Source organism: Urocampus carinirostris, chromosome 2 (genome assembly GCF_059441175.1).
Source record: "Urocampus carinirostris isolate Australia breed hairy pipefish chromosome 2, RoL_Ucar_1.0, whole genome shotgun sequence".
NCBI lineage: Eukaryota > Metazoa > Chordata > Actinopteri > Syngnathiformes > Syngnathidae > Urocampus > Urocampus carinirostris.
The window spans coordinates 49,756,199-49,959,716 of record NC_142350.1 but is presented as its reverse complement, the minus strand read 5'-3'; the positions used below and the strand labels follow the sequence as shown (position 1 = coordinate 49,959,716).

At 40.4% G+C, this 203,518-nt stretch overlaps 8 protein-coding genes and 2 pseudogenes across 15 annotated transcripts; 8 read left to right on the top strand and 2 right to left on the bottom strand.

The window, feature by feature from the left end:
- Positions 1–775: 775 nt before the first annotated feature.
- Positions 776–10,383, bottom strand: josd2 (Josephin domain containing 2). Of its 2 annotated transcripts, none has more exons than XM_088326960.1 (4): positions 9,965–10,383; positions 5,155–5,280; positions 4,876–5,073; positions 776–3,421 (listed from the first exon to the last, which is right to left on the bottom strand). In XM_088326960.1, the coding sequence occupies exons 1-4, from the start codon at positions 10,084–10,086 to the stop codon at positions 3,298–3,300; spliced, it is 570 nt and encodes a 189-aa protein (XP_088183086.1). In that variant the 5' UTR covers positions 10,087–10,383; the 3' UTR covers positions 776–3,297. The 2 variants fall into 2 exon arrangements, with proteins under 2 accessions (XP_088183086.1, XP_088183087.1); XM_088326961.1 differs by having other exon boundaries at positions 3,355–3,503.
- A 3,135-nt stretch (positions 10,384–13,518) lies between these two features.
- Positions 13,519–20,877, top strand: ube2s (ubiquitin-conjugating enzyme E2S). The gene is made up of 4 exons (XM_088328013.1): positions 13,519–13,721; positions 15,232–15,379; positions 19,479–19,669; positions 20,329–20,877. Exons 1-4 carry the CDS (start codon positions 13,719–13,721, stop codon positions 20,686–20,688), a joined length of 702 nt encoding a protein of 233 aa, XP_088184139.1. The 5' UTR covers positions 13,519–13,718; the 3' UTR covers positions 20,689–20,877.
- Positions 20,878–28,035: 7,158 nt separating this feature from the next.
- shisa7a (shisa family member 7a) lies at positions 28,036–55,331 on the top strand. The gene is made up of 6 exons (XM_088326947.1): positions 28,036–28,252; positions 33,450–35,386; positions 39,640–39,794; positions 40,067–40,132; positions 44,762–44,947; positions 46,340–55,331. Exons 2-6 carry the CDS (start codon positions 34,758–34,760, stop codon positions 47,293–47,295), a joined length of 1,992 nt encoding a protein of 663 aa, XP_088183073.1. The 5' UTR covers positions 28,036–28,252; positions 33,450–34,757; the 3' UTR covers positions 47,296–55,331.
- A 10,262-nt stretch (positions 55,332–65,593) lies between these two features.
- Positions 65,594–74,938, top strand: LOC148372287 (uncharacterized). Of its 3 annotated transcripts, XM_088326946.1 has the most exons (4): positions 65,594–65,848; positions 65,886–65,979; positions 66,346–66,463; positions 69,910–74,938. In XM_088326946.1, the coding sequence occupies exon 4, from the start codon at positions 70,326–70,328 to the stop codon at positions 74,916–74,918; it is 4,593 nt and encodes a 1,530-aa protein (XP_088183072.1). In that variant the 5' UTR covers positions 65,594–65,848; positions 65,886–65,979; positions 66,346–66,463; positions 69,910–70,325; the 3' UTR covers positions 74,919–74,938. The 3 variants fall into 3 exon arrangements, with proteins under 3 accessions (XP_088183072.1, XP_088183070.1, XP_088183071.1); XM_088326944.1 differs by having other exon boundaries at positions 65,594–65,979; XM_088326945.1 differs by having other exon boundaries at positions 65,594–65,979; positions 66,346–66,478.
- Positions 74,939–92,013: 17,075 nt separating this feature from the next.
- dbpb (D site albumin promoter binding protein b) lies at positions 92,014–107,652 on the top strand. Of its 3 annotated transcripts, none has more exons than XM_088326943.1 (7): positions 92,014–92,181; positions 92,285–92,641; positions 92,838–92,965; positions 93,653–93,957; positions 95,228–95,668; positions 102,726–102,991; positions 104,804–107,652. In XM_088326943.1, exons 4-7 carry the CDS (start codon positions 93,768–93,770, stop codon positions 105,017–105,019), a joined length of 1,113 nt encoding a protein of 370 aa, XP_088183069.1. In that variant the 5' UTR covers positions 92,014–92,181; positions 92,285–92,641; positions 92,838–92,965; positions 93,653–93,767; the 3' UTR covers positions 105,020–107,652. The 3 variants fall into 3 exon arrangements, with proteins under 3 accessions (XP_088183069.1, XP_088183068.1, XP_088183067.1); XM_088326942.1 differs by having other exon boundaries at positions 92,252–92,641; XM_088326941.1 differs by lacking the exons at positions 92,014–92,181; positions 92,285–92,641 and having other exon boundaries at positions 92,649–92,965.
- Positions 107,653–110,291: 2,639 nt separating this feature from the next.
- ntd5 (ntl-dependent gene 5) lies at positions 110,292–136,334 on the top strand. The gene is made up of 8 exons (XM_088326940.1): positions 110,292–110,441; positions 115,488–115,622; positions 118,009–118,200; positions 125,484–125,610; positions 128,311–128,387; positions 130,140–130,322; positions 131,661–131,858; positions 134,214–136,334. The coding sequence occupies exons 1-8, from the start codon at positions 110,369–110,371 to the stop codon at positions 134,285–134,287; spliced, it is 1,059 nt and encodes a 352-aa protein (XP_088183066.1). The 5' UTR covers positions 110,292–110,368; the 3' UTR covers positions 134,288–136,334.
- Positions 136,335–140,722: 4,388 nt separating this feature from the next.
- On the top strand, positions 140,723–149,252 carry LOC148372284 (uncharacterized). Of its 3 annotated transcripts, none has more exons than XM_088326938.1 (3): positions 140,723–140,808; positions 142,905–144,635; positions 147,010–149,252. In XM_088326938.1, exons 2-3 carry the CDS (start codon positions 142,929–142,931, stop codon positions 147,328–147,330), a joined length of 2,028 nt encoding a protein of 675 aa, XP_088183064.1. In that variant the 5' UTR covers positions 140,723–140,808; positions 142,905–142,928; the 3' UTR covers positions 147,331–149,252. The 3 variants fall into 3 exon arrangements, with proteins under 3 accessions (XP_088183064.1, XP_088183063.1, XP_088183065.1); XM_088326937.1 differs by lacking the exon at positions 140,723–140,808 and adding an exon at positions 140,823–141,051; XM_088326939.1 differs by lacking the exon at positions 140,723–140,808 and having other exon boundaries at positions 142,694–144,635.
- A 4,860-nt stretch (positions 149,253–154,112) lies between these two features.
- LOC148372283 (U2 spliceosomal RNA) lies at positions 154,113–154,255 on the top strand (annotated as a pseudogene).
- A 7,748-nt stretch (positions 154,256–162,003) lies between these two features.
- LOC148372281 (uncharacterized) lies at positions 162,004–190,308 on the top strand. The gene is made up of 16 exons (XM_088326935.1): positions 162,004–162,156; positions 165,570–165,714; positions 171,211–171,264; positions 172,881–172,936; positions 173,003–173,072; positions 176,993–177,106; positions 177,655–177,851; positions 177,914–178,042; positions 180,709–180,874; positions 181,398–181,548; positions 184,180–184,291; positions 184,399–184,902; positions 185,796–185,894; positions 185,960–186,106; positions 188,071–188,125; positions 188,189–190,308. Exons 2-16 carry the CDS (start codon positions 165,660–165,662, stop codon positions 188,560–188,562), a joined length of 2,283 nt encoding a protein of 760 aa, XP_088183061.1. The 5' UTR covers positions 162,004–162,156; positions 165,570–165,659; the 3' UTR covers positions 188,563–190,308.
- LOC148372282 (U2 spliceosomal RNA) lies at positions 175,818–175,956 on the bottom strand (annotated as a pseudogene).
- Positions 190,309–203,518: the final 13,210 nt, after the last annotated feature.

The window sequence follows — 203,518 nt, the reverse complement described above, 5'->3', positions numbered from 1 at the left end:
TTTTTAAAGGCTTGTAAAATAGTCATTCTATTGCACAACCTGAAGAAGCTGACATGTTTGACCTCCAATTACCATTTTGCCAAGATAGCTTGTCCCAGTCGTGCTTTTAGCATTTAACAGGCACTAAGCTTACACAGCTGATCTGTGTGTTATAGGGGCGAGGACCTTTGATTTAAGGAATTGTCCTCTTTTTTCACGGTTTCCTTCTCTAGCCACATATGTTAGCCATTTAGATGCAGGCTATGGCTTGCTGCTATTGCTGCTTGATAAATTCTGGTTTGCTTGTGCGATCTTTTACTGGCCTTTATAGTAGCCTCTACTGCTTTCTGCTAAAGGTAACCAATTACACTAACTCTGACCAGCAGCTATTATTACGTAATCTTTGCACTGATACACATTTCATAGTTCTCTTTCTAGGTGTAACATGCACCTGTACGCTTGGGCGCCACAACGCTTCATAGGACAATTTCAAATAAACTAATGCCAGCTGCCGTTGATAAGGCAGGAAGAAGAAATACAATGGCAAAGCCACCATAGAACAGTGTCGGCTTCAGTTTTAAGCAGACTTGTAGAGAAACATGGCAACTATTTTAGGCATTTACAAGAACTTCTCCCACATTTCAAGCAGTTTTCAATCCTTGAGAACATTCAAATTCAAACATTTCGAGCACCCGTACGAACCCTGCTAAGAACCTTAGTACAAGGAAGCAGAAATCTTTCATATGATAATGTCCAAAAGTGTTCCTGAAAAAGATATCAAATCAAAACCTGAAAGTCAAAGCACCAACACAAGTTTATTATAAATACAATTCAACTTTATAAACAGAAGTAGTCAATAATCACAAACAACTCTTCTTGGATATGCATAGATCAATAAGGAGACACTAGAAGGTGACATTTGTGGGTTGTATTTCAAAATGCATTTCGCATTACTGCTACGAGAGTACTAGGACAACATTCAGTCCAGAAACTGGACAAAAACGCCTGCTTTCGACTGTGCTACTAGTAAAATAGAAATGAAATAGGAAACAAATATAGTCGTACTAACTGTACTAGTAGCATCAAATGAACAGTTTTATGACAAAACATTCGTGGCGTGTCCAGAATCTGTTCGTCCTAGCTATCATGAGCGATCGATAGAATTATTTTGATAAAAGATGACGTTACAGACGTGTAAAATGTCTTGCCCAAAAAATATTCATTTGACCATGACATGTTCTAGAACATTCTTGAGCACGCTCGTCAATTCTGAATAATGTACGCTAGTTGGCAAATGCAAGCTATTACTATTGGAAACTAATACTAGTCAGTGTCTAGACCAGTTTTTGCCACATAATAAAAAAAAGAACATGCATATGTGCCATTAGTGCAAGGGTGGGTGAACTACGGCCCGTGGGCTGCGGACAGATTTCTAAATTCAGCCTACTCATCAAAGTGTATATATTGTATGTATGCTACAAATATAAATATGTTATGATGTTTTACTTGTCCCCAGTGTCCCTTTGCGGCCTCCTCCATAACAAAAAGTATTTCGCAAAACATTGCATACAAACTTAAAATTTTGCAGTGCAGTGCCTAAGTTTAATTTTGTTTAGAAATATTTTGGTCATACTTAATATTTTATTCTTGAAAAAAATGTAATACAGTGGAACCTCGGTTTTTGAACGGCTCTCAGTTCGAACAAATCGGTTCTCGACCAAAAATTTTGAGAAATTCTTGCTTCGCTGTTCGTTCAAAAAATCGGAGTTCGAGCGCCGGTACGCTAGGGTGCGATGCTGAGCGGCGTACGAGTGTAGATTGCCCCCACCCCTCGTGAAGAACTGTTGTCACGGAAACACGCACTCCTTTTCTGTTTTCGTTTTCCAAAAGCGGTGAAGAGAGTGTTTTAACCCCTAATTATGCGTCGGAAGAAGGTTGGTGCAAGCAGCAAAGTTGCTACAGGTGAAAAAAGAGGAGTAGTGCGTACAACTATTGCATTTAAGAAAGAATTAATAGCAAAATATGAAGAAGGTGTGCGAGTTTCCCTTCTTTCAGGAATAGAGCATGGCTTCTGCCGACCGGTAAGAAATCCTATTCATATTTCTTTTCTTTATCCTTTAATCGCTCACCACTTGTTGTGGAGACCCGGGTGCTAAATGACGTGTAAACGACCTGATTCTTTTATTTTTACACGTTCATGTTAGCGTAATCTTTCGTACGAAAGATTACGCTAACGCGAACGTACGATTAGCCTGGGTTAGCTTCATGTTTACGTTCTTGCTAAACAATCAGGGTGTTGGAACGGATTAAAATGATTTTACATTACTTTTAATGGGAAAAAACGGCTTCGCTGATCGTACAAATCGGTTTTCGTACAAAGAAACGGAACGGATAATGGTCGCGAACCGAGGTTCCACTGTACTTTACATTTCTAATTTTTCTATACAATCTGGATTGTCACGACTCTTAGCCGTTGGTTTCAATTTGTGCAATTTTAGCACCCTCTGATGCCTAGTTTAAGTGCAGTTCAACTTTATTTAGGAATGTTTTGGTCATATTAAACAAATATTTCTGAGTATATCAATTAAGAAAGTGGTATTTTAGGTTTAGGATTTTTAAAATTTTATAATGTATTACTTTTTTTAAGGATTTCTTTTCAGTCCGACCCACCCCAAGTAATATAATGCAATTATTTGTAAATTAATAATGGGAATAAATTGAAAGAAACAATAACAATATTTTGTTTGTTTGTTTTGGTGTGACTCTGCTGTTCTTTTGGGTGTCTACCCCCCACCCCATATTAGGAACATTTCATATCATATTAATGTATTGTGTGCTTAGGGTAAACATTCAATTAGTTTGATACAATTTTCTGTACTTGCTTTTTTCTGCCAATCGTATTTATATATAAAATTACTTGTAAAAAAATATTGGATTTGAGACTATGTATCTCTCGATACATGAAATTAAAACAATCACTTTTTTCTGGTTCTCTTTTCCAAACTGTAGACAAGTTTCTCCACCCCTGCACTAGTATGCAAAAATGCCATACTGTGATGAAAGAAACTCCAAGAGAAAAAAGTTGCAAAGGAAGACGAGTGTACTAGTTCTTTAGCCTTACTAGTAACATTCACCTGGTCAACTCGTATGCTTTACTCATGAGGTCGGACAAGCAAAATATCGAGGAAATGGAACACATTCCAAAACAAGATTCTCTTTGGCGCATGTGGTCAGTAAATAATGGTTCCCTGAAGACTTTCCTGCAGTGGGGCATATTCCCCCTTCCAAAAAAACTAAGTCATTTTTATTGTCATATTCTCACGCGGTACTATTGGCTCCCTCCCCGGTGGAGTTGAGCCATGATCCGTCCTCCTCCACCTCCCTCGGTACGACCAGGAGCATCTCGGCCACGTCTTGAGAGAGCTGTTCGCTGAGGAATGTTCTACGAGACGACGAGAAAGGAGAAAAGGTGATGGGTCGTCTTTCGTCCGATCAGATTTCAGATCTTGTGTTGCCGGGTTAATCTAAAGGTATCAGGTTATACAGAATCAGTAGTTTAATAAAGTAAATGAATAATGGGTTAGACATTTAGGATTAAGGCTATGTTTAGAGCAGGGGTCTCCAACATGATATATCCCTTTAAGAACAACTGAGTACCCTGTGGAGGGTTTCCGATAATAGCCCATTGCGATTTTCTGGTAAAGATCGATTTCTAACTGACATGTTTAAGTGGTCGACTCAACTTCTAATAATTACAACGAGCTTGGGAAGTCAAATACAAGTCGGACTGTCTGCAAAATTCACTATCTCGGAAAATAATTGAAATATACTAATGACATATGTTTATATATATAGATATTGTGCAAAAACATGTACTTTTTCTCACATTTTGTATGTTTTACAATTTGGGTTTCCCTTTAAAGGTTTGGGTCGGTTTAGGTGTCGAAGGGATTCCAAAATTCTAATACGAACAAAATGTGAAAAAGTAGTAAAATTTTTTCACAACATCTATCTATCTAATAAATATGTAATTGGCATGTTCTAATTATTCCCAGAGATAATGCATTTTGAAGACAGTCTGTCTCGTCTATGACTTCCTGAGCTGTGACGTCATATGAAGAACACCAGCACCCTAGCAAGCCAGTCACCCTACTGGTTTAATTTTAACTAGTCGAAAAGGTTTTGAGTGTTGGTAGTTTTTGTGGAGAATGGGGTTGTGTGGCAGTTGGGTGCAGCAATGGTACAACAAATGTCGGGCAGCAGAAATGGGGCAAACTGACAAAAATAACACACACAGAGCAAACGGGTTGAACCAGCCAGGGCACAACAGGCTACCCATCTGCCATAGAGGACGAACAGAGACAGATGGGCAGAAAACAACGGGAGGCTGGCTGACCAAAAATATGCAGTAAGCAGCCAGAATAACCGCGAGCCACCGCAGCAACAAACACTAACCGCTGTCTGTTTTTCAACCGGACCCGCCATTGTTTTGCCTCTCAATGTCATCCGGTGATGTCACAGCTCTAGGGGATATGAGGTCAAACTGTCTACTTTGAAAATGAATTTCGTGACATCAATGGCGCTTGGAATATTTTGGAACATATTTGCATGATTGTAGGGAGGAACAACACAAATTCTGTGCCAAATTGAGAAAAAAGGGTCTTTATTAATCCCTTTAAGGGTTTTTGTTTGGGGTTAGGGTTAGAGGTTTACGAGGTGGGGTAATGGTTGGATGTTAACGTTGGAGATTATGGGTTAGAAAATAAAGGGTTAGGTCAATGAATGAGGAGTTAGCGGTTTAAGGTTCCCTTTTCCCCCTGAATCAAAACAACGCTAGCCATCACTGAAAGCATCCCAGGTGTCTCCATAGTTGCCGCAATAGTCCTTTGGTCCTACCGTAGCTCGGCTTCCCCTCCGATACACATGGGACTCTTGAGTTTGGAATCCAGATTGTAGTACTGCCCGTTGACTTGGCGGACAGCGAGCCAGTGGCGGCGCCGTGGCAACGGTAGGGACAGCATGCCGAAGGACACGCATGACGGGACGTTCAGGATGAAACCTTGGACCTTGGAGATGCAAAGGCTTTGCACCTTCCTGGTAGGAGACGGAAAAAATAGCTAAACAGGGTACTGTTCCATGGAAAGAATTTCACGATGATTTCTTCTTGTTACCTACCTACGTTTGTCCCACCAAACAGCTGCCAGCTCCCTGCTCTGAAGAGCGGCCATGATGACGTTGACATCGTAGTTGCCTGTACCTAACATGGAGCGATGTGGGTTGACCACGCACTGGGGGGCCAGGCTACAAACGCACACAGCAGGTTTTGATTCACACGGCAGGAATGAAAATACCCGTCTGCCCGAAATCCAGGACGGGGAAGTGGACAACAACTTAATTGAATTTATCTCGAGCGCTACAAAAATTCCATGGTTTGGATGGTCAACAGATAACACGACTCGGGGTCAAGACAAGACTTCAGTGGCGTTCAGATTTCTTAAAACATGATCATACCAATGCTTTGACATTAAAAAGCAGTAGCTATGATCACGCTAGGGATCGACTGATATGGGTTTTTAAGGGCCGATACGGATTATTAGTATAAAAATCAGGCCAATAACCGATATTTGGAACTGCTGTAAAAGCTTAAAAATTGGGGTAAGAAAATCTGAATGATGCAAAAGGAAACAAAGACTACTTGCTATAAATTCAAATAAAACTTTATAGCTTTCTGGGTCCATTTACATTAAATAAATTACAATACCACCAGAACTAAAACCAAAAAGTAAACTGTACAGGACATCAAATAAGGCTTAGCAGACACTTGTATAAAAGGTGCATAAATACCTCCCTGATTAGTATTTTTTTACAATAAACAACCTACACAACTTAAATTAACTTAAAACAAGAAGTGCAAAAAGCACTGTATATTTCAACAGAGCTTGCAAGTTGAAAAGCGTGGGCACTCCTGTTTTAGAACGAGATTGACAAACTAATTTCGTAAGAGGAAAATAATCAGTCTCCACAAGGGCTGCACGATTTTGGAAAAAAAGCCAATTCAGATTTTTCAGAAGCGTATTGCAATTTCGATGCGACTTTTGATTTCAAAAGGAAAGTGCATTTTCTGTGCTAGTTTTTTTTAATTTTGTTTGGGAACATTTAATGGCAGTAGGCAGTTTTCCATATGATTTTGTGACACCCCGGTGGGTGGACATTCTAGGGCTGAGGTCTCAAACAGGCAGCTCGGGAGTGATCGTTTGACGCCCACACAGTAATATAAAGGTTGGAAGGGACAACTGCATTATTTAGCGCCTCCAAGTGGTTGAAATAAAATCATTTATTAAAAAGAACAATATTGGAAAGAAAATAATCCAAAATACATGAACTATGAAACTAACAATAAACGTGCATTTTTTTAATAAAACACTTTATTTTCATTTGTTTTAATTGTCAGCCATCTTGCTGCTACGGGCAACCAAAAAAACTCAAAAAGGCATGGCAAGAAAATGGGAAGCAAATGGTGCATTTTGGTCACTACAAGTCTCCATAGATTGTACTGTATTCTTTCTTGCACTAGACAATACAGCAACAATTAGGGATCAAATAACACACATTGACCCTTTAATGTAAGTCAAGACCCAGCAAATTACAGAATCATTTATACTTTTTTCACATTATTTTATTTATAGGTTCACATTAATTCTCAATGTTTTTCTTTAGCTTTTATTTTGTGTAGCAAATTAAAAAAAGATAGTGGAGAACAGTGAAATGTTTTTTTCAGAGCTTTTCTAATTTTTTTTCCTGATTGTTGGTCATTCGGTGACCAAACCCCCCAATTCCAACCCCTAATGCCAAGCGCCAAACAGGGAGGCAATGGGTACCAATATTGTAAGTCTTAAGTAGGACTCAGTTTAGGCTTGAACCTGTGACCTCCCATTTCCAAGACGGCCGCCCAACCCTAAGGCCACCGAGCTGGTCTAATCGAAGTTTTTTTTTGTGGAAACCTGATTTGGCCCAGTTTCACCTGGACCCTAGCTCCAGAGCTGTACCAAAAATCAAATGGACTGAACCATTTTGAGGGAGTGGAGTACAGTGGGACCTCGCTACTTCGCGGTTCGACGTTCGCGGATTCAGAGCGTCGCGGTCTGTAATGGTAAAAAAAAAATATATATATATATATATATATATATATATAGATAGATATATATATATATATTTTTTTTTTTTTAAAGGGGCGTTGCTACTTTGCAGATTTTCACTTTTTGCAGGAATCCCCCTCGGCCGACGACCCTAGCACGGCGCGCCGTTCTCGTTTCCCGGTGTTGTGCCCAAATCCGACTCCCGTACAGGATCCTCCCCCCCTCAAGTGAACAGGCATTCTGCTGCGCTTCCGACAAAAGCGATTCTATATAATACGCTTATTGAAACCATAATGCGAGCTAATTAAAATAATTGGGCAATCGCAGTCTATATAATGCGTTTATTTAAACAATAAAGCGCGATCGTATTCTACAAAATGCGTTTGTTAACGCGGATGAAAAAGTCACCAACGTCACGTCTCCCGCTCCGGCCGCGATGGCTCTACATGGCGCTACACGGCCCTCGATGGCTCCAGCCGACGGACGGGCGGCCAAGGAGAAAGGGGTAGGAGGGACCTGTGGGGTTAGAGGGGGCGGTGAAGCAGAAGCCGCACCAAAACCGCGCGCCGGTGTTGTGCCCGGATCACTCCCGTACAAAATCATCCCCCCCTCGCGTGAACGCGCATTCTGCTGCGCTTCGGACAGGCTCGGCTTGTCGCGGTGTCGTGCGTATCGCGCCCGAAAGTACCCGCGCCGCGGGTTAGGGGTTTGCTCGCGAATAATAAGGATAAGCGGTGAAGATAATGAGATGAGATTTTTTTTTTTTTCTTTTTGAAGGGGCGTCGCTACTTCGCAGATTTTCACTTTTTGCAGGTGGTTTTGCTCCCCATTATACGGGTCTAAAAAATAATAATTAAAAAAAGGAAAAAAAAGTATATTTTTTTTCTTTTTGAAGGGGCGATGCTACTTCGGAGATTTTCAGTATTTGCGGGTGGTTTTGGTCCCCATTAACCGGGTCTAAAAGATAATAATTAAAAAAAATTTTTTGGAAGGTGCGCCGCTACTTCGCGGATTTTCACTTATCGCGGGTGGTTTTGGTCCCCATTAACCGCGGTAACCGAGGTCTTACTGTATTTCTGATGCTGCCTCGTTCGCATTTACATTTTGTTTTACTTTTTTATTTTTGAATCTAGCATTTTTAATTATTTTTAATTTTATGCAATAAGTCTATCCTATCCTTTACTGAGGAAAATCGAGTTTTTAAAATGCTTTAGTTGTTGGAGGTTCTTGGGTTGAATTTAGGGATGCTTGAACACCCCACATAACAGGCTGGTTACGCTCATGGGTAAAAGTTCACTGTGGATTAAAAGACAACGCCATGGGGATTGAACCATTCAAGTACCCACCCTTCTAGGGACTGTGTTTATCATCCAATCAACCAATTAACAAAAGAAAAAGCACAGTTATCTCAGGAGCGGAGGAGGATACAAAAACATGTTAACTAACCAATAAAACAATTAACCCCAAAAAGATAGAAAGGAAAAGCCACAAGCGAGAACTTATAGTGCTGTTATAGTTGGCCAAACACTGCTTTCATTGATATAACAAACTATCAATCCTTGAAAAACCGCAAATTGGAGCAACAGAGAAAGAGTCAATAATTGGCCCGTCAAATGATAAAAAGGCCGATACTGATATCTGTCAAATTTCCAGATATCAGCGCCAATCATCGGCCCGCCCGATAATCGTCTGACCTCTAGATCGTGCACTCTGTTTTCATGCAAGAAGCATTATCAGCCTCCAGAAAACATTTGGGTTTTTTTTAAAGCCGAAAGTGGCAGACTTTTACCAAAACAGAAATCTAATACGATTGTTGGTTTATTCACACTCAAAGACTTGGTCTTGCTTCAAAATAAAGAAGCCACAGACTAAAGTACTAGTCTCAAGTTAAGATTTTGTTGTTTGAATTTTAAAGAGCACTCAATTTTATTTTGTTTTAATTGGTGAGCATTTTAAAGGGAAAAAGGCGTATTCAAACATGTCAACCAGAAGTATCTGAGTAAAAATCTTTCTACCATTATTATTCCCTAAAAAATGCATGATGAAAATTTGAATGTTTTGGTCTGCTGCATGCAGACAGTCCAACAGTTTTGTCTATTCATGTAGCATTAGAAAACAAAACAATTCATTTCAGATCATTAAGTGATTTTTAAATGAAAAATCTGTCTAATTAATTCAATTTATTATCTAGTCTTAAAAAAAATATACACAACTAAAAATAAACAGTCAAACTGTTTGAAAGACTTAGAGAAGATGCTTGAGTTTTGTCTAAAAGACTCCTTGATTTGGTTGAAGAGTGAAAGTTGGGGGAAAAAATGTTTCTTTTTCATGACCTTAAAAAGATGACTATTGGGGACTACATTTTGACAGATTTGGGAGAAACAAGCACAGCATGTAATTTTTCTATGTCGGTTCTCATGACTTAACAGACACCCGGGGAGCCCACATTTGCATATTTTACCCTATTTTTATTAGTGTATTTTTTGGAACAATATTTTAATGCTTTTTATTCTACACGTTATATTGAGTATTTTTGTATTCTATATCTCTTATTTTATTTATTAACACAATGATACTGCTTGAAATAGGAATTTGCCTACAGGGATGATTAAAGAATCTATCTGTCCATCTATCTAAGAATAAATGTAGACGAAAAGACGCCGGATGCTGGGTTATTCTTAGGGCAACATGATCAGAAATATACGTTTGGGGATTTCTCACTGACGATAAGCGACGTAGGTGAGCGTTTGTGCAGGAATAATCCTGTTTTCAATCTAAAATGATTGATTACTGGATTGAATTCACATGCATTAACAAATAATGCTAATTATTTTTTAATGTAAGTGTACCGTTTGCAAATCTCATCGGCCGTCTCCTTGGTAAACACCCGCTCCTGCAGCACGTTGTTGAGCGCGTGGATGGCGCACAGCTCCAGGCGCTGCTTCTCGTGGAAAACCTCCCTTTCGTTCATCACAGTCACTTGAAAGATCAATCAAAAACACGCGATTTCTTGAAGATACGAGAGCGAGACGAAAGTTACTGCAAAAAGCATCAGCTGAGCCACGCTAGCTAACAAGCTAGCTGGCTAGCATCACTACTACGACGCCCGTTTGACAATCGAAATATAAAAAAAACATAACAGAAGGGAAAATATTGTTGCTTGTTTTTTCTTCTAATAGTTCCTTGTGTAAATTTTAATCAAATAGAATGTATTTAATAAAGAGCTACTCGACAAAAACAAGGAGGTGTTGTTAAGCGCATGACAGCTCCATCAAGAACCCGGAAGTACTGGCGTGTTTTTACGAGCGTCTCACAATTCATTCATGGACATTTTGGGGGAATAAACAATACATATTAAAAAAACAAAAGTGTGTCATAATCATGTTTAATCGCAGTTATTTATAAATGTTTAAGGTGAAAGGTTAAAAAATAGGTAATGAATAAAATGTTTCGCAAATACTGTACCGGACAATCTTTTGTTACTCAATAAAGTTGACTCCATTTGAAAAACACTGATTAAAAAAAAAATAATAAAAAAGACCAAAACCTCAAAATTATTTGAACATTTTATATTTGTGGAACGTAAACCAAAACATGTGAGTGTGAAACAATTGTATATTTTTCAATACTTTTTCATGTTGTTTTAATGCCTTCTGGACTTTTAGTGTCAGTAATACAACATAAAAATAAAAATTTTCTGGCATATTTTTGAGCTCTTCAAACGAATAAGGTTTTAACACTGTAACTTATTTCCATGCATAGAATTACAATTGTTCTTATTTTCATTAATAATAACGTCGTGAACATTGTTTACAGCGAGATTAGATGTGGCACTACAAGATAAACACGTAAATAATTTAAAAAAATAAATAAATAAACATCGGAAAAAAGGTTTCTAAAAACAAGTTAAACATAATAACAATGTTCCAATGGCAGATCATTTTCGCTTATTTTAAGTATTATTTTTGTACAACAACAAGATTAAGTTATTCTAAAATGGGCTATAAAGTACAGTCAAATCCATAATTACAAGAAAATTTGTATTATTGTTGTTGTTGATATTATTATTATTGATATTATTGTTGTTGTTATAACTTACATTTTAGATCAATGGATCCGTGAGAGAGTGGTTAGCGCGTACGCTGCACAGTTCTGAGGTCATAGATCGAATCCTCCTGTTCGGAGTTTGCATTTTCTCCCCGTGCTTGCGTGGGTTTCCTCTAGGCTCTCCGGTTCCCTCCCACATTCCAAAAATGTGCATGTCGGGTTGATTGGCCTGTTCAAATGGTTTCTAGTTATGAATAAAGTGCGTAGATGGTTGTCTATTGCCTTGCGACTGGCTGGCAATTACCGGTAGTTGATTGAGTCCCCTGCCCCCTGCCTGAAGATGGCTGGGATGGGCTCCAGCAACCCCGCGACCCTACTGAGGATAAGAAGATTAATGGACGGATGAAAGAATTATCTCGATTTTATAATGAAAAAATAAATAATTGTTTTTATTTATTTTTTAAGACCCAATGTGTAATATTTGACCACTAGATGGCAATGTTGTCTAATGCGAACAAAAAACATTACCAGAGCGAGCGGAAAGACGCCAGAAAAACATGGCATACTACTGGGTTTGGATTCCACCATGTTACAGAAAACAAATTTCTCTACCTAAAATATTTGTAATGAAAATTAACCTTGGCGTTCCAGATCGTTTGTTGGGGAAATGGAGGAGATGTTATTTTTCTATTGCGCAATGAATGTTTTATACAGCACTTTGAGTTTCCATCCATTGCCAAAAAAGTGCTTTACAAATGCGTTTCGATTTCATTAGATCTCTCTCTTTTTCTCTCTTTTATCTGTCCTGCTCTCTCTTTCTCTTCTCTCTCTCTATCACTCTCTCTCCTGTTCCCCCTTTTCTTTCTTTTTTGATCTCTCTTTGTCAGCCTCTCTTTCACTCGCGCTCCCTTCTCTCCCTCTCTTTCTTCCTTTTTCTGTCTTTCTCTCTCTCTCTCTCTCTCTCTCTCACCCCTCTCTCTTCTCTTCTGTTCTCTTCTGTTGTCTTGTCTTTTCTTTCCTTTACTTGCAGAACCTTTCTCAAGGTTTCTTCATTTACCTCATGTTGAGGTTTTTTTTAGTTTTTCCTTGCCCTCATGTAGGTTTTAGATCAGGGGATAGCGTCATAATAGTCTGTACTTTGAGACTCCTTGCGATTAAGGGTGTCGCAAATAAACAGGACTTAACTTGACTTCTTTTCTTTTCTTTTCTTTTTTCTTTTCTCTTATTTTCTCTCTCCCCTTTTCTCTTTCTCGCTCTCTCTTTGTCAACCTCTTATTCTTTCTATCTCCCTTTCTCTCTTTCGTTCTCTCTTCTCTTTCTTATGTTCTCCTTTTTCTCTCGTTCTCATTCTCTCTTTGTCAGACTCTCTCTTTCTCTCTCCCATCTCTCCTTCTTGCTCTCTCATTGTCAGCCTCTCTATCCTCTCTCTCTCTCTGTCTCTCTCTCTTTCTTTCTACACTTTTATTTCTTTTTTTCTCCCCTCCTCTCTCACTCTCTCTATATTATATTCTCTCTCTCTTTTCTCCCTTTTTCTCTTACTTGCGCTCTCTTTGTCAACCTCTCTCTTTCTCTCTTTTTCCCCTTTCTCTCTTTCGCTCTCTCTTTCTCCCTTTTCTCTCCCTCTCTCTCTCTCTCTCTCTCTCTCTCTTTCTCGCTTTTCTCTATTTCTGGTGCTCTCTCTTTCTCTGTTTCTTTTCTCTCTTCCATGCTCTCTCTCTCACTCTCTCTCTCGCTTTTCTCTCTTTCCCGCACTCTCTCTTTTGCTCCATCTCTGTTTCTTTTCTCTCCTGCTCTGTCTCTCTCATTCTCTCTCTCTCTCTTCTCTTTTGCTCTCTCTCCTTTCTCTCTTTTGCTCTCTCTTTTCTCTCTTTTGCGCGCTCTCTCTCTTTTCTCCCTCTCTCTCTCTCTCTCTCTCTCTCTCTCTCTCTCTCTCTCTCTCCCCTCGCCCTCTCTTTTTTCCGTGAGTTTTTTTCATGTTGCCCTCTGAACTCAAATTATATTTTTGACGCCCCTGGTTTATAAGCACAACGACATATTAAAAAACGGTGATCTCAATTTTGACGTAATTAACATATTTGTATATTAAAAGTCCAGTCACAAATAGTGACATTTTAACATTAATACATAATATCAAAATATTTAAATAAATACAAATATATTTCGTTTTCTTCTCATTTATAAACTAAAAAAAACGATAAGAACACACTTATTAAGTTTTTCGTCCGTGTCTTTCAAACAAACCAATGACAGACCGTTATGACCCCCTGTGAAGCGTCTGATTGGGCCTTATTGATGACTTACCTAAAATCCACATCACAATTGGTCAAATTCAAACAACGCACTCCTCTTCCCGGATCCTATTGGTTTACTGTGCGATGTTAAGCGAGCAGTGTATTTTTGTTCCCGTGTCAACGAAAAAAAGAAGAAAAGATCACTACCTAGTTTAAACCCAATAACTTTTAACCAAATATTTATTGACATATTGGCGGGCACAAGTGGAAAGATATTTTTGCGTGTAATTTGAAGCCCTCTGCCTCGAAAGAACGCTTTTTGAAGATGGTAAGACGGACGTCGGCTGTCGGTTGTACGGCTAGCTTCATTTAGCTATTAGCATGTGTGGTTGTTTAGCCGTCGCTAGGCGTCGAGGTTCTTTACTCTAATTCGGTCTCAGTGATGGGAAAAATAATTTAAAATCTCTTGGAGAATTACTTTTTTTAGTTTAAATATTCTTCGGTGGAAAAAAAGCTTGAATGAACTCGCTTTTCCCATTTGCTAGCGTAGCTAACGTGACGTCATTTAAATCCCATCCTGGTATATATCCTTTCTCGTTCGTTCATTACTTTTTTGTCTGTGTGTGACTATAAAAATACACAAAAAAATGATGTATTAAGTCACATTAAAGCGTCTTGTAGTAGTTGGGAATCCGGTTTTCTTGAGAGGTTTTGCAACTATTTCGGATTGGTAGTTGCAAGCTTCCAATTTTTCATTGAATTAAAAGAGAAATCAAATATTTAAAAAAATCCAACAAATTACTTGCTCAAAATGTATTGGAAATGGACTACTGCACACTTTAGACTCTGTGTTCAGTAGACCGAGGGAAAAGATTCTAAGGTGGGGATCGCAAAGTGAAATTGCCGTATAGCGCGCAAGCGATACCAATGATAATTAGCTAATGCGTTCCAAACCCCTAGACTCAGATAAAAACCTTGAAATATCAAAATAGCATATAGTAAATACTTAATATGTGTAATCTGCATATATACATGATTAGAGTTATGAATATACATGTAAAGGAAAAAAATATTTACCTTTGGTGTTACGTAACTTGAGCTGGTACAGTAGGGTTAGTGGGTGGATGTAGAAAGGACAGTAGATACATATTAAAAAAATAAACTCTTTGAAATTCATTCTATGGATATTACTATGTTATGTGTTTTGTTACACAATGCAACATCTATTGCAGCCCGGTCATCCTGGAAGGGGGATTGCAACTTGTGTGCCCCCTTATCAATGTTTCTCTTTTTCCTCATGTTGAAGTTTTGAGTTTTTCCTTGTCTGCATGTGGATTTCACATCAGGGGGTGGTGTAATTGTGGCCCATGCAGTCCTTTGAGACATTTTGTGATCAAGGGTTGTACAAGTAAATGTGACTTGACTTGTTACGTGGTGAAGGTATTTCTTGATAATTGCTTAATTTGCATGGATATGTTTTGTCTCTCTCCTTAATATTACTGCAAGCCTTGGGCCCATAGTGAAAACCAAAGATCTTGCTTGACGTTGACCATTTTGTGAGAGGCATGTTTGAGACATAACACACAAACACCGCATAGTTTAAATTTGGTACGATTTTGGACACACGCAAAAATGTTTGTCCTATATTGGGGAGTATTCTGTTATGGGGGGGGGGCTGAAAAAAAACATCCCATTTCACACTTGAAATTTAAAACCTCCTAAAGTGGAGCTACAATTACCTGTTGGGCATACTCTATATGTATCCTAATAACAGGCTGGTCCAAAACTTTACTTTCACTGTTTTGTGATGTCATGTTTTCCTCTTTATCTTACAACAGAACTCTAATGTGGAGAATTTGCCCCCTCACGTTCTTCGCTTGGTCTACAAAGAAGTTTCAGCGTTAGCCGCCGACCCACCGGAGGGCATCAAGATCTACCCAAGCGATGAAGACATAACAGAACTGCACACAGCCATAGAAGGACCTGGTAAGAAGAGTCTGACAGACATCCTTTTTGACGTCTTTGTTAGACTTTCACCTCTCACCTTGCTGTGATAAGATCTGTCAAAAAACGTCAATTATAAGTAGCTCTCATACTGTGAACACACTCATAAATACTAAATACATCCTAGCAATGACATGCAGGTAATAAGTATTTTGCAAGAGTTTTTCACACTTTTGATTTGTCAATTGGAAAGGGATTGCATTTTGTCTGCTTAAATTCTTGAGCATCACTTTCTTTGGCTTGTAGTATAACAGCTAGATTTTTTGTGTGTGTTCAGTTTTTTGGGGGCCAATAATGCACCCAAGTATTAAACCTGTGTTCATTCTTCATGTGAACGGACAGATGCAAAAAGTAAAGGCCTTTATTTGGCTGGCAAGTAAAACTAGCCGTAAAGCGGCACGTTGTGTAATTAAGCCGATTTTTACCTGTGCCTTTTTTTTACCCTTTCGACCCGTGCGCAAACATTAGAGGAATGGTCGCATTTCACTTTACTCACTTCGCAACAACCTAAAGTTTGGCAGTTAGTGATTAATTTTATATATATATATATATATATATATATATAAAGCTTCAAGTTGCTTATACAAGCGGTGCTGAAGCACTTATAGACAGACAATGTTACATCTAGGGCTGCAAGTAATGGTTATTTGGTACAGATAATTTGGTGTTCCCTTGTGTTAATTAGTGGTTGGCACTGTTTTTTTTGTGCTGTTCACAAATATACTTTTTTTTTTTTTTTTTTTTCATTTAACTGAGATCAAATGTATCTCACTCACATAGTCACTATAAAGCTATCAAGCAAATGCTGACTCAATCAAGAGAGGGACCAGAGACTAACGTTATGTTTCCTCACTTAATCACTTGGACTTTGCCAGAAAATTAAAACTTGATACTTAATCTTACCACCATTGTGTGAAAGTTGAGTGTTTTTATATAAAGCACAATTAAACACTGCTTAAGATGATTCAACTGAAATAACTCTCACATGCACACACACACACGGGTGCACATTTATTAATCAGCTAGTAAGCAAAAGCTGACATCAGCTAGCTACCCAAGACGAAGGTTACGTTTCCACACTTAAAATCGCTAATAACAAACACATAAAAACAAATAATGTAGTGACTTAACCATCTACTGATCTCCCTTTATTCCCATCGGTGACTCCCATTTTTGGATTTGATTGCTCCCGTGCCATATCACTTTTGCAAAACTTGCAAGTGACATTTGTTTTGAGGAGTGCTTCCACACTCTCGCAGACTTGGGTCGAACGGTTTTCTCAGTGTCCTTCATGTTTCATGAGTTTAATTGACCGTAGCCTTTGAAAATAGCGCCTTAGTTCGCATTCCACCTTGATCTGCTCGTTGACTTGCGCTCCACGTCACAGCATTGACTCATGCTGACTGACTCATAAATCGTGCGACACAACGAATCCATGGACTAATTCGTTGCCAGCGCATTTAATCATCGATTTTAATCGATTCTTTGTTGCAGCCCTATTTACATCCAATAGAGGTAAGGCAGGGTAATTTTATTGAACCCTTGCTAATTGCAGTTCAATCTTAACAGTATTGCTACATCACTAATATGTATCGCTCATTGAGTTCTGCATTCTGATTGGCTAAACAGTCTCTTCGCTTTCAATTCGCATTGGTGATTAGAATTATTATTTTGCAAAACAGTAATTATTGGTACGAATTTTTTTTGTGTTTGTTAAACAAATGTTTGAGCCCATAAGAAGGTCTTACGCTTTGGTTTCGTTGTATAATAGTTTTTCTATCCATCTTTCTCTTGACCCTTCGCACACACGTGATCCAAACACGTGACACCATTCTGTAGGCCGAAGTAAACAGTGAACAAGTCCAGTAGGTAATGACTACAAAAACGACGCTACTATTTAACACCATTTGCAATGATTAGTAAAACTAATATTGTGCAGCTGTCAGACAAAGTTGCTCACCTTGTCAGAAAGCACCAAAAGCGCTATGTAGAAAATGGGAGGATAGCATTGCTAATGCAAGCTACGACACATACCTGTACAGTCATCCTCCTGACATATTCACACATCTAAACAAATTGCCCAATCTGCCTGACATCAGTCCACACAATCTGTACCACTATATCGTAAATAAAGTATCCGCATATACCGGCGCTGATTTAAAAGCTTATAAAAGTCTGGACGCTTACCAGTTCCTCGTAGCAGGTACGTGTTACTCTGCTTGGTTTTGCTGACAAATCAGCCCTGGCGTAAACATTACTAAAACGACTTTGTATCTAAATTTTGGGGAATGTTATGGAACATTAAAGCACGGTGACGTCTTTTCTTCCGTTCATAATTTGGCAGTTTATTTCGGCGTAGCAAGCTTTACGGTAAAGCGCATAACAGTTTTTAACACTTGTGATATTTGGAAGATAGCTGTTTTTAATCCCTGGGTAATCGCAATAGGAGCAGCTCAATTATGTCATAAGAAATGACATCGGTAAGACACTAATGTAGCTAGATGCACTAACTAACCTACTATATTGGGTGTCTTAGACGTGACTTGTACATACTTAATATAAAATTGCTTGGAAAATAGATCTTGTAATGGACCTTGTAAAAAATGTTCGCTGCAAATCCTAGAATACATGAGGACTACCAGCCTGTCAGTTTTGTGCCTCCCTCCGTTTGACTGCAGATAAACATAGCTGTCTTCTGTCTTAATCAAAAGGGATACAATTCTAAATCAGGCTTAGAAGCCTGCCCCCCCACATAGGTATTAATCACCGTGGTACAAAGTGGCAGTTACATTTGTCTGTCGTAGTTTTTGGTATTTGTTTCAACTTAACTGCCGTGCGCTCAATTGCCTCTTGGCGTCCGCCATGGCTCCCATTCTGCCAGAGAAGGCAACGTGACGTCACGTGAAAGGGGTCAATATACCGAAGCCATATCCCCCTCGTGGAAGGTGGCTAGAGTCAAGAACACACCCATTTACCAAACATTCATTTCTCTTCGCTCTTCCCAACCTGACTCCAAACATTAAGCCCAAAGCTCAATGAGGGGTGAGTTGCTGTGCCACCCTTCATCAGCGCAGGAGCCCAACGGCATACACTGTTTTTTTCCACCACTTCTGCACATCCAAACTGTTTGTCAAACAGCCTTCATCTAATAGTTTTTAGTTGTATAATAATAGTTTAAAAAAATCATCACATCCACTGCACAGCATCATCTCCAAACGTAAGGGCAGCTTCAGCGACAGACTGCTGTCACAGTCTTGTTCCACGGACAGACTGAGCAGATCATTTTTTCCTCATGCCATGAGGCTCTTTAACTCCACCCGGGGGAGTAAAAGCCCACATTAAACCACACCCCCTCATTACATATTACAGTATTTGTATTACAGTGTGTATTTTATGTAGCACTATCTAAATACTCTATATCAACACATTACATTGGGTAGTCTTGTATTATATTCCTTTTACTTTATTATTGTTTTATTTTCATCACAAGGATACTGCTGGAAGTGTGAATTTCCCTACGGGGATGAATAAAGTATCTATCTTTCTATCTATCTAATGGGTTTTGCCTTTTACTGGTTCCTGCTACAAGCAGTGCTTCAGCACAAATTGGCAATACAGTGTCAGTTAATTCAAGGCTGGAGAATTGTTCATTTTTTCACACAAGGGAATTGACATTTAAAAGCAGTTACAAACTGAAGATTGTGAAGTGTAAGACAAAAATGGATGCACCCTTAAGCAATGTAAACTAAATAAGTGCTTAAACCAACCAAAGACATTTTAAAACCGTGAGGATGCAGTTGGGTAACATTTATAAATCAGTGTAGAGCCCAACATATTAAGAGCCTTAATATATGTGTGTGTTTGTATTTAATGCTTTATTTCCGCAAAAACAATTTGTATTGTAGTTAACTGAGTTTCTGTGTGTGCATGGCTGCAATCCTTGTGAAGATTTGCTTCTGAAATCGATGTCTGTGTTATACTACCCCCTAGTGGTTAACTCCATAGTGACGCATGATTTTAGCTCTTTTCAGTCACTTAAAAATGTCCTTCATAAAGTCTTGAAATGTTTATGCGTTGACAGAGGGTACCCCGTTCGCCGGCGGCATTTTCCGAATGCGTCTGGTCCTGGGCAAGGACTTCCCCGCTGTCCCCCCCAAGGGTTTTTTCCTCACCAAGATTTTCCATCCCAACGTGGGCCACAAAGGAGAGATCTGTGTCAACGTCCTCAAGAGAGACTGGAAGGCGGAACTTGGTCTCCGACATGTCTTGCTTGTAAATGAAACCGCCGGTTATCAGGGCTGCAACTAACTACTATTTTAATAGTCGACTAGTCACGATTAGTTGAGTAATCCAATGATGATCATTTCTTTCTTTAGCGTGCAGTTAATTTGACCGTGTGGCAAATGATGATAAACACAAGAACAATTGGTACAAAAAATACAACTTTTATTGAACATACTGCAAACTAAATTAAATAAAACTGTTCCATCTAAAACCAATTAGGCACAATGCTCGATCAGTAGAGACATACACCCATAGATTAAACTCTGTCCATTTTTTTTAGAGGGACAGGCAAAGAAATACTCAATTAACATCAAATTACAAAAGTATCTCTGTAAACCAAGAACAGACTTATAAGGAGCAGTAGACTAGTAAATAAAACCAATATTATATGAAATTTCTGAGGTACATTCAGCAGTCAACTGTAAAGACTGAAACAAAAGAACTTAATGATTCTCAACAGTTTGAAGTTAAACCGTTTTATCAGCTGACGTGTGCCCATTTTTAACACACGTTTGTTCTTTTGACTGCATGCATTAGATTTCAAATATGTTTGTCAGGCACCGTCCTATATACCGAAATATAAAATATTGGAGCTCTAGTTTTGCTCTTTCTGAGCAACCTCAACTAACCCCCCGCTTTTCCCGTAGACCATCAAGTGTCTCCTCATCCACCCCAACCCGGAGTCGGCACTCAACGAGGAGGCGGGACGCCTCCTCCTGGAGGACTATACCGAATACGAGGCCCGGGCCCGCCTCCTCACGGAGATCCACGCCATGACGGGGCCGGCCGGCGCCTCGGGAGCTCCGCAGGACCCCAGCGACGGGCCCCAGCCCAAGAAACACGCCGGGGACCTCGGCAAGCGGGCGGGAGCCGGCACTACAACAGTTCCCGCCGCTCTTGGGAACGGTGCCAACGGACCCAGCAGCGCCAGCAGCAGTAGTAGTGCCGTTAATAACTTGGCCGTGAAAAAGAAAGCGGATAAAAAGCGTGCGTTAAGGCGACTTTAATGCCTTTAGTGACATGTTTTCAAGTTGTGTGTGTGAGTGTGCGTGCGTGGGAAAGTGTAAATACAGAGATTCAAGTTGCTCCTTTTTAAGTTTTCCTTCCTCTTTTTTTTATACCACAATCCAAGCTGTCCACTTTGTACTGTAGCGATTGACTTAATTAAAATCTGTAATAAAATGACAAATAATGGCTCTCTGCGCTTTTAGTTGGGGAGGGGAGATGAATGACAAGTTCTCCAACAAAGAGATCTGAGGATTTAACAAAACCGCTTTAAATTGCATGGGGGGGAAAATGCAAATGGTACGACTTTTGTCGTTCAGGTTGGCACAATCAATGATCCACGAATAATGTAGCTTCCTGTTTGCTTGTCAGTTCGTTTTATGTTTATAAGGTAATAGAGCAAAGTGGGTGAGTGTTTGGCACATCTGCTTGACAGTAAAGCAGGGCTCACCGATGTGATATGCCAGAGCGCCAAGTAGCCCCCTAAGAGCACCTGAGTAGCCTGCGGACTGGTTTTGTATGTCGTTCACCAGTATTTGGTAAGTGCAATTCACATTTGAAAGCTAGCTTGGTTGTTGAATGAGCCTATCGTACTATAGTTATGACATAGTTTTAACATGATTATTTTAGTAACTCGCGTCAAACTGTTTGGCACTTGCATCAATCAGTATCTCTCAGTTTGAAAAAGATTGCAGACCCCTGAAGTAAAGTGACTTTTTCAATATAATTTTTGATTGCAGAAGTTTAGGTATTTCAATAAGCTATTTTGGGAGGTTTAGTGCGCTACTATTTATATGCAGCATACAATATAAATGCACACATATATATGTATATATATATATATATATATAATGTTTGTTTTGATGTTGAGGGTCGCCTACCAAATTAACTTGTTCCTTTGTTATGAAAGAAAATACTTATGTGCGTGAACTTTAATCATTGAATTGTAAAAGCAGGCGCTTCATCAACATGGGAGGGGACGAGGGGGTCTTGAGAATCTCATCATCCCAACAGAAAACATTAATAGTTTCCCACATTGTCATGTTAATTCAAACAAAAATGTATATACAAATATATATCAGAGTGTGTATGTGTGTGTTATAAATATATATATACATTGCTGTCAACCTGGACGTTTTTTTCGCACAAAGTACGTTTATTATGCATTTTAAGTCGTGCACGACGTACAAGAAAATCTGTACGGAAAAAATTGTCAATTATGGGTACCATCCGGGAAACACCGACTATCACGAAACGGCAAATCAATCAAGTCTAGCGAGTTCGCCGCGGAAGCATCTATCTCAGTATTGTTTTTTTCGTTGCAAATGAAGCGAGCGGTTTGATGCTACTGTGCGCATGCGTCTGCCGCCTGGGGATTTCCCATCATGCATCATTCCGAAAAAAAAAATGGTGTACAATTATTTTGTACGGGAAAATATGACAGTTTGTACGGACATGGAGCCGTGGAGGTTGACAGGTATGTATGTATATATATTAGTATATATCTCAGTATTAATTACAAACAGCTAGGAAAAGCTCCCATTTAATGCAAAATAATGCAATGAATGGGGTATGCACACAACTGTATTGTCTGCTTTATTTTGATTGTTAGTAGTGTGAATTCCATTCATTATGGTTAAACGATTTTACTTTTTAAACGTTGGTGCTGATGACTAATGTAGATGTCATACTGTTTTCCATATGTGTAAATCGACAGTGCAATGAAAAAATATATTTTTCATTTTACACCATTTTCTTAAATTCATGGCATTTTATCGGTAACGGATCATGTCTGGTTCCTCTCTTACGTTTAGAACTGAACAGGCAATCTAAATCATGACAGAAGACAATCAGGAGTGAATTTTGAGAATGGTGGAGGACTGTACCAACCCAGCCTGTTCTCAAGGTCAACCCTTTCTATTTAACCAGAATTTTTTGGATTACTTGAAGTAAACCAACGCTAGAGACCCGGAAAATCAAGGAACATCATCACGGTTGGTATCTCTGCACAATATCTGGTGATGAGCTCAAATACACAAAAACACGTTCCTGTAATGCAAACTAGCCTACTTCTTCACTGAAAGCATTCAATGATCAAGTGTAACCCTATATCTGACATGCTGTGCTTGCCCAAGACACACCACAGGAAGTGGTGCCACTGCATGCCCAAGTGGTTAAGGGATCCGTGATAAGCATAAAATGATCATCTCATCAGGCGCCTTTCACACTGCCGATAATCGCCGTGCTTGTGACCGACTGAACGTGACGTACGTGATCACCGTCCAATTTGTTTCCCGCCGCCTGTGATGGAAGAAGCGTTACGAGGCGGCCGCTAATTGCATGGCGGGCGTCGAGTGGGAAAGCGCACCCTGCGGAGCCTCGCTGGAGCAAATCTAATGACGGCCTGCGCCGGGCTCACGCCCACCTGAGTGGAAATAGCAGCCTGACATGCAGGTAATGAGCACCCCTTCCCCCTCTTATCAACTTCTCTCCAAAGTCCGATAGATTGAGTACTGGTTTTTGGAATGCGCTAAGGTTGCACGATAAACTCCATTCATCCATTATCTTCACCGCTTATCCTCAGTAGGGTCACGGGGGTGCTGGAGCCCATCCCAGCCATCTTCGGGCAGTGGGCAGGGGATACTCTAAACTGGTTGCCAGACAGTTACAGGGCACACAGAGACAGACAATTCATTCGCTCATTCACACCTAGGGACAATTTGGACCGGCCAATAAACCTAACCTGCATGTTTTTGGAAAGTGCCCGGAAACCCACGTAAGCACAAAGAGAACATGCAAACTCCACACAGGAGGTTCGATCTCATGACCTCATAACTGTGCCGCACACGCGCTAACCACTGTTCCGCCATGCTGCCCCACGATAAACACATTTTTACTAAATTGGCGCCGAAGTGAGCGTTTGTCATGACTGTGATCGAGACATTCGGACGCATTTCAATGAATGAATGGAACTTTATTTCGAACATAACAAAAACAAAGTTGACATAACATGTCCATACCTGTCAACCTGTATGTTTTTGCTGTCGTTTTTTTAGGGCGGCAGTAGCTCAGGAGGTAAAGCGCTCGTCTTGGAATCAAGGGATCCCAGTTCGAATCCCGGCTCGTCCGTGTTACATGTCAAAGTGTCCTTGGGTAAGACACTGAACCCCTAATACCCCCAATAAGCAGGTTAGCGCCTTACATGGCTGCAAGGCCGCCATTGGGAAATGTGGAGCACATTGTAAAGCGCTTTGGGAAGTCATTGACTATATAAATGCAGATCATTTTAGATCATTTCATTTGCTGTACAAAGTAGGTTTATTATGCATTTTAAGACGTGTACGACGTACAAGAAAATCTGTACGGGAAAACGCAATTTTGTCAATGATGGGTACCAGCCGGTATACACCGACTATCACGTAACAGCAAATCAATCAAGTCAAACGAGTTCGCCGCGGTAGCCTCTATCTCGGTATCGTTTTTTTTCGTTGCAAACGAAGCAAGCGGTTTGATGCTACTGTGCGCATGCATCTGCTGCCTGGGGTTTTCCCATCATGCATCACTATGAAAAAAAAATATGGTGTACGATTATTTTGTACGGGAAAATACGACAGTTTGTACAGGCATGGAGCCGTGGAGGTTGATATATTACATATTCATATTACAAGTTCATGGTTCACGGATCCCTTAACAGCACGGGTCGTCGAGGCACCAACGAGGACACAACTGTGGACAGCCTTCTCCACTGTTGACGGTTCCTGGCCTGTTCTTGGGTCATGGCAAAGTTGGCACCAGTCCATTCCATTATGTTATCGGGCCAGTTCTTTTTCGGTCTTCCTCTCCTCCTTCCCCCTTGGACTGTGCCCTGGAGCATTATCTTGGTCAGTTCTGATGATCTTGTGACGTGACCATATCACTGAAGTTATAGTCCGCGCACAGTTGACAACAGTTCCTCGGAGGGTCCATTGTGCCCTCTGATGGTGTTGAACACAGTTTTGTTTGTCACATGGGCTGAGTAGCTAATTCCTAGAACTTTCCTGTAGCATCGCATCTCCAAGGCCTGGATTTTCCTTTCCAGTTTCGCTTTGAGAGTCCATATCTCACTGCTTTGTTCTTGTCCCTCCAGATGGGTTTGAGTCTGGCAAGTGCGGCTTTGGTTTGAGCTATTCTGGCCATGATTTCTGGTTCAGACCCCTCTTCTGATATGACGGCTCAAATATATTAATATTTAGTGACAGGTTCTATCTCTCTGTGGTTGGTGGTGATCTTTGCGGTGATACCCCAGGGATTGTTGTACATTACTTTTGCTTTTTCTGTGATGGTTTCCATCCCGCTCTGACTTGATGCTTTGTCTAGATCTCTGAGTTCCTGTTCGTCTACTGCCAATCCGGCATATTACAAGACACTAGTGGAATAATAATTTCTAAAAAAACGTAATAAACCATATTTCTATTTTGTTTGTTGTTTTTATATTTCATATTCATAGAGTTGAAATGAGGGCGGCACGGCATGGTTAGCGTGTCCGTGGTACAGTTCTGGGTCATGGGATCAAATCCAGTTACCAGCATTCCTGTGCGGAGTTTGCATGTTCTCTCCGTGTCTGCGTGGGTTTCCTCCGGACACTCCGGTTTCCTCCCACATTCCAAAAACATGCATGTCAGGTTAACTGGTCGGTTCAAATTGTCCCTAGGTGTGAATGAGCGAATGAGGTGTCTGACTTTTTGTGGCCTACAACTGGCTGCCAACTAGTTCAGAGTGTCCCCTAAACCTTGCCTGAGGATAGCTGAGATGGGCTCCAGCACCCTTGCTACCCTAATAAGGATAAGCGGTGCAGATAATGGATGGTTTAAATGAAATTGTAATTTTACTCACAGGCGTTACCAGGAGGGGGCAGGGCAGGCAATGCCCACCCAAAGAAAAGTGGATATAGGATCAAAAAAGGAAAGAAAAGAAGAAAATTTAGAACAAAAGAAGAAGAAAAAAGTAGAAAATATAAGTGACAAGCTTCAGGGAAAATTAAACAAAAGAGAAGAAAAAAACAAGAAAAAAGACAGATATTTGGAGTCCCCTTATTACCAATTATAATTAAATATTATGCACAAAAGATTTTTTTTTTATCTCTTATTCTACTAAATTATAAAATTTATTTTTTTCACTCTACAGTGAACTTTTAACCTTTTTAGACTTCAAATATCTTTATATGAAGCAACTTTAAAGTCAAGCAACTGAAATCCCTGCATGACACTACAAAATGTCAAATTAAAATAGATATTAACTTTTCAGTGCGGCAACAAATAAACTATAAAATACAACCAAAAAATAATCTGTTTAAAAAAAAAGGTAAAAAAAGCTAAACTACTGCAGACATCAATTAAAATATTTACAAATCTAAAAAAAGAAAGACAAAATACAAAACATTTACAACAAATTTAGTGTCAACAACACGGAATCAATGGAAAAATGCAAATACAAGTGGAAAAAAAGCGTCTAGAAAGTAGCTGGCTGTCTATTGTATTAAATAATGAAACCTGACGTAAGCTACTGCTGGATGTTCTGTTGCCTATGTTTAACGTGCTTTAGTCCTTTGTAAAAAATGTTTTGCGGTTCTCATAATTGTGAAGCAGACCCCCCCCCCCATGCGTTTGATATGCTCCCCCTGCGACTGATGTCTGGTGACGCCACTGATTGCACTACTAAAAGATGGAAAGAGCAAAGTAGAATGTCTGAATCAAGAAACTCCGCGTGGCATTCTCTGCTGTGGAAAGTGAGCAAAACTGATGAATGAAACACTGATCATTTACCTTGAGGAGCTAGCAATTGCGGCAAAGATATACCCTGCGGCCAAGTAGCCAATATGAGTGGCTAAAGAAGGAAACAATTGGAAGAACTTAGGAACAAAGTAAGTTGTATTTACTTGGAGCATCTAGCTACAAGGACAGCATCTGGTGGTAATCCTTAGCTTGCAGGCAAGTCAAGTCAAGTCATTTTTATTTGTATAGCCCTAAATCACGAAGAGTCTCAAAGGGCTTCACAGATTATTACACTATATTACACAGACTATTTTTCAGCCGACGAGAAGAGTAGGTTATTCATATGCTATGGAGTAGAAGTGAGTTTTAAGCTTAGATTTAAACATTTCCACTGAGGTTGCAGATCGGATCTCAGGGGGAAGAGCATTCCACAGCACCGGTGCCCGGATGGAGAACGCTCTCGAACCAGCAGAACACTTCTTTGCTCTTGGGATCACCAGAAGACCGGCACTCTCAGATTGTAGGCTTCGGACCGGGACATAAGGGAAAATCAGATCTGAAAGATAAGAGGGAGCAAGTCCATGTATGAACTTGAGTGGCTAGAGAGGGAAACAGGGAGTAACAGTTTAATAATGAAGGACGAAACAAACTTAATTTACATGGAGCAGCTGACAAAAGCCTTCACAGTCTTCCGCTGCTATGTCGCAAGTGACCCTAGGAGAGGAGGAGAGTTTCTGTTTCTTTAATGTAGCATTTTTAAAATCATTTTTAGGCCTATCCTGTCCTTTAATAGGGAAAAATAATTTTTAAAATGCTATATTTCTTAGGGTGCTTGGGTTTCATTTTGAGGGTGCTTAAGCACCCCCTAAAACAGGCTGGTTATGCTCATGGCTGCACCTCACAACTGCAAGATGAGCAGTATTGCAGAATGTTGCACATTTTTCTGCAATGTACTGTCAGTGATGTTATGTTTTTCTTGCATTATTTCATCCCTGCACCATTCAAAATCATATTGGACACGGGGACAATGAGGACACAATTGTGCATCACAAAATCCTCCTGATCATCCATCAGGGCATTCGTGCTTTTATTTGTATTTATTTTTTTGCACCAAACCCCCTCCTTCATCCAGTTTCATCGCTTTCATAATTGCCACCAACATAATGACACTGTTGCCTTGGAAACCATGTTTCGATGCCCCCCCCCCCCCCCGTTTTCTGTCTCTTTCTTCAACCCCCCTCCCGCATTCACCAGAGGCTGATCTCGCTTCTGCCGGCTGCCACTTCGATTCAACTTCTTCTGCTTCTTTCAGTGATTAAAACAGAAAAGAAGAAGGCGCTTCATCAACATGGGAGGGGGAGAGGGGGGTCTTGAGAATCTCATCATCATCTTCAGAAGATCCAGTCCTAAAAAGTTACCCCTTGCCGTAGCTTCCATCCTCCTCAATCGAAATGTTCCGGTGTGAGAACATCTCAGAACATCTCGTCTGCTGGTGCTGACTACCCCCCCCCCCCCCCACTTTCTCTTCTAAAACACCCCTCCCCTTTTTTCCTATATGTCGTGCATGTGCGTGGATGTATCGAGAGCGTGGAGGATGGAGACCTGCGACACGTCGTTCTAATTGAACAAGAAGGAAAGAAAAGGGGAGAGCGACAGAGAGAGAGAGGAAGAGGACAGAGGAAAAAAACAGGTGGTCTGGATCCAGATCCAGGATTCCAGGATCCGGATCATTGTGCAGGTTCAATAACAACAGGCTGCCTGTCTGAGTGAGAGACGCGGAGGTTGAGTGCGCCGATTCCGGCGTCGAACCTTGCAGGTAAGACACGACGCTGCACTTTTATTTATATTTTTGCATAATTTGCATATTTAGTATCAGTGCATGCTTCTGCAAGCAGTATTATATGTTTTTCTTTCTTTACGAACACATGCACGTTCCCTTTGCACAACCAAATACTTATTTCAGTAGTGATTGAAACCAGCGCCAGTGCATACAGATAATATAAAAATATATATTAAAACTCCTCGCAGAAAAGCAGACGCACCGGCGAGAAGACACCCACGCACTCACAGCAGCAACTAACCCCCCTCAAAGACCCCCTCCTCTCCATCCCCTAGCTGCATGCAAGTCATGTCCATTTTCCCGTTACAAGTTCCTACTAATTAATGCGTGGGTGCGTTGATGGGGTGTCAAAATCGCCGTCACTCATTTATTGCACAGGGGCTTCAAAAAAGGGAGGGGGGGGGGGGCGTCACGGAAATATGATTTTTAATCAAATTTTGGGATGTTTTCTGCTGCTTGGTGACAATCACCTGTTGCGGCGCATGTGCGTAAAAGTGGGTAGGTGTGGCTCTCTCACCGTCTCACGCGCATTTTTTTTAACTCTTGTTTTGATTTTCTTCTCTCCTGGTGGGCTGTGCGTAAGTGTGCAATGTTCACACTTGTCAATGTGTGCTATTCGTCACCCCTAAGCCCCCCCCCCCCCCCTTGCTGCAATGCCGCTTTTCCTGGAGGCCAAAGTGATGTATCTAGGAAACAAAACGTCGCCTACCATAATAATAATAAAACCCTCATGAACTTTGTGTAAAGTGACTATCCTCCCCAGAACAAAACACATCATTTCTATCTGTTTTTCTTTTCGGTTTTGCTTCCTTCCCCGTCACACAGACAGCTCTGCAGTGCTATTCTGAGAGAGTTAGCTGCCTCAACCCACGCACAGAATCTGAGAGAAAGGCAGAAAGAACGAGGAGAAAAAAAAGAGAAAGATGACTGCAAAGGGGTGCTAAGGAATGGCCTTTCGTGTTTTTTTCTCCTTCTTGCACGTACAGTACACGGTGGCGGTTTTGTTTCTGGCAACCTATAATATGCGCGTCCTCAATGTTGCAGCTCTTGTGCCGTTAAGGGCAGCGAGAAATGCGCTTGGTTGTGTAGCCAGCCGCCCACACGCCGGCCTCCCACTCGCGGCCGTCTCTGCTCCAGTACCTCCTCGGCTGGCTTTTGTGCTCGTTTCAATCCCTTTCCCTGGCTCTGTCAGGTTCCGGTGAGGCTGGAGAAGCAGATCCCATAAAATTAGGTTTTAGAAAAGGATTTATTTGCAGTGAATAGAATCTGTATTGGATAGCGTACAAAATCAGGAAAACAAAGTTTACTCCGATCTTCAGAATTCAAAGACACCAAAACTACTCTGGCACAGGCGAGCATCCTTGCAAGATAATGTTGAAACTAGATCTAAATGAACAAAACACAAAAGAAGAGAAATAACGGATGTTAAGTGGGAACAGTAAGTAGCTCTAACATTACAAAACACGGAGAAAGAGAAGACGTGATAAGTTGAAATACCAACCATTTCCAACAGAGCTAAATATGATAGGAGAACAAAACAAGAAATATTCCCACACGTAGACAGAACAACTATAGTGTTATAACGATAAGACCATTAAATATAATGCTTGAACACCAACTAGCTTTAACCGAACAAAAACAGACAAAGCATAATATGTGTCATCACTGACTGTATGAACAAAAACTTTAAAAAAATAACACTAATTCAACCCATAACTAAAGAAAACCATGAAAGAAAGTCAACTCAGGATATGTTGGAACGCGAACTTTAACATAACACCTGAAAGAAAGAAAGAAAAACCGAAATATGTTGGAACACTGCAGAACTCCAATGGGACAAAAGCATGAAAAAACAAAACAATGCAGGAATACTGACTATTACCGAACAAAAAACGGTAGGAAAACTTCAAATAATATGTTGGAATACCTAACAAAAACAAGAAAGTAAGACGACAAATTATATCTTGGAATACCTACTCTAACTGAACAAACAACATTAAATGAAGAAAACATATATGACACAAACTAAACATAACTGCAAAAACATGCAGGATATGTTTGAACCTTAACCATATCCAAAAACATGAAAGGAATACAATGCAGGATATTTTGAAATGCTTACCAGCTCTAACAGAACAAAACAAGCAAGGTAGACAACACAGGACATTTTGGAACACAGACTATGTCTAACTGAACAAAAAGCAAAAAAAGACAACACTGAATACCTGCATTTGGGATACTACCTTTAACTACGCATGAAATAAAGGAATAAAACAACCAAGGAACACCAACTACATCTTAAAGAACAAGATCATGAAAGGAAGACAATGCAGAATAAGTTGGAGCATTAACTAAATGTAACAGAACAAAACATGAAAGGAAGGTAACGCCATCTATGGCGAAACACTAATTAAATCTTACTAAACACAACATAAAAGGAAGACGATGCAGGACATATGCCGACACATTGGTGGAACAATAACAGTCACGTATTAACCGTTTTGAAGCTGAGAGCCAGCTGGATACGGCCTACTAATAACAATTTATTTTATTACTATGTCATTACTATGTTTTTACAAGGAAGTTTAAATTGCACTCGGTTGCCCACTAAAACATCACAGTTGAAATCAAATTCCGTAGAAAATCACAATGACGCATCACTGTTGAGACATTTTCAGAACTACTCTGCAGGCTACTTGGATAATCTTATGGTGCTAACAAGATGTTCAACCCTGATTTATTGTTTGTTTAATAAATTTGTATTTGATTATTTTCCCCATTTTGCTGGGTTCTTTTTACTCCGACAAGCGTCACCTTAAAAAGTGCCGTGTCAATAATGTTGACCTCGATTGTTTCTTTAACCAATCAGATTTGATGTTGTCAGCGTTTGAGCGTCTTCCAATTGGCTGGTCGAAGCCAAATTACCGTATTTTCCGGACTATAAGTGTCACGACCAGAACAGAATTAGGACCCAGATGCGTAACGTTAACCACAAGTTTATTGAGATAAGAGAGGCTCGCTGGACGTGGGAAGCAAGCCGCTCACAGTATCGGATCGTGTTCCGAATGCGGAAGAGGATCTTCTGGAGTGGGAGATCGGAGTGTCGTAGACGGAAAAACAGGTCGATAGCCGGGACAGGAGAGCAAAACGTGGTCGGGGTCAAAAAAACGGTGGTAACCAGAGACAAACGGGAAAATCAGGAACGGACCGGTGAAAAACGGGTGAAAAAAGCAGGACAGACGGGGAGTCAGAGTCAAAATGCTTGACTTGTAGAAACAGAGGTTGCTGACGGACTGACAACAGGCGAGTGAAAGGACTGAACTTAAGTAGGACAAATTAGGGGAGCAAATCAGAGCGGGCACAGGTGAAATTAAACAGTCATCATGATAATAAGGCGTAGCTAAAAACCCCTAATTCACCTGAAAGTGTGCCTTATAGTCAGGTGTGCCTCATATACTACAAAAAAGGTGGATAAAATTCATACCTGTCGCGCTCCAGGGCTCCATGCCCGTACAAACTGTCGTATTTTCCCTTACAAAATACAAAATAATCGTACACTATATATTTTTTTTATTCGGAATGATGCATGATGGGAAATCCCCAGGCGGCAGACGCATGCGATTGACAAATTTGCGTTTTTCCGTACAGATTTCCTTGTACGTCGTACTCGTCTTAAAATGCATAAAAAACGTACTTTGTACGGCAAAACCGTACATGTTGACTGGTATGAAAATTGGAAAAGCATAGTTCCAATTAAATGACATTGCATAAAGTAACTGTTCTGCCTTTGAGAAACAAAAAGATTGGTCTTCAAGTGCCCTATTGTAGTGAACATGTGAATGATTTTAGTGGTAAAACCAGATGTCTTAATGTTAATGTGTGTTTTATGAAATACATTTTATTTTAACTGCATATACTTTTGGATGCACCCCTTGCTCTTAATGTAGTTCTAATTCCGTGCACCTTACAGTCGAGTGCGCCCTATCTGTGAAAAATACATCACATAGGACTTTTCTTGCCTTATAGTGTAGAAAATATGATTTGTCTTGGGGGAAAAAAAACACCACTTGAATGTATGAATTTGAACAAGACTATACATTTTTAGTATGGATGTTTTTCTTCGGAATAATACTCAAACTGTTATCAATACCGATACCATTGTGATACGTTTATTCTGTTTTTAATGTTGGTCACCTGTAACTGAGAATTCTTAGGATACCAGTTTTTTTATATTGATTATTATTGCACACTGTTGTTCGTTGTTTTGACTGACATCATTGTCGCTATCGGCCAGTCATGTAGCTGTTCTTTGATATCTACACCCTTTAGTGCTTATCTGGTTTTCATAACCTTGAATATTTAACAAAAAAGAGAGGGCTCAGAGGAAGACTTTAGGGTTGGTAAGGAATTCTCTTATCTGATAGCTCTTTCCTAGTCCTCCTTGCAAGGTCAAAATCCATATGTCATGATTACAGAGGTGACTCAGCTGTGCCCGCTCCTTTGGCGCCAACTGCCGCGGTTTCTGATTGGCTCCCGATCAGTACTCGTACCCAGTCCTGTCTGTCCCCTTTTGTCAGTCCGTCTGCGAACCTCAGTGTATACTAGGCAAGCCTTTTTCGACCCTGACTCCCACCTCTCCCGTTTTCGCTCCTGTCTGTCACCGGCTACGACCCATTTTGATGCTGACCACGTCAGCTCTCCCGTCCCGACTTACAACCCGTTTTTGACCCCGACCACGTTTTTTCTCTCCAGTCCCGACTGTCAACCTGTTTTTCCATCCTTGACACCGCCATCGCTCGCTACGGAAGATCCACTTCCGTGTTCGGATCACAATCTGACTACGAGAGCGACTTGCTTCTCGCGCCTAGCGAACACCGTATCGTGGTCGCAGCTCTTCCTCTTTCCTTTAATAAAACTTGTGAGAAACGTAACGCAATTGGGTCCTGTTTCAGTTCTGGTCCTGACACCATTGATGTCTTCTTTTCTCTCATTGTGAGTGGTCATTATTGTTTAAACTTAACACATGGGAACATGCATGTTCCTTTCATTTGCTAAAAAAAATTTTGTGTACAGAAAAATGACAAGACCTCCAAAATCAGGATTTCTTTATCAATTTAACAAAATTGAGCGATTATAACCGCTGACCTAATGTTTCCTTTGTATTTCCTTACAGAGAGATTTCTGCATCAGTCCTCACATCACCCTCCAAAAGCCCCCACCCATCCATATGTGCCTCCGTTCCCCGCTGCACATTTTAAAAAATTACATATAATTATATTTCCCTCCGGCGGGAGACGGATCTGCCACCGTCTTATTATTCGCCGGCACCTCCGACACAATAACTTTCCCGCATTTACATATTTCTCCACAAAAGTGATCTCCCTCACCACCCCTTCTCCCTTGCTTCCTAGTGACAAATCAGGGAGTTTTTCATTTATTTTTCCGCCATTCATCACGCTTAATTAGTCACCCCCGGTTTTAAATGGGCTTGGCAATTTGGAAGCGCGGAAGGACGACGCATCTTTCTGGCCGTGCTCCTAATTTCCAGCGCTAGCGTCCTTCCTCACACTTAAAAGCTCCCTCATTATCACCCACCGGCCGAACCTTCACAGTTACAGCCTGTGCCGGACAAAAAATCCGGAGAAAAAAGCATCAAAGTACAGCGTGTCGTCTATAGATATGCCCGTAAAAAATTCACCGCGGCGAGGGGAGTCTCCGGCGGGCTCCCTTGAAGCCTGACAGTCTTTGTTTACAAAGCGCCGATGAGAAATCGGAACGAGTGCCTAATTTTGAATGTGCCATACCGTTTTTACGGAAGAAATATCGGATAATATCGGTTATACGACGGAATCGACGACTTACTCATACTCACCAACTCGACCGTTTTACGGGTAAGAATACTGCTTCCCTGAAAAACGCCAACCCGTTAAAAAAAGAGACTAGTATTTTAGTTTACGGCTGCTTTATTTTGAACAAAGTCTTTATGGGTGAATAAACAATTCCCACGATCGCAATAGATTTACGTTTGGGTCAAAGTTTCTCACTTCTGGTTTTAAACAATCACAATTTATTCGTATGTGCGAATAAAATCCATTGCTTTTTAATGTCTAAAGGTTGGCACGTATACTTACTCAATTGTAAGGTCCCTGAAATGTTCAATATTCCCCCATGTTTATAATGTATTTTCTACAAATTCCGACATACAGCAACCCTTCCTTTGGATTTTTCATCATCGAATCGTTTTTATAAAGAAAAAAGAAACTCACGAAAAAAATGATACTCACAAACCTGGTCAGGAAAAAATTCGAGCATGTTTAACGAAAGTTCGTCGCCATTTTTCGTAAACTGCGGAAATTGCTGTTCAAGTGCCGCTATCTGTCCAGGTATATAAAGGACTGCCTTGGTCCGTAAACCGAAGTATTTGAAAGCTTTGTGACGGAATTCCCTCGCGTCAGATTTTGTCGTTGATAGTCATGTAAAAATGACGCCCGCGAACAAGCTCCGCCTCCTCGCCCTGCTTTTTCTACTTCCTGCCCCGCCCTTTCTGTCAGCCGCCCCTACCCCACCCGACCTTTCCCCTAAGGGAGTTCCTGAAACCCTCCCAGAAGGAGTCCTAGAGACGCCCCCCAAACCGATGGCCCAAATGATGTTCCCCAAAAATGTGACATCTTCCGAAGCCTTGGCCCCGCCCCTGGGGGCCGCCCAGGTGGCCCCCCGCCTCATTGACGTATGGATGGACGTTTGCCAGGGCTACTACGACGTAATGGGCCACTTCGACAATTCCTTTAATTGCACCAAGGACAGTTTCATCTACTGTTGCGGCACCTGCCACTACCGTTTCTGTTGCCCGGACCGGAACCGCCAGCTGGACCAGGACAGCTGCAAGAACTACGACTCGCCCGCCTGGGCCAGAACAGATTCCAATGCTTTGGTCACTGAAGAGGAGCAGGGTTCGGACCCAGATTTCGATCCCTTGAAGCAGCAAAGCCACAACACGGGCTTCGTGATTGGCGGCGTGGTTGTCTTCATGGTGGCAGTGGCTGTGGGCATCAAGGTGGTCTTCAATAAGGTCCAGCAGGAGGCCATCCAGAGGGACCTAAACATGCCAAGGTAGCGCTACCGAATTCTTGTTCACCATTTGTCTGCGTGTTTCTCCCCTTTTACACACCCGATTCAAATGATTGGTTAGTGTTAGGGGGGTAGGTTTAGAAGTTAAAGGTTAGAAGTGAGGGTCAGGGATTGGACGGTTAGGCTTTGAAATATTAGGGTCTGGGGGTTAGAGAAGAAAAGAAAGAAAGAATTTACTTTTATTGTCATTCTTTGTAACAATGCACACAGAACGAAATGTCGATACAACTGACCCGTATAGTTAAACTGCAGCGGGCCGATGCAGCCGCAGCCAAACAGGGCGCGGCCATTTTTTAGTCATTAGGTGACCAGACCCCCAAATTCCAACCTTTAATGCTGAGCGCCAGGCAGGGAGGCAATGAGTACCAATGTTGTAAGTCTTAGGTATGACTCAGCCGAAGCTTGAACCAGCGACCTCCCAGTCTCAGAGCGGGCGCCCTACCATCTAGGCTGCCGAAATAGGATTAAGCGGTTAGGGTTTGGGTTGGATGCTTAAGGTCAAGGGAGTTCCAGTTTTGGTTGGGGTTAGGGTTAAGGGGTTAGGGTTAGGGGAGTTTAGGTTTGTGTTAGTGTGTAAGAGTTTGGATTAGGGGGCTAGGGTTTTGGCTTCGGGTTAGAATGGGGGTCAGCAAATTACAGCATTAGAGTTTCATGCGGCTTTTTAGCGCTGCCCTAGAGGCTCCTGGGAAATTTTTCAAAAATGTTTGGAAACGTATAAAGAAAGAATTATATATTTTAAAATCTGGTTCCTTTAGGAAGACAAACACAAAGCACTGAGTCTTAAAGTTTTTTCGATTCTGTAAAATATTTTCAATAAATATGAAATCAGTGATAATTAATGTTTTATTCAAAAAAGGCTTATTTGAATTTTTAAATTGTATTTTTACGAGACCAGACATTTTTGTTTTTTGTCTTTTTAGTTTGTTACTGCTCTTTTAACATTTTCGGTTGCTGACCCCTTGCCGACTAGCTGATCATTTGATCAGGAGGGAAACATCCAAAACAAGCACGATAATATCCCTCAAATATAGATGCCTTTCCTTAATCCATAAGATTGTAATTGTGTATCACACTTTTTATCACTCCATTTCTTATTTCTCTCTAATCTTTCCTTCTACATATACAGTAGACCCCCGGGATATGACATTAATCTATTCAGAGGCGGGGATCCTCTGTGAAATAGCTGTATTGCGGGGTATAGAAACCTATGTAAATAAGTAAATGCGTTCTGAACTTCCTGTATCCCAGACAAAAACATTAAAAAAACAAAATGCATTATACTCCGTACAAATTAAGTGTCATATATGTCCATATGATTAAATAACATTATAAATAAATGTACATTTAAAAGGAAACGTTACATTTGGATCTGGTCGACTGGAGTAGCAGGGGGAGAAAACAGCGATGGAAAATTATAACTGGTTCTAAAACTTTCCACTTGTGAGGATTGTCATGGCCTTGGAAAATGTATTTGCTTTAATCGCCTCCATATTTGTAATAATAGTCCCAATTGTTGATAGGTTATTCCCGTATTAGGGAGAAGAAAATGTGGGCCTTCCTCATATTTCTTGATAATCATGTTTTTGCTTCCCCCTTTATCATCACTTCAAGCCTTTGAACCCATAGCAAATAAAGTAAAGAACGACGGCATTGTATTGCTGATTTGCTGATTCTTAACAGAGCATACACGATTCTGAATGAAAAGAAAGGCATTGTGGGAGGCAGTTTGTTCAGTTTTCGTCATTTTCACAACGCTGTGACACACATCAATAGCACACCGGCGTTTCATATGACCAATATCAGACAGGCATACACATAGGCACAGAACATGTTTGTTCACACGAAACAATTTGATCTATATGTCTTATAGAGGGAAAACCGCTGTAAAGAGGGTCCAAAAAGCATCTTATTCCACACCATCAAGCGAAAATGCCATAAGGCGGGGTTACCATATCCTGGAGTCAATTGTATACTATTTCTCATTTGCTCCAGCTGGATCACATCCTATAGACTTCTCCATTGCCCTCTCAAGGACAATAGCAGTTGATAACGTTTTGATAACTTATATTAGCGATACTATATTGAGGTTTGAAAGACAAAAACCTAAATAAACTTAAAGTTGAATGTGTTTGCCAGTGACTTTTATAGGTGTGAAAAACCCATTTCAATTGCCGTGAATAGGTTAACAAGGATACATCTATTGCTGTGTTTTTTTTATGTCTGTCCTGTGAAAATGACTCCGTATTCACGCTCATATAGACGTTGAACTCCACTATTACTCGAGTATCTTTCCAAACCAGTATCAAGTACTTCTACTCGGTGGATAAATAGCCAGTACTTTTGCCACCTCAGGCTATTCCACACATCTGCGTATGAATGATGTGAAGAAATTAGGTTTTCAGGACTCAATGAGTGACCCAGATTCATCATTCTGCCTTCGCAATCTTTCTGTTAGTCATCTGCTGGAAAGAGACAGAAAAACTCCTCTGGGCTTCTCGGCTCGTATGTTGCCCTCGGATTGACGGAAGCAACCGATAATTCGCCGTTTATATACTGACACCCATCTAGGACACATACAATCGAAATATAATCATGCGCAGTATTGATCGAAGATGTCGGGGAAAAATGTTCATTAACTCAGCTTGTTATTATTGCAGAGACTCATGTCTTGGTGTGTGAGTCACAATTCTTGGTTAAGGAAATTACTACTTGGTTGTAAATTGCTATTAGGGCAGTGTTGTTCAAATATTTTCTGTCATGCCCCACCTCGGAATAAAAAAAACTGTCGTGCCCAGTGGAACCACTTGGCCAGGGGTGCCCACAAACACCCTACAAATGTGTTGGCCACAGCACTGGCCAGTATATTGTTGTTTTAGCATCAGTTATGCATTTATTCCAATTTAGGAACATATTGACTGGACAGGTAAGGACTATGCACATTAAATCACTAGTAACATCAAATATTACACAATACACCAAAGTGTAAAAGTAAGTATTTCATTTTCCTCTGACATTCTTACTTGAATAACCCCAAATTATGGCTTTTGGTTGTGGTGGGGAGGCGTCACTGCATGTTAGAAACAAAATAATACATTAATAATAAAAATTAAATGTAAAATAAACAATGAATAAATAATCGATACATAAATATAAAAAATATACTTTTGTTTGATTGTATTATAATAGAAAAGCAGCCTAAATACAAAAACCATAATATATTTTTATTGTGGTTTATTAATTTAACAAATGCTAATAAATAATGGGAAATAATAGATAAATAACAAATAGATACTTAGAGAGAGAGAGAGAGAGACAGAGAGAGAGAGAGAGACAGAGAGAGAGATGGAGACAGACAGACAGAGAGAGAGAGAGAGAGAGAGAGAGACACACAGAGAGAGAGACGGAAAGAACGAGACAGAGAGAGAGACAGAGAGAGAGACAGAGAGAGAGACAGAGAGAGAGATGGCAATGGTAAATGACAGATAAATAACAAATAGATACTTAGTAATAGAGAATCCGAGAGATAGTCAGAGAGAGACACAGAGAGCAAGAGAGAGACAGAGGGACACACAGAGAGTGAGAGGGAAAACAGTGAGAGAGACAGAGAGAGAGAGAGAAACACACGAGAGAGGGAGACAGATGGAGAGAAACACACAAGACGGAGACACGTAGAGAAAAACACATGAGGGAAAGAGAAAGGAGACGCAAAGACATAGAAAGAAAGATAGTGGTGAGAGGGAGAGAGAGAGAGAGAGAGAGAGAGAGAGAAAGAGAGAAGGGCACAGAGAGAGACAAAGCAAGAGAGAGAGACAGAGAGGGACAAAGCAAGAGAGAGACAGAGAGGGACAAAGCAAGAGGCAAAGAGAGAAAGAGAGGGAAAGATACAGTGAAACAGAGCAACCGACAGACCGAAAAAGGGGGGAGAGAGAAAGAGAGAGAGAGACAGACAGGCAGAGAGAGAGGCGATTTATGTATATTCGGGGTACTTGGGAAAGCGTAGGAACATTCAAAAACAAATAACATTACTTCATATCCGCAAAAAAAAGTTTCATTACTGGAACAATTCGGTGTTGGAACACCAACTCCGAACATATTATGGTCGTGTATCGCTGTATCAAATATTGTTAGCCTAACCCGTTTCATTTCCTTTGACCTCATTTGTACCGCTAAGTTGCTTCTTTAAAACGTCCTGTAACCAACTGCCCTCTTTATTTCTTATTTTTCAATTTCTGCAGAGCACTGGTGGACATGCTTCGGCACCAGTCCAACCCGGTGCAGCAGGACGAGAGGAACAACAGTGTGGCCCTTACCGTAACAGACGGCCAGGGGACGCTCGGGCGGCCCCCCAAAAACCTCTACGCCCCCGGACTGCCAAGCAAGGACAACAGATGTGAGGGCGCACAACTTTTTAATAACGCAAACATGCGACTTTTGTTGAAAAGAGAACGTGTGAATTCAGAATGCAGAAGGACTGCGATTATCGTCACGTTTTTCAATGAATGACCCATCGTATTGTCGTTCGAAACGACCGATCACGTTTTTCAACAAGAGATCTGATTAAGATTACAAATTAGCATTCATGACGCGGTCACTAGAAAAACCTGCGAAAGGATGTCAAGTGCGCTTGAAAACAAATGAAGCATTGTGTTTGTTTATTTACAGTGGGAAACCTGCAGCACAATTTCATCCACACGTCCAGTTCCAGCCCAAAACACACTGCCACTATCGGTAAGTAAGGCCACAACGATTTAGGACGTAGAAGACTTGATCTGAAGCCAGGGTCACCGATCTTCTTGAAGCCGAGAGCTACTTTTTAAAAATAACAGATTAGCACGAAGGGCTACCAGTTTCATATGCATCTCTAAAATAACAAATTGTAACATTAGAACTAGGTTGTTACTATGTTATTACTATGTTATAACCTGGTTGGATTTATTACAGGTGGATTTAAACCAAATCACATTTTCTAAAACTGTGAGCAACTTGTTTGTTACCGATTAGCTACCAGTAAGTAATACCTTTTTCAAAATAACAACCTATCATGTTATTACTCCGTTGTTACTATGTTACTACTATGTCATTACCAGGTTGTATTTAGTAGAGTTAAAATAGGCTCGGTCAACTTCTCAGAAAATCAAATTGACACAACACTGGTTAGCTGTTTTCAGAAACGGTCTATGGGCTACTTAGGTAACCCCCAAAACACCCCATTTGAAAAATCTAAAGCGAGAAGCGGTAATATTATTGCAGGGGAATACGTTTATATACTGGAAGAAACCCTTACACTCAGAGAAAAATGTAGTTTCAGAATATTAGTGGATTTTTGAGGGTTTTTCGTAAATTTTAACAGTTTCCTTTTAGATGTGAAGATAATATATGAGGACAAAATGGAATGAGGTGAAAACAAAATTATCCAATGGAAAACAGCTTTATTTTGATCCAAGTAAAAAAAGTTGATTCACATATTGTCTTATTAATATATTGGTACTATGTTATCAGAATCACTTTTATCATCATATTGCTACAACAAAATTAGAGTTGCATTCCAATCATCATAATATACAAATATAAAATATAATTAATATGAAAATATAATATATTCACCTCTTTATAAAGTATTCACATCTAAAATAAGAACTATACACAACCGGGATATTGCACCTAAAACTCTGTTCCTAAACTGTGGTTTAAGGTATAAACAGCCCCAAAGAAGAAGCTATCTCTCGGTTTGTTCGTTCGGGCCTTCTGGGATCTGAACCGTCGGCCTGGTAACAGTCGGATAAAGCGGTTGCTGGGATTTAATGAGTCTTACGGGATGTATTAAGCTCTGCTGAGGTAGCGAGAGCTGGAAATGTCCTCCAGGCTGAGCAGGGGGCAGCCAGTGATCTTTTGGGCTGTATTGATGATCCTCTGTAGGGCTTTCCTGTCCCCTGCAGAACATCCTGCGAGCCACGCTGTGTTATCGTGTTATTACCATGTTGTCATTATTAAAAGTAGGGTTAAAATAAGCTAAGTTAAGCACTAAAACATCAGATTTGTTTCAAGGCAAACAGTAATTTACAAATATATAAATATTAAGCTATTTTTAAAAGTGAATTTTGAAGAATTAATCATGTATTTAAAGACACAGATCAGGTCAATGATTTGTCACGGCAGTTAGTGTCACAGACCAGGAACGAAGACGGGACCCAATAGCGTTCGTTTTACTCAGTTTTTATTAAGAAAGAGAACAGTGCTTGCATACACGCTCCGATGATCGTCGGTCACAAGTAACAGATAGCAGGAACGTGGAAGTAGTACTTCCGTGTCGAGCGAGGGTAGTCAATGGCAGCGAGAAAAACATGTCGATGGCCGGGACGGAGGAGCAAAAGCAGAAACAGGTCCAGAAAAGAGGTCAGCAACTGGTATCAGGCAGGAAACAGGGCAGGATAGTGTCGGAGAGTACAAAAGCTTGCCTAACTGAGAGCATAGGTTCGCAGACGGTCTGATGGGTTCCTTTCGGAAGAAAGTCTGAAATTTTCATTGTTGGTGCATTTCTACTGTGAAAGAGATAACTAAAAAGAAAATTCCAGAAATCCCAATGCATGATTTTAAAACGATTTATTTGTGTGATATAGCTGCAAATGTTAATGAATGTTAATATTTGGTACAGTAGACATTGTTTACTATTACAGAGGTCAAGCATTTCCTATAGGATTTCACTAGGTTGGCACACACTGCAGAAGGGATCTTAGCCCACTCCTCCACACAGATCAGTCAGGTTTCTGGGCTGTCGCTGAGAAACACGGAGTTTGAGCTCCCTCCAAAGATTTTTGATTGGGTTCAGGTCTGGAGACTGGCTGTGCCATGCTAGAACCTTGATATGCTTCTTACAAAGCCACTCCTTGGATGTTCAAATACTTATAATCTTGCATTGTGATTTCTGGATTTTTTTTTTTTTAGTTTATCTCTCCCACAGTGGACATGCACCTACGAGGGAAATTTCAGACCTCTCCATCATTTCTAAGTGGGAAAAATATCAATATTGGGTGTTGAAATACTTATTTTCTTGACTGTACTTCAGAAATATTTGCTCAATTAACCTTCACTAATATTATACTTACATGTTTTTCATTGATAATCATTCTTTTATTTACAATAAAAACCTGAATTAGGGTACAATAATAATACAACTTTATTCTTTTAACCAACTATTTCTGGCGAAAATCACAATCTCCCACCCATGGATAAACTATTAATACACTGTATTTTCCGAACTATAAATAGCTCCGAATTACAAGTCGCACCAGCCTAAAAATACATAATATAGAAGGAAAACACATATAAAAGTCGCACTGGAGTATAAGTTGCATTTTTGGGGGAAATTTATAATAAAACACCAAAATTATATATATTATTTTGAAAGGCAATTTCAAATAAAAATAAATTAGAGAACCACAGGCTGAATAGGTTTACAGTATACTAACGCTACATGACTAACATACACAATAGTATTGCCTTTTACACGCTGGTTAATTACTGTTAAAAGAAAATAACTCTGAAATTGTTTAATTGATGTTGAAAATGTCAGGAAAAAATGTTAAAACGTCATATCGTCACGTCATATTGTCAGATATAAAAAAATTGTGAATATGCTTGATGGCTGTGTTTTGCTGCTGTTGGTGTCGGTGGATTTGTTCAGACCGAGGACAATCGACTTCGGCCTGGACGGATCTATTGACACTAACAAAGATGTTATATAATGAAATTGTGAATATGTTTGATTGCTAATAAGATTTTCGAGAAGGTTTGTTCAAACCTCACTTTGTGTTTGCTGTTAAAAACGTAATATTGGAATATAATATTGTGAATGTGCTTAATTGCTGTTGAGATTGTCATGATTGTTTTCTGTTTTTAGTGTCAATAAATTTGTTCAAACCACAGACCAAAAATAATCGACTTTGGCCTGGACCGATCTATTGACACTAACAAAGATGTTATATAATGAAATTGTGAATATGCTTGATTGCTATTAAGATTTTCGAGAAGGGTTGTTCAAACCTCACATTGTGCTTGCTGTTAAAAAAGTCATATGTGATTTTCAACATTAACAAGCAAAAAGTAACCACTATCACCCTTGCTCACTAACTCGCTCACTCTTCCTTCTTTGAGAACTTTGCATTAAGATGCAAAAATGTGAGCATGTCAATGAGGATCATGTTGAGGATGCTCTCAGTGATCTCAGAAGCTTGCTGTGGCATGCTTTATGTCATTTCATCATGAAGATTTCATTGTTTGCTGTTTTCTAATGAGTTAAAGACATATACTATGCTTATTATTATGACACAATTTACAAGGACACAATAATCACTTAAACTTTGCCAGAAGAGTAAAATTTGACGCTTAATCTTTAACTTATTAACACTATTGTGTGCAAGTTGACCTTTTTTTATAAAGCTTAATTAAACACTGCTTATAAGTGATTGTTTGTTTGTTTGTACATGATTCAAATTGAATCGTTTCTCCGGCGCCGTCACGAATGGCAGCCACTCCAGCAGCTCCCGTGTTATTTTCGATTGTTCTCAGTTATTTTCGATTGTTCTCAGCTTAGGGATGCTGCTGGAAAAGTGAATTTCCCTTCGGGGATGAATAAAGTATCTATCTATCTATCTATCTATCTACCCGATAATGTCAGTAATGAAGCAACATCTTAAGAGTTGTTAAGATAACTCTTGCATAAAGACATGCTAACAAGTTTACCTCTTCTACATCTTCTCTACTTCTAGACTTATTGTAACCTCTGCTTTTCGCCAGTCCCTTTAAAGTTTCTCGCTATCTCTAAACTTTCTTTCTGCTGCTGTATTACCAGTTTCGAATGCATATGCATCTTGTAATCTGCAGTATATCATTTTCTTTCTGGTGCCATTTTTGTTCAGCCCTTCTCAGATCTCTTTAAATTACGGCAATTTTGAAATTATTAACACAGGCCTAGAGCGCCCTATTGTGGTTTAGTGTGAAAATAACATGTGAAATGATGTAAGAATGGCTTCATAATTTCACACATAAGGTTTAGTGTGAAAATAACATAAGAAATTGTATAATAATATGACACATAAGTCACACCAGAATTACAAGTAGCACCCGTAGCCAAACTTAGAAAGAAACTGCAACTTATAGTCCAGAAAATACGGTACCACGATTTGGGAAAACGTATGTAGCCCTTAAGGGCCCGCAGAAATAATTGTCACTTGACATGTAAGCAGGATGGGCCCACTCCATTATTGCAGACAATTATCATACTGCACTGAAAAACGGGTGACGGTAACACTCTGTATACTCAGAGGAGCAAATCTCATTTCACACCCTTCCCCTTCACAGAACGTACCCCTCGGATGAACAATGCTCAGCTGGCGGCGGGAGGAACCCTCCTGTCCAGTAAACACAACAACACCAAATCCCAACCCGCTTTCCATCACTCCCTGCACAACCTGGCCCAGCTGCCCCCCTCCTACGAAAGCGCCACCAAGCCTGAACTCAACCGATACTCCTCGCTTAAACGGCTCGGTAAGTGTGTGGACAAAGGAATCATTATCATGATCATCCCCCCGGGGGCATCACCACCCTAAACAAGCGCACACAACTGTAAAAATTTAATCATACGATTTATTTGGGATTTTTCCTTGGTGCTAATGTTATCGCACTACTTGTACTACAATTATTATTGTTTTACTTAAGTAATAATCAACTTGGGCCCAGTAACGGAATACATGTAACGGCGTTACATATTTAGGATACAAACATATATATATAATTGTCTTTCGTTACAGTTACAGAAAAAGAGACATAATCAAATTACAGGTACATTGAGTAAAAATAAGGATCACTTTTCAGGACATACAATTTATTTAAAAGCATATTTATGTTGCACACTTCACTGGATAATGATAAAATCCAGTATATATTGGTTTTAACTTTTTATTATTTTACTCGTTCGGATTAGCTTTGTTTATATTCGCCATGTCAGTTTGCACCTCGCTTATGGTGTCCTTCATTCCACATGCACTCACTTGGTGCGCTCACTCTCAGGACCCCCGCAGCCTGTGCCTGAGTACAGAACTTGACTAAATGACCAAAAACTTTGCAAAACTAACTGATATGTTCCATGTAATTAACCTGAATCTAAAGAGAAAACATCAACAAACAAGGATGAACATATGTATGAAATAACATCAAATTAAATGATCATTCATTTAATACCTGCCAGAATATACCACTTTTTCAAATGTAATCATCAAAAACAAACAAAATAGAACAAAACAGACAAAAATAGAGTCTCGACTCGAGACTAGTATTTTAGTGTATGGCTGCTTTATTTTCTGCGTCCAACAATAGCGTTCGATTTCTGTTTTGGTAAAACTGTGCAACTTCCGGTTTCAAAGTGGCACATATTTTTTTTTCGTGTAAAAATAGAGTGTGTGATAAAAATAAGTTGGTGTGTATGCATTTATTCACAAACAATTGGGGACAAAGATTTTTATGTTTGGCATTGAATGTGTTGCCTGCTTTATTTTAACAATTGAGTGAGTGTATTTTTATACCTGAACCAACTCACCGCGCTTTAAAAACTCAACCTTCCCCTCTCGTGTTTGGGGCCAGCATTTGGTTTGAAAATATTGAAAACAATCATAGATTTTAATAGATAAAGCTAGAGCCTTGTCTTTTTGACATACTTAAAAATTTATGGCGATTTGGAATAAATCATCCAACGGGCCTGATCTAGGCAAAATGTTGTAAATATGTCCTATTTATTCTGACAGTCGTTTATCTTATTTTTCTCTTTAAAGTCTTTTTTACATGTTTACCATGGAAGGCCATGTCTCATCTCATTTCACACAATGTTTCACCACGTTGATATCAATGACATTTAAGACCTATTCTATTCTATTCGTTTTTTAGAAAAAGGCCTGGATGAATACTCCTCCGGTTACTGCACCACCAAGCGGCGCCCTCACACCGCTCAGCCGGCCCTTCAGTCCTCCCAACACCACCTTCACTGGGGTGGGGACTACACCCTCAGCGCCAGAGGGACCCTCCCCAGGCACGCCGCCAGACCTTGGATCCCGCCCCCGCCAACCGGCATGCCCGCCTCACCCACACCAAACCCGTACCCTCTAGAACCCCCAGAGATGCAGTATAACCCCAACTACGAGACGCTCTCCAAACCACGAAAAGTCAAATCCAGTGACCAGCTTCTCAACATGGGCGACGTGCCGGGCAACACGGGCACCCTCTCTCGTCTTTCCAAGAACCAGCAGCACCAGTACTACAAAGCCATGGCTGCTTCGGGGAAGAACTCCAACACTCAGACCCTCACTCGCAAAACCCAAGACCGGCAGGAGAGACAGGAGAGACAGGAAAGACAGGAGAGACAGGAGAGACAGGAGAGACAAGACCGGATGCTGATGTCCCCAGATCACTTGGAAGAGAGGATGGGTGTAATGGATCCGTACGCCCACCCGGGTGGGGGCGTCCCCACTCTGCCCCGCCAGCAGAAGGCCCAGTCTCAGCAGAACGTATGCGCCACGCCCTCCTTGGACCGCCACCACATGATCAAGATGAACTCTCACCCCACGTCCGGCAGGGAGCAGGAGAGGAATCCGGGCATGACCGGCCACATCAGTGGGAATCTGGGCTGGGCGGGGGAGGGGCCGGGGGCTGGGGTGGTGATGGGTACGGGCACGCTAGGGGGCCACAACGCCCGCAGGATGGCTTTCGCCAGCAAACGGCAAAACACCATCGAGCAGTTGCATTTTATTCCAGGCGGGGGCGGCGGCGCGGGGCCCGGGGGGGCCGGCGGGGGCGGAGGTAGTCAGGGGATTAGGACGGGGAGCAAAAATGAGGTAACAGTGTGAGGAGGGATGGGGGGAGCGTAGTGCCTGATGAGCTTACCTCTCGCCACGGGACCAGAAGGTACGTCTGCTTTTAACTTAGATTCACAGCTGCTAGAAATACAATATTGATGATTTATAACATACGCTACCCCCCAAAAAAGAAAGGAGTAGGGATTTGGGGGTAACATTTCAAGAAATGTACTCAAACCTTTAAAGGTGAACATAATTTGAAGTCAAACTTTTGAGAATAGTTTAGTTCTTCTAACAAGTACTGTAGTCCCTCGCTACTTCAGTGCATCACGGTGGGAAAATATTCCACAATCAATTATCCCCCATCAGTTATCCCCGATATATTGCCGCAAGTGGGGGCCAGGCTTGGCCGTCCCTCCACCATAAAGTGAACTGAATTCGTGCGGCAGCAATCCATTTTCCCAATTTCCATATTGCTTTGAGCGGTGACGGAAGAGTGCACGTTTTGTGGGCCTGGGAACCATTTTTTTTTTGCAGTTACTGTATTTCCACCTCAAATGAACTGCACCTGAGCAGCCACCATCCATTATCGTAGATTGCGTATTGTTTGAGCGGGGACCGGCAGTACGCACTTTTGTCTGGAGGCATGCCGTTCTGTCCACCATAAAGTGAACTGCACTTGTGCAAACGCAATCCATTATCCCCAATCACATACTGCGATGGGCGTATTTTTGTCGAGTTTGGCGGCTCTTTTTTGCCCCTATCGCCGCCTAAAATTAACTGCACTCACTTGGCCTATATCTACTATCCCCAATTGCATATTACTGCGAGCAAAGACCAGCAGAGCGTAATTTTCTTGGGCCTGGACGCTTTTTTGTTGTTCCGTCCACAAAAAAGTAAGTTGCGTTTGTGTAGCCATGACCCTTTATCCTAGATCACATATAGTTCCAAGCTGCCCTGGGAGGCTTTCATCCTCGCCATCCTAATAAGAAATTCATGGTTGTAGCTGCAATCCATTATCATCGGTTGACTATCGTAGAGAGCAGGTGCTGGCAGAGTGCTTTTTCATTTTTTGTTTCGGGTTGCTAAAACCTGCCATCATGAAAACAACTGCACTGTTTTGGGAACAATCCATTATCCCCAATTGACTACTAATAAGAGCTGGGTGCAAAAAGAAAATTTACGTTATATAAGGCTGCTCTTTTTTTCTGTCTTTTCCGCTTAGAATAAATAGAATCCGTGTGCAACTGCCATCCTATATCCCCAGTCGACTATTGCTGTAAGCGGGGGCAGACAGAGTGCGTGTTAAAAATAGGGGTTGCTTTCTCCAAATTTTTACAAATCGCTTGGTTTTCTGAAACCTTACTAACGGCGCTAAACGAGGGATTACAGTATGTAGATTCATACACCTTTGGCATTTTTTAATCAGGTTTAAACATTTTTCATTCGTCTCTGTACTTAAAGTCCCAGAGTGGTTTGGGGGCATAAAAATATCCCAGGGAAACTTTGTGTCCACACAAGAAGAGTATTGGAAGGCGGAAAATGAAAGTACACTAACCCAACAATTGCAATTGGAATATTCACAATCGCACTAGGAACCAAGTGGTGTTATTGTGCACGTTAACATGGCTTTACAAAATCAGAACTGGGTTATTTTCTTTCCAATTCCCTATATGTAAACGTCCAGAGTATGAATTCTGAAATTCCACCCCAAAAGGCAACCGTATTTCAATTTTTTGGAGAGTAGCGAATTTTATTTAGCCTAGCTTAGTTAGCGCTGTTGTGAAAACGGCTTGGATCATACGACCACTTCTTAAAACGTCAGGAGCGCTCCGGTTGTGTAATCGCATACGTCAGCCATATTTTGTAAGTGAATTTGCCATCTTTGCCATATTCACAGCAGTGCCATTACTTGCACAGAGCGCTAGCGTCCATGTACAGTAGACGAAAAAGCACTCAGGAGCCATATTAGATTCGTATACAGTTTACACACACAGAGAGAATCAAAGGACTGATAAAAAGGCCGCGTGGGATCGGGAATTTATAAAGAACGGAGCCCTCGCCTACAACGATTCATCACTCGGAACCATTCTCGTGGGTGAGCGACGAGACGTCGGTCTGACCTCGCCGCGAATCGGAAACTGACTTTTCCGTCAGCGAGAGTGACTTTTGTCAGACTTTCCAAGAAGATAAAGGACGGATCCAGGAAAACACGATTCCAGGTCAGCGAGTTTCCCATGTGACCTTAGCAAAGAGAAAGTCTCTGAGAAGAGACCAAGATGAAAGGGTCCCGTTGTTTGAAATCAGGATTAGACTACAAAAAACAAATGGGCTACCAAATAACCAAGAGCCATGGTTATGGCGGGTACTAAAAAATCTACACACTCCAGTTCAAATGCTCCTTTGTAGAAAACATGAGCGCAAGATGACTCATTTAAACACCATAAAAGTAAAATTGTAGTCTTTTCCTGAGGGGAAATTAAAACAAACTACAGTAGACCTCCGAGATACGGCATTAATCAGTTCTGAAGTGGGGATGGCGAAGGGAAATTGCCATATAGCGGGGCATAGAAAAATATGGCAATTACATAATACCTTCCTAATGCCTGGTTCATGGATCATGGATCCCTAAACCAACTGGGTTGTCCGAGCAGCATTGAGGACTCTGAGCAGCTTTCAGTCATAAGACGGGGTCGCTGTATCCCGGGGGTCTACTGTACTGCTTCTCAGACCAGCATTAGCAGACAGGCGTCTTGGAGACTCAATTCGTCATAAGTTTTTGGAAATAATTTAAATAAAAATGTCGTCAGGTATAGTTGCTATATCCTGGAGGTCTACTTTTTAAATATAACGTGGTTGCACAAGTAAGCACACGTTATTCCATTTAGGTATGTGACTGTTCAAAAACTGTCACATTCAAATACTTAGCTGCTAACTTTTAAAGTGCCTCTGACATAATCCCGAATATAGTTCAGCTGTTCCAGTAGGCTATTGCTACTGTCTTCCGTAAAAAAAAAAAAAAAAACTCTCTGTATTGCAAAAAAAAGTAGCATCGGAACCGGGGCGTGTAGACTTTTCCTACCCGCCGTACATAAGAATCGTCACCTTGCTTTAACGTAACCGAAGATGATCCTTTTCTTCAGTTTTTGTACGGATTCAAACAGAGCACAAACGAACGTTGCACGTACTCAACATGCGTCCTTCGAAGCCATTTTATGGAAATACAAAGAAGAAGAAAACAAGAACACAGAGGAAGCTAGTCAGACAATCAACGTTTGGATTCCGAACGGCGAGCGATATTCTGTACAGGCAAGAGTCAAGATGGCCAAATGGAGAAGCCCATTCGAAACCCGTGAAAAGACTTGGCTGTTTCATAACGCGGGGCGACATCAATAACGAAGCTTATCAATACTAAGGGCTATCCTATCCTTATACACTGTAGTATGTGATATCCGTGGTCCATACGGTTGTATGAAAAAGTTAGGGCGCCCCTGATCATTTTTAAGGTTTTCCTTAACAAAAGATCGGTTCTTGGGATCTGCAATTTCAGTGAAATATATCGTAGCTCAGAGTTTTCAGCTGTCAAGTTTCCACTGAGAGAAACATAGCGAGGTAACGGAAGATCTACAGGCACAGTTCTTGTTAAGGCCCAGATAGGCAGGCCAAACAAAAGTACGGATAAGTAGAGGAGAGGGATGGTTAAATATATCATACAGCAGACAAACTCTGTGATTTTTGAGTAGAAAAATTAAGTCTTTTAAATTTACAGGAACTGGTTAATGACTACTTAAACAAAACACGTGTTTTATTAATTTGAATACTTTTATCACTAAATATTTGAACACAAAATTTGTTTGGTAAGCTCATTACATGCGAAGGTGAAGTCATTCACGAAAAAGGGTATTTAAGGCGGCTAGTTGCTAACTAACTAGCATTTTTCCATTTCTGAAGAGTGGCAACACGGGAGCCGTGAAACAACTGTCAAATGACCTCAATACAAAAAGTTTTGGTTGAGGGGAAGGATACTAAAGGAGGAAAGACCTTTTCTTCCTCTGCATGTTTGTGTCACAGTTGCCATGGCGCCCAATTGGACCTTCCTGTGTGGCGCCAGCTGCGGCTCGTTGCCAGATTGGCTTTCAGTCTATTTAAGCTCAGTGCTCTCACTCTTCATTTGTCAGTCCGTCAACGAACCTCTGCCCCGCAAGATGTGGGTTTTGACTCAGTCCTGTTTCCTGTTGGTATCTCCTGTATGGTATTTTTCCCGTTTATTTTGTCCTGTTTAACATCGGTTTCCAGTTTTGTTCCCGTCTAGTTTGTCCTGTTTAATTTCGATATCCTGTTTTGATATCAATCCTGTCCGTCCCGTTGTTTAATATCGGTTTCCAGTTTGGTTCCCGTCAAGTCAGTCCTGTTTATTTTCGATATCCTCTTTTGATATCAATCCTGTCTGTCCCGTCCTGTCCGGTATCAACCCCATCTGTCCGATATCTGCTTGGGCAATTGGTATGGATCTCGTCAGCCTCTGGCTTCCTTTCATTCCACGCCAGACTGCTGCCTAACATGCATGACCCCGTAAAATAAAACGCTTGTGTCAGAAACGTCACGCATTTGGGTCCTGATCCTGCTCCGGTTCTTGACAGTTTGAATCAACATCTGGATTGCAAGACCAGATGGGTAAAACAAGCGCTGGGGTTAAGCAGTTTCGTTGACGTTTTTTATTGCGATAAAATTGTGAGGCCCCTTCTCAAGGTTTCTTATTTTCCTCATGTTGAGGTTTTGAGTTTTCCTTGCCCGCATGTTGGTTTAAGATAAGGGGATGGTATAATTTTAGCCTGTGCAGTCCTTTGAGATGTTTTGTGACCAAGGGCTATACAAATTAATGTGACTTGACAAATTAAAGGCGAATATTCTGGGCTTGTGAGAACAATGCCAGGATGCTTTTGCAAGTGCGCTGACAAAATGGCTGAAAATCATTAATATACCAAAGGGGCGTAACATGGCGAGCTATAACGAAAACCAAACTTAAGGCAGTGGAAAATCCTCCAAATTCTAGTTTCTAACCAGTCCTTTGTCTAGAGTGAATCCTGTAGGTGGTTTGATAAGATTCAAGGCCTCCCTCCCAACAGTAAATCAGTACACCACTCAGAACAGTGTAAAGCAGTGGTTGTCAAAAGGTCTAACTTCAGGACCCTCCATTCAACCCTAAAGACAACAGTGACCCAAAAAAGGTTAAGAAATAGATGGTATAATGTATACAGCTTTTTTGGTTTTCAAAAAATAAAATGACCTCAACTACCGTATATACTCACATTTAAGCAACCTCCTATCACGGCTTTAAAATAGCCACATGCTAAAAGAAATTCCAAATATTAAAAAATCATGTACCTAAACATCCATGATTGTTTGATTATGTAGTTAATAAAGATTGATATATTGGTGAAAATATAACATTTTCAAACCATTGACTGTACTTCAGGGGCAGACACTCATGCAGTACACCATTTTCCAACTCGATCGTTGTTGTCACTCTTTTCCACTTTTCCTCCCCCTTATTTATAACTTTCTTGGGACCCACTATTATGGGCAGAAAAAGGAAACAAGACCAACGAAATCACAATAAAATGAGAAGTGGTCCCTGTCAGTTGCACTCATTGACTGAACAAGAAGCAGGGCATTATCGCCGTCTACTGTTGGGGAGTGTAATCGACCCTCAGTTTTTTTTTTTTTATCTCGACATTATTTTGCCAAGGCAAAGGCCTGCAACCCACTAAAAACGGTGACCCACTTTGGGGTCCTGACCCACCGGTTGAGAAACACTGGTGTAAAGACTGCATAACTGGAAAAAATGGATACTATGTGGCGACGAGTGAATTAAACAAGAAGTAAATAACTACCGTATTTTCTGCACTATAAGGCGCACCGGGTTATAGGGCGCACCCCGAAAAAATAGTTTTAGGTCCTATTTTTGACATACATAATGCGCACCGGATTATAAGGCGCTACAATGGGAACGTCGACAAAACAGTCAGATAGTTCAGTCAAACTGATTACCCCCTTAACATTCCGAAAGCTTGCAAAGACGCTAATACGTGTCGAGAACACGTGCGGATGCGGTGTCTGTACGGTGTCACTCAAATGCATCGTTCCATCATTCGGAAGGTTAAAGTCTTGGGATTCAAGAAATGCCAACCATTCCTTAGTTTCTATTTTCTTTTTCGCTCGCAACTTTACTGTGCATATGACAATAAACACTTGGAATTGAGTTTAATACACCGCGGACTACTTGGCGTTCGGGGGAAAATCTAGTCGGCGGCTGCAAGTCAGTTGGAAGACTTTGCGACTTAATGTTGATCCATAAATAAGGCGCACTGTATTATAAGGCGCATGGTCAGCTTTTGAAAAAAAAATAAAGGCTTTTAGGTGCGCCTTATAGTGCGGAAAATACGGTACATTAGAATATATGAATGATGCCACTAAATTATTAATTTGATTAAAATATTGATGTGATGATTGGAAGAATGCAAATAATATAACTGGAAAACTTATACAATTATGACTATTTCTGCAGTGCCGGTGAGTCTTGTATTTTCTCACTCTGTTTTGGAAACTTGACAGCTGAGATCTCTGCTCTAGCTTTTCATATCCTTCCCCCAAGCCACGATGTTGAACAATCTTTGTTTTCGGACCATCTTGTTGCGAGGCTCCCATGTTGCCACTCTTAAGAGAAGACACAAACAGGAGAGTGAGTCGCAACCAGCCAACTTTTCTCGTGACTGGCTTCAAGGGACAACGAGGTTCTCTAACAAATTTTGTGTTCCAATAAAGGTATTCAGATCAACAAAACAACACTTTCTGCAAATCCTCTGTCATATTACTTCTCAAACATCAATGTTTGTCTGCAATAATATATCTAAGCATCCTTTGCATCAGCCAGAACTGTGCCTGTGAGTTTCTATTTCCCTACTATGTTTCTCATAATGGAAACTGACAGCTGAAACATCCAAGCCCGCTTTTTTATCCTTCCCCTGACCATGATGTTAAACCATGTTTGTTTCGAGTTGTTTAGAGGCATCCACGTTGCCACGGTTTTTATGATTCAGAAAGGAAAATCGGGAAAACGATCACGGGCGCCCCTAAACTTTTCCATATGACTGTATAAAATGCTCTTGATTTTTGTGTTGATATTGTCACGCCGCATTGAGGATAACCCAATCGGAGCAAAGGGACTGAAAATTTGCACAAACGAAACCGTTTTTGGCGAACTGGATGACGTTTTATTTTTCCTTTTAACGACAAAGGGAATCCCGTCGCTCGCTTTTCTCTACAAACGGACTTTGGACTCATCTTCCTATCCACAGTGCTAAATGTTCCTATAGTTGTTCTGAATATGATGGAGTGTTCTTCTTGATGATTATTCTAATTGTTATGGTTATTATCAACTGATTATCTTATGATGTGACGTTCATTTACTTGGTGGGTTTTTTGCGTGTTTCTTGTTTTCGGGATAACTTTAGCATCCTGGTTAGGTTCTATTTGGTTTCTTTGATGCATGCCTGGTTCCACCTTTCGAAGCATTTCTTGTACGTCTTTGGGACCACGAGGTTGTTTTCTTGTTTCTTAGATGTACGTTCTGTGCCTAGACATCAGCCTTATGGCGCTTTGAGCTCATACGGTCGGCAGACGTTTTAAAAATGGTGTCAGGGAGTTTTTAGGAGAAAAAGGTCCATTGTTTGATTCTTGTGAGTTAAAAGCTGTGATTCCATTATGTATGTGTGATGGTTTTATGTCACAGAAGGTCTGGTGGAAAAGCATCAGTGCATATTTCAGGGAAATAGACCCTTTTCATGGTGATGCAAAATGTAATTTGCTAATGTAATAAATTGGAGGAGCGCAACGCAATTGATTAGATCGGTGTTCACCAACCATTTTAAAGCTGAGTGCTACTTTTTTTCTTACTCGTTAGCACAAAAAGCTACCACTTTAATATGCATTTCTAAAAACAGCTTATATAAAATAACTTATTATGTTGTTACTTTGTTGTTACTGTGTTAATACCAGCTTTTTCATTTTTAAATGTAGGGTTCAAATAGGCTTCAGATCTGAGTTGAAATTCAATTGCCAAGAAAATCACAATGACGAATAACTGTTAAGCTATTTTCAAAGAGTTATGGACCATTCAGTTGTTCTCAAGGTTACCACATTGGTGATCCCTGGTTTAGAAGATTACGGCCAAAATTAATATTTGACCTAAGGTTTTTCATGTTGTGTTTGGTTGGAATTTCTGAAGGAGAACAGCAAAAATTGCAGTTAGAAAAGAAGTACAATAGTTACTTTTCCAAGTAAAGTTTTTTTTTGAAAAATAAATAAATACATAAATAAAAATAATTCTGAAATGAGCTCAATGATCTTACTAAAATACCCCTTAACAAATAAAAAATATATCCACTAAATAGCTAAATCGCTTTATTTTTGCTGTTTTCAAGTCTTATTTTTATATACTTTTATTTATTTAGATATCTGTTGGGCTGGAGAGGGATGGGCACCACCAGGCTTTTCTTGCCCAAGATACACCACAGGAAATGGTGACCCTACCACCCTAGTGGTTAAGGGATCCAACCAACCAAATCTACATAAAACTTTGGCTATTCCGACTTATTTTGAATCATAGCTGACTCAAGTAGTTAGGAAACCAAAAGAGGTGAAAGTCAATGAAGAATATGACTTGAAAGAGTCTGAATCACCGGCTTATAATATATTACTCGTTTGAGGTGTGGTATATCATTAATTTTGGATTTATTTTAGAAATGATTTTAAGTAAATTGAATAAATTAACACTTATAAGTCAAATTTAGAAAACTAATGATGTTTTCAGTCTTATAGAAGATGGTAGAATATTGTGCTCGTTCCAAATGTATATATATATTTTTTGCAATTTACTATGTTTTTACAAAAAATAAAATGATAATACATTCGACAAAGACATACACCAGATTTTGTTTTTTCAGTTTTAAGTAATATTTTCATACTTCAGTTTAAGAATTATAATATAATATAATATAATATAATATTATATCATATCATATCATATCATATCATATATCATAATATAATAATATAAAAATACAAAATAAAAAAGAATAATGATGTGTTATTTGTTATAGGCCCCGTTTCAAATACTGTGCTCACTTTGGAGTATTATTAGTTGTATTTTAATTGTAAAAAAAAAGAAACACCGATCATTTTAAAATTTAGGATCTAAAGGTTTATGAACGTGTATGAGACGGATATTTTAAATAAATTTTGTTATTTTCATTTTATAAAATTTGCTATGAAAACGGTTTTAGATTTAAAAAATCTAAATCTCATGAAGCAGATGGTATGTAATTTTTCTCATTTTAAGTGCCGTTTTTCGGAATATAATTTATTGTAAAGGGACAGTTTATTTATAAAACATTTTTACAGTGTGTTATTTAAGTCAGAGTACACACAAACAGAGTCTAGAGTGTACTAGCATCACATGTGAAGGGTCTATTAAAGAACAGAATGTTTTTAATAATATTGTTGAATTAGAGCCACAAAAGGGTCTGTAGCAAAGTCTGTAAACGCTCGCAAGCCATATCCATCCAAAGTCATGTTTCTCTACACTTTTTCTAAATGGTTAATCTAATTTGTGCCAGTAACGTATTTTGTATAGCTAGTACAATCAGAAAAAGAACTATTTTGAGTGCTCTCTTCATTCATTCGACGATTTAAGAGCAGTTTGTGTCTTAGTATTTAACCAAATTGTATCATTTGCTTCTCGTCACGGCGATAATCGACTGTATATCTTTTTTTTCTTTCACCATGGAGAGCTAAAACACGATACACGAGATTGTGGGGATTTCATTCTCTTTGGAGAGAAATGAATGAACACGGTGTGTCGTTTTGAACCGGTATGAATTCATTTCCAGCGAGGACGCGAAACGGCCACTCCGATAAAAAGCATTGCCAAAAGTAAACGACAATTGTAAGGACATGAGTGTCCGGTAGCCTAAAAAAACAATTTATTTTCATGATTCTAAGTTGAAAACGACCTTGATTTATTTTTGTGTGTGTTATTTTCCAACACATTGATCCCCTTGGATACGAAAATGAGAGAATTTGTACAATAAAGTTGATGGTAAACATTTTTCTTCTCAATCTTTTGTTTTGGGATTGGGGCGGCAAGAATTGTTCATTACAGGATCCTCAAAAATATCTAAAATATGTGACAATGTAACTAGGGATGCATGATAACTGATATTTCCTACTGATACCAAAAAAACAATAAACTCCTGCATCTGGAGACCGATACGAATAACCGATAACTACTGTATTCCCTCGCTACTTTGTGCTTTGTGGCTCCAGTGCATCATGAATAGATAAATATTCCGTGATCCATTATGGCATATCGCTGCAGTTTTGTCTCTTTTTTTACCTTTGTACACCAAAAATTGAACTGCACATGTGCGACAGCAATCCATTATCCCCAATAAAATATTGCTGCAAGAAAGAACCAGCAGAGCGCACATTCGTCAGGTCTAGTGGCTCTTTTTTTGTTGTCTTTTCTGCGTAAAATCAACTGTACTCATGCAGCTGTGATCTTTTTTCCCCAATCCCGTATTGCTGCAAGCAGGGACCGGCAGAAGGCACTTTTTCTTTCTGGCATGCCTAAAATGAAATGCACAGTTGTGGCCGTAAACCCTCATCCATGGTCAACTATTGCTGAGAGCAGAGACCGGCAGAGTGCGTTTGTATTTTCGGTACAGTACGATGAAGCAGGTCATTGTAGCATGCCTGAAATGAACTGCGATGTTTTGGCTGCGATCCGTTAACCCAAATCGATTATTGCTGAGAGATACGAGAGATAATGTTTGTGTCAAGTGTGGCGGGTCTTTTTCTCCATTGTTTCCGCCTAGAAAAAAACTAACCCTATGCGGCTGCGATCCATTACCCCCGATTGCATATTGCTCTGAGCAGGGACCGACAGAGCACACTTTCATCAGGACTGGCGTCTCTTTTTTTGTCTTAATTTCCGCCTAAAATTAACTGCAATCGTGCAACCACAATCCATTATCCCCAGTCCCATATTGCTAATTTTTCTCATGCCTGGCAGTCCCCCCCCGCTTATTATGCTTAAAATGAACAGCACCAATGTGGGTGCTAAAAATGATCCCTCGTCTACTATTGCTGCAAGCGAGGATGGGCAGAGCGTAGAGGGTTGTGGTCCACATTAACTGCGATAGAAGAGGAATTACAGTACATGCAATACTAAGACAAAATGGTCTCCGGTGCCTGATGCACATTATAAAGTGGTAGAGAGGAGACACAACCAAGTTTTGCTCCTACTGTACTTCTTTTGAATCAAAATATATCATAATAAGGTACATAAATGCTGAGAATCTCTCCAAAAAGTAGTTTCAGTGCATTGAAAACTACAGTTTAGCTAGTGACAAATTTTCAGGGTTTTTTTTTCTGTCGGGACAATAACTGCGATGTAATATTTTGCCGTTATCAGTTCCTAATTTAAATCTCAGTCAATATAAGCAATACAGACAGACAGTATGAGAGTACAGTGGAAGAATTGTTGTCTGACACAAAATGGAAAGTGTTGTATAACAGAGGAGCAGCAAGGTTATGCAGCACCTGTGGGAAAGAGAGCTCCACTTGTGATATATGAAATGAAAAGTCTTCAAACAAGCGTCTCGGCCCCGCACTAAGTTATATCGCACTCGCCGTTCTCGCTGAGGCAATCCAGCTCATATTCAAAAGGCCTCTTATGACTGTGTTTATTGCTCTGAGCTGCTCTGGGAATTGGAGAGAAATTCAAGGCAGATTGCTTCGGGGTCGACGCAAAAACTTGAAGTTCGCGTGTTTTACCACCAGGGGGTTCGATGGATGCGTAGATAGGTGCGTAGAGCTTTTCAACACAAGTCATTATTACATTTTTTGTTTTTGTTATTCGAGTTATCATAGATATTTATATCAAATTACAAATGTGACTGAAAGCATACAGGGGTGAGAAAACTGCGGCTCGCGTGTCACATACAACAGAAAGCTCTGAGCTATCTTTTTGTATCCTTCCCCTAAACCAGAGATTGGCAACCCAAAATGTTGAAAGACCAAAAAAAGAAAACTATTTTTTTCTGGAGCTCCAAAAAAAAGTAAGAACTTTTAATAAAGAATGCTTCACGTGCTGTATATATCTACATTATATTAGCTATATTAGCCTACTATCAAAATGACTAAGTTTAATGCAGTGCCTCCTGTGGAGAATGATGCACCACATGAATATTGTAGAAATTGTAGGTTGTATTCTCAAGTTTGACATCATTTAAATAGTAATGAATGATTGTTTATTATATATGTGATTTTCATTTTGAGGATTTGAAAAAAAAACAACAACAAAATGGAACGTGCTAACGTGCCCCTAATCCGGGCAACAAAAAGAGTGCAACTAAACGTAGCATGAATCTGTTAAGATAAAACCATAGCCTGGTCCTAACATAGGTAATGTTAGGACCAGAATGGAGACAGGACCCACTTGAGTTACGTTTCTCTCAGTTTTATTGGAAGAAAGGAAAGGGTTGCCCCCAAGATCCGATGATTGCTGGGCGTGGGAAGCAGGTCGCTCTGAACGCGGAAGTGAGACTTCCGTGGCGACCGATGGTGGTGTCGGAAACGGAAAAAACGGGTCAGTAGCCGGGACATGAGGGGTTGTAAGCGAGTTGTAAGCCAGGGCGGCAAAGTAGACGTGGTCAGGTCAAAGCCCGGGAACAGACGGGAGCAAAAAACAGGTGGGAGTCAGGGTCAAAAAAGGCTTGCCTAGTGTAAACTGAGGTTCGCAGACGGACTGACCCCAGGGGACAGATAGGAGTGGGTTTAAATAGGGACAGAGAGCCAATCGGAGTCCGATGCAGTTGGCGCCAAAGGAGCGGGCACAGCTAAGTCACATCAGTAATCATGACAGGTAAAGTAACTAAAATCACATTTATGCAGTTTAAGTTTGATTTCTGTGCAAATGTGAAACAAGTCAGTGCATAAAGCACAGCAGTATCCTCTTCTCTCTCTCAGTACTAAAAGAGCTATCCTCGGGCCTGAGCATCAAAACATAGATAATATATATCACCAAGCGTCAAATACATACTGACCAAAATCAGAAATCCCGTAATGGAAACAGCTACTTAGTTACTAAAAACGCGCTTATGACAGCATTGTGCTCTTACCCATTTAATGCGAGTTGCGTGGTGAAATTAGAAGTGCGGCGTTAAATTGTGACGCTGTCCCTTTAAGAGGGGCGGACCTCGCGCTCCGCTTGGCTCAAACAGAAAAGACGGGAGAGAGGAAAACAAGCGAAGGAGATTATATCCCTTTCATGTCATAAAAATGCAGTAACACCCAGAGATGAAATGTAATATTTATTTTACACATTTTCATAGCATTGGAAAATGTTAGTTTGTCACGTTTACCCTTATACAGAAACCATATTAAAAGGAAAATATATTTCTGTCCTCCAGTTTTTTCAATTTGTAAACATTTTTAGAAGAGTGTCAGGGAGCCACTCAGCAGCTCTGAAGAGCTGCATGCGGCACCTGAACCCCAGATTGCCAAACCCGGCACTAAACCATGAAGTTGAAAAATCGTTGTTTTAAAGTTCCCATGTTGACACGCTTCAGAAAATACTTTCAGGAGAGGCATTAGTCGACTGGGGCTAATGTGTCACGACCACATGGGTGCTATTCATTTTAAATGGAAAAACGGGGGTATAACGTCCCGACTTTCGGGAATAGTCGACTGGGGATAATGGATTGCGGCCACACGAGTGCAGTATATTTCAGGCAAAAATAATGATTAAAAAAAAAATCAGCTGTGACGCATGACACAAATTTGTTCTCTTGGCTCTCACTTTCGGGTATCGTCCGCTGGTGATAATGGATGGGAGCCCCACGTATGCTGTTCATTTTAGGAAAAGAAAAAAAGGGCCCCAAGGCATGACCCAATTTTTGTCACTCAGCCCCCGACTCTCAGTTGCCTGGGGATAACGGATCGTGGCCAAAAGACTGTCGTTTATTTTAGGAGGAAATATCTGCAACAAAGAGCCGCCAGCCTTGACAAAAGTGCGCTCTGCCAGTCACCTCTCGTAGCAATATGCAATCGAGGATAATGGATCGTGAAATATGCTTTGACCAGTAATGCACTCAGACTGTGAAATGTAAAGCATGAAGTACGGAGGGATTACAGTATAATGATAGTATATGAAATGGTTTTTAAAAGTACTGCTCATAAAAATCTATTGATTTTATGCTGCTCTTGTCCCCAGTGTCCCTTTGTGTGTCCCTCCCATAAAATATATATTTTTCAAGAAGCTTTAATATGTACTGCGTTCAAGGCTCACATTCAAATAGATGGCTATTTTTTCCTATTGTGTATTTATTTTATTTATCAAATTTCATGCAAACACTTCTGAGCTAGCCCAATTGCATGAGTTCTTGAATGCATATAATCAAATTTATAGCTTAAAATGGTACATAATATGTTATTTTAATTCAATTCTGAGTGTTTCAAAACTAATTCAATTAAACACTGTATTTATAGACAAAAAAACATATAACCTGTATGTGTAGATGTCAGTATTTTTGTTCATAAGTGCATATGGTGTCACGGTTGCCATGGCGCCCAATTGGCCCTGCCCGTGTGGCGCCAGCTGCGGCTCGTTGACAGATTGGCTTCCCTTCTATTTAAGCTCAGTGCTCTCACTCACCCTTTGTCAGTCCGTCAACGAACCTCTGCCCCGCAAGACGTGGGTTTTGACACTGTCCGGTTTCCTGCCTGTGTTTCCTGTCCGGTATCGTCCCCATCTATTTTGGTCCTGTTTATTATTGATATCCAGTTTCATTCCCGTCTAGTTTGTCCTGTTTTGATATCAATCCTGTCTGTCCCGTCCTATCTGGTATTGTCCCTATTTGTCCGATACCTGCTCGGGCAACTGGTATCGATCTTGTCAGCCTCTGGCTTCCTGTCATTCCACGCCAGACTGCTGCCTAAAAAGCACGACTGCCCCATTTCCCGTAAAATAAAAGGCTTTTGTGAGAAATGTCACACATTTGGGTTCTCCTCCTGTTCCGGTTCTTGACATACAGTCTCTGCTATTCTTAAAAGACTCATCTCCATTTTCCGTCATTTTTATTCCTTTCAACTAACTAGCAACAAAAAAAATCTCTTCCCAAACCACTTGAACTAAGTCAACTCAGCCTTCTTTCATTTCTAGTGACCAGTTTCCATCCACTACTCTTCCTGGTGTGGCATCAGCTGCCAAAGGCAAAATGCCGATCATAGATGACGACACTCGTGAATGGCATCAATTGTGGGCGGGGCTTGAGATGGCACATAAAGTCACAGTTAATAAGCGATGGTGATACATGTAAAAAACGCAATGTTTTGCATTATGCACATACCCATACCTTACACCAACCACACACATTGAAGAAAAACTAGAATGACCTGGGACTTCAAATAAACAAATCTCAAATTTACGTCCTTGAATCTACTTTTCGTTCCTCTTTTTCTTATTTGAAGAACCGTGCGCAAATGTACGTTTAAATGATACATTCACAACTCCAGCATGTAATTAGATTTCCTTTTGATGGCATAAGATTTCCTCCGTTCTCGTGATTATCCTTCCAACTCACTCAGGCTCCATGAATACTCTTAAAATTCAGAGCCGGGATGATTCACATCTGTGTGATTACGGCCATTGAATAATAAACGGCGGGCAGGGAAATGGTGCCATGATTATTCATGGAATATGAAGAGCCGTATAAATTTCTCGTAAAATGGGGAATAACATTATCTAAACCCGGTGATTTTTAACTAAAATGTTATATGTTAAATTCTATTGATGACATTTTTATTTTGAAATATTGCTCCGTTATCAAAGAAATGGGTGTCATAGTTTGATAGATTTGGAAGGGAGAATACTTTCCTGATTACTTTCATCGAAAACCTTTAAGCAGGGGTCTTCCTCCGCGTGTTTGTATGATGAGCAATATCTTTGAAGTCTCCTCTCCTTATTTCGAGTGTCTGCTAAACTATAAACTTATCACAAGTACATTTGTTTATGTTATTTAAACATTGGCCTGAATATGGGTTGCCTGGATGTTGTCGCATGATTAGGAATGCACAAAAATACACAAAAATAGTACCTACTATACTGTATAATTTTGCTTTAAAACACCCTATGAGTAATATTTGACCACTAGATGGCACCCCCGCGACCCTACTGAGGATAAGCGGTGCGGATAAAGGATGGATGGATAATGCAATGAAAAAGAATAGTAAATTGTAACAATAGTGCAATGAAAAGAAGTACAATGACATTTAGCATCAATATAATGTATATATATATATATATATATATATATATATATATATATATATATATATATATATATATATATATATATATATATATATATATATATATATATATATATATATATATATAAATTCACAAGGTATATATTTTCATTGTATTGTGCGGAAGTATATATGTTCACAGTTTCATTTGGCAACAACAAAAATAATACAGAATAAGTAACAAGATATGTTTTTACTGTTTTATGCACTCGTTGAGGATGGTGATGGCCCTGGGGAAGAAGCTGTCTCTGAGCCTGCTTGTCCTTGTTTTAAGGGGCCTGTAGCACCTACCAAGAGGGCCGAGGTGGGAATGATCTGTTATAACGTAAATGGCTCTGCTACGATATCACAATCTGGCAATGTCCTTTAGACTGGGTAGAGTCGCCGATGATTTTCGGGCTGTGTTAATAACCTGTATGTTTTTCCCACATTGGTATGATAGTTTATGTATTTTTGTCTGGTATTCAAATCAATGAGTGTTAAGTTCAGTGTCAAATACAAGAAAGAACTCTATTCATTTGCAGTATTTATGATTTAATGAATAACAATTGTGGGCAGCACGGCGGCGCAGTGGTTAACGCGTGTGGGTTGAAATCCAGCTACCGGACTTCCTGTGCGGAGTTTGTATGTTCTCCCCGTGCTTGCGTGGGTTTCCTCCGGGCACTCCAGTTTCCTCCCACATTCCAAAGACATGCATTTCAGGTGGATTGGCCGGTGCAAATTGTCCCTAGGTGTGAATGAGCGAGCGAGTTGTCTGTCACTGTGTGCCCTGCGATTGGCTGGCAACCAGTTCAGGGTGTCCCCTGCCCACTGCCCGATGATTCCTGGGATGGGCTCCAGCACCCCCCTCGACCCAACTGAAGATAAGCGGTGCAGCTAATGAGATGAGAATAACAATTGTTCAAATATTTCTAAACAGAAATACACCTTTGCTTTAATTATTAGAGTTATTAGTCTTTACTTAATTTAATAAATAAACTATTTACATTTAATTCACACCATAAAGCTGTTGGCCTCACTGCATGTATTATGAACAGGGTTGGGTAGGGTTACTTTAACTGGATTACTTTCAATTACTTTTGGATTACTCCAATACCAAATATGCTAATAAAAGACAAAAGAAACTAAATATGAATAAAATTACTACATTTTGTGCTGGCTTGGGGAGGAACGGAATACATGGAACGGCAAAAATGATGTTGGCAAGCTGCTTGGATTTATTTTCATTTTGTTTCTGTCGCATTTTATGTTAGTTTTGCTGGAGATCAAAGAGATCAAAGCCAGGAGAGAATGCTTACCACGTGTTGCGAGTCATAATTTTATTCATATTTAGTTTCTTTTGTCTTTTATTAGCATATTTGGTATTGGAGTAATCCAAAAGTATTTGAAAGTAATCCAGTTAAAGTAACCCTACCCAACCCTGATTATGAATATGATTTTTAACAATACAATTAACATATTCTTGCATCGTGCTTCGCCAATCTACTTTATATTATTTAGTTATGTTTTATGTATTTCTATTTGGAGTTCCTTGAGACATTTTGTGCAAAAGGGCCATACAAATAAATGTGACGTGACTTGATGAATATTTTTGTACCACTAGGAGGCATCCCCCGCTATACGGCATTTGCCCTTTGCAACGCCCACCTGAAAACAAATTATTGTCGTATCCCGGGGGTCTATGCATTACAAATGGATTTCAGATGAAATAAAAGGCATTTCTCTTGCGCAGTTTTTTCCCCGTCTTTACTCCATTGAGCGATGATGATAAATGCACGCACGTAATACGAAAACTGTCTTTTATATTTTGACGGAAAAATGACCAAGAATCTGTTGTCCACTTTCGCTCCGGCTGCTACCCGGAAACATTAGGAGGGCCGGAAAAGGAGCGATTGTTTGGGGGGAGCACACGTCACTCACTTTTTTTTAACCCCAAAATAATTAGCGACCACCACCGTTGCAAGGTTTTCCTCCGGCTAATTGTGGCGCACGTCTACTTCATTGCTCCGCGTTGAAAATAGAAAAAAGATGCAGGAGGAACCCCGTCGGTGATTGTTTTTACGTAGGGGGCGGGGGTTCTCGCTTTTGACTCCGGGGGTGGCGATAATGGCTCCGGCTAAGCACTGGAAAAGAGCACGCAGCAATGGAAGCCACCGCTAGAGGCTAGCTTGTAGCTTATAGCTAGCTAGCTTGTAGCTAACAGCTAGCTAGCTTCGTGCTAATAGCTAACTAGCTAGCTAGCTCTGCTCGAAGAAGAAGGCGTGACAGGCCGCGTCCGTCTTCTACACTCTCCACGCCCAGGTAATCATATTTTATTATTTTACGTCCCGGAAATAAATATCAAACGGTCAATTAATATTGTTATCATCACAAGTGCACGGTTCTCATTTTTAACTCGATTTATGGGTGAAGGCTAGCGTTAGCATAGTGCTAAATAAACGGAGATGGGATAGGACTAGTTTACCGGGCTATTATAAACGATCAAAACAGCGAATGTGCTCAAACTCTACAAAATCCCTCTTTCCCTGCACCCTTTTCTTTAGTTTAGTAAAGTAAATTCTTCTCAAGCGCCCCGATGTTCCTCTGCACGATTAAACCCGCTTGCAATGTTTACATTGTGCAGAGCGACGCTGATATGTGCATTTTTTTCTTCACTTTCCCCCTCAGGGATCGACGCTTCCGTCGAAAAATGAGAAACGGCCCAAACAGTGATACTATAGCTACTTCTTTCGTCCCCCGGGGGATTGTGTCTTGCAAAATCCCCTTAGGACGATTGGAGGAAACGGTAAGAAGTGAAGAGGTGAGGGAAGAAAACGGGACACACAAAGTGAGAGCTTGAAGTGCAGCCAAATTGCTGTTTTTTTGTAGGATTGTTACTTGTGTTTACAAATGAAACACAGAAAGGAACACTTGGAAAACTATTGCGCTGATTTCAGGATTACTTTATGTATAACTGGCCAAATTGTTATTATTTATCTGTACATTCAAGGAAACTGTGGGGGTCAGATGCATCGACATTTCGTTCTGTATACACGTGTACTAGAATGACAATAAAGTAGATCTGGATCTGAATCTGAATCTGAATCTGAATCTGAAATTAGAATTTGAATTGTCATTAATTCCCCCTTTCTTGTAGTTATTGGGGACCAGAACCCCGACGGATAGAAATTGAATTATTTTTAATTTTATCGATATCTACGTTGTTAAATATTGCATGCAACGAGATTGGACATGGCACTCCAGGTTAACTCGTAATACAGACTTTAAAGTGAATAAAAGAATAGACTATCTGGATTCAAGGCAAAAAAATATGTATGTTTCCGTAGCTAATGGTCCTCTGTTCACCGGGCTGTACCTGCCCAAGACACACCACAGGAGACTAGCCTAAGTTATAATAATAGTGCAATATCCGTGAATGAAAAATAATCGTGCATTGTAATAATAGTCAAGTCATTTTTATTTGTATAGCCCTAAATCACGAAGAGTCTCAAAGGGCTTCACAGATTATTACACTATATTACACAGACTATTTTTCAGCCGACCAGAAGAGTAGGTTATTCATATGCTATAAGATTAGCTGGAGAGCAACTCGCCGCAGCATCCATGCGCGCCGCCATGTTGAATAATAGTGCACTGAAAAGTGCTGTAACATGCCCAACAACACAAAACCTAAAATAAGTCAAAAGGTATATATTTTCAGTTTCGTGCGATAACATTTAGCAGCAACATAAACAACAACAAAAAAATAAGTTAATGAATTGAGGCCGCACAAGTGCAGTTCATTTTAGAAATAAATACATTAATGTCAAAAAAGAGCTTCCAGTCCTGACAAAAGTGCGCTCTGACGATCCCTGCTCGCACCAATTTGCAATCAGCGATAATGGATAGCGGCCGTATAGGTGCAATTAACTTTTTGGTCGACAGGACCGTAAAAAAGAGCTGCCATGCCTGACAAAAATGCGCTCTGCCGGCCACTGCTAGGAGCAATAGGCGATCGGGGATACTGGATCGCGGAATACTTTTCAACCCACGATGCACTGAGGCCATGTAAAACAAACTTTGAAGAGGTGAGGGGATACCGTATTGTCATTGCTAACAATGTAGTGAACATTATTTACAATAAGATTGGATGTCAGACTTCTATATACACATGTCATAAAAGACTTAAAATAGGAAGACAAAATGAATTAGGATAGACAAATCATTCCAACTGTTCAATTACCCATTAGTCACCTATATGAATGAAACCATTCTATTGCTTTGTTTGCCGTTATCTCTAAATGATAAACATATTTGAGAAGTAAAAATATATTTTTAATATCAATAAATTATGCAAATTGTCATAATAACTTTTGGGAACGTTGCTGGTATTTGCTACAAACGCAAGTGGGAGATTGGAACGTTTGTTTATCATCAGTGTGTGCCATTGCATCAGAACAATTTCATGGTAAGTTGTTTAGAAATTTCAAATGTTTATTGTGATTACAGTATTATCACGACTATAGGGCCGCACGGTGTTAAAAGGCGCATTCGCGTAGCTGGTTCTATTTCTGTACTTAGAACAAACGCAGGGCGCATCGCACAATAGGGCGCAGGTGCCTTATTTCGGGCCACCTCACAACAACACAGACAATTGGGGGCAATATTTAAAAATACAGAGCAGAGAGAGAGCAAAACTGAGTTTGATTGTGGTTAATTTAAGTATTGATTAAAAGTAAAACACAACTAACACAAAACAAGATTTTAAAACAGAGAACCGTTGTGATACGTTAGAACGGAGTCTGAAAAGTCTTTTATTGTTGTGCTTTGTTTGATGATCCACTGATCAACTTTTTCCTTCAACTCAGGCCACCTCGCTTTATTTCCTCGGAAGCTCATCTGCATCATCTTTACTCCTTTGAGTTTGTTTTTCAGCTTCTTCACTTGCGAACCATTGATTTAACAATCTTCAATTCTCCCTCGGCTGCTCAGTTTCCACGTTGTTCCGCGTAACATAGAAATCCACATACCACAGCGAACAAAAACACTAAAAGCATTCAATAGAGGGAAAATGAGGTTTGGGGATTTAATTAATATTTGTGGAACAACTCTGTTCAGCCTCCGGTAGCACAATAACTTTAAAATTGCTATATACGCTACAGTTTTGGCAGCCGCGTGTATTTTTGCAAACAATTCGAGCAATGCGCGTGCTGGATACTCGTGGTGCCTTCAGCTATGTCTGCGTCCTTACAGCACACTGCACGATAGCGCGCACTGCACAATTTAAAGAAAATCGGAGACTTTTATGTGCGCCTTATGGTCTTGAAAATACGGTCATGTACAAGTATTTGATCAAATGATCATAGAAATATCTAAACATGTAAAGGAAAATTTTGAATTTATTAACCATTTAGGTGAGATTATTTTGAGCTGGTCGAGTGCAGTAGTGGGTGGATGCAGGGAGATACGGCAGATTTAAACATTTTAAACTTCCACTTGCGCAGATTTTCATGCCCTTGTAGGATTTATTTTAATAATTACCTTCTTATTTTGAATAATTGTCCCGATCGTCGACTTGTTACGGTCATGCAACTTAGCGATAATCGCAAGCTTTGTATCCATGGTTATCAGGCTTTTGCTTCCCCTTTGCATCACTACTGACCTTGGACCCATAATGAATAAATACAATACCAGAGGTACACTGATGTAAACTAAACAGTCTTTACAAAGAACACAAGATTCTTAAATCAAAGAAGAGAAAGGCATTGTGGGAGTTATTCCAGCATTTTCATTACACCATAACACATAGCAATGTTTTGTATGACGACGACCACACAAAATCATTTGTTGTTAAGGTTGTATAGTGGGGAAAATTTTATAAAAAAGGGTACAAAAGACACCTTACGCCACATCGCAAAAGAAAACCTTGTAAGGCGAGGTTGTCGTTTCCTGGGCGTCTACTGCAAGTTTGTTTGAGCATTTCAAATTTATTCACCCCCAAAAACTGAATTTGAAAAACACTCTGTCAATTCCTTTTTTAAAATATCAATTATGCAGCTGAAGAGAGAAAACCTCGTGCTCACTAAATGGAAATAAAGTCATTTGGTAATTAAGTAACTCAAAATACAAAAAAAATAACCACAACTGGAAAAATATTGCCTCTATGAATGTTACTCAAATTTGAGTCTGTGTCGGAGGATATGACTTCCTTCTATGACATGTATTTTTCTTTAACTTTGTGTTTTCTTCCAGCGCCAGGGCCTTCTTGGCTGGATGAGGATTCTCACTTAGATGAAGGGAATTGTCAATGCAGTAACTCGCAAAGGAGACATGAGGAAGTCTATTGAACTGCTTCACTCTAAGATATGATAAGAAATTTTTAACATTTTTTTTTTTTTTTTTTTTTTACACTTTTGAGCTCCCCAGCTACCCCACTGCTTTTGGGAGTAAATTGTGAGCAGTGGATGATCGAGAGTACCCCACGCTGATTTTATATAGTCCAGATAAGAAACCTGTAACTGACATTCAAGTATTTCTGGACGATACATTATCGCAGAAGCGTCTTTAGGCCTTTTTTCCATCTTGCACTACTGTCTTGGGACTCTTGTCGCAATTTTTTTAGCACTGGAGGTTTGGCCTTGCACCCCCCACGTGCATGTGAGTGGGAAATGTTCCAGTTTGGAAAATACAATTTGGACATTATAGAGATGTTGAGTGGGCACCAGGCCCACCAGTTCAAAGGCCTTGGTTTAGACCGACAACTGCAGCATCAGCAGCAAGTGCAGCTCCACCAGCACCAACTCCAGCAGCAGCAGCAACAGCAGCAGCAGCAGCAGCAGCAGCAACAAGCCGAGTCGTCCGGAGCTCTTCTGTCTGGACTTGGCTTGGGGCCCCTGCAGGGGTCAAGAGGTAACGCCTTTTCTGATTCTGCCTCCATTTTTGCCAAGATGAGTGCCCCTCCTCCCCCACCTTTACAACAACCGCCTTCTTCATCGCCGAGCTCTCGTTCAAAATCCAGCAAGATGAGCAGTGGCTCGGGCCATTCTTCCAGCTATCCGCAATTCCTGCGCTCTTTCCACCCGTCTGAGGCAGCGCTAGCACAGGAGCCCTTACACCCGGGCGTAGGCCGTTTTGAGCACTTTGCCGGAGGAAGTAGCAGTAGTGCGAGTGCTGGGGGATTAGGAGGATTAGTAACATCCGCACCTCCACCCCCACCTCCCCTGCATCCTGGCCTCTCTGTCCCCCAAGCGTCATCCGGCTCGTCCTCCCCTTCCCCTACGACCTCCGTGGCCACCGCTAACAATCCTCCTAGTAGCAGTGCAGTCAGCTCATTGGGGCACCAGTTGGTCGGGGCCCCGTCTGATGCACGGAGCCTTCACCAACAGTTTAGTTGCATGCTAGCCGCCAATCAGTATTTCCTTTCCGGGGTTCCCGCTAACACAAGCTTAGAGCAATTTTTAGTTCAACAGGGTAGCCATAACCACTTAGGGATCGGTTTAAGCCAGAGTAGCGGGGAGCCTAGTACTAGCCTTTCTTCGCCCCCCGTGTTGCATTCGTCTCACTCGCACAGCCACTCGTCTCCCCAATCGCAAACTCCGCAGCAGCCCCCCCAGCAGCAACAGCTTCCGCCTCACACCCTATCTCATCCTCACTCTCATTCTCATCCTCACCACCCTCTCCACCCCGGGTCCCAGCCCCCGTCACTGGGCGGTTTTGATTTTCAGGGGATCCCTGTCCTCTCGTCCAATCAAATAGCTTCACTCATGCAGCAGGAATCAGGTTTGCCGCTTCCTTTACCACTTCATTTGTCCTTGTCTAAGGAGGACGGTAAAGCGGAAAGTGCAGGTATTGGAACTGGGGGTGGGGGTATCGGTAGCGGCGGCAATAGCAGTAGGAGGAAGAAAGCGATGGCTGGTTATTTACCTCAGAGAAAGTCCGAAAGCTCTAGTAACGGCCACAGTAATCCTAGCACTAACAGTAGCAACGATGCACTTAATCATACTCAGCCCCCGGCTTTAATTGGGAGCGGGGTCGGCTTATCGAATATGGCTGGAGACCCGTCATCCCTGCTTGCTTCATCATCTTCATCCTCATCCGTAGTTTCTTCTTCCTCCTCCTCTGCGCCCTCTTCCTCTGCTTCCTCAGTACTGGTTACTAACGAATCTCACCTTTCTAAAGCTGATAACTCAATACAAACTCACGCCACAGAGTCCGACACAGAGTCTATTTATAGCTGCGGAGAGTGTGGCAAAAGCTTCCCTCACCTTTCCAGCCTTCGCCGGCATATGCGTATGCATGAGCCGACTGCAGCTGGCACCAGTAAATCTACCGCTACTGGGCCCAATCCCGTTCACATTAAAAGTCAGCCAGACCCCAACCTTCCTCATTCTACCCAAGAAAACCCTCAGCCCTTGTCCAATATCTGCCCGAGCCCCGAGAAAATATTTCATTGCCCCGATTGTGGTAAAGGCTTTAAGAAAAAAGGACACCTCCTGCAGCACGGTGTCCTACACTCTTCGGCCCGCCCATACGGCTGCTCCACCTGCTCTCGGGCTTTTAATCGTAGAGAGTCGCTGACACGGCACGAGAAGATACATGAGGAAAAGCCGTTCCGATGTCCCGCCTGCGGTCGTGCCTTCCGCGAGAGCACCTCTCTACTCAACCACGCTGCCTCAGGCACCTGCGGCAAGCCAGGTAGGGGACCCAAACAACGAAGCAGCAAGACAGAGAGCGATGTTGAGGACAGGATAGTAGGAGGCAATGGAGGAGGGGGAACTTATCCGAGCAACAGGGGGGTCGTTTATGGGAAAACGGAGGAAAAGGAGGGTGTAATTGCGGTTGGGGAAGGAGAGGAAAAATCGGGGTTAGGATGTGATCTGTTTCAGTCTGCCAGGGTAGGGAATTCAAATGACAGGGACAGAAGCGATGGTAAATACCCCACTGACTACTCTCGGAATCGTTACACAGGGTACCATGAAGACCACCGTTCTCAAGGTAATCCGTCACCGTGCTACTCTGGCGCCTCCCCCTGCGGAAGCGGAATGGTCGGCCCAGCTCTGAGAAAGGCGCCCTTGGCCCCGACACTGCACCCGCACTCTCAGAGCCACAACCAGCACCATCATCCACAGCAACAGCCCCACCTGCCCCTTTCCTCTCTGCTGGACGATACTGAGGACGATGTCACTAGCTCCGTCAATAACGCCATCTCCGCTATCACCGGGGTAACTGGGAATCGAGATGACAGAGGTGACATCATAGGAGGTCTCCTTGGTGGTCTTGGTCTTAGCACTCTGGGTTCACCGTCTACATCAGGAATGGATAAGAACTACCGCGGCGATGGCAACCATGAGCCATTGAGCAGCAATCCCCAGAACCCCCCACCTAAGCCCAAACGTCCGCGCAAACCCAGAGCTAAGAAAGAATCTACCGCTGATGGGCAGCCCCCAAAACGTAGGCAGTACACCCCCAGAATGGGAACCAGTGGGCTCCCGCGCACTCACCTTTGCAGTGTTTGCGGTAAGGGTTTCGCACGGCGCGAGACCCTCCGCAGACACGACCGCATACATACAGGGGAAAAGCCTCACCACTGCACCGTTTGCGGAAAGTATTTCCGAGAGGCCTTCCATCTTAGCAAGCACCAAACGGTTCACTCTGGGGCTAAGAATTACAAATGCAGCATCTGCGGGAAGGAGTTTGGCTACTCTCAAAGTCTCAGGAGGCACAGCAAACTCCACCAGAAAGGGGAGAACGAAGAGGTGCCCACCACACCTGCTCCAGAGAATATCAACAGCTTTAATCCGAACGCTCAGTGCAGCGTGACCCAAGACGGCAGCCAGAGCCAAGCACCAAGCACCTCCTCTTATTACTCTTACCCTCAAGATGTCAAGCCTCAAGATTCGCAGCCCCCGCCTCGTCTTTACACATGCGCGATATGCTGGAAGTCCTTCCGCCACCATTTTCATCTGACGGCCCATCACCAGACGGTTCACGAAGGTGGTGGTGAGAAGCATTTCTGCTGCGAGGTGTGCGGGAAAGCCTTTGCATATTCAAACAGCCTCACGCGACACAGGCAGTCCCAGCACGGAATTACCCGCGGCGACACCTCAAACCCTCAAGAGGGCAACAGCGTGTCTGGTGACATCAGGGTAGGAAGCGATGTGAACCAGTCGACGTCAGAGAGCGAGGCTGCTACCAATACTTTGCTGCAGATGGCACCGTCCACCGACAGCCACGGGGCGCCCGGTCTAAACGTGGTCACGCATGCCCACCAACAGGCCCAGCCCCAACCACCAGCCGGTTATTCCCCACTCTTTTATGACACCACGGCAGCTCCCAGTGCTCCGTCTTACTCGCAGCCTCTGCCCCCAAACTCCACCATAATGCCCCCACACCACACACACTCCCCTGCCGGAGTAAAAGGAGAGCACATATACCCGGCTGGGTCCCGCAACCGTACTCTGCACACCACCGCCCCCTTCCAGCCCCTCACGGAGCTGCCCTCCACCGAACATCACCATCTACATAGTCATCTTCATCACCACCACCATCATCCTCATCATCCACCAGACGCCCAGCCCCAGCAGCACCTCGACTGCAGCAACCAGTCACCCCAAGACCAGATCAGGCCGCACAAGAAAAAAGAAAAAAAGTCTGATAGGAGAGATTGGCAGGATAATAAGTACGACTCCCATGATTTAGTTGACGAGAGTCACAAGAAGAGAAAGATCAGTTGTACGGTCAGAGGGCAGACGGGCAAAAAACGCGGCTCGCTTCGCTTGACAATTAGACGGGGAGAAGGATCTGGTGGCAGTGGCTACAAACTTGTCAACACCGGCGTCAAAGTTCAGATTCTCTCGTCCTTAAAAGTCCCGGTCAAGCGTTTCGGCTGTCCCATATGCCCCAGTTCTGTGTTTTCCCGCAAAGCGGGGCTGCTAGTCCACATGGCGATTAGACACTTGCCAAAAGCGCGAACCGCTCCAGAGCGACTTCAGTGCAGCGTGTGTGGGAATCAATCCCACAATTCCTTGGCGGCTTTCGTCCACCGGGCTTCTCATCGCGCCAGCGGGACTTTCTCGTGCCACTGCTGCTCGGCTCGCTTCTGGAACGCCGTTCTTCTCCGAAGGCACAAGAGCTCCTGCAGCCGCGTGGCCAAAGGGGCACGGCAAGGTGATGCTAAGAAGCTGGCACAGACACCAGGGGTAAAACCCACCCAGTCACAAGATGACATGCCGTACCATCTACTGGGATCTTATAGATACTGAGCATCCTGACAAAAAAGGGACTTTGGCAAAAAAAAGGAATTGTGGGAGTTTAGGACTTTAGTGTGGTAACAAACTACTGTAAAGCAACCATTTGAAATCACCTGAAATGCTTCCAGATTCTTTTGGAATGTCTTTGGAAAAATGTGACTGTTCCCATAGGATCACTAACCCCCTTAAGTGCATTGACACTATGCTTGGCAGACACTGTGCAGTCACTAGGCAACTTTAGATAACGGTTTCCTGCACATGTATCTCTCCTCGTATTCTAACTAGCATCCCTGCTACAAAACCTTTTTGCTGTATGATAAACTGTGTCTCTGCTGTGTACTTTATGGATCATGTAGCACACTTAATGATTTTATTTTGTAAAGTGCTTTCATTAGGAGTAGGGACTTTTGAGATTAAGACTTTTGTTGATAGTTTGTCAGTGCATGTTCGTTCTCCGGTCATGTTTTTTGCCGAGGTGGTATGTGATGGCTTCAAGTATACTGTAATCCCTCGCTGCTTCATGTTTTGTACTCTGCGAATTGAAAACATTTTCGCGATCCATTATTCAAATCACATATTGCTGCGAGCGGCAGTCAGCAGTGCGCATTTTTGTCTGGGCTGGCAGCTTTTTTTTTCTGTTCTGTCCACCAAAGAGTGAACTGCACTGGCTTCATTGATTCATTATCACTCATTGTACATTAATGTTAGCGGGGAGCGGCTGCACAGTCTTTTATTTCTGCCTAAAATCAAGTGCACTCGTGATCCGTTATCCAAAATCCCATACAGCTGCGAGCGGGGGCCGGCATAGTGCGTTTTTATCAGGCCAGGCGGCTTCTTTTTTTTTTTTATTCTGTCCACCAAAAGGGGAACTGCATTCGTGCGGCTGCAATCCATTCTGCTCTATAACATTTTGCTGCAAGCAGGGGCTGGCATAGCAAATTTTTGTCAGGCCAGGCGGATCTTTTTTATTACCGACTAAAATGAACTTATGTCAGTCGGTCACAACTCATTATCTCATATCCCATATTGCCGCGGGCAGGGACTGGCTAAGGTTACATTTGACACGCATTGGTGTAGCAGCAATCCATTATCTCTGATCGGCTATTGCTGAGAGCAAGAGGGCAGTTTTTCCTCGCCTTAAGCTGCTTAAGCGTGCCATTGTGGCCTGCGTTAACACGTTACACTGTTTTGCCATTATCCCTTGTCAACTACTTCCAACTACTGCCAAGAGAGCAAATTTGTGTCATTCACATTAGCTCTTTTTTTCATTCTGCTTGAAATGAACGACATCCATGCAGCTGCGATCAATTACCTCCGGTCGACCATTACTTTTTTTTTTTTTTTTTTTTCGGTTTGGGCCGCTGAAGCGTGCCATTCTGAGAGCGAGGATTTAGAGCGCAAATTTGTGTCATGCGTCACAACTCCTTTTTTCCGTTCTTTACGCCTAAAATGAACTGCACCAGTGCGTGATCCATTATTCAGTCATTATTTTATTGATGCGGTCTGATGAAATGTGTACTGACTAAAATGGACTGCACTTTTTTGACCGCGATCCATTATCCCCGGATGACTTTTGCTCCTACGTTTTTGTAGAGAGGAAATGTGTGTCATCCGTGGCGGCTTTGTCCCGTTATTTTACCTTGAAATGAACAGCACCCTTGCAGCCGGGATCCATTATGCACGGTCGACTACTGCTGCGATCGGGGGCGGCAAAGCTGACTCTTTGCATATTGCGGGAGGTTTTGGTCCCCATTAACCGCGCTAAACGAGGGATTACAGTATCCCACAAATTTGTAGTGTAATTTTATTTAAGGGTTCCTCTTTAGGTCCTGGTGATAATCACATAGAGATAAGAATTGTTGATGGTAATTCGTTTTAAAGGGTCACTATCTCTCCTGCCAAAATGAAGAAACTGACTAAAAGCCTCGCTTTTTATGCTATTTCATTTGTTTCAAACGATTTATTTAGCTTTTATACCAAGGGATAGAACACAAGGTAAAGAAATGGACTGTAACACATTTCCCATGTTATTTTGATGCTCTGTGATTATTTCGACTGTGTTCCACTTTGTGTTTAAGGACCTATTCTCCCAGCTGAAAGTACTATTCCATGTTTTTAATGTACGTTAATATCCTCATACCGAGTTTAGACTGAACCTCAAGTTTTTAGTGAGTGCTGCATTTTAATCACACTGTCATGTCTTCTTGATTTCTTTTAAAGAAAAATGTTTATTTGCTCACGTAAAATATGTCCATGCCCGTTTTCACACTGTGTTTGTTTTTGTTTTTCTTCTAAAGAAAAAGTATAGTTTTAGTAGATTTCTATCACTTTATTTACCGAAAAAGCCAGTAGTTGATTATATTTGAAATGAATAAACCTTGAGTGTAAGAAGTGGTTTGGGTTTTTTGTTCATGGGCAGGATGAAAGTACACAATACTCTTCATATTTAGTTTGTTTTACACACATCTCATCTCATTCGCTGCACCGCTTATCCTCAGTAGGGTCGCTGGGGTGCTGGAGCCCATCCCAGCAATCATCGGGCAGTGGGCAGGGGACATCCTGAACTGGTTGCCAGCCAATCGCAGGGCACACGGGGACAGACAACTCACTCGCTCAGTCACAACTAGGGACAATTTAGACCGGCCAATTCACCTGAAATGCATGTCTTTTGAATGTGGGAGGAAACCGGAGTGCCCGGAGGAAACCCACGCAAGCACGGGGAGAACATGCAAACTCCCCACAGGAGGTTCAAACCCATGACCTCAGAACTGTGCCACACACGCGCTAACCACTGCGCCGCATTCCTCCCACATTCCGAAAACATGCATGTCAGGTTAATTGTAAAGTTCAAATTATCCCTAGGTGTGTATGAGCGAGTGAGTTGTCTGTCCCTGTGTGCCTGCGACTGGCCGGCAACCAGTTCAGGGTGTCCACTGCCCGAAGATAACCGAGATGGGCTCCAGCGCCCCCGCGACCCTACTGAGGATAAGCGGTGCAGATAATGGAAGGATGGATATTCATATTGTTTTCTCTCTCTCTCACTCTCAAGATACCGCACATACCTTTGCCGATTATAATTATTTTCTTATTTTACAAAAATCGAGCAGGAACCATGTACAACATATTTTGCTTCCACTGGCAGGTTGTCCGCCTTACTCGAGGAAAAATATTCTAGAATCTATTAGACAACATTTTTATTACACCCCCACACTTTTTGTTGTTTCAGATTTGAGGTAATTTTTTTTTACCATATCATTTCAATTTGTTTTCTACACACGATTAAAATTTATGAACATTAAAAACATCTTCAAAATGAGCAGAATAGTCAGAAAATAAGGTGAAATATTCCGAAATCCTTATTTACAGATGTGTTATTGTCAAAAATGACGAACCTTTATTTCTTCCTTAACCGCAGTCAACACAAAAAACGTGAGATCAATTTTGGTAACATGATCATATAAGCTCAACGTGAAACTTTATAATTCTATATATTTTCGACCGATAATGAGCCTCAAGATTTTTTGATGATAAAAGTATACCTTGGCTCCAAAAAAATGTATTAACACACCGTTAGATACGCTAAAATAACCGTGTAACAACTCCGACCACTAGATGTCAGTAAAGGACACAGGACTACTGTTCCCATGCGTCAATTTGGCTTTGCTATGCAGGTCACACGTGTTTTCTACTTGCGGTTTCTTTGCCACTTAGACAATAATTGAATGCTAATGACGTAAATCGATAAATATGAATGAGCAATTAAATACTATTTTATTTTGGTACAGGGTACATAACCTGTATATCTGCATTTTTCTTTTATGGATTGTTTTAGTTTGGCCAATGGATTTGATGACTAGACTCAAGCGTTAGGATTTAACACAGGCCCTGAAATGCGCTCACCAGGCATGCGTCATTGCAATTTTCTAGGAAATTTAATTTTGTACTGGCATGAGAAATAGAGATGATCGGTGTTTTTCGGTGTTGTGATCAATTCTTCCAAAATTCTTTTTAGAATAAGCCTATCATGTATATAGAAAAAACAGTCAGTGCCCTTATATAGGACACAGTAGTGGTTGACTAAACCTATGTAAACCCAACTTCTAATGATAAAAACCCGATAACAGCAATAACATGATAAAATTGCTATCTTAGAAATGAATACAAACGAATAGATCTTGCGCTAATCAGTAACAAAAAAGTAAAAGGTTGGCGACCCCTGGTTTATGCTTAATAACAACAGGTTTAAAAAATTAGTATCTAGACAAAGCGCATCAAGTAGAGGTGTCCCGATTTGATACTAGTATCGGTCCGATGCCAGACACAAAAACAATTGGGTTTTTATCAGTTTTGATCCAAAAGCACAGGTTATATCCACCTATATGTGGTGCATGTAACAGTTGTTTCCATCCATATAAAGTGTAAGTCTATGCTTACACATCTTGTAAAAACATAAGACACAGAGATGGTGCTCACTTTTGGAACGCGAAAGAAACAAGCACGGCGCTTTGTTGAATTTGGTAAGTGAGCTAATTTGATCATGGCATCGCACTCTGATCAGAGTAGTCGTAAACGTAGTTATTTATTTTGTCTGTAGTCGTACCAGGCTTCCCGCGGATCCTTGAAAAGTCTTAAAAGGCATTGAGTTCATTATTCAGAAAATAAGGCCTTAATTGGCATTAAGATGTCTTCGATCCAATTTTTCAAAGCCTTAAAAATGTGAACACATTAATATGATTTATATTTGATTGAACTAAAAAGATTTGGTAACATTTATGAATTGTCTTTTTTGATAATTCACCGATAGACTTTTTGAGGAAACATTGCGTGACCACAATAACGGAACTATCAAAACGGTGATGTGGTTTCAGTCAGGCCTTTCAGTGCTTTACCAGGTAATATATATGAGGCACAATGTATTTTGTGCAAGAAACATTTGTGTCTGTCTTTGTTTCAATTGCGTTTTTTTTGTTGACTTGGTCTTAAATTTGATTTCAAAAGGTATTGAAAAAGTCCTAAGTCTTGAATTTAACCTGCCTTAAGCCGTAGGAACCCTGGCATGTAAACGATTCATTCGCTCTAGAAATCCGATATTCCATTTCCAATCAGATTATCGCTTGTAAATGTAGTCACTGTCCGATTCAAAGTAATCACAAAATGAATTATTTAACTATATCGAGGGTCTTGAACTAAATCTACCTGGGAGCTGCCGGAACTCGTTTCTGGTTAAGGCTGCTCCAAATTGGGTTTTCTCCCAAAAAATTGAGATATAAACATTCCACTGTTCTCAAATATACAGTGGAACCTCTGTTTTCGAACGCCTCTCAGTTTGAACAAATCGGAGTCCGACCAAAAATTTCGCCAAATTCTTGCTTCACTGTTGGGTCAAAAATTCGGAATTCGAACGCCGGTAATGCGTGAGTGCGTACGTTAGGGTGCGATGCTGAGCGGCGTACGGGTGCAGATCGCTCTGTTCCTGACCAACTGTTATCGCGTGCGGATGTGCTTCGTTTTGCTTTCGCTTTTAATATCGGTGAACGGAGTGTTTTAGCCCCTAATTATGCCTCCGAAGAAAGTCAGTGCAAGCAGCAAAGTTGCTACAGGTGAAAAAAGAAAAGTAGTGCGTACAACTATTGCATTTAAGAAAGAAATAATAGCAAAATATGAAGGAGGTGTGCGAGTGTCTGATCTTGCCTGCGCCTTCTGCTGACCACCACAAAGGTAAGAAATCCTATTCATAATTATTTTCTTTATCCTTTTTTTTTATTTTTACACGTTCATGTTAGCGTAATCTTTCGTACGGAAGATTACGATGACGCGAACGTACGATTAGCCTGGGTTAGCCTTATGATTACGTTAAACATTCAAGATAAACATTAGGGTGTTGGAACGGATTATAACGATTTACATTACTTTTAATGGGAAAAATGATTTCGGTGATTGAATCCGCAAATCAAAATTATAATCAGAAATAAATGAATCCATAATCAGCCATGGTTGTTCTTAAAGGCAAAGTGTTTATAATTCAGTGCTTCCTAGTCATTCATTTAAAACAGGAATATTAATTTAAATATTTAAGAAGTTGTGCATTTCTTAAATGCTCATAAGTCTTGAAATTTCTATTTATGTTTCATATCATGAGCCTCACCTAGAGGGAGGTGACATAATTGACTGCCATCTTGCTACTGGTAACCTGAAAAAACAAAAACCTGGCGAAAGACTGGGCAAAAAAATGGTGCTTTGCAGGCACTCTGGGTCTTCGTAATTTTCGTTCTTACTTGTGATTTTAAGAAGAGAATACTACAATATCTAGCGGTCAGATAACACACTACCCCTTTAACTTTCTAGATAAGGTGGTGGCCTCAAACTATCATCCTGAGGGCTGCAACTCTCCTCTTTTCAATTTCTCAATAAAGTGATGCCTCCGTACTTGAGTGACTCTTAAAACCAAATAAAGGGGAGAGGGATGGGCGCCACCAGGGTGTACTTGCCCAAGACACAACCCAGGAAATGATGCCCCTACGACCCTAGTGGTCAAGGGATGCCCCCACCCACCATTCAAACGAAAAATTGAAATTTGAACAAACCCGAACAAGTGGGCGAGTGAAATGAACGGCCATCTTGGCTACTCAGTTAGCATTGTGTCGAAAGAGCTCGTCAGTCAGACAGAAGGTGGGGGGAATCGATTGTGATTTAGTGCGTTTTATTGCCCTTTTTTGACTCCCAAGAAAGTGATAAAGACATGGAAATAGTTCTATATTTTTATCATTATTATGTTTCATCTTTATTATCTCCATATTTCAAGAAATGTTGTCGGTTAAGTACCTGTAATAATAATATTTGGGGTATGGTTGTGTAGGTACACGTTTGATTAATAATCCATTTATGAATACCTTGATGGAAAATTGTTTTCGCTGTTCGAACAATTCCAGGTATCAATATGTAGCATATGAATAATCTGTATTTTATGTTGACAATATCTGTGTTCAGATCTGATCTGCCACTATGTCCCGGTCCAAAGCCTACGATCTGAGAGTGCTGGTCTTCTGATGATCCCGAGAGCAAAGAAGTCTTCTGCTGGTTCGAGAGCGTTCTCCATCCGGGCACCGGTGCTGTGGAATGCTCTTCCCCCTGAGATTCGATCTGCAACCTCAGTGGAAATGTTTAAATCTAAACTTAAAACTCACTTCTACTCCATTGCATACGAATAACCTACTCCTCTTGTCGGTTGAAAATAGTTTGTGTAATATAGTGTAACAATCTGTGAAGCCCTTTGAGACTCTTCGTGATTTAGGGCTATACAAATAAAAATGACTTGACTTGACTTGACTTATTTGCCCTCATGTAGGTTTTAGATCAGGTGATGGTGTCATAATAGTCTGTGGTTTGCAATAATCAGTGGTCTGTGCAGCCCTTTGAGACTCTTTGTGATCAAGGGTGTCACAAATAAACATTACTTGACTTGACTCTAGTTTGAAGCTTGTTTTATCAGTGGTATCTGCCCAAAAATGTTACACTTTTTCATCAATATTTGATAAAGAAACAACAAGATCAGTTTTGTTAGGCTCTTGTGCATGTGTTGTTGCATGCTTGCGTGAGGGTTTTTGGTGTATAGTAGAGGACACCATGACTTAAAGGGATTACAAAATACCTTCTTTTTCCAAATAAGCACGGAATATGTCGTGCTCCTCCCTACAATAATGCATATATTTCAAAATATTCCAGGCACTATGGATCTGAAATAATTTATTTTCAAGTAGATAGTTCAACCTCATATCCCCTAGAGATGTGGCGTCACCGGATGACAGCGAGGAATCAAACAATGGCAGGTCAAGTTGAAAACCTGGCAGGGATTGTAACATTCAACTGGGGGTTTTCTGATTGTTTTGTTCGAGGCAGTAAGTTAACTTGCCGTCTCGTACAGCGTGCATTCCTTTTTTGCCTTTTCCTCCTTTTAGGTATGTGATTGTGACTTTTCCTTTTTCTGCTTTTCACCCGTGTCTGGCAATTTATATAATATTGTCCAGATATCTCTCCGTTTGCGTGCGGGCTCCTAAAGGCTTCCAGTTTTGTTTGGTCTAGGTTAGCTCCATTAGTAGTCAGCTAGCTGGCTTGCCTGCCGTGCTCATTGTTTTTTCTCCCCGCTTGGTTCGTGTTTGTTGCCGTAATCGTTTTCTGTTGTTGGCTCCTTGCTTTCCTGGCTGCCTGCCGCATGCTTTTGGTCGGCCAGTCTCCTGTTGTACTGCAAATCGGTCCCGCTTAGCCATTTTTAGCAGCAGGCTAGCTTGCCGAGTCCCGGCTGGTTTAGCCCCTCCTAGCTCTCTGTGTTGTTTTTGCCAGTTCGCCCCATTTGTTGTACCAATTCTGCACCTATCTGCCACACAACCCCTAGGCATTCTCCACAAACAACACCAAAACTTAGTTTAAAGCACTCAAAACCTTTTCGATTAGTTACATATTAAACCACAATGGTGACTGGATGCTAGGGTGTTTTAGATGACTTCGGAGCTCAAGAAGACAAGGACAAGACAGTCTTCAAAATGCATTATCGGAAAATAATTGCAATATACCAATGACATGTATATGTAAATATAGATATGATACAAAAAACATGTGTTATTTTGTATGGTTTAGAACTTGGGTATCCCTTTAAAGCCAAACAGGCGGCCCGCGGGCCAGATCGGGCCCGCTGAGGGATTGAATCCGGCCCGCAAGACAACACTCAGAGAAGCGCAAGAGAAAAACAAGCTGCTGGTTGAAATATGTCGCCTAAGCCAGGTGCCTCTCACAAAGACACTGTACTTGTATTTATTTCTCTCTCTCTCTCTCTTTTCCACCCCTTTTCTCCCACTCTCTGTCTCTTTCACTCTCTGTGTCTCTCTTTTTCTCTTCCTTTGTTGCTCTTTGTCTCTTTCTCTCTCTGTGTCTTTTAACTTATTTTGCTCTAACTTCCTTTTTTCCTTTTCTCTCTTCTTTTTCTATCTTCCTACCCTTTGCGCTTTCTTTTCTCTTTTCTCTCCTTTTGTCTTTCTATTTCTCTTTGGATTTCTTTCTTCCTCTCCCTCCCTTTGTCCTGCCCTCTCTCCTTTTCCCTCCCTCGTTCTCTTATTTCTTTATCTCTCTTTTTCTTTCTCTTTAATCTACTAGTCCGGCCCCCAACAGAATGTTTGTTCTATCGTGTGGCCCCCGAGTTAAAATGAGTTTGACACCCCTGCTTTAAAGGTGAAGTGTTCAATAATCGGTGAACACAGGGTGAAAAGTTTGTGTGCGAATTGTATGTAAACCTGCGCCCAATCGTCAGCATTTTTAAGAGGCTTAAGCCACTCCTCTTTTCAAATGGATTTTACTTGATCATACTTTTAATCTTTCACTTGAATATATCTTACTTTTTATTACATATTTTTATGTCTTGGGTTTGTTTTTTAAAAAAATAATAATAATGATGAAAAGTTCCGAGTTACCTCATATTATTGGCACGGTTGGGTGTCGTTTGGTGGATGAGCCTCCCTCAGTTCCTTTTCCTCACATGGTGAGTCTGTGCCTCGCTAAAGTTGTATTTTATTATTTTTATTTTGTTTTTTGCGAACCATTGTGTGTGTTGGTGTATTTGGTGTTTCGGGTTGTTGGGTTGGGATGAAAGGAGGGGATTTTATTACCCTATTGTACACTGAATGTTTTTATACAGCACTTTGAGCAGGGGTGGGAAATAATTTGGAGTCGGAGGGCACATTGGGCCATGGGGCTGATCCTGGAGACCTAGTTTTTCCATTTATGAATGAATAAACATCTATATACACGTGTCTTTTGAAATAAATTAAAACAATATATTAGGTCCCTGTTTAAGAACTTTAATTAATATTTAGTTTTGTAGAAGTACTGTAGTTGCATTGTTGTAGTATTTCTGCAGTTGGATATTTGTTGTAATTCTGTAGTATTAAAGTAATTATGTAGTTTTTGTTGTAGTATTACTGTAGTTTTATTTTCGTAATATGTATGTAGTTATTGTGTAGTTGTATTTCTTAGTATTAGAATATTAGTGTTTTGTAGTATTACTGTAGTTTTATTTTTGTAGTATTTTCATAGAAGTATTTTGTAGTATTTTCATAGAAGTATTTTGTAGTATTACTGTAGTATTATTCTTGTTGTATTTCCATAGTAGTATTTCCATATAACTTTTCTGTTGTGTATCTGTAGTATATTTGTAGTATTCCCATAATATAATATAATATATTTTTTTTTGTATATCTGTAGTATTTTTGTAGTATCACTGTAGTTTTATTTTTGTAGTGTCTTCATTTTCATATTTTCGTTGTATAACTGCAGTTGTATTTTTGCAGCAGTTTTGTCCTAATATTTCTGTAGTAGTATTTTTGTAGTATTCCTTAAGTAATTCTCTTGTAGTGTTTTTGTATAAAAGTATTACTGTAGTGTTATTTTTGTAGTATTTCTGTAGAAATATGTTTGAAGTATTTCCAAAGAAGATTTTTAGTAGTATTTGTGTACATTTTTGTAGTATTTTCACGATGGTATTTTTGTCGCATTTCTGTTATTATAATATTACTGTAGTTGTATTTTTTTGTAGTACAGTATTTTGGGGCAATAGTCCTGTAGTAATATTTGTTTTTTATAGTATTACTGTAGTAGAACTTTTGTAGTATTTATATAGTATTTTTTGTTTCAGAATGAAAGCACAATAGTGTTTTCAGGCACTTAATTTGCAGTATTTTTGTTGTTTCTTTAGTAGTGGTTTTTATAGACACACACAAAGGGACAACGGGGACAAAGTTGTCACCGAAACCTGCCCCTACCCTTTTTTGAAGTAGTACTTCATTTACTATAGTCATGATATTTTGACCAGTTTTGTTTGGAGGGCCGAATGAAAAAGCCTGCCGGGCTGCATGCGGCCCGCGTACCGTAGCTTGCACATCCCTGATTCAATCCGATACCCAAATTTCTCCCTGATGAGCAAACGCCGACATGGCACAAAAAGCAAGGTATTTTGACGGCGTGCGTCTTTGAGTTCACGTTGCCTCGGGCTTTTCGTCGGAGGATCAGGCTGGCGTCACGTGCGAGCTCACGCTTGTAAATGATTCACCCGCCAAACGGAATTCCTGTCAACTGTTTACTCCTCAAGTGGAGAGCACATCCGTCTGTGGGTCGGCCACCGCCGGTGGATCCGTCTCGATATCCATTTTAGCGATACCGAGCCAATGCTTGGATCGGATCCATACTGTTTACACTCTCGACGTTATTGTTTTACTTCTGTATTTTTGTTACAGGGCAGCTTTCCTTGAGTTTGCCTCGGTTGAGAGAAATATTTCTCATTCTTTTTATATACTCTTAATGTTTCAATTGTAGTTATTTAATCAAAAATGATGAAGATTTTAGCCTCAAAAATTTATCATGACTCGTAAAAATGAACCAATTTAAGGGGGATGGATCAATTCTTCAATTTTCATGGCATTTTCTAGCAAAAAGTATTGATTACAAATTGGTATTGATCAATACTACCCTGTATTTACTTAGATCAGATCAATAATGATGTCCTAGAAATCATACCTGTCAAGCTCCAGGGCTCCATGCCCTTATAAACTGTTGTATTTTCCCTTACAAAATAATCTTTCACCATATATTTTTTAAACTTGTTTATATACGTAGTTATACTGTACATGTGTTTCGTTATATCATATAAATTGTTAATTAACATTTTGTTGTGAGATACTGAGTTGCTCGACATGAATGAGGTTTATTATAAAATAAGTTCAAAAATGAAGTAGCTTGGATGTTCACCATAGAAGGAAAAAATACATAAAAATATGATTAAGTACAATACTACATTTTCTTATTCAAATTATGAATTCATTTTCTGTATTAGATTATTGTTGGTAATATACCGATTAAAGGGATAACCACAATCCTGTCTTTTTTCATTTTCTCTCATTTTATACTTCCTTTTTTTCTTGACTTCTTTATACAACATAATAATTTCTAATGTAATGCGTCAAAGCAAGTGAGCCGTTTGAGAGCCAGTTCCCTTTAATGAGTTGAGCCGAAAAAGCCAGTTCTCTAAAAAAGAGACGGACTTCCTTTCACTACATTAAACCGCTTGCTTCGTTTGCAACGTAAAAAAACGATACCGAGATAGAGGCTTCCGCGGCGAACTCGTTTGACTCGATTGATTTGCCGTTTCGTGATAGTTGGTGTATACCGGATGGTACCCATCATTGAAAAATTTGCGTTTTTCCGTACAGATTTTCTTGTACGTCGTACACGTCTTAAAATGCATAATAAACGTACTTTGTACGACAAACCCGTACAGGTTGACAGGTATGCATGGCTCATAAAAATGAACCAATTCAAGGGGGAAGGATCAATTATTCAATTTTCACGGCATTTTCTAGCAAAAAGTATTGATAACAAATTGGTATCGATCAATACTACCCTGTATTTACTTAGATCAGATCATTAATGATGTCCTGGAAATGATATTATCACCCCTCCACCATTTTCCTCAAAGCACTGCTACAATATTTAGACGGTGCTCCTCTCTCTGAGTTTATTCCTATTTGTGTGACTGACAGGCACTTTTTAACACCTACCTGGCCTGCTGCTGCATCGTGCAGTGTATTTGTGCTGTTACTTTCATAAATATGAATTAACTCAAGGAAGAGGGCTCAATTATTTAACCATTGTGACATTTGGAAGCAAAATGTGTCGGTATCAGATCGGTATCGATCGATACAGGTATTTACTTGGATGGAATCGATACCCAAACTCCTAGTATCGCCTACCCCTACCGTGCAGGGTTCGAATTCCTGCGGCGCGCTGCTTCGCATGTGCCCGGGTACAGTTCGCGAGCAGGGCCGCCCTCGTGTCTCGCCATTTTTTTCTATTTTCTCGCTCGCTCTCACGCGGCTCTAGCATGCACAGAGGGAATCCGAGTGGGCGGGACCGGTCGACCTACTTCTGGCCAATGGGAAGCGCGTAAGACGACGGGGGCTCAGCCAATTAGAGCAAGGGCCGCGAGCGGGCAAGCTCGTCGCCGCGTGCCTGGTACACGTGAGCTCGTACTAAATAGTGATGGGGATTCCGGTTCTTTTTGAGAGAAGCGGCTTTTTCGGCTCGTTCACGATGAAAGAGCCGGCCCTTTTGGCTCACAAGCAGCTCTTTTTGATTGTCTTTGTTGCTTTGATCCATATATTTATTACCAGTTATAATGTAAAATTATGCCTGAAATGACTATTGAAAAAAGGGGGGGAAGCCAAAACAGAACAAAATAAAGGGGAAATATTAAGCAGAAAAAAAATAAATCATAAAAGGTTGGAAAAAACAACCGAAAGAAAAAAAAGAGGAATAAAACCACAGAAAGAAGAATATGAATAAAAGAAACAAAAAAATGAGTGATGGGAAGGCAAAAAAACCCGAAATAAATGCTAGCCAAAAAAATTAAAGAATAAATGAATAAGAAAAAAAACGAGGGGAAAAACGGAGGAATAAGGGAAAAGAGCAAAAGATAGAAAAGAGCTAGAAATAGAAGAAACCAAGAAGAAAAGGGAACAGAGAGGGAAGAAAGGCAAGTAAAAAAGAGGTGAAAAGCTAGGGAAAGAAGAAACAAAAGAATAAGAAGAAGGAAGGAAGGAGCAAACAAGAAGAAGAGTAAAGGGAAAAAGGGAGAAAAGAAAAAGAAAGAATGGGAAAGAGAGAAAAGGAGGAAGAAGAGAGAAAGAAAGAAAGAAAAAAATAACAAAGAAAGAGAAAATGAGAGAAGTAGAAAAGCAGGGCTAAACTGACTCAGTCAACCATTAAAATAAAGCATTTAACTAGAAAATCACAATGACCCAGCTCTGGTAAGCTATTTTCAGAACAGGTTCGCTGGAAACTCAGCTGTCCTCTGTGGGAACCACGTCGGAGATCCCTGCGGTGTTATAACCACTCAAAATGTTCAGGGAAACCTTAACTACGAGTATATATACAGTATACTTTTTTTAGTATACCCTCCATAGAGTGTCAGTGTTTCCCATACCATTGAAGACTCTGGCTGGTTGCTAGGCTGATGTCCTCCTACTGGTCTCTCACAAAAATTCTATAGGACGGTGTTTTTTAGGATAATTTTCTTTTATGGTAACTCATCAAAACCATCAAAATTCAAGTCATGCTTATTTGTATAGTTCCGAATCACAAGAAGTCTCAAAGGGCTGCACAGACTATCACAAACTTGGATGGTTGGTTGGTTGGGTCCCTTAACCACTAGGGTTGTAGGGGCACCCTTTCCTGTGGGCAAGTACAGCCTGGTGGCACCCATCCCTCTCAGACTATTATTACGCCAACACCTGATCTAAAACCTACATGAGGGCAAGGAAAAACTCGAAAACCTCAACATGAGGAAAATGAAGAAACCTTGAGAAGGGACCGCACATGAGGTCATCCCCTTCCAATAACAAATAATACACAGATATTATCAACAGGAAATAGAAGTCATTCATAAACTATAGAATAGAAGTGTGTTTTAGGCCTAGATATAAACAGTTTCACCAAGGTTGCAGTACAAATCTGCATAGAATTCCACAACACCCGAATGAAGAATTCTCTCCAATTTGCAGATTTCTTCTTGGCACTAGGCATTTTCCAAGCAACTGACAGGGAGCCAATGCAGGTTAGCCAAAATCGGGGGAATGTGATCAAACTGTCTCGTCCCAGTTAGAAACCTCGCTGCAGTATTTTGTACCAGCTGCTAGATTTCGGGAGACCGGAGAGTAGTACATTTCAGGAATCAGACTGACGCATAAATTATAATGTCAGCATCAGACTAGGACAGCGTAGGGCGAATTTTAGCCATTTTGCAAGGATGGATAAATCTGTTCTAGAAATATTCTTAATGTGTGTTTGGAAGGACAGATTAGGGTCAACAGCAGTTTTTGAGAACGAGTCACGGCATTTAGCTGGACCAATAACTAGCATTTCGGTCTTTTCAGGGTTGAGGTTAGTGACATCCATCTTTTTATCTCAGTGATAGATAGATAGATAGATAGATACTTTATTCATCCCCTAAGGGAAATTCACATTTCCAGCAGCATCCCTGAGCTGAGAACAGTACAATAATAAAGCCAAAAGAATACAATATACAAATACCCAGTGTGACGTGCAAATGCCCACTGTAGCGTGTTATATAGAGTACACAGAATACATATTGCAGTAAGATTCGGTAATATCCAATGTAGGTGGTGTGGTTTAATGTGGGCCTTTACTCTGCTGGGTGGAGTTAAAGAGCCTCATGGCATGAGGAAGAAAAGATCTTTTCAGTCTGTCCGTAGTACAAGACAGTGACAGCAGTCTGTCGCTGAAACTGCTCTTCTGTCTGGAGATAATGCTGTGTAGTGGATGCGATGGATTGTCCATGATTGACCTCAGCTTTTTCAGTGCTCGTCTCTCAGCTACTGTTGTTAGGCTGTCCAGCTCTTTGCCCACAACAGAGCTCGCTTTCCTAGCCAGTTTATTGAGACGAGAGGCATCCTTCTTCTTGACGCTGCCTCCCCAACACGCTGCCGCATAGAAGAGGGCGCTTGCCACTACTGTCTCATAGAATATTTTCAGGAGCTTTTTGCAGATGTTGAAGGAGGCCAGCCTTCTGAGGAAGTAAAGTCGGCTTTGCCCTTTCCTACATAGAGCTTCTGTGTTGGCAGTCCAGTCCAGTTTGTTGTCCAGCTGCACACCCAGGTATTTGTAGGTCTGGACAAATTCTACACATTCTCCCTTGATGGTTACAGGAACCGGGTGAGTTCTGGTTCTCCTGAAGTCCACCACCATCTCTCTGGTCTTGGTGGTGTTTAGGTGCAGGTGGTTTGCGTCGCTCCATCGGACAAAGTCCTGAATCAATTTCCTGTACTCCTCCTCCTGCCCGTTTCTGATACATCCCACGATCGCAGTGTCGTCGGCAAACTTTTGCACATGGCAGGACTCAGAGTTGTACTTAAAGTCCGATGTATATAGAGTGAATAGGAACGGAGAGAGAACGGTCCCCTGCGGAGATCCTGTGCTGCTAACCACAGTGTCCGATGTACAGCCCCCCTGTTTCACATACTGGGGTCTGCCTGTCAGGTAGTCAGTAATCCATTCTACAAGGTGTGAGCTAACTCCCATCTCTGTCAGTTTCCTACTCAGTAGCAGAGGCTGTATGGTATTGAAGGCACTGGAGAAGTCCAAAAATGTAATCCTCACAGCCCCCTTCGCCCTATCCAGGTGTGAGAGGGATCGGTGTAACATGTATACTATAGCATCCTCCACTCCCAACTTCTCCTGGTAAGCAAATTGCAGTGGGTCGATGGCGTGACGGACCTGTAGCCTCAGGTGGTGCAGCAGCAGCCGCTCCAGTGAGGCAAGCCTCCAAATTTCCACAGTTTAGTAGCGCAGATTCGGGCAGCACGGTGGCGCAGTTCTGAGGTCATGAGATCGAACCTCCTGTGTGGAGTTTGCATGTTCTCCCAGTGCTTGCGTGGTTTTCCTCCCACATTCCAAAGACAGGCATTGTCCAAATTGTCCCTAGTTGTGTATGAGTGAGCGAATTGTCTGTCCTGCAACCAGCCAGCAAAGGGCGGCATTAGCTCAGGTTCTATTCCCGGCTCCTCCGTGTTATATGTAAAAGTGTCCTTGGGCAAGACACTGAATTCCTAATGCCCCATTAAGCAGGTCAGCGCCTTGCATGGCTGCTATTGGTGTGTGAGTGTGTGTGAATGGGTAAGTTGAAGCACAATGTAAAGCGCTTGGGGAAGTCTTCATTGACTTGAAAAGCGCTATGTAAATGCAGACCATTTACCAACCAGTTTTGGGTCCCCTGCCCACTGCCCGTAGATAGCTGGGCTCCAGCACCCCCGTGACCCTACTGAGGATAAGCTCTGCAGATAATGGATGGATAGCAGATTCCTCCATTGGATGATACAGTTGATATCATACTTGCGAATATCACCTGAAAAAGGGGACCAAGTATTAGTGATCAACACGGAAGAGACGGAGAAAAATAATGTATCTTGAGTGACTAAAAAATGTCTCGAAGTGAGCCTGTCCATAAAGCCGGTTCGTCCGCGAACGAGACACCACTACTACCAAACACCGCAAGGAAACGTGAGAAAAGAAATACATGCTCTCACGTTTTTTAAACGCTTAAGATTTAGAACACAACCCTAAACTACATTTATTTAACGTGCATAAACACTTTTTTCAGGGGGGGGGTGACTTAAAGTTTTTTTTAATGTTTATAATCCTACCACAAAAAGACAGCGAGTCGGTAAGTTGTTAAAACATGCTAGGTCACGTTAATCAGTCGGGCTAGAGCTAACTGCTAACGCTAGCCGAAGCGGGGGTTTATGTTTTTGTTCTTTCCCACGAAGTCAACAAACGGGAACAAGTGACAGGAGCAGTCTCCTCGAGGTTCGGCACGGGAGTGGGCGTCGCTCATAAATATTAAGCAGAAGCTCGGAGGGGATCAGCGGGGAGGAAAGGAAGACTTGCGCCCATCCCACTCCGGGCTTATTCGGCGAGGCTTGACGTCACGTGAGCCGCCCGTGTCCGTTCCATCTGAGCAGGGAGGAGGACGACAACAAAACGCACACAACTCCGCTCGTGACTTGGAGCCGTCGGATGCAAATGAGAACTCATACAGACGGAGTAGGAGGGAAACAAGCCCCCACCCGAGCGATCGCCCCCTCCCACTCTGATCTCTCCTCCCACTTCCACGCGACGGGCAAGTGAGCGCGAGTCCCACACTCGAGAAACATCAACTTGTCATTTGAACAACATCGGCACTCATCGTCGATTTCATTTGTTTTGTTTTGTTTTTGATTCTCGCATCGATTTTGGTTTTCATCAAGATCCATTGCTCCACCACCCTTGGATATCGCTTTCTTTGCTGAATTTTCATGCGTTGCATTGGTTTTTTTTTAGTCTTCTTCAATTTTTTTGATCCTCCTACGACGCATTGAGAATAACAACTGAAGGAATGCAATGGAATACTTGGGAGTGAACACTGCCGCGAGGAAATAAAGCTTGGTTCGTATCATCTCATCAAAAAGGTAATAAAATGGAGCTGTTAGTGCTACATGACAAGGGTCAGGAACGTGTGGCTCGCGAGCCAGATATGGCTCGTTTCATGAGGACATCTGGCTCAGTGGTAAAATGAGAGGCATTGCAAAGCCAAAGCAACACAGTTAACTGTATGTCGTGTCCAAATGTATAGGGCAAAGTTTCAACTCCTTATTACACCAACAGAACCTGTTTTAGCTGTACTTCTCTAAGGAAGCTTTTAAATGGAAGTTCGTTAGAAATGTATGTTTCCTGACGAGAGGCTTAATGATGAAAGCCACAGAACAAACGGTAAACACCTGAAAACGTCAACCAAGCGCCCGGAGCAAATTGATTGGATGAGCAGTAGGGGTGGGCGGATCTCTGCACACATAGTGCAGTCCTCTAAATACCTCCTTATATTTCTCATTTGCAGTCATTTGTGCCATTTTTACAAAAACACTCACACATTATTTTATTTCAAACGTCACACAGCGTCTGGAGAGTGGGATTGGCTGTTTTGTTTAATTTTCTCCTAAAGTATATGGTGCGGCTCTCAAAAACATCAAACTAGTTAGCTTTCATGGCTCTTTGGGTCAAGAGTCCTGACCCTTGCTATAGGAGTTATCATGATTCTTTCCTGTACTTTAAACAACACCCCTTTGTCCTTCTCCCCCTCCCTTCTTCTGCATGTACAGTCATTCCAAGCAGCTCCTCGTGGTCATCTAGCCTCCCCCCTTTCAATCTCTACCTCACAGGTGTCTCTAGGTGACTCCCCCTATCGTCCCCTCCCCTTTTCCCGTCTGGCCCAGGATGTCCAGGCAGCTAACCCAACTTCCTAACCCTGACCTGCCAGCAGGCGCTAGCCCACAGTTTGGGAGTTGCACCCAGCCGGCGGTTTCCCTCACCGCGGGGCATCTCAACTCAATGGCAGGACTCAAAACCCTCCTGCAGCATCCCATGAAGGGCGACCAGCGCTTGAGGAGCCCTTGCGATCTCAAAGGTGGGCTGATGTTTATGTTGCGCACCATGTGACTCCGCCTCTGAACTGAACTTTCACCTGACGCAGTTTTAAGTAGAAATATCGTTAATCCGTCGTGAATTCTGTTAGCGGAACCTCTACTATGATCAATCTCCTGTGGATTATAATCACTTGGCAATTAGGATCCAGATTAAAATGTGTGTTTAATGTCAAGGCCCGCAACGTTTCTGATCGCCCACCTCAGCGAGATAAGATCAAGAGCTTGCATGTACGCAATAACCGGTCCTGCCTCTTGTATTAATACCGTGATTCCATTGCCATCTGCTCCATCTGTGAGCCGTTGCGAGATGGGCGAGGGAGGGGGCGCATATGAAGGAGTTTTTGTGGAATACTGTCAAAATTTGGTAGCTAGTGGATGGTGCGTTTCCATAGAGAGGTTTGGTTCATTGTATTGCAATGCAGAACTGTAAATACTGATGTGATGACTTGTAGCATGATACTACAAAGGATACTATGACAATCAGGGCATTTGAACCCAAAAGGTTTAACATTACTAAAAAGAACCAAAATGTGGGGCAACAAAATAACTACTGGACTGTGAAGATCCTGTAGATCCCACAGGGCAAATTGTTGGACTTTACTCCAACAACTTTCACTAATTTTCAAATTTGAACAAAAAGGCATCCTTACCCCTTTCCAACTACCATACTACTTGAGTCTTTGGGTAAATAAGGTACAGGCCCCCAATTCCCTCCGTCAAATAACAATTCCGTAGATCATACAAAAACCCTCTTACAACCATACGTCTTGGTTTTTAGGGGGAATGAAGCTTATGACCCGAATTCTCTCTTGTCAAACAACAGATTAATAGACCATAAAGTGTGAATTGTGCTAACTGCTATCTTGCACTATGTATGGCATGACCCCCAAAATGTATTTGAACTGATATAATTTCTACTTTTTGTTAAAAACATAGTTGAAGGCTATTTCCTTCCACTTAGATTGCTTAGTTGTTGGTTAAGGTGACTGTAACCTTTACAACCATGACATTGAGACCAGTGAAGAGAACACCATACCATTCTGAAACAAACCTTTTTGGTGAAATTGGCACTTATGGCTCTATATTTTATTTTAAATACAATCTAAAGACTAAAAAAACTATCCGGCTCCTAAGGGATTGTTTGGAGATGTAATAGTCCCCAAAACCAAAGCATTTACTTGGTGTTTTGTTTTGGATGTTCCTCAAAGAATCTGATATCAAACGTGCTCCTGTGTACCTCTTTATTATTAGACAAGGAGCGACCAATGGACCTAGATGAAGAGTCCATGTGCTCCATAAGGAACCTACCCGGAATTGGTGGCAACATATGCAACGGCGGAAGTTCCGGTGGCAACGGAGGCGGCAATTTTAACCAGTTCCTGGGCCCCCTCTTGTGGGATCGCACCCTCCCGCCAGACGGGGGCCTCTTCCAGCTACAGTACATGGATTTGGAGGAGTTTTTGACCGAAAACGGCATGGGCAACATCCACAACAACAATAGTTCCAGTTCGGCCCAGATTCCTTCTCAGAGTTCCCAGTCCGCTGTGCCCAACCAGAGTTCCCAGTGCCTACCGCCCCCGTCCCCTGCCGGATCTTCATCTTCGTCACCTTCGTCTTCGTCCTCGCCGTCCCTGCTCGGGTTAGAGGTGGCGCAGTCTCAGAGTCTCACCGGTGGAAACGACTGTCTGCACGGTGAGTTTACTGACACGGTTGGAGAAAGGGTAGGACAACTTGTTTTCTAAAATGAAGAATCCTGGACTTGAATTGCAGGGGAGGTTATCTTGGGTCAAAATAACCCGAATTGAGTTAAAATGGACCGATCGGTTTCTTGGATCAAGGGAATTCAACTTTGGCGTTTTCCCCCCTAGTTTTTTTTATACCAAATTACATATTTCAGGTTGTTTTTCCAGAAATCTATATCATTTTAGCGAGTAACTTAAGCTTTGCTCAGTTTTTGTGAACAAATTGACCACTATTATTGGATTTTTAAGGAACGAGCTAAAAAAAATAACTCAAAGGAGTCATAACGGGACTGATTCTTTACTTGGACCAATTGAATTCAACTCTCTGGGTCATTTTAGACAAAGCATCCTCATTTTTGAAGGTGATAAAAAACTTTGTGCTCATTTTGTTGGTGCAAAACGGATTTGTAGAGTGCTTTTAAACAGAACCAGCTTCACTAGAAAAACACTTGGGTCAGAAATAACCCAAATGGAGTCATTAATGGACTGATCAATTTTTTGGGATCAATTGAATTCAACCTGTTGGGTTACTTTGTAAGAAACTACCCAATCTTTAGTGTTTCGATTTTTGGGCTGTTCTGGGTAACACAACCTATTTTTTGGGTAATTTTACAAATTTCAACATCATTTTGGAGGGGGTAACGACATTTCTTCTGTTTTTTTTTGTACAAAACAGCCATTTTGGAGACCTTTTTAAGAAACGAGCTACACTATGAAAACATTTGGATCAAAATGGACCAATCCATTCCTTCAATTCAATCTACTGTGTTGATTTGTATAATATCTCCCAATCTTTGGACTATTTACAGACAAAAACAACTTACGTTTTGGGGTTATTAAACACAAATGGATGTAATTTGGGGGGTAAAATAAGAAAACAAAAAAAACCCCATCATTTTCGCTAGGTTCTTTTGAAGAAAGCGACAAACATAGCAACACAATTGAATTGCCATATAATTTAAACAAATTTTGGACCCTTGTTTTATAACAAACCAGCATATCGGGTTGAATTGACCTAAGTAACGGTGCGGTCCACACTTAACCCAAATGCAGTGCATGCAATAGAGGATATTTTCAAAGATGATAGGATGGTGAAAAAACACTTTCTTGTCCTGTGGAATCAAAGTGAAGGCCTGATATACTGTCACGGGGCTTTTCAAGAGCATTGAATTTATGTCTGACACCTCCAGGCTTTAAATCCTGTCCTTTTAGTTCAGAAGAGCCAAGAAATGTTGCGTTCCAGCGGGGAAAAAAAAAAACCACGAGATCGAAATATTATGAGTCAGCTTCAGTATTTTGCATGTGATCAATGTTCTTGGGCGCCAGAACACGATCAGCATTCGACCCCCGGCCAATTATTAATATTCACAGGCATGGGAGTTAAGGGAGGTCAAAACGCTTTTCTGGAAACGAGACGGCGAGGGTGAGAGAGAAGCGCGTGGAGTGTTTATGATTGCGTGTCTTTAAATCTCCCTTCACTTCACACGCCACGGCCATGTGCACGCGTCGCTACACGTGCCGGCCTGCCTGAGTGTGTCGGAGCGAAAGAACTGGAGGCGGGCTGCTACACACGGGGGAGGAGTCCGTGGAGGCGGGGTAGGGGCCTGCAAAAAAGACTGCTGCTGCTGGAAACTCTGGACATCTGATCGCCTGAATAATTCACGTTATCTTTGAGACTTTTTGGGAGAGCCTGTTTTTAAATCAATACAGTAATCCCTCTTTTTTTCGCGGGGGTTGCATTACAAAAAATTCTTGCAATAATCAAAACCCCCAAAGTGGAAATATTTTTTATTATATATCAATAACATATAGTATATACAATTGGAATAAAATAACTATAGATCTACAATTAAAAACATAGAACACAGAATTGTAGTGGAATCAATAGTCTTTATTGTAATTATACAATAGTGCAAAAAAACTGAAAGGCTTCTCTTTTCAAAATAAGAGAGCCGCCACCTAGCTGCATGCTAGCATCCAGAATACGGGGTTGAGCCAGGTCTCCGTGATAATTAAAATACAAGAGTCACAAATGTCGCAGTTTCCCATGAGGTGTAGCTTCAGGTCATCTGTTTCGTGGGTGATGGATCCGGCGTTGGCTTGACAGGGGTGGCTTGGGAGCCGCCTTGGACAGACCTGCCGCACCGCTTTTCTTTCTCTCGCAACGCTGTCTCAGTCTCTTAACTGATAACAATCCACGCAGCACCAGCTGGTGATAAGCATTTGTTTGCACTCTTGACTTTCCTCATAGTTCGATTTAATTTATGAATTTCCTTTCAATGTAACGAGCCATTAAAATATCAGCTGTCGGCGTGCTTCGCGGTTTGTTTTGGTGCACTCGTTGACTTGTGCGCCCGCCTTACTGTTTGACTGACAGCATACACCAACTAGCCTATACACACAAAACCCCCTGAGACCTGCCCCCGTGATAACATTTGCTTTGTGTTGGAGAACACAATGCACGATGAAAAGTACAAAAATCGCAAAAAGTAATTGGCGATAAAGCAAGGATTACTGTATACTGTCTTTCTGCACTATATGGTGCACCTGATTATAAGGCGCATCCCCAAAAACATAGTCTTATGCTATATTTTTTCCATAAATAAGGCAAACCGGCTATAGGACGCACAAAATTGCATAATATTGAATGCAAAGAGAACTGAACCTAGATTGCGGCGGAAAAAATCCTAGCCACTAGACCACGAGGGATACAGACTAAGGGTAGGCAATACTGGGATTTTTGGTATCCACCTGTTCCAAGTAAATACAGGGTACCATAAATTGATGCTTTTTGCTTGGAGATTATATAAGTGATAAAAACAGCCTAAAAATTGTCCATTTTTTGTTTAACTGCAACGCAAACTTTAACAGCATAAAAAAATAAATATAAATATTTTATTAACACAAAATTTACCAGAGTCAAACCAAAGTAAAGCAGCAATGTAACAAAAATTCTTATGTCAAATCATGTTTATTTGTATAGCTCTAAATCACAAAGCGTTTTAGAGAGCTGCACAAATCCCCAGTACAAATACAACAGAGTCAACAGGTCCACTACAATACCTTTCATAGCACAATCTTTGGAAAATGAACTCAAAGTGCAAAAATTGTAAACAATACTATATGAAAACTTTTAACTGTTTTAAAAATAAAATACTTCTACTAAAAGAACGGTTTTAAAACAAAAATCATGAATCAAATAAAAAAAAAAGCAGTAATGTATAAAAAAAAAAATCCAACACTGTACTACAATGTTAACAAGACAATTACTATACCTTCCTTTGAACAATATTTTCAAAATAAATTCAGTGTAGCCAAAAAAGTCTAAACATAATTGGATCACATTTGTAAGTTAGGATGTATGCTTGTCCTATCGACAACATTATCATAGTGCTAGTTGTAATGGGAACACAGAATCGGTTCCTAGACAATAGTATTAATCCGATGCAACTTGCTCAGCATCGATAATACTGATATTTGGATCGATCCACCCAAACTTAATATGCACCTTATAAACAGAAAAAAATACTGGTAAATATCATAGGTACCATAATGACAATCGCATTACAACTCGGATAGCAGCAGTGAAACCGCCAAATGAAAGGGCATTGGGTCTTATCTCATTATCATACTATTTTTCATCACATACCAGATACGAATGTTAGAGAATAGAGAAAACAGAAAGTGATTAAAAATCGTTTCGTAATTTTATTTCACTTTTTCCTAAATATTCTTCCAAGCATTGTAAGTGACAAACGTTAAATACGTACGGACATGCATTGTTTCAATATCTTTCAGGCTGACCAGATTACTTCCCATAATGCCTTTCTCTTCATTCAGTTCAGAATTTCATACTCTTTGTAAAAATTTTGTGAGTCGGCGATAAAATACTGTATTTATGTGGTCCTCAACTTTTCCGTACCACATACCGGTTTCATGTCTGACAATATTCTCGCGGCCGGGGTCATATAATGACTTCAACAACGTGGCAGCGATTTTGAATAGTGTAATATATTGAATAAGATCTGGCACTCTTCTTGCTGTGATCCGGGCTCAAATCTCGATGCATCCAATGTTTGCAATTGTGATCAGCGATATCTTTTGACTGATTAATCAATGCAAAAATATTGTTCTTATTTATTTTTTGTGCAAAAGGTCGATTTATTCCATGCACCTTGTATGTGAAAATATAATATCAAAAGACAATTTTTGGGGTTCCATTTTATAATCCTGTGCGCCTTGTAACCCAGAATATATGGTAACTTGATGTGTCATTATCATGACGGTTTTGATCGGCTTGGGAATGCAGATTGATTTCTACAAAGTGCATTCAGTCACACATATGCTCATTCGGCCTGAGCCTGCTAACGCTAGAAGCTGACGATTAAGCTTCAAGGACAAACAAGGCCTATTCGAGCATGAATCCGTACTGGGGTTCCTGCTAGGAAAGATGTTCCAGTTTGGAGGCCTGAAAGGGGGAAGAGTCTGCACATTCCAGCAGAAGCCTCCAGCAGCAGGTGGCTCTACTGACTGTTTCCTGCTGGTAAAGAGAGACCAGGCGGAGAATAATTCAAAAGAATTAAGGCGTGATGCATACCTCAGTATGCACGAGCGGCTCAATGAGAGAAGGCGTGAGTTTACAATTTAATTTGGCGATTATTTTAGTTCCTTTTGTTACAAACAGGGTTGAGGGTTCTCAAATTAACAATGCAGGAAAAACATGGGTGTTAAATTATGATTCCCTAACTGGTTAGGCAGGTCGCCAGTCCACAAATAGACAAAAATGCTGATCTTTAAAAAGATGAGGTAAGTAAAGATGGATATCTGACAATGGCTGATAGATTTATTTTAAAGCTTAAACAAGAAACAATACCCCGTCAACTCTCAATTATATCCAAAAAGAACCTATGATAGGCAAAAAGGTTGAAACCTTTCCTCTTTTGACATTTTTTCCCTATTATGTATTGTTTGTCTTTCAAGGCAGTCTGTAGCTATTTTTTGCATTCAGAAAATAATGATTTAGAAACATTTTAAATGTTTCTGTAATACAATCAGTTATTTTCCTATGTACAAAGTCCTCTGAAAGACATAAAAAATACATTAACTTTCTATTTAATATGTTATATTTTAAAATTGTTCCTTCTGGTAAAATCGGGAATTTAAAGCTTAAATTAGGCAAGATTATCTGATATGGCAAACTGTAAATTTATATATATAGATATAAACTATTTCATTATAAGACCTCCTATTGTATTTGTTTGTTATTAACACAACCTGTATTTTAGGGACCATTACCCTTCGTTAAAATTTGTTAAGTCATGCTGTGTTTATGTAAAGGGTCAATGTGTGTAATTTGACCACCAGATGTCACTGTGTTGAGCGTGCAACCGAATCAGTGCCTAAATAGCACAAGGAAGAATACAAACTACGGAGACTCAATCTGACCTAAAAGCAACATTTTTCTTTGTGTGTTTGTGCAGCCTTTCACGAAGTTTAGGGGTATTTGTAGCAGGGGAATGGCATATTATTATGTCTGCTTCCTCTAGCTAAGGCTTATGTTATGGAAACTAAATTTCTCAAACTACCAGTATTTAAACATTGCACGAATATATCAAAGTTAATGTATTTTTGCCCATTTAAAAAAAAATCAAATCAATATATATATATATATATATCCGTTCACCGCTTATCCTCGGTAGGATTGCGGGGGTGCTGGAGCCCATCCCAGCTATCCATGGGCAGTGGGCAAGGGACACCCTGAACTGGTTGCTAGCCGGTTGTATGTGTTGCCTTCCTTATAAGGCATATATAAAGCAGATTTTTTTTGAGGCTCCAAATATTTTGTGTTTGTTTTTTGGTCTTATGTGACTCTTTTGACATTTTGGGCACTATCCCTTTGGGAAAAAAAAACAGCTGTATCACTGTTGGCCCACAAGCTGTAACCTTATCACCGATCCTTTATTGTCACTCATCCCAAACTTAATCTCAACTGTTTTTTTTTTTGGGGCATGCACATTTGGCAATATAATTCTCAAGTTTAGCCTTTCCTATCAGGAGCACAGACGCGCTGTGTAGCCACCCCCCTTCTCCCTGCTTAGTTACCATTGATTCCCTGTTCTATTTTTGACCTCAGCGCCTAATGAACACCCTTCACGTGTAATACGCATGCAGGACTTGGTGTGACTGAACTAAGGTACTTGCACCTTCAAGTCGGCTCTGGGGTGAGGTGAACCCCTTCTGTGGCCCCACTTTATTCAAATAGTGGGCCTCACTTCCATAATGGACACCCTTCACGTGTTGCATGCATGCAGGACTTGGTGTGACTAAGCTAAATGTACTTCCACCTTCACCTGTCATGTACATGCAAAAACGCCAGTTTGTATTCTTCCTTGTGTATTTTAGTACTTGCACGTGTCACATGCATGCGGTACTTGGTGTGACTAAACTATAGGTACTTGCACCTTCAAGTCTGCTGCAGGGTTAGGTGAAACCCTTCTGTGGCCCCACTTCATTCAACTGCTTTCAGAGGGAGGGGACTATTGCACTAGTGGCACGTTACATAACAGTTCCCACGTTTGGATCTCTTCGATCTAAGTCCGTTCATTACTCGACGAGAGTTTGTTGAGTTTATGTCAATACTTGGAAGTGTTTTTGTGTTAACATCATTTATATTTATGATGGATGCGTTTAGGCAGCTGTAATGTCATTTTAGGTGTAGAAAGTAGCCCTCTAGTACCCCCTGGTGGGCGTTTTTAAAGCAACCCCTAAGGCAGTGTTTCTCAATATTTATTGTGTCAAGTCACACTATTTTCCCATAACATATCTAAGAATATAAATTCCGGCACTATTTTTTTTTAATCTCAGTGATCATGTCGCCTGAATCAACAGTTAAAATTCACATTATTTGTGGTCATTATGGCTATAGTCTAATCTAGGTTATTGTTTTTGCTTAAACATTTTGCTGCAAACTGGGATTTGACTACATTCGAACTTTTTGGTCCTCACAGGGAGCCAGACGAGTATGAACGACTCCTGCGAGTCTCCATCTTCTTTGTCCTCTTCTCCGGCGTCTTCTTGCCCGCCTTTGCTGACGCCAACGAGCAACGGGCCGGACGGGGTTGGAATTTTCGACATGGATCCGTCGGACATGGTTCTGTCGAACGGACCCGGCCAGCAGAACTTTGACCCCAGCCAGACTTTCAGCGAGGAGGAGCTGAAGCCGCAGCCTATGGTGAAGAAGGCACGCAAGATCCTCGTGCCTGACAACATGAAGGTGAGCAACCCACACTGGGAAACATACGGAAATTGCTTGGACCTATTATCACATAGTTTATTATAATCATTTATCTATCCGAAATCATCAGCCTACCCAAAACCGCTATCATCCGACTGGTAAACACAATAGTCCAGAATATCACTCACCCACTGCACCAACACTTCATCCCACTACCATCAGGGCGCAGATACAGGATAATAAGATTCAAGAGGGCCTGTCTCAGGAAAAGCCTGATCCCCGCTTCCGTCACCCTCCTAAACAACAGGCCTCGCTGACCCATTCAATGAGTGTACCCTCGTTGTCTCACACTGTCATATGTTTTTGTTATTTTGCTGTTTATGTAATGTCTGTTATTTCCCCCCGATGGAAGTAAATTTCCCCAAGGGGACCAGTAAATTAAATCTAAATCTCAAGTGGATGTACAGTAGACCCCTAGAAAACAACATAAGTCCGTTCTCAAATGGGGATCGCAAAAGGAAATTGCCATATTGAGGGGGTAACTAACCAATGCGTTTCAAGACCCCAGGTAAAAACATTTAAGTAACAAAATAGTAAAAGTAAGTACTCATGGTTCTCAGTTCAAGGATACCTTGACCCCGTGGGTCGTGGGCAATCATTTGCGTGTCTTTTTTGTATTTTTAGATAATCTCAAGCATTTCCATGGTTATCATTCTTTTTATTCTCCCTTTACCATCACTCCAAAGGAATAAATACAGTATAAAAAAACCTACAGTATTGTGTCAACGACTCACAATGTCTTAACAAAGCGCAGTATATTATGAACTAAATAAAGAGAAAGGCATTGTGGGAGGAAGTTTTGCCAATAACGTATTGACATTCTCATGAGGCTGTGACGCAAACCGATTGCAGAACAGCATTTTAGGTGACATTGACCAATAAGAGACAAGCGCCATATAACCCAATGCGCCTTGTATGCCACAGAATAAGGTGGATAAGAATGGAAATACATACAATGTTTTTGGTGAGAGACACTCATAGACAAACCAATCATCGCACTAAAATGTAGAGGAAGTCTCGCAAGAGACAGGATTTAAAAGTAGGTGTCCCCGTTTTTTCAGCTCAGCCAACTCACTCCAGAACTTTCCTGATGACTTCTGAACGAGTCGATGTCGACCTAAATGACTAACAATGACAAACAGAATTTACTAAGTCTCAGTTTAAAAGCACCTGCTCTGTGATGGGCTCAGGGGTCTCTCTAAGGAGACACTGGAGAATAGACAGCATTATGAAGACCAAAGCAGGCAAGTCTGGGATAAAGTTTTGGAAAAGTTCAAAGCAGGAATGGGATACAAGAAGATTTTGCAACATTTGCATTTTCAAAGCGCTGCGTGGAATAAGATACAAACAGAGAGAGCATAAAACCACTGCAAACCTACCAATACCTGGCTGTTCCTCTAAACTTTCGGCCCAAACAAGGAGAAAACTAACCAGAGAAGCAACCAAGAAGAAAAATCTACAATGGAATGGGTTTAAAACGAACAATATCAAGGCGTAACAATGACAAAGCCAAAGTCCAGATCTCAATCCTATTGAGCAATTGTGGAAAAATGAGAAAAACGATGTGCACACCAACAAAGATTAAGGAATTTGAGCTGTTTGTAAGAAAGAATGGGCATATATTTGTTTCAAGATGTGCAAAATGTATATAGACATACCCTAAAAGACCCCGTGGCTGCAGCAAAAGGAGCTTGTGCAAAGTATTACTGAGTATTACTGATAACGATCTTTTTTTTTTTGCCTCATAATGTGAAAAAATGCTGTATTAAATCAATCAACCTTTCTCTCCAGGACGAGAAATACTGGAGTCGAAGATACAAAAACAACGAAGCAGCCAAGCGCTCCCGGGACGCCCGTCGGCTGAAAGAGAACCAAATCTCGGTGCGCGCCGCCTACCTGGAGCGGGAGAACGCTGCCCTGCGACAGGAAGTGGCCGAAATGCGCAAGGAACTGGGCCGTTGCCGAAACATCCTCAGCAAATACGAGAACCGCCTGGGCGACCAGTGATGCGGGAGGACACAAATAAGCCGAAAGACTTTTGGATTTCTTTGTTCGGGCGATGGACAAGTCTGGAATCATAAAGATGACCGCGACGATGATTATTATGATGATGATTATGAATGTATTAGGAGGAGAACCGCAGCTCAGGTGTCTTGTTTTTCGTCGAGCTCTCAAAAAGCCACAGAGGGAGAGAATCATTTAACAGATGTGACTTTTAAGGGTTTTGCTATCGGAGAATTGTATATTTTTATAATACTTCAGAGAAAAAAATAATTAGAAAGAGGGTAGGAATTTGGAGAATAATTTTGTATATTTTCTACGTGACTAGAGATGGAAACGCTACTTTACGAAACCGGGGTGTCAGCCGTGGACGGGATGGTCATTTTCTTAGTTTCGTTTTTTTCGATTCCTCGTTTATTGTCGGGATGCTGCGGCGAGGGCGAGGACACGTGTAAGAATTGTAATATTGAGAGCAGAAATGATCTTTACTTGGTATTGTTGAGTATTTTTTGTGGATTTTACTCACGCAACCAACGAAAGCACTTATATTTTATTCCCCGACCCCTTCCCCATTGTTCCTCCTTTTATTTTGGTGAGCCGAGACATTTGTGCATCTTTTAAAAAAAAAAAAAAATAGACAATCCTTTGTAATTATAATCTTTACTAGCACCCATGCTAACTCTGTCATACTGGTACTACATACTGGTATTGCTGCTTCTTCTTCTTCTTTGGGACCTATTTTCTTTTTTTGTGTGTCAACAAGAGCCCGTTTTTTCATACCCCAATGGTACTCAACTTTAACGAAAACATTTTACGTAATTTATTTCGTGAGATTTTAAACTATCAAATCAGAAAAATGAATTGGAGAGGAAATCTAACTGACACGAATGTTTGTTAGGACTATTTTTTCAACTCAAAATCTTTCTAAGAAACGTTTTTGCTATGTGCTCTGATGAAATTGTGCCGAATCCAGATGTCTTTTACCTGAAAATTCTTTATTTTGAAAAATCCCCTTCCCCTGACTTTGTATTTTGTACTAATGGGCTCATAGTAGGGTCTTGGGTTAAAAACAACCCAGGTTTAGGTCTGAAAAATGGACATACCTATTCCTGACCTCTACCGTTTTGCACAGAAAACCAGAAAATGTGTGTACTTTAAAAAAAAAAGGGTTAAAAATAACCCAACTTTGGGTCTCAACTCTTGGGTCGACCCATAGTTCTGCTTTATTTTGCTCAAACAACAACCACAAAAATATCGTTTACAGACTAAAAACAACCAAAGTTCAGTTCAAAAACGAACCAACGCAACGGTTAGGTTTATATGACCCAGAAAAAAATGTATTTTTGTTTAAAATGGCGCCCCTCAAAATTGGTTCATTTTACACTCTAAAAACATGAGTGAAAAGGGGACTGACCCAATACTTGGGTCAATTTGACCAGTTTTCTGTGTTGTACACAAAAAGACAATTTTGGGGGTTTTCTACTGACAAAATGACCTAGACTGTTTAGTATAAAAATCAACTATTTTTGCAGAGTTCTCTTGTACAAAATAATTTAAACGTTGCCCCGGTCAAAATCAGGACCAACCCGATACTTTGGTGAATTTAACACATTTCTAATGAGTCTTTTTTACATAAAATGACCCAATGTTTGGAGTTGCTCTAAACAAAGCAAGGCAGATTGTGTATAAAATGAACCAATTGTTTTGTTTTTAGTTTTGTTTTAAACAAAAGTGTTTTGGTTGGGTCATATCAACTCAAGTACTGGGTTGGTCCATTTTTGCGTGTTTTTAATGTGTAAAGTGTCACTTTGTTTAGGACCACCCAAAATGTGGATATGCTTATCTAAAACAAACCAACTGCACAATTTTGGTGGTGGTTTCTTTTGGCAAAACAACACAGTATGTTGGGTCATATCAACCAGGGTAATGGGTTGGTCCATTTTTACTTAATCTTGGGTTATTTTAAGTGTTTTTCAAGTGTTAAAGGGTCACTTTGTTTAGGACAACCCCAAAATTTAGATATGTTAATGTAAAACGAACCCCCCAAAAATGGTTAAACTGACCCAATTATTGGGTTTGTCTCAAGTGTTTTTATTGAGTACTAAGGACGTGCTGGGCGCAATTGTGATTGTAAACTCTGTCACGTATTCACCAATACTGCTATTCTTCTTCTGGTTCCGAGGATTTCTCTTTGTTCTTATTGATGTTCTGTATTAACGACTGTTTTCCTTCCTTGGGATGAAAACGATCCACTTCGATGCACCTTGTCCCACCGCGTTAAGAAAAAAATTGAATAAAAAGACTTTGACCTTAGCACTTTCTCCTCAAAGTTGGACACTACTGCTCGGACAGCCGTTGTGCTCCCCCCTGAAAAACGCCTTTTTTTCCCGGTCAATCCCGACGGACTATGCACGGCATCGTCCCCTGCTCATTTTTTCTTTTAGCCTTCTTCACCGGCGTCAAGTGACTTTCCCAAAAAGACTGTTGTCGATATCACAGATGTGCTCGCTAATCCTTCGGGGTGACTAATTGGACGTGATCGGCCCCCACCCGCTATGTGCTAGTTCTTTGGATGTAGTTGCGATTACCCTGGAATTACACTAATAAAAGATTATTCTTATTCAATTGCTGTGTTGCTCTGTCTTGTTTCATGTCTTAGTTAATTATTGATTAATTGATCCAGGACTTTGTCCGATGGAGCGACGCTAATCACCTGCACCTGAACACCACCAAGACCAGGGAGATGGTGGTGGTCTTCAGGAGGACTCAACCTCACGCGGAACCTGTAACTATCAAAGGAGAATGTGTAGAGTTTGTCCATACCTGGGTGTGCAGCTGGACAATAAACTGGATTGGACTGCCAACACAGAAGCTCTATCCAGGAAAGGACAAAGCCGACTGAACTTCCTCAGAAGGCTGGCGTCCTTCAACATCTGCAAAAAGCTACTGCAAATGTTCTATGAGACTGTTGTGGCAAGCGCCCTCTTCTTTGCGGCAGCGTTTTGCGGAGGCAGCGCCAAGAAGAAGGATGCCTCTCGTCTTAATAAATTGGTGAGGAAAGAGAGCTCTGTTGTGGGCACAGAGCTGGACAGCCTGACAACTGTTGCTGAGAGCCGGGCACTGGAAGAGCTGCTGTCGATCATGGACAATTCATTACATCCACTACACAGCATCATCTCCAAACGGAAGAGCTGCGTCAGCGACAGACTGCTGTCACAGTCTTGTTCCACGGACAGACTGAGGAGATCATTTCTTCCTCATGCCATGAGGTTCTTGAACTCCACCCGGGGGAGTAAAAGCCCACATTAAACCCAACCCTCATATTTGCATATTACCCTATTTTATTACAGTGTGTATTTTCCCTAGCACTATTTAAATACTCTATAGCAAAACGTTGTATTGGGTATTTTTGTATTCTATATTTTTATTGTATCATTTTATTTTTTAACACAAGGATAGTGCTGGAAGTGTGAATTTCCCTCCGGGGATGAATAAAGTATCTATCTATCTATCTATCTATCTAGTTTACGCACTAAGGACTGTGGAAGCCTAAGAGTGCCAAAATGCTCTAAATAAGAATCTTGAAAAAATTGCGTCAATCGATTAATTTAAAATATCTTGATAAAATATTACACACTTTTTAAATATAAAGGTGCTGTCCGCTATTTGAAACTTCATTACTCTCTGCCGCCATCTCCTGGCTTGAAGTCAAGATTATAGCCTCAGTCAGCTTATTAATGATGCGTGTGCAAAAACACGCATTTCTTAGACGTGCTCGAATAAACTCTTCTTGTTTCATCTTTTTTTGGTGTTTGCGTTGGCATTTGGAGTGTAATTAAAACAGGCCTTTTCTTGCTTTTAGCGTTTACATGAGACACTGATCAGAAAAATGCAGGGACGAGCATGAAATCACTCTCCAACATGAGCAATGTCCAAGAAAAAAATAATTGCACAGGCCCAACCAACCAAATTTGAGGAACAGCAGGAAGAGACAGGACATTTTCAAATAAAAACAATTCAATAATATGAAAAGTGTGATATTCTTAATTTTCAACAATACTATTGAACTATTTTTTAATAGATTTTTATGAAAATATGGAAGCCCAAAAGTGCCAAAACGCCATCAATACTAATGACCTTTTGAAATAAAGTATTTTGCCAAATGTGGATATAACAAACATAATGGAAAAAAAAACTGTGGGGACGGGCATGATGTTCTTTCCAGCACTCCCACAACCCATATTCCTCGTACCAAATGTGTTCTACCCCGTACAGCTCTGCTAAAAGTTAGATAAAAGCAGATTGGCACACTGGAAAATAAAGCATAAAGCTGACATGGCCAAAATTTGACCTGGGGGCCAGTTATGGCCCATGATCCAATTTTTACGCAGCCATAAAAGATTTACAATTTCGCGGTCATAAAATTAATAATATGTGGCCCGCTAGTAATGTTGAGTGCAGTATAAAATAAATTTGTTCAAATAAAAAGAAGTCACCATTTGACCAGATGATGGCACTTGCCTTGCCCTTGACTTTCTGTGACAATTTCAACCCACCCCATTTCGACATGGCGAATGGATATAAAAATAGGAAAGTTGATCGTGAGGGTCGCAGCTTCCAGGAGGAGTGGGAATTGAAATACATTTTGAAAGTCTGCCATTTACAATAAATATATTCATTCATTCATTCCTTGCCCTTAGTTTAGGGCAGTGCTTCTCAATCATTTTCTGTCATACCCCCCCCTGAAAAGACTTCTGGCGCCTCCCTCTAAGTGAGATTGCCACTGCCCCCTAATGTAGTGGAGGTGCAGTTGCACTTTATTCTAGGACTGGTAGAAAAAAAAAACGAATTGCAAAGGTCAAATGCACACCACCTTGACATAGCCTTGGGTGTTAGTGATAATGGTTCGAAGAATGCCAGGCTGAATAGTCGGCCCTCACATATTTTAAGCTCACAAAACCTGGACCGCTTTCTGAAAAGTTTGCCACCCCTGGCATAAGTGCTCTTTGAACTCAGTCAGGCATCGTTAACACAAACATAGAGAGAAGATTGAACTTTTTACTTTTTAAGGACACTTCAAACAACGAACCCCTCCTTTAATTTCGGTATTTTAATCCACTTTTTATTCGCCGTCTCTCCCGAATTGGGTGAAAGGTCCTCCCGACAGGAATTTTTGCTATCTCTCTTCCTAAGCTCGTGAGCAGATGTTTAGCCATTCAGAAACATCCTTCCTTCCCCTTTTTGGATGACCCCCGTCCACCCTCTTCCTTCCTCCCCAAGCCCTCCCCCTTTCCCCTCCAAAGACCATGTGTGGACCCGTTCCACCCTCAGATGGTTGCAGGCCCGGCTTAGAGGATGGACCGTGCACTGCTGCTTTTATCCCTCGTGTGCGCGCTGATTGTGATTGGGACGTCGCAGTCTACTTCAGGTACAGTCAAATGAGCTGCAACTTATAAATGATCGATGCGATGGAGACCATTTTTGCCCCCTAATCTAAAATGGAGGGAGGAGTCTATTGGGTATTTAGAATCAAAGGGTGTGTACATTTTTGGGGACAACCTGTACAGATCACTATAAAAGGTGCATTCATTACCACTCAATAATTAACTTGACTAAAATATTGATATGATGATTTAAAATAATTGGTGATACAACTAAAAAAGTCACAATTATAACTATATACAGTGAAACGTATCAATATAACAACGATATACAGTATATAGGCCAATTTTAGCAAAATAGATTCAAGCTCTTTATTTTCTGTAATGTAATTAAAAGTAAAACATCTTATACACTCTGAATTGGTTTCATACTGCAAGTTATTGATTGTTTTGATATTGCAGTTTGGCTAAAACTCTTAATATCCCATCTCAAAATATACAGTAATATCCCAAAAGTATAGTAGTATGTTGTAAGCCATAATCAGCAATATTAAAATAACAAAGGGCTTGAAATGTTTCGGTTGATTTGTAATGCATTCAGAATGCGTGTACTTGATTTTTATTGCATTAGAGAAAATAACTATTACAACATTCTAATTTCCGGAGCCAGTCATGCATAATATAGGAGCAGATGTTTTGTTTCAGGAATGACATCATAAGTTCTCAATCTAGATATATACACGTGTCCACAAAGGCTCTTCATTATTTCAAAAATGTAATTGATTAGATGTTTTATTTAGATTTCTTCTATCGTATTCAGTGCAACCCTTTCTTAAGCGTTCTTCATTTTCCTCATGTTGAGGTTTTTGAGTTTTCCCTTGCCCTCATGCAGGTTTCAGATCGGGGATGTTGTAATAATAGTCTGTGGTCTGTGCAGCCCTTTGAGATATCTTGTGATAAAGGGCTGTAGAAATAAACAGCATGACTTGACACAGAGATGTTAGAATTAAAATGGTCTTTCTCATTCATAACAACGTAGTGAACATTATTTAAGAGATAAGACGTGGCCTTCCAGAATAAACATGTCTTAAAAGACTTGCGAAACTCATTATACAGATGAACTTTAGAAGTAAGAATTTTCTGGGCACACAAGTTGATTTGGTGATGTCGTATAGAGGGGAAATTACTGTAAAGAGGGGTCAATAAAACCCATCAGATTCCACACCCTTAAGGTGGGACGCCAAATCCCCGGATCGATTTAAACCTAAATAATGAATGCTTGAATGTGATTGATTGTTAACCAAATCTGCCATTTTGTTACTCGTTCACTTAAGATGACATCACAATTATGCACCAATCACAGCTCAGCTTCGGAAAACAGAGCAGACAGGCGTTTCATACGCGAACACCGAAAAGGTAAGTATAGGTAAAACGGCTATCAGGATAGATTGGCAATCCATCCCTCTTTTGCGCTTTGTAGCAGCACTACATAGCAGGGTGAAAAATTAAATCCATTATTCCTAATCACGGGCAGCATGGCGGCGCAGTGGTTAGCGCTTGTGCGGCACAGTTCATGTCATGGGAACCTGTCGTGGGTTCAAATCCAGCTCCAGACTTCCTGTGCGGAGTTTGTATGTTCTTCCCGTGCTTGCGTGGGTTTCCTCCGGGCACTCCGGTTTCCTCCCACATTCCAAAAACATGCATTTCAGGTGAATTGGCCGGTCCAAATTGTCCCTAGGTGTGAATGAGCGAATGAGTTGTCTGTCCCTGTGTGCCCTGTGATTGGCTGGCAACCAGTTCAGGGTGTCCCCTGCCCACTGCCCGATGATTGCTGGGATGGGCTCCAGCGCCCCGCGACCCTACTGAGGATAAGCAGTGCCGCTAATGAGATGAGATGAGATGAGATTCCTAAACACATATTTATGCAAAGCAGGGGCCAGGAGAGCACATTTTTATCGGACATGTTTTTGTTGTTGTTGCCGTTATCTCCACCTAAAATGCACTGTACTCGTCTGGCCATTATCCATTATAACCAATCCCATATTGTTGCAAGCATTTTGTTGGGGACGTGCCGTCAAAAATGAAAGGCAAGGTTGTGACTGTGATCCATTATCCCTGGTTGACTATTACTTTTTTTTTTTTTTTTTTCAATCCTGTCCTGGCCACTAAAGCGTGCTTTTCTGGCCCACCTAAAATGAACTGCACTGTTTTGGCCAAGATCCATTCTCCCCGATCTACTATTACTGAGATCAGGGGCCCACAGAGCGTAATATTTTTGGGATGAAGCGTGCTATTGTGGCCCGCCTAAGAAGGAAAGCACTCTTTTGGTTGTGATCCATTATCTTCAGTCAATTTATGCTGGGATTGGGGGTCGAGAGATACTGTAAATGTGTCGTGCGTGGCAGCTTTTTTCCCCATTCTTTTACCCTAAAAAAACAGCACCCGTGCGGCCGTGATCCATTATTCCTGGTTGACTAATGCTGACTAATTTGTTTTACATGCATTGAAAAGTGAAGCCATCACATTCCGTTATACTTGTATATTGACAATAAAGGCCCTTAAAATTCTATTTTGAATTTCAAATTCTGGTTTCCGTTAACCGCGATAGATTTACAAGGTAGTGCTTTGCAGACAGTCCTAAGTTCAATAAGCATCAGAAAATTGTGCAATTAAATTGTATTCAATGACATTTAAAAGCAACATTTTGCAAAATATAAGATTTCTACATATTTATTTATAAATGTGCGCCACTTTTATTTCAAAACCCCCCCCTTTTTTTTTTTACCTTTGTCTTCGGAACAGGGTGTCTCCATATAGAGCGGAGCATGTGATCATGGCACATGTGTGTTTAGGTTTTAAGAGAAAAAAGGACAGGATTCCACGTGTCTTGTATACAGTAGCATGCAGTACGTGTTTTCATTCAGGAACAGTCTCTTCGTTTACTACCCTCTTCCTTTTTTTATTGCATTTCATTCAAATATTAAAAGAATTGATCTTTTTTTTAAAGACACTGATCAAGTCAATCAATTTTCATGCCAGTTACAAATCTAATCACGATGAACCTGTTGTCTGATTGTGCATATATAGAATTAGATTAGCAATTGGTCAGAAACAAAAAAACTAAAAACCCAAAGAATTAAAACAAGTAATATTTCTATGTTTTCACTTTTTGTTGCAGGTATTCTAACAAGGAGATCTCAATTTCTGAATTAACATGGAAAATAATTTACTAGGTTTGAGAGCGTTCTTCATTCAGGCCCTGGTGCTGTGGAATGCTCTTCCCCCTGAGATTCGATCTGCAACCTCAGTGGAAATGTTTAAATCAAAGCTTGAAACACACTTCTATTCTATAGCATATGAATAACCTATATTTTATGTTGATAATATGTATTATTTGCGCTCATGTAGGTTTTAGATCAGGTGATGATGTCATAATAGTCAGTGGTTTGCAATAATCTGTGGTCTGTGCAGCCCTTTGAGACTCTTTGTGACTAAGGGCTATTCAAATAAACATGACTTGACTATTTATTATCATTACTATTTCAACACACTATTGCTGCAATTGTCTTTGCGCTATTTTTCATTGCACTATTTTCTGATGCACTTACAACTCGGGCCAGTCTACAAGGAACAACCTTTGAAATATCCTTTCCCAATATTTGTTTTATTCTATTTTTTCTTGAAGTCCTTCATTAAATGTTTATTCCAGAGTGCCACGTCCAAATTTGTTGTGAACTAAGTTGTTTAATTAATGACAATAAAGTCTATTCTATTATGTTTTATATCATAGGTATTAAATATACAGATTTAGTTGAAATGTGCTGTAAGACTTAGTTTCTTTGGCTTCTTTAGTCATAAATTGATTCCTTTTGCAGAATATTAGAGTTTTTGGCATAATTACCAATATTAAAACAAAGACATGTAATATTTCAGTTTGACTTACATTGTTAACTCATTTCTTTCATCTTTTCTCATCAAAATATGTTATGTGACTGTATTCAGGTGAATACCAAAATGAGTATACTTGAAAATGATGATACAATGTGATTCCTTTCTTTATTATTTATTATAATTTGCTTTCCTGAATATAATACTACCAGCCATGTGTCCCGAAAAAAGAGGAGAGAATAAGAGAGCCAGGGTTCCTCTTGCGATTGAAAATAATATAATTGTTTTATCAAGCTGGAATATGGCAATAAATAAAGATATGGAAAAGCTTCTCATGATTTGGATACGAAAAAAAGAGCTTGATGGGGACACAATCACGTTATCAAGGACAGAAATTAAGGAAGTGTTTGCCTGCTGGGAAAAACTACAGGCTCACAAAAAGCCATTCCGGAAAAACTATTTGAAAACTTTTAAAATCATTCTGAAATTTAGACAGAAACATTGATTGCTGGATCGCTATTTTATGTGTCCAGCGACTGAACCGGCACAGTGAGTGGGAAAAAAGCGTGCCAAGGCATTTAACTGACTTTTTACAGTTTATCATTTTCATTCGTTTTTTTTCCTTGATTTTGTTTGTTTTTTAACTGTTCTTGGCCCAAAATCTTAGCAATGCAAAGTAACTTTACTGTTTTCATTAGTTTAACTTTATTTTTTGTTTTTTTATAGTATGTGGTATAGTTATGAACATTGACTGTACCTACAGGGAAGTTGCGGTTCATTTAATGGGGGTTTGGTTGAATTTGATGACCTTGGAACAGATTATTCTTGTTTCAATTAATTTCAATAGGAAAACATGTTTCAATTTACAACGGTTTCATTATACAACTTCACTGCTGGAACCATTTGAATTCATAAGAAGAGGTACTGTACTTTGATCTAGTATTTTTAAATGATGATAATGATAAAGTTGGATCACCTTGGCTGGTCTTAACTCAAACAGTCAACCTGGGTGGTAAATATTTGTCCGGGGCCACCCACGCACCCGTTGTCAAAAACCACACAAAAGCAAAAGAGGCTCACAACACCATGGCCCTTGAGCTGTTTGCTGTTTTTACAAGGGGGTGGTGAGAAGGGGAAGGAAGGGGATGTACACAAAAGAGCAGGAAGTGTAACAGCATGCATGTGTGTGTTCGCTCCCGCAACAGAGTCGTGCCCGAAGAGATTCGTGGGAAATGAGCGAAGGAGGACGTGTCCCCGTCCCTGCAAAGCAGACCAGGATTGCGGCAACAAGCGGCAATGCTTGTGCGATGGCCAATGTGGGCTCAGCTGTGTGGCTCCAGGTAGCTTTCTTCTCCATTTGTGTGGGTGCAATACAAGGCCCAGTTGGTGTTGTGTTTACACACAGCTGTGTCAACACACTCGCGCCTGTCGGTAACTTGTTTCCGATTGCTGGTCTGGGAAAACTGTGCCAAAGTTGTTTCATACTGATGAGTGGGGTTGTGTTGGGTGTATGTAAAAGTGTTTGAGTTTTTAATGAGCGCTTACGGGAGTTATTGCAGGAAAAGGAATGTTCTGGGGTGTCCATAGGTGGCAACAAGTTTGATGGTATGTATTAGGGCTTCTAACTAGGGGTGGGCTATATACAGGGTGTCCATAAAGTCTCTTTACCATTTCAAAAATGGATTAAAAATGCAATTGATAAAATGTTTCATTCAAACGTGTTCTAATGATGTTCCTCAAGCCGTGATCTTCAGCTCTCACTGGAGCGGTTCGCAGCCGAGTGTGAAGATCAGCACAGCCAAGTCCGACCACGGTTCTTAACCGGAAAAGGGTGGCGTACCCTCCCCAAGTTAGGGATGTGATCCTGCCCCGAGTGGAGGAGTTCAAGTATTAAATAAAGTGTTGGATGCAGGAAGGATAAAGGAAAGATGAGCTAATGTAAACATTCGCCATTTTGTAGGATTCATTCAACACCACCTCTTTCAAAAAGAGATTCCATGAATCACAAAAAAGGAAAAAAAGGTTTAATAAACACTGAGTACAATTAAGTAAATCTGAATATCTAATAAATTGAATTTTTAATACATCTTTAAAATGGTAAAGAGACTTTATGGACAACCTGTATGAGAACAGGTTTGTCAAACAATGCGGCCAGCAGGCTATTCGGGCTGTTGGATGATTTAACCTGGCAAGCTGTAAAGTTCTGAGTAAGTCAAAAAAGACGCAAGTCATTAGTCATTTCTATCTATTTAAAAAAAAAAAATACAAACAGAATGCGCCGTCCCGTCGGTTGAGGCCCCTTTTCAAGGTTTCTTCATTTTCCTCATGGTGAGGTTTTTAAGTTTTTCCTTGCCCTGATGTAGGTTTTAGATCAGGGGATGGTGTAATGGAGAACTCTGCGGCCCTTTAAGACTCCTTTTGACTAAGGGCTGAACAAGTAAATATGACTCAGCTTGGCTTGAAGGTGTAAAGAGCTGACATCCAACCATCGGCACTGACACAAGTCAATACCAGGAAATAAACATTTGCAACGTGATGCATCCAACTAAAAATACACCAGTAAACTTCCTTTACCATTACCACTAGAAAATGGTAAACACACCCTTCCCAAAATGGAACTGCCAAAAAAAGTGGACACCGAGTGCAATGTTTTCCAGGAAAAATGGTCTGAGAATTATTTATACACCAAATTATCCAGTGCAATTTTATTTTATTCATAACTCCTGAGTTTGTTTATCTGATGTTCGTGGTGAGTTGGTTCAGATGTAAAACTGCATTTACTCAACTGTTATAATATACAAATAGTTAGTGTAGTGCTGAAAAACCAACCTAAATATTTGGTGTTGCTAATTTTTCTCTGGTCCTGCCCAACTAAGAACATGAGGTCTGGATCTGGCCCCCGAACCAAACTGAGTTTGATTTTTCTGTATTAGATCATTAATGACTATAAAGTGACAGTATGTAATTATTCACCACTAGAGTTCGTTGTAGCTTAGACTGGAGTTGATGCATGTGCATTCAAAGATGACCAATTACGGAAGCCCGGAGGGTACCACAAATTCTGAAGATTACTTCCATATTTTCTTGCATGAGCAGAGATGAATTTCAGTCTGTGACAGGACATGAAAGCTGGTGTTAATCGCCACAATGGCAACAGAAGATCGAGCGAGCTAGATACACCCGTAGAAGCTGAAGAGAGTCAATAGCTGGAGTTGGTCAGAACTGGTATAAGTGGCTAAATTCAGCAGCTTGCAGGAGAAGCTAGCAAGAAGAACAGTAAAAGATAACAAGAGCAAAGCAGAATTTCTCATGCATCTGGACCCTGAATCACGGATCTCAGCGACGTTCAGGTATAGAAGGAGAGTGACACCGAAGAACTCAGTAATCTTAAATCAAATGGCTTAAATAAAGCAAACAACAACAATGGTGGCTAGCAGTGAGCCATAGTCTACAGCCAAGTGGCTAACCCAAGTGGCTAGAGAAGGAAATAGTGGAAAGATGAAAGATGCCTGGATGATAGCACTTGTGGACAATCTAGACAATACAGAATCCCTTGAAAATTTTAAAGGCGGTCCACCCCCCCTCTATATATGATCACTTTTGTACTTCAAAAAACATAAAACAAATTGTACCTTAAGGTTTAGAATCTACTGCAGGTGAATGCTTATCATTGTGTTTACAGCAATAAACACCTGAGTGCCCATGTCTGTTTCTCTCCCCCACCAGGTCGCACTTGTCCCTGGCCTCTTCCCCCCCGAGACGACGCAGTGGTCAGTCTCCTTTCCCCCACTCACTCCTTCTCCGCTTTGCTGGAAGTCCGATGCAAAACGGGTTTTGCTTTTCCCGACGGCTTGAACGCAACCATTCGCCGTTGCCAGGGCGACCGTCAGTGGAGCGGGGACGAGCCCGTTTGTACAGGTAGGTGGTGTTATACTGTCACTGTCGTCTAGTTCACCCTGAATGCCCTTTGGATGAAATAGGGGGATATTTAAAATGCAAGATTTGCTCTCTAATCTAACACTAGAGGGCAAACACAAGATCTAGGCTTCCGAGGCTGAGACATTGCAAAGGGCTTGTTTCAAATAATTTTAGCATATTTCTTTAATTAATATGTTTCATTTCTGGGTGAAACTCAAGTGTTGTCATATTGAATCTAAAACTACAACAACCACACGGTTATCTTGTTTCTGCTTCTCTCCAACCACTAGGGGATGAACACATGATCTAGGCCAAGGGTGGTTATCATGATCTACTGGTGGATCCCAGATTTAGTACTAGTAGATCACAGTTGTTTTATTTTGAATAAACACATGGCTAGGTGCCCCTTGGCCGAGTCAGTGCGAGAGATGCCTGCACTTTTTTTTTTAAAAGGAGTTGTATGGAACTTGGAACTTCTTTACTCGCTGGCGCCATCTTCTGGCTTATGTCATCATTGCAGCCTCATTTAGCTCATTCATAAGTGTGATCAAATATGTGTATTTCTTAGACGTGTTTGAATAAATATCATTTTATCTTTCATTGGGTTTAGGTTGGGGTTTTGATTCTGCTTGAAGCAGGCCTTTTCTTACTTTCATCATTTTCATGCTACACTAAATCAAATAAAATAAAAAACAAAAGCCACGGAGAAAAGCATGACATCACTCTCCAGCACTCCCCCCACCCCCAATTTCTTCAACCAAATGTGTAACAAAGCTATGGTAATGTAGCTAAAGCTTTACGAATACCCAGTACCCCAGCTAAAAACATTAAAATAACAAAATAATATTTACTAAGTACTACTTATGTGTAATATGTTTATATGATTAAATAGGGCAAATAAATATAAATGCAAAAGAAAATTCATATTTTACTTACCTCTGGCGAGACAAGACTTGGAATGGTTGAGAGGTGTAGCAGGTGGATGCAAAAGGGGGAGGAGAGGTTGGATTAAGATTAATACAGATTTATAATCTTTGCCCTCAGAACATTCCATTGCTTATTTTTAATATTTGTCCTGATCGTCGATTGGTTATGGCCATGCAACTTAGTGAGGGTAACAAGTTGTGTGCCCTTCTCGGTATTTCTTTACTATCTTAAGCTTTGTTTACACGGTTATCTCGTTTCTGTTTCTCTTTTTAGCATCACTGCGAGTCTTGGGCCCAATACCTAATACATTCAGTACGAAAAATACAGTATTGTATCACCGACTCGCAATGTTTTTACAAAGAACACAAAATTCAGAAATTAATAAAAAGAAATGTATTCCGGGATGTAGTTCAGTCAATAGCACGTTGGCATTTTCATGATGCCGTGGCGCAAACTAATAACAGACCATCATTTAATCCTTTGTTGACCAATAACAACCAGACATCTTAGAGACTCGCCATACGCATCAACACTGCAAAGTTTTTTTTCTCACAAAAAATATTGACATCAAAGAAACACGGAGCGAGAACAACCAGTCACGTTTTTAATTTTAATATTTTTCTTCTCTACACGCGTCCGAAAATGGAGGGTAGCTCTTGTGTAGTTGTCGGCAGGAGACAAAATACAGACGAGTCCTCAAGTACGAAGGCCATTGTGTTGGAGTGGCCTCCTCGTCGCTATAGCGACCACATCTGCGGCGCCGGAAAAATATTTTGCAGTCAGCCTTGCACCTTGCTCGTAAACACGTACGCTCACGCGGACAAATAACAAACCGCAATAAAGGCGCAGGTTTATTATAAAGGGAATACTGCTCCATTTTCGTGCCTTTTTTGTGTGTTTCAGAACTTTACACAGAAAATGATAAAAAAAAACAAAAAAAAACATAAGTATAACAGTAAAAACGTGTATCTTAATATTTTTTCCGGCATATTTAAAGGTGCTGTACGGAATATGTACATTTCTTACATTCTGCCATTTTCTGGCTTAATGTCATAATCGCAGCCTGAGTCAGCTCATTTATGAGTATTTGCATTTATTTGATGCGCTCTAATAAACTCTGCATCTTTTCTCACTTTTACCGTTTTCATGCTAAACTAACAAAAAAACTGCAATGACGAGCATAAATTCACTCTCCAACCTCCCCCATCTCCATCTACCTCATGTTTTGCGTGTTGCCAACAGCGATGTCAAAAGTAAGAAAAAAGCAGATACGCGCAGCAGAAAATAAATTATAAAGGCTATTTGAACATTGTCAACACATAACAGAGAAAATATTCTACTTAAAATTTTCTAAGGACACCTTAAACGACGCACCCCACCTTTAATCAAGCAGTTACCACCCACAGACACCTTTGGGAAAAAAAAAATCAAACGTCAAGTGAATCCTTTTTATATCTAAAATTATTATCCATTATCTGCACCACTTATCCTTAGTAGGGTATATCTATCCCAGCTATCTTCAGGCAGGGGGCAGGGGACCCCCTGAACTGGTTGCCAGCCAGTCGCAGGGAACGCAGAGACAGACAAGTCACTCGCTCATTCACACCTAGGGACAATTTGGACCGGCCAATTAACCTGACATGCATGTTTTTAGAATGTGGGAAGAAACAGGACTGCCCGGAGGAAACCCACGCAAGCATGGAAAGAGCATGCAAACTCCGCACTGAAAGGCTGGTAGCTGAATTCGATCCTATGACTTTAGAAATGTGCGGCGGACGTGCTAACCACTCAGCTGCCGTGCCGTGAATATTATTTTTTTCAATATTTACAATTTGTTTTAATGTGTTTTTCTATTAAATATTAAAAGTATTTCGTAAAATCGGACAATTATTCGACCATTCTATATTTTTCTTAAAATTATTTTACGGATTTTAAATAGACTTTTCTAATCAGTGATGCAGTCCTACACTGTCGTACTGTATTTATTCTCCATAGGTACCAAGGCTTGCAAGGGTGCTAGAGGGAGAAGTAAAAACACTACCCAAAAAATAAAAAGAAGGAGCACACATCATTACATTTGCTAAGGAATATGACCATAATCAATTGCGACAATTATAAACTATAAGAAGGAGATTTCAGCAAGGAGTCACTGTCAAACCAAAGGTAAAAAACTAATTCCCCCCTTACTTTGTATATTTATTCATAATGCAATGTAATCGTCTACATGTATTTTACACGTAATTAGTACGTGCTTCATACCAGTGCTTCTCAATTGGAGGGATCCAGAAGGCCAAACACTGATACAGTGAATAATATGCGATATGGATTTTTTGGGGCGTGAAAACTAAGCTAATGCAGTTTAGCGTTTTAGTTTCATTGAAACTATAGCCGATTAAAGCAAATATTTTTACTTGAAGTGTTTTAGTTTTGCTTGTCATTAAATAAAAACATGAATATGTTTTACTATTCTGATTTAAAGTGCACATTTCATTTATACCAACTTTAGAAGTAGATTATTTTTCTTGGTTTGAGTCGCGGCTTGTAATTAAAGCGGGATGGTGGGTCCTGAAGTCAGACCAATTGAGAACCACTGCTCAGTTGATGTTTTATCTGGGGCACTGGGAGTTTGGAATGCATTAGCTATCCTATGCGATATGGCAATTTCACTTTACAACTTCTTCTGTATTGTGATTTAAACCATGTGATCATTTTCCCTATGACTATGAAATGTATGTTGTAATGATGGAAGACATGATAATGACTTTAAAATAACTAATAGAGGAAGCATCCAAGTTTATTTGGGGGAAAGGTCTCTTAAAAATAAGCCTTTGGCTTCAACCTATCATACTCTTTTTCTTTTCTGCTGATTTATTTGCTGCAAATAAATTATAAAAACAGAACAAAACTATCTGGTCACCATAGGCAGGATTTGATCAATTATCACACGGTAAAATATGTGCTATCGCGCATCCCTAATTTGTACCTTGTTACTTCCCACGTCTGTATATAAAAAGCATTTTTTTCTCAAGCTCAGGCACCCCCCCTTACCCAACACCGCTTTTGGCTTCCATTGTAAAGCCATGATCCGAGGTCTCTCGCATGGAAGAGGATAAGAGGAAGAAAGACATGAGAGGAGGAAGAAAAAGGCCTGGAGCAGCATGACCGGTGCAGCCCTTTCTCTCTCTCTCGTTTTTCTTTTTCTGTGACTCTGCGGACTGTGATGGTTCGCCTACACGGCGAACGAAAAAAACGAAGCCCTCTCCACAATGCGAACACATCTCGGTTTGCATCTCTGCGTGCCACTTTGACAGTGATCGGCCGCCCACATCCTCTCAGCGGGGATGAAGGAGCTCACAAACGCGCTAGCAAAGAGGCGCTCTCACACGTTTTAGAAACCCACCTACCTTCTGGACGGCTACTCCACTACACACACAATGCTGTCCTCATTTTACATTTTACGGCCTTCCCGATTATATATGCGTCGGGATCTTAGAAAGCGGCTTTCATCTAATAGATGACTGGGGAAAGTGGACAGAAGAAAAAAAACGTTCCTTTAGGCGGGGCACATTGATGCGCTTCAGTGGCCTGAACTGAAATACGTTCTTTGTTTGATGGCCCCAGTTTACAGCAATACTTGACCATGGCCGCACGGCTGCTTTTCATTTTAGGCAGAAAAAAATGACCAAAAGACCCTCCACGCATGACACGAATGTGGTCTTTTAGTTTCGGCTCTCAGCAATAGTCAACTGAGGATAAGGGATTGCGTCCAAAAGGAGCAGTTCCTTACCCACAACGGTTAGCTTTAGTGGCCCAAACCAAAAAGAAATACGCACTGCTTTCAGAGATAGTCAATCGGAGATAATGGATCACGGCCACAACCCTGCATTTGATTTTAGGCAAGCCAGAACAACCCTCTGCTGGTTCTCGCTCTCAGCAATATGGTGTTGGGGATAGTGGATGGCGGCTGCATGAGTGCAGCTCATTTTAGGTTGAAATACAGTGACTTAAAAAAATAGCCGCCAGGCCTGATGAAATCCCGCTCTCTCGGTCCTTGCTCTAAGCAATATAGGATTCAGGATATTGGATCGCAGCTGCATGAGTGCAGTTCATTTTAGGAAGAAATACAGTTGCCACCCCCAACAAAAGCGCGCTTCGCAGGGCATCGCTTGCAGCAATATGCCATTTGAAATAAAGGATCGTGGAATATTGTTCAACCCACATTTAGAAGCGTGGAATAGCGTGGGAGAAGAGTATTTAGGGTAGTACACAGCTACCTATTCTTTCAATACAATTACATATATCCTTACTTCTACCTTAACGATAATGTGGATATTTTACCCACCTCTGTCCATCTTTTATTCTCAGTGTACGGATGCATCAGTAAAAAAGAGAAAAATGACAGAGATGATACACCTGCCTCATTGCACTTTGGTGCTGCAGCATGTGTGGGAGGCAGCAGTGTTGAAGCGAGCTCCAGGCTCTCATCCACGGCCAACCGCCCTCACCCATACGTGCCTTTACATTCTCACTGTACAAAAAAGACCCCTCTCCTCCCCCTTGTTTGATGGCGCTCCCCCCGAGAAACCTGCTCTCTATATTTTTATGAGCACTCGGAAACTTTTTCCGGAGCTGACGACTTGTTATACAACAGCGCTGTGGAATACATAGCATATAAAATATCGATGAAGACAAAATATCTTCCAGATGAAAATGTGGTCTTAAAACATAAATACAACTGAAATGTACAGTAGACCCAACGGTATCCATCAATTATTTGTTCTGAGTTGGGGGTCATAAAGTAAAATTGCCGTATGGCTGGGGATAGACACCTATTGTAAATAGTTAAATGCGTTCCAAACCCCTGGTATCTCAGGTAAAAACAATAATAAAACAAAATACTATATACTAAGTATTTCTTATGTGTAATATATATGCATAAAAATAAATACAATTACATTTTATTTACCTTTGGTGTGGTGTGACTTGAGCTTTTACGGTTAAGTTCATGGAGGCAGGTAGAGAGGAGACTGCTTTGGTGGATTAAAAATGAAACCGATTTAAAATCTTGAGAATTGTCATGCACTTTGAAGATTTTGTTACTTGAATCCCCTTGTTCTTCGTAATAATGTTCAGATGGGCAATTGGTTACAGACATGCAATATGTGCTATCATCATATTTCTTGATAATCGCAAGCTTCTCTTCCATGGTTATCATGTTTTTCTTCTCCCTTTAGGATCACTTGAGCTTTGGACCCATAGCAAATAAATAGAGTAACATAATACAGTATTGCATCATAATAATATTTAAATCGATACACTTTCCTATGGTCCAAAATAAACTTCTACGTCCAAAGTTGCCACGTCGTAAATCAGTGAATTATTGATAAATGTTACCTAGTTTTTTTTAGTTCAAACAAATATGAATCTTATGTGTTCAAATGTTTAAGACTTTCAAAAATCGGTTATAAGACATTTTAACCACAATAAAGGCCTTATTTTTAGAATAATGAATGCAATGCCCTTAAAGACTTTTCAAGGATCCACGGGAAACCTGCATCAGGGTTCGCACACATCATGGCCAATTTCCAGCACTTTTTAAGGACTATCGAAGCCAGTTTTCCAATTTCTCCAGTACTGTTAAAATAAGACTTTCGGTGTGAATTACTTATTTGGCAAAGCCACCAATTCCTTTGCTATTTGAATATGCAATTTTTAATCGTGTGTATTTCTCATCTTATCTCATTAGCTGCACCGCTTATCCTCAGTAGGGTCGCGGGGGTGCTGGAGCTCATCCCAGCAATCATCGGGCAGTGGGCAGGGGACACCCTGAACTGGTATCATGACAAATTATTTTTTAGATCTTGAGTAAGTCATTAATGTTTTTGTTTTTCTAGTTAAATCTCCCCCCATATAAGTGTTAAAAAATGACATTAATATGTAGTTTACATTTTCTGTTACAAGAAGTTCTTTCCATTACAATTTTCCGCTGGGAAGCATGGCCCATAATAAATGTTCATAATTGATATGTATTTGTTGCATTAATATACATTTCATAGTTCCTTGTTTAGGTGTAGCATGCACCTGTCCTCTTGGGTGCAACCTGGAGTGTTGCTTCATATGACAATGCCATAAGAACTAAAATCAACTGCCATTAATCATGAGCGAAAAAGAAATGCAATGGCAAAGCCAGGCCACCAGAGAGCAGTGTCGGTGTCGATTTTAAACAGACTTTTTGGGAACCATTCCAAGCGTTTACAAGCACTTCACCCAAAACACTTGATTAAAATTCAAGCATTTTCAAAGAGTTCAAGCAGCTGTACCAACCCCCTAAATTATGTCTTTTATTTTCCTTCCAGGATTGGGGCACCCGGATCTAACTTCAAACCCCTCGACCTGCGTCCTCCCCCCTGAGGTGATGAGCACCTTCAGCGTGGAGGGCACAGCCACCCTGGGGACGTCCATCCGGTACAGATGCCTGTCTGGGTAAGTGAGTTGGAAAATAAGGTAGAGGGCCTCTTTTTAAAGAAAGTGGGGGGCGGGGGTGTTGTGGCGGGGGGTCAGGCTGCCAGTGTGTGTAGGCTGAAGCTGCATGCAAAGCTGAAGTGGTACGGAGGTGGATGTGGAGGAAGTGACAGAGCGTGAAGAAGAAGAAGAAGATGGACGGATGAGGTGTTGGAGAGCGAGGGGGTTGACGGCTCATGAATGGCCATGTGCCGGTGAGGGAGGTTTATTATTGGTATACAAGGCCGAAGGATCAGCCAAATCAACACCTTGAAAAGATAAGGTAATTAAGCGACATATATTCAGCCTCAAACAACAAGTTACTCAAATAAATAGATTCTTTATGGTCTGTGAAGAATGACTCAATTAAAAGGGTAGCGCTGCCTAATAAATTGAACACAACAAATCTATTTCAAATATAACTTTGATTTGTGTTTAGGTTTTATTTGAATGTATTTGATCTAAAAACATATAAACTGCATCTTGTAACTGTTAATTTATATTTTAATGAGTTTATTATAGCGCACCAACACTATGTTTTTGTATCAGTGTTGCTACTATCCTTGTTTTAAGGTATAGTACTTACGATGGTGCCCAACACTATCAGGCACCTAAAATTTAACATTTTAAAAATAAATCCATCCATCCATTATCTGCACCGCTTATCCTAAGTAGGGTCATGGGGGTGCTGGAGCCCATACCAGCTATCTTCGGGCAGTGGGCAGGGGACACCCTGAACTGGTTGTCAGCCAGTCACAGGGCACACAGGGACAGACAACTCACTCGCTCATTCACACCTAGAGAAAATTGGACCGGCCAATTAACATAATATGCATGTTTTTTGAATGTGGGAGGAAACAGGAGTGCCCAGAGGAAACCCACGCAAGCACAGGGAGAACATGCAAACTCCACACAGGAGGTTTGAACTCATGACCTTGGAACTGTGCCGCATACGTGCTAACCACTGTGCCACCCTTAAAAATAAATGTATATATGTTGTATATATATTATATATAAAGTGTGTAGCCATTATCCATCTACTATCTGCACCGCTTATCCTAATTTGTGTCGCGGTGGTGGTGGAGCCCATCCCAGCTATATTTGAGCAGTGGGCAGGGGACACCGTGAACTAGTTGCCAGTCAGTCACAGAGACACACATCACTCTCACTCATTCACACCTAAGGACAATTTGGACCGGGCAATTACCCTGACATGTATTTTCTTTGGAATGTGGTAGGAAACCCACAAAGGCATTCCATCATTTTTCTTTTTCAATATACACATTAAAGCATTAAAAAAATAATGAGTTTTACTCAAAGTGATACCTAGTTGTGAAAAAACTTCATACATTTAAAAATATATATTCATTAAATAACAGGCCAAATTTCATGTACTAACATATGAACAAGCATTTAAAAAAAAACCTCCTGGGTCCAGAAAGTTGCATCTAAAATACATAACATGAACCTAAACCAAAGGGAACAGACAAATGGTCCGCTATTTTGCTGCTACAGTAACTCAAAAACATCAAAAAGCTTTTGAAAAAACTACATGTAAAACGGTATTTTGGTCAATTTGATTCTCTGTAGTGTTTTCCTTCTTGTTCTTATTCTTTTTAGCACTAGTTTTCTATTGCACGACATAATACAGCGACATCTAGAGGTCAAAAAATACACACTGCCCCTTTGAGTATGTGTGAAATACGGTATTTCAATCTATTGGCTCGGTACACATAATTAATTACTGTATAGCCTTATAACCCGGTGCGTCCTATATACTGCAGAATAGGGAGAAAATGCATAAAGTATATGTGTGTTAATACACAAAGTCTTACAGTGTACTACCTTATTAGTGAAATGATTGATCAATTGAAAAACAGTACTGGCAGTGAAAATACCGGCACACATACGAAAAGGTTTTTGGTTTTATCTCATTATCACACTATATTTACTCATGGTGCCAGAAACGAAAGTTAGAAATCAGAAAAAAACAGAAAGTCGCCCTGAAAGATAAACGTAGTCATTTTTCGTCATCGTGCTTTTTTGCGTTTATTCAGATGTTTCAAGACGAGTTTGTTTTCTACATTCTCTAACATTCGTTTCTGTCACTGTGAGTAAAAAAAAGTGTAACACAGTAACGAGATAAAATCCAATGCATTTTTATATGTCATCTGTATCACTAGCGGTTTAATGGTAAGGATTCGGTGCTCTCACTGCCAAGACCTGGGTTTGATTCCCGTTGATGTTTTGTTAGCTTGGTCAGCGATATTTTCAACCCATCGATCATCGCACTAATATAAAATATCTCTTACTATGCTTTAATTCCATGCAGATTGTAAATGGGAAAAAAACTATTAAAAGAAGACTAGTTTGAGTGCCTTCTAATCCGGTGCACTTCGTAGAGCGGAAAATATGCTACTTAAATTGATCATGGACCCCTCGCTTTGGCCAGGGGCCCCAATTCATTGAGCAAAGCGGGTCATGATTTTGAATGGACTCCCACAACTGACTCATCTGTAGAAGCGGGATGAGTGGAAATGTGAGCTGTCCGCAGCGGAAAATAAATCATTCACACCTTTTTTTCCTTCGTCTCCCTCTGTCTCGTTTGTGTTTTGCATTCCTCGAGCAACTTCTACTGTCACATGTCACTCAGCAGCCATCTGCTGTTATTTTGACAAATAGGGCCGACATTGAGGGAAAAGCCGAGAATTTCTGCCAAGAAGACGGAAGCTGGCAGCATCCGCACCCAGTCTGTAAAAGTGAGTGAAAAGAAATGAAATGCAACGTTTGTTTTGTTTTCGTCTTTATTCCTTCCTTCCTCCTGAACCTCAGGGACGTAAGTGTTCACTCATTAGAGTCCTACTCCGGGAAGTCAGAAAGATGGTCAACCAAGTACAAAAAGGAGGATGACTAGCAATGTATTTCTTTCAATTGGTCTGTTTTACGGCGCTTTACTGCTATCTAGTGGTAGAAAATTATATGACATGGGTTATTGTGAAAATACTCAACTTGAGATCAAAAAGAAGACCTGGATAATTCAAGTCAAGTATTTGTATAACCCAAGAGGTCGCATTGGTTTCCAAATTTTGGTCAGGTGACCAATCCTGGAGACGGATCCCATTTTTTTTTTTTTAGATTTATGAATGTTTATACACGCAGACATTCAAATGTTACATTTCTTTTGAAATAAACTAGTCCCATCAAATTGGTTTTGAAGCAGTCGTCAAATCTTATATATGAGGTTTTCAAACACGAGATATTATATTTTGTAGTAGTTGTATTTCTGTAGTAGTATTTCTGTCGTAGACACAAAATGAGACCATGGAGACAAAGTTGGTAGCCCCCCACCCAAAAACTTTTTTTAACTATTAAATATATATATATATATATATATATATATAATTAGTTTTTATATTTTGACCATTTTCATTCAGCAGGGCAGATGAAAAAGCCTGTGGCCCGCAGGCCATAGTTTTCGCTCCCCTGTTCTACATGGTGGTGTACATTAGATCCAAGCACCGGTATGATGGCTCAAAATGCAGGCACTGTGCAACAACCAGAATAAAAAAAACTAGTTTCTAAAATTATATGTTTTTTTAAATATTTTTAATTACTTTTTAATATTTTATTATAAACAATCTTTTTTTTTTTCCATTTTTATAAAATAATAATCGGAACATCTGCTTTTAAAACAGGTACTTAAAAATGGTAATCCTTATATTATTACAGTATGCCACAAATGTGAGTGCACCCTTTACATTTCTGCAGAGATTTAATTATAACGTTAACTGAAGAAACATCGCTTTTACATGAGGTCTGACAACAAAGACTTTGGTTTACAGGAAAGATATCCTCTGGTCTGATGAGACAAATATTGATTTATTTGGTTAAATGGTGAGAAGCATGTGGCGCGGCAACCAGGTGTCATACCTAAAGTCAAGCATGATGTTGGGAATGTCATGGTTTGGGGCTGAATGAGTGCAGCAGGAGTTGGGGAGTTTCATTTTATTGAGAAAAACATAAACTCAAGCATGTACTTTGAAATTCTGGAGCAGAGAATGATCCCCTCCCTCCTGAAACTGTGTCGCAGTGCAATGTTCCAGCCTGACAATGACCCCAAATACACTTCTAAGATGGTCAAGGCTTTTCTAAAGAGGCTAAGGGTAAATGGTGATGGACTGGCTAAACATGTCTCTAGATCTAAATCCAATCGCTGTCGTGTAATCACTATCTAACTGTATGGTAATCGCTATTTTGCATGGTGACATGATCCCAAAAGACATGACGTAACGAACTAGGAGGAGAGCGAAAAACGGCGTCAGGTCTGTCAAGGGAGCACGCTGTCATTGGCGTTCTTTAGCCAAAGTAATGCACCGCTTTTGACTGTCAGTAACGAAAACTGCGTTAAAATGGCGGACAAAGTATCTAGTCAGATTACCCCGCTACTGAATAAATAAATCCCAACACTGGCAAAAACCCTCCTGAAAACTTCTTTTGTATGCGTGGGTCAGAGGTAAACTGCAAGCACCCGGGCGAGGTGGCGCAAGGTTACGTGGTCGCCGTGCAGAAGACTGATTACGAGGTGGGCTTCGACATCCACTACCTGTGCAAGAAGAACTTCCGGCTGGACGGACCTCAGAAAATCACCTGTTTGCCTGATGGGAGTTGGAGCGCAGCGCCCCCTTCCTGCAGAGGTGAGCAACGGTTGTGTGTGCGTGTGTAAGCAACAATAACTGTGTGGTTAAAGAACTTTGCCTAATTGGGATATTCTGGGCTTTTTCCCACTGTTTCCTTGTCGAGCCACTCATGTTAGCCACTTGGCTGCAGGCTATGGCTCACCGCTTGCTGCTATCGTTAATGGTATCTGCTCCGTGTAAAAAAAGCTTGCTACGTCCTTCAGTTTTTTACCTTTTCCACGTTTTTTTCTCTAGCCCCTAATCTTACTTTTTGGCTTAAGGCTATGGCTATCTGCTTTTGCTAATGTTGGCAATTTCATGCAAAAACAAGCTTGCTTGGGTTCAGGTATCTTCAACTCCCCCCCACTGTTTTCTTCTCTGGCCATTCATGGTAGGCAATTGGCTGCAGGCTATGGCTTGCCACAAGCTTGTTATTGCTAGGTGCTCCTTCCACAGCCTGTTGTGCAAGTGATTGGGTTGAGTTCCTTGGTTCAGGCATCTGATGCTTGTCAACTTGAAACTTTTTTAAACCCTTTCCTTCTCTGCTGCAGGTTCTGGCACACCGCTATTGTTATTGTTCGGTGCTCCTTGTAAATAAAGCTTGCTTGGACCTTCAGTTCCATTTCCGGAATTCAAGCATTTGACCCTCATTGTATTTGATACATTTTCCATCGTTTTCTTCTCTAGCCACTTATCTCGCTGAGTTCCATGAAACAGGGTCCAGACTTTGGTCTCGACTTTTTTTACAAGGCTTTTTCATAACTCCCTTACTAACTGCTTAAGGTAGCCAAGATATTATGGCTGTGAAATTTTGCGTAGTGGTTTCCTCTGGGCTTTCCTCCGTAGTGTTTTCTACCAATGGGTTTCCATTCTAAGCTACAACAACCCCTAATGGTGAATAATATCACAGAGTCCCTTTAAATAATTAAACATACAATACCAGAGTCAAAATGTTATAGTGATAATATGATTTGTCAAAGGGCGGCACGGCGGCTGTGTGATTAGCAAGCAGCCCCACGGTGACAAAATCCACATATCTTATATTTTCTGCTGTATATGTGTTTAGCCATGGTCAATATATTTAAGAACAAGTTATCCGTCTTTTTCTGTGGTATGGAATGGCGGGCGCCATCTACTGTTAAGGAATTTAAATGACCCTCAATTATTTTCTTCTTTTCTTAGCCACAATATGCCAAGGCAAATACCCACTAAAAACAGGTCTGCTAGTCAATTTTGAGTCCTGACCCCACAGTTGAAAAACACCATGATAATGTTTTTTCAACTATGAGACATCCCCCTATGCTAAAATGAGTAGGACACCCCTGGTCTTGACCAATTTCCGCTTGCTTTTCCCAGCCCGCTGCCTGATCCCGGCCGAGCGCAGCCGAGTGATGATTGACGGCACCAAGCGTTGGCCTTTCGACTTGACGGACGGCATGGTCCCTCACGGAGAGAACGTCACTTTCTTCTGCAAGCAACCCCACCAGCACTGCAGCTTCACTGCCACGCAGACCTGCCTCGATGGCAACCTGCAGCCGCCCACCTGCTACCTCGGTAAATCACGCCGCTAGGGCTAGCCAGAGGTGGGTATAGTAGGCAAACATTTCACCCAAGTAAAGGTACTATTACTTCAAAGCATAATGACTCAAGTACAAGTAAAAAGTGCTCATATAAATCAATACTTAAGTTAATAAGTACTTGGTGAAAAAATACTCAAGAACCAAGTAACATTAGCAACCTCTTATTTTTTTTCCCAAACAAAAATTCAATCAGCTCATCAAAGTCCAAGTCTGTGTAATTGTAAGTCTTTGTACAGTTTGTTTAGGTGACCCCTCTGTGGATAACAAACAGATTTTATATATACAGGGAGTGCAGAATTATTAGGCAAGTTGTATTTTTGAGGATTAATTTTATTATTGAACAACAACCATGTTCTTAATGAACCCAAAAGTCTCATTAATATCAAAGCTGAATATTTTGGAAGTTGGAGTGGGGCTTTTTTAGTTTTAGCTATTTTAGGAGGATATCTGTGTGTGCAGGTGACTATTCCTATGCATAATTATTAGGCAACTTAACAAAAGACAAATGTATACCCATTTCAATTATTTATTTTCATCAGGGAAACCAATATAACAGCTCAACATTCACAAATATCCATTTCTGACATTCAAAAACAAAACAAAAACAAATCAGTGACCAATATAGCCACCTTTCTTTGCAAGGACACTCAAAAGCCTGCCATCCATGGATTCTGTCAGTGCTTTGATCTGTTCACGATCAACATTGTGTGCAGCAGCAACCACAGCCTCCCAGACACTGTTCAGAGAGGTGTACTGTTTTCCCTCCTTGTAAATCTCACATTTGTTGAGGGACCACAGGTTCTCTATGGGGTTCAGATCAGGTGAACAAGGAGGCCATGTCATTAGTTTTTCTTCTTTTAGACCCTTTCTTGCCAGCCACGCTGTGGAGTACTTGGATGCGTGTGATTTAGCGTTGTCCTGCATGAAAATCATGTTTTTCTTGAAGGATGCGGACTTCTTCCTGTACCACTGCTTGAAGAAGGTGTCTTCCAGAAACTGGCAGTAGGACTGGGAGTTGAGCTCGAGTCCATCCTCAAACCGAAAAGGCCCCACAAGCTCATCTTTGATGATACCAGCCCATACCAGTACCCCACCTCCACCTTGCTGGCGTCTGAGGCGGACTGGAGCTCTCTGCCCTTTACCTATCCAGCCACGGGCCCATCCATCTGGCCCATCAAGACTCACTCTCATTTCATCAGTCCATAAAACCTTAGAAAAATCCGTCTTGAGATTTTTCTTGGCCCAGTCTTGACGTTTCAGCTTGTGTGTCTTGTTCAGTGGTGGTCGTTTTTCAGCCTTTCTTACCTTGGCCATGTCTCTGAGTATTGCACACCTTGTGCTTTTGGGCACTCCAGTGATGTTGCAGCTCTGAAATATGGCAAAACTGGTGGCAAGTGGCATCTTGGCAGCTGTACGCTTGACTTTTCTCAGTTCACGGGCAGTTATTTTGCGCCTTGGTTTTTCTACACGCTTCTTGCGACCCTGTTGACTATTTTGAATGTAACGCTTGATTGTTCGATGATCACGCTTCAGAAGCTTGGCAATTTTAAGAGTGCTGCATCCCTCTGCAAGATATCTCACTATTTTTGACTTTTCAGAGCCTGTCAAGTCCCTCTTCTGACCCATTTTGCCAAAGGAAAAGAAGTTGCCTAATAATTATGCACACCTGATATAGGGTGTTGATGTCATTAGACCACACCCCTTCTCATTACAGAGATGCACATCACCTGATATGCTTAATTGGTAGTAGGCTTTCGAGCCTATACAGCTTGGAGTAAGACAACATGCATAAAGAGGATGATGTGGTCAAAATACTCATTTGCCTAATAATTCTGCACTCCCTGTATATATATATAAAATGTGTGTGTGTGTGAGGCTACAGCTATACCGTATATGCTGTGCATACAGTACAGTTAAAAAAAAAAAAACCTTCCTCACCTTGTTCACAAGTACCACCTGGTGGTTGATTGGTTAACTGATCAAATCCAAATCCAATAAACGAGGTCTGTGGCAAAATGAATGCGCCTTAGCAGAGACATACAGACACGGACTTACGTGGAGGGGATTTAAGTAACAGGTTCAATGTAGCCTAATGTAGCTGATTAAGAGTACAGTTTCTTCTTCACAAATATACTTAAGTAAAAGTGGAAAGTATAGTGATTTAAAAAAAAAAAAACTATAAGTACAAAATGTCCCAAAAGGTACTCAAGTAAATGTAACTCATTACTACTCACCTCTGGCGCTAGCTACCCGCTTGCTAACTCAGTAAACAAAGCTGCTAGCGCCACCTACCCAGCTCTGAACCGAACAACCTGTTTTTGATTTGCAGAGCCCACGTGGCTGCAGTTCAAACTCTTCCCTCACCGGCTGGTCTCAGAGATTGAAGCGTGCGCTGAAGACTGATTTGTGGATGAGGAAAGTTTGCAATAGAAAAAAACTTTTAAAAAAATAACTAAGAAATAATTCAACATATTCATGATTGATACATGAGTGATTTGTTCTTGACAAATGACTGACATCTCGTTAGTCACGCCTACAGTCGGTCACTGATTGATGAAAACAACCAGACACGGTACTTAAAATACTAAGGATGCACAATAACCATTTTTATCTACTGATAACCAATAAGATCCTGCTTCTAACGACCGATACCGATAATCGATCCCTTTTTACCTGAATGCTATATTTAGGAGAAAAAAAAAGCAAAATCAATGTTTTATGCGAGTATTTATGTTTACAGTTACAATAACATTATATAGCTTTGGTAAACATGTTTCCAAGAGGTAGTGTTAGAGATTTATTTTGCTAATCAATAATCAGTTGTAATTTTGTCAGTAAGCACTAATAACAGTAGATATTGTTATAAGCAGCCAAATGCTAACATAGAACTTTTGCAAAATGTGCAAATGATTATGATGTGTGTGATCATTTTGTGTAAATATGAAACTACTAAACATTTCACAAGTGCTCAATTCTTCATGTTATACTTGTCTTGGAAAATGAAAATATATCACTCACTCTTATCAAGTGGCACTATCTTGACTGAATACATTACAAGTTATAATAAATTAAAACAAATATTCAAATACTGATGCAGAGAAGGAAACTGCATAGGGAAAATGTAACGTTTTGCCAATTCCGGATGTAAGATTTCATGACTTGCCAAAGGAGTACTAACATTCGAATATGAACACTACACTTTGTGTACGAAAAGTAACACATTGTTCATGATTAAGAAAGACACTTGTTTGCTGACTTGGTCGTCAATCCTAATCAACAAGCTTTCATTATTAATTAAATCAGAAATGCACAAACACATGCAGAAATGAAACAAATAATGAAAAACTAATATATATATATATATATATATATATATATATATATATATATCAGTACAGGACTACCTTATGTTCAGAAGCCAAACAATCACAGCAGCCTGTACACATCCTGAGCCATTTGATCGGTGAGCTCTCCGTTACCTCGTCCACATTCCAAAGAGTTAAAAAGGGAGACCCAACCAAGTTGTGCTACTCCTACTTCTATAGAAAAACAAAATATGTTCTAATGAATGAAAAAAATGCTTAGAAATTTTCTACAAATTAGTGTCAGCTTATTAAATACTATCACATGGCAACAACTGGCTAATGTTCGGATATTTTTTCGGGCTGATAACCGACTTAATATTTGGCCGTTATTGATCCAATAACTATGGGTCCTATAATTATCGAGCATCCCTATGAAACACAGTTGGGGAAAAAGTATTTAGTCACCCAATTGTGCAAGCTCTATTTGGATTTCATCTGACTAAAGAACATTCTCGCAGTCTTCTTCAAGATCATCCAAGTGCTCTCTAGAGAACTACTGATTGGCACTGGTTAAGCCAGAAACAACAAATTTTCAAAACTTTAACGAATGTGACAAAAAAAACAACCTCAGAAGGAACATTTTAAGTGCAGGTTCACTATATATTGTAATATCTCGCAATGTCTTTTAAAAATTGCTTCCATTATTATGCGGAAATCCTCAGGACACCTGATTATGATAAGTCTAAAAAAGTAAAAACAGTTCTCTCAGGCAAAGCAATTAGTATCTCATCAAATCCATCAGGAAAATTATAATAAAAACTGTTATTTGTATTTATATTTAATAAGAGCAGTGAACAATAAAGTTTTTAAGCTATACCAAATGATATTGGCAAACAAAAAATCAACGAAGAGGAAGGAGCTTCTGTGAGAACTGGCCATGTCTGGTCTAATGGAAAACGAGTGCTCCGCTGCTGTCTTCTGACATCTGTAGGTAATTACAGTCCATGTTGTGTACAGGACTACATTTCACATGTTATTATAGATTTTCTGCCATTTTTTCATATGACTATCAAGCCTTGAGGCTTGTAAATAGTTTTTTTTTGTAATTGATTGGAGTGATTTGAAATAAAACCAACACAGATTCACATTGGCTCCGTGCTCTTTATTTTTCTGATTCGGATTAGATAAAAAATATCTGGTATTTATTGGATAGTGTACAAGAAAATAAATTTACTGGGATTTTCGGAATTGAAAGACATCGAAGCAACTCTAACACAGGCTTGACTACGCATCCCTGCTAAAATAATAGCGTTCTCTAAATGAGCAAATCATGAAAGTAAAATTATACAGGGCATGTGTGCATACAAACCAGCTCTAATTGAAGAAAATATAAAAGAGTACAACACAGGATATAATGGAGTACCAAATAGTTCTAACCGAATAAAACATGAGCAAAAGACTACACATGAAACATCCCCACACATAGACAGAACAGCAGTTAGAATGCCACGACGACAAAAACATGAAATATAATGCTGGAACACAAAACAGCACTAAATGAACAGACCATGAAAATAAGGATAGGTTGGAAATCTTACTATCTCTAATGGAACAAAATATAAAAGAGGACGACACAGGATAGATTTGAATACCAACCAGTTCTTAGAGAACAAAACATGGAAGGAAGACTACACGTGATATCGTCCCACACGTTGACAGAACAACAACTAGAGAGCCATGACGACCATGAAACACAATGCTGGTACACGGACCACCTCTAGATGAACAAAACATGAAAGGCGCAAGTGACTGCGAAGATGGGTCCAGGGAGAAACAATAATCTTACAAATTAATTGTGATTAAGGGAAATGCGAACTCACGACCAAATAAGATCATCGAGTGCTGGTGGAAAACATCGAAGCGCACAGGGAGCGCAGTTGCTGTGTTTTGCGGAAACGTGGCTCACGTTTAGCATTCCGGACGCTAACGTGTAGCCACCCGGAGCTACCCGGAGCAATCCGGCTTCAACGCCGCTAAACAGAGACACGAAAGCCGGGGGGAATCGGAGAGGAGGCGGACTTGCTAACACGAGGTGGTGTATCCCTGGATTTTTACAAAGAAAAGATTTCCATCTGCCGCAGGGATGTCGAACTTTTGGACTGGCGTGACGTCATCCACTCTGTACAAGCACCCCTAGGGCATCATGTTCATCTGTTAATAAACAACGGGGTAGACTGCTGGAACTGTGAATTTCCCTACGGGGATGAATAAAGTATCTATCTATCTATCTATCTTTAGGTTGACAATATAAGGGAATGGGTCATAATAGTCTGTAGTTTGCAATAGTCTTTGATCTGTGCTGACCTTTGAGACTCTTTGTGACATGTTGACATGACTATACAAATAAACATGACTTGACTTGACTTATCTGGGAAAGTTGTGAGTGCCCCTCTGTGCTTCCAAGAACTCTTTGTGACATCATATCTTTGACAAATCAAAGTGCAAAATTCCACTAAACAAGAGCATTTCAAATTCGACTTTCAAAAAGAATTATTCAAATAAATTCAACTTCTTACCAAGCCCTATTGACTTGAAATACAACCTGCAAAATATATGATTATTAAACTCTAGTGCGGCTCGACTCGTGTGCTTTTGTCTACTATGTATTTTGATGTAAATTTCAATCCGACTTTTGCTGAAATTCAGGGTAAATCTATTGCGTAGGAATGGAACTCATGCGTAAATCAAAAACAATATGTACTGTGGCGAGTTAGCCCAAAAATGTATTTTACGCTCTGGTGCAACTTGACCTGTGTTCAATTTTTATCGCCAAGTAATTTGAAATAAGTTTCCACCCCACTGATGCAAAAAAATTTAGCTAGTTACTGTAATATTAGGACTTTTCCCCAAAACTTTCAACCCTGCGGCTTATGCAACGATGCGGCTAATTAATGCATTTTTTCTAATGGCCAACAGGGGCGCCCGTGCAGGTGAAATGTATGTGTCAAGGAAGACGCAAGTTTAATGTAACTTTGCGCTTTGTTCATGAATAAAACTAGCATGAACAGACCCACATCTTGGAAAAGGTGTCAATCAAAATAGGAAACACTAACTACCATATTGGGAATCATTTTACAAGTCTATTTATTTGTAATTGGAAATAATGTGGTGAAACAAACTGATTACAGGAAGTAACGTCCAATGAAGCAGAAATGTTTTAGGCGGATTTCTATTTATCTGCGGTAATTTTATTAACACTCCACTTATTGAAACATGAATATTTTGTTTGTTTGTTTGTACATGATTCAATTGTTTGTTTGTTTGTACATGATTCAAATTGAATCTTTTCTTCCGGCGCCGTCACGAATGGCAGCCACTCCAGCAGCTCCCGTGTTATTTCTGATTGTTCTCGATTGTTCTCAGCTCAGGGATGCTGCTGGAAATGTGAATTTCCCTTCGGGGATGAACAAAGTATCTATCTATCTATCTATCTATCTATCTATCTAATTATCGTGTGTTTTGGAAAAAATATTTTACACGGCTGGAATCTATGGATTGTCCTTGATGTAACTAAGCCATTTCTGGGGACATTCAAATCAATTGAAGACGGCCAGGGGACGCAACGGTGAGTTAGGCCGACTTTATAGTTCTCGGTATCATGTTTCAGACGGATCTGGATGTTTCTCTTATGGGTATATTTTGAAATGGTCAACATATCCTGAATCCCAAGAGTTTTAGATTTCTAATTATTTGTGGCATGACGTATTTCAGTGACTGGTGACATCGTACAGACACATATTTGTTTATCAAAAGTGCGGTGGCCCTACCGGCGGGCCATCTGAACATGAAGGGATTAAGGTACCATATATTATTAATTTCTTTTATTTATAATTATTTCTGAGTAATGTCTTTCTTTGTCAATATCTCATATTTCCTTGTGGGTACTTTCGGCTTTAAGTCAGGTGCATTTTATGTATGTACAAATGTGTTTTCCTTTAAACAATGTGCTAGGTGCGGCTTATAATCAGGGGCACTCTATAGATAGATAGATAGATACTTTGTTCATCCCCGAAGGGAAATTCACATTTCCAGCAATATCCCTGAGCTGAGAACAATCGAGAACAATCGAAAAAAACACGGGAGCTGCTGGAGTGGCTGCCATTCGTGACGGCGCCGGAAGAAAAGATTCAATTTGAATCATGTACAAACAAACAAACAATTGAATCATGTAGTCTGAATTTGGACTGTATAGTACTTGAAGTAGGCGCGCTCGTACTTTCCATGCAACATAAACAAAAAGAAACTAAACAATAACAACTAGAGAGCCATACGCTTGGATGAGCATGAAGTCATTCTTCATACCACTCTAACCCCCCCATTCCTCCTACTTAACGTATTCTTCCTGAACAGCTTTGCTAAAACTAATATTAAAGCAGATAGTTGTGGTGGAAAAAAAAATATAGGGGTTCTTTTAACCCAAAAACCTCAGCATGAGGAAATTAATCGGGGCCACACAAGTGGTAATCCCCCTTCTAGGATTACCAGACTGCAATAGATGTTGCATTGGGTAATAATACACAAAATATAGTCAGCATCAATAAAAATATAGGGAATATGTAATATGCAGAGCACATTAGGTACGGGGAATGGGGGCTGGGAGGAGTGCCAAAGGTCATTTAAGGCTTGTCCCTGCAGTTTGTCAGTGTAGCATGGAAATGTTGAAAGTAAGAAAAGGCCTACCTTAGGCAAAGTCCAAATGCCAACCACAAAAGATGAATAATAAAGAGTTTATTTGGGCCTGTTTAAGAAATGCATTTGCACACGCATCATCAAAGAGATGATTGGGCCTGCAATGATGACACTTGCCAGTATATGGCAGCAGAGGGTAGCAAAGTTCCAAATTCCTTACGGCTCCAATAATAAGAGAAAATATTCCACTTCCAACTCTTTAATACTTTGAACGACACACACTACATTTGAACATAATAAAGATAGACTATAAAACATTTTAAACCAATTACTATACCTTTGAACAGCAGTTGGATGGCAGACACTCGTACGCCATTTTTGTATTTTGGCATAATTTCCTTCTTCTGGTTGATTGTTATCCTCAGCGTTTTTCCTCTTTCACTTCCCCTGATGATTACTTTCTCGGGGCCAATTATTTTGAAGGAAAGGGGCAATTAAACACTCTAAACAACAGTAAGTTTTCAACCCTGACCTCGAACCGTCTCTACCCTATTAGCCAAAATGGCCGCTCATTTCACTTGGCCCCACGTTCGGGTGTGTTCGGGTATGCTCGGGTGTTTTCAAGTTCCGATTATTGAACAAATTATTACTCGATTTTTTTCGATTAAATAATGATCTGTTTGAGTACTGAAGTAATATTTTTTTAAAATTAAAAATTCAAGTGAAAGTTTAAATTGATTCGAAAATATCACCAAGGTTGCGGGTTCCACGGCATCTAAAGTGCCTAATAGGCTGAGCACGATCTCTGCTCCTCCATAGCAACCCCTTCCCCACTCGAAAACTAGCGACCCCTCCCTCACGGAGCCCCAGCCAGCATCACCCTCACTCGGCTCAGACATATTTGGTCCTCCGGAAGCGACCGCCAGTCGGGTAAGCCAGTCCATTTCCCGGCGGTTGCATTTGGGTGGAGCACGTTGTCTTTTTAAAAATACTTTATATTATTTCAAAATGAATTTCCGAAGCGTCGTCAAGAGCAACGGGGATTTCGAAAGAGGAGGGGAGGAAGGGGGGCGACCGTAAAGTTTGTCCTGCTCGAACCCTCGGCTTATAAAATGGCTGGCTGGAGGTTCGAGGAAGAAGCGGTGGCGGTTTCTCTTCCTGCATCGAGGAATTGTAAATATTAACTCGTGTGCACGCTTTTCGATGCCTCGGTGTTGATGGCCGGTTGGCGATGTCGCGGGTTCGAATCCCCCCCTTTTATCCCCCCTTTATCGCGGAGCACTGACAGCTCGGACCCTGGACTATACGTAATGGCGTCTTTCTTTTCGTCGTTACTATTTTTACATGTTTTCATCAAATTCCTTTTATTTACCCCGTGTGCTCCGATCAGGAAGTAAAAGCGAGGTGCGGTGTGCTTGAGCAACCTCCCCCCTCTCCTCCCACACCTACCCTTGAAGATTTTATTTTCTCTTCCCCCCCCTTCAACGTGTTTCATAATTTAACCGAGTGTCAGTGAACGTCACATTTGATAGCGGCGCGTGTAGTTTGGCGAGGTCACGTGACTGGCTCATTAGCATCTCGCTCACTAACTTGACCCACATTCACGTGTCCTCGTGTTACGACGGCGTACGTCGGTACCCATCGTACCGTGTTATAATGATAATAACTGCATTACATGCATACCTGTCAAGCTCCAGGGCTCCATGCCCTTACAAAATGTTTTATTTTCCCTTACAAAATACAAAATAATCTTACACCATATTTTTTTTCCCCCAAACGTGTTTATTTATGTAGTTTAACATGTTATATTTTACATGTGTTTCATCATATCACACATATTGTTAATTAACATTTTTTGTGAGATACTGAGTTGCTCGACATAAATGAGGTTTATTATAGTAAAAGTTTAAAAATTAAGTCGCTTGGACGTTCACTGTAGAAGGAAAAAATACTTGCAAATGTAATTTAGTAGAATAATACATTTTCTTATTCAAATTGTGAATTCATTTTCTGCATTATATTATTGTTGGTAATATACTGATTAAAGGGATAACCACAAACCTGTCTTTTTTTATTTTCTCCTTTTATACTTCCTTTTTTTCTTAACTTCTTTATACAACAATAATAATTTGTAATATAATGGATCAGAGCAAGTGAGCGGTTTGAGAGCCGGCGCTCTTTAATGAGTTGAGCCGAAAAAGCCGTTTCTCTAAAAAGAGACGGACTTCCTTTCACTACATGAAATCCGAGGCGGCGGATGCATGCGCACAGTATACAACGAAACAAAACGATACCGAGATAGAGGCTACCGCGGCGAACTCGTTTGACTTGATTGATTTGCCGTTTTGTGATAGTCGGTGTATACCAGATGGTACCCATCATTGACAAATTTGTGTTTTTCCATACAGATTTTCTTGTACGTCGTACATGTCTTAAAATGCATAATAAACGTACTTAGTACGGCAAAAACGTACAGGATGACGGATATGTACACGAGACATTGAGTTATTAGTTATTAACAATTCAATTCACAAACGGTAGACTATGAGGTGGAAACAAGAAAATTACAGTAGACCCCGGGATATGACATGAATCCATTCTGAGGAGGAGATAGCGAAGGGAAATTGCCCTAAGGGGGATCAAAACCTGTGGTCATTATTTACAAAGCCCTTGTACCAAGTCAAAAACCTTGAAATAACAAAGCACAACTTATTTATAACATACATACAAAGGTTTAAATCACGATAAAAATATTCGACATTTAAGGACTAATTTATATTTTATCTACCTTTGGTGTTACGTGACCTGAGTTGGTATAGTGGAGTAGCGGGTGAATGCAAATGGTGGTTGTGATGACAACAGCAAATTGAAAAGTAAACTGTTCTTAAAACTTTAATTCATGAGGATTGTCATGCCCTGATAATTGCAAGCTTTGTTTCCATGGTTATCATGTTTACAAGACATTTCAAAAGTTGTGAACGCGAAACTGTTTTGTACTAATGTGCTGTTATCTTCTTAATTTCTAGACGTCTAAATGGGTTTGACCCAAAATGGACGCTCAGCTGGCTACAGTCATGCCAAGAAGCAACTCGCAGGTCCAAAATGGCGTACCGTTTGCCGTATCGTCCCAAATCCCGAGCAAGGAACCAAACCAAAACTTGCACGTGGCAATTTCGGTTACCACCCGGGCAGGTAGCCTGCCGCAGTGCCCCATGGACCAGAATGCTCTGCATATGAACGGAAGAAAGCCAGCGGTGGGCGGGACTTACGAATCCCAGGAAACGAATGAAACTCAGGGTTTGAGAAAACCCTCTGGAAACCAAATTGTGATTCCTTTTTTGAGCCAGAACCCCAACAGCGACCTAAGACCCACCAAAGACTCGCAAGTTGGTAGTTCTGAAGAAACAAACCAAATATCTTTTGTTAAGACCAATGACATTTTGGATGCTGAGATCATAAAAGTTCAGCAGTTGGGGACAGAACACTTGGAATGCCCCGGTCTTAAATCTCCTAAGGTCTTGCCATGGGCAGAGGAACAAAGGGAGCCTCTAGACTTGAGTCTCCCCAAGAGGAGAGAAAACCGAGACTTGTGGCACGGACGTTTTTTGGACTCGTGTGAGGGCTTGCTGATCATGGAGGTGGACGAATACGAGGGCGAAGGGGACCGGGACGTGGTGGAGGAGGACGACGAGGGACTGCCTTCCTTTTACCCTGTCCTCAGCCAGGACCTTCTTCTCATCGACGACCAGGGCATCCCGTACACCCTCAGCCAAGACGGGCTCAGGGTCCCTCAAGTCGATGTTGCAAATTTTAGGAAACCGGTCGAGAACAGTGATGCCGAGCAGTCCCCTGCTTCACTAAGTTTAGAATCTGGACAAAGTTTGTCTGATGCACTAAATGCACCTTCTGGTGATGTGATGACGTCGAGAATGGCCGAGTCACCGTCTCCAACCCCGCAAGACTTTGAGACTAATCCTCTTGAGGATTCTCGACAATCCATCTCCAATCAGCCCGTTCAGATCCATACTATCCCTTCTTCCACTGCTCCAATCCTGCTCCCTTCTTCGCCAGTGAGTCTTTCTCTTCCGATGTCTGTCACCCCCAACAGTGCCCCCATGCTCCTCCTCCTTTCCTCTGGGGATGCCACCACCACACCTATTGCCATCCTGAACCCCTCAACTGGTCAATTGTCCCAGATCTCCCTTCCTCTGGTCTCCGGTAACCCGCTGCCTCATCCTGTTGTGGGACTGAACAACCAATCCCTGGTGCTACCAGGTGGATCCGCCAGTGTCCTTGTTTCTAATCTGGCCACTTTGTCCACTTCAGTCGCTACAAACCTCTCCGACTCCGCTGTTGGAACTGAAGCCATACCTGCAGATCAGGACTCAAATGAGCGTGATAAGCCATCACCCGCCGCTATGGCGACTCCCGACTTCTCAGACGCCCAATCCCTAGACCTGGCCCCTCTGATGGACTCTGAACATTTACCTCTGGATGACCACATGTACTTCTCCAGCGCTACCGCTCCGCCAATGCAGCTGAAAATGGAGCCCCTGGATCTGCTGGACCCACTGGACCCCCTTTCTCCTACGGACCCCTCGGACCCTTCTGCCAGGCGGGTGCTCTACTGCCAGCTGTGCCCGCGGATCTTCTTTTACCTCTCGGACTTAGAGCGCCATGCCATCACGCACTCACAGAAGAAGCCTCATGTTTGCCAGCAGTGCGGCAAAGCCTTCAAGCGCTCTAGCCATCTTCAGGTTTGTGTTCAGCAACTGTCGACACAAATTACGTTCAAGTCATTTTTTACAGCTCGGGAACAAAAATCTGGAAAAACAAAGTACTCATTCAACACTGAAAAATAATCTTTTCTTCTTCGTAAAAACTGATATTTCGTCAACATCTTAGTCCATTTCTTTGACAAAAACTGGCTCTGAAAACTGGCATTGTCGTTTGTCTTTGGTCAAAACTTCTTCACACCGAAAACAAGCTACCTTCTTAAACGCTGAAAACCAAAGCCAAATCTCGCCAAAATTTGTAAGAAAAAATTGTGTTTTCTCTCATCAAACTAGGTCCATTTCTGAGCCAAATGGCTAATGACGTTTTTTCTGGAAACTAGAGTTTTCTTTGTCCCAAAAAAAACCTACCATTGTCGTCTTCTTCGCCAAAATCTAGCTTCAATTTCTTCAATGCTGAAATCTGTGCATGGAATTATGTGCTTTCTTTTTGATGGAAAAAAATGCAGTTTATTTTGCCTAAACAAGTGACGTCTTCTTTTGAGAAAACTTCTTCACAAAAAACTAGCAATGTTGTCTTAGAACTGGGGTGGGCTAACTTTTTGAGTCGCAGGTCGGTTTCAGTTAAAAGATTTGGCAAATGGGCCGGGCTAGGAGGAAAAAAAAAGGAATGACTGATTTTAGTCTCAAATCCGATACCTGACACTGGGGACAAAAGTGGCACCAAAACCACATTTTTTATTGAAGTACTTTATTTACAAATACATGTTTTGTCATTTTCATCTTATTTGTTTGGTGGGCGGGACTGATCAGCATGATGGTGATGGGCCACATGTGGCCCACAAGCCACAGTTTCCCACCCCTGCTTTATTAGACTGTGTTGTTTAGATTGCCCATTGATCACAGCCTTATTCCTTATGTATGCTCCCTATTTGTATTTCTTTATCTCATCATAGTACTTTGAAACTGGCCCAAGTCATAATATTAGTGCAATGTAACAATATGGCATCGTAACAATAGTAAAATGAAAAGTAGTGCAATAAAATTTAGCAGCAACGAAATTTCCAAGTAAGTCGCTATATATTTATTTTGCAAACTTGTTTAGGGTAGTGGCGTGATAAGAATCCTTTAAATGGCGATGTTGTGTAGCCTAGATGGTAAGGCGCCGCTTTGAGACTGGGAGGTCGGTGGTTCGCGCCCCGGCCGAGTCATTCCTAAGACTTAAAAAGTGGTCGGCGGCGCCCTCTGTTGGCTGCGGCTGCATCGGCTCGCTACAACGGGTCAGGTGCAATCGACATTTCGTTCTGTGTACATTGTTACACAGAATGACAATACAAGGAAATTATTATTTTTATTATTATTATTGCTTCTTCCCTTAGCATCACTTCAAACCTTGGGACCCATAGCAAATGAAGATGATACAAGAATAGTGTTGTATCCCTGATGTTCAGTGTTTACGAAGCACATGAGACTGAACTGAATGAAGAGACAAAGAGGCATTGTGGGAGGTAGTTCATTTCGTATACATTAGTGGGGAAAAGGCTGCAATTCTACCGTGGAGTAGGCTGTCCAGTGTCCTTATTGGTGCCCCGATGACCCATGCAGTTAAGGGTACCGTTGCTGTGAAAGTGAAAATGTTGTAAGGCGGGGATGCTGTATTCCAGGCTCTACTGTAGTTCAGAGCTACTGCAAACAATCACAAGAAGTCTCAAAGGGTTGTAAAGACTAAGGAAAATGAAGAAACCTTGAGAAGGGGCAGCGCACTAGGTAATCCCCCTTCCAGGATGACATTAAATGTTGCACGTGCACCATGAGTCAATACACAAACGTCATCCCCTGTTCCAAAATCTTGACCGGGTCCAAGTGCCGGTATGATCAAAATTGATGCACTGTGCAACTATCCGGCTCATACTTCTCCCTCAAGGACAAGAAGACAACGGTATGAGGTCAACATCATTCATAAGCTATTGAATATAAGTGTTTTTTTAAGCCAAGATTTGAACGCTTCCCCTGGGTTTGCATATCGAACCTCAGAGGGCAGAGCATTCCACAGCACCAAGGTCTTAAATGGGTAATGCTCTCAAGCTTACGGATTTCTTATTGGGTCTTGGGATCACTAGTAGACCGGCGCTTCCTAGTTAAAACTCCAAGCAGGAACATAGGGGGAAATTAAATGAGAAAGATATGATGGGCCAAGTCCATGCAATTTTTTTTACAACGCTAACAAATCTTAAAATGACAGGGAGTCAGTGCATGTATGCCAATCAATGCGATCAAACTTCTTGTTTATGTTAAAAGCCTCGCTGCAGCATTTTGTACCAGACGAGAGGTAACAAACGCATGAATTATAATTATTTTGCTTATGTAAAAACAATCTTTCCTCGTTTGACTCCACCAGAGACACAAGCACATCCACACGGGTCAGCGCAACTTTGTGTGCCCCATCTGTGCCAAGCGCTTCAGGGAGGCGGGTGAGCTGCAGCGCCACCAGCGGGTCCACACGGGCGAGAAACCCTACCAGTGCCAACTCTGCCACACGCGATTCGCCGAACGCAACACACTGCGACGACACACAAAACGCAAGCATCCTTTCCATCAAGCCGCTGTGGAAATGCTCAACAATACCCACGATCGCCCCCTAGAGGGCGAGGAACCGGCTGAATGGTACAGCTCCACTGTGTCTCATTTCCAAAACTCTGATTCCGAAACAGAGGCTTGAACGGACGTAAACGGGAGCACTTGCAATATTTGGATTTCTGTTTTAAACAATATATTTTTACGAATGTATGCTGACTGTCACCGCATTTAAAGACCCTGTAAAGAGCGCTTCGTTGTGCAGGATGATGAGGTCATTTTATATTTTTGGGGGAATGAGAGGTTTTTCTATTCCAGGGGTCTCCAACGTGGTGCCTGCGGGCACCAGGGTACCTCCTCAGGTCAGCTGAGGTGCTTGTGGACCTGTTCTGAAAATAGAACACCAGTGCTGGGTCATTGTGATTTTATGGTAAAATGATCTTTGGTGGTTGAGTCTATTTAACTCTGATTCCAACCATTAACATAGTAACGACATAATGATAACATTAAGTTAATATTTTAAAAATGCATATAAACTGAGTGCCATTTCTGCTATTTTGTTACAAAAAGTAGCTTTCGGCTTGAAAAAGGTTGGAGACCCCTTCTCAATTCCTCAAGAGAGCTCTTGTTGTTCGACATATAGAAGGTTACATATTTTTGAGCCAACACACTGCAGAAAAAAATCCAGTTAAATTATCTTAAAATCAAATATAATATGCAATAGTAATATTCTTTTTAGGTGACTTTTCCCCCCCCGAAAATTTTCCTTATATAAATTGAAAACATATTTTCATAATGTATGTGTTTAGAATTTATTGAACCAAAAATATGTATTGTTTTTTGAATAAGTAATACGGCAAAAATAGAATTGCTGATTTGGCAGACATTTTGCTCAGTTACATTTCTGAAAAAATAATTTACAAATTATATTCAAAAATATTTAATAAAAATGTTACAGGTACTTTTTTACAATAGAAGAAAAAAATGAATAGCAGAATATTATCATTATTGTATTTTTCCTTAAATTACTTTAGGAACTATTTTTTTCTAAAACATGAAAATAAGCAAATTTGTCTGTTATTTGGAATTTAATTAATTTTAGGGAATGTTTTCTGTGGTAAAATATGACAAATGAAAAGGCTGATTTTGCAAAAATATCTTGTATTTTTACCAATTAATTTAAGTTTTTTTAGTCCATCATGAAAAAAAAACCATTAAATTAGTAAATTATATGTAATCTGGAATTAATTAAAGATATCATTTATTTTACAATAAAATTTGAAAAGCAAAATGGCCATATCGGATAATTAAGCTATTTTCAAGTATATTAAAAACGTATTTTAAATTACATTAAAACACATTATTTTCTCTTATAAAACAGTAAACAACGAAGATAAAACTTTGATTTGATTATGATTTAATCATTTAAATCCAAAAGAATTAGTTTGTTTGTATTTGTCCTTTTTAAACATCTTTTTCAGGTAAGAAAAATACATATCCAACATAGTAGAAAGGCAGCAATGTTGCTCATTTTAAGAATATTTTTAATACAAATTAAAAAACAACTTATAATAAAAAAATGCTATGCCTTATGAAAAAAAATGCTCGCTTTTATTGCATTAAAAATGTATACATATTTAGGAATGATGATCAAAAATTTAAAAACTAAGAAAACAAATATATTCACTTTACAGGGCCTTTAATGTCCATCAAATACTTTTATTTTTAATCCCGACCCTTTTTTGCTGGTTGTGACTGCGCAATAGTTTAAAAAAAGTAATTTAGTCAAACTGGTATTCTCACACAATCAATGAGACCTTAAAGTGCTTAAAAAAACAAACTTGAACGTGAAAACGGGGAGAGCTGCGCTTGCACTTACCTTGTCGCAAAATGTATATTTCGTAATGGAACACAAACACTGTGAGTCGTTTGCACTTGTTTTATTTAGCACAAGATTCACTTTTTTAGGTGGCTGATCGGGAAGAAGATTTTTTGGGTTGTTTTGATGTATTTAATACGTACATTTTAAGACCAAATTTCAACATTATATATAAATATATATATGTATATGAGTCACATTTTGTTTCTTTGTGAAGTATATACAATTGCATCTAATACAGTTCCAACTTAGTCCTAGCGTTTTTTTTCCTATACAAAAACGTTTTGAGACCTACTTCTTCATCACCTAGCTTTATCTTTCGCCAACAACTAGCAGTGTCTCCCTCTCAAACCACTATCTTGTCATTTTGTTCCCAGAAAAACTTGTTGTTTAATGGCCAAGAATTTAGCTGCAAATTGCGTCACCTTCTCCTAACCAGAAAACGATCTTTTATTTACTGGTGAAAACTAGCATCACTAACAAGTTGTGTTGTATTCTTTTACAACAACTAGTCATGTCCTCTCCTAACACTAGCGTCTTCTTGTTAAAAAGAAACTAGCATCGTTATCTTATTGCCATAAATTAGCTGAAAACCTGCGTCAGCTTCCTCTAATCCGATAACTATCTTTTCTTGAACGCCAGAAACTAGCATAGTCATCTTCTATGCTTAAAAATCGGTTACCGTATTTTCCGCACTATAAGGCGCTGCAAAATATCTTATTCAATGCCAAGAAACAGTGTTTTTTAGACTAACTAGTGTGATTGCGCTCCAACAAATTGTGATGTATTCTTCTATAACAACTAGTCATGTCTTCTCCCACTATTAGCGTCTTCTTGTTAAAAAAAATTAGCATTTTTATCTTATTGCCATAAATTAGCTGAAAACTGGCATCAGCTTCCTCGAATCAGAGAGCTAACTTTTTTTCAATGCTAGAAACTAGCATTGTAGTCTTCTATGCTTAAAAATAGGTTATTTGATGCCAAAAACTGTGTTTTCCTTGCCTACTAACATTATTTTTCGCCAATGACTAACAATGCCTTCCTTTCACACCACTATCTCATCATTTTGTTCCTAAAAAAACCTAGCATTTTTGTTTAATGGCCAAGAATTAGCTGAAAAATGCGTCACCTTCTTCCAACCAGGTGAAAACTAGCATCAGTGTTTTCTACGCTGCGAAATAGCTTCTTATTCAATGCCAAGAAACAGTGTTTTCTCAGCTAACTAGTGCTATCGCTCGCCAACAAATTGTGATGTATTCCTTTCCAATAACTAGCCATGTCTTCCCCTACTCCTAGCATCTTCTTGTTAAAAAAATAGCATTGTCAAGAACTAGCCATATCTTCTCTTACAACCTGTGTCTTTGTTATAGACATAAACTAGCATTTCTATCTTATTGCCATAAATTACCTGAAAACTTGCGTCAGCTTCCTCTAACCAGAGAACTAGCTTTTCTTCAATGTCAGAAACTAGCACCAATGTTTTCTACACTTGAAGGTAAGTTATTTGTTGCCAAAAACTGTGTTTTCCTCTGTAATTAGCGTTTAGAACTAGTAATATCTTCCTCTTTAACAACTACTGTACCTATGTTTCCTCACCAATAACTAGCATCTTTTCATCGCAAGCTTTGTTGTTTTATAATAATAATAATAATAATAATAATTTCCTTGTATTGTCATTCTGTGTAACAATGTACACAGAACGAAATGTCGATTGCATCTGACCCGATGCAGCCGTAGCCAAGAGAGGGCGCCGCCGACCACTTTTTAAGTCTTAGGAATGACTCGGCCGGGGCGCGAACCCGAACCTCCCAGTCTCAAAGCGGGCGCCTTACCATCTAGGCTACTGAGCTGGTCATCACCAAGAATGTGCAGAAAACTATAGTTATCGTCTTCTACGCTGAAAAATAGCTTTTGCTTCTACATAAAGAAAGTGAGCAAACCATCAATGTTAATTAAATCAACGTTCAAGCACAAACATACAAAAACTAGTGTCGTCTTTATCAAGGATAAACTACAATTTTTGTTTTCCTTACCCGAAAACCTGTTTTATTTCCCTACACGATGAAAAATCACTCTTTCTTTTTAATACAAACAAGTGTTATCGTTATTTGAAAAAGTTGGTAAATTTGTTCTCCAAAAACTAGCCTCCATGTCTCCCTCACTGAAAACTCAAATCACCTTCTTCTAATCCGAAAACTAGCTTCTTCTCTAAAAATGAGCCTGAGCGTTATACTCTAAGTTGAAAAAAAGCTTTTTATCATGTGTCAAAAAACTGTTTGCCTAGCTAGCCAGAGTAAAACGGAGTGAATTTTCTTCACTAAAAATTAGTGATGCCTCTCAAACATCTAGCATCTTTTGTTTAAAAAAAACCCAAATCTAGCATTGTAGTTTTAATCGCCAAGAATTAGCTGAAAACCAGTATCACATTCCTCTTATCGGAAAGGTAACTTATCTTCAATGCCAAAAATTTGAGTCATTGTCTTTAGCTCAGGAGGTAGAGGGCTCGTCTTGGGATCAAGAGATGGTATGTTTGACTACCGTGTTATATGTCGAAGTGTCCTTGGGTAAGACACTGAATCCCTAATGCCCCCGATAAGCAGGTCGGTGCCTTGCATGACTGCATGGCCGCTATTGGTGTGTGAGTGTGTGTATTAATGGGAAAGTGTGAAGCACATTGTAAAGCGCTTTGGGAGGTCTTCATTGACTTGAAAAGCGCTATATAAATGCAGACCATTTATCATTTACCATTCTATGCCGGGAAATAGCTTCTTATTCATATGTAAAAAACAGTGTTTTCCTCGCTAACTTGCGATATCTCTCTTCATAAATAATTTTTGTTCTTAGAAAAACGAGTTCTGTCGTATAACCAAAAGTTTGTTGAATATAAGTTTCACTTTCCTTTAACCCGAAAAGTAGCTATTTCAATGCTCAAAACTTTATTTAACGCAAAAAATAGTGTTTTCCTAGCTACCCAGAATTAGCTCCCACCAAAAACTAGCATTGTCGTTTTCTCCAACTGCCAATGTCTTTGTCGCCACCAACTATCAATGTCTTAGCCTTTAATAAGTAGCGTCTTCTCGTTAGAAAGAAGCTAGCAATGTCGTTTTTCCGCCCAAAATTAACTGAAAACTTGTGTCCTTTTTCCCCATCAATGCCTAAAACTAGCGTCATCGTCTTCTACTCTGATAAATTTTTTGGTTTGAACAAATTTATTGACACTAATAACAGAAAACAATACAATCTCAACAGCAATTAAGCACATTCACAATATTATATTTCAATATGACGTTTAACAGCAAACACAATGTGAGGTTTGAACAACCCTTCTCGAAAATCTTAATAGCAATCAAGCATATTCACAATTTCATTATATAACATCTTTGTTAGTGTCAATAGATCCGTTTCTCTTTCCCAACTTTTTTTGGTTTGAACAAATTTATTGACACTAACAACAGAAAACAATCATGACAATCTCAACAGCAAATAGTTTCTTATTCAACGCCACACACAACGTTTTCCAAGCTAACCAGCACTAGCTCTCTATTGGTATCAGTGTTGATAACACCCTTTTTGGTATTGGTGCCAACACAAGCCTTTTTGCAAATGTATTAGCTGCTCTCTAGTGGTTAGATAACTTCAATAATAATCATAAAACATAGGGGGGCTAGGGACAGATACCAGGTATTCCAATTAGTGCCGATACCAACCTCTTTTTTGAAAGGTATTCACTGCTCTCCAGTGGCCGAATCGCTTCAATAATAATTAGACTATTTAGTAATGGTTAAGCTTTAATAATAGGTTTTGGTATTACAATTGTTCCAATACCAACCTCTTTTTGTAAAGCTGCCCTTTAGTGGTTAAATAACTTAAATAATAATTATTACATTTAGGGAAGGGTGTGGACCGACACCATGTATTTGTGCCGGTACCGGCCCTTTATAAGGGTATTTACTGCCCTCTAGCGGCCAAGAATTAATCATCGCATTTAGAAATGGGTGATGACCGGTAGCAGGAATCTATCTTAGTACTGATAACAGCCTTTTTTTGCAAATGTAATAGCTCCTTTCCACTGATCTTATAACAATTAAGGACTATAAAATGGCAGAATAATAAATAAATGCTATACTAAAAAAAATGCTGCCATTGGCAATGACACCAGTCGTAGGTAACAGCAAGAGCCGGCTGCACCGCGAGCCCCTAAACGCAACCCCGAGATCGACAGACAGACAGACAGACAGACAGACAGCAGTTGCAATTTATTTTCTACGTATGAGTCTTAAGTTTATCCTTTTTTTTATTTTAACTTAAGATGGGTGATGGCCTTTTATAATAACGAACTAGAAATAATTTAAAAAAGCATAATTTTATGGAAATTCAAAGAAAGAAATGTATTTTTTTCTGAGGTACACAGCTCTCTTTTTCATATATCTAATAACTAAAAAGATATGAGTGGAAATGAGTAAAAGTACCGTGAAATGCTTTTTTTTTGTTCATTTGTTTTTTAGAAATTTGTAGCATTTTGTATTCATAATTCATAATCTTCCATTCTAGAATCAATTTAGTTTATAAAATCCCCAGCGAATGGCAATTTTTAAATGGCAGTTCTCCTTTTGGCCGCATGAAGACGCACTTACCACAGTGATCACTTCAGACCTTTCTGAAGCGTTCAATACGTCCTGCAGCACAATCTTTCATTTTTTTAAAAGTGATCGATTAACCTTATCAGTCATTTTTTTCTCTGTGCAAATATCCTGTGAGTTTTGCAGCAGGGAGCTTTCTCAGAAACGTGATATTGCACCAAGGGAAAGGTTAACATCACGCAGGGCTCAGCATTAACACCCAGGGAGGGCATTTTGTGCAGCAATGAAGGACTGTGACAGGTGGCCGTCATAAAAAGGAAACGTGATAAGCGCTAATAAGCAATTACATCATATTTACCTCAAATTGCGTGCGTGCAATGAGGTCCCAGGCTGGAAAACAAGAGGCTATTTTGATCCTTACCTTTCAGCTGGCTGTGGTTTTTGGACTGTGTAGTCTATAAAGCTAGGACCTTATCTTTGCCATTGGGCCTTGTGATGTCACAAAGCTATGATCTTTGATTTTTGCAACTCGGAGATGGCATAGGAGCTTGCTCTGTCCACTCCACGCAACGGCCCGGTATTGCAGTACCTCCGGGAACGGTGCATTCGCAATGATCGCAGCAAGGCTTTAGGGCTAGGACCTTAGCTTGGCCTTTTGGCTGAGAGTAAGTGTCCCGGCTCCTAGGCTTTGTAGCGTATTATGAACTGACCGATAACGGATAATGGATAATGATTTATGAACAAGCTAAATAACCCTTAAAACCCCTAAACCCCCCCCCCCCCTAGACTGAGAATATTTTGTTTTATTCCATTGAAAACATGACAGAGTTAGCATTGTAAGCTTCCTTTAAAGACTTGACCCAAAAGTCAGTTCCATTTCAAGTTTAAAATAAACGTTTAAAAAAATTTGATAACATGTTTCATGGAATAAGAAATAGCGGTAACATTTAGCCTTAACGTATGCAGACAGAAGAGCAGCTTCAGCGACAGACTGCTGTCACAGTCTTGTACCACGGACAGACTGAAGAGATCTTTTCTTCCTCATGCCATGAGGCTCTTTAACTCCACCCGGCGGAGTAAAGGCCCACATTAAACCACACCCCTACATTGCATATTACCGTATTTTATAGCAATGTGTATTCTGTGTAGCACTATCTAGATACTCTATACAACACGCTACAGTGGGTATTAGCACGTCACATTGGCTATTTGTAAATTGTATTCCTTTTGCTTTATTATTGTATTGTTCTCAGTGCAGGGATGCTGCTGGAAATGTGAATTTCCCTGTGGGGATGAATAAAGTATCTATCTATCTACCTATCTATCTATCTATCTATCTATCTATCTATCTATCTATCTAGCTAGCTAGCTAGCTAGCTAGCTAGCTAGCTAGCTAGCTAGCTAGTTAGCTATCGATCTATCGATCTAATGCTTAAAGCTTTGGGCTAGCAAATAGCATACAAGTATTTTTTTTCCTTTTCCATTTTTGTTTATTCTTAAACCTTACCTTTTAGCCTGTATCAAAAATGAATGCAATTGGGAATATTTTCTTTTTTTCTGTTAAATATATGACAGTTAGCATTGTTATGCTAAAAATACTCACACTGTATTCGTGTCTTGAGTAAGAGTCGACAAACTGGTTCAAAAGTTTAAAACAAACGTGAAGAAAAATATGTTAGATTTTAGAAAAGAAAATAATCCAGACTTACCTTAACACTTAAAGCTAAGGGGCTAGCAACTAACATATATGTGTGGCATTTTTCTTATTTCTACCTTTGAATAAAAATGAAAATATTTGACTTTTCTTCCATCTACCATAAGACAAAATTAGCATTAATCTTAAAAATATGATAACCGAATTTATTCTCTATTAAAATTATAAAGATAAAAAAGAAAAAGGTCGTTTTTAATTTCCAGTTGAAGATAAACGTGAAAAATGAAAAATACATGTTGCATTTTAAAGATAAATTATGCTAATAATAAATTCAGCCTTAACTTAACACAAATGCTTAAAGCACAGGTGCTAGAAACAGACATGAATCAGAAAATTTTCATTTTAATTTTAAAAAGGAAAAATAAAACTACAGTATGCTTCATTTAAAAACTACTTAAGTATTCAACCTTAACTTAACGCTAATGCTAAGGTCTAGCAACTAGCATACATATATGTTTATTTGTTTAATGATATAAACACTCAATATGAGAACCCAAAGATGAATTATATTTCTTCAAATAAACATAAAAACAAGGAAAATGACTTTACGTGCAACAAACCTCAAGGATTCACCCTAAATTTAATGTTAGTGCTTTAGCAACTATCATGCATGTGTTTTTTGTGTTTTTTTTTCCCTTTTTTCTTGCTTCAAGTACCGTACTTGATATTAGAACCCAAAAACAAATATTATTTCTTGTCCCCCGACAAATATGAACAAATATTTTCATTTAAAGTCAATAATAACATAAACAAAGAAAGAATATGTTTCATGTGGAAAAAAAACAACACAATAATTTAGCGTTAATGCTATAATTTAAAGCTGAGGGCTAACAACTACCATACATGAGTGAGTTTTTTTTCTTCTCAAAACTTTGAGCACTTGTCGTAAGAACTCTAACTAAATTGTATTTAATTGCCAACAAAAACACACATATGCAAAAAAAACGAATATTTTATCCTTTTTTGGATCTAATGGGACGAAGAAAATGTCTTTCTGATAATTTAGATCTTTTCTTAGTTTATACAAGATTTTAGGGTAAAAAACTATGAGTATCATTTTTCTTGTTTCCATTCAAAAACAACACAAACAGATGAATTCATTGTGAAAGTTATTTGTATTTTATTATTTACAATTTTTTAAATCCCATGTGTGACATACTGTTGCAGCTTAAAAAAGAGAAAGGTTCCTTTAAAAATCAATCCTGCGTGCATCATCTTGACACTCTGCCTTTTGACATCTACTTAAAATGGTATTAAGTCCAATAAGCTGATTATGCTTTTAAATATTAGACATGTGCGAAGGAGATTTCATCAGATACCAGTTTGTCATTTCTATCATTGTACACTTTTTTTTTCAATTATATCATTGTCGCTATAAGCAAATAATGTTTCTGTTCTTTGATATCCACACCCCTTATAACTGATCTCCTTTCGTAACCTAAGATAAGAAAATAAATCAAAAAGAAATGAAGAAAGAAAAAGAAATGGGTCAGGGAGGACATCTAGAACAGGTTGGAATTCCTTATCTGAATCCTTCTCTCCTTGTCCTCCTTGCAAGTTCAAATTTCATTGATGTCTTCTCTCTTCATTCTAAGTGTCTAATACATTTTAAACCTATCAAAACCCATGGTTGGCATTTTTCTCTCCTCCATTCCCAAAATTCTTGGGGGGTACCCAGTACATGGTGTACCTCCCTTGTGCCAAAGTCATCTTGCGACCCTAATGAGGACAAGCGCCACCGGATCCAGTAGCGGCCACCAGAACCATGCGGGCTTGCCAGAAATATTAGCCTCGGGAAAGTGATTGCTAGCATGCGTGAGGCAATAACCTTTCGGATAAAATCTGCAAGTAGATCAAATATTTATTGAATAATTTTAAAGCTTGTTGCATGTTAGCTAAACGTATGCATGTCGAGTGTCTGTGTTAACCTATTCTCCTATAAAATGCGGGCCTTCAGAAGCCAAAGCTGGCCAAAGATAAATACAAATCTTTCTTACAAATAGAATACATTTTGTAAAAAACTGATGACTTTATTTTGAAAATACCTGTATTGTGCAATTTTAGTTATCTCATTGATTGTTGTACAGTAATTGTATTTTAGGTATATCGCTAATATTTTTTTGTGTGACTATTTGTTGTTCTGAAACATTTGTAATAGAAGTATTTTATTTTTTATCCTTGTGAAAGGTTTTCAGGGTTTCTATGGGTGCTTGAAATCCTTGAAAATGCGTGAATTTTAATGTTATCTTCTAATGTTGTTTGGAAAGTGCTTCAATTTTAGGTAAATCCTTGAAATTGTTGCCATGTTTCACATAAGTATGCTTAAAAATAACGTAGACACTGCTCTCTTGTGGCTTTAACTGCCATTGCATATCTTCTTGCTTCCTGATTAACGCCAGCTGGTATAAGTTTGTACCGCATCGTCCTACTAAGCGTCATCGGCACCTACGGGTAGCGCCCAGCAGGACAGGTGCATGCAACACCTAAACGGGCCACTATAAAATGTTGATTAGTGCAAGAATTATGTATTAATTTTTGATATTTTTTATGGGTGATGCAAAAAATTAGGCTGTGTTTTTGTCTATGAACATATTTACACACTTATTGTTCAGATCCACAAATGTATTCGCGATTTACTGAAGATCTGAAAATCACATCATGATAAATGCACACGCAAGACTAAAAATTATCCATCCATCCATCCTTCCATTATCTGCACAGCTTATCCTCAGTAGGGTTGCGGGGGTGCTGGAGCCCATCCCAGCTATCTTCGGGCAGTGGGCAGGGGACACCCTCAACTGGTTGCCAGCAGGTTGTAGAGGCACATAGAGACAAACAATTCACTTGGTCATTCCCACCTAGGGGCAATTTTGACCGGCCAATTAACTGTTTTTAGAATGTGGGAGGAAACCGGAGTGCCCGAGGAAACCCACGCAAGCACGAGGAGAACATGCAAACTCCACATTATGTAAATCGCAGATATTTTTGTGGCTCTGCAAAATACATGGTTCACACCGGATTTTATTATTTTAAAGGTACGGGAGAAATTGGAAAAATTGCTTGAATTTAGCCATGAAAAAGTAATACGAAGTCTGTTTTTTTACATTGTATTGTTAACACTATCTGCACTTTCTGACTTTACTTTCAAAATTATGTGCTATGGAAGGTGTAATTGTCACGTTGACAGAGTTATATTTGTATTTTCCTTTCATTGCTGCCTTTTTGGGTTTGACTCTCTTGGCTTTTGTTCTGAAACAGTTGTAATAAAAATATACATGGATTTTTTCAATAATGTTGAAGTTTGTACTGTTATATTTCAGTGCCTAAAAAAACTGCGCTGTTTATTGAAATTATAAACCATTTTAAGAAGAGAGGGGTTCAGTTGTTTAAACATCATGAAAATTCTGTCATGAACCGGAACAGGAGGAGAACCCGAATGCGTGACTATCTCAAACAAGCTTTTATTTTACAGGAAATGGGGCAGTCAAGCGGCCGACAAGATCGATACCAATTGCACGAGCAGATATTGGACAGATGGGGTCGATAACGGACAGGACGGGACAGACAGGATTGATATCAAAACTGGATATCGAAATTAAACAGGACAAACTAGACGGGAACGAAACTTAAGATCGATATTAAACAAGACAAAATAGACGGGAACAATACCGGACAGGAAACCAGCAGGAAACCGGACAGAGTCAAAAACTCAAGTCTTGCGGGTTCAAAGGTTCGTTAACGGACAGACAAAAGGTGAGTGAGAGCACTGAGCTTAAATAGAAGGGAAGCCAATCTGTCAATGCGCCGGAGCTGGCGCCACACGGGCGAGGCCAATTGGGCGCCATGGCAACCGTGACAAATTCCAAGCAAAAAAGTATTGGTATTAGAACGGTATCGATTGATACTACCCTGTATTTACTTGGGACGGATCGATGCATAAATTCCCATAATTGCCGACACCTACTGTTGTCTCGTCATGCCCTGTTACCCGCATACCACTTCAAAGGGTTGTTGTTCTTCATCGCCTAAAAATAATCTTAAACTGGTATCACCTACTGCGATTACCGAGACCTTGAAAAAAAACAGTATTGCCACCGATTCTCACCAATTCCTGTTTATAATCAAAAATGGCATTGTTTATTTACCCCCCTTTGCAATCCACCCCGACCCATATTCTCTTACCTGTTTTCCTGTCATCCCCCGCAACACCCCCTGCCCCTTCAAAGTGTCGCTGTACCTTATTGTCCAGAAAGTAGCCTATACTGTTATCGGCTGACACTCTGTTAGTGCCAATACCTTTAATTGGTCCGGTATCGGCAATGATGCAAACCCATTCCTTGTCATAATCCAAACTGTCATTACACCCCCTGTCTTTGTTTTTTCTTGCCCTTTCACCCCACGCCACCCATGTTTTCCCATCATCGCCAGCGCTCCCCCTGCCACTTCGAAGCATTGATGTGCATCATCGTCCAGAAAGTAGCCAATACTGGTATCGGCTACTGCTCTGTAAATACCGAAACTCACTCATCCCTTTCCATAATCCAAGGTGGCCTTTCACCCCCATGCACCCTAGCCATGTTTTCCTGTAATCCCCTGCAACCGTTCTTACCACGTCATCGGCCAGAAAGCAATCTCTCCTGGTATCTCCTACCGTTGCTTGTATCGATACCTAGAAAAACGCTGGGATCCTCATAAATACTCCCTGTTTTTTGCCGTAATCCAAAATTGCATTGCTTTTTTTACACTGTTTTACCATCATGCCCTGTGCCCCCTGCTATCATCCCCTGCGTCCCCCTGTTTTTCATCATCCAGAAAGTATTCTATACTGGTATCGGCTACCACTGCGAGTACCGATACCTGGGAAAAAAAGATGGCATCCTCACCAAAACTCACCCATTTCTTGTCATAACCCAAAATGGCATTGTTTTTTGTGCCCCCTTTGCAACCTACCCCCACCCATGATCTCTTACCTGTTTTCCCTTCATCGCATGTGCCCCACTCACTCTGCATCTTCAAAGCGTTGTTGTTCTTCATCATAAAGCAACCAATACTGGTATCAGTTATTACTACGAGTACCGATACCTTGAAAAAAACTCCCGCATTCTTTGTCATAATCCAAATTGGCATCGTCATTTTTTCCTCCCCATTGCACCAAGCCTCCAACCAATGTTACCTCTAATTTTCCATGGGTCTGAGCGTTCACACAAAGACGGTGAGCAACGCTTGAAACAACAGTGAGCAGCCATAATCCCAAGTGTGGCAAGATAATTAATTATCAAACATGTCCAAAACTTGACATCAAGTTACATTTTGCTGAATTTCCGGCAATGCAAAATTATTTTTCTCTTTTGAATTGACTCATGTACTATTGCAAAGGTTGTACGGCCTACAAACGTGGTTTGTTCTTACAATTCTTTCACAAGATATCCATTTCTTTTTATTTCCCGATATATTTTGTCGCATAATATTAACATTTTTGGGGGCTTATTTAGTCGGTTGTAAGATACAGAACACAATTTTTAGTGGAAGTACAATGTTGGGAACAAGATTCGCTTGATATAATTGGAAATTATTTGAATGCGACACAAACTTTTTCCTCTTTTTTCCGTGTTTTTTTTTTCTACTTTTTTGTTACTTTTTTCTTTTTGTTCTCTATTTACTTTTTTCCTACATTTCTTTCTTTTTTTTCTGGCTTTTTTCTAAATGTTTCCTTCTTTTTTTCTCTTCCTTTTGTTTCTTTTTTCTCAGCTTTTCACTACTTTTTCATTTTGGTATTTTTTTCTTCTTTGTTCTATTCCCCCGTTCCTTTAAGTCATGTTGTGCATAATTTTACATAATATTTGGTCATGTTGGGATTAAAGAAGCAAAAACAACCTGAAGAGCCGTTTAGGACCCGAAAGAGCCAGTTCCTTTTAGTGAGCCGACCCGAAGAAGCCGGTTCTCTACTAACTTTACTCAACTTCATTCCACTTCGACTCGACTTCAAAATACCGCATTTAGGACACAACGTCAGGGGAACCCGTGTATTTTTACCTTCATGCACTGTAACTTTGACTTAAGTCGCTTCTTAATGAGTAATTTTGAGCCCTCATTTTTGTGCGCTGGCTAGATTTTCTTGTGCGCTGAGAATGTGCGAGCAGTGCACAATTGCGCACGCGTGCAGCTTAGAGGGAACACTGCCCCCAACCCATCTTCTTTTACCTGTTTTCCCGTTGTCCCCTGCAGCCTCTCCCCTGCCACTTCAAAGCGTAGCTTAGAGAAGTCCCCCGTCCCCTCCGACCCACCTTCCCTGCAGCCTGCTGAACCAGCACACGCATGCCCGTCCATCAAAAAGGAGGAACAGGTGCTCCTATATTGCCCCCAACCCCACTTTAACACCTACGTGTATCCCTGTGCCGTTTTTCTTTTATATATTGAGGTAAGATGTGTATTTACACATGCATGCGCAAACATTACATGTCCAAACACTTTTTGTTATTTTTATTTCTTATTTCTTTTTCACTCGGGGCGGTGGCTGTGACAAACCGTCGCGGCTTTAAAGTTGACTTCTACTGTAACTGTATCGTATAGCATGACTCGCTGGCGCATGCGCACTAGCGCACGGGTCAGTAAATTGCTTTAGGGGGCGGAAGGGGGTGAGTTGCTTCGGGGCAAAGCGAGAGGAGGCGACAGTCAGATTTGGACCAAAGAAAGTTGGTTTCCACGCGTGAACATGAAAAGAACATGAAAGACGCGAGTGGCCATTCAATTTCATCTTAAATCGACTCCACTCCACGTGAGATTCACTCGTCCTTTCGTGTGAGTATATTCCTTTTACGGGGTTTTATTGAATTCTAATATTTATAGAATTATAACTGTATACGGTTTTTCACTTCAATATTTGAAGAGGCTTATATGTCACTTTGTTTTCATCAATAAATACAATTGAGAATTTTTGACTTTTGCTGACGATAGTGGCTTCCAAAGGTCACGTGACTTTTTAAGCAGCCGCCATATTGGATTATGAGCAACAATGGAGGAAGACACAAACACAATAGTGTTGGATTTGAATGATAGGCTTCAAAAATGTATACTTTTACATTTTTTTAAGGAATACTTGTTGGCTTGGAGAGGGATGGGCGCGACCAGGCTTTGCTTCCCCTAGACACACCACAGGAAATGGTACCCCTAAGACCGTAGTGGTTAAGGGATGCAGTACACCCACCCACAGTTTTTAACAGGGTTGGGTAGGGTTACTTTAACTTGATTACTTTGAATTACTTTTGGATTACTCCAATACTAAATATGCTAATAAAAGACAATAGAAACTAAATATGAATAAAATGACTACATTTTGTGCAGGCTTGGGGAGTAACGGAATACAAGGAACGGCAAAATTCATGTTGGCAAGCTGTTTGGATTTATTTTCTTTTTCTTTCTGTCGCATGTTAGTATTGCCGGAGATCAAAGAGATCAAAGCCAGGTGAGAAAGCTCACCACGTGTTGTGAATCAAAATTTTATTCATATTTAGTTTCTTTTGTCTTTTATTAGCATATTTGGTATTGGAGTATTCCAAAAGTAATTGAAAGTAATCAAGTTAAAGTAACCCTACCCAAATACATTTTGAGAAGTGAGACAAAGACAAATATCTGCAATGACAGGGGCTGGTAATGTACCAACGTGATTGATGCCATCCTCCATAAACTCAAAGAAGATGCACGTTAAGGTTAATTAACAACGTAGACCTGGATCAAATGAAAATCGACAAGTTTTCATTGGATCCCAAGGTTTTACGTACAATCTCATACCCGCAGTTTGTAAACTCCTTGAAATGCCAACCAAGCCCGTCCACCCTCGACCACCTTGCTTCCCATAGAAGCCTCGGTCCAATGACAACTAGTCACTTATCGTAGAATACAGGTAGATTTTGTCATTCACCTTCATATTTTCCTCGTATGTAGTCTTCCAAACCGGGTTTGTAAAGTACAGACACTCCCCTACTTCCGACCATTTAACTATCGAAAAACGGTAGATACGAACATTTTTTTCGGGATGTCGAAAAATGTCCGGACATTGCTGTAAGTTAGATTTTGTATTTTGCGCACCTTTTTCCGATTACAGAGCATTACTGTGGTGGTTCTTTCCACCGCTACCGGTGTGTGGTGGCGCTCTAAGAGGTGAACCGGCATCCAACCCGAAGAAGAAATCCGTTTCCTATTCCTAGTTCGTGTGTAAACATTCTATACTGTATCCCCAGCGCGCTAAGAACATTGACATTTTTTTTAATATCTCGTGCATCCATTCAATATGGTTGGTGTGAAGTGTAAAGAAGAGGTCAGCCGTTTCATTTGAAATGAAAGTGGAATAAGAAAGCTTTATGCGGTTGAGAAAATGGTTGGATCGCTTTTTGTGGCCACTTTCTACCACCATCAAAAAATATTTAACTTTAAACTTTTAAAGAACACCTCAAACTACGCACCCCGCCTTTAACTTAACGCTAACGTTTAATACTTTGGCATAGTGAACTGGTGAGGAAAGCGAGCTCTGTTGTGGGCACAGAGCTGGACAGAGCTGAGAGATGGGCACTGAAAAAGCTGCAGTCAATCATGGACAACTCATCACATCCACTACACAGCATCCTCTCCAAACGGAAGCGCAGCTTCAGCGACAGACTGATGTCACAGTCTTGTTCCACAGACAGACTGAGGAGATCATTTCTTCCTCATGCCATGAGGCTCTTTAATTCCACCCGGGGGAGTAAAAGCCCACATTAAACCACACCCCCTCATTGCAATATTACCGTATTTTTATTACAGATTGTATTTTATGTAGCACTATCTAAATAATCTCTATCAACACGTTACATTGGATATTTATGTATTATATTCCTTTTACTTTATTATTGTTTTATTTCGAAATGAAATGATCTGCATTTATTTAGCGCTTTTCAAGTCAATGACTTCCCAAAGCGCTTTACATTGTGCTCCACGTTTCCCAATAGCGGCCGTGATCTGTGCAGCCATGTAAGGCGCTAACCTGCTTATTGGGGGTATTGGGGGTTCAGTGTCTTACCCAAGGACACTTCGGCATGTAACACGGACAAGCCAGGATTCGAACTGGGATCCCTTAATCCTAAAACGATCGCTCTACCTCCTGAGCTACTGCCGCCACAACACAACACAAGGATTCTCTCTCTCTCTCTCTCTCTCTCTCTCTTTCTCTTTCTCTTTCTCTTTCTCTTTCTCAACGGGCATAAATGCAATTTTTATGTATTAGGCACTGAATATTCAAATCCAAACATAAATTGCCCTTCATTTCAGGTGGAAAGAATGGAGAAAAAAAAGTCACCGCTCATGACACAAATTTGGTCTTTCAGCCCCCCACCGTTGGAAATCCAAAGGGGATAATAGATAGCAGCCAAACGGTGCAGTTCAGTTTAGGATCGCACCCTTTAACAATCCGAACAAGAAATAAAAAAGCTCTTTGCCAGCCTCTGCTCTCAGCAATAGTCGATCGAGGATAATGGATCACAGCCATAACTGTTTATTTCCTATTTGGCAGGCTATGACGGCATACCTCCCAAAAATATGCATTCTGCTGGAACCCGCTCGCCGCAATATTGGATTGGGGATAAATAATCGAGGCTGCATGAGTCCAGTTCATTATAGGGGGGTCATTTGAGTGCAGTTCACTTCTTGGTGGACAGAACAGCAAAAAGGAGCCACTACGCCTAAAAAATGTGCTCTATTGGCTCACGCTTGCACCAATATGCCATTGGAGATAATGGATAGTTAAATATGTTTTAACCTGCAATGCAGATCACAAAGATTAAAGTAGGGAGGGAATTCAGTATTTCTTTTTTTTTTAACTTTTTGTTTAGCAGGCCCGATTCAAAAGCCTGGGTTGCCACAAGAGGCTTAAGGGCTGTGGTTCTAGGCCAAATGGCGTCAGATTTCCTTTGAAAAAAATCTTTTCGGGCTGACTGTTTCCATCATGTAGTGGATTTGCTCAAACCCGTCAAAATGCTTTTTCATTCCTCTCTCCTCGGTGTTATTAACAGCGATGGGGGGGCCCGATTGACGTTCTGTGATGGTGACGGGCCGTCTGCAAGGACGAAAGTCCCCGCCAGAGCTAGCTCGTTAGGTCTTGTGTCGCTGTCTTTTTGGTGGTTCCTTATCACTACCAATTTTTATCTATGAGTGAATTTGCCTTTCTCATTTTTTATCTGCAGTGTTGAAGAAAAAGTTCAGTTCGTCCTGCCGGACACACTCTAGGTGGTCCCTCCTGCTTCTCGTCCACCACGCCGCCTTCCAGAACAGTCATGACGCTTTTAGCCTCCGAGAGGTCGCTCCTCATCCGGAACAAGTTCCGCTCTGGTGAGCACCTAATCTATCGATTTGGACAGCAGAGAGCTGAGATAGCTAGTTTAGCGTCAATATGTGGGGATGCGCCTTATAGTCCCTCATATGGGGTGTCGTGTGATCAATCAAAAATGTCCAAAGGCATTAGCAACACCAGTTGTCTTTTTCATGGTAAGGGGCATTTTGGACTAACTTAACAAGTACAGGAGACCCCTGCGACACGACCGAAGTGATATGGCGGGGTAGCGTAACCTATTGCAATTGGCTAATGGGTTCTGAATCCCCGGTACTCCAGCCAAAACCATAAAATTAACAAAATGATATATAGTAAGTACTACTTCTATGTAATATATGTGTATATGATCAATTAACAAATCAATATAAAGTGGAACCTCGGTTTTTCTACCATAATCCGTTCCAGAACCCTGTTCGAGAACCGATTTGTTCAATCACCGAAATCATTTTTCCATTAAAAATAATTTGAATCGTTTTAATCCGTTCCAACACCCTGAGAGTTTACCATGAATGTTTAACGTAAACATGAAGCTAACCCAGGCTAATATTACGTTCCCGTTATCGTAATCTTCCGTACTAAAGATTACGCTAACATGAACGTGTAAATATAAAAAAATCAGGTCGTTTACAAGTCATTTAGCACCACAAGTGGCTAGCGCTTCATTGGAAAGGGGGCTCCGTTCCAACACCCTGAATTTTGGGCTCAGTTCCAACACCCTGAATGTTTACCTGAATGTTCGACGAAATCATAAAGCTAACCCAGGCTAAACGTACGTTCGCGTTATCGTAATCTTCCGTACGAAAGATTACGCTAACACTAACGTGTAAAAAAAAAAAAAAGATAAAGAAGAGAATTATGAATAGGATTTCTTACCTTTGTGGTGGTCAGCAGAAGGCGCATGCTGTATTCCCTAGCAAGATCGGAAACTCGCACAACTCTTTCATATTTAGCTATTATGTCTTTTTTAAAGGCAATAGGCAATACCTGTCCTGCTTGCACTGACCTTCTTCGGAGGCATAGTTAGGGGTTAAAAGACTCCGTTCTCCGATATTAAAAGCGAAAGCAAAAAGAGGCAAGCGCGCACGTGATAACAGTTGGTCACGAGGGGTGGGGGCGATCTACACCCGTACGCCACTCAGCATCTCACTCTAGCGTATGCACTCACGCATTACTGGCGTTCAAACTCCGAATTTTTGACCGAACAGCGTAGCAAGAATTTCTCGAAATTTTTGGTCGAACTCCGATTTGTTCGAACTGAGAGGCGTTCGAAAACCAATAGGGGAAGATTCAGATTCAGATCTACTTTATTGTCATTCTAGTACACGTGTATACAGAACGAAATGTCGATACATCTGACCCGCACAGTTTCCTCGAATGTACAGATATAAGAAACCTTGGATTCAAATGAAAATCGATTTTTGCCTTAATCACCTCCTTATTCTTGATAAATTTCTCTGCCTGTTACGGCCATATTATTCAGTGCGGGTACCAATGCGTTTCCTTTCTCTGCATTTCTTGATAGTCACAAGCTTTGTTTCCATGGTTGTCATGTTTATGCTTCTTGCTTTAGCATCACTGCGCATCTTGGGGCTTACAGCTAAAAAGAATTACACGAGATTCTAAAATGAATGAAGGGAGATAAAGGCATTGTGGGTAGGAGTTTAGCTTATCGGCATCTTCACGTTGACATGACGCAGAACCTATAGCAGACAAGTATTTTGTTAGACGTGGACCAATAGCAGACAGTCATTTTAGAGACTTAACGCGTCAGATGCAGAAACACTGCAATTTTGTACGTTTGTGGGCATACATAATAATTTGTTTTTGAATTTATGTAATATAGAAAATGCCTGAAAATGGGCTGAAATGTTTTTTCATTCCACACCATAAAGAGTAAAGGTCCTGCTGTAACCCTGGTTCTACATTTTCTTGTAATCTAACAAACCCAAATTTTATAATTGCATTTGTGTCACAAGCAACTCGGGTCCATTTTTTCCATAGTCTTTTAAATGAATAATTATAAATAAGTAATCGGCTCTAATACCATACATGGAATCATACCCAAGCGATTTAATTGGAGTGAGTGATGGCCAATCAGAACACAGAATCAGCCTGATGTCATCGAGGGCAATCTTAATTGCCGGAAAAGAGCTAGCATAGTAACAGTGATTCTGGAAAGTGGATGACATTGTCATAGCTACACATTAAAGCTGAATTCTGATTGGATAAAGAAATCTAACATCCACCTGTAGCGGAAGCGGTGCTTCGAAAACAAGATGCTTTTTATTTATTATGTTCATTGTATTTTTAGATTTAGGTATTTCAGGACAAAAGTACCACATTTTCCACACTATGAGGCGCACCGAATTATAAAGTGCATCTTATAATACAAATAGTCTTTTGTTGTACATTTTTCATAATTAAGGCGCACTGGAATAGCTACCATATTTATTTGTGTGTAGCTATATTTGTGTATATCCGTTGCGTGTTACACTTTTTAGTTTTTTAAACATTGTGTGGAAGGGAAATCAAACCCAGGTTGCGGCGATGAAAGTGTCAATCTAACCACTAGTTCACTAGTGATGGAGATGACCTACGAAACGGCATTTAATTTTATCTCATTATCATACTATTTTTACTTGGCGTGCCAGAAACTAATGTTAGCGAATGGAGAAAACAGAAAGAGATTAATAATTGAATATGCAAATCGTAGCTATATTTGTGGATCAATGGAAATTTGAACGTTGGCTTCGAAAGTCCATTAAAAGTGCTTGAATTTGGGCATGAAAAAGGGGTACGAAACCTGGGTATTGGATTGGCGCCACAACCGTTCATTTTTATTTGAGTTAAGCCAAAAGGGAATGTCTCCCGACAAAATCCCCTTCTGACGATTTCTGGTCGCAGCACTATGCGATCGGGGATAATGTTTGTGGCCAACTGAGTGCAGTTCATTTTAGGCTAGAGTACAATTATGGGAAAAAAAACATGTGATGGGTCTAATTGATCGCGTCCGCACGAGTGCACTGCACTTTTTGCTGTATCTAACTTAAAAGAGACTGGCCAAGGCCGACATTGTCGCACAACTGACTCCTCCCCAGTGGCGTCCGCATTCCCAGAATTCCCTCGGCTTTGCTCAACAAACACTTCCCCGGCGCTAGCAGCTGGCGTCTTTTTCTAGCGGAGCAAATGACGTTGTGGTGGTCGACGCCATCCCCAAGGTGCGTGGGCACACCTGCTGGAAAACGTGATTGCTCGCTTGGGGGGATTTGAGAGAATATGCTCTTGCAGGGGGTGGGCAAGTATTTGGAGTCGACGGTCACATTGGGTTCAAATATTTGGCCGAGGGCCCCATCCTGGAGAGCGATCCAATTTTTTTCATCTATGAATAAAAAACATGTTATATTCCTTTTTGTATTTGTTTGAATTTAGAATTAAGATTGGTCTCTTCAAATTTGGTTTGAAACGCTCACTGTTAAAGAAAAAAATATGTAAGGTCCTTGTTTTAAGCACTAAATTTGATATTTAGTTTGGTAGTACATACTATTGAAGTTGTATTTTTCAGTATTTGTGTTGTGTTTCTGAAGTCTGATTTTTGCAGTATCACTGTAGTTTTTTTGTAGTATTGTTGTAATTCCTTAGTGGTATTTATGTCAATATTTCTGTAGTCAGGGTTGCCGGGGTACAACTTCCTGTGGTGTGTCTTGGGCAAGTACTGCCTGGTGGCGACCTCTCCAGTCTGATTTTAATAATAATAATAATAATAATAATAATTTCCTTTGTATTGTCATTCTTTGTAACAATGTACACAGAACGAAATGTCGATACACCTGACCCGTTGTAGCGAGCCGATGCAGCCGCAGCCAACAGAGGGCGCCGCCATTTTACCAATTAGGTATGACTCGGCCGAGGCGCGAACCAGCGACCTCCCAGTCTCAAAGCGGGCACACTACCATCTAGGCTACTGTAGTATATCTGTAGTATTTCTATCGTAATATTCCTGTAGTAGTATTATTGTGTTATAGTATTACTGTCATGTTTCTGTAGTATTTCTGTATTATTTCCATAGTAGTTTTTTTTGTAATTTTATTGTAGTTTTATTTATTTTATTTATTTTTATTCATTAAGAATTAGACTGTAAAGATATTTTTTTTATGGTCTGAAAATAGCTCACCAGTGCAGGGTCATTGTGATTTTCTAGTACAGATGCTGCCCTACTTATGAACGAGATCCGGACGTTGAATTTGTTTGTAAGTTGCTTCAGTGCTATGTTTTGTATGTTTAAGGTTTATATAAGTATATTTAAGGCTTGTATAAGTAACCTGTATTGTTTTGTACTAAAAATAAATATTTAATAAAATAATATGCTCTATAAAGTGAAGTTTAACTTAATTGTAAAAGATTGGCTTCAAGTGTTAGGCTACCTCCTCCGTGGTAGTAAGTGGGCGAAAAAAAGTGATCCAAGGATTTTCTCAACCGCATCAAGCTTTCTTTTTCCACTCAGATTTCAAAAGAAGCCTCTCTTCTTTACACTTTACACCAACCATACTGAATGGATGCATGCAAATTGTGTGCCTTATCGTGCAGCGCGCCCTGTGTATGTTTTATGTAAGACAGCTGACATAGCTGAGGACATCATGAGGCTGCATCACTGCTAAAAAGTGAAGTGTGGGCTTCACCGCTACAAGGTGACGTGTGGGTGTGTATATAAGGCTAGATTCACACTGCAAAGCTTAATGCTCAATTCCAATCTCCTGTGTGAACACGATAAGTCTCCCGCATGCGCACAAGAGGACACGTGACGTTGCGGAAGTGCTCATGGATGCTAACACCGTATCATATCTAGCAAATTGAAAGATGTTGTGCTACCGTAAGCTGAACAGAATTGACAGCAATCCAGAAAACGAACCAGTTACGGAGACAGTGCCTTTTAACACAGTGCGCCTTGTGGTTTTGAAAATACGTTACGTTTTTACCCTACTTTAAATAATTAAAATTGTAACAACATAGCAATGAGAAAAGTTGTTACTTTAGAAATGAATATCAAACTGGGTGTCCTTTGTGCTAATTAGTGACAAAAAGTAGCTCTCGGCTTCAAAAAGTTTGGAGACCCCTGGCTTAAGTATACGCCAAGAGTTCTGGCAAAATTACGTTAGGTGGGGGATCATGAGAGACCTGCACAGCTGAAGGGAGGGGGTGGGGGATTTCGACTAAAATAGACATACATAGCAAGCTAAATACTTACTGGGCTACATTGCACCCCCCAACCTAGCCAAGGTCTCGCTCAAATGTATCGTTTGGCTTCACCTGTTTGCGTGTTTTCATGCGTGTGCGCTGAGGAAACACGATCCGGCGTCTCGTCTTCGCCGGACTCTTCTTCTTTTTTTTTTTTTTTGATGTATTGATCGAGCCACTGTTTACTTTTAGTTCCACGAGCCCACCATCTACCCGCTACAAATGCAAATGCCTCGCTCAGCTTTTGTTTTTTTGTCTTTCAGTGCTGCAGTTGAGAATTCAGAACCGAAGGCAGAGTGAGATCGATGCCGACCCGGGTTGGTGCCGTTTGATATCCTTTATGAGTTGTTGTTGTGGATTTAGGTCACGGATGGCCGCAGCTGACATTTCAGTGCCGTGAGGTCACATTGTTCGAAAGTGGACCCATTTGTGATGTCATTATTAGTTCACAGCAAGCGGCAAAATGGTTGTCTCCTGAATTGAACTGATTGGCTGCTTAATCCAAACTTCAAAAACACAATAATCATCAGAATTGCATGGTTACACCCAACTCTTTTTTTATTTTTTCTAAACTGTTTTCTATTTTGTAAAATAAGAATAGTACTATTTAATACAGTGGCACTCCCAGTATACAACATGAATCCATTCTGTTGCAAGATAATATGTCCATATGGCAGAGTTGGAAACAAATGCTAATTAGCTTATGCGCTCCAAACCCCTGATACCCCAGGACAAACATTAAAATTGTCTATACATATTAAAAATCAGGAACAAACTAGTATACAGTAATCACAACTCATGCAATATACACAAGCACGATTAAATAACAGTATAAATAATTTATAACATTGGTACTCATTGCCTCCCTGCTTGGTGCTTGGCATTAAGGGTTGGAATTGGGGGGTTTGGTCACCTAATGACCCCCAACACATCAGTTGGGTTGAGCGAGGGGGCTGGGAATCCCCTCCTCTGTATCAATCTCCCTGAAAAAGTCAGAAATGTGAATGTGTTCTTGACTCTAGCCACCTCCCACCATATCTATATATATATATCTATATATATATATATATCTATATATATATATATAGATATATATATATATATATATATATAAAATAAAATAAATAATATACATGGAAAGCAAAAATTAAATTGTATTTACCTTTGGTGTGACTTGAGCTGGGAGAGTAGAGTTAGTGGGGGGGCATTATTTATTTCACTAGATTTTAGTCTCAAATAAAACTATTATTTTTATTTTTAACTAAACTTATTTTTAAAGTAGATTAAACAACTAGAAAAGAATGTATAACATTTTAATTTTATTAATTATGCTTCCCATTTATAGAAAATAACACAATAAAATACAGTTTTAATCATATATATTTTATTCTCAAATAAAGCTGTATTTGATTTTTTATAAACTAATTTGTAAAATAAATAGATCAATTAGAAGAATAATGCATAAAATGTTCTCATTTTCTTTTTTCTCACGTTACAAAAATGTGTTTTTATTTCAATGAATTAAATTTACATTATTTAATTTTTAATAGTCAATAAATAATAAAAATAATTAGAAAAGTTATATTTGAATGGCCCAAGAAATGTCGTTTAGTAAGCTGTTAAAACATTTTATTATAAAGAAAATATTTCTCATCTAAACTTATAATAATCCTACAATGCATAATGAAATACGCTGTCTGATAAATGTAATAAACTCAAGGATATGCAACTAGGTAAATGAATAATTGAATATATCTAATGTGATATAATAATAATATAAAACGACTAAAAAGTTTAGAACAATTCTTAACAATCCTTTTACGTGCAATGCAGTTGACATTCTTTAGGTTTAACTTTTTCAATCTGTTTCTTATATATTTTAAATTTCTTGGATGAAAGTCTAAATATGTGTGGTTTTTTTTTTTCAATACAGGCTTAAAATCAACTACTTCCCCTGCTAAAGAACAAAACAACAAGAGTGAAGCTCTGGTAAGTTGTACCTGCTCCAATTGTCGTCATTGACAAATGTTGAACGTCTTTGGTGTCCTGACATAGTGTCAAGCTGATAATGGCCCCGGAAGACATCCGAAGACGCCCCCTGGTGGAGTCGCACGTGCTGTGCAAGGTCAGGCCGGGACAAAAAACTAAGGATCGTCCGATATGGGTTTGTCAGGGCCGGTACCGAAACTATTAGTGTTAATCTATACTTGGAGCCAATATTCAATTGCTGTAAAATCTTAAAAGATGGTGTAAGAAATGTTTAATAATGCAAAAAAAATAAAACCAAAACATATGTTATATATTTAATATAATTTTATCTCTGAAACCTTTTACAGTAAATAAATTAGAATTCCAACACGACTAATATGACTATTCTTTCACTTAAACCAGAAACTAACAGTGCAGGAGATAAAATTAGGTTTAGCAGCAACTCTTATAAAAGTATGAAAAAACTTAAATAGCTCCCTGATTTATATTTTTCATGATAAATAAATCCAAATGTCAAGATGAACAACATGACTTTACTTTAAACAAAAAGTACATCGAAGTTTCAACTAAGCTCGCAAAAGGAAAAATGTAGCCACTCCTGTTTAAAGGCTGGATTGACACACAAATGTTATGGTAACAGCTAATCACTCAGCCTCCTACTTTGGCCTGGTTTTGATGCTCTCCCTCAATCACATACGCTTGATTGATCAACTAATGGTATGAAAATAGCTAATATATCAGTCTCCACCTGAGCGTGCTTCCCTTAAACAAGATAACCACACGTTTTACGTAATTTCTTCATCACACACACACATGCTTTTTAACCACTGACTTATTAAAATCTCAGTATTATCAAAGGTCTTGATTCACAGATATGATGGGACTCGGGAGTTACCAGAGCTGCCGCTGTTTACTTTACTCTAACGTTATTCTTCCTGCTTCAGTAGCTCTGCCCCTGGTCACTAATCCAATCAGAAGGCGTGGTGTGGGTAGCGTCCAAGACTGAGTGTGAGAGGTGAGGGAGGGAGAGAGAGGCTTGGCTGCATTTGAGCAGAAATAATCGGTCCGTTGAATAAATATAAATGCAGATATTGATATCTGTCAAATTTCAAATATGAGTGCCGGTAATCGGCCTGCCTTTCAATCAGTCGACTTCTAAAAAAAACGCATGTTTCATATTGTGGAGCTCGTGCAGGAGCCGTGCAGGAATTCAGCTGTTCTTTGAAAACCAATGTGGCCTTTTCAAGTCCTTCAAGCTCCAGTGTCTGTTATATAGAGACGTCTGGTGATGTAAAACCACACTTTTGATTTAAATGATAAGCATAAACATTTGTACTCATACATACTCGTACACATTTTTTAAGACTTGCAGATTTAGAAATGTGTATTTATATAACGCAACTTGAGAAGCACTTTGAAGATGACATGTTTGGCTGCTATTTTACTACTACGGAAGCCCGAATGACCATTTTGCCAAGCAAACTTGTTCTGATGGTGCTTTTACCTCTTAACGTTTTCTTAACTTCCACCTAGTATCTTCAATCAAGTTTTTTTTACTTTTTCCCACTGATTCATTCTCTAACCACACATGTTAGCCACTTGAATTCAGGGTATGGTTCTTCACTAGCTGCAGTTGGGATTGTTATCTGCTTCGTTTGAAATGAAACTTGCTTTTACCTTCAGTTTTGACTTTTTGCAGACTCGTTTTCTAGCCACTCATGTTAGCCACGTATCTGCACGCTATGGCTCACCGCTATCTCTAATTGTTAGCTGCTCCAGCTTTGTCATCTTGTGTCCCTCGCCTTACACAACTGGCCATGCAAACAAATATCGCAGAGCTCTGTGATTCAGGCTCCTTACACTGGACTGGTATGCTGGGTATGCTCTTGCAATCTTTTTACTAGCCTTTTTGTTGCTCATCCCATTAGATGTTAAATGTTATCGACTTATATCATCTCTAACTAACTCCAGTTCTTAGGTCTTTCCAGCTGCTTCAGGTATATCCATCTTGCTCTGTCTTTTATTGTCACTTGCGTATAATTAACTCCTGCTTTCATGTCCTTCGAGATTTGAGTTATAATGACCTCTAGTGGTGGATTATTATACACTGTCGCTTAAAAATGCAGTAAGAAAAACACGCAGATAAACTGCTGAGAGTTGCTTTGAATACCTGTTGGGTGTGACTCAGTAACTGTTAAATATTATGTAAATATTTGCATACTTGCCAACCTTTTGACCTGAAAAAGTGGGCGATTTTATTGCGCACTCTACTTAACGCGCAATCCTTTACCGGAACATTGAAAAGAAACAAACAATATGTGCTTGTTCAAAACCAAAATTAGCAAACTTTTACTAAAATGGAAGTCTAATGCGATCGTTGCATTCAAGACGTTTATTCATGGGCCAAGACCTAGTTTCTCTTCAAAATAAAGCATCTGTATACTAAAATACTAGTCTTATGTCAAGATTTTGTTGTTTTTATTTGAAAATGGCTAGATTTTTTTTCAAAAAGCGGTAAACTTGACGCGTTTTTCGGTTGTGCGGCATGTATGTGTTTGTATTATTTTTTAAATAAGTGTATAACAAGTACCGTTAATTCCGGACTATAGAGCGCACCACATTTCGGGAGGATTATCGATTTTGTACATACACAAGCCGCACCTGTATATTAGCCGCATGCGCCCACATTGAAAAATTGCAACACGAACACAAAATTGGGGTTTTGGGGTTTTTAAGGGTTATTGTTCTATCTTCGTTATTCATTATCCATTATCCGTTATCGGTCAGTTCATAATACGCTACAAAGCCTAGGAGCCGGGACACTTACTCTCAGCCAAAAGGCCAAGCTAAGGTCCTAGCCCTAAAGCCTTGCTGCGATCATTGCGAATGCACCGTTCCCGGAGGTACTGCAATACCGGGCCGATGCGTGGAGTGGACAGAGCAAGCTCTTATTCCATCTCCGGATTGCAAAAATCAAGGCCATACCCATACCTGACAAAGTCCAAAAAACATAGACCCATACCCGACACAGTCCAAAAATCACAGCTGGCAAGTGAACGGAAAATGATACCGGTACTTAAGGTTTGATGCAGACCTGCAGAGTCCGGGTGCCCATTGAAAGTAATCCAAGGAAAAAAGTGTATATTTCCAAAGGTAAGGGTGGGAAAAATATATATCTACTATTGTCGGCCGCGTCCACAAACACGTCTCACCTTTACTCCACTTACCGTCAGCCCGCGTTTGCCCCGCCCCTTCTTTCTCATTTGCTCCTGCAGAATAAGTTTCAAAAATAAATACATTACAAAAATATACAGTTGCAAATACATATTATACATGGTTACACATATTTACAAAGAAAGACGATACACCGAGAGAGTTTTCGAAGCTTTAATAATAATATTATAACTTTCATCCCAAACCGTGCCTGTGAAGGGTAGCAAAACGCTACTAGGAACACGCTCGCAAAGCAGTACACGGATCTGTTAAGAAAACATACCGTACTTGTAATGACCACGGTACACCGTCCTCATCTTTCTCCATATAACTACGTCTTCAAAGTCGTCTTGCCAAGTAGGGGAAAGAGACTTTGTCACATAAACGTCGTCCCACGCTCCCTTATTCGAAAACACGCTAGCAACACGCTCTCAAAGTAAAATTGATGTGCAGTAGCTCTGTTTCCTTCTTTATCGGACTGCTCGATTGCATTTAGCTTGAAAGCTGCGTTATGTGCCTTTCTTTTTGCAATTTGCATGATGAGGGTATGTTGTTGCAGTCTTCCTCTGCGCATATATTCCACCGGTCCAAATCTTACCTTTTGTACTCGAGCGCCGCTGGCGGCTGTTAGTAAAATTACATAAATTGGCCGCATCACTGAATAAGCCGCAGGGTTGAACATTTGGGAAAAAAGTAGCGGCTTATAGTCCGGAATTTACGGTATTTGTTTACATCCAGTTTCCTTTTGAGGAAAGTAAACAGAGAAAATAATACATTATGAACCGCCTAATAGCATTTTCCTAAAATTGCTTGAAACTAATGTCAATTTCCTTTCAATTTCAGAAAAGAGCGAATGCGTGGCCCCAAGGCAAAAGAAAGCTCGTCGAGACCTCAGGGAGGGGATCCAAGATCACCCTGTAACTACCAAGTCCAGAGATAAACCTCCCCTTGAGAACTGTGAGTAGCAGACATAACACAATTTTGTTCTTCAGTGTCACAGGATTTCGCACAGTCAGTCATATGCAGGACACATGGAGACGGAAAAATGGGAACGTGATCAAACCCCAACAGGGGGCGTTTATTTAGTAACAAAAACTAAATTTACCAATGTGTAGAAAGAGTGGAACAGGGACTGCTGAGCAGGGGAAGCTTGAGAGGGTGGTCTTGGGATGGCAAGAGTCTTGTAAAGAAGATCTGGGATTGCCTTAAAGGAACTTTACAGTGAAGAAGGTATTGGGACAGGTGAAGAAAGCATTGGTAAGAAAAGCTTGTCGTCTTACCGAGGGAAAGTTTTAAGCAGGGTTCAAAGACGACTCGGCAACCTAGATTGGGAGACTGGAGTATTCATGGTAAAGGGTGTCTAATTGGCTGATTGTGAGCACCTAAAAAGGGGAGTGGAGTGAGGGACTGGAAAATGGGGTAATGTTGCCATCTCTTGGAATAGGACTGAAGGCGCTGAACCATGAAATTCAGACAGTCATGCTTTTTTACTTCTGACTCCTGAGGCCCTGTCCCTTTCCTGTTAGCTGCGGATGTCCTCGAAGATGACATCTCCTCCCACTCGTCGCCGAACGAACGACCCGTGGTCCCCCGACCTTCCTCCTCGGCCTTCCCGTCACCTCCGAACCTCCCGAATGAACAATCGCTGAGCGACTTTTCATCCGCCAGCCAGCCTCTCAACAGCAGTCCGGCTCACATTCAGGTTTGAAAGCGAGGAAGAGTCGACTTCATTTCTCAACGACTGACGTCTGCATCCTTTTTCAGTCCGGTTTGCCACACCCGGCACCTGCGGGCATCCGAGCTCCAAGCAGAATCCCGCGGTGCGAGAGCACAGGCTCCAGTCGACCAAACGGGATCTTCTTGACATCTCAGACCACGCCCCTGCTGCCAAAGGTATAGGTGCACTCATGTTTGATTGGCTGAGAAAAATAATTCCAATATTTGCTCTCAAAGCTCTTCTAGTCATACCAGGGTTCCTGTGGAAGTGATTACAGTGGGATAAATAGCAATTCTATTGCTCTTAAGGTCACTAACCTTTTTGAAGTTGAGGCACTTTTTTTGTTACTGATTAGCACGAAGGTCTACCTGTATGATATGCATTTCTAAAACTACATGTTATCATGTTATTAATATTATGTTATTCATAATAATAATAATACATTTTGTTTCAAAGCGCCATTCAGGACACCCAAGGTCGCTTTACACACAATATAAAACAAGAATATAATAAACAATAAATTTAACAATAAAAAGAAACTGCAGGTAAATGGTCGGGGTTCTTGTGAGGCAGTCTATTATGGATGGGCAAGTCTGAAGAGGTGAGTTTTGAGACTGAAATCCGGAGGTCAAGTGATAATGAGTTCCAGAGCTGAGGGGCAGAACGGCTGAAAACTCTGCCCAATCAAATTCCTCTATGCTAGAGCCTCTCGGTATTAAAAGTTTATTATGTGGCTTTTAATCATAAAGTGTCTCAACAAGGAACATAGATTGTTAAATGAGCTTTCATATAAAGGATTATTTAGCGAATTACAGCCAAAACCGGGTCTGTCAGTGTGACTCCGTGACTGAAAACTAGTAAAATTTGTGTCTTATATATAGTAGACCAAATATTACATCCAGCTGGGATTGTCTCAGCTTTGCACGTGCAGCAATTGCCTTTGAAATGAATAATTCATATTGTAATTGTGCAAGGTCTAGATTATATCCGCGCCACATGTACTCATGAAAATAGCCATAGACAGTATATGTCTCGCGAGCCAAATGTTCCCGACCCCTGCTTTGGTGGTAGGCCGTAGAGTAGGGAATTGCTTTATACCATGGTATTGCTTAGTATGTTATTGCCAGTTTGTAATATTAGAATTGTTAAAATAGGCTCAACCACTAAAACATCATGCCAGTTAGAAATCAAATCGTTCTGTATACACGTGTACTAGAATGACAATAAAGTAGATCTGAATCTGAATCTGAAAATTCCCGACAAAATCACAATGAGCCAGGACTGGTGAGCTATTTTTAGAACCAGTCTGCGGGCTACAGTACTTGGGGGTTCTCAGGGGCTTTTTGGTGCCCGTGGTTACCACATTGGGGACCCCTAAGTTACACCAACAAGTGGAAAGTGGTCAGGTTGTGTTTCTTTTGTCTTCTTTCGATAATTGCTACGCGATATTCGACCACACACCTGCGTGCGTACGGCCATCTTGTAAATTATGCAGTGTGAAATAAGTCGGAGTCAGCATGGGATTTGCAAATTCGAATTGGCACCATCTTTCAGGAGATGAATTCACAACAAAAGTAAGCCACGTGCCGAGCGTCGCCTTAACAAGATGCTCACGCTCGCCCTCGACCTTAAGCCGTCTCGCATTCATTACTGTCAATTTGCGCCGGCGGCCGAGTGCCAAAGGCCACAAACACTGTCGTGTGGAGATTTGTCGAGTTTAACCTCCGTATGGCGCGGCGCCGACTTTGGAACAGAGGTGGGTAGAGTAACTACAAATTTTACTCAAGTAAAAAGGATTCGAGTAGAAGTAAATCGTAGTTATCCAAATCATTACTTGAGTAAAATTAGAAAGATACTTGGTGAAAAAACGACTCAAGTACTAATCAGATCATCAATTAAATCATCAAAGACCATCCAATCAACATTAAATTACATTTAATTTAATAATAGATTCCAATTATCATGGTACATTTAAGTACTTTAATTACCAACAAGCTAGCCCACGGGTCGGCTACCCAAAATGTTGAAAGAGCCATATTGGACCAAAAAATAAAACAACCCCAAAACAAATTTGTCAAAATATTAAAATTATTATACACGCCTTATAATGAATGCACTACAAGCTGTATGTATCTTCATTAGACTACTATCAAAATGACTAAGTTGGATGCAGCACATCCTGTGGAGGGGATGTGACTATTCTGTTCTACGATACAGCCCCAACTTTAACTTTGTTACTCTATTAATGAATTATGTAATGTTTGATTGTTTTGATGCAACTGAAGAAATACGATTAAGGAATCCAATTTTTGATGTCAAACAACAAAGGTGCATAATATACTCCTTATATGTGAAACAAAAAGTGGGTAAGAAAATGCAGCATGCAGTTGTAAAAAATAAAAAAATCAAACTTTTGAAATGGTAAGGTAAATAAAACATCAAATGAGTACAATTTCAGTATGATACATTTATTTTTCTCTTTTTACCTTTGGGGTCCATGGTGTATCTCACACACATGCCGGTTTGCTACCTACCTAGCTGGTGATGCGGCTTTTCAAAAAGGGGCGGGGCTTGGCCGCCAAACCTCTGCTCTCGATAAGGGGAGAAAAGGAGAAAAGAAAATAAGCGAAGGAGAAATTTGCTTACTTACGTGGAGGCGATTGAAGTAATGGGTTTAATGTAGCCTACTGTAGCAGAGTTAAAAGTAAACTTTCTTCGTCACAAATCTTCTCAAGTAAAACTAAAAAGTATAGTGATTTTAAAAAAGTACAACATGTCTCAAAACTTAGCAAGTAAATGTAACTCGTTACTAACCACGTCTGCTTTTGATCTTCCCTCGCAGACAGCCGGGACCCCCAGTCTTTCCTGTTCTTCCTCCCTGACGCCCGCCTTCAACCTCAACCAACTCGCTCGCTCACGGAAACCACGAGATGTCAAACCCAAGATGAAAAAACTCAAGTATCACCAGTACATTCCCCCCGACCAGAGAGGGGCATCCGGGCCCGCAGGTAGACTACCTTATTTTAAAAACATATGTATTTGAATTATCTTCATTTATTAATGTAATGTGTGTGTACCTTTGTATGCACTCGTGCTCATCAATCACTTTTACTGGTAAACAACTCCTCCGACTCGGGACGATCACTGCTTCCTCCTTCCGGTTCGATAAATATCTCTCCCGCAACAGGGCAAGGTTGAAATGATCAACACAGGCCTTGAGCGCCTTCTTACTGTTAAGAGTGTAAATAACATGTGAAGTGATATACAGTATCGGTAATACAAATTTAAAACTCTATGTTTTAATAATAATGTATTTATAAATTTGCAGATAAGTCTCACCGGAGTATGAGTCTTACCCCCGGCCAAACTACGAAAAAAAAACCCTGACTTATAGTCCTGAAAATACGCTATGTATATTCTCATACAACGCTGGCCATTCGCGTGACGGGTATTTTTCGACACCTAGCATAATCAAGTTAGCCCGAAAACATAAGGTAGTCCCTTACCCGCTGTGTATTTTCTTCCAAAAAGGTGGAGCCAAACAGAAGAGCCCTCCTCCCCAGCCATTGGACGCTGCCAATTCTCATCTCCTGAAACAGCAGCAAGTGTCTTTGCAGCTGCAAATCCTTCAGCAGCAGCAGCAGCAGCAGCAGCAGCAGCAACAATTTACGGCGGTGCCCAGGTTTGTTTTACAGTCGATCATAATCCTGAGAGTGAAGCACAAATACCTACTGGTGTTTGGCTGATTCACTGCATACCTTCGAAAAACAAATAAGCGATTTTGGGTGAGTTCCAATCCCCAGAAGGGCTGATTTTATTTTAGAACCAATGCAGCTGTATTGTTTTAAACAAAACTAAAATCAAGGTCATTTTATTAGAAGAAAAACACAATTTAATCCGTTCTGATTGTAAGGTGACATAAACCTATGGTAATTAGCTAATGCTCTCCCAGGTAAAAAATATTGAAATATATTGAAAAATATGTATATATTTGTATATATGTACTTATGTATGTTCGTATAGGTGTACTCTGTATTTATGATATTTACAGTGCATCCGGAAAGTATTGACAGCGCTTCACTTTTTCCACATTTTGTTATGTTACAGCCTCATTCCAAATTGTATTAATTTAATCTCTTATCTCGAAATTCTACACAAAATACTCCATTATTACAATGTGAAAAAGTTTTTTTTTTTACATAAGTATTCACAGCCTTTGCCATGAAGCTCAAAATTGAGCTAAGGTGCATCTTTTTTCCACTGATCATCCTTGAGATCTTTCTACAGCTTAATTGGAGTCCACCTGCAGTAAATTCAGTTGATTGGACATGATTTGGAAAGGCACACACCTGTCTATATAAGGTCCCACAGTTGAGTATGCATGTCAGAGCACAAACACCAAGCATGAAGTCAAAAGAACTGTCTGTAGACCTGCGAGACAGGATTGTCTTGAGGCACAAATCTGGGGAAGGATACAGAAATTGTTTTGCTGCTTTCAAGCTCCCAATGAGCACAGTAGCCTCCATTATTCGTAAATGGAAGACATTTGGAACCACCAGGACTCTTCCTAGAGCTGGCCGGCCTTCTAAACTGGGGGAAAAAGGGCCTTAGTCAGGGAGGTGACCAAGAACCCGATGGTCACTCTGTCAGAGATCCAGCGTTCCTCTGTGGAGAGAGGAGAGCCTTCCAGAAGGACAACCATCTCTGCAGCAATCCACCAATCAGGCCTGTATGGTAGAGTGGCCAGACAAAAGCCACTCCTTAGTAAAAGGAACATGGAAGCCCGTCTGGAATTTGCCAAAAAGCACCTGAATGACTCTCAGACCATGAGAAACAAAATTCTCTGGTCTGATAAGACAAAGATTGAACTCTTTGGTGTGAATGCCAGGCGCCATGTTTGGAGGAAACCAGGCACCGCTCATCACCAGGCAAATACCATCCCTACAGTGAAGCATGGTGGTGGCAGCATCATGCTGTGGGGATTTTCAGCAGCAGGAACTGGCAGACTAGTCAGGATAGAAGGAAAAATGAATGCAGCAATATATAGAGATATCCTGGATGAAAACCTGCTCCAGAGTGCTCTTGACCTCAGGCTGGGTCGAAGGTTCATTTTTCAGCAGGGCAACGACCCAAAGCACACAGCCAAGATCTCAAAAGATTGGCTTCAGAACCACTCCGTGGATGTCCTGGAGTGGCCCAGCCAGAGTCCAGACTTGAATCCGATCGAACATCTCTGGAGAGATCTTAAAATGGCTGGGCACAAACGTCTCCCATCCAACCTGATTGAGCTTGAGACTTATTGCAAAGAAGAATGGGCAAAACTGCCTAAAGATAGGTGTGCTAAACTTGTGGGATCATATTCAAAAAGACTTGAGGCTGTATTTGCTGCCAAAGGTGGATCAACAAAGTATTAAGCAAAGGCTGTGAATACTTATGTAAATGTGATTTCTTAGTTTTCTATTTTTAATAAATTCAAAAAAAGTAAAAATATTTTTTTTTCACATTGTCATGATGGAGTATTTTGTGTAGAATTGTAAGATAAGAAATTAAATTAATACGATTTGGAATGAGGCTGCAACATAACAAAATGTGGAAAAAGTGAAGCGCTGTGAATACTTTCCGGATGCACTGTATACGCTGCTGTGATTTCTGGGTTCTTTTGCAAATGTATCACTCGGAAAGGTAGCAAACCAATTTCAATATCATGCAGACAACCCAAGGAAGTTTAGAACTTATCACTAAACAAAAAAAGGAAAGGCATTGTGGGAAATACTTCAGCCAATATCATAGTGGCATCTATATGATGCTGCAAATCAATAGCAGACCAGCGTCTTAAGTGACATCGACCAAAAGCAGACAGGCATCTAAAAGACATTTGTTTGTTGATGTTGTAACGTGGTGAGGAAAATGCTATAATGAAGGGCTGAGAAACCTCTTAATTCTGATCATAACAGAAAAATATTGTAGGCTAGGGACGCCGTAACCTGGGGGTCCTTATGTTTTGAGGTTGTTACAATCTGTTTTAACACAATTTAAAGAACTGGCTAGTGTTGTAAAAAACAACCCTCCTAAAACAACAACCAAAACAAAGTGTGTTAATTATGTTAAAATATGAACCTTCTAAACTTTCAACAAGTGCACCAATACTTAATGTCACACATGCGTTGGCTAGGAAAAATATTTGATTTTTGTTTACTAACCAAGACACTTTTAATTGTGATGGATTAATTTTTGTTTTACTTTTGGCATTCTAAACATAAAAAAAGATTTAACAGTTTTTCCCATTTTTTTGGTGCCATTTTTACCCTAATAGAGAACAAGCTTCCTCCGGAACTTTGCCCCTGAATCCGCAAGCCCCTCCCGCCACCACCAACATCGACACCAACAAATTGGAGTTCCTCCCTGCAAATCTCGTTGATCTTAAAGTAAGAGAACCCTAGTGTGAATCCCAAAATATCCACAACCTCATTGCTCGTTTTGTCGCTTAATCCCGAGGACTCCCTTGGATGACCTCCTGGTTTTGCCTCCTCAGGTGTCAGAGTTGAGGCAGCAGCTGCGAAAGCGAGGCCTCCCCGTGTCTGGCACCAAGCCGGCCCTCTTGCAGCGTCTTCGGCCCTTCCAGTTCGCCCCGCGCTGCGTCACCCCCACACCATTCTGTCAACTGCGGGGCAGTATGGACCCCTTACCACTCCCTGACCCGCTTCTGGCCTACCACAGCCCCGGTTCTAGTTGCAGCTCCAGAGACTCACCTGGGTGCAGCCCCAACCAGCAGACCTACCTTTCGGATCACGGCCTTATAAACATAGTCCCTAACGGTCTATCTGTCAGTTTGTCCGGGGAACCGTGCGGACCTATCAATGCGGTCTTCCTTGCACCTCCCTGCACCGGGTCTGGAACCCCGAGTCCTAGTTTACCCCTGTCGTCCTCGTCGCCCCATCAATGTGGTACCGGCTGGAAGACGGAACTGGGTGTGGAACTAGACAGGAATGACCGGATCTGTAAGGCAAGAGAAGACTCTCCCAACCCTGTCCATGAAGTGAGGAAAAACATTTTTTAGTTTTTGGGTTTTGGTTGATGATTTGATCATTTTGGGGTTTTAGGAAGAACTCTAACCTTCAGAGTAATTTAAACTGGTGCAGTACAACTTGCTGTTCTTGAACCAAAGCTGACGGGATAACCAAAATAACCTTTGTCATTTACTGTATTTAACAGTACAGTTGACTCCCTAGATACGACATTTATCAATTCTGAGGTGTGGATCACAAAGTAGAGTTGCCATCCATAGCAAGGCAAAAAAACCTACTGTAATTGGCTTATGCGTTTCAAGTGCCCGGTACTCCAGGTAAAACCATTTAGAATACCAAATTAGTTTTTGTAAGTACTACCTATGTGTAATATACATGCAATTGATCAAAAACATTATAAATAAGTATTCATGTAAAAGACAAAATACATTTTATTTAACATTTGTAGGACATGATTTAAGCTGGTACAGTGGAGTAGCGTGTGAATGCAGGGGTAAGGAGACTGCAACTGCGGAGAGAAAATGACAATAATTTTAACTTTTATGCCTGTCGGAATTGTCATGCCCTTTGATTTAACTCCTTTGATCACCTCTTACTTTTAATAATTGTCCTGATCGTCGGCTGGATACAGACAAGCAATTTAGAAAGGGTAGTGTTTTGTTTGATTTTTTTTTTTTTTTGTATTTCTTGATAATCTTGAGCTTCGGCTCCATGGTTATCACGTTTTTTCTTCTCTATTTAGCATAACTGCAAGCCTTGGGATTAATATCAAACAAATGTAGTATTAAATCGCAGGCTGTCAAAGTATTTACAATACATACGATATTCTGAATTGAATGAACAAAAAGGCATCGTGGGTAGGAGTTCAGCCAATATATTTTCTTACTCTCTCCCTGTCTTGCAGTCCTGTGCAAGATCCCTTCACCCATTCCTGCAACAGGAATCGGGATGCTCGAGAGAGGAACAGGAACTGGATGCACGCACTGAAGGGTTGTTTACGCAGGTAAATTCAACAAGACTCAATCAATACTTGCAGGTAGACACATTAAAAAACTCGCTTATTTAAAGGTACTCACCACCCAACCTCTTCCTGGCGAGCCGATTGGCCAGGACTTTGAGCTGCCAGTGCAAATCACGGCGAGCCCGGTCCAGAACTCGCCTGCCGCCGTTCGTAGCTTGGAGGAAGAGTTGCAGGAGGCCATCAAGAAAGCGCAGGTGGGTACCTAGAAAACAGGAGATCAGAAGTGCATTAGACCCCTGGGATATGAAGTCCCCCACCTTATGACATTTTCACTTTCTTTATTTACAGCATTTTTTTGCTATACAATATAAAAAACAAATAATTTTGCACACCCCAAAAACTTTGCGTTGTTCATGTGTATAACGAGTTTTGTCTCGAAGATGCCGGTCTGCTAATGGTTTTCATAACAACATCATGAAAATGAGGATATTCTATTGGTTGACTTCCCTCCCACAATGTATTTCTCTTTTCGTTCAGTAAATCACATGTGGGAACTTGAATTTGTTCAGCTATGGATCCCAAGTCTTGCAGGGATGCTAAAAGGAGAAGCAAGAAGCTAACATGGAAATCAAGCTTGAGATAATAGATAAATATGCCAAAGGCACAAGCATCGGTCCCCTACTATGGTATGTGGCTGTAACAAATTGACGATTGGGTCAATTATTAAGAATAAGGAGGACGATTAAAGAAACACAATCTGCTAAGCTTGACAATCCTTGTCTTGAAATCAATTTTAACTTTCAACTGCCGCCAATCTCTGCAAGTCAGCTAAACAATACTGTATTTTAGTACTGTATTTTTGGGGCCTAAAGTACTAGCCCACCTTCCTCCATACCCCCAAGAACCTTTATAATATTGCTACATTTCAGGCTTCAAACTTAAAACTAAAAAAACTAACTATTTCCAAGAATCAACAGCATGTGAGACACAATTTTAAAAAGGAACCAATTGATTTTGTTTTATCTCCTGATGCTGTGCGAGGAATAATATAAAAATGAAGAGCATTAAACAACTGCAAACCTAACAAGACCTGGTAGTCTCTCTAAAATGTTGGCCCAATCAAGGAGAAAACTAATCAGAGAAGCAACCAAGAGACCCATGATCACATTGGATGACCTACAGGCGTACAACACTAAGGTGGGACTATGTGCATAAGACAACAATTAGTCATACTACGCTTAAGGAAGCGTGGCAAGAAGAAAGCCCTTCCGAAAGAATACGTTCAATAGGCCATTTTGCACTTGCAAGAAGCCACATGGAAGAAATAACACGTGGAACAAGGTGCTCTTTTCAGATAAGACCAAAATTGAACTTTTTCAGCTGAACACAAAGCGTTACGTTTGACGTAAGAGTAACACTGCACATCATCCAGAAAACACCATTCCTGCTTTTAAATTTGGTGGTGGGAGCATCATGCCCTGGGGTTGCTTTTTTTCATCAGGGACTGGGAAGATCGTTACAGTTGATGGGAAGATGGATAGAGCCAAATACAGAATGATTCTGGCAGAAAATCTCTTGGAGTTTGTAAGAGACCTGAAAATAGGGCGCTGGTTATCCTTCTAACTAGACAATAACCTTAAACACAATGCAAACCCTACAATGGTATGGTTTAAAACTAGCAATATAAAGGTACTACAATGGCTGAGCCAAAGTCCAGACCCTAACCCTAGAGCATTTGTGAAAAGATCTGAAAAATCGGGACAACTATTAAAAATAAGGAGGTGATTAGGCAAATAAATCTTCTATGGGTATGACAATTCACGCATATGAAATGTAAAATCAGTATTATTTTCAATTCGCCATTGCTGTTTCCTCCCCCTTCTACATCCACCCATTACTCTAGTGTACCGGCAAAAGTCAAGTCACAGCAAAGGTGAAAATACAATCTCATTTTTCCTTTATGTGTATTTTAATGTTAATCATAAACACATACTGTTCGTGAGTAGTACTTACTACATTCTATTTTATTATTTTAATGTTTTTCCTGGGATACCGCAGGTTCAGAACACATACGCCAATTGCCATAGGCTCCCATCTCCATGCTATACAGCAATTTCCACGTCAGACTGGATTGATGATATATCCTCAACTGTACATGGAAACCAAGAGTTCAGAAGTATCTGGACCCCAAGTTCTGAACTTTGTTTTTTATACTTAGATGGACCCTCGGCAGTCCATAGATGACATTCTGGATGAGCCTATTGCTTCTGTCTGTGAGTATCAAATAGATAAGAATAAAAACCTCCCGTTTCTTAACTCTTTGCTTCCCTTTCTAGATTCTGTCCACAGAGCGGCTCCACAGTCGTCTCCCGTCCCTCAAATAGATCAGTCTCAGAAGTTCTCCAAGGACTTTCTTCCTCTTTGCTCCTCACTTCTCCTGGAACTCCCCCCGTCGCCGGCCGCGGTACCCCCAATTCACGCGGTTCCTGCGCCTCCCCCAGTTTGCACCTCTCCTCTCCTGCAGTCGGTCGGGAAGTCGCGCAAAAGGCGTGCTCAGGCCATGGCGGACGCCGCCGACATCCTGGAGACGCTAACGTCCGGTTGGCGGCTGCTGACTCCACCTCCACCTCCCTTCGCCGAGACCGATTTCGGTCTGGATTCCGATCTGAACATCAATCGGGTTTTGGATCTGATGATAGAGCAGTGGTGAGGAGAGGAAGTGACTGCACTGCTTTTTGGTTGCTTGTGCACAATTTGTTCTTCTCTATTTTCCTGAATGACACGAGGATACAAACATTTTTGAGCCCTCCTTCCGCCCTACTTCCTCCTTTTTCACTTCCTTCTTTTCTTCTATCCACTTCTCTCTTCTTCCTTATTTTTCCCTTCCTTCCTTTCACTCCTCCTTTCTTCCGTCATTCCTTCCTGCCTTTTTTCTTTCCATCCACACTTTCCTTCTTTCCTTCTTTTTTGTCATCTAATAGTCCTTCCTTCCATCCTGTCATCCACTCCTCCTTACTTCCTCCAGTCCTGTCACCCAATCCCCCTTTTCCTTCCTCCACTCCATTTCTCCCTTCTTCCCTTCTTTCCTTCCATTCACTCATCTTTTCTTTCCTTTCTTTTCTCTTCCTTCTATACACTAGTCCTTTTTCTTCCCTTTTCCCTTCACACTTTCCTTACATCCACTGCTCCTTTCTTGCATCCCTTATCCCTGTCATTGACCCTTCCCTCCACTCTTCCTTCTTTCTTTCTTCCATTTTCCCTTCTTTCCTTCCATCATCTCCTCCTGTCTTTCTTACTCAGTGTCTTTCTTTTATCCTTCTTTTTTTCCACCCAATACTTCTATATTCCTTCATTCTGTCCTTCCATCGACTCTTCCTTTATTCCTTTTTATCCTTATTTCTTTCCACCCAATACGCCTATATTCCTTCCTTTCCTTTCATCGACTCCTCCTTTTTTCCTTTCTCCTTCCCAACTTACCTGCTGTGTTCCTTCCCTCTTTCCTCTTGTACATCAATAAACCATGCAGCCTCTCTTTGTCCCCATTTCCCCCCCTAATCAGTAATATACATTATGCATCATTCCTTCCCTCTCCTTCTTCCCATCTACCTTCTATCATCCATCCATACTTTCTCCCTTCTCTTTGCCGGATGGAAAGCAAAATCCATTCATCAGCGCTGTCAAAATCATTGACTCCACGCAATGTTGAGAGTTTGATTCATTGCGGCGGTGAACTCAAAAAGCTATGATGGAAGACGCACACATAAGCGTGTCCCAAAATACATGCTCTTTCTTTGCATGACCATTACTCACGTCTTTCCTTTCAGTATTTACCTACACAGGTACAAGTGTGACGCTTTTAGAAGAAAACACACACAAAAGAAAAGTCCTCGAGGAAATTGTGGTGGTCCAGGTCCAAGAGTCATGTCAAAGTGTCTTTAAGCGAGGCTCTTCCTCCTTGTCTCGTCTTGTCCCTTTTCTGATTCAAAGATTGGTTGCGCTGAGTGCAATATCGTTACTTTTTTATTTTGTTAAAGTCATTTTTGATGTACGGTATTTGTGAAATGATCGCCAACAGTATCATTTTTCCCTACAGTTTAGTTTGCATGGCTGGATGTGACAATCACAATCAGCTGAACAATTCTTTTGTCATTGCTTTTTGATGAAACTGGCAGGAGAGTAACATGCTACCTCCTGTGACTTCCAGTGCTTTTTTTTTCTCCTGCTGCACGTCTCGTTCCGTGTTGTTTTCCTAGCGTAATGCTAACAATGTTATTTCCCATTCAGAAAATGATGAAACAAACTGCCAGCGTACACGTTTGATATGTGTCCATTTCACGCTGAATGTCACAAACCAGACATTTTTTTGCTGCTATGACTTTATTTATTGTGTAATTTATTAATGCCCAAAGCTGTTTGCAAAGCATTCAGAAAAATTAAAGTCTTAATAGATTTTTCACTTGGTTTCCACTTTATGTCCACTAAATACTACAGTAGACCTCAAGGTTACAGCGAGCCTACCTGATAGGATCATTCTACATTTAAAATGCACTTACTAAAATATTGAACATTGCAAAGATGTTACAGTTTAATTAATTATTTCCTTGCTTAAAAAGGCAGTGGTTAGCGCATGTGCGGCACAGTTCATTTCATGGGAACCTCCTGCGTGGGTTCAAATCCAGCTCCAGACTTCCTGTGCGGAGTTTGTATGTTCTCCCCGTGCTTGCGTGGGTTTCCTCCGGGCACCCCGGTTTCCTCCCACATTCCAAAAACATGCATTCCAGGTGAATTGGCCGGTCCAAATTGTCCCTAGGTGTGAATCAGCGAGTGAGTTGTCTGTCCCCGTGTGCCCTGCGATTGGCTGGAAACCAGTTCAGGGTGTCCCCTGCCCACTGCCTGATGATTGCTGGGATGGGCTCCAGCACCCCGTGACACCACTGAGGATAAGCGGTGCAGCTGAAGAGATGAGATGAGACTATAAAAGATTTTTTACGACTGAATACAAGTTCGATTTATTGAGTGCAATGAAGATTTTCACCGAGTAGGCTATAGTTGAATGACGGGTCACGCCGTTCCAAATACAATGTGTGTTTAAGATGCGATGTTTAAGAAATTAAATCTGCCCCTGTGTGGAAGTGCCCGTCTCTTGTCCATATTTTCCATCAATAAACGAGCGTGCATTGTTAGGTGAATGTAGGTTGTGTTTGGTTAATGGAGTCAGATAACTAATTCGAACAATTTGGTAAATGATACATTTTAATATTTAATCCCTAACAATTTAACTAAGTGAACGCCATCGAATATGGCCGAATTACCCGAGTTAGTGTCGCTCGAGTCTCTGTCAAGCCTCCTCTCTCGTTCTCCCCGCTTCTTTCTCTCTGCCCACGTTTTTCCGCAAGCTGGTGTGCCAGCTCCTCTCATGGCCGTGCCAGGGAAGGCCCCACGTGGGCTCCACTTCTCCACCACCTCGCCTCGATGTTTGGAAAAACTCAAAACGACACCGAGCGTTTCTACGTCATCAGGGCCTTTTTCTCAAAACATCGCCTGCCGTCCTCCGTCAGAGTCCTGTTATCAAAATTCCCTAGTCAAAATATTCTGCATTTGGAACGGCGTGACCTGTCATTGAACTATAGCCTACTCGGTGAAAATCTTCATTGCACTCAATAAATGTAACTTGTATTCAATCGCATAAAATCTTTTATAGTCAAATGTATAAGATCCTGCATAGTTCAGTCACAGAGTTGTTGGGAAGGGATGTTTAACAAATCTAGGGGTAACCATCGTAAACAGGGGGTAAACAAAATTGAAGAATTTAGCTTGTCCCCACAGGCATAGGGTTGATGAGCATAATTAGTTCACAAGATAGAACTCTTTGAAGTAAGAAAAAACTTCACTAAACTGTAGAGTCTCTTAATATTTGTTGTAAGTGCATTATATTATATATTACAATAATCCTATCACTACCTCATGATGTTTTCACGTTACGATGCGGAATTGGCTTTTTTTCCCGGGCCATCTTTACGACATCTCGTGTTTTGCAAAGGTTCAATACTGTATTTTTGAACTGTTTTTATTTGCTATTGGGAGAAGCAAAACATGACAACCAAAAACAAAGCTTGCGACTATCAAGAAAAACAAAGTCACATGTATTTCTACCCTTGCCATGATACCTGTCTGTAACCAATCGAGTATCAGGATATTAACAATAAGAAGTGAGTAACGCCACAAAGTATTCTAAAGGCAAAACAATCCTTACAACTGTAATGAAAAAAAAACTCTCGGCCGGCAAAGTTCAGGAAATATAGATATGATCAAACGTATGCAGGAGAGATTATTAAAAAGGCAAGCAATGATTCAACAGCCTGTGCTATCGGCACAGTCCTTAAATACCTCTCTCCTGATTAGAGTCAAGTGTGAGCAATGATGAACAGAGGCGTGTTCAGGAGAGTGATCAGACATGTAGTCTCTTGATAATCGCTTGCCGCGCACTGCTGAACGTTTTGTAATCGCTCACTGTGATTGCCTTACTGATCCAAAATGGCCGACGACAGTACAATGGATTTCGTTTTACAGCTTGCTTTGAGCGAGTTGGCTGATATGAGCGACAGTTCGCATATTGACACAGTTAAGGTTATCCTAAACGCAGTGGAAGGGTCATACCTGTCTTGCATTGTTCACAAACATTACCAGGCAATGTAAGACGATATATTACATCGCCAACAGCACTCGTCAGGGTGAGATCCTCCATCTTCTGCACTGTCGACGCCATGTTGGAAATCAAAGTAAGCGGTCTTTCTCCCGTGATTACTCGGGCACGCGAGCGCTCAATAATCACTGGCCGTTCAGAAGCTAGCGATAGCTCGCGATAGCAATCACTCACTCTCCTGAACACGCCTCTGGTGTGGGTTCTCCCAGTCTGTCTGTTGGCACCATTTGGAGGACTTAGGGTGCTGGACCTAACTAAAGGTAAGTCAAATTTCATGAATTCCTTATTCATTTTTATTTATAAATGAATTTAATCATTTGATAAGTATTACTAAGTAGTTTTATTGATTCAATATTTTTTTATCGAGTTTACCGTTTTTTTTTTTTTTTTTTTTTAATATCTTAGATCAACAACAACGTATTTTGTGTTCTAAAAACCTATACAAATTAAACTTGGTTATGTCTATAAGATGCCTTTCTTCTATTGGTTGATCTCGCATAAAATGCTATTCTGCTATTTGTTTGCGTCATGGCCCTGTGAAATTTTTGATATGCTATTAGCGGAACTACCTCCCACCATACCTTTCTCTTCATTCAATTCAGAATCTTGTTTGTTTAGTAATGTCTTTTCAAGTCTGCCACACAAAACTGTATTATTTGTACTGTATGTATTGGTTATGGTTCCAAAGCTTGCAGTGCTGCTGTATGGAGAATAAAAAAACCTGATAACCGTTATGAAAAATAAAAGGGCAATTAAAGCAATGAAATGTTCCAAGGCAGGCAAAAGCAAACTACAGGCCGTCTGTCATTTTAATTCGAAACATTAGCTAATGAGCATAGGTTTATATCCCCCGCCATACAACAATTTAACCTTACGATCTCCCGCTCAGAATGGATTAATTTATCACAGGGTCTATTTATTTTGTAAGATTTAAAACATTTCATGATGAGGATTATGATTTAGTGTAGTAAAACCAATAATGGGTGCTAAAAAGCACGAGGAATAATACAATTTCCAGATACTCAGTGACTGAAATGCTCCATTTTGTCTTCTTAATTTTTGATTGAATATTTATATGATAGTTTGTATTTTTGCATATGAATCAAATAAATTTTGTTTTCTTGAAATTTTTTCCTTTCTCAATATTTGATGTTTTACACACTGTCCCCTTTAAGATTTCTCTTTGAGGTTTGTGAGAAATCAATGGCAAACATTTCCTTCAGTGTATATGTTGATGGGACTTGACAGGGATGTCTTGGAAGGGTCTTTGCTTTTCATCATTAGAGGAATAAAAATCAATCCTGTGTTTGGCCGCACGCCATTCATCACTCTTCTGCAGCATCGAGCGCCCTGGCCACTTCATTGGCACGTGTCCCCTCGTAAGATCCGGAGCCAAGAACCGTTCACTTGGTCCGTTCGTTTTCCGGGCGGATGACATGCGTTATGATCACCTGCCGTGTTTTCCTCCTTAGGGCCTGGCTGCCCTCCTACATGCGGACCTTTAGGAAACGATACCGTCTGATGGATCTAACGCCCCCTGAGTGCAAACGTTCCGACCCAAAGACGGTTAGCGAGGCTTTTGCCGTCGACGACTATAAACCTCGTTGATCAGTTTGACTCTGAGTGCCAAAGACGAGAGATGATATAAAGTGGTCTTAAGCACCCTCCTGTGTTCAACATGTTATTTGTGTGTAGCTTAATAAAAAGCGGCAGAAATACGCAGACTCTGATGCAGTTCAGAAGCAGATTTTCAAACGCTCTGTGAAAATCCTCATTTGTTGTTGTGTTGGACTGAATAATTCTAAGTATAGGACCTATTGCGACTACAGATGCTGCCCTACTTACGAACAAGACGATTGTTCGTAAGTTGACTTTGTTTGTAAGTTGTAAGTTGGGCGGCAGTAGCTGAGGAGGTAGAGCGCTTGTCTTGGGATCAAGGGATCCCAGTTCGAATCCCGGCTTGTCGGTGTTACATGTCGAAGTGTCCTTGGGTAAGACACTGAACCCTTAATACCCCCAACAAGCAGGTTGGCGTCTTACATGGCTGCAATACAAGGCCGCTATTGGGAAATGTGAAGCACACTGTAAAGCGCTTTGGGAAGTCATTGACTTGAAAAGCGCTATATAAATGCAGATCATTTCATTTCATTTCAGTGCTACATTTTGTATGTTTAAGGTTTGTATAAGTCTGTTTAAGGCGTTTAAGCGTAACCTGTATTGTTTTGTACACTAAAGTAAACATTTCATAAAATAATATCCTCTATAAAGACTTAAGTTTAACTTAATTTTGGAAGATGGGTTTCAAGAGGTCCTCCTCCGTGGTAAAAAGTGGCCCAAAAAAAACATGTTACGACCATTTTCTCAACCGCATCAAGCTTTCTTATTCCACTTGCATTTCAAAAGAAAGAACTCGCCTCTTCTTTACGCTTTAGACCAACCATTATGAATGGATGCACGAGATATTAAACAATTCAAATGTCAAAGTTCTTAGCGCGCTGGAGATACAGTACAGAATGTTTACACACAAACTAGGAAGTAGAAGCCAGATTTCTTCTTTGGGGTGGATGCTGGGTGACCACTCACAGCGCCACCACATGCCAATAGTGGGGGAAAGAAGCACTAAAGTCCTGTCCTGTACTAACTTACAGCAATGTCCAAATATTTTTCGACGTCCTGAAAATAATGTTCGTATCTACTGTTTTTTTTCTTAAGTCGAATGGTTGTGATTAGGCAAGTCTCTGTACTTTTGGAGATGATAGTTCATAGTGGCATTTTGTACACAATCGTGTACTTTTGTGTAAATTGTTATTAGCATGTCTTAGCTTAGCGTAGACTGTTTATGTATGTTTAACAAGCTAACAGGACTTTCAAGCGTTTTGTTTTAGGGTGACCTTGTAAGGGTATTGGTGGAGGCCATTTCCTGGATGAACAGCAGTGAAAAGCAAAATATCTTGTTATTTGGAACATTGCTCGCTAGCTGTTTAGCTAGCAAAATACGTACTTTGGAGCAAGGACTGCATAAAGTCATTGAGATTTTTTTGAATCTGAATATTCGTCTTCCGTAATTCATCTAAACTATTGAATTTGATTGATGTAGTTCATTAAATTAAATTTTATAAAATGGTCTTGTGTGGATCTGCACGTGCACTTTGGTTTATAAATAGGGTTAAAACCTAGAAAATACGAGGAAAGTTTTTTTTCACAAATCAAAGATATGAAATGTAATACTTATAACTTGAAAAAGTATCTGCCAGCAAAGTAAGAAAAAAAATCTCATTTTATATAATTCGTCTTTAATGTTCCAGTTTAACTTTTTTCTTTTTCGTAAGATTAAAAAAACATAATAAAAGTTTTCTCAGATTTTGAGAAAAATAACGTAAAAAATGTGTTTACTTACGTTTATAGGTACTGTATTTCTATGCGTATTTAATTATTAATTTGTTCTTTTTGCAACATATTAATTCAAACTATTTGTTTATTGTCTCTGTATGCATTTATTATTTTACTTATATTTTGTATTTATGTGTATTCTTTTACTTAAATTTGTATCAAATATGTATTTGCTTTTTTCCAAATATTACTGTATTTATTTTGCTGTTTATTTATTTTTACATAAAGTTAGCATTTTAATTAGTAATACTATTTTATTTCTATTTTATATTTATATTTATTTTCTTGTTTTTTTTTTTCCTCAAATACTCCTTTTAAATTTTTTTATTTATTATTTATTTGTGTATTTATATTTTCACAAAAATGTATTTTTATTATGTCATTATATTTTATATTTCAGATAATGATATATATCTTTTCTTTGATTTTTGTATACATATATTTATCTAAATATTCATTTTTTTTCCTTTTTAAAATATGTTTTTTTTAATCTGTGTATCATACAGTATTTCCACGTAAAATGTTTTATTTTATTATTTCTCTGATTTTAATTATATATTTATTTACGTTTCATGTGTTTGTTTATATATATATATATATATATATATATATATATATATATATGTATTATTATTTAACAGATATAATTTCATGTCTTTTGCATTTACATTTTCACAAAAAATAATATTTTTATTATTTGTTATATAAATTCTATTTTTTAATGTATTTAGATTTTTTTTGTTTTTGTACACATATTTATTCAAATGTTCATTTACTCTTTTTAAAATATATTTTTTTCTTATTTTACTGACTATTTCTTAATTTATTTATATTTTACCATACAATTAAGTGTTTGTTTTTATGTATTCCTTCATTAAAATACAGTTTTTTTAAATAGGTTGCTAATTTTCTTGATTATTTGTTTATATTTTCACACAAAATGCAGTTTTCAAAATCAATATTTTTTGAATTATTCATTAATCTATATTATTTTATTTGTGTTTTTTTATATGTATATTAAAGCATTATATTTTTCTTTTTCAATCATTTCCTATTGCGTCTATATTTTCACACAAAATGTGTTTCATTATTTCATTCACACATTATAAGTATTCCTATTGTTGTTCACGTTTTTATGTATATATGCATAGAAAATTTTCCGGAAAGTCATATATTTGTTGGATAAGTCAACAGACTAATCACAGTCGCTCCGAAAAAAATGAGATAACAGAGATTGGTCTGTCCCTCGAGCGCCTCGTGGTTCACTCACCTGTGTTGTTTCCCCGCTATTAGCTTGCGGGATTGCTAGCGCGGTCGCATCCGCCCGCCGGCCACGCTTCATCCATGTTAATGCGGATCCGAAAGCTCCGTTTCCCGCAAGGTCACACGGATGCGGCGCGCTTGGGATTAAGCACGCCATGCATCTTTATTCGGAGTTGGCAGTTTGTCTACCCTTACTCGCCGCTCACGTCGACCTTGTCGGTGCGCAGGGAACAAAATGTTGAAAACAAATTCGCGCGTGTCGGCGTTCGGCATGCTGAGCATCACGCCGCCGGTCCTTTTGTAAAGAGGGAACATGCTGGCTTCGCTCTCAGCGGCGCAATCTGTTTTTTTCCCTCTCCTTTTTTGGCAGGTATTGACTTTTGGTCAGTGTTAATGAGCATGGTGTGAAAGATTAAAGGGAATCAACTGTGTGGAAAAGGTTTTTCGGCCCCTCTTTACGGCATTTACCCCACTGTGCGGCATCCACAACACGTTGGTGGCCAAAACCGTCTCCTGCCTCTCTAAAATGCCAATCATTATGATAAAATACTCTTTTTATCATACTTATTCATTGGGTACAGGTCCACAAACTTGCAGTGATGCTAAAAGGAGAAGTAAAAACAGAATAATGGATTGCGAAGGATTTTATACATTTGACTAGAAAGGATTTTATAGGATTGAATACAAATTACATTTAATGCAATAGATATTTACTGACTGTGCCTTTATTCAATGAGCAGTGAAAGGTCAGAGCAGGCTGGTGGAGGATATTGTTTCCAGAACGGCACGCACTGCTGATAAGATAATCAGCACACCCAGACGCTGATGGGCTCGGTGTTGGTTTGAGGAACCTCAGACATCGGGACGCTCGTCTATGAGATTGTGAAGCCCACGTTAGGCTTCCTTGGCACGCCCATGGGAGGAGCCGGCACACCATTCTGCGGGGAGAAGATGGCCAATAGGAGAAAGCTAGAGGCCTCCCAGAGACTCCGACGTCACTAATTCGGCCGTTTTCGATGGAGTACACTTAGTTGAATTGTTAGGGAAAATAAATCTGCCCCCGTGTAGAAATGTCAGTTTTCCTGTACATTTTTCCCTCAAGAAACGAGCGCGCATAAATTGTTTGGTGGATGTAGGTTATGTTTGGATAATGGAGTCAGATAACTAATTCGAACGATCTGGTAATAAAGAAATAGAAAGAAGACCAACACAGCAATCGACAATCACAACAGTAATATTAGAGTAGACCCCTGGGATTCAGTGCACCCACTTTACTACGTTTTCACTTTACGGCGTGGAATAATGTTTTCTCGGCTCCTGGTTACAGCATTGACTTCACCATATGACATCAAGAACAGATTTGTACCCAAAAACGTCTCATGTTTCTAAAATGCCAGTTATCATAATGCTTTACTGATTTTTTTTTTTTCTGTATTTTTTTTTTGGGCTATGGGTCCCAAGCCTTGTAGGAATGCTAAAGGTAGGAGTAAAACATGATGACCATGGAAATAAAGCTTCAAATCATGTAAACATTAAGTATCGTTACTTTGACATGGCTATAAGCGATGGATAATCAAGGCATTAACATTACAGTAGACACCAGGGATACAGCAACACAATCTTCTGGCATATTCACTATACAGTGTGGAAGATGATGTTTTTCCAGCCCCTCGTTACGGACTTTTTACCACTATACAACACCAACAACAAATTGGTTGTCAAAAAATCCTCATATGTCTCTGTCCTGTACTTATTGGCTCAGGATCACAAGGTTTACTTTGAAACTAAAAGAAGAGGCAAAAACATGATGACTATGAAAATAAAGCTCGCAATTATCAGGAAATAAAAAAATGGCAAGCAAATCACAACATTCAAAGGAATATGGCCATAAAAAATTAACAACTGGGAATTAGTATCAGTGTATGCACCCGGGATTCAGCGGGCCTGCTTTATGACGTTTACAGTGTGGAATAAGATGTTTTTCCAGCCCCTCGTTATGACATTTCCCCCGCTATACAACATCCACAAATCATTTTGCGTGTCCAAAACGTAGTTGGGTTGGTACATATGATGAGTTATGTCTCTAAGATGCCTGTCTGAGATTGGTCAATGTCATACAGGTTGCTGGTTTACTATTGGTTAGATCACTGCTTCATAAATTGGCTGAACTACTTCCCACTACGCCATTCTCCCTTTTAGTTTAGTTCAGAATATTTGTGCTTCATAAATACATTTCGAGTTGGTGCAATATAATAGTTTATTTTTGGTACTGCATACCTGTAAATTTATATGTTTCCCCGGTAAGTTCTACTTTTTAAAATTATTTTAAATTGTGAACGCAATATAAAAAAAATGTAGAGGCGAAAAAGCGTGATCTCATCTTTGTCATTTCTGCTCTTACCCAGATCCTCTCAATAGCGGACGACAACATCAACATCCAGTTATCAAACTAAACTTTGGCGTCCTTTCTAGCTAGCTTGTTTATAGCAATCTATGTTGCCGTTTTACTCTAAGCTAGCTCTTTTAGTTTTAGTGCTCTTTTAGTTTTTTACCTTTTTTAACTTTCTAGCTAACTATCGAGCTACCTTTTAGCTATTTAGCAAGCCATCTCTCCAAGTTCCCTCTTTGAAATTTGTATCAAACTTGGAGACGCCCACGCCAATGAGTAAATTCCGGACTATAGAGCGCACCTGATTATAAGCCGCACCCACCACATTTTAAGAGGAAAAGTGATTTTGTACATACACAAGCCGCACCTGTATATAAGCCGCATGCGCCCACATTTAAACACAAACACAAAATTAACCCAAACCCGACTTCAAGTCCCGCGACTGAAACTAAATGTCCTTCATTAAAGTCCAGTCCAAAAATCACAGCCGGCAAAATGAACAGAAAATGATACGGTACTCAAGGTTTCATGCAGACCTGCAGAGTCCGGGTCCCGTTGAAAGTAATCCAGGGAAAAAAAGTGTATATTTCCAAAGGTAAGGGTGGGAAAAATATATCAGATGACCACATTTACTCACGCAACTCCTTTTTCTTTAACCAACTTTTTACCCCCTCTTCTTTCCTTGTCCGTCCCTCACCTTTAGCGGTCCCCACTTAAACTCGGCACCCCGCGTTTGTTCCGCCCCTCATTTTTCGTTCACCTGTGCAACATATCAGAATAAGTGTCTCAAATAAATACAAATAAATACATTACAAAAATATACAGTTGTAAATACATATTATGCATGGGTTACACATATTTACAAAGAAAGACGGTACACCAAGAGAGTTTTCAAAGCTTTAATAATAATAATATAGCTTTCATCCCAAACTGTGCCTGTGACAGGGCAGTTAATGGTAGCAACACTCGAGCGCTGCTGGCGGCCGTTAGAAAAATTACATAAATTGGCCGCATCACTGAATAAGCTGCAGGGTTGAAAGTTAGGGAAAAAAGTGGGAATTTACGGTAATCAATATTTCGGACATTCAAAAAGAATAAAGAGGCAATTAAATTAAAAAAAAATCTTATGAACAGATGTAAATCCTTGCAGGTGAAAGTTTTCAGATCCGTATTTGTTCTAATCCACTGTCTCCCCCCCCCTGCATCCGTCCACTAACTCCACCGTACCAGTCGTTTATTTATAAAGGTTGCCAAATGTCACTCTGAAGGTAAAACGGAAGGACTTACTTGTGGTAAAAATTCTATAATAGACGACATAGCATATTAAACAAACACGCAGACAAGCGATCCTCGCCGTGGCGTTTAATTAGCCGACAATGAATCGTCTGTCGTGTTGGTCGATGTTTTTGGTGTTATTACGAGCGCCGGTCAGGCGGAAAACAGGAACACGAGCGTTTATTCACGAATACTCAACTGACGGCGCTAATTTGAACTCCAAGTTAGCAAAACTGCAGATGTCATGTTCTCTACTTCATTCTTCGTCTACTAAATCTGGTATTTTACAGTTTTGTTGTCGTGACGCTCCTGTTATTGTTCTATCAGTGTGTGGGTTAGTAGGCTAAGTTTCATGTTTTGTTCAGTCGTAGTTTGTGTCTGGGTCAGACACGTCTTTGACCACCAGAGGGCCCCAACCCGGTTTTGAACTGGGCACAGGTTTGTGTAATTATCACACTCCTGTGCCCAAATCTCCCGAGCCCTTTAAAAGGACAATTCGAACATCACATGTCGTCGGGTCATTTTTATTTTACTTTCACCGCCATGCCAGCTTTTTTTTTTCGTTTTTGGTTTCTTTGTTACTTTGCTGCTTGCATTTTTCAGTTCCAGGTTAATTTTTTTATTCTGGTTTTTCGTTTGGGCATTTTGTTTGTTGCTTTGTGACCACTCGTTGGTTTGGTACTTTGATCCTGGATTTCTTAATAATTGCTGTCCTTGTTTTGAGCACCCTTGTTTCCAGTTCCTGCCTCCCCCACATGGGTCCATCACCCCCCCCAAAACCTAGTAGTGTACTTGTTCTAACCACATGTGAGAATCTTCCTTAAGTCTTCCTCTTTTATATTGTGTTCATTAGAACCAATTAGTATTCCATCTAATCGTGTATTGTCTTAAGTTCATGTTTTGTTCTTGTAGAGCACAGGTGTCAAACAGGCGGCCCGCGGGCCATATCAGGCCCACTAAGGGATTGAATCTGGCCCGCGAGACAACACTCGGAGAAGTGCAAGAGAAAAACAAGCTGCAGATTTAATGGTCTCGTCATTCATAACACTCTTGTTGTTATTCTGACCACCTGTGAGAATCTTTACTGCGTTGTCTTCTTTCATGTTTTGTTTTATTAGAGTGGGTCAGTGTTAGAACGTTATGTAGTTTTTCTATCCTCACATGAGAGTATTTCCTGTATCCTTCTTTTTCATGTTTTTTTCAGTTCGAAGTAGATGGTACTACCACATATATTTTGACGTTCAAGTTTTGTTTAATTACAGTTAGTTTGCTCTACTACTATGCAAGGTTTTCTCTTTTTCATGATCTATTATTTATGTCCTTGTTGTCGTGGCTATTTCATTGTCGTTTTGTCCATGCGCGATAAGGTTTCTTGGTCCATCTTTTTCTAGGTTTTGTTCAGTTAGAACTGGTTGGTGTTAGAACCTTGCAGTAGTTGTTCTATCCTCTTGTGTGTATGTTCCCTATATCCTCTTTTTTTTTGTTTTGTGCAGTTAGAAATCGTCATATCCCACATCTTGCTTTCATGTTTTGTTTATTTAGAGCCAGTTGTTTCATAGTGGCATTGTCATGGCACTCCCGTTATTGTTCTATCAATGTGTGAGACTGTGAGTACATGTCTTGCATTCTCTCTCTTTTTTGCATCTTGTTCAGTTAGAAGTAGTTAGTGCTTCATCTTTATATTTTTTGGTCTTGTCTTAATTCCACTCTAGTTGTAATAGTAATGCATCTTTCATAGTCTACTTTTCATGTTCTGTTCTGTTATAACTGATTGGCAATCCAACATATTGTAATAAAGCACTTTTTGGCCAAATTGAGATTTAGGTTCCGGTGTGGGGGCAGCACGGCGACGCAGTGGTTAGCGCGTGTGTGGCACAGTTCTGTGGTCACAAGATCGAACCTCCTGTGTGGAGTTTGCATGTTCTCCCCGTGCTTGCATGGGTTTCCTCCGGGCACTCCGGTTTCTTCCCACATTCCAAAAACATGCATGTCAGGTTAATTGGCCGGTTATCCCTAGGTGTGAATGAGCGAGTGAGTTGTCTGTCTCTGTGTGCTCTGCGACTGGCTGGCAAACAGTTAGGGTGTCCCCTGCCCACTGCCCGAAGATAGCTGGGATGGGCTCCAGCATCCCCGTGACCCTCTCAATGATAAGCGGTGCAGATAATGGATGGATGGATGGAAGTTCCGGTGTTCTCCGACCACATTAGAACCTGACAACGTACTATTTTTTCAATCTGTAGAAAACTGATTCTTGATATTCTCGACCGCCAACAAAGTCGCACATATTCTTTATCCTCTGCATAGAATGAGTAACATCCCTTCTTACCCCGGGCCACCAACACATTCATGAGTGTTTAAACGGCACCCCACTTATCCCATACCTCCCCAAAAGGAGATCAGAACCATCCTCCCCCTCTTTTCATCCGTGCTCCAGAAGCCGGCCGCATGGCTGCCCTTTAATAGCGGAGCATCTCGCTCATTTTATTTGCCCGCACATCCCATAATAGCCGAGCGAGACGGCTGACTTTTCCCCGGCCTGGTCGTCGGTGAGGGAAAAAAAAAACCTAGGCACCGTGGACAGAGACAGATGGAGAGAGCAGCCGCCAGCCTCCTGCTCGCCTCTTATGATTAATTCCCCCCTTTACA

Coding starts and splice junctions, on each gene's coding strand:
- ntd5 (XM_088326940.1), top strand. CDS start 110,369: ATGGACCGTGCACTGCTGCTTTTATCCCTCGTGTGCGCGCTGATTGTG. Junction 115,623..118,008: donor GCTCAGCTGTGTGGCTCCAG/GTAGCTTTCTTC, acceptor CTCCCCCACCAG/GTCGCACTTGTCCCTGGCCT. Junction 131,859..134,213: donor GCCGCCCACCTGCTACCTCG/GTAAATCACGCC, acceptor TTTGATTTGCAG/AGCCCACGTGGCTGCAGTTC.
- LOC148372284 (XM_088326938.1), top strand. CDS start 142,929: ATGGACGCTCAGCTGGCTACAGTCATGCCAAGAAGCAACTCGCAGGTC. Junction 144,636..147,009: donor AGCGCTCTAGCCATCTTCAG/GTTTGTGTTCAG, acceptor TGACTCCACCAG/AGACACAAGCACATCCACAC.
- josd2 (XM_088326960.1), bottom strand. CDS start 10,086: ATGAACGAAAGGGAGGTTTTCCACGAGAAGCAGCGCCTGGAGCTGTGC. Junction 5,074..5,154: donor GTTTGGTGGGACAAACGTAG/GTAGGTAACAAG, acceptor GTCTCCTACCAG/GAAGGTGCAAAGCCTTTGCA. Junction 3,422..4,875: donor GGAGGGGAAGCCGAGCTACG/GTAGGACCAAAG, acceptor GTCGTCTCGTAG/AACATTCCTCAGCGAACAGC.
- ube2s (XM_088328013.1), top strand. Junction 15,380..19,478: donor CACAGCCATAGAAGGACCTG/GTAAGAAGAGTC, acceptor ATGCGTTGACAG/AGGGTACCCCGTTCGCCGGC. Junction 19,670..20,328: donor GTCTCCGACATGTCTTGCTT/GTAAATGAAACC, acceptor CTTTTCCCGTAG/ACCATCAAGTGTCTCCTCAT.
- shisa7a (XM_088326947.1), top strand. CDS start 34,758: ATGACGCCCGCGAACAAGCTCCGCCTCCTCGCCCTGCTTTTTCTACTT. Junction 39,795..40,066: donor GCCAAGCAAGGACAACAGAT/GTGAGGGCGCAC, acceptor GTTTATTTACAG/TGGGAAACCTGCAGCACAAT. Junction 44,948..46,339: donor CTCCTCGCTTAAACGGCTCG/GTAAGTGTGTGG, acceptor TTCGTTTTTTAG/AAAAAGGCCTGGATGAATAC.
- LOC148372287 (XM_088326946.1), top strand. CDS start 70,326: ATGTTCCAGTTTGGAAAATACAATTTGGACATTATAGAGATGTTGAGT.
- LOC148372281 (XM_088326935.1), top strand. CDS start 165,660: ATGACGCTTTTAGCCTCCGAGAGGTCGCTCCTCATCCGGAACAAGTTC. Junction 173,073..176,992: donor AGTCGCACGTGCTGTGCAAG/GTCAGGCCGGGA, acceptor TTTCAATTTCAG/AAAAGAGCGAATGCGTGGCC. Junction 185,895..185,959: donor CTGAAGGGTTGTTTACGCAG/GTAAATTCAACA, acceptor GCTTATTTAAAG/GTACTCACCACCCAACCTCT.
- dbpb (XM_088326943.1), top strand. CDS start 93,768: ATGTCCAGGCAGCTAACCCAACTTCCTAACCCTGACCTGCCAGCAGGC. Junction 93,958..95,227: donor GAGCCCTTGCGATCTCAAAG/GTGGGCTGATGT, acceptor CTTTATTATTAG/ACAAGGAGCGACCAATGGAC. Junction 102,992..104,803: donor TCGTGCCTGACAACATGAAG/GTGAGCAACCCA, acceptor CTTTCTCTCCAG/GACGAGAAATACTGGAGTCG.